At 41.2% G+C, this 288,358-nt stretch overlaps 8 protein-coding genes across 14 annotated transcripts in view; 3 read left to right on the top strand and 5 right to left on the bottom strand.

The window, feature by feature from the left end:
* Positions 1–1,128: 1,128 nt before the first annotated feature.
* On the bottom strand, positions 1,129–90,335 carry srgap1a (SLIT-ROBO Rho GTPase activating protein 1a). 4 transcript variants are annotated; one of them, XM_061721394.1, is made up of 22 exons: positions 89,957–90,335; positions 57,105–57,300; positions 49,536–49,698; positions 43,437–43,499; positions 40,136–40,315; positions 39,188–39,316; positions 36,496–36,717; positions 35,887–35,988; positions 30,723–30,920; positions 28,769–28,853; positions 27,759–27,786; positions 24,569–24,602; positions 23,418–23,478; positions 22,479–22,556; positions 22,168–22,302; positions 20,456–20,561; positions 20,140–20,364; positions 18,483–18,562; positions 10,692–10,872; positions 8,525–8,662; positions 4,397–4,757; positions 1,129–3,636 (listed from the first exon to the last, which is right to left on the bottom strand). In XM_061721394.1, exons 1-22 carry the CDS (start codon positions 90,018–90,020, stop codon positions 3,232–3,234), a joined length of 3,234 nt encoding a protein of 1,077 aa, XP_061577378.1. In that variant the 5' UTR covers positions 90,021–90,335; the 3' UTR covers positions 1,129–3,231. The 4 variants fall into 4 exon arrangements, with proteins under 4 accessions (XP_061577378.1, XP_061577376.1, XP_061577375.1 ...); XM_061721392.1 differs by lacking the exon at positions 24,569–24,602 and adding an exon at positions 25,261–25,366; XM_061721391.1 differs by lacking the exon at positions 24,569–24,602 and adding an exon at positions 25,261–25,366 and having other exon boundaries at positions 4,397–4,760.
* Positions 90,336–95,556: 5,221 nt separating this feature from the next.
* On the bottom strand, positions 95,557–103,287 carry rxylt1 (ribitol xylosyltransferase 1). The gene is made up of 6 exons (XM_061722551.1): positions 103,077–103,287; positions 102,746–102,928; positions 100,251–100,353; positions 98,118–98,432; positions 97,793–97,963; positions 95,557–96,547 (listed from the first exon to the last, which is right to left on the bottom strand). The coding sequence occupies exons 1-6, from the start codon at positions 103,222–103,224 to the stop codon at positions 96,145–96,147; spliced, it is 1,323 nt and encodes a 440-aa protein (XP_061578535.1). The 5' UTR covers positions 103,225–103,287; the 3' UTR covers positions 95,557–96,144.
* A 224-nt stretch (positions 103,288–103,511) lies between these two features.
* Positions 103,512–105,605, top strand: LOC133443990 (cytochrome b-c1 complex subunit Rieske, mitochondrial-like). The gene is made up of 2 exons (XM_061721395.1): positions 103,512–103,722; positions 104,757–105,605. Exons 1-2 carry the CDS (start codon positions 103,611–103,613, stop codon positions 105,365–105,367), a joined length of 723 nt encoding a protein of 240 aa, XP_061577379.1. The 5' UTR covers positions 103,512–103,610; the 3' UTR covers positions 105,368–105,605.
* A 437-nt stretch (positions 105,606–106,042) lies between these two features.
* On the bottom strand, positions 106,043–108,888 carry zgc:112052 (protein C19orf12 homolog). Of its 2 annotated transcripts, none has more exons than XM_061721396.1 (3): positions 108,746–108,888; positions 107,249–107,409; positions 106,043–107,158 (listed from the first exon to the last, which is right to left on the bottom strand). In XM_061721396.1, exons 2-3 carry the CDS (start codon positions 107,406–107,408, stop codon positions 106,893–106,895), a joined length of 426 nt encoding a protein of 141 aa, XP_061577380.1. In that variant the 5' UTR covers position 107,409; positions 108,746–108,888; the 3' UTR covers positions 106,043–106,892. The 2 variants fall into 2 exon arrangements, with proteins under 2 accessions (XP_061577380.1, XP_061577381.1); XM_061721397.1 differs by having other exon boundaries at positions 108,751–108,886.
* Positions 108,889–112,950: 4,062 nt separating this feature from the next.
* On the top strand, positions 112,951–123,783 carry uri1 (URI1 prefoldin like chaperone). The gene is made up of 11 exons (XM_061721398.1): positions 112,951–113,339; positions 115,468–115,502; positions 118,943–119,021; positions 119,280–119,415; positions 120,518–120,609; positions 120,708–120,771; positions 120,948–121,143; positions 121,224–121,455; positions 121,604–121,755; positions 121,838–122,078; positions 123,029–123,783. Exons 1-11 carry the CDS (start codon positions 113,268–113,270, stop codon positions 123,215–123,217), a joined length of 1,488 nt encoding a protein of 495 aa, XP_061577382.1. The 5' UTR covers positions 112,951–113,267; the 3' UTR covers positions 123,218–123,783.
* Positions 123,784–133,954: 10,171 nt separating this feature from the next.
* On the top strand, positions 133,955–157,442 carry LOC133444512 (uncharacterized). Its single transcript, XM_061722352.1, has 5 exons — positions 133,955–133,993; positions 137,006–137,099; positions 140,405–142,159; positions 147,270–148,202; positions 155,024–157,442. Exons 1-5 carry the CDS (start codon positions 133,955–133,957, stop codon positions 155,257–155,259), a joined length of 3,057 nt encoding a protein of 1,018 aa, XP_061578336.1. The 3' UTR covers positions 155,260–157,442.
* Positions 157,443–186,143: 28,701 nt separating this feature from the next.
* On the bottom strand, positions 186,144–202,777 carry tshz3a (teashirt zinc finger homeobox 3a). Its single transcript, XM_061721399.1, has 2 exons — positions 202,300–202,777; positions 186,144–190,331 (listed from the first exon to the last, which is right to left on the bottom strand). Exons 1-2 carry the CDS (start codon positions 202,337–202,339, stop codon positions 187,033–187,035), a joined length of 3,339 nt encoding a protein of 1,112 aa, XP_061577383.1. The 5' UTR covers positions 202,340–202,777; the 3' UTR covers positions 186,144–187,032.
* A 44,187-nt stretch (positions 202,778–246,964) lies between these two features.
* LOC133443995 (neural-cadherin-like) overlaps positions 246,965–288,358 on the bottom strand; it is a 119,689-nt gene continuing 78,295 nt past the window's right edge. The window contains exons 16-33 of one of the 3 annotated variants that reach the window (XM_061721402.1): positions 285,861–286,004; positions 284,291–284,574; positions 282,161–283,769; positions 281,184–281,277; positions 280,258–280,442; positions 279,157–279,386; positions 278,493–278,770; positions 275,736–275,950; positions 269,937–270,064; positions 269,672–269,799; positions 267,456–267,579; positions 263,548–263,731; positions 263,176–263,339; positions 258,624–258,888; positions 256,409–256,592; positions 254,690–254,940; positions 249,076–249,230; positions 246,965–248,103 (exon numbers count right to left, since the gene is read on the bottom strand). In XM_061721402.1, coding sequence (XP_061577386.1) covers positions 247,537–248,103; positions 249,076–249,230; positions 254,690–254,940; positions 256,409–256,592; positions 258,624–258,888; positions 263,176–263,339; positions 263,548–263,731; positions 267,456–267,579; positions 269,672–269,799; positions 269,937–270,064; positions 275,736–275,950; positions 278,493–278,770; positions 279,157–279,386; positions 280,258–280,442; positions 281,184–281,277; positions 282,161–283,769; positions 284,291–284,574; positions 285,861–286,004 — 5,189 coding nt within the window. In that variant the 3' untranslated portion in view covers positions 246,965–247,536. Of the gene's footprint in view, positions 248,104–249,075; positions 249,231–254,689; positions 254,941–255,898; positions 256,143–256,408; positions 256,593–258,623; positions 258,889–263,175; positions 263,343–263,547; positions 263,732–267,455; positions 267,580–269,671; positions 269,800–269,936; positions 270,065–275,735; positions 275,951–278,492; positions 278,771–279,156; positions 279,387–280,257; positions 280,443–281,183; positions 281,278–282,160; positions 283,770–284,290; positions 284,575–285,860; positions 286,005–288,358 lie in introns of those variants that run through there. The other 2 variants (XM_061721401.1, XM_061721403.1) reach the window with 2 other exon arrangements.

A 288,358-nucleotide genomic window follows, 5' to 3' on the forward strand; every position in this document is an offset into this window, starting at 1 on the left:
GCTCCCACCTGGGAGAGAAAGGTCGCCATTGCTGGGGTCAATCTTTTTTTGTTTTTTATTCCTCCTCAAAGTTCCCATGAACTATAATTTTTTGGCCTCTATGCAGAAAAAAGTGACATAATAGTACTTGGAAGCGCTGCAGTCTACGGTGCAATCTCTGTTTTCACTAGATGGCCTTGAAGATCCGCTCTAGAGAACAGAGTGAACAGAGAGCTACTCTGACTCCTGCAGATAGTGCTGGAGCTGATTTACGCGAGCCTTTACTCATGGAGTAAAGGCTCCAGATCCCCCATAAAGCAGGGATAGAAAATGAATGCATGTAGTTTCAGACTAAGAATATTCAACCAGTGATTGAAAGTATCCATACTTGTGTATGAAGTGTACAAAGATTGCTCAAGCGATATAGTTACATTTCAATAAATTGGAGATCAAAATACTATGCATGCATGATCCCACTGGAGAAGCTGAATTATAGCCACAACGGTAGCAAGGACAGATTTATTAGACTCCCTTTATAGAGTTTATTGAGAACATATCTTTCACTTGACATTGCTCTGACGTACCAGTCTTTGCAAAATGAGCAGCTGGATCTGTGTAATGGATTAGCGTCCCCGTCATGTTCCGTATCCAGGATCTTACTTTATGGGAGCCTGCATATGCTAGGTGTTGATATATTCATTATTATTTTCATTCTATTTTATTTTTCATCTTCAGCTTCAGGTGAATGGATGTATGCTTGCGGATATACACTTGTAATGGTACATGGTTTTGTGTTTTTGTATAAATAAATATGAAAATGTGTCCATATGTGCATGTGTAGGCTATGTTGTAAATGCACAAGTGTATGTATGTATGTAACCACGAATGTGCAGGCATAGAAGCATGTAAATCTTTTTTCCTTTTCGATTGTTTTTTTTTCGATTATGTCAGTGTACATCTATATGAACATATATATATATTTTTTTATATTGCTTTTTCCCCCCCTCTAGTTGGCATTGTGAATGGGTGGGTGGGATTGGTGTGTTGTTCTATGTTCTGTAAACCAAAAAAAAAAATCTATAAATAAAGTGCTTAAAAAAATACTATGCATGATATTTGAGTTGAAAAAAAAGGAAATCCACATCGGAGTCAACAAACTATCTCCTTTATTTAAAAGAAATCATTGAAGGAAAGAACTCTAGATGTTATGATATTACATGCCATATTTACAGTAATATACATAAAAGTGCAACGTCACAATGTGTAAGCTGTTTATTAATTATTAATTCTGCCTTGTTACTGGTTGTAAAATATCACCTTTTACAGTTGTCTGCTTCCTGCACTGCATTTTCTTAAAAACACGGCATCTTATATGAAAACGCAACATGACAGTATGTCTTAAGTTCCTCTAAAACATTTTCAAAGGCACTTTCACAAGTACATTACAGATGTACATAACACTACAGAGTAGCTTAAACTCTACAGACAGCATAACCGATCCTACTGCTGATAATGTTACATGGTAATAATAGCGCACACTCTTTTATACAACTGGCATCATACTATAGGTGGGTCACCTTTTATCTCTTCTACGTTATAGGCTCTAACTGATTTCTACCCAGAAACAACAAAAATAAGAAATTATTATAAAAATAATGAACGTTAGTACTTCAGAAATCAACTTTTGATTATTATATACAGTATTTGTCAAGTCAAAGATATTGTAAATCTGCTGTTAGAGAACATAGCATAATCAAGAAACTGTTTTCTATATATAACAATTATTCAAGCCAGATATTTCAAAACATGCACCCAGTTGTTATATCTACAGCACAGGAGTTACTTTGTTCTGCACAGAGTTACTGTGGCATATTTTTTATGAGGCTTCTGCATCTTAAAACTATTTCTCAACAGCAGACTCACATAAGCTGCTTCCTACTCTTCCATGTCATTTGGTTTGTTGTCATCCACACACACAGTCTTCAACCAAGAGCAATTAAAAACAAAAAAAAAGTGAGATGCTCACCTGGATATAAAACAGACAGGAGGGGCTGTATTCAGACATCCCCCAGAGCAAAGCAGAGGAAAGCAGGGTGAACATATGAAGAGGATTTTACACTAACAGTCATGAGGTCCATGGCTACTGGCAGAACTCTCGCGGGGCGCTGCCTTGAGTCTGTACACATCAGCAACATCCATGCTTTAACTTACACACACTTGTCTTTGGGTACGCAAAGCTAAAGAAGGCATACAGAAGGCTGTTGCATGTGGTCCAGGATGAATGATGATGTGTTTGTCATCGTTATTTACACTTCTTATGCAGATACAAAGACACACAGTACATACAGTATTCGGTATTGACATACAAATTCAAGGATGCACTGAAATATATAAAGTTCACAATAAAGTAGTGGTTTTATCCAGTACAGGTTCTCCTTCCAGGCAACAAATAATCTTAAAAAAATAAAAGAAAATAATAAAAAATCCAAGGCTAGCAAAGAGGTGGTGTTTATGCCCAGTTCTGGTGGTATGCCTCGGTAAAACACTGCAATTTACATGCTAGTAGGAAAAAAAAGTATAGTGATGTCATTACTTTCAATTTATTAACAGAGTACCGTTAATAAATAAACTGTTTAGCGCTATTTGGGAACCTTATCAGTACAACCGTGTAAACATTTCTGCCCAGGTTGCCACAGCACCATTAAAATGTTTGATATCAGTTACATTTCAAAAAGAGAAAGGATCCTCAACACCACCGAGGGCCAAAAGCCCTAAAGTTTGTGTCAGTGCGGTTGCTACGATTCTCGTCAAACTCCTTTCCAGGTTCAGCCATAACCTAAGAAGCTGCTTGCAGAGTTTCTTAATGAACTAAACTAACAGACACATTTTTTAAAATCTCACGGAAGCCTTTGTGATTTGTTGTTTTTAATTCATCAAAAAAAAGGGGGGAAAAGAAAACTGAGCATTTTAACAGATCTGAACAAATCTGCTCTTTCACCGCGACAGATTAGTCTGACTAACAAACCTGTCTACTTCGCAGCCATGGGTCTCTCATGTAGAGTCCTCTTCACAATCTTATTTTCAGCTTTAAAACACCACAAAGGACATTTTCCTCTCCCAGTCCAAGAATTTTACAAGCTTTTCAAAAGTATTTGTACCATGTCTCTAAACTGTAGACAGTGGTAAGACTTCACAGCCCCCTGGAAGTGGCTTGTGAGGTTTTGCTTTCCAGACCTGCTTCCTGTCCAGAGGTTACATGGTGCAGGACTTGTCCAGGGGGTCCTGAGCAGATGTGGCAGGAGGCTGCGGAGCCTGGCTGGACTTGGGCAGGACCATGGGCTTGGGCCTCAAAGCGGGGGGTTTGAGCTGCACCCCCATCCGTGGCGCTACTACAGGCTTGAAGGTGCTCATGGCATCGCTGGAGGAGCTGGTGCTGCGGCGGATGGGTGGCTCAGTGTTGGCAGTGGACCTCAGCATCACGTTGTGGATGGGGCTCAGGGACTCGCTGGAGCTGGCTGGTGTCGGGCCGCTGCTGCTGCCAGCCGTCTGTCGCTGCTCCAGCGTGTCCAGCACCACATCGGGGGCATGCTTGGCCGAACTCTGCCGCTCCAGCTCACGCAGCTCGTTCAGAGCAGTGTTCATCGTCTCTTCTATGTCCTGCAGGAGAGAAAAAGACGGCGTGTCAGAGGGACGAGGAAGATGAGGGAATGACGACAAGGATCAGAGGGAGAAAACGTAAGCAACATTAAGACAGAGAAAAGGAAAAGACAAAATCTGAAGAGGAAATTAAAGCTGGGAAAAAAAAAACAAACCACAATGAAGTAAGGGAAAGGAAAAGGTAAACCTTATACAAATGGAAAGAAAAAATTAAGAGATGGAGGCAAACTTAAAAAATAACAGTGCGCATTAAAGATACAGAGAATTAGTACAAGTATTACTTTGTACTGGTATATCTCTGCATGCAAATAATGACTTTGAATAGCAAAGGAGATGCAGAGATGAAAATAAATATTCATCTGAAAAGCTCCAACTAGGCAGACAGACAGCTCAGCACAGTTAGAAGTGCTCTCTGTGACCTCTGCATGTTGACTGAGCCTTTAAACAAATGCTATTTTATGGGTGCACTACCCATATACACTTGATAGAAGTCAAATTAGAAGAATACACAAACTTAATTCTGTTTGAACGGAAACATTTCCTGATCTGACCACAGTAAATATGCTGTGATGAGTCCCAGTGTCGAGCCATGCTCCCTGCTGTCTGCCTGTGAAGCTAGTCTTTTGCATGTACTTAGCACACAGACACAGTTGCAGCCAGAGGAAGCAGAAGACAGGGACCGACTATGTTTTTACAGGGCGGGGCAGGGCTTTGATGGTGGAGGGAGCTGCGGGCGGGTCGCCGCTCGTCCCGCGCTGACCTGTGCGATGGTCTCCGGATCCAGGGCCTTTCCACCGTGGTGGTGATGGGTGTCAGTGAAGCCTGTGTACTGGCCCGAGGAGGTGGAGCGGCGAATGGGTGGGCTCTCCATCTTCTTTAGGGACTCGTGGCGGCTGATGTTAGTCAGACTGCCGTGGCCAGTGCGGCGACGTCGCTCGGGGCTGTCCATGGGCATGTGGTTGCGACTTCTCAGCATGTCCCGTGGGCTGAAGTGGCCCAAGACTGGAGAGCCCATCTCTGGGGTCCCGCCGTGACCCTGCTGGGAGGCGTGCACCATGCAGTGGACGTCACTGGGGCGGGCGGGGGGGCGGCGGGATGGCGGGTCGCATCTTTTCCTGTGCCTGCTGACAGAGAAGCGTACAACAAGTACACATTAAATCATGGCACTTTCATCTTCTCCCTCACAAAAGAAAACAATCGTAACATTTGACAACCTGTCATGTCTAACACAACAGATGAATTACCAATAAAAAGCAACTTTGACCTATTACTTCAGTTGGAGGGAATGGTTATCACCTTTCATTACTTATACAAGTGTATTCCATATATTGTCAATATTTATTATTCATACTCAGGAAGAGCACTTAGCTTTAATAATTTCCATACTATTTGGAAAGAGTGTGGTTATACACTGTCTGAAAGTGACGTCTTTGTTTTATCGGATGCAGCATCAACAGGATCAAATGCAAATCAGGATGAAACATAAGGGTTTGTGTGTCTCCAATGAAATGAAGTGACTGCTGATATAGTCAAAGTTTGCAAAGAACCACAACACACTGATTTTGTGTTACTGGAGCTGCAAGGCTATTTTTAGGTGCATCACGAGGTGATCAGTAGGTTTGATATATAATGTAATCATAACTTGCAAACTTCATGTTCATACAAATGCAATCAGGACAGTAATCAGTAAAGGGGTGACACATTTTGCAGGAGATTTAATGTGACAATTTGGCCATAACCTCCTTCAGAGCAGTTCATACGTTGAGCATAGCCACCTTTGTGTCTTTGAAAACTCTGGCAATAAGAAACCTCACTCATCCATTAATCCCACTTCATTCATACACCCCTCTGAACTCCATTAGGGTTTTATTTTTTTAGAGAGGCGGCCTGGCTGTTCGCCAGAGGACGGAGGCCTGCGATTTATCAGAGCACCAAAACAGGCTCCCTGGGAGACACTGCAGCTGCCTCAGCAGCATGGCTGTCCTCTGTCTGAACCGGGACCCGTACACACCATACACACCTTATCTGACATGAGCACATTTCTAACAGCCAGAGATAAGTGAGCACACGCGTTCCTTCAAACTCACATGCTCCCGAGAAAAGCCTCCTCGCTGGGTTTGTTTATTGCTCCATAAAATCCAACCTCCTCCTAAGAAAGCCTCTAATAGGCCATGCATTTCCATGACCAGTAGAGTCATCATCAAGAGGTAAAATGATGAATCAAAGCTGCCATATGAGTGTCATCACTTAAGAATCAAACATCGCATTGACTGAAATAGTATAGAACATGATTCAGTTAACGTCTAATGATCTCCATTACATAACCTATTGAGATTTATTTTCTATTTCAAAAACATGTAACAATATAATATTCACTTTCTCCATTAGTATTACATATTCTGAAATGGCAACATCTTGAAATATTGAATTAATGTTATCTATAAACTGATACATGTCAGCTCAGTGACTTCAATTAGCCCTCTGCAATAAACAGTAAGCAGATTACTCTTCCCTTAATCACTTTTTTAAAGATAAATGGCTTCAATTTGTGAGTTTACATCTGTCTATTGAGTGCTGCCTCAGTCATAATCATTGGATTTACAAGCAGCTTCATTAGTTCACTGCACAAAAAGCAATAATGAGTATGGATGTGGGCCTTTAGTGACTTCAAGAATATGATTTCAGCTCTTGCTATAAAGCCACAGTTCTGCAATAGCCTCCCAAATGCATACTTTAATCACTGAAAAACATCTGAACAACATTAAGTAATAAATCTCGGGTCAATACAAAAAGGCATTTAATAAAGTAAAAGTCTGAAACTCACACATGTGAGTACAAACTTTGAAAAATAAGGTCAGTGTGGGAATAACAGATTCATGGAGGCCTGTTCATTTTCTATAGGTGCTTTATGCTGTTTGGGGTCACAGGAGAGGCTGGAATCTCTTCCAGATGTCAATGAGCAAGGTACATCCCAAAACAGATCACCAGTCCCGTCAGTAACAAATGCAATCTAACTCTTACTGCAAAGCACAAAACTAACACGTGAGGGAAAGCCAAGTAGCCAGATCCATACAGAAAGACCCAAACCAGGATTTAAAACTAAAACCTTCTTGCTGTGAGGTAACAGTGCTATGCAGCCAACCATACACATAAATATACAGGTAATATATTCAGACATTCTTTCCTACTGCAGTATGAAACCCTGAAGAGTAAACAAGTGCAGGAACCACTCATAAACTGCAGGTGGAGCAGTGCACATTCAGAAGGGCAGCCTCCCTCTGGGACACACTGTGCATCAACAAACACTGCACTCACTCTGGAAGCTGTCACCACACTGAGAGCTCACCCTTTGCTTGTTATGGCTTTGGTCAATAATGTACATGAATCATAAGGCAATCTAAGAGTTCCTCTTCACCACACCAGGAAACAGACCAGCTGTTATGGTCACATCAGTGTGCATCAAGTTGTTGATACTTTTCGCCTGTCGTCCATCTGGTGAAAGTCTTTTTGATCCAAAACAGCAGGAGAGAAAAACTTTTTAGTAGAGTCCTCTATGTAGTGATCACATGGGACAAAGTGACAGGACGGGTGCTAGAGACGCAGATTTAAGGGGTGTGAGGATGTTTGTTGATGGTGATGTCATAAGGATGCTTTATTACTGCCCTGCTTACAAACAGCTGCAGTATTGTTAACATCACCACGAGTGTGAATCATCAACGTTTCAACCCTGATGAAGAGGGAGTAAAACAGCACTCGTTCATGAGCTTAGCAAGAGGAGGAACCAGTCAGACATTTCAAGGTCACTAAATTCACCATCAGAAATGCACCGAACGAAGGGAGGAGCTGGAGACTAAAAACTGGCCCGCAACCAGGAGACACTGCCAAAGAGACTATGGTGTGATGGGAAATGTGTGCGCCATCTCTGTGTGAACCATTTCTGAGGGTGGAGGCTCAATCAAATATTAGCACAATAAGGAACTGACTGGTCACAGAGGATAAAATCAAGTGGATGAAGCAGAGTTCTCCGATGACATTATTGCTAAAAAGAGGTGAGAAGAGGATGCACAATAATACAAGGAGGATGTATTCTGTCCAACCCTTCCTTGCCATCTAAACCAGGAAGAAGCTCTCAAATGCTCCGATGTAAAAGATGAAAAAATACTGATCATTTTCAGTGACATGTCATAGTTGACTTTATTTTTCAAATATAAAAAGACGGACCTATTTATTTAAGTCCTTGAGATACAACACTGAAGTTGCAGACTTTTAAGAGTCATTGCATCAGCAGTCTTTTGTGACATTAAGAGCTTTCAGGTCATGCTGTTCACGTGTCACTATAGGTGCATTTTGACCAACAGCAGCCAGAATTAAACCACTCAATGTTTCTGGGATGATGAAAGATTTTCAGTCATACAGTAGGTGTTTGGTAATTTCCGCTGTTGTTTAAGGTACAGGGTAGATTAGGGAAATCTGTGGTAGATTGCGCCGCTGGTCATGCAGCAGCCTACAAATCAGGCAAAGTGGGAAATGCACTTCAATTGTATTATTACAAATTTTGTTAAAGTCATACATTTCTACGAGATTCTGGATGATCTTATTAGCACCTTTGACAGTAATCATTACACTAAAAGAGGAAGAGTACCTGAACTGCATAAAAAAATATGTTAATGTTACAGATTTCTATCAATCCATCAAGTAAATGTTTTGTTGGTAAGATTCAGTCCGTTTGGATGTCTGAGACAGACGGGAAGAAATATAAAGTTAGTAATACTTTACTACCATAAATGTTCAATGCTGCAAGCCACATCTAAAGGGTCCAAAAGTGAATGAAATATATTCCCTGGAACTCTGTTTAATCCCTGCTGTGTTGCAAATGGGTGATAAATACCTGCTGATGTAGGCATCAGAGATCCTTGTGTCAGTGGGCGAGCTGATGTCTTTTCCTGAGCATTTATCTTCTGCAGCGTGGCCGCTGCTGGCCTCACTGTCTGCTTTCTGACTCAGGGTGTCTGAGAAGCTATCATCTCTGGAAAAGCAGAGACAGGGTGACACTGAGGCATGGAAAGACCAAAGGAAGTGACAGAGTATAAAAAAAAAAAATATGTAAAAAAAAAAAAAATTGGGAAATCAGCATATCAGGTAATCTCTCATATTTGTGCCATTCTTTTATACGAGTATTTGATATCAACTTCCTGCAAATCAGCACGTGTCCTGTCCCCTCCAAAGTCTAGGCAGCGAGATGAGTCACGGTATTTAGCCATTCAATATTCTGTTGATGTAGGTGGTGACATGCGCACACACTTATAACAGCTTTATGGGTTTCAGAGAGGAATGTGACTGGATGCCAGGTACAGTTGATGCCTGTCCGGTGGCGGTAATTACGTCTCCTGAGCAACACTGCTGCAACTGACGATGTGTATCAGGCAATAAAAAAAGAGAACATTTAGCTAGTGTATCCACATGAATGCACACAAGATGCGACAGAGCAAGGACAGAACATCCATAACTTTTACAGATTGACAAAGAGGGCTGACCACTCTTACGGTTAAGTGTGTCGAGAGGAAGAGATCTCTCAAATATCTCTCAACATATTTTATTCTGGGCTTTTATAGTACAAGTGAAGAGCAGAACCCTTTGGGTATTCTTACTCCTCATCTGGCTTTGTTTAAGAAAAGAGAAGGGTGTTACTGCACTTGGAGACAACCTGCACAGCTGTAAATTCCCCTGCAATTTCATTAACTAAGAAGACACCCCATCAGCAGCATCAACGGGGCCCCTCCTGGTGAATTATTGATAAATGCAACCGACGGGACAGTAGCAAGGTAGAAAGGAGAAGAGGAAGGAGTGGGATCTAATTCAAAAGAGCCATTTTGTCAGTGGGCTACTAAGTGATCAGAGTGACTCTGTTACACTCCTAACGAGACAGTGGATCTGGTCCATTAGCCGCAAACAGTTGCTGAGGGAGAGTGTTTGCTTGTTAGTGCTGAGAACACGAGACAATGACAGCGGCGCTGGTAAAGGACCCTGGAGATAGAGAACACTCCACAGCTGAGCAGGAATGAGAATGGTGGACAAGACAAATGAGGCTGAAAGGGTCTGTGCGTGACCCAACAGTCAACTGATGGCCCGTGGCGTCTCGTGGAGCGCGGCTGACGAGGACACGTGTACTGTTTAACCCACAGACATGCATTCGCTCCTCAGTAGTACTCTACAATGTGTAGAGTTTGGACAACGGTGCATGCAACAATCCCTCAAACACATATTTGTAATATATGTTTCCGTGAAATGTGATTGCTGCTTGATTTGACTGGCAAATGCCACATTTGAGCTGTATAATGGCATCAAATACAATTTCATACCTGGTGGATTAAATTTCCCAGCTGTTAGCAGCAGATTAATATATGTTGTACCAAGAGAATTATATAAATCGACTCTTGAATTTTGCAAAAAAAATAGCCAATTATAATATTTCACAAGAAAATATGATACTCCCAAAATTGACTATACATTTAAGATCTGTGTTTATTATAGATGTCTTGCTTGAATTCAAAATAAGAGAAAAAGCATCCAGTGCAAGAAGGTGATGTTTAAGATACATCTATAGGCATTCAGTCTTGGTTAGGGCTGTGCGATTAATCGATTTTAGATCTAAATCGGATTTATTAATCACAATCGATGTTAAAAAAAGGAAAATCGGAAAATCTATTTTCCTTTTCTGCAGCTGGCTGCATTACAGACAGAGCTCGTCTAGTCATCTTTGTTTTTTCAAGAAAATTGTAAATGTTGTCACTTTACTAAACTCAAGGAGGATTTACAGTATCTTTCAATTGCACTTCATTCCCAATAGGGAAATTTGTTTGCTATTTTTCTTTAAAAATAAAGATAAAATATTTGAAACAATTTATTCCATTGTCTTTTGTAGTTTTACCAAAAAAATCGAAATCGAAAATCGGATTTTCAGAGAAAAAAATCGGGATTTTATTATTGTCCAAAATCGCCCAGCCCTAGTCTTGGTATTAAAAAAAAAAACAAAAAAACAACAAGAAATCACTCACATGTCCTGTACTACAATGTATTGATGTGGAACCAGGCCATCAATGCCATTGTGCCGTCCTTCCCACCAGTCTTCAGAAGCTCGCTGATAAAGCAGCAGGGAGGCGCCTTTCTTGAAGGACAACTCTCGAGAGGAGCGCCCGACATAGTCGAACTTGGCAATGGCTTCGATGGGTTCCCCCTCTGTCAACAGAAAGAGTACAAAACAGTCAAATATATCAGTAAGAGATGGTTACCATGTCCAATGCAGATTGTTTTAATGACGGGCTCAAAAGTTGTAGTCCTGCACTAGAACACGGTTATTAATTCAGAAACATGTGCTTGTTGACTATGATGCAGGATTTTGTTTGTTTGTGCACGTGAGTACACATGTGCAGCGCATGATGCTCAAGGGTTCTAAGCCCATTGGTTATTTATGTTGTAGTCAATAGTAACCCAACTCCACCAGACCAAGGCCACAACAGGCCCTAAGGAGCTTAAGCAGGGTATTTTTAGAAGCTTTTCATAGGAGATCTATATGATTCAGGGGCATGTCAGTCCGTGTTTGGATAATTAGGCCGGACTGATAACTACTCAATAATTGTACAAGTAGAGCCCTAGATGTGTGGCAAAGGAAAGGACCTAGAAAAGTTGTAGTGGGCAATAACAACCACTAAATGCGTTGGTTTATTTGGATTTACCAGCAAAACTTTGTGCTGAGTTCCAATCGGAGTATAACGGTATCTTCAGTTGACTACTGTTTTTCAAAAGGCACACGTCTCCAAGCCCCTCTGCAAGCACTACAGCAACACAGGTCTAAAAATAGACACTTTATTCCTCCCTCACTCCTAGTTCTGCTCTGCTCCCAACACTCTCTCACTTCAAGTCAGACAGGGGGTCCCTAGACAGACATAGGCTCGCTCTAACACACATTCTCTCTATATATATAAACATATACTGCTAGATGAGAACAAAGTAAAAGGCTGAAACTTGTCTCGGCTTTGAGAAGCCATTATTATACGTCTTTCACATGAGACTGAGAGCAATTTCCAGCTCAGAGTCCATGTGAGAAAGGCAATAAGACTGTGGTTCTGAGCAGAGTGAAGGTTTTGGCATTTCTCCTTTTTCAAGCGTATCTGTTTTTTCGCCACCTTTAAATTTCCTCTGTCCTTGCATCACTGAGTTGTCAGGATTGACAGTGTGGATGTGGCATAGCTCCAATAAAATGTGACAAGCGGGAATTTACTGTTTGAATTAACTAGGCTGCACTACATTGGACGAGGCCGTTAATAAAGCTGACGGCGTCTCTTTGACTCACTTCAACATATCTATCCATCCATCCTCTTCTGATCTGAAAATGTTTATCCAAGACACATGCATGCCCGCCCTGCAGCGCTGTGGCCATGGGTCGATGCAACAGACAGGATCCCCTCTGTCATGTTGTTCAATTATAACCGCGTCGAAGTGAACTACCCGAGGTTGCACACACACACACACACACACACACACACTCGCATTTACCAACTGGAGTTATAGAGATGCTGAAGCGTGATAGCTGGAGGCCTGTGGTCTAAGGGATGTGAACTGTCAGATGTCTTACACAAACCAGTGGAGCACAATCTGTGTGGATCTGTGCTCCACTGCAGTGTCCGTAGGGTGAGATGTGGTTAGACTCAACGCAGCAGAAGGCAGGATATTTTTTTTCCCCCCTTGTGAGTCAACTTTTTTAACACTAATATTAGTAATTATAGGTTGACACTGCAAACAAAAAAAAGGGACCCCATGGTGGGTTTGGGAGTTTAAGTGTGGCTCTTTGCAGATTGGGTCATCCTGTTTTTCTTTAGAGGGATATTTCCCTTCATCACATGCAAGCTAATGACCAGTGTGCCCAGAGTGCTTGACAACAAGGACATCCTAATGTATTGCGGCAAAGTGATAGATAATCAATGTGCCAGTTAGTTAATTTCTGACCTTGCAGTGAATTAATCAACAAAAAGGACATCAGTGTGATGGTCCTCGTGACGTGACATTCTAAAAATAGACAGTAAATCTCCCTCCATAACAGCCAAGGTCCATGACAGAATTATGTTAAGCCTCGATACAATTTATGCCACATAGCCCGAGTTCATATCTATCATGAATCATCTTTGTTGCTGTTTATCATTTGGTGGCTGGAGGTTGAAACGAGGAGGGCAGTTTCTGTGGAGGACTGTTGATTTTCTAAATGTTAAGCGATTTTAAAACAAAACGCGACCAAACAATCTGTATCAATAAATGGACTGGTTTCTTTGTGGGATACTTTTTAACCCGGTAAGATGGATAATTCAATCCGGACCTTTGGCTCGTTTAGAAACAGAAGCGTTTGAACACGGTTTACAACTGTGATACTACATCACCATGTGACAACAGAAAGGTTTATGAGCAGGAGGAACAGGGCAGGTGATGGTAGAGAGGCTATGCACCCTGGTGGGAACATCAATACCCCACCATGTCTTCAAATACTGTCTGGGTGTTTACTGGCATGTAAAAACTGTCTGTTGGGATAAATGCCAATACTTAAAGGACTTCACAAGTGCACATTAAGTTCTGACCTCCATCTGATACCTTAAACATACATTTTCTTTCCACCTTTAGAGTTATCCTGTAGACTCCTGTAGAAGTGTTACAACCTACAGGTCTACAACCTACGTGGTATGAAATGTATTCTTTCCTCTTTTCTTCCAGTCATCACAACTACTACTACTACTAATGTCATTTAGCAGACGCCTTTATCCAAAGTGACTTACTGTACATCTGAGAGAACAACACAAGCACAAAATCCCATAGGACGGTCCAGCTGGATCAGTGCTGGTCAGACTGCTGAGAGTCCAGTCCAGGTGCTGCGATGCTAGTGCTAGAATATATATATATATATATATATATATATATATATATCTTTTTTTTCTTCTTTAAATAAGAAAGCTACGTCTAAGAAGACACCATCTGAAGAGAAGTCCTTAATTTTGTTAGACTAGAGAGGATTAGATGCGTTTTGAGGAGCTCCCTTGGAAAATTTTATAAGACGTGGGACCCGTTTTTTGTGTATGTTCGAGAGCTGGACTTCCCAGCGATTCCCGAGTGACCCATTATATATTTCAGTGGTATAGTTGAGACATGACAGATTGCCGAACTGACCAACAACTATTACTTTATTTTTTAGTATTTTGTGTTATTATTCATATACTGTATTTATATATTTTTTTATGTTATTAAGCTATCTTTTGTCTTTAGTCTTTGTCCTGAGTTTTGTCCTTTTAGTTTGTAGTATTTGTCCTGTCTTGGTTTATTTTTGGTCTTATTCTGTTTTTATCTTGCCTGCTTCTTGCATTGTTTCATCATTACTCCATTGACCAATGTTACTGTAATGTTGTTGTTTTTATTTGAAAATTCCAATAAACAGATTGTGGAAAAAAAAAAGAAGACACCATCTTGTCATAAGTGCATGCATCTACTAGATGCCGAAGTGCTCCTTAAAGAGCTGAGTCTTTAGCTTGCTCTTAAAAGTGGGTACAGAGTTTGGTAGGTCATTCCACCATCGGGGAACTATGGAGTAGAAGAGTTTGGCTACTGATTTCATGCCACGTTGTGGTGGAAGCACCAGGCGTCTTTCACTGGCTGAGTGGAGCTGTGGAGAGGGAGTGTATCTCTGGATCAAGTAGTGATCTGGGAGGGGCTTGCCCACAACCAGAGCTGAAGTCACTGAGGTTGCCAAAAAGCTCTGTGGTGGATCAGATCCACCCCGAGTTCATCGAGGTTCTGGATGTTCTGGAGCCATCTTGGCTGACATGCTTCTGCAACTTTGTGTGGAAACTGGGGACAGTGCCTCTGTATCTGTAGACTGTGATGGAGGTTCCCCTTTTTAAGAAAAGGGGCCGGAGGTTGTGCTCCAATTAGAGGGGAATCAAATATCTCAAACTCCCCCGGTCTATGCAGGGGCTCCATGCCCTCTCCAGGATTGGGGGTGAAGTGTCGCCTCAAGTGGAAGCATTTAAGTATCTTAAGGGTCTTTTTCATGACTTAGGGAAGAATGGAATGATTGACAGGCAGGTCAATGTGTCATCTGCAGTGGTCCGGACTCTCTACTGGTCTGTTGTGGTAAAGAGATCGCCCAAATGGCAATATTCTCTGTTGACCAGTTCATCCTTGTTCATACTTTCACCCATAGTCAGACACCGGGGGTAGTAAATGGAAGAACGAGTGGTTAAAATGAGTGTCCACCACAGGGTGGGTGGACTCTCCCCTAAAGATAAGGTGAGAAGTTTAGGCCCCGTTTACAGGGGGCAAAAACTGAGGCGTTTTCATGCGTTTTGGCCGTTCGTTTACACGAAAACGGAGGTCAAAGCCCCCAAAAACGATCATTTCTGAAAACTCCGGCCAAAGTGGAGATTTTCAAAAACTCAGTTTTCACGTTTGCGTCTAAACAGAGAAAACGGAGGAAAACGGAGATTTACGTCACATTATGCGACAGAAACGTCACCGGCATCGTCATGAGTGCGACCTGTGTTTACAATTTGTTTGGTCACCGTCAATATTTTCTTTTATTTTACCTGTTTTAAATTCTCTCAGACTCTCGTTCCGTCTTGGAAGTAAAGCCTGAATTATGGTCCCGCTTTAAATCGACGCAGAGCCTACGGCGTAGGGTACGCGGCGATGCGCGCCGTACGGTGTGCATCGCCGCGTACCCTACGCCGTAAGCTCTGCGTTGGTGTAACGTGGAACCATAAATCAGCCTTAACTGGAAGTTACACGTGTCATTTGTTGATGTTTTTTCCAGGATTCTGATTGGCTGGCATGACGTTACCAGCGTTTTCATGCGGGTCCGTGTAAACAAGGATATTTTTGAAAACGTAGAGGGGAAAATATCCGTTTTCGTAAATACCTGGCTACGTGTAAACGTGGCCTTAGTTATCCGGGAGGGACTTTGAGTAGGAGCCAACTGAGGTGGTTCATGCATTAATTAGGATGACTTCTAGTTGTTGCCCCCCCACCCCGGCCTACTGGGAGGAGGCCTCAAGGCAGGCTTAGGACATGCTGTTGGCATGGGAACGCCTTGGTATCCTCCCTGAGGAGTTGGAAAAGCTGGCTGGGGAGAGACAGGTAACGGCCTCTCTGCTTAGGCCGCTTCCCCCGTGACCCGAACCTGGATGAGCGGGAGATGATGGATGGATCTACTTTACTATCCAGCAATTTTCTGGAAGGACTGCCTTTAAAAAATGTATACCCAAATACATGAATCACAAAATATATAGTAGGAGACATGCAAAATATAACAATTTAGAAAAAAAATCTGTAATTCAAGTTAATCTTTTAAAAATTTAATAAGTAGCAGTCTCATTTTCAGCTCAGCTAGGGGCAGGAAAAGAAGTCGTTTTTCATCTAGATAAACAAAGACGGCTGTTTTCTTTTTTATTAAATTAAAGTTTGAAATGTATCATTTAGAAAATGCTCTACTTACAGTGCATCCAAGGCACACGCTATAAAATATCCATCTCTACCTTGATAATCAACCATCCACACAGTTGTACTCCTCTTTCTTTTTTTCATTAACATGTGATTAAAGGAACTCATCAAATGAGCTTCCCCTCTGTGTGTAGCTGTGTAAATCTGTCCAGTGAAGATCATCCATCTCGGATAATGAGCTCTAAAACACTCCACACTCATCTGCTTCAACAAAACAAAGACTTCCAGACCTCCACTCGCATTCTTCTCTGTTCCCCTGCCTGTCTCACGTTCACTTACTTTGGGTTGGAAAGGGAACTAAACGCATCATGAATCTTGTTAAAAATGAGGAAGGGGGGATCCAACTCGGCAGAAATAGTAACTAAGGGAAGGAAGTTTGCTTTTGTGTCAAAAATCCAAATTAAATCATAGGGGTTTAAAAATAGCTGATGACAATAAGTTGAGTACAATTCAAGACCCCACAGGGACAGACTCGGTCAGTGAGATCATCCTCCTCCCAGTCTGCTTAGAGAAGCATCTGGAACAAAAATATCCAGGAGAGGGAATTTTGGAAGATATAATCTACTATTAATTAAAAAAGCTGGTAGTGCCATATGTTCTTAAGATCTTAACATGCTGAGATTTGGGACATAAAGATGACAGGTCTAATTTTGAATCAGAGGGATAAACATATGCTGCTGGGAAATATTTTCTAAAGTCAGTCTATGGAGACAGGTGATGGAAGTTAAGCAGGAATATATACAGCTGCTGGAACCAGGATTAGTAAAGTCTAAGATAAGAAACAACTTGATTCACTGAAGGTGGAATGTTTCGTCGTCTAAAAGCAAAATAGCCATGTCTGACTATGTGACTGTCTGGCTCCAGCTAACCTGGTGTTCAAGTCGGACCCAACTAAATGGTATCTGTTTCACACAATGACTTGTGTGTGTTAACTCAGCTTTAATATATCCTTCTAGGGCTGCACGATTAATTGTTAAAAAAATCGCGATCTCGATTCATGCTTGAACGCAATCTCATTTCCAAATGACGACGATTTAAAAAAAAAAAAAAAAAATTTTTTTTTTTTTTTTTTTTTTTTAAATATGGCTGCATAAAAAAAGGACTAGGCCTATGTTCTAGGTTGTTGTAGTCCTGTCATGGTCAACTATCATGTTGTCATGTTTGTTATATTTTGTTAATGATTGTGGATTACATTTGGAGAAACATCTACCTTTCTCATCACCTGACACATATTGCACATAAATATTGTTAAAATTGTTATTGTTAAAATTATTTAAAGGCAAGAGAGATGTTTATTGTTTTTATGTTCAATGTCAGCTGTTACAGCAAAAAGCAGCCAGAGGAATAATTTGTTGCCTCAGAACTACAGGATCTGTTACAAGTCCCCTTTCTGAAAGGGTGTTCAACTCAGGGAGGAACAAATATTGTTAAATTGTTATTATTGTTTAAATTATTCAAAGGTTTGTGTAAAGAAGACAAGATGTTTATTGTTATTATATTTTTGTTCAGCTGTTGCAAAGTTAAAGTAATAAGTGCAATAAATTTTATATTGGAAAAAAATCGTGAGAGAATCGTGATCTCAATTCTAAGCAAAAAAATCGTGATTCTCATTTTGTCCAGAATCGTGCAGCCCTATATCCTTCCATGTCTCAGAGAAGCCTGTAATATCCTCAAGTGTCTACACAACTCTTGTTTCCCTCCTCTTTCGTTCTATTGCTTTTGGACGTATGATAATGTGAATAAACATAAAAAACACAATGTGATTTGATTTTTTTTTTTTTTTTTTTTTTTAAATAATAGGAATTTGAAAATAAATAGAGGAATTGGGGGAGAAAAAAACAAATCCAAGATCAGGACCTTTAAGAAAACGAGATTCTCCCATCCCCCCAAAAAACCCCAAAGGGGCAAGAGGGTGCAGACTACCATGGATTTTATAAATTAGGGTTGTGGAAATGTCCTGCAGCCCCAAAGGAGAAGAAGAACCATTACAATATGAATGGCTGTCCATCTCTCTGAGCTCACCTCCCTGACCACTGAAGGTTAACGCATTTAACGAGCTGTGAGGCAGGATTAGCCACACAGAGCTGCTGAAAGCCGGGCTTAACCCTAGAAATACCGCGGACGAGGAGGAAATTTGGACTGAACATGTTGACAGTACACAACAATGTTTCCCTTCATGCGTGAGTCTAAGTGCTGTGACGAGATCTGTAAATGTATTAACTTATATGAATGTTGCTGCTTAGCTTTGTGGAGTCTTGTGCGGTAGAGGACATTTTTCTGTACATATTTTGTTTGATTTATAGACAAGGACTCACCATCCTCACTGGTGTGTGTCTCCGTTCCTCCTTCATTGTCTACTTCCTCTAGGGCTCCATGTTCACTGTAGGGGCTCTCACTGTAGGGAACAACATGCAAACCATCAGCCACATCATGGGTCAAAACATGGTTCACAAACACGTTTTGTCCAGTTATGACGTTCTCAACCATCGCTTTTTTTTTTTTTTTTTTAAATACCATGAAAAGGATTCTAGTAGGAAAAAAAACTAATTTCCACCCTCAAAACCCCCTGTCACTTCACAGCACACTGAAGATGACAATTAAGGAGACATATAGGAAGTTCAAACAGCTGTCATTAACAGTATTCTGTGTGTCTGCGGTCGGGCCTCTTTTTCTGGCACCGTGCTGCGACAGCCGGCAGTAATGCCACACAGCTATCTCTGCAGATTATCCCCGTCAGGAACTGAGCATCTCCTCTCGTGCCAATATGTCAATGACCACCTCCCTCTTCAGCAAGAAAAAGGAGAGAGGATGCCAGGACAACAAATCTCAGAGGGGCTTCGTGAGAATTGCTGGGAGACAAGGCTGCGCTCAGACAAGTGATTACCTCTGTCAGCCTCAAAAGAGACCAATAAAACAGGTTTAACAAGTGACAAAAACCCTGATTACAGATGTGAAGCTGGCATGGAGCCTCACGTTCGACCTGTCTGACTTCAGTGTGTGCTGTGTTTTCACTAGTCATCGATTCCTTTACAGGAGACCTCTTTTTTCCCCTTCTTGCTGTAATGTAATTAAAGTGATTGTTTCAGCCTGTCCCACTGACAAAGAAGTTCATGGAAACCCAGAGCTGATACATGCTTTATATTAGCGTGTTCCTTAACCACTGCTACTAAACTGAAGTGTTATTACTCATCTACTCCACAGACGTACTAATAAGACGGCTACAGTAGCCTAATAAACGGGCTCCTGCATACCTGCATGTTTAGTGAGACTCCAATTAAAGAGATCTGGCTGCGTGCCTTTGTGCCATTCACAAAAATGGTATGAGAAAATCACCACCATCTGCCAGACCTTGAGAGCTACATCTCGTTTGGGAAATCTGAGCAGCTGTGTGCAGTGACTTCACTGGAATGTTTTCCACCTTTGCCTTTAATAATAGATAACCTGTGACTTGACCCATGGACAGCTGCGACAGGATGTTCTGGCAGCTAGACCGTGACTTGAAGCGGCGCAACAAACTAAGCCACAATCTGAGATACAACTTTATCAGGGTTTATACACCAATCCTTATGTTAAATTTAATACCAATTTAATACCTTTTTCACTACCTTCAGATTTAAAAAAAAAACTGTCACAACATTAAGTGTTAATCACGGACCTTTTAACATTAATACAGATTTTGACCTATAGAACACTGTACAGAACAGATTTATAGACTCATTGATGTTGACCAGATGTTTCACATTTATTTCACTTTGTGAATGACAATAAAATAGACTGCTTAAAATGTAAAAGGTAAAAAATAATACCAATTTAAAAAAAAAATACCTCTGACAGTGAATTTAACACTTTTAATGGCCTTAAATTTGGCAATTTTCATTTCTCACTTTTTAATACTTTTTAAAACCCCGCGGAAACCCTGTTTATATTCAATAAATTCCGAACTTTCTCGATACATTTTTGTGTTTTTCTCACCAGTAGTCTCCACCAGCCATGCACTTCTCATAGATGGGCCCATCCAGTTCTTTGGCATCAGGGAAGATGCTCTCATAGTGGATAATAATGGTTTTGACGATCTCGTTTACATGAGCCTGGCAGGAAACCTGATCTTGGGTGTCAGGCGTGGGCATGAGTGTGGGGCCGAAACATATGGCCAAGTTGTATGGGTCCATCATGTTCTCATCACTGTACTGGGACAGACTGGAAATGGAGAAACAACCTTAAAAGCTTTCACAAGTTCTAAACAGTTAGATAAAAAAATGAATACACCATCTAGTGTTAATAGACTTACTGGTTTAGGAAGGCAAAGAGGTAACGCATCACAATGAGGACTGATCTGGGAATGGTCAGGAGGATCTTGCGGATGTACAGCGCCCTCTCATACAGGTTCTCTATTCCTGCAGCAGCGGAAAGACACAGAGGTGACATACTTAAAAACTGTGATAACAACATTGCCACAGTCGAGGAGTGGGTGAGAGCGCGGGTGGAGGTTATGTGTGTATAGGCAACAGGAAATGTATTGCTCTGTGTTTGTGACCTTCAACTCAACTGAAGTTCCTCTGCTGACATCACAGAGGAAGAGGAAGGAGGGAAGGAAGTTTAAAAGTCTCCATTAGCACTGGACAAGAAGGATACCGAGCAGACTCTCCTCATAATGAAAACATGTTACTTTTGCATCTATATATTGTTTTCAATCTTTCATGTGTCTTCCATCTTTCGAAGATAGAGTATAATATTCAGAAAAAAAAGGGAACTTCTCTGAACCTTTTAACTCTTTCTGCCGTATCGTATGTAAGGCCTTTGTGTCTTTCATTATCATACCATTTGCTTCAGTTGGAGGAGCCTGTTTTACTTGGCTGAGCTGGGTCTGTGCTGGCTGCTAAAAATAGTCACGTCACCCTCCAGTCACTCGGTACCATTTGGGATATAGGCCTCAGGGACGCTTGTTCTGCATTTCATTTTTCATGAATTTCTAACTTGGATTCTGTGCAGCTCATTGCAGAAGCTTTTACTTTTAAAAAGACCTACTTAAATGCGGACGTACATCGCCAAACACATGTGGAAGCTCCTCTGTATTAAATATTCCAGATGAAAATTCAAAAATACCACAGCAGATAAATGGAAGCGTGATCTCATATCTGGTTAGAGCGAACACTGGCATCACTGGCATGCTGAGCAAAGGAATGTAAACAGGGAATTCCCATCACTCATCAAACACAAATGTGTGAAGGTACACCCAGGAAACACACTTCACACACTGGTGATTACACTAAAGCTTGCTTGAACACACAAAGCCCGCTTACGCAACATGCACACTCACACAATCTCCTCAAGGTATTCCAGCCCATGAGCCTGTGTGAGTTTGGGGACATTCGGCTGTTCTTTAACAAAGCTGAGACACCTCCCCATGTAGTGACTTAAAAGATCAAGAAAACCCACACAAAGAGCTGATTGAGCCAACTCGCAGTCAACATGACAATGTGACTATTCTTGAGAGGACTCTGCTACAGATTCAGCTCGGCGCTGTGAACATTTAACATTCCAGCACAATTCTGTGGTCAGCTTTGTGCCACAAATGACAAAAAATATCCCTCTCAGTCCTCAACCAAATACCTCACAGTAGCACCCAAACAGAGAGGAGAACACAACTATTTGTGTTTAGAAATATACAATTAATTTCAAAGATTTTACCTACGGAGTTGGATCATGTTTAATAAGTGACAACAGACTTTAGAAGGGTTACAGTAAAAGGTTAGGAACAACTACTGAGGCCGAAGAGAATAAAACAGTTATACAGACATGATTTGAGCTAACATTTAGAGGGGATGTAAACTTATTTGGCAGTCAGGATGTGAAAACTGGGGATCTTCATCCAATCAAGTCTGAATATTAAGGGGGAAAAAAACTACTTTATGGGGATATTTGGTTGTTAAATAAAAAAAAGCAAGAAACAAATGCACTTGAAAAGTGCTTCATTGACACAATGCAAATTTGTGTTCTTACTGATGCATGACAGCAGATCATTGAACCTCTCTTTAGGAAAAAGAGGGTTTTCCAGACCACGGAAATACAGTTTGAGAACTCCAGCCACTGAATTGATGTCGTGGTTATTCTCGTCATCTGTCAGAGGGTCGTTTCCTTAAAAAAACAAAACAAAAAAAACATCAAGTCAACATCTTTAATAATTAAAATGCATAACTTTAATTACAGCATACCCATTTAACATTTCCCTTCCGTTAAAATAATTCACATGATATTTCGCAATGAAATGACACATATACACATATGTATATTTAAAGACATAAATAAAGTACCTCTTTCAAATGAGTTTTTGATGTCATTGACTTCCAACTGGGATCCAGACACCCGAAATATTCCTTGATGCTGGAGGCCTGTAGAGGTAGAGACAAAGACAAGTGTTTGGACGGTGAGTAACAGGAGCATGGTAAGGCAAAGATGCACTCAAATCAAGTTCAGATGGCAAAAAAGATTCATTTGTTACATCTAAAAAGGCACACAATGTTCAATAAGCACCTCGACTTTGCTAATTAAAAATCATGCGTCTGGAATACTGCAGCCACACTTTGCGTAAGTGTCTTCAAGCTGGAATAAAGACCTTAATGAGCGGAGAGATCATTCAGTGAAATGAGTTTTTCATCTTTAACATTTCCAGCAGAACTTTTATATTACTTCTATATTCATTGTGGCCGCCACTGCAGGCGACAATTTGTGTTGGGTTGTGTGAAAGTGTGAGGGACATAATGCAGTTTGACTTTTTCGACCTGTACGGTGGAGATGAAAAAAGTCCAGCACTTAAGCTGCCTCTGCTGCTCCATGAGGACAAATACCCCATCAAACAGATGGATCTCATGATCGTCACACGTGAATGTGCTAGGTCTCAAACTTCTTTTGGAATCTCTTTTAAATCTAGTTAATTTTCATACTCCACATATTTCAATCTACTGTAAGCTGTCCCACAGTGTGAGCAGCTGACTGGAAAGGCCTGTGCTGCTGTAAACAGGATGGAATCTGTATATTCCCATCACAGTGACTGAAGAGGAACAGACTCAAACCCCAACTTGAAAACTACGGCATGAACACACCCAAACAATTAACATCTTCTGCAGCATTGCATGTTACTAAAAGTAGATTGCAGTGGAAAATTACACAGGTCACAGTGTGTTTATGTGAGAAATGAAATACAGAGATCAGTTTATGGCTGGCCTCGGTTGAAGCGGCGACGAGTGACTCACCATACAGATTTATGTAGCGAATGCAGCTTTCAACCACACGGGGGATGGCCTGTCCCGAGTCCTACGGAGGCAAAGTCGGCAAAAATCACTCACGTTTCAGATTATGCATCATTTGTTCTGTCACGTAAAAGTGATCTACTGTAGAGCCTGACCAATATCACATCTCAATGACATCAAATATGATACAAATGAGATCTGAAATAGGTTGATATTTTCTTTTGAGACATGTCACATGTTTAGGTTAGAAAATACAATTTCTAACAATAAATTTAACATAGTAATACATTTTGAGGAGAAAATCCAAATGATTTTACTTATTAAAATAAAAACAGAATAAAATAATTAAAAAATAAGTACCCTAACTGCTTTCAGACTTATTTCTTATCTGCTATACATGCTGTAGTTGATAAATTGTGATCAATGTGCTGATGTATTGGTTAGGCTCTAATAAGTGATGATCAATATGATATTAAACAAACATGCACACCAACAGTGTGGGTAAAGTTAAGAAATGCAGTTCTAAACATTCTTGAGACAGACTAAGAAGACTTTCCCTCATTAGTTTGTTCATGTTGTTAAAAGCTAAAGTATTGCCTTTAGAGTTGTTTATTTGACAAGAGCCAGTTTAAAGTGCCACATGGTCAACATGGAGCTCTCGGCAGAAATGCGGAAATGAGCGGTAGAAGCTTGGCCTCCTCTCATGCACTTAGATGTGGAGTACACTCTTGTTGTGGCTTGGTGCCTGCAGCCCCTGCAACCAAGTGCTGGATAGAGACTCTGTAGGTGCTTTTAACAATATAGTGAATTTTATTTCTGCAGACCTCAAGAGTATAGAATGGGCCTGAACACAAAAAAATAAAAAACATGGCAAAATTGATCACAGTAGAGCCGTGATGCACAGGCCGAGGTGCAGATAATTTGAGAGTCTTTTTGTGTTATAATTTGTATAAAAACACCTAAACATGCTATCTGATGCAAGATCTCTTTTGAAACAGAAAATCTTTTACTCCGTCTGACCAAGTCTGCTCACAAAAGACAAGTCATTTGCAATAACTTATGAAGAACATGAAATGAAAATGTTCTTAATGCAGGACAGATAAAAGTAATAAGCAAGCAGCCCAAGCAACCCCAAGATGCCTCAGAGTGTCTACCTGATGTCGAGTGTGTGAGTTCCGTCGTCCACGGCTACAGAGGAATATCGCAAGATTCAGACAAGGACAGAAAAGAGAGACAGGGGAAAAAAAGAAAAAAAAAGCAAGATTCAGGTTAGGACCGCAGCAGCTGCCCACCAAAGCCTTTTCTGACAAAGCACCTTCATTCCAGCACAAAACCCATAAGTGATTAATGTGAGCTCGACGGGAACAGGCAGGGTAAGACATGGCCACCTGTGGGGGAGGGCATGGGGGGGAAGGGGCGAGGGTGAGAAGGCCGGAAGAGGGAGGCAGCACCCTTATTAGCCTGGCATTTGCTCCCCAACTTCCATTTATTCTGCTGTTTTCACTGGTTCCTGCTCCCACTGTGGAAGAGGAACCAGGGAAGCTAATGGGCAAATACTTTTATTGCTCCGGCCGATTTCCCTCTCCTCTTGCGACCCTCCAAATTTATTGGTCCCACTGTAAAGCTCAGGCGCCGACTCCCAATGCTCACCGACTCATGAGAAAAGTTTCCCCGTCTTAACAAAAATACATATTTCTTTGCTGTTGTGGTCATTATTGTTTGTGAATGAATGATGATTGAATACTAAGATGCTGTGAGGAACCCACTAGTGGTCAGAAAGCCAGAGCAAGACAGGAAAATAGATAAGAAGGAGAGCCAAGTCAACCTGAAGAATAGAAATCGGTACCTTGATAAATGCTTCCATATTGCCATTAAATAACCTAACATTAAAAACGGAGCGGGGTCTAGCCCGCCGGTTGACAGTGTGCGTTTTGAGCAGCCCATTGGGATGTCTAGAACACAAAGAATGCATTAGAATAATCAAACAATGCCAGTTTCATTTCAAAGAGGTTTGAAGTTTATTCTCTGACCACCTTCAGAAACCTGAGCTGAAGTTAAGGCCGACTAATCTTTAAAACCTTTCGCCTCCATGTGATGGACAGCTGAAATATGCTATTATCAGACACCGCTGAAACTCATGAATTGACTTATTCTTTATACTTTTTTTCCCTCCTTTCCCCAAAAGATATAACAGATCACAGTGAAACTCCGGACCTACTGAGAGAATCATATCAGTCAGCAGCCACCAACGACAGTCCCTGCAGGGGACAATGTGTGTTAGGTTGTGAGAATGTGTGTTAGTGTGAGGGATATAATGCAGTTCGACCTCCGTTGACCTGTACGGTGGAGGTAGGGCTGGGCGATATGGACCAAAAGTCATATCTCGATATTTTCTAGCTGAATGGCGATACTCGATATATATTGATATTTTTTCTGTGCCATAATTGGGGTTTCCCCCAAAGCATTATAGCATAGCATGTCTGTTAGCTTCTTTTTTTTCTGAGGCAAACCCTTAAAAAAACAGTCAGTTTTAATACAAAGCCTCGTGCCAAATGTCACACAGGTTCCTTTATTAACAGAGGTCTGCACAATATCAAAATGTATAAAACAAATGAAATAAAAATAAACTGCCTGCATATATAGAATAAAAATGCTTCTTGAATAAAATAAGACAAATATCCCTTTCCTGCATAACAATCAAATTCAAATACACTGTGCAATTAATACAATGTAGACAGTAACAGGCAGACTTTTCCACTGAGGTTGACAGTTGTGCAAATAACAAAACATTTGTGAAAATCTCAAATAAAACATTCAAGTCAATTTGTCACAAAATAAGCTATATCAAAATCAAAAAAAAAATTTTTTTTTTTTTTTTAAAATCGATATAAACGATATTGTCTCGTACCATATCGCGTTTGAAAATATATCGATATATATATTAAAATCTCGATATATCGCCCAGCCCTAGGTGGAGGTGAAGAGAGTCCAGCACTTTGGCTGCTTCTGCTGCTCCACCCACTTTAGGGGGCAGTCCACTTGATGACTGTGTAAACTTTTAATACCTTCTCTTTGATTCAGTTTCTTATTCCACAGACAAGGACCAGACCATAGTGAATCAGTTCATTTAGATGGAGGCCACCTCTGGTTTCAGTCCAGTTGTATTGGTCAACAACAGTGTGATTACTGCATTCACATGGGATAAAACAAGCTAAATGAACCACTTGATAAAATGAACTTAAAGTTGTCTTAAGCCATTGGTTCCAAAAGTGAGTGTGGGGTGTATTGACCATAGACTGTATAACAATTGACGAAGCATTCGGTCACATGGCCCAGTTGTTTTTTTTTTGTACTGGGTCAGCCATGTTGGTCAGCAAGCCGACGGGAACATGCCCACCACATGTCAAAGAAAGTAAGCTCCTTCAGCTGAACCCCACCGAAATATCTGCAGAGAGATGTTTCCAGCAGGATATACTGTTAACATGTCAACACGATGGCGAAATCAAAAATGACCACGTGTTTAATTGACCCTAGGTAAATAAAAGTTGGTTAGCCCCCGAGGGCCAACAATTTGGGATTTAAAGGAGAATTTGCAATGCCAGTGGTGGGGCGGAGAAGTCCCTGAAAAGGGGGCCCCGTCTCCAACTCTCGCTCTTGTTGCATCTTACATAGACAAACCTGATGAGAGTGAGTCTATCAAAATGAAAAAGAAGCTATCCATCCGACAACAAAAAAGGAAGGGCAAAAAAAACAACAAAGAACAAGAGGAGCAAAAAGATAATACATGAGTTAATTTAGCTCAGGGCAGCTCAGTCTGTCCTGCTGATGTTGAGTGTCACAGTAAAGACACCTGCAATCAACTTGTTTACTCAAAAAATGGCGCACCACTTCTTTTAAACCAAAGGGGGGCCCACCAGACAAGTTTGAGCACCACCGACTTAAGGGAACCTAACCATAAAGGTATGTAAGCATCTTGAAATATTTAACGAAACATGGCAAATCATTTCAAGTGTAAGGAGATTATGATATCATGCAATGGACTACAAAACAATAACCATGCAAACTGTTTTTTTTCTTGTTTAAAAATAGAAGTGGGTTCAAATCATAATGTATATTAAATGTATATGTATATATATGCTGTAAAACACAATTACAATATCTAACTACATGATTCTCCTGCTTTCACTGAGGATTTCACATGGAAATCCCGTGAACTGTCTTTGCCTTGATGAGCTGCAGCACCTGATACAAGCTTTTGCCAGTGTTCAAAGAAGAAAAGTTAAGTACTTTACTTTTAATGTGTATGGAATGTAACACGTGTACATGTGATGGTGTGTGTTTTACCTTGTGGTCATGTAGTCAGCTCTGTGACCTGCAGCAAGTAGAAAAAAGAATGACAAGGGATGTGAAGTTAGCTGTGCAGCCATGCCAGGACCTGTCTCTGAGAACCCTACGGCGCAATGTGCACACAGCCAGTGAAGCATTAGAAGCCTGCCATCTGTCTGCAACCGCTGGCCTCTGGATCAGCACAAGCAACACCCATACACACACCGACAGTTGTACGTATTCATCCACGTCCCACCTCACAGCTTGACTTCAACACCTGAGCTACATAACATTTATAGTGCACACATTTGCTGTGATATAGTTGTATGTTAAACAACCGAAAGCTACAGATTTTGACAAAGAAATTGAAATTCAGCACAAAATCACATCCAAATGGTTTTTCATTAACAACTGACCATCTGGTCCTGTGAACAGGATGTGACCTGTCTCTGTATCTGAGTGACTCATACGTTACTTCAGCTCATTGACAACAGTACGATTAAAGAGCATGTGGGAGAAGAAAGACATTTTCTCTCTGATTTATTAGTTCACAGCTCCAATACTGAATAAAGAGGATGTTTGACAGAGACCACCAGGACTGTAGGTTGGAAAGAAATGACAGATACTCAGCGAGATGCCACCAGTGTGGAACAAGGAGAGCCTGCTGCATGACCCCAACTCCTCTAATACATGGCAGTCCATTAAATAGGGAGCAAATCAGTCACTAAGAAGGATAATACAAATTCACAATCCCTCTCAGCTCTGGCTTGCCTGGCTAAAACTCAGATTATCATCTAAGAGCTTTGACTATTGGGAAAAAAAAGGCAAACAATGGGAAGTTTGCCAAGGAAAAGACTAGAATTGCTGAACTTGGAAAAAGCTGTTACATTTAATAAGGAATTCAGTAAACAATTAGGGGCTAATGTACCCCGAGGAAATACTCGCAAAATAACAGTATCTAATACATAATGAGAACATAAACAGTGGGAACTGCAAGAAGAGAGCAAATAAAGGGATTTTGATCATACCGTCACCAAGTGTCCTCTTCAGCAAGTCATGTTTGGCCTGCAGCTTGGAGATGAGATTACTGCCCTCCAGATATTCACGGAATTTCTGTTGGGAATGGAGAGTAATTACACAGCAGCCCTGAGTGCCAGCCAGAGAGCCAGCTCTCAAGACGGCAATCTATGATAAAGCCGCCAAGGGCAAAGGACATACTGAGAACCTTTTTAAAGCCTTTATCGGAGCATGTCCATCTCCCCGTTTGAACAAGATAGCAGTTTGCTTTACTAAATGGAAATCTTTTCAGAAAGGTTCACCTCTACCAGTTTTTTACCAAAAAAAATCTGAAGTCAGCTAGACTTTACTTTGAAAGAAAAAGAAAACAATCTTAAATATCCACTTCTGTAGAAAAAAATACAACTTTAAAAATTTGGAAGGAAGGGAAAGGCTTCAAATATACAGTATACAACCTCAACTCCCCAAAAGTTGGGACCCTGTGTAAAATGCAAATAAAAACAGAATGCAATGATTTGGAAAACTCATAAACCCATATTGTAGTCCCAATAGAAAAGAAACAACATATCAGGTGTTGAAACTGAGACATTTTGCCATTTTTTGGAGGATATAAGCTTATTATGAATTTGATAACACATCTAAAAAAAAACAAAAAAACAAAAGAATAGAAGATTAGTTCAAAAACAACTAGAGGAGCAATTGACATTTGAATTCCAAAATTAGGTTAATCAGAAACATATCAGTCACACGACTGGATGAAAAAGGAGCATTTCAGCGAGGCAGAGCCTCTTAGATGTAAAGATGGGCCAACATTAACCAATGTATCAAAAATGTATCAAGAAAATGTTCTTCAATGTAAACCTCTGATGACTTGAAAACCCCATCATCTAGAGTCTATAAAATCAAAAGATTTAGAGAATCAGGAGGAATCTCTGTATGCATCGGACATGGCCGGAGGTCAAAACTAGATGTCCGTAATTACTGGGCCTTCAGGTGGCACTGCATAAAAAACAGGCAGGATTTTGAGGCAAAATGGAAATCATGGACATTTTTTTGGAAGTCATGGACACAGTGTCCTGCAGATTACAGAAAGAGAGAACTTCCAGCTTGTTGTCAGTGCACCTCTGATAGTACAGGGTTGCACTAGTGCCTATGGTGTGGGGCGCTTACACATCTGGAAATGCACCATCAATCCTGAAAAGTACATGCATGTTTTAGAGCAACATCTGCCCCCCTCCAAACAACGTCTCTTTCACAGAAAGCCTTGCATATTACAGCAAGACTAGGCTAAACTACATACTGAATCCAACACAACAGCGTGGCTTTCCAGGAGAAGAGTCCAGGTGCTGAATTGCTCAGTCTGGTCAGAACTTTCACCAGTAGAAAAGATTTGACACATCATGAAACAAAAATTCCTCCAACGAAGGCCCAGGAATGTCAGGAGCTACAGTCCTGCATCAGGCAAGAATGGGACATTTCTCTCCTAAAACTCAGCTCAGCTGGTCTCCTCACTTCTCAGATGTTTACAGACGGTTGTTAAAAAAAGAGGGGTTTTAAACAATCATAAATAATCACCCAGTTCCAAGTTTTTTTTTAGATATATTGGTGCCATCAAATTCAAAATGAGCTAATACTTCCCATTAAATGATACATTGCCTTAGTTTCAACATCTGATATGTTGTTTATGATCTATTGGGCATAAAATATGTGTTTATGAGATTTGCACATCATTGCATCTTCCAGCGCCCAGGGAGCAATTAGGGTTTAGGGCCTTGCTCAGAGGCCCAAGTGGTTACCTTGGTTACTATCTGGAAGCTGGGTCCTCCAGACCCGAGCCCACCTCTGTAACCATTAAACTACCACCCCCACATGTTTTTAGGATGCAGAAATAAACAAAAGTCTTTAACAAAATCTGTTCACAAGCTCTTTTCCATTAGTTAAGGCAGAACTCTTCCCCGCACTCACCATGAAGTAGAACTGCTCCGTCTCTTGCTGGTTGGCCCTCCTCTTGGCAATGCTGGGCTTGCTGAGATATGTCTCTGACACAGTAGATTTGACCGATTCGGTGGAGCGGCTGTGGTGGAAGCACTCGGACACGTCGTAGTCTTCAATTGTTACCATGTCCTGGATGGTGGTCAGGGTGGCCTCTGAGGTCTTCTTGACCTGTTCAGGAGCAGGTGAAGAAGTGTTCAGAGCAGGAGGCTTGATGCCATCTCCTCACTATCACACCATACAAAGCAGCTCATTTCTCCAGGCTCTCAAAAACACACTATCCATCCCCCGACACCTCTGAAAAATTCAGGTGCTTTCTGACAAGACATATTCTTCTCAGAAAAATCCACTAGGTGTTGAACGGGGCTCTCAGCCAAAGCAATGACTCACAGGCTTTTAAGATTCTTTTTTATTACTTCCTCCACCCCGTCAACAGCGCTTCTTCCCAAGCATGTGAATGTCAGGACTTAGTCAAGCATGGTCTTTGCACTTAGTGCAAAAGATCCTCTTGTGGTGCAAGAGCTGCAGGCCAAGGCTGTATCCATTATACAATGACATAAGACAACACAACATGGGCATGAAAATGAATAAAGCAAATGCATCTGTATCAGTGGCTTGTAGGAGAATGATGTCTCTAATGTGCAGAGTAAAAAAGAACTCAGAAAAAACAGGGCTGATGGTGAAATTCAGTCTTTCGACCAAAAACCTGGTTAATGATGCGATTCTTTCGTTCGAAATATAATAAAAAGTGTCACATATACATAATTTAACACCTAAAAATTGCCAACACATCCCCCTGATACATCTTAACAACTCTTCTGCTCTATCTTGCCCGTTGGCGCATTCAGCGTTCAGGCTCCGCTTTTCAGCGCATGAATTTGTTTTTGACCGCAGGATAAAACATATGATGTGAAAAAGACGTCAGTTGCACGAAGAGTACAGCCTGGTGCCTGAAAGTTTCCGGTCCTGGACAATACTTATATTGAGGAGAAAAGCTGAAAGACAGAGTTTAGCAGCACAGGGAGAGAGGGGAGTGTATTGTTTGTTTAACGGGGTAAAAGATTTAGAAAGATAGAGACTGTGATCTTGACTGGATTTATCACCCAATGACTTTCTAAACACGTTTTGCTTATAATGTTCATTTAGTTCTGTTGTCTTTACTTTTTGCATATCTATTTGAAAGTTACTCTTACTAAGAGAAGAGCATGCATTTTGTCGTTTTCTTTATAGTTTCTACATATCATAGACATTGTATGAATGAGTAGGTTTTCTTTCCCCGATGTTTCAGGATGAGATGACAAAAATTCCGTTGTTTCTGAGATTTTTATTAGGCTCTTTCCCTTTCATTTTTACCATAATGATAGAAACTAATTACCTAATTGCCATCAGATGTGTGACTGAACTGTGGTCTATAGAATAAACGAGAGCCTTTTTATCATAGGAGTGCAGTCCTGAACACTCCTTTTATTCAAGTGTTCATAACAACAGTAAAGAGATTATCCAAACAGGAATTACACCTACAGACCAAATAAAGCTTTGCAAAATGCTGTACTCACAAACAATCTGCCTCGTGGCCAGACTGTGTGAAAACAGCTGAAGCACAGTTTGGTTCTGTCCACTGTAGCCTTGCGGCTCTCTGCTACTGGTGGATTAGTATCGCCAGCCACGAACATACAGGCCTGACTCTTTGACAAGGCACAGACAAAGCCATTTCTTTGTCATACCATATATCAACAGACTAATTTGCACAAATCCTCGTGGGTTTCCTAGTTCATGGTTGAAGCACAAAATTTTTCTTTATGACGAAAGCCCTACTGCCACTGCAGCACAGGAAGCAGCATCTATGAGACATCACATCAAAAGGTTCTGGGAAAAAAAGCAACATTTGATCGCAAAAGTCAGTAACATACTGATCATTACTGAAACTTCAATATCTGTGTTATAAGCTAAAAAAAAGCATCATTATATCACCATATACATATATATATATATATATATATATATATATATATGGTCATATAATGAAAAGATTATAGCATTAGCATAGACCTTTATGTTCGAAAGCCTTTAGAAAATGAAGGAAAAACAATAACAAAGAGAAAAAGAAAAAAGATAAGGAGCGGGGGTGTAGCGGTTGTCAAAAGTCAGTATGAGTCATTGACATGGAAAAGCTGCAGGGTAAAAGAAGCCTGGAAAAAACATACTTTTCTGAGAAAAATCCAACAAAATACTTCCTTAAATTGCTAATCTGAAAACTCTGTTTGGCCATCTTAGTTTCATCATGAAGGTCAGGGGAGCTCTGAGTGGCACAAATGAGAGGTCTCTCCTATTTATTCTCAATCAGTTCCCGAACAGCGACTCAAAAAAAAAGGGGGTCTGATGTCAAATGAAAGAACAAGATGGAGTTTTGGAGTAAACAGTTATATAACAGAGTCTCAGCGTTAAAAAAAAAAGAACTCAAAAACACTAGCATGTCTTTCGTGTGTTTATGTGATGGATATCAGCAGTGAAATGGATGTTCAGACAGACAATATGGATGTAGTTGCATAGAGCAAAAAAGACTGTAGGTATAGCTTATCAACCTTACACTTTTCATCTTAATTAGAAAAATAAAGCTTTCAAAGCATTATGGCACGTCCGTAGAATAGGTATATATCTTTTGCACATTTTTGGGTTCTTTCTCCGCCAGGCAACCTCATCCCCGGTGGCCTCATGGAGCCGAGAGGCCCAGCAGTCATCATGAGGACAGGAGCCCACATATGAAAGCTGCCAAGTTCATGCATTATTCAGCAGACAAATACTGAGCAATGTCGACCACTCGGCTCAATTACGTTGACGAAACTTGGTGGATATGCCCATCAGTCCCTGCACCTGCACAACAGATCTGAACTAAGTCCCCATGGAGTCAAGTCTGACTTTTTCTTTTTCATGTTCAACTCAACTATTTCAAACAGTTCAACATCATAATTTCAGCTATATGCAGAGTAACAATGTAGTATATATGAAGTCGTCATACCACGGGCCAAAATAAATTCCACTCGCCACATTTTAAATTAGTGCGATACTGCAGGTCAGCAGTAACACATCACTCGCCAGTTATTTCAACTTCTGTCATCACATTTCAGAAGTTAGATTGCTGTCCAATAGCTTTCAACAGGCATTGCTGTGCGTGTGTAATCTGCTGATCATCAAGCTATTCACACACGCCACTATTTATTTGGAGAAAAACAAACGGGAGAAACATTCGATTGCCAGAGTTTAGTGTGAAACATCTTGAGAGTTACTACTCATTGTGCGTTTGTGTATTCGCTGAGAAGAAGACAGGCACCAAACAAAAAAAGAAAGATCATTAGTCTGTAAAATTTCTGGGTCAAATGAGATATAAATGGGAGATTAGATTATTTAATATGAAAATGAGACGAAGTACATGCACTGACGGAGGAGTTTAAATATTATGCTGTCCTTGGAAAAACAAAAACAAATGAAGTTATTTCTGAGGTGAGGGGATTGGTTAGAAAAAGAAAACCAGTTATCCATCACGATTCCCACCCCACCCGCAACTGATGCAGTCAATTATTCAGAATGCCTTCTTTCACCATTTCGTCGAGTTGAAGAGGTTTGAGGAAGCAGCTGCACTTTTATTCAGCTCTACCCATAGCTTTTCCTGTCCGGATAAAGACAGTCTCTCTCTTCCTCCTGTATATTTGACAACAGTGGAGCTTGTAGGTCGCCACAGTGCTTTGAAAGTTCATTTTTCAAGGATGTATCTGGCACGCCATGCCCAGGAAGAGAGGCCATCTGGTAATACTAACATGCGGCAGCAGCACCCTCCAGTTCTGACCCACGAGGACATCCGCTTCAGCAAAGACAGAGGGCGGACAAGGACACGGAGCAATAAGAGGTTGTCAGCTCACACACACCGAGGTGCATTTGTAGGCGATAAGAAATACTGTAAATATTGCAGGGAGTGTGACACATGCTGACACCAGCAGAGCCCAGACTGGTCTTGATGTACAGCCATTGAACAGCACGATAAGTGGGATAAAAAGCTGAAACCCGACCCAGTGTAGTGGCCTGATCCACCCATTTACCCCACAATTTGATAATCACTGCACTAACAAAAATTAACACAAATGTTGATTCATGTTAAGAGCTTTTCAAACATACATATTACATATGTATGCTTTGTATTACATACAATACATATTAGGGAGAACAAGATAATCAGTTTTGGCAAAAAGAATCACATCCCATATCAACTGGTCTGATAAGTCCGTCACAGTCATGAGGTGCATTCTTCACTAAAGATCTGAAAGTTTGATGTAAGTGTAATAAGAAATTGCACTTAATGTCAAAAGATAAGAAGTTGAAGGAGGCGTGGAAGGAGGGTGACATGAAAGATAATGACAGAAGGCGGTTGGAGTTCAGAGGGGAAGCAGCAGGTCAGACGTGACATAAGAAGCAGCCTGATGGATGTGATAACACTCAGTTGCAGGCTTTCTTCACTTGCCTCATTAAATGTTGAGTTGCTACATTGTCAAGGAAATCCATGCCATCGAAAAAATGACATTCATACTGAGAATGAAAGAGAATGTATTTGACGAAAATTGGGAAAAATGGAAAGCTTATATGAGACAACATGACACCAACAGAACGGATGCTACATGGAATAGTGAACTGAACAGTTTCATCTCCAGACTGTGTTAGTGTTATTATTGTTATTCTTGCATGTAATTTGTTTTCAGTATTGTTTTTATCTATAAATATGTGAAAACTCAAGCATGCAACAGGAACATGAAAACAGTGTTGCCTGGGAAGTAAGATGCAACATGAATGTAAAAAAAACAACCAAAAAAACAAGAAAGCAAACAGCATGGGGCAGGTTGTAAGACAATCCAATGCACTGATCTCTAGGAGTGGGTGCAAAAAAAAAAAGAAAAAAAGAGAGGCACCGGAAAGGACTCTACATTTACCTGCTAGGCAGACATTGTGTATGAATGTTTTTGTCTGTGTGGTGTTGGTATACATAAATATAGCTATTGCATCAAGCCAATAACTACTTATGAATCACTAGAAATAACTCCATGAAATTGGACCCAAAATCTCAAGTTTGACATAGAAAGAAATCTCTTTTTACCTCTTCATTTTCAATCTTCAGAGTAGTCAGGCGGGATTGCAGCTGTTGGAACCTCAGGATGAGCTCTCCATTCACTGGTGGCTGCACTGAAATCTGACACAACTAAAAATAAGGAGAAGGAAAAAAAAAAAAAAGGTGGAGAAAACACACCATCAGTTGCTAATAACCTGATATGTTTATGCCGGCTTACGTGATGCAAACTGCTCTGGTTTTAAACGGCACACAGGCATGCAAATACCTCTTCTAATGCAGAGCTAACCGCAGTAACCTCTGCCAACTAAAGGCTAAGAGTCTCGGAGAAACAGCTACTAAACAGACATGATACTATGGAAGTGCCAGCCAGACAATAAAACTCCCAACACATGCTGAGCTACATGTCCGCAGGGGAAGAAATAACACGTGATTTGTCAAGTTTGGTGTCCCATAAAACCTCATCAGGCAGCCCAGACACAATAAAAAGCTGCACTTAAGAACTGAATATCAAACCTCATTAAGTCCAAGACTTTTTCTCCTCTTAAAGTCGTTCAGTGTTTCTGCAGCACAGCTCTTAGGAATCATGTAGAAAAAGTAAAATGACTAACAGTAAAACTATCTGATATGACTACATACCTGGTCTCCCATGTGAGGCTGGAACTCAAATTTGACGGGTGGGCAGAAGGCTGTCGGGTACATCTCCATGAACCTCTGCCGGTCACTCCGTGGGTCCAGACTGTCCACTGCATTTTCAATGATGTCGAGGCCCTCGTGGCGAGATGTTTCCAGGTTGTATTCTGCTGACAAATAGGTCCGCAAGGCCCGATTCAAGCTGGCATGGTACCCTAAATCGCAGCACTGCATGGGAAAAAGAAGAAGCTGCTTTTCAACATTCAAGACAAGCAGCTGATTACAAAAAACAAATGAATGCATTAGCATGATCATAATTTAATGCTAAGCTTAGTTTTTATTAAAATATTGGTACACAATAGTGGTACACAGTGGTACACAATGGTTTGTTCCCAAGTCTGAACTTGGGAACAAAAGCCTACCAACCTCTAATACATATTCATGTTTATTATGCGTTTATTATAGCAGCATGCCTTGAATCATAAATCAAAAATACAGCTTTGGTAGACTATGACGGTACACACTGCATATTCAAATATTATTAACTGTATCTGTCAGGACTGCATGCTGTATAACAAACAACACTGTCAATATTTGGACCCTAAAAAGGACCCATCTTCTCAGAAACTGTCATGAACTGTTCAACCAATAGGATGACATTTTATTTTTAACTTCTTTTACCTAAAGGAGTGGAACAATCTATCAATCTTCTCATCATTAGCTTTCGCAGTGGCAGCTTTCAACAGTTCCCAAGTCAGCTGATGGAGGAGAGACGTCCAACAGGCCAGTAATGAAATAAGGCATTCGCAAAGTCCTGCATACAAATCGTGACCTCCTTGGATGTGGCAGATATCTTTCTTTACAACAGCTTGAAGTGAGTGTCTTGTACAAACTAGCAGAACATTTGGGATTTGAGATTTTGGCCTTAAAAAGGTCACCCAGTATCCCACACTTGTAAGTCTTGCAGTTACCCGACTCGAAATGGTGGTAAAGTCAGGTTACTCCACCTTAATCCAGAGTTCATTTCATCCGTCTATAGAACCTAAAATCTGTTTTCAAGGACTCCGTGACCCAATCTTGACCCCTCAACCAGCGAATCTCAGGCAATGTCTGCAGTTGTTCCAAAACAAGTGTCACCCGAACACAAATGTTTAGCTTCAAAGTGAAAACATATTAATGTGGATGTAAATCTCTGTTTTATGTTATTTTATATGAAGTAATGAAGCAATCTATTACTTTTCACTTATTGAGGTACGGCATTAATAACGTTAAACCTGAACCCTTCGTATAACACAAATGTACATTGTGAAGTTGATATACTTTGAAGTTGGATATGATGCGGAGAATAAAGGATCAGGTCGTACTACTTTCTTGTCTAATCATTTTGAAACCCACCACCACTATTACTACTAAGCAGACGCTTGTTTCCAAAGCGACTTATAAATAGGTGCTGGTCAAACTGTTGTGAGTCCAGTTGGACATAAGTGTTGCCATGCTGATGCTAAAGGATTTAAAAATAAGTCATTAAATAAACCAACATTTCCATTCTAGCACTTTTGATGCCAAACTGTGTCCACAGTAAGAAAGCACTTTTATCCAACCTGAATGTTACCTTCAGAGTCTAATTCTGATTTTATTTTACCAAAAAAAGGACCTTCTCTTCTCCCTGAAAACAAACACAAACCACAAACACACACACACACACACACACACACACACACACACACTTCCACATATAAACAGAGCAAAAATGGCCTGAATGATCTTCAAGGAAGAAATCACCACTGGCCGGCTTGCATTCTTTATTTAAGGCTATAAAAAGTATCTTCATCAGTAAACGTGTGTGTAACCCTGCACATACAGCTCATGCAGAGTGCCTCCCACACTAGCATAACAACACACACACACACAAACACATTCAACCTGCTGAGATGTGAAGGCTTGTGGGCAAAGTGGAGAGAGGGGCAATTTCAGAACGCAGCATGCTGCCGAGGAAAGGCAGCATGTCTCTCTGTCCTTCAGTCCTGTCTGGAATATAAAATCCTCAACTCTTGCAGAGGGAAATAAAACCCGATAGAAGCTACAGGGAAAGTAGCTCTGCAACTTTATTTTTCTTAAACACAATAACAAACCAGATAGCCAGATTATAAATAAATGACGGTGTAAAAGAGCGCCCAACAAAGTAGGGCAGAGGGGAGACATGACTGCTAATACTGAACAGAGAGACGACTAACAGCTGTAAATTACAATGAAAACGGCAAAGTTAGTGAAGGGCCACCGACACTGAAAGATGTGGAAACCAAATTCAAAATGGCAACAGAATATTGAAAAATACAATCCAACTATTATAAACAAAAAAGAAAAAAAATCCTTATAGTCTGTCCTGCACAACAGAGTCTGATGCTGAAAAAGACATCAAGTCCAGCTGTTAAAGTGATCAGTCTGTCTGTTGATTATAAGATTACATCTCTTGCTGTCTGGACACCTCCAGACAGCATTCTTTCTTTTGCATGAGAACAGGCAGTAAGAAGCATAATTAAATCTCTCTCTTTGTTATGGAAAAAACAGTCCACTCATAAATTACTTAAAACAGTGTACTGGAAGCTTGGAAACGTTTTTCCAGCCTAACTGGTGATGATGAAGACTGAAAACGTGTGTCAGGACACGTGTGCCAAATATTATGTACTGTCATACTTACATCAACTAAATCTGGCAAGTCGTGGATGTAATATTTAAAAACGGAGGAGTTCGTCGCTTCCAGTGTCAGCAGGTACTCGTTCCGCGCTTTGATCGACTTCAGCTTGTTCTCAGAGTACTTGGCTTGACGCTGATGAGAGAATTAGAAGCACAAATGAAGAACAACGGAGTGACTCAGACAGAGTGAATTTAATGAGAGAAGAATTGCCATTTGACAAGTGATTATGCTTTTATGTCTCAGCGCTGAGCGAGCCACATACTGTAACTGGGACTGGTTTAGTGGCAAAGCAACACTTTCAAAACAGTTCCAGGAAAAAGATGCTTGATTCTGTTATAAATAGCAAAATAGGGAACAAAAAGAAGAAGAAGAAGAAGAAGAAGAAGAAGAAGAAGAAGAAGAAGAAAGGCTTAAAAAGGGCTTCTGTCCTACATCTCTTGGAAGCCTCAGACAGATCATATGACTTCATCCTCCTCCAGACGAACATGAAGCTGTTGCTTAGTCAACATCCACTGACTGGTCACTGGCCAGTGGGCTCTGACTCACACACTTCCAGTTCATTCATATTTTAGCACTTCCTAAATGCATTCCTGGAAAAGTTGTGTTGAAACAATCCACTTCCCGTTGTCTTTAATCATTGTCCACAGATATTTAACAAATTACAGCCCTGTTCTGAGAAAGGAGTCAACGATGCCTACACTGTACTTTTCTTTAACCAGGTCGCAGATTTTCGTCGAAAAAATGCACAATTGCCAATACCACACACATTTTCTGTGGCTGAATCTAGAACCTCAAATGTGCATTTTAGAGCTTTTAGAAACTTAACAGATGTTTTACTGTCTTTGATCTACTTAAAGATGCCTATAGAAATAATGAATAGTGGCACCCAGATCACATTTTTGATTAAAGTGTCACGAACTGTGTGGTGAATTGGTGGTAAAGCCGTTTTACCTTCTCTTTCATCTTCTCGATCTTCTTCACAGAGCTGCGCCTCTGGTATTTGTCCTCCATTCGTATGCTGAAAACGGGATCGGCCCTGCCGATCTGCTTCTCCTCCTGCTTCTCAGCCTCCTTCAGCTTGCTCTCAGAGTTTATGCTCTCCGAGTGGTACATGTGGTAGGTTTTCATAACCTGCAGCCATGGGAATATTCGGACAAGATGAGAAGAATTTCTACTTTTTTTTAATAAAAAAAAAAAAAAAAACACTGTTCAATTTTTTTTTTCTTCTAAAAAAAGGGGGGGGGACCTGTCAGGTCGAAGGTCAAAATAATCCATCCCAATAACTGCTGCCGGCCTTTTATAACCCACAACTAAAGATTTTGACCCACGCATTCATCACATATCGATTGAAGTCATTTCACAGCTGTGTCTCCTTAAACCACCAACCAAAGACAAGATTGTCTCCAGCATTAGGCTCTCATATGACTGCAACTACTAATTACATCAGCTAAATCTATAAAAAGCTACCTACAATGTTTATCTTTAAATAAGCAATAGGAAGTCAACCTGCCTTCTGGCTTTGAAAGGCAGTCATGTCTTTCTTATAAGTGACAATCTCTTGTCATTGAGGTTAATACAAATTAACATCATTTAAGAAAACAGGTTTCACAAACAGACATCTTACGGATATTTTTGTTATGATAAGTTATGAAGGAGAGGAAGCAGAGTCTCTCCACCTCTGTGTCCATACATTGTTACCATTTAGGAAACATTATTTTGATAGTGAAGTGCTATTTAGAGCCACTTCCTAAAGTTTGAGTCATCATCCTCAAGTGGAGTGCGTGTGACTCGTACTACTCCACAGATCCATTAGGCAATGACTCATTTGTGAGAAGCAGGTATGCAATGACTAAAAAGACAATCAAGATAGCTTAAAAAGTGCTAAAAGTATCATCAACACAGAGAACAGAAACAATCTCAGGGCCTAGGAGGCGATATATTATGAAAAATAATCATTATTACTGTGCTCATGAGAATGTATTTGGATCTATGACATCACTAATAACTCAAAACCTCTGACATACCACAACCTTTGCTTTGGGCTGTTTTGGTCTGAAAATATGACATTTGATTTGAAGCAAATTATGAACAAGAATGCATAAATAGATCACGTATTACTTTTTACTTCACAAGTTTGGTAATCTCCAACTTTCATGGCAATTTCTAAATATGTACTAAAGCGAGAGAGCACAAGGGCAAAAAAAATACATTCAAACACTCAAGCTAAGGCAGAAATACTGGTGGTTTAACCTTGAATGAACCTACTCCAGAAAATTACAGTTCCACAACCTGTGTATGAAATACGCTTGTCTGCACAAAACCTCAGCTTCAGCACAAATACAGGCTCACCCATTTCCAAATCTAAACATCTTGCCCCCAAACTGAGTTATTTCTGTATGAGTGGAACAACAGAGCAAAGCGTGATTTGTCTGGAGCCCTTGTGCCATGGTGGGGTTTGGTCTAACTGGAACCAGTTTAGAGATAGGTGACTGACCTTGGGCCTTGTACTCCTCACTTACTGGTTTGGAGCCTGCCACAACTGTGTTTACTTTACTGCTCTTTTTAGAGGGACATATTTAGAGGCGGCCAGACCTGTTATTTAATTGGCAGAGGCCAACAGCAGGACTGTGGCCGTCTGATGCAATAGCTGCACAGTGTGGGCCTGTGTGAGAAATGTGCATCTCTTCACAACATAGGGATAAACCAGGTCAAATCAGGAGTTTAGACAGTGGATAGAGTGACCCTCATGGAGCTTAGAGTAACACATTGTTGTGTTTGGAGCAACACAGACGTGGACTGTACTGTATGTGTAGCCGCAGAGTTCCTCTACAGTGAGTAACTGGAGACACTATAAGCAAACTTAAATGCTACTTTACATCCCAGTGTACCATGGCAATCTATAAGGAGGGCAAAACAATCAAAAATGTTTTTCAGGAATTGACAAACTGACACAAATGACCAGTTACCCTGCTGAATGGAGTACAGCATACTGTTTGTGATACTGTAAACATATAAACAGTATTCTGCATGAGCTGCAAGCTATGAAATGAAGACTGAGCCATTAGTTCATCATCTCTCTCTAAGGACTAAGTTACATCTAACTGTCTACAACACGAGTGTTGCAGCCAGCTGAGGCAGGACACCAGTGGGGCTGATGATTATGTTAATGCATGGAATTACCTATTGATTCATGATTTAAGTATGTGCATAAGCATGGCAAAGCTAAACACAGATGCAAAAGCTTTGAGCATCTTAAATGAAATAGCATTTACAGAAACTCTGCAGCAGATGTGGATCCTACCCTGAGAGGAGTGGTCTGGGGAAATGTTACCAGAGCTACCTCAGAGTACAGAGGTTTACATCTACAAGTGTTTTTGTCATTTCATGTTTCTAAAAATATAAGCCTATTAACAACAACATTCAAACCACGGGTAAGGGATGCAAGCAACACAGATCATCTCCTAAAAATAACTTGCTTGTCCCCACTAGTAACACCCTCTTCAAAAGCCCCCGGCCTCCAAACACCCCAGATCCCAATCTTGCTGCACATCCGGAACAAGCCGGATCCATGGAGGCCACACCCTACGACCCACAGGACTTATCTGATGAGAACATCTCTTGTCACCACTACTTAGCGTACTTGCCCCCTTTGGGAGGACCACAGAGGCCCTGTGTCCATGCCACAACGGGTGATAGCTGTTACAGTGAAATAAGGGGCTTTAAGCTGGCGGTTTGAATGTTTGGGCTAATTGCAAGTTCCTGGTATAAGCTAATAGTAATAAATAGCCCTAAGCATGGACTTTCGGAGATTGTCTATCAGTCTCTGATTACAGAAACTGAATAAAGCCAACAGTAAAACACAAAAAAATATATGCAGAAAGTAATGTGGTGCAAAATCCCACTGGGACTTTGACACAGTTTTCTTTTTTTCTTTTAAGATCTAGGAAATAGTGCTGTTGACGGTGATTAAAATCATACAAAGAACATTAGAGAGTCAAGTAAACATGGATTTCTTTTGGCACAGCTTTAATAAACTGGCTCAAGATGGTAAAATGTATGGTTTAAAGCTTTTGTCTGTGTGTATTTGACTGGAAGATGAGTTAGAGGTAAGATCTGTCAAATATTAGGGTGAAAGTTGCTTAATTGTAGTAAATACTTGGAAATAATTTAGTCCATAGTTAGTTAAGCACTATAAATCAATCTCTGACACCCAAGACGAATGAACTTAGTGAAAAATGTCATTATTACTTACTGTGTAAAGCTCATTTAGGACTTTCATTAAATCTTCCTGCAGCTGGAAAGCCATTTCCTTGCTCTGAAAAAGAAACAGAGGAGGAAAAACAATGACACAAAGAACATTAAATCACTCAAGTGCTAATATTTCTTTCCAAACAGAGGTATATAGTACTACAAGGTATGTCTTATTTTATTTTTCCCCAACAAATGACCAGACACTGACCTGAAACAATGTTCTGGTTTGAAACAGACATATAAATGAGAGTGTTAATCTTACTTAGTCAAATCCGGGGTCTCTGTGCGAAAGTGGTATCAATGTCTTTGAACATTTTCCACCCAAGTCCTTGACCGCAGCTCATGTTTCACTCCCCACATGCTTAACACATTAGCTGGTTTCCACGACTAAGATTTCTTCCCAATATGCTAACTGAATCAGCCGTGCCACAAAGCTGACTCGGTAATACAATCACAAGCGCGCCAGCAGTAGTGCATCTCATGGTTGTGGGATAGAGTTTAACAGTTATACTGTGATGGATTTAGAGGTACTTTTTGTATTAATTTAATTGCGGCGCTTCTATATTTCCTTCCCATCGACTCACATACTGTATCACGTGTTTATGGGATTATGAGTCATGAAAATGAACGTAGGACCTCTCCACCACAGATGATACCACGTGCTGCTACCTGGGTGATGTTACAAATTTGGCCCGCACATCAGGTCTTTCTCTAACCCAATTATCCTCAGACAAATCACATTATGGGAGCCGGTTGTAACAAAAGGTTGTATGAGGGCTCTGAGAGGGCATCAGGAGATGCCAAACTGTAGAATAACTTTAGTTCTGATCAAACAAAAAGGACACGTACATTTCTGATGGCTATGGTCTTCAAAGAGCTCACACTCCTATCGCTTGTTTCAGACAGAGATTGATCAGACAAACAAAGTTACACTGCACCCACAAAGACCAAAAAAAGGGGAAGCCAAAATTCACAGCACCCTTGTTGAAAGATACTGAACACGAATGTTTCTCAACATATACAGTAGCAGATTGTTACACTGCTGAACAGCGATCTCATGCAAGAAATATTAGATACATTTTTTATAAGCACTAAATATATTTTATCCATTAATGATTTGTGTTTAATATTTCATTGAAAGTAATTATTTTAGGCCTTTCCAGATTCAGAGCCACGTTTTTATTATGGAAGCGACTCATTGTTGTGCAGAATTTTGCTTAATTGCTGCTTTTAACCAGAATCAAACATTCACACTCAAACTTCTTTGTTGTGTTTCTTTTGCTTCCGTTTACATTTTTCATTACAAAATACTAAAATACTGAACCCACGGCATGGCTTTTGTAAATGCAAATATATTGATCTATCTGAGTTATAATAACTATTATGCAACTATTAAGTTTTATTACCTGTACACACACACGCGTTAATGTTACATTTGTGGTTTCCTACAAATGCTGGCAACAAGAGGCTCTGTTGTGACTAAACACCTCTGATCTGAGTGAGTGCCTAGGTATGATGTTCTCACATTTAAAATCCCACCAGTTTTCAGCCTGTGACCTGTGAATATGTAACAGCCCAGCACTGAAGCAGTTAAAAACGCCTTTCCTCTTTCATGTTACTTACAGGTACAGCTGCAGAATCAGGTTAACAGACAGGTAAGAGGATTACACCTCCAGTTACCACCTGCCAGGCTGGTTGGCTGATCAGCAACACCTACCTAACCACCACCTGGTGCGTTAAGTTCCCTGATTTGTAGCTCCTACTTAACCAGGGGGGGAAACAGGCTGCAACACTGGGAAGCCAGAACTGGAAATACCAAATCTGGCACAAGGTAACCTCCGACGAGTTGGATGATGCAGTGGGTGAGAGTGCAAAAAAAAAAAAAAAAAAAAGCCTTCAGGATTATCTCTTCTTCTGACTTTATCAAAAACAAGTACTTTAAATTGCTTAAAAACTGGGACTTTTTTGCACAGAGATCCTGAAGACAAACTGTCTCCACTGGGGAAATTAATTAGCAACTGTCAGTTGAAAGGACAAAACCTTCGACTATTTGTCAGATCAAATACACGTCAGCTCTTCCCCATTGAGAAAGCTGGGAAACGATCCAGAGCTTGATGAAAAGCTTTCTCGGGAATCACATGAGCTTTAACGCTGTGTGTGCACGTGTACGCGAGTATGTAATGGATGTGGCAGTGAGGGAGTTCCACAAGTTTTCCCAAAGAAGCTATACCTGGAACAATGATATTTCCTCCTTTCCAACAGTGTACAGTACCGCCTCACAACATATGACAGCAATTTATCAAATGTCGTCTTGATTTGAACATCTTATCCCTATCATTTGAAAATAATTTGAGTGGTCGGGTTTCCCATTCTGTCTAATTCATTAAAAGCATTTTACAAAATGGGTTTCCCCTTTTAAGTTCATACCATCTGTATTCCAAGTACATTAGAAAGATGAAACAACCCCAGAGAGTAGAAACTAAAGGAGCCTTCAGGGAGTGGTGGGTTTCATATTGCCGCTGACATCAATCGTGGTGTAGAGATGGCAGTCGTATGGCCTGGAGAGTTTGTCTGTATGTGTCTGTGTGTGGCACCGCACTGGTACAGACTTTGATCCAATGACATACACCCGCCATATTTATGTTGTACTTTCATTTAAATGTCTGAATATATGAAAATGAATGAACAACCGCTGAAATATTTGAGAAATACAATGGGCGACATGACTAAGCTGGAACATTTGATCCAGTTCCTGATTTTATTTGCAGTCCCTGTGGAGATAACGCAGGTTGCCAGGTGAGGTCGCAGACTTTGCCTTTAACAAGGCGCTGCCACACTTAGCAACCTGGAATAGTTCAAAACTGCCTGTAGCTTTGAGAAACCTTGCAGCTGCCTCTACAGAATGTGACTTTCATAAATAAAACAGGGCAGAATAAAACAAAGAGCCAGTTGTATAAATAATGAAAACTGGATGCATGTGATAAGATCTGTCCAAGCATACAGAAGGCATAAAAAGAGAGAGGGAGAAAGTTTGACTCTCTACTCTTGCATTTAAACAAAAGAAAAAAGTCTGGGGGTTAATGAGTTAAATTTTGGTTGCGAAGTTGCAATTAAAAAGTGTCCAAAACGAAAAAATAAATATGCATGCCAAAAAGGAAATGGGTCAAACGTAGGATGTTGATGAGGCCACTCTGGGGTCCTACCGCTCAGTGTGAACCCTGAACACACGACAAGGAAATAAAAGCACAAGGCTTTGATGTGCTGGAGAGATGACAACAGTACAGCTGTCTTCCTCAACACAGTGAGGGAAACCACGTAACATAGGGGACTTCTCTGTTGTTTATGGCTCATTATTGAAGCTCTGCTGAGATCAAAGGCTCAGGGAAGCTTTAATTACAGGGCGAGCTGTGACCTCCCACCAGGCTGCTGTTTGTCTGCACAACGTCACCTGGATCCACAAAGACACTACAGACTTAAGAGGAGAAACATTCCATAATGCGGTTACATGTCTTAGATTCCACAGCAACGGAGATGCAGGTGGGGTAATGACAGGACAAGTGTGTGTTTCCCAGTGTAGTAAGGATATGGCACACCGCCATCAGAGTTGTCCTATTATGTAAATGAGGATTAAAGGAAGTCTATCATTAGGATTATCAACGAATGCTGAGAAAAGAAGGCTACAACATGACTAGCATCTGAAAAAGAAATTCTTACATCTGGGTTTCCTAGTGGAATATAAACCTGTAAATACTATCAAAAGAACGACTTGACTGCTGCAGCTTCCTGTTTGTGTGCTGGGGGTTTGGAGAGAGTATTTAAACCACAACCGCCAGGCGCTTTAAATCGCTTTGAAAACAAATAAAAGGGGCTAATTTTTAGCTTTTAAACACGTTAAGGGTTTGCAGTTAAGTGGAGCAAGAAAACACAGAAGCATAAATAGAAAAAGTTGTGTTAACTAACCTCACGAAAAGGCACTCCTCTGAAGAAGGGACACTTTGTAATTTAACTTTGTGGTGTGCTCATGTGACTCCTGGAACATAGGAGCTAATAATCTGTTAGGGAGTTGTCATCTTTTTGTGGTGCGAATGGCAGAGTATTGGTTTTGGTCATGAAGCCAACAGAGACTGAAGGCTTACTGATCTAAAGCTGTGGTGACCAGGGTTTCACTGCATTACTCTTGTTCAGAAGACTAAACCACAGTGGCTTGACAAAGCATCATCCAAAAGCAAAGCCGAATATATTTTCATGTGTATCATACATCTAAGTATACACTGTAGTCAGCTGAATGGGTTAACTGACTGTGAGAGACTGTTTATACGACATGAGATACTGAGGACATTGCTGCCTGGACTGACCACCATGAGAAATCTGGCTTGTGTTAGTGGAGAGTTCAACTGTTGATCAAAGAAAAAGTCACATCTGAACTTTTGAGTTTAGGTCAAATTTAAGCATAAAAAAACCCCAACAACAAATAAAAGCAATAAAACTTCAGGGATGGAAACAGATGAGTAAATGGCAAATCTAAAAGCGGGCTGCAGTCACACACTGCTTCCAATTGGGAATTACATTAAGTAATAAAAGGGAATTTGTGTTTAATACAATACACGTGACAGCAGATAAATGACTGCAGTGTTATTTACATATAGTGTTCCCAAATGGATATGTTTCAAATTTCTCATGACTTCCTCTGGAAAATTGTTGCTGCTACGTAATGTTATCTGATTTCGTCTGAAGCCATGTGTTTTCTTCTGTAGGATGGCAGCCACTGTGATTTTAGTCATTGTAGCGCAAATGAAGAACTGATCATTTTAGTTAAGTAAAACAGCTACAACTGTAGTTCCTCATCAAAATGTGGGTAAGTTTAATGAGAACTATTGATCAACAGTGGTCTGCAACAGTTTACCCACCAGGACCCAAAGCCCTTCTTTCACTTATAACATGTTTACAATGTGTTTAATCTGAGCTTAGACCATGACACTTAACAATGGGGTCCAGCTCTGATTAGTATTGATCAAAAAACAGCGCCTAAAAGCTTAATTGGTGTTAAAGGTTGCAAGAATAGTACAAATCAGTTTATCTTTACAGAAAACACTTTCACTGACAAAAAAAGTATAACATGAAGGGTGTGAAACTGACTCATGAACAAATTAGAGGAGACTGGACAATTTTACACATCTGCAGGTCAGCTGCCAGTTCATCCTCAGTATTGTTGTTTGGTATGACTACTACAGTCCAGTCAAAAATGATATAATCCCAGAAAGTGTGGGTTATCGGAGAGCGTGGTCCAACACACTATTGGATACAGTGGATATAGTATCCTTAAACAGGGCTGTAGGTTACAGGTTACACGCTGTTTACAACATTAACCATAAACATTCGACAACTGGCAAAGATAAATGACTTAATTGGCCTTTTTTAGGCTCCAAGAGACTCCTGTAACCCTGAATATGATTGACGCAGCTATAGACAATGGATGGATGACTAGATGGGCATGTTATGTAATGGGAAAAAAGAAAAAGCAGTATGATGTAAAAATGTATGCAGCCCTAAAAAGCAAGAGCCTTGTGCATTCTGAGGCGGGGAAAGAAAGGCTTTTCCAACTCTCATGTTCAGGGCTTGATTCATCTTACGTTGCAATGAATGGCACATGAAACATATTTAAACTAGAGGTAAGAAAGTAATCAGTGAAATAAAAACTAATTCTAAAAGTTGATAAGGGAGGGAAGATGGCTTCTACAACAAGTACACCTATACACGTATCGGGATCCATTTTTGTCACAGTCCCTGTCCTAAACAAAGAAAACATTATTGAAAAATCTGTGAACAGACCTGAAAGTAGCGAGAGAGCGCGAAAGAATCTCACAGAGATAAAAGGTTTTTTTGAAGGAAGAATGGGTGATGTACCCCCACAAGAGAGAGGGGCTCGCTCAGCCCTGACCCATGTATGGTACCTAAAGGTTTAAGCTCTTTTTTGCCCCCTTTTCTTTCTTATATTTTGAAGCAGGTAATGCTGTTAGTCAGAAAATGACTTTAATCAGCTATTCACAGTAAAAAATGTTTTTTTCCAAACTCAGGTGCATCGTTACATATTCATCCTCACCTTCTTGAGTAGCCGTGTGGAGTCCTCGCTGATCTGCATGAACCTCATGATGACATTATTGAGGTAGATGTCGCTCAGTGTTGCGTGGTCCTTACTTTCCCTCCTGACCTGGTTCAGCAGAAGGTACCAACAGTTGACCGGTGACAGCAGGTTCTGGTCTTTTCTAAAAAAAAAAAACAACCCAGAGTACATCGTCAGATGTGAAGAAGGAAATTTAAGCAAGGAATTGTCTCATTACTGCATGTTAGGAATGAGGTATTGAAAGATGAAGCATAAATGTAGGTGAAGAAGGTGTGTTTGAGTACCGTAATTTGCTTAATTTTTTTTCCCCAACTTAAGAATTTCACTTTGCATATTGTGGTTTAAAAGACACACCTTCAGAGACATTAACCGTCTCATGTTTCAGCAAGACGTCTGAGATGAGTTAAGTGGCCTCTACACATGTCTGTTGCACGTCATGGCCTGTCTCAGTGTACTTGAAAATGTTACGTTTGTTTACTCATGTCAGACTTTAAACCGTTTTCCCCCCATTTTATCCAGGATATTGTCACAGTTCTTTCATAAGTAGGATGTTAAGAGCACCAGAACCCATTACACAAGTGAGAGAGGTCACATAGGTATCACTGTCAAACATTCACATCTGGCTCCGAATCTAAAATTTCTCCATACATTACAAAGTAAAACAGAAAAGACTCATCAGCACATCAGTGACGTTTCTAGGGAAGATCTGATCCAAGATGATGCTAGAAGCAAAGACAAGTGTGCCACAGTCTTTGAACGCACATTGTCTTTTAAAGCTTTAAACCATGGAATTATTCATATGGGCTAAAAAGTGTTATTATGACCAAATTGTGATGGCAGAAGATAAGAACGGCAAGAGACTGGGCAGCAAAGGGGTAAGAATAGAAAGAATAAAGTTGAAGAGACCGAGAGCCTTTTCCTGCACCGTGTTGGCTGCTTTCAAGCTAACTGTAGGACATTGTCCAGACCAAAATGAGCTGGGGCCCTGTGTAAGCACTAGCCTGCAGGCAGACTTCCTTTGGGTTAATCTATAACATTCCTGCTGCCTGCAAAACCCCAGCATGGAATATGAGTGTCTGTGCCTGTGTGTGCACGACTGTGTGTTGGGGAAACATTTAAAGGCTGGGTCTAGGGTCACGTCTTGCAGGAACCATATGGAGACTCGCCTGTGCTCCTAAACCTCACAACGTCAGTTTGCATAGACAGGCACTGCTTGTCAACACAACAGGTGAAAGTTTGCACTCTGCAGTTGACCCAGCCCTGAACTAACAGTCCTGGCTTGTAACGAATCAGCTGGCAAAACATCTGGGGAGGATAATCAAAGCAAATTGATAACCGATACCACCATTTTTTTCAATTGAAATGTTCCCAGGGTATGCTTTAAAGAAATAACAATAAAATAAATAAATAAAAAATAACACAGGAAGCCATTCTCTTTTGATAAAGGTAGAGTCGTACACCCAGGTGCAAAAAACATCACTGAGCATAGCGTTTTATACAGTGGAAGAAAAAAAATATGTGCAAAAAATGATGGGGCTCAAAGCTGAAGGATACAAGAATAGGTGAGAAAACCAAAAAGGAAAAGAAAAACTAAAAGAAATGACCACAGAACTACAGTAGCAGCTCTACTGGACAGACTCACACTTGCACTGTCAAAAACCAATTAGTATAATCCTCTCTGAATTATGTATCAGGGGACTGCAATCTTTCTTTCTCACGTCACTGAATCGTGAAGACAGCACACCATTATTCTCACTTTTGCATGTGCAGATGCATCATATTCATGTGGTAAGTGTTGAATTTGAGCGTGAAACACAATAGGCTTCACCGTAGGTGAAGAAAACAACCTCCTGGATTGAATAAATGGTCCTTCGCTTCACCCCCCCTAGCTGCACCTTATTCGCACAAAAAAATCCCTCAGCGTAATTAGTTATGTTTTGGTTCAGCAAGTGTTTATGTACGTTTGTTAATGGACTCTAGTTAGTTGGCCTAGCGACCAGCAGTAAAGAGAGGACATAACAGAGAGCTTGAAGAGGACTCACAGGCCATTATGATATAACACACTCAGAGTTGCCTACCCCACATAATGGCAGGAAAATCTCTCAATGTCATCATTTCCTGCTCAGCCAGAGCAGGAACTAGGTCAGACAGGCTCACTAAATGATAGTCAGGCCCCCAAGACACTCAAGGTCAGGTATGAAACAGGAAACTTCTGTCCAGGAGTGGCAAGGAAGTAGATGAGTGTAGTAAAGAGCTCATTAGAAACTTCACTCCTATTAATTTGTGCACTAGCATGCATTCCACTCATTCCTGCTTAGTAAATCCATGAGTAACTGGGTCAAAGTCAACATATTTGCACTCTCATGCAGTAGGTGGACACTGAAAAGGAAGGATAAGTACCATTTAAGCATTAAGGGGTACTGAAACAGGAGCTCTCAACTGTAGCAGAGGCAAACTGAAGTTCTTGAGTGCCTTACTGATAAAATCGTTCATTAAACTGCAGTGGTGGCCTCCATAACAACTGTCCTGGTGTGGCTTTGCAGCTGCTGTAGTTACACTCAATCTGGCACTCAGAAATAATACTTTTAAAAGGAAGCAAGAGGTCACAAAATCCAAACCAATGAGCAAAGGAAATGAGCATTTTTCCTAAAGCCAGACATCCCCTGGCCCTGTCCTAACATAATTGGGTTCTAACCAAATGATGTGAGTAATTCTCTCTTCCATAATTATAAGTAATTTTTCTGGTACAGGCATAATTCACTCAAGAAACCGATAAATGGAATTAATTATTTACAAATCTTCAGAGACAACGTGAGGAAGTCCCTTGACTATAAGCTTGATTCCAGACTAAAGCGTCCCATTTAAGACTATCCCATGTGTGGCTGCATCTATATAAACATTTCAATGACACTTTTGTGTCTCCACGTTCCTCCCTGAACAAACGTTGCATTATAAAATATCTTGCTGTTTGCATTTAAGAAAGAGTGATTGAGGAAGAGAACGTTGGCCCACATTTGTTCATTTGTGTGTGCTCTGCAAACAACCCTAAGACTCAAATGAATGGCTTCACAAAAAGGTCCTACTGTGAGCTGCTGGGCGCAGCCATGGTTTCCTTTCGCTTTGTTTTCCCTCTAAAATAAAGAGGGAAACATCAATGGAAAGTCAGTGATAGCTCTGTTATAATCAGAAACTTGTGCTGTCTGTAAACCACAGCATCGCCTGACATCTTGTAAACTAAAACCTCTCGGTATTTTGTCATCTTTTATGTTGCTGCTTTGACCAGTTCAGCAGCATGTGTTTCATAGAGTTTTGTAATTCGCCTGTAAAATCATAAATTGCAAAAATGTAATTTTTAGAGCTCAAGTGGCACAATTCAGTACCCAAGGCTACCATTGGTAAATGGTAAATGGTAAATGGCTTACACTTATATAGCGCTTTCCAGCTGTACTCCTACAGCCCCAAAGCGCTTTAAATTGCTGTTGAAATAATACACACCTTGTATGGATATCATGAGTGTGTGTTTATAGGTCCCATTTTCCACCTTCACAAAATTTATTTTTTTCTTGTTATTTTGTGTTTTTGTCTGGTCATAGCTATAATTAATTTTGAAATGCTAGAAGTAGCAATATTTTTTTCTGTTATTTTGTTCATTATGTACAGTATTTTATTGACGATGGATAGGACGATAAATCCAAGAGATTCAATCTGATTTTGAAAATTGTGTGCTCAGGTGTGTTCATATAGTTGATGAAAATGAAAAAAATAAATCATTAGATTGCCTATGAGTCTCTGACTTCTCAGGATTAACTGGGACTAAAATTGTTTTCCTATTGCTACTTACTGAATTGGCCTCTGGTGATGAGGAGAGAGTAACAGAAACAACAATCTTTACAATATTTAACTCTGAAGTAAAACAACAATATTTGTTTTAAGTGCATTTTTGTATGCATCACCACCATAATTTTATATAGTTTTAACTAAAGTAAAATAAAATGTGTGGTAGGAACAAAGAGATATGCTGTAATCAAAGTTAAAGATGCTCAACTAAAATATAAGCTTGTGAGACTGTTTTGCCCCGGCAGTGCATGACGACAATGAGATTATCGGTGGGCTATTTTTAAAACGCATCTACAGACTTCAGAAATAAATAAATAAAACTTTTCATCCATCATCCACTGCTGTCTTATCATCATTTTTCGCAGACCTTACAGGAATACAGCTAAGCAGAGAGCTCCCCGGGAGCAAGATGTATTCCTCTCCAGCAGTGAGTCGCTGCAATACATCACAGGTGGCACCAAGTCGGAAATTTCTAACATATAAAATTCATTTCATTCCTGTAGAAGATTACAGACTGAGCTCCTACCAAGTCAAAATGGTTTCCTGGCTTGTCAAATGTGTGAGAAATATGCAATTTTCGACCTTTATGGTAACATAAAAAAAAGAAGGTTCAAGCTAAACTTTTTTTGCGGTTTCAGCATTAGTTTCAGTGCCTTCGTGCACGTCAACCAATGTTAACCCTCCAAGAAGAAGCAATGACAACGCGAGTTCAGGTTTTTATAAATTCACTAGCAACACAGTTTATTATTGAGGGGTGGTGCACTTTAGAGGGAAAGTATGAACCACTAACTCAGTTTTGTCTTTTTACCCAGTTGGAGTTTGAAGAAATACCTAAGAGAGGAGGGTCGTTTACCGTAGTCGTTTACAGGCAAAATGGGCGCCGCATTTCACAAACTGTCCAAAATAAACTGAGCATGTTTCACATGTTGCATACTGATGTCATTAAAAAAATGAATGGATAAATAAATAAATAAATAAAGAGTTTGACATCACGCCAGCTGGTTTAAAAACCAATTGTAGAAATCAGACAAAACAAAACCCTAAGATGGTCTGGGCTAAAAACCAGATTTACTTGAGCTTTTTCCTGCTTCTCCAGGAACAGCCTGTCACATGGAAACTTGGCTACAAGAAAAAAAAAAAAAAAGTAAATAATCTTTTTAGTGCCACAGACAAAGTGTGTCCAGTGAAAGCAACCCTGCAGAATATTGATCCCTTACTGTATCTCTGTTTAAAACACAAAAATATGGGCCACGTGATTTAAAACTCACAGGGTGGTTTTTTAATATTTTTCTAAATGTCCTATATTTACTCAAGAAATACGGTCTAAGTCACTTGCCAAATGTTTACCCTGTCAATGGAGTGACCAGACTGTACATCACACAAAGAAAACCACAGAGCGCCACGCTAGAGTCTCCACACCAGTCCACACATGGGCGCACACAGCTGTTAGAGTCATTGCAGCTTCAGGCGGAGAGACAGGGTTTTTTAGGGATGGCGAGGACAAATATACATTTTATTTCGGTTCCTTCCACAAGTTTAAGCACAATGATAATGTCTGATGTTTTCCATGAGGGGAGTTCTAGGCAGAGTAATAAGGCCAAAAACTATAGCATACTTGACTGCCTCAAGAGCTATAAAAAGACAAAAGTAAAAACTGCGATGCTCAGTAAATACAGAGGTGGGAATGAAGGAGTTGTTAAAAATGAGAGGAGAACAGTCTGATAAAGCATCTAATTTCATTGTTTCTTCCTTTCATAAACCTCCACAATGATGAAAACTTGATGAAGGGAAGCTAATCAAATTCAAGGCTTTGTTTCATCTTGCACTTTTTCCATATTTTGTTCAGATTGATTCAACCATAGTGTTACTTTACAAAAGCTTCAGAGCTATTTTGGGTTCAGTTATACCCACAACTTGTTAGTGATGGTCCTCAAACCAACAACCCACGATTGGAACAGGTATCAGAACGATGTTCAAGCCTCTGGAAAATGTTAGATAACCTAAGATCATTTAGGTGAGTCATTTTATTTACAAAGAATAAAGTTTTCAAACCTTTAAACTTTTCAAACTTTATGTGTTCAATGTATCTTAAAACTGCACCTTAAGCTCTACAATGCCTTTTTAGGGAACAATTCAACAAGCGTGTTATTTCTTGGAAGGTTTTTGTAATCTTTGTTGGCGTCATCGTTCAAGCTCAAGCAGAGTGGATGCAGAGATTTCAACTCTATCCTAAGATCATCTTCTAGGTTCTGCTTTGAAATATGCCTGTGTTTCTAGACTTTTGCAGAGTTTTCCTTTTCTACTGTGCTTCCATGGCAACATGCTTCAGGTAATCGTTATGTTGGAATGTAAATATTCACCCTGTCTGAAATCCTGATCCCTCTGGAAAATGTTTTCACTCAGGATTGCTCTTTGACCACCTATCCTTCTATCCTGAAGGAAAAGTGTCTTGCAGGACCAATAACAGAACAATATACCCTTCAGAGACATGCTGCTGCCATCACCATGCACGACTGTTGGAGTGGTTTCATTGGGATGATGAACGGTGGCTAGGTATTTCTCACAGATTCCTAGCAGTCTGTCATGTAACTTGCAGAGGAATAGCTTTTATGCATAACTGGTGGGCGCTGGGTTGATGGGTTGCTCTCCGAAAGACTCCCCCATCTCTATAAATCTCCGTCCCCTTAAGAATCGACTTGCTGGTTATCAATCTCCCCAAGTCCTTCCTCACCTTTCCTGCACAGCCTGATGAGGAACTCTGTTGGTGCTTTCAACCTTCTTTTATTTTAAAAACGATAGAAGTTGTTCTCTTGGGTACTTGAAATTCTACAGAAACTTTTTTGCATCTTTATTCTGAACTGTGCTTTGACCCAAATCTGTCTCAGAGTTGAACACCCAGCTCTCCTACACTCAGTGCTTGTTTTGTTTTTTCAGTTTTTGTTTTTTTTAAACTTTGACATACATTATCAACATTAGGACTGAAAATAAATGGTGCGTCTTTACATGTCATGTCCAATGAATTTAGTTGGACTTTTTAGATTTTAGAAAGATTTCAAAACCACTGATAAAGGTTTGTGGCTTAGTAGTAGTGTCACTGATGGCACAAGGACTCGCTGCTTGAACAAATAAATCGTGAACAAGAGCATGAGAAACTGAAAGCATAAAAAAATACATCTCCCCTTTGACAGAAAATTCTGCTTGTACTTGTGTCACCCAGATAGATGCTGGAACTGCATCAGGATTTATAATTAGACTACAGACTTGTGTCCTCTGGCGTTTTTGATGAAACATTGCTCATTTTTAAATAAACTGAATCCACTTGTGTCATAGATTAACATCTTTAGGGAAGATATGAAGGCTTCAGAAATCTGATTTCAACTTGTTAGAACCATAAAAGTAGGATGACAAGTCTGACACCTTTGCAAATGGAGGTAAATATTTACTTGGATGACAACCTTAATAATAAATGTAATCAAATCAATAACATTATTCGTCTGTCTTTGTTTGACTTTGGGTGTGAAAGATGACTGATACAGTCTATAAACAGATTCATCCTGACAGATTTTACCAATACCAGAATGCCAAATCCAATATTTATATCTTTAATGATAAATGAGGGCAAATTATTTTATTATATCATATGTTCTTAAAGATATATAATAGTAAAACAGAAAGACACTGAAATGCATTAAGAGGACAGCTTCTCCTTACTTGTACTGCTGGTGATCCTTGGTGCTGCGAGTCTTTGCCATGAAGCGTTCAGCCAGCTTCTCCAGGTTTCTGGAGTATTCCATCTCAATCTCGGACTTCTTTCTAAAGAAGTCCTGAAGATCCTGTAGCAGCTGGACCCGCATTTCCGTCTGCTGGTCCAGGCATTTCTGCTGCTCCACCAGCTGGGCTCGGATCTCTGAAAAGAGACAGAATAGAAAAACAACAGGTTAGGTTGGAGCCGAATCCAGGTGGGAAAGAAATAGGTTTTATGAGAATGTTGGGATCTACAAAGTCAAAGTCAACACTTTACACTTGCGCAAAAGAAAACCAAATCTCTGAATTTGCGATAGAGGTAGCACTGTAGGAGGCCGGTGTTTCCATTGAATGTTGTTTTTTGAAAAAGCCTAATTCTTGTAATTCTCCCTATCTCATCCTGTGAGACTTTTCTTCAAAACAACAAAAAAGAAAATCCTCAACATTGAAGAAGATATCAAAAATATCTTGAGTCTTTGACAACTTATTGTGATTGCTGCTACCACTGTTGAAAAAAAAATCATCAGATGATGAAGGCAGCAGATGATCACTCAAATGATTATTCAGAGACAAAGCCCTTATGTAATGCACAGTGATTAAATAGTGTTATAGCACAACTACATTGTATTAATGAGGCCAAAAAAAAAACAGCTGGAAACTAGATTTTGATTACTTTAGATTGACCCGCCACATCACATTCAGCACTGCCAGAGATGTGGAAATTTGCAAAAAGCTTTTCCATTACACTTTTGCGATAAACTGTATTATCAACTCATCTGAAAACCACCTTATGAAAGCGTAGAAGGGTGTTTGCGATATTTGGGAGCTTTCGAATTAGTGCTGTTTCAAATGTTCACGCTTTCAAATGTTTTAATCATTACAAGCCATTAACTATTATGGTTGCAATCCAGCTTTAAAAATCTGTATACATCTAACAGCTATTGATGAGCTAAAGGACAAATGATCAACATGACCTATTTCGGAACAATAGTTATGCATAGGAGTATAACTGAATGGCCCCCTGTAGGTTATTCCTTAGTTACAGGTGTCCTACATGCTTCTGGAGAAGTTGGCAGTGTTAAGAAACTAGTGTCAGGTGTTTCATTTATGATGAAAAAACTGTTGTGGTTTAAGTTATCATATGCTGAATGCAAACAAAAAGTGGTAGGGATATTGCAATTGTGACACTAAGTCCTATTTTCCTTTTACAAAACTACTATGCAGCATGATTAAGTGGAAGACATATGAAGTTTAACAATGGTTTGCTTTGTATTTCAGAAATGCAGCAATGGAGAGAGTAGCAAGTTCACTAAAGAGGCTGTGTTAAAAAAAAAAAAAAAACTTAGAAAGGAAAGTCCTGGTAATTAAATGTTTACAAATAAAAAGTGTGAATGGGCTTCCAAGGAATTATAGGTACTGCCAAAGTGTCTCTGGGCAAGACCCTGAACCCCATAGTCCCCCCACTGTCCCAGCCACTCATAGTGCCAGCCACTACAGCCTAGATAAATGGGAAGGCTTGTGTCAGGAGGGGCTCCTCAAGTAAAACCTGTGCCAAATCAATATGTGGAACACAATGATCCTCTGTGGCAACCCTACAGCGGGAAAAACTAAAGACTTTAAAAATGTGTTCACACATCATTCTAATAGATTCCGTCTTGACTCTGTCTAGCTATAGTAATAATACTCTTTTTCACCCAACAAATCGTGGCGTCATTGTCACTTTATAAGAGATTCTACTGATATTTGAGGCACACAGTAGGCTTGCATTCCTCATCCAAAACCATAGGTGTTAGTACAACAGGAATAGTGCTAGAAGGCATTGCAAAGGGTGATTACCCTCATAAAAAAAACATAATCACACAGTTGAAAATAATGTTTTATTTTTAAGTAATATTTCATGTTCTTGGCACATCACATCTCCAATAATTTTACCTTTCTGGGTTTTGATGGGTTGCACTGGTGGGGCTGTTCACATGTTTTAACAACAAGAACAGCTGCATTCTCAGGCTACTCACTCGGGACGTGAGAGGTAACAAAAATCATAGATAGATAGTGTGCGACCAGCCTAAACAAGACTTTAGCACACGGCAACCCAGATGTCCTCACAATCAAAAGCTAAACTCGATCCGAGCTAAGGGAACTCAAACAGTAAAAGACACAGCATCACTTTGAATCAGGCCAACTTGCTACTTAATGAATACATTAATATTTAAGTAAAGTGAAGTGTAAGAGCTGCAAATACTTTTTTTTTTTTGGGGGGGGGTGGTACAGCACTAAGTGCTGACTCAAGTAAAAAGCTTCCAATCAAAAGGCGGCTGAGAGATACAGTACATCTATATCCATGCATGTGGACACGTGGCCTTGATTTAGTGATTAAAATACAAAAATCCAATTAATGGAGTGGCTGTAGCTCAAGAGATGGAGTGCTTGTCCTTGTTGCTGGTTATATTCCAGACGTTCTCTGTTCACCGAAGTGCCTCTGGGCAAGACAATGAAGCACATATCCTGAACTGCTCCCAACTGTGGATAAAAGCGTTTGCTTAATGAATGTAATGTAAATGCAAACAGCTCCGCTCCATTCTTCAGCACTGAAGGCTTTGCCTATTCTAATTAATTAAAAGCAATATTGGATCTGAAGGAACTGTTATTGCAGCACATCAATTCTCAAGCTGAATAAAACACATCATTAACCTGAGCATAAAAGATTCCAACATCACGGTTATGGCTAAAATTGAGAGCTCAAAACGTTAATATAAGAGATACTCTGGCCATTCCCAGACAGCTCAAAGAAGTAAGCTGATTTTAAAACCAACCACATTAAGGCTGGGGTTTTCTGATGATGATTTGCAATTGACTCCAGAGAGAGCGGGGGTTAAAACAAAGCTACAAAAGAGGCTTGATACAAAGAAGAGTGCTGGCTCATTTGATACAGTTACACACATGATTGCACAGGACAGTCATTAAATTATTCACTTTCCAAGTCAAATATTGGCCATAGGTGCTGTGGCACCAAGCGCATCAGAAAATTAACACTTAAAGTCGGCCACCAGTCGAAAATAGATGAAAATACCAGTCTGGTCCCCCGTTTGATGTGTTCTGCAGTGCCTATATTTTATTAGAATAAATTTCATGGTGATGCCCACGTTAAGAAATATATGTCTGAAAGGGATTTTTCCCCCTTGATTTTGTACTGGCATCCACTTCTTTGGCTGGTGTTTTTTCAATAAAACCCCCGCCAAACCACACACACATTCAGCTGCACTTTATTCCAGTGCAAGTCGAAGAGCACACTTTGAGGACGCCAACAGGACCTCATCAGTGGCAAAAGGCTGAGACGTAATCCTGAGGTCACCAAACTGGATCCCATCCGCTCCACAATCAGACTTGAAGAAGTTAAAACAAGCAGCACAGAGTCCCTCACCCACGTGGGCCTGGGGGGGGGGGGGGGCAACTCCATCACGAGTCCTTGTTGACGTGGGTCCAACCTCTATGAGTCAGGTGCTGTGCATGACGGATGGAGGCCCATAATAGGCAATAATGCACATGTTGGTTATTTCCATTTTTTACCCCTGTGACTACCACCCTAACTGTGTGCATGTCTGATCATGTACTAAAAACAGACTGCTGCCACATTTGTGGTCATGTGACTCCAACCCCATCCAGTCCACAACTTTAAAGCAACATGGAGGGTCGCTCAGTCGCTGAGACAAGTGAGCAGGATCTTATACCGAAGAAAAAACACTATCTGTCATTTGGACACATTTTGGATTTACTGAAGATGACAGAACACAAGTCAAATGTAAACATTGCACAAAATGTTTCTGTAAGTACAGGGAAAATAACCAACTTATTTCAACACCTGCAACATAATGACCTTGCATGAGCGCACAATCTACAGATAGCCTTAAAGCAAGATGTAGACTGTCATCATTACATAAGATTATCTATGCTTTTCCTAAGAACAACCTTCATTTTTGGGTGCATTCTGTTCACCAAAAGAAGAGGCAGAGAGCTGAATTTTACGGCTATTAGTTTTCCCTCTATGGTCATATGTATATTCAAAACGACCAGCTTTTTGATTGGCCGGCCATTGTGCACGATTTCATTGGTTCACCACCAGCTGTGTTAACACACCATTGCTCAGTGAATACAGCCTTCTCTTGTGCTTTCAGCAATCTTCTGTTAACATTTATGAATTTTAATTTTTCCTTTAAAAAAAATTAATTTATTAAAAAAAAAAAAAAAAAACACATTCATAAGGAAATTATTTTATTTATAGAGCAGACCTTGACAGTGTACTCTGGAGGGGGAATCATAATCAAGGTAAAGCATTCAATTAATCGCGATGTGTATATGAGGTCATAATCACCCAGCCCTACTCAGCGTCCTGGGGCTCTTGGGACATGAGGGCTGTTTCCACTAGCGGGAGTCCCTGGTGGATTTTTTTGGGGCCGGGTCATTTGCGCGTGTCTCCATTACCAGGAATCGCCCTGTAATGTGGCCTTCAGGAACCTTTACAGGGCAAAAAACGGCCCTGTTGTAGGAGAGGGCTGTTTTTCGGCCCAGAGGGGCTACCTTGTGGGTGGTCTCTGCTCATTGGGTAGTCTAAAAGCAGGAAATTACATTCAGCCCTCTCATCTGAACTTAAATCATGTGACCACAAATCATTTGGACCACAGATATTTTACTACGAGTACAAAATTTGATGCAGTTATGGCACTTGTCCACTAGTACCTACCCGGCTCGGCACGGCACTTTTCCACTAGGGGTCTTATCGTGTCGAGTAGATACTTTTCTGTAACTACTTTTCCACGGTTCTAAGCGGGCTGAGTAGGGCTGTATCTGACATCATCACACTATATGCCACTGATTGGTCAGGGGGTTGGACAGTCCGTTGGATGCCGTCGGGCCGTCGGGCAAAGTCGGGTTGGTGTATCCCGGCCCTTAGAGGTTTCTATCTGACAGATTTACCTTGAACTCCTGCTATGGTTACAAATACAATTAGACAATTAAAATCACTATTAATAGTCATCGGCAAACTTAATAAGCACAAATGAAGACATTATGAATGACAAAACAAATGTACAAGGACCAAAAAGCTCATCCCCAAATATATTGGGGATGACATCAGCCCCTCTGTTGACTAGTTTAGTCATTTCCTCGTGGGAGTTTGAGCTATGCAGTCAGAGCTATGTCGATGATTCAGGGCAATCATTACCCCTTAATGTAACTGCAGCTGAAGAAGTTTTGTTTTCACCACCCAATTTTTTTTTTTCCATAGCTACACTGGAAATAGTAAAAAAAAAAAAAAAAGAAAAGAAAAAAAAAAAAAAATTCACATTTATCCTCCTTATTTTGATTGAAGATTATGATTTGACAGTGAAAGAGAAGGCCAAGTAATACCACATGCAAATGTTTAAAATGAAAGTAAATTATTTTTGTATTTGAGCCCCGTCAGAGACCTCCCTTTGATCATAGCGAGGCTTAATGTGAACTCCATGCTAAGAGGGATGTCAGGTGCCTGACTTGTTTCTTCCTCAGGTAACAGAAGAAGCAAGGGCTGACATGCAGACACTTTCATCCCTTAAAACATCTAATGACACAGTAATCCACAATGTTTCTTAAATTAAACCCATCTTCGTCTCAGTGAGCGCCCTTCTACTATTACACAGTGCATTCCTGCCATTCTGAAGTAATATGTATGGTAAACACATGTGGAGGCCTCAATGTGAGGGCAGTTTGTGGGGAGTGGGGCATCAAAGTACTCTTTGCTCCCTTTCATACTACAAAGTTGAAAATATTAAAAGGTCTCTCATTAGCTGCATAGGGGTTTATAGATATATCCAAGCATGTGCTGGCATAAGTAGATGACAGCTTGCAGAATTAAAGCAGAGTCTATAAAGCTGTCAGCAACAAATCCAGCTGACGGATGTACATCCAGTCAATGTGGCCTAGATCGCACATAGTGTTGGTGTGCACAATGAGAGAGAGCGCGATGCAGCCTTTGTGGTGATCAGTTTTGTCCAAAGGGCTTTTGTTTCTCAACTGGATGTTATCCAAATGCTCCTTTGGAGGACACATCACATACTTCCCATAACCCTATTCATCGCAACAAATATGTACAAAGTTGCAGTTCAGGATAGCTTCTGATTTGCCAGATAGGGCTGTTCTATTGTCAAAGAAAGTGCCTTGTAAGCAGGATGGGCATTGACCCATGGTGTCAACCCTCTCAAAGAGAAACTAGGCTTCAGTAAAAACAACTCAGCCGCTGTTAGAGAGCCAGAGAGATAGTTTTTTCATTCTCCTCCGAAACCATTGATATTTAACTTTGGTGTAAATCAATTTTTCCCCTTTGCTAAATCGAGCAATGTTTTTTCCTGTGACAACATCAAAAGAATATAAACTCAAAGAGTGTCTTCAATTTCCTCAAAGCTGATTACAGATATCAACTATCTGGGACATGCTATACCACATCAGTCCCAAGGCTGCATTTCCACATGCAGAGTAGCTCATCAGCCGCACCTGAAATAGCAGCTGAGGCCTGGGAAGGGATGTTAAAGGAGGGTGCCCAGCCTCACCATCTGCTTCAGATCTAGATTTTGGGCTTAGGGAACTGTGTGCCTTTTCTGGAGGCTGGTTACAAGACAGGATAAATACCATCAAAGGTAATTATGAAATGGATGATCAGTTTTTAGCAAAGCACAAGCTTCCAATTACAGCTATACAGGGAACATGTGCTGTAAAGGTCTCAGTGTCTACTACATGTAATCCTTTGTCATTTTTTTCTGGTTTGACAACACGACCAGGCCCTATGGCATACTTTATTATAGTGGGAGGAATATATTATATACATATATGTGTGTAAATATATATATATATATATATATATATATATATATATATATATATATATACATATAAAGGGTATCAGATCCTGCTCCACCATGCTTATCTACATGTTGCTTGGCCATAGTACCACACTTAGCGAGCAACCAGCCGTTTGTATAAACCCAGTGTCAGCTAAGCATGGCAATAATTTTAAAATGTATCACTGAGAACATGATAAAGGGTATATTATGCTGTAAATGTCTGCCGGTAACTCTACAGGTGTTTCGGCTGGCTTCGGTTGAAGGACCCAGAAGCCAAAAATTAGCTTTGCTTGACATGCGGTGGGTGTGTTCAACATGGCTGTGCCCCATATGAAATAAAATTAAGAAATAATCGGCTTCAAAACCACTTTTCAGAAACCAATGGGTCACTTTGACCTAATGCTTCATACATTGTTTTAGACCAGTGGTTCTCAAATGGGGGTACGCGTACCCCTGGGGGTACGTGAAGGCACTCCAGGGGGTACGTGAGATTTTAAAATATACATATATTTAAAAAGCAAAAATCCTTTAAAAATAAATATTTCATAAATAATTGAGGAAAATATAAGTCTAAATTCATAAAATTAATTTTATCTTCAGGAGTAGGCTATTCAACTTATTATCCTAAAGTGTAATAAATCAGTTACTGATGGCACAGTGCTCTGTTTTAGGTATTTTCTTTTACAACCAAAAGTGCTTTGCGCTGGTTAGGGGGTACTTGGCTGAAAAAATATTTCACAGGGGGTACATCACTGAAAAAAGGTTGAGGACCACTGTTTTAGACGGTCTATGGCAAGTGATCCCAAGTCCCCATGAGCAAAAGATAATCCAGGATGGAAGGATGTTTAAAGAACAACATTTGTAAAAATGTAAATAAATTACTTCAAAGTTTGATACTTTTTTCAGTTTGTACAGAAATTAAAATGTTTTTGTCCAGAATAAGTTTTGTTACGTGTTATTCTAGTGGCACAGAGCTCGTGCAACGAATTCACTAGGACAGGAGTAAGAAGGTCATGAAGTTCTTACACCTGAGCATGACTGCTGGACAATATTACTGTGCAGTCATCTTAAATTTCCTCACCTCAAAACACTGTTTTACTGATACCTTCTTTAGACTAACCCAATCCATCTGTGATAAAGAGGCAAAATAGGCAGGAACAAAACAACACCTTTTTTTTTATTAAATAAAGCTGTCTGGACCACGGTGACAATTTGAATAATAGTTACTTTGGCAAAAAGTAATAGGGATTTGGCAAAAAAAGGCCAAACAGATTCTGTCCGTTCACTTAAAGTGCAGCCAAATTGCCAGCTTAACTGAATCATTTCATCTCAAAATATTACAAATCTGGCAATGATCAGTGGTCCACATTACAATTTCTGAGTGACACGTTAGCAACGTTCCAAAACCACAAAGAGGCTTCCAACAGAAGTACTGTAGACTACTGTGATCCAACATGAAATTCAAATCAGAGTGGGAAAGGGCCTTGCCCATAGTCATCTACTTCTTTAGAGATGCTATAAACTTAAGAAGGTCAAGAGAAATGTTATACTCTATATTTGTCTTGCTGTGTCCACAATGAACTGAATACGAATGGTTCAGTGCAGGTTGTGCTCAAATATTTTATTTAATAACAAAATTGCAGCAACAGGCAAAACCTGGGTCTCTCTCTGTAACCCTGAAAGACTGGTGATCCCTCCAGAGTCAGTCTATCACAAATAAAATCCCTTGATTAAAAAAAAAAAAAAAAAAAAAACCAACCACCACAAAAACACTGTGCACTGTTTAAACAAAATGCTAACTATATGAGGAAAGAAAAACACGCGTGAGAATAGAAGATTGTAACTGGGACAAGTGAACACTTACGTTTGTGTGTCAGTTCCATTCAATACACTGATATTTAAATGTGCATTTTCAATAACTGAAATGTAATGATCTCTGTCAATTAGATTTAGCTCTATTAGTGGCATACAAGCCAAAAGCCACAGTTGCTAAGGCAACAACCCCACACATGAGAGGCCTACAGCAAGCAGAAGAGAGATCAATCATTACTGACTTTACAGTGACCACTAAGGACCATCATTTTGATCCAAACTAAATAAAAGAACTAAGAGCTTGTTTCTAAGAAGGAAAGCACATTTTGGACTCAGAGCTGTTGCTTCAGCTGCCTGTTGACATGTAGACATTTTATTTAATCTGGACACCAGGTTGTCAAATGGACAGGCACAGATTTGGCTGGACATCTCCTAGTGTGCATGCTTGAGTAATATTTTGTTTGTTAATGTCCACAGAGAGTCAAAGTATATATGTTCTTAAATATCACACCAAAAATCATAACCGCAGTTGAATTGTAGCTTGATCCTCCCTGGATTTACCGGTCTTCGATGTAGATTCAGAAGAGAGACAACGAATACAGTGTCAGTCAGAGAAAATACAGCGTATCCAAAGTATCCAAAAAACTAAAATAAACACACACAGAAAACTGCAGTAGAATCCTTTTCGTTTTTGATGCATAAACAGAAATATAACAATCATCGCTAAACACACAACTTATTTGTTGTGCTGCTTCCCATTGCCAGCGGGGTTTCCGTGTAGTAGGGAAGCAAAATTTGAAGGAAACCTTTGAAAAACTGATAAACAGAGTACAAAAGTCAGGTTTACTTCTACCAACTGATTTTGAGAGAATACACTAATAGGTGACAGTATAATGTATGTAGTAGAAAAAAAAAGGCGTTGGTCTAAAATAGCAACTACATCTGCTACTCAGTAAGTAGCTACTTGTTACTACTTTGCAAAAAAAAAAAAAGGCACCTCAAGCTATCAAAAAGGTTCAAAATACAAATTACAAAAACACTATTGTACTACATCTGTGTACATGGTGAATCATGGGGTATTTAAAAAAAAAAAGACAAATTATGTAACACAGGTTATTAGATGCATGCAGCTAAATCAATAAGTTTTGTAAAAGAGCTGTGCAATGACTACTGAAGTGGCATCTAATGCCAATTGTGAAACATCACAGTGGAAATGTGATGTGGCAGGGGATACGTATGAGGTTAATAAAGTTATGAAGACATAAATGCCTAATGTAATATACATTGTTGCTTTTAAAATCATCTCGACTTCTCTATTATCTCTGCACAGTCACGCTCATGTGGTTTCAATGTGACAGTGATGCATATTTAAAAAAGGTTTAGCAAAATTTAACTTTTAACAAAGCACAGACTGGGAAAAATAAATGCTGGTATGATAAGGTGAGTTGTTTCTATACTTTCAATCACCAATAACCCACCAGACGCCTGCTGTAATTTAATACACAAACTATAGCCACAACAACATCAGAGAAAAGAGACCCTAGAAGTACATTAATCACTTTTCCTGTTCATTTCTAAAGCATGCAGCTGCTGTGTCTGCTTCCCTACAGGAACCGGTTTTGGCTCTTGTGTGTGAAATAATGAGATATAATCATAATCTCTTGATTAAAAACTGGTCCAAGCAAAGCTCCTCCACTTCTTTGACATGAAATGAAAACCGAACTGGACTGATAAAAGGATTGACATGTTCTAACTTTTTATTTTCCCAAATAAAGTAATGCCCCGCCTCGCATCTGGCATGACTTTGTGCTTTAGTTGGGGGATATCAGTTCTGTGAGAGATAAAGGGACTCGGATTTCAATGTCAAGGAAGCCACTCAATCTCAACAAAGCTAACCTCAGGCAAAAGACGTGGCTGGGCATGCCCACAGCTTTTACAGTTGGGATGTTTGTTTAGGGTAACAATACTATGAACACTACTTGGTCGGAGAGAGTTGAAGAGGCGTGTAGCATGAGACCATCTGGAACGGATATGCACGAGCTTTAATCTGTTGCAATATTTACTTGCCCGAGTGGCAAATGAATTCAAACTTCAGAATGTTGACAAAGACTTTAAAATACAAACTGTGAAACACAGACCTAAGAACAGTAAAGTAGTTGAGTGACCTGCAGAGATCGGCCCTATAGGAGAACGGACTTTAGAGGACTGTGACTCTATTGTGTTTATTGGACCATAATAAGGTGTGAAGGTAATAAAAAGCAAAAGGATAGTAAAGTATAGCAGTTATAAGGTATTTTTAGATTAGACCCTGGTTTTACTTCTGGATGAAGAACGCACGTTTAACACGCACTGGGCAACGTCTGGGCAAGACGTATTATTGCCTTGCCAGTTCCTGAAGCTGAGTTGCAGGGAGGGGAACGTGGCTTGGGAGGAGTTATTAGGTGCTGACATACTGGCATTTCTTAGCGGAACATTTGGCCCTTTTGCTGGTCACGGTGACCGTATGCAAGTGCAGCTATCCAGAAAGGCGTAAAATCTGACCACCTCGTTTTTCCCTCCTGAGGTAGACCAAAAGGCGTGAAAGAGTAGAGACCGGTCGTGTATATTAGGGCCATCCCCCATTCCACAACAGAGTGAGAAGTATGAAAATTGAACAACTTTGTTGTACGTGTTCCGACCATAGTCATGAGCACAGAGGTGCGTCTCGCTCCAGGGACAGTCAGCGCTCGTAGTTAAAACCCGTCTCACAAATGAAACAACAGCTGGTGAGGACGTCCGGGACACTTCCAGCTAATCAGGAAGACCTGGACACTCCCAGCTGAAGCAGTCGCATTGTTTTAATTAGTGTACTGATGCTGTACATGCAGCTAAATGTATCTAGATACACTGCTCAAACCTTCCCGGTCAACTTCTGCACACATCTGTGGGGCACACATCTGGGACACACACACACGGCTGACAGGATCTTCTCCTCGGGTATGTTTAAAAAAAAAAAAAAAAAAAAAAAGAAAAAAAGATGACGCAGTGAACGTGATTCTGTCTAGCTTTGCGCACAAAACGTGGAGTCACACTTCAGATCATGTACAAGGACACACGTTTGCAGGATTTTTCCTCTCTTCCTTTGGCCAGTATGTAAAGACCAATGCTGTTAAATTGGTGGCCTACTTTTACGGAAATGTTACAGAACACTGGTATGCAAGCACTTATTGAGATGTACTATGTAAGATGACGGCCCGCTGTCTGTTTGGTCGGCCTAGCTGGCTTCACCAACATCAGAAGAGCCGGCTGATGCAGGAGATGAAGGGGTGGTGGATCCATGCTGAATTACAACAGGATTTACATACCGACTACCCCCAAATTGTATTGCACAAATATGACTAGCAGTCTCCCTCTGCCACTTCTGCTGCTGTGTTTGTGGAACAAAAATCACCTCTTTCTGAAGTTTTCCAGTTTGTTAATGACCAGAGATTCTTTCTTGTTCGTTTTTTAGCAGTTGTTAATTTTTGCGCATAGGTGTATGTGAGAGTTAATGTGTCCTATATCAGTCCTCTTGTCAGACTGATCAAACATACTTTATTAAGGAGGTGAAACCTTGATTCTACCAGTGAGGACTAAAACCGCTGAAACATGAAAGAACAGGACAGTGATAGGTGCAGTTTGTGCAGTGAGATGTGTTCTGATGTAAGTGAATGTGAGGTGGGTTATTACAGAAAGTGCAGGCATGCAACATAAAACAGACAGATACATATATTATGTATATGTATAATATTCGTTTCATTTTCATGTATACTGTACAGCACTTTGGTCAACCTCGGTTGTTTTTAAATGTGCTATATAAATAAAATTGACATATAAATAAAGTACATATAACAAGAGGAAAAGAAGGACAAAAGCTCCTTCTTCATATATTCAAATTAGTGTGCATGTATGTGCGTGTATGTGCGTGCCTGAACTTGTATGTGTAGTGAGACATATGCATGCATAGATGGAAGTACAAACACTCATATGGTTCTGTAATAGGCTGATTTATACCGTCCATGGCTCTGGGGATGAGGAGCTCGCAGACAACCTCGTTTTCTCATCAACAAATCCCACCAACGACCCGCAACCCACTCCTGTCACTTCTGTTTACATTAGTCCTAGCCCACAACTGTACCATTAGAAGCAATTATTGGTGGGAACAGCTTGACACATCACCCCATGTCGGTCAATAATGTAAAAAGGACAGCTGTCACGTTAAATTCTACTATTTATCCGCCAATGCAAAAGGGGCTATAGAAAGAACTGACTCCTAGGGGGTTTTCAGTGGGGGAGATGTTCTCCACCAGTCCTGCACCATAGGTTGGTTGATCTCAGAGAATGTTTTATTAGACAGTATTCAAGTCATCCAACGTCTGTCCTCAGATGCCAAGTCTTATTTCAGTGACATAAAGGTGCACAAAGCTATTGTGAAACCACTTTTTACAGTTGCTGGGTTTATTTATTACTTACATCTAAACCTATAAAAGTCCATGAATTAGGATACAGTCATAAATGCAAATTGAAAACAACCGATTACCCTCAATTTCACCCTTCCCCACCAAGCTTGAAGAAAAACTTACTTTAGCTGAAAATGGTTTTCCGCTCTATAGAAAGTGCTTCGTTGATGGAGTCTGATATCATTAGTTCTAATCTACACTAATGAAAACTGAGTTACAAACTGTACATATATTGTATATAGTATATACTGTATAATATATAAATATTAAACATTTCTGAAAAATGGAGCAGCCTCATTCTTTCATGAAAATGTAACTTATCTAGGATTCCAGCTGGTGTTTAGACATCAAAACATTAGAAAGCTGACTTCAAATAACTTAATATCATGGCCTACTTCCAGCATAATGTTCCCTGACTGCATTCATTTTATCCTTACACTCTGAGCTTCTATTATTGCCAGCTTATATTGTCCATAAATCTGTTGTTCCTTGTCCCAGCAACAGATCCATCAAATTATCTATGCATTGTGTACTTATCTGTTTGTACATCTGCCTTCTTTCACGTTATGTACACTTCCATTTCATGGCCTTTTGCAATGTCCTCTTCCCAATGTGGAAACACCAGAGCTGGGAAGGGATACCAGATCTATGGCTCCAAGCGAGCAGAAGCCGCAGCCGGCTTTAGTGTGTTCCCACAATCACGATACTGGGCACCAAGAACTCCTGTATACGAGTTTACATACAAAGTTACATTGTTACCATTACAAAAAGCTGCTTTATTATACCAGGATAAACTTTAGTTTATGGTCACAGTTGCCGCTTTGACACATGGCTAAACTGACGCTGGTACTGTTTGAGCCAAGCGAAGTATCACTTAGTTGAATATTTATTACTTAACCTGTATAGTGAAAAATAATGCTGGCTACTCTGCTTGAATTTTGACCCCATACTTAAATATGTCATGCACTAACCTAGGGGGTTACATTTTTAGCATTGGTCCTAACCAGACCTGGACCACAGATTTAATCAGTCACAGTCATAGTTGTCACAGAAATCCCTGTTAAAACCTTCTGTTAGCTCTCTGTAGTTACATTTTAACTTAATCACTGCTGTGACATATTATGTGAAAAATAAGTTAATAATACGAGAGAAATAATTTGACAGTTTTCAACAACTCTCAAAGTCATTTTAGAACATATTTCCAATTTAAAGTGTACTTAAATAAAGGGTAGTACATTTTGTACTTTATAAATGGTAAGTTCAACCAAAAGGAAAGATCTATCACATGGTAACAATGCATTCCTTCATAATTTGCAACTTGTCCAGTAAATGGCTAAAAAAAGCGTAATCCCTTGCTCATGCGTTTTCCTTCTTGTCATTGACCATCCCTCGCCATACCACAAAAAACAGCACCTTGCAGGATGTGCGGTTTCTGGTCCTTTGATGGGGTTGAGCCTGCAGAGGAGCTGCAGGGTTGACGGGATGAACAACCCTGCTATTCAAAACCAGGCCTATAATTCCAGAGGGAAGGGCATGTGCTGGTGGCCCACTGGTAGGAGAGAGGGTGCAAGAGAAACAGAAAGGGGAGGCAGGAATGCTATCAGGCTAGTTATTAACAGAAAACGTGTTGGAAAGGAAGGTTGAGGGTTTAGTAATCCTTCAACGAGAAAGAGGATTTTTATGAGCCTTTTATGTCTAGATTTCTTTCTGCATGGTTGCTGTAAGCAGCCATAAAAAATACAGAAAGATGAACTCCAGGCACGGAAAACATTAAGTGGCACTTTGTTGTTGGAGAGACACTAACAATCTGTATAGTAAGAGTAACAGCAATGCAAACGGACAAAAATGTCATGCAGACAAGTTTTCCATGGACAAACAGTCTCATTTGTGCAAAAGACCTCAACAGCAGGAATGCAAATGTCAGCATTCACGCCACAACAAACAATGGTCTTTTCTTGATTGTACAATGACTTCCATCTGTTGCCTTTTAGCTCATGTGCCAATCTGAAAATCGCTTTTGTAAATTTTTGTTCTTCAAGTCCTAAACCTGGTTATCTCCTAATGTAATTCAATCTTCCATCTACTGTATCCATCCGAGCTGTATCCTGTCCAGGGTTGTAAAGAGCTGCTAGAGACTACAGCCATTGAGTGAGAAGTAGGGTACACCCCAGACATCGGTCCATAACAAAGATCACAGTGACTCAAGACTTATTCAAATTAAAAATATTTTACAACTTACAAATAGGGGGGAAAATGGTTGCATGAGGGAGACCTTAAAACAAATTAGCTACAGCATCCCACTTAACTCGTGCAGAAGTCCAGTCTTTAAAAGAAAATAACTATTTCAAGGTTGAAAGAGATGGATAACTTGTCTCATCTGTAAATGAGCAGCTGGCTCCAAGCACAAATAAAAGTTTGTACTTATGTGGACATTCTGGACACATACATACATTATGTAGAAAGACATGCCCATTCAGGCTTCTCTGAATACGTTTACAAACTCTACTGTGTCCATACATAGGCAGTATTGATTACTAGAGTAATGGTTTTAAATAAAACACTAAGTAGTACAGAGCATCCCTCTGTTCCGGCATTGTAAATGGTAATAGGATGTCTAAGAGTTTGCATAACAATGTGTGCTAAATATACAGTGTATGCAATTAATCTGCTTCTATATCTCCATATACCCTATCATCATCTTAATCATTTAATCTTTAAAATGTTTATTATAAGATGAAAAAAGTACAGACAAAAATACATATATTTTACTGAACTAAAGCCAATGTTTGTAATGTTCCAACCAATCAATTCCAGTTTTCTACACGCTGGTATAGACCAGTCAGATCCAGGTCCTGCTCTCGAAGCCTGGGAACAAAGCAACTGGACTTCATTTCTTCTTCAAGATGTTTTACCTTCTATCCAGAGGGCTTGCTCATCTTACCTTGCTTTGAGCCTTCCAATTTATTTCTAACTATTGTGGAAATTCTACCAATTATAATAGAATATACGGGAACTCTAAAATAAAAGTGTTGAAAGTTACCGGACAGGAGTGTTTGTACAAATTATAACTGATTTTAGAATGAACAATGTTATTCCACAATTCCTCAAATGAAAATGACCTGTAGCAAGACTCCAACGCAACATTTGGCAGGAAGAAAGAAAAATATTAATTCTTTTGATGAAAATATGAAATACTCCGCCATCCAGATAAAAGATTTTTGCTGTACCGTCCAAATTTCTACTTTAATTCCACTATTCTATCATGTGAGCTGACTGCATAGTTTACTTGATCAAATTACTCATTTATCCTTAATACTGTTTGTAATGGGAATTCAAAACATGTCTGCTGTAAACAAAAAAAAAAAAGAATATTTTATTTCACACGACAACAGAAAATGGGAGCTGTTAAAAACTATTGATATACAAGCAATGAGACTGAGAGCAGATCTAATACTTTGACAGAAAAAGCACACCAGCATCAACAAACACGAGACAGTTTGTTTTGAACCAAACAGAAAAGAAAGGAAACAAAAAGTTGACGTTTTTCCCCCTGATGCTCGTAAGTGTGGCAGATAAAATAATTCAGTCAGAGAGATCTTCTGCCTCATGTAAACACGCTCACCCCTCTTGCGCCTGGTGTTCTCAGGCATGACATGCACAGTGATTGAAGAGGTTTCTTTCAACTGTGCTGATAAATAGTATGAGATGTACTCTGAGTGAGACTCTGTTATTAGGATTATAATGAAACAGACAAGTGAAAACTTACAAAGATGTTTCTAAAAGGAGGACAAAAACTTAGAAGTGTCTTCTAGTTAAAAAAAGAACCTAAACCAAACACCTCCAAACATTCAGCCTCTTTACTAGATGTCAAATGTTTCAGGTAATAGCCCTTTTGGAAACCCACTGAAAATGTTGGCCATTAAAAACAAACCGTAAACCAACTTGAGCACTAATCTGAGAATGATTTCTGCAACCATTCCCAGTGAGGTTTCATCTTTCTTCACAGTGGATGAGCTCACCTTTGTGGGACATGGAGAGCAGAGTTGAGCTGGATCAAGATGTGTCTGGACAGCTGATGACCCATGAGTAAAGTAGCAGCCAAAAATCCCTAAAGCCAACTGAGTTAGACTTTTCTTCTCTCCCTTAAAACTGTCTCACTATCTTGAAGGTATTCTTAGCCATAAAAATATATCAATCTCATCTGTAAAAATACATGATACACAATGTTTTACAAAACACACAACTGAGAGTTCCAAAAGGACAAAAGATAAAAACCATTTTGGTAACAAATTGGCACATTATAATATACATAAATCAGAATACACGAATAGGTGTTTATTACACATATTGTGGAATCTCTAAAAGTAAACCTCTATAGTTCATCAAGAGCATCAGCGTGGCCTTTAAATTGTCTGTGCTCAGACCAAGGATTTAGGGCACCAGGTTTGGCACAAAGCGGGACAAATTGGGGTTAGAATGAGGGATTGATAGTGAATGGATGTTTAGGCTAAAAGTAGGAGGGAAGACTGAGGGTAGAGAATTAAGAGCAGGTGGAGGACGCGGGGGGGAAGCGGTGTACCCAAGAGCATAGGTTTAGGATGAGGAGAGATTCATTTCAGAACCCCCTGGTTACAAAGCCAAATTATCAGGATCAAACTCATTCATCAGGAAAACTATATTACGTCCCAAACCGTAGTTAGACAGTAAACGCAAGCTTATTTTGTTTACATTTAAGAAATAATGATCTAAGTTGATGTCATAAATGAAAACCAAAACTTTAGTCACACCAGCAGAGACATTTGTAGGTCTCTTCCTGTAGCCAAAGAAAACTGCTGCAGGACTTTTGCTTAGAGCCTACCTTCAAAGCAAACGCATATGCTTAGATCAAAGAGGAGTCATATTGCTGATAGGATACACATTTTCCATTTCATCCAAAAGTTCACACATATAATTTTTGTTTGAATCGGCCATAGAAGGGCAGTGAAGGAATAATCAGAACTCAACAACGAAGTCCCAAGCCTACAATCATGAGAATTTTATTACGATTCAAGTTACAAACATTTCCAGAACTGAGCAAATGATTATGTAGAGCCCCGTGTTTCTTTAGCTGTAACTAACTAAACTGACAGCTCAAAGCAAGCATTAAAGAAGAGAGGCAGTTTAATGCTGTACTGGAGGTTCTGAATTATTTTGCTCAGTCTGATGCAACAAAATCTGTTAGGCCGAAGTCGCACTGAGACGGCATAATAATGAGCCTTCCTTGCACAAAATGGCTCACTGCAATGCAGCTGAGTTTGGATGTTTAAAGTGAGAAACAGATATGTCTTCTGCGCCTTCTTGCTTCCAAATCAAAACACAAACTGTGAAGATCCTGACTTGACAAAAGAACCTAAACACGAGAGTGATAAGAAAGATACAGATGACAAAACACTAAAATCTGCCCGCAAATGAGAACATTTCTCAAGAAAAGTTCTCCAGTCCGTTCAACTCAAGGAGAAACTGATGTCTTGACTTTCTCCAAGCACCAGTATGAGGCCGACTATTCTGAGTGTACTATGATCCCCTCGAGATGAATTTTAATAAAGATCTAGTTTCTTAAATACTTTTTATTATATTTTCCTGCTTTAAAATGGAAATGTTTATTTATTATGTTTTTATTATTAATTATTATCATCATCATTATCTGATTGTAAAGCACTTTGATCAACCTTGTTGTTTTTAAATGTGCTATATACATAAATTTGACCTTGACGATTACATAATATTCCCTCAGCATCAGTTCAAAATTTAACATCTTATACTTGCAAAACTTTTGTTTAGTGTCATTTTCCAACAATTGCCCTTATATAAATATCTGGTGCTCTAGTCAGATATTTTGTAGCAAGAAAACAGTTCTGTACATGCACACATTGAACACATTATAGACACCGCATTCTGTCTTAATTTGCCACATCACGCCTAAATTTTCTCCTCACTCAGGTTTCAGACAGAATTTCCTCACTGACTCCCAAATCGCAGCCTGAGGCCCAATCAGTTTCCTTGTCAAAGTCCCAGCCGTTGCCAGCAGGGACTGATTTCTTTCTAAACAGGGCATCTGGGGGTGAAAACCAAGCTGTGAAGAATGAGGAAGTCCTCAATGACTCCACCCCACCCCCCTTCCACTATCCCACCCCACAGGGCCAAAAGGCCAAGACAGGCTAACACGATTGACTCCAACACATACAGGAACAAAGTGAAGAGGAGCGAATGTGAGGCCCCACAAAGACCTAATTTCCACATAATTATAGTGCAATCCTATATGAAGGAAGTGACATTTACACACCGTCATCTCCTGTAACCTGTCCCCAGAGAGGTGATGGAGAGCAGGGCTTTCAGCCTCATTCTCAGACACTGAGGTTACATGTATTAGAGACAGAAACAAAAAGAAAAAAAAAAAAGTCTTCCAGACTTTAAGTTCTCTATGCAAAAGCAAACATGACTAGATTGAATAAGTGAAACCAAATGCCAGTTTTGCCTGCAGGAGAAAACACCAATAGGATCCATCCACGTATTTTAAAGAAACGCACAAGATCTAATCTGAGAACCGCCAGAGAATGTGATCAACCTTAGGGCAGCTGCTCTGAGAGCGAGAGGTATGGACAAAGAAAGGGGGGGGGGTACAAAAGAAGAGACGGATCAACTTTCACCACTCTTTGTTTCTCTACATCATGGCAAGCAGAACTGTGGTTTTCTCGTTCTAGTCTCCCACAGTACAAGGAGATGCAGGCCACCCTTTTCATGTGTGAAATGTTACAACCCAGGCATGCATGCGTCATATTCCCAGTCAGGTTACAATTCATTACATCCCTCTGACACACCATTAACCCAAACAAATCACACGACCTCCAGGGCTGAGGGGGGCTTTCTCCACACTGGCTTGATTAAAAAGGTAAGATATATGAGCTGTACGTCTTGTGTCAGTGTCTTTTCCTGGCAGGTGACTGAGCATGTTCATGCAGACATGCACAAACACGAACACACAAACATACTAAGCTGATTCTTTTATTTTTTCAATTGCTAAAAAAGAACCTTAATTCACAGCTGTAAAGGTTAAAACAGCAGCTTTTGCTCCATGAGCTGATTACCATCAATAAATAAAGGGGATATTGAAAGGTGTTTTGTATGATGTTTTCTTCATGACCAGTTATGTTAGGCTTTGCTTCACACTGGGTCATAAGAAACAGGACTGGTCAGAACAGAATAAGGTTTGATTTCAAAGGAAAAGATAAATAAATGACTTGATTTCACAGCTCATCCCACTCTTATATCATGGGATGTCAGGAATCTGGGATTTACTGCAGAATGCAATGACGTTTGATTTATCCCAACCCTTACAAGAAAAAGTGAATTGTAAGGCTTCAAAAGCCTAGTTGCAGTAAAGACAGCTTAGTACAGCTCTGTACAGCTTTGCAACAAATACATAAATAAATCGAGAAAGTTTAAAAAGTGTTGGCATGTAGCAAAAGTATTTGCTGTTACAGTGATCTGTCTTTTTTAGGTTATCAGGCTCCTGTGATGTCGTGGAGACTGAAGCACGAAGCCACTGTAATGGCTGCACTCTAAAGGCAATGGTCACACTGCAGGTCTTTATGCTCAAATTAGATTTTTCTGCCAAGATCCAATTATTGTTTTCTTCTTCTTCTTGTGGTCATTCATAGTAGTATTTTAAATGAGTCTTATCAGATTTTACGGACAGGCCTCAACTTTGAAGTGACCAGCATGAGGAGTAAGGCGAAGTGACATCAAACACAGTACATAGGTGTACTGATGTAAACATGGATGCAGCAGCAGTGAGCTTGTAGGATTTCATTTTTTGTGTGCAGTTGAAGCCTACAAATTCATAAACCAGCAATGAGACTGAGTAAAAGGAGAGCAACACTTTTAACACTGGTGATGTGTGGAGCAATGGCTTTGATATCTGTACAGGGACGTATGGATGATGGATCGGAACCAGAAGTGAAGGACTGTGACTTGACTGGCTTCCCTGAAGCAGATTTTTAAAAAAAGTTAAAAAAAACAACCTGCTGCTAACGCAGAATTGTGGTATTAATCCCATAGCAATGTCAAAGATGGATGATATGGGACCTGAAGGTTCACACAGGTTGTGTAAAACATCAAATAAGCATATGATTTAGCACCAATTATGAAAGTGTCAGACTTGGGTCTCTTTTTTCTGCAGCATAAACGTAGCCCAATACCACTCAGATCTGCATGGTAGACACTCAACTCTGATCCTCTTAACCCGATGCACCCATGACTCTGGACAACAGTAAATCTAGACTCAGACCATATGAACTCTCTCCATTACTCCGGAGTCCAATCCTCCTTTAAAACTGAAACAAAAAGAAACCTTTATCCCTCCAATTCATCTCATTGATAAGTGCAAAAAAAACTACCTTCAGTTCTCTTTGCAATCAGCAGGTGGAAACATCTTTATTGCTACTACCGGTATTACCAATTCCTAAGTTCTGTTGTTGATTTACTTTACTAAGATTTCATAAATACTTTAAGGTGATCTCCAACGACACTGATTCAATATTTTCTTCTGACCACATTACAACGATTAGTCGACATTGTCAACATAAATCAATGATAAAAATAGTCGCTGACCAATTTAATTGTCAACAAAAAAATAAATTAACAGATGAGCAGTGCCAAACATCTTAGATGACAAGCAATTTAGTACTGCTACTGTTACATTTTAAGTTTGAGAGTGACAAATAAGTAACTAAGTAACCAGAAAGTGGCAGCTTGTTAAGATTTGGAGCACAAAACCGAATAGAAGCACAGATGCAGGTGTAAATCCATACTGCCAAACGGCTATTGCCAACACTTTAGAACAAATATCTAAGAATAAAATGATCTTGACACATGACAGTATCAGACGCTGTAACCCGGTACATAGCCAACTGTATTATGTCAGTTGTAGGCTTTGCAAAATACGTTTGCACTTTTTCAAAATCAGTTTTATACAACAATAGTCGCTTAAAAATTAACAGAGCACCCACCCACCTATCAATCTCATATCTGCTTTATCCTGTTCGTCCGATATCAAGTGAGAGGTAGGTTACATCTGGGACAGCTACAGATAGTGACCAATTATTTAATGAAGAAATAATAATTCACACATTTTTCCAATACATTTCCAGCATCAGACTTCACAAAAAACAAAGGCTTTGGGTGCTGCCTAAATAAATAAAACAATGTACATTTACATTTCTTGTTTATCTATTATAAGCTTAATTTAATTTTATATTCAAACATTATCCATACAATAACTCCATGAAAGAGTTTTAAATCAGGAAAAGGATTTAATTTGGAACAATAAACCATTATTCAATTGGATCCATTTCAAAAGTGGTTGTCATTAGTCCATGTATGATCAGTGACAACAAAGACCAGGAAAAGTACGTGGCTGACAGGCTTTTATCCATAAATGTTTTTAATTTAATTTTATTTACATTATAATTTTTTATTCTGGGCACTCAATATCTAAAACCACAGCTGTGGTTTCCATCTCAAGGGAGGGTGGAGGAGAGTTCAGACTGAAGCTTCCAAGTCCTGAGGCTGCTCACACACTTGCCATCGTTGCTGTACACTCTGCTGGAGCCTCCTCATTCGGCAAACCCACAATGAGTCTTTATTGTGGCTGATAAGTTGAGAGCTGAGACCATGGGAAACTCTTTCTAGCTCTCTTAATTACTAAAAACCAGACAACTCCTAAGCAAGGAAGCATAGACAGTGAGAGGGATGACTGCATCACACGGTGTAGACGTTTCCACATCAACACAATTCTATCACGCAGCATTTTCAAATAAACGATTGGAGTGGCTTCTTTACTTAAAGCTATATTTAGTCAAGCTTACTGATGCAAAAGATTTGTTATGAACAGCTCCTTCCTACAACACCCCTTCCCACACACCCAAACTTTTCTTAAGGCGGTTGTGCCTCAAGGGATGGTCTGTGACTATTGATTAGGAGGGCAGCAGGTCATGAGGTTAAGGCATAGAAATGGTCAAAGGGGGAGGGGACAAGAAACGCAAGATTAGTAACTCGAGCTTCTGGTCATAAAGTGTGAAAGCTGCACTGGAAAAAACAGATCATGACAGTGTTTAAGGGAATTTGTAATAATTTGTTAACATATTCAAATTAGACCTAAATAATGATATAAGCAATAATGATAACTGATTCCGGTGTTTTATTCGGCAAAAGGAAAACAGTCCTATGTCATTTCCATTGTGTGTGTAAAACAACTGATATGATTTGTTACTGTAAGTCCAGTAAAAAGTTTCAAGTGACTGTTAACCTGTCTAAAATAAGCGATGGACAGATTTGGACCCCCACAGTGTCTCATGGTCAGAACAAATGTCTGCAATTTTCTAAATGCACCAAACCTGACACTGGAGACGGTCCAAAGATGATAAAAGCTTTGCTTCAAGGTGCCAATGAAAATGATTTGATGAAAACATAATATTATTCATAACTGTCAAGTAAATGGATTTAAAAAAAAAGACAGATAAAGAAAAAGATACATGCAACAAAACCATAAGAAAATATACAACAGGAAGTAAACTCGCCTCTTGCTGTTAGATGAAATGAGGTGTGTTTGGTGTAAGCGTCCACTTAAATGTAACGTGAGATCAACTTCCTGCGGTCTAAGTTGATAAATAAATACATTAAAAAAGTATCCTGCCTGCTTTTAACTAGAGTAGTTCAGTTAATGAATCATGCAGGAAAGGCTGCCGACAACTAGAACTTTGACTTTTGTTTATTATAAGTAAAAAAAAAACATGTCAGTTACTCATAACATTATGTCTCACCGCGGTAACGATTCATAAAGCCATTTAAAGCACATAGGGAGTCTATGAAACAAGCTGTGGTTGATAATAGTAATTGAAAATATGATGTTTTCACATGTTTAAGCTTATCAGAAAAATGATTCCTATTTAGACTATTTGAACTGGTCTCTTATTAATATCTGATGTCCAATTAACTCACTGCTGCTGTCCAAAGCCCCTTTCACACAGCCAGTTCGAGGCGGGAACGTTGCGCCTTTAAGCCGCCTCGCTGTTCTGTGTGAAAGTCACGGAGGCGGAATGGGGGGGCCAAGTGGCCCCACCAATAAGCCGGCAGCGGAGGTAGTCACAGAGCCGTCACAGAGACGAAACGGGGTCTGTGTGAATGACACAGCCGGCATGCCGCTGACATGACAGTCGGACTGACGCTGTTGTCACGCCTCTGATTGCGGAACGCCGGCATGCTGTGTGAATTTACAGACGGGAGCGGCGTTATGCCGGCGTTGTATGGTTCTGTGTGAACCAACAAAGGCGGCGTATTGGCAGGACTTCTTTACACCAATATTGCGGAATCTCTGTGTGAAAGGGGCTCAAGTCTCCAGATAATTGTGGTAGACATGTGCCATGATGGAGGGATATGTTAGCGAGTCTGAGCATTGCTTTAATTTGCAAAATATTAGCAAGAAGCACCGAGAGTCATTCAGTTCTGTTGAACCAGTGTAATGGAGAGCAGCGGTTTTAGACATGCTTACAACAATCACAAACAATGTGAGTGGTATAGTGTTAAACTGATCCATCCTTTGATGGATGGTAAGTTTAAATAATTGTTGAACTTCTCACTTTCTGACTCAAAAGTTCACATCCCAGAGTATTTAAAATCTTTACAAAGCACAGTGGCCCGTTGAAACATCCAGGATAATAGTTCATATTAATCAATAAATCCAAACAAAAAAACTAAAACCATTCACACTTTGGGTAGCAGCACTAGCACTGCAGGGTTGATGAACAGAACAGTACAAGATAATAAGAGCGGTCATTTGTCTATTTACCCTACAGTGAGCGAAAATAACCAAAATAGTCAAATTCCCTAACTTGTTTGACCTGACTTGGCCGAATTAACATGATTCTGATTCACAAGGGCCCAAGAATGCCCAACTTTAGGTACCAGAAGGCAGATGAGCACCTGAGCCTGACAGCGCTGTCTTTGCAGTCAGTTTCAAATATGCAAAAATGAAAAAGAATGACATAAGAGGAACTCAAAGGAACTATAGCAATGAATGCAGGAAACAAGAACCAGCAAACAAAAACACAAAAAACAAAAAACTAACCACATGAACAACTTTAATCATCTAAAACACACTGAGACAGAGATTCACTGATTAAATCAAGTTGGGGAAGTCATAGGATATGACCCCCATCTTCACTTATTCCAGGACTGACCTCATGCTATCCTCTCCCATCCCCCAATCTCCTTCCTTCTAATCCAGTCCTGCAGGGAGGCAGGCAGCAACATGGCCTGATGGCCATGTCTGTCTGCCTTCCTGTCTGTCAGTACGTGCACATGCAGCGATTCAAGGTGGTTGGAGATCTGATCAGATAATGACATGCAGAAGATTGGATCAATTTATCTGATCACACATGCTGTTCTGAGATCAGACTGAATCAGATTGAATAAACCACTGTAACCAGAGCATGGCTGACTCCGTGACGCTAGGTGGCGCTGTACCCGAGGTAACCATGGTAACCATTTCAACAAAGAGCCACTTCCGGTTGACCTCCGCTTAACAACAAGGAAAAAGTGCATTCTAAGGGCCAATCCCAATTCTCCTTCACTCGCCCTTCTTTTCTCCACTCGCACTTCTTTTCTTCCCTAACCCCTAAAAAAGAAGGGGGAGATTTTAGGGCACTTGAGATCTAGGGCACTTGGCCCAGGTGCCTGTCCCATTTCTCCTACTCCCCCTCGTTTTCATCCCTAACCTGATCAGGAAGCAGAGAGCCAAAAGCTGTTTTAATTTCAGCTGTAGCGCTGTTAATATGGCACTTTATTAAGTTTTAATATTTTTTCAGGTATAAAGGTAACCTTAAGATCCGCAACCGGGGCTCAGTTTATCCAAATAACGCCTGTTAAGAAATTTGACCCGATGTTTTCGGAGATGAGAAGAGCCGCCGCCCCCGGGGAGCAGCCTCAGCTCACAGCCCGAGAAGAGACGTGTCCGCCGGGTCAAGCTGCTGCGTCAGCCCCGGGAGAGAAACTCTCTCTGGGACGCTGCTCTGTTGAGAATCACGCCGGCTGAAATAAATCATTTAGGAAGATGTTGGTTTAATAGATGAAATCTAACAGTTGTAGCTACGCCTGTTAAGAAATTTGCTCCGAAATTTAGAGATTTCTTTCTGCCAGCTCCGGAGTTTATGCCGCGTTCCATTTACCTCGGAAATCGGAAGTGGGAACTGGGAATGGCAGCCATCTTGGAATGGTAACTCGGGGGTGGTGAAGACTCTCCCACTTTCCCAGTGGGAAACCCCACGTCGAGGGGCGTTCCAGTTGAAAATTCCGACTGGGGACTGGGAAATCCCCACTTCCGAGGATAAATGGAACGCGGCATTAGGTCCGCGTTAAATAGACGCAGCCTACGGCGTAGGGTACGGCGTATTTTGTTTTTTTTTATGCCACAGTTTGCAGATTGATTGTTGATGCGTGGGCTAACGTGTCTGCTGGGATTATTTTGCGAGCTTTTGCAAAAGCGTGCATTTCCGAGGCGCCGCACGGCACGGAACGTGACTCTGACAGCGAGTAATTCGGACTGGCACAGCTGATTTAGCGGAGCTCTTTAATGCAGAAACAGAGGATGAGACTTAATGGGTTTGATTAATGTAAAAACTGAAATAAAGTAGCCTACAATCAAACAAAGTTTTGCTCCCGCTGTATTTTTAAATACGCACACTCCTGTGCTTGTGTGTGTGTGTTCTTGTGTGTGTGCCGTTTCGGTCGGTGCGCCGTGTGTGTTTTAAATACAGAAATATGACACAAGACTGAGGGTATGCCTTTTCACACGGCGCCCGTATGGTCGCAAAAATACAATATTTATATATGAAATGTCAGAATAGGAAATATTTTGACGACACCCCTGAAGCAGTCACACGACACCCCAGGGTGCTACTCATGGCGCTACTACTGAGCAGCTTTGCGTCGTCTCCTTTCACTTCCAGGTGAATCCCCTCCCCCGGGGGAAAACCCCACCCGGGGGAAATTCTCGAGCATGCGCAGACTGTAATATCCATGTCTCCGTACACATGGCATTAACAAGGCGGTTGCGACTGGCTTATCTAGGTGCTGCAAGCGGGTTGAAGAATCCAGTCTGATCAGATTACTTGACTGACTTAAGGTGTTCACATGCAGTTTAAAAGTCAGTACGATGTGTGCAAATGATCTCCAACCAGTTTGAATCGCTGCATGTGCACGTACTGTGTCTGTCCGTCCATCTGCTGGGGGCCTAGCCGTGGTTCAAAAGAATTAAAGATCTCAGCGAAACAACCAAAAATCTCTGCAAATCCCCAGTTGGCCTTCCCTTTTCTTTCACTTTTACTCCTCAGTTTTAATTCCCTTTTTTTTCCCCACTATTCCTTAGCAGGATCCAAGTCCATTTATACCCTGAGCCTCCTATTTAGCTAATGTAGTGCAGCTACACAGGGAATCTCATTCAGCTCATTACTGAGGACTCAACAGGGTTTCTTCACGATGCCGTAGCAGTAGCAACAAAAAGGGGAGAAAGGAGCAGCAGAACAATGCAAGTGGAACAATTAAGCTGAAAACTTTACTTTTCAATAAAGCGTCGGTGATTCAGTCGACTCGGTTGAGGTCACGCTGCCGTGGGTTGGACATTATGCTTTTTGGGGACTTGTTTGTTTGGTTTTGGGGATAAGGGGGGGCATGGATACTGGCTGTTAAGGGATTGAAGGCTGCAGCAATGTCCTCACAGCCTTTGTGGCTACAATGAAAAGCACGGCAGGAAATGTGAAGCCTTGTTTGTGCTCAGCAGAGTTTATTAAAACTGCAAAAAAAGGGTGAGTGGCCACAGATGGTGCTGTCAATAACAATTCAACCCAGCCATGCAAACACACATTCATATACAAACGCCACACCCAGTGCCATACCTCAGCATGGAGGCACACTACGGATGCACAAATAGTTATAAAAAGGAGTGGGTAGTAAAAACAGATGGCAAGTGTGTGAGTGGAAGTGGAGAGATGCTCAGGAAGGCGATAGAGTTCCATTAGTCTTTCAAGCACTAACCTCCATCAACACCTCTGAGAACCCAGCGAGGACAGAGCATCACAGCTCCTCAGCATCCACTGGCGAGGGATAGTTACAACTTCACAGAAAAACTGTTTGCTCCAGGGCCAGAAATGGCAATTCCTGACACATGAAGTAGCTGTTGGTGTTAATTAATGAGCTGAGGTCAGAGACGAGGCAGGCATAATTAAAGGGGAGTTAAGGTAAATGAAAGCATTTTGTATGAATATAGTCTTAGGGAGAGGCCCTTCATCACATGACTCCCACATGGTGTGAAAGGAACATTTCACTTGTCGCCAAAAGCTCAATTTCTCGTGACAGCTAACTTCAGATCCACTCACACCCATAAATCTAGACCAACACGCCTTCTTAATACACAAGAAAGAGTCATCCCAAGGTTGCTGTATATACACACACATTTTCCCCACTAATATGTCAACTTAAAGGAGCTTGAGGCTCTTTTTAAGAAATGAGACTATCTAGCGCCACCCTTCACCACGACGGCCGTCGGGGGTACTGCAGCCAACAGTGAAGCCGGCACGGGAGAACGGGGAGAACGTGCATGCAGCGTCATGTGACGTCACATCCGCAGCCCAGCGCAGGAAATTCGGGACCGAATTGCAGCACATTTTGCAGCACACAGCCTGTTCAAGGCAACAGAGAGATACAATAGAGGAATCATTATTTTGGGTTTGGAACGCTTCATCTGACATTATTACTAGAAAACTTAAAATGTATACGGATTTTTTTCATAAATCTTGCCACAATCCGGCCTCAAGCTCCTTTAAGTAAAGACAGTTCCAGAAAACAAAACTTGCTTTTGTTGAAGTCTGAGGAAATATCACAATTATTTCAAAAGCACAAAAGATAAGCTTTAAGTTGCATTACAGTGTTAACCTAAGATCTGTTGTAATGAATGTGATGATCAATGGAATCCATATACATCTCTGTTATATGATTAGACTATAATAATGCAAATTTATAAAAATACAATAACATTCATTATTTGCACCTTGAATCATGAGACAAACCCATATCATTTCAGAGATAATAACACCAAATCATCTCAAACCAGTTTTCTTGTTTTAGTCCTTGTGTGCAAACCCGCTGAGGCTGCTCTCTTTGCAGAGGGGCAGAGCTCTGATTTCAAACAGCAATGAAGGCAGGTCAAAGGGCAGACTTTATAACGATTCAGGAGGGGAAGCCTGTCAGATGCGCAGTGGGTCCTGCCAGCTGAGTCACGATCCCCGGTCCACAAAACACCAAGACACAGTATGACATGAAACCAACACTTCTGTCAAAAAAAAAGAAGCAGTGCTGCTGTTCTGACAGTCCCAAAACACAGGCTCAGGGAGAATGCCAATGCAGCCATGACCTTCCTCTCGCTGGTTTAAAACGTCTTAAATCGACTGTAACTGATGGCTACACCAAAGTATCAACACATTCCACTGTCGACCCAAACTTTTTAATGTTTTGTTTTCCCAAAGCAGTGTCTTGATATAGATTTAAATTCTTAGCATTTAATAAAAAGCTTCCCTAACCCTTTTTAAGGAATCTATAGTTTTCTTCAGAGTCAAAATGACATCTGACTTCATTTTTCTCTGGCATTTGAAACGTATTAAGGATGTGAATGTCAAGTGAATGACAAGCCAGGCTTTAGGACAGTAGTGTCCACCATCATAGGAAAGCTTCCAGACACTCGCCACAGACAAATGCGTTAAATACCTCTAATCCCCTGACTTGAATGTCAATCACTCAGTGCACACTTGCTGTCATGATAATATTAAAAGGAGTATGAATATCGACTTGATGATTCTTGTGAAAACTATGGATTGTTGCTCTCTCAAAATCGGAGCAAGAGACTACAGAACAGCGTAGTTATTCAAGACGACATAAAAAGTAGCAGCCATATACTTGTCATAATACTGTGAAAATTGGACACATTTTTAAGCTGTGAGACAAGGAAAATGCAGGGCAGAAGATCAAACACTAGCTCCGGCAGTTTTCCAGGCTGGTGGTTGTTGTACTTCTTGAGTAATCAGTGTCTGCTCACCAGCATTTGCCTCTGGCTTTCACATTCAACTCAAATCAATTCAATAATAGTCCACTGCAGATGTGATCCCACTCATTATCATACTGGACTCATAAAAGGCTTTACAAATACTAAAACAGGAGCTGCTAGAACACAGATATCTCACTGACTGAAAGGAAATACATTTCCTCCAGTAGCTATAACTCCAAAAACAAACAGCGTTTGCATGCAGCGTTTGCTGCCCTACTGAAGACTCCCTGTTACAGCTGAAAATTACAAGTATAATGTGTTTCTATGGTTAATTACAGAGCATGTTTAGCATAAATGCTAAACATGTGACTGAATGGCAAGAATTACAAAACAAAATATCTGCAGGTTATTTACACTGCCCAAAACAAGCATAGTAGTTTATGCAAAAAGCCATACTTTGCCTGTAATATTAACCCCTTTGTTAATATTACGGGGCTCAAAAACACATGAAAAGCACATGAACACTTCTTTACTAAGGCCATCTCAAGCAACAGCTTTTTCTAAGCGTCAGGTTGTTTTTGCCATCCCCTTGGGTTCTGAATGACAAATTGGAGGCTGCTTCATGTCTTGTCCAGCATCCCCCATGACTGTGCATCATCTTCTATTATAGGTTGAAAGCCCTTAGTCATGATCACAGGGAAAAGAAATGGTGCTGAACATTCCTTGTAAATGAGAACTCGTGCACCGCCACATGTAATCTTGTAATTCCTCATGCAGCAGTGCCCCCTTCTTCTCACAGCCCCCCCCCCTTTAACCTCTGCTAACCTCTTCTCTTTAACAGCCTTTAAGGGTGTCTCCACGGTCATGAATAGGTGGTATTTCAGCATACAAGGGACACTAAGGAACAGAGCTAGCTGGCTGACAGCCAAATCCCCATGGTTACCCTGGAGCAGCTACTGCCTCCTTCCTGTGTGTATCTGTCCGGGACTAAAGCACCTCTGCTCTGCATGCATGGGGGACTGGAGGAAGACAAGATAAGTTAGGGTGGCATGACTACAGTGCCTTCCAGACCTCTAAATCACATCGCTGTATCGGGACACATAGCAGCTTTATGCTTTAAAGTGAGCGTGTGGGCTTGTGACATTAAACAGAAGACAGAAAATATATAGATTAGAGGGGAACAGGGCTGTTCGATTAATCGATTTTAAATCGTAATCACGATTGTGTAATTAGAACGATGTTAAAACGTTAAAATCGTAAAATCGATTTTTCACTTTTTTTTTTACCTTGTCTGCACACATATTAATGATTGATACCATATTCATGATTGATGGAAATACCTCTCAATACCTGCGACAAGTGCCCCATGGGAGAGGCTCTTTAGTGTAGGAGGGGGCGTTGTAACATGCCACCGGGCATCCCTCAAGCCAGATGCGGTAGACCGGCTCGTGTTCCTTGCAAAAAACTTGCAAATGTGAATAGCAAATGTAATGACTGACATTACACACCTCTACCTCCTTCATGGGTTGCATTATTATTTAGCATGCAAAGACCCAGTTTAGTTTAATTAGAAAATGTCTTGTTTTATTTATTTGGAAATATAACTTACTGTATGTTTGCAAGTGCTGATTTGCTGATTTTTTTTTTCAGAGATAAAACTTTATATTTTATTATATTTTTTTCAACTTTTTTTCAACTTATTTTACAGAGTTTTGCACTTTATTCATTCATTTTTGGTTTAATAAGAGCAAAGTTTGCACTTAAAGCCCAATGGGGCAAATGTTCAATAAAAAAACAGCATATTTGAAATCATTTCTTTGCCTTTTGTCAATTCACAAAATAATCGTAATCGTAATCGAAAATCGGATTTTGAGAGAAAAAAAAATCGAGATTTTATTTTTGCGCAAAATCGAACAGCCCTAGAGGGGAAAAAGACTCCAGTGCAAGCCACCATCTCTCTCTTGAGGGTTCCTGAGCAACACAGTGAGTTTTGATTCCTGTGAGCCAACACAACTTGTCCTCCTTCCCCCTTCAGTTGCTGTGACATCAAAGTCCTCTGACTACAAAGCCTCACACCAACTGTGCAATACTGAGAAAAGCGAATACTAACAGGTTGTTAAAAAAAAAGAGCAAAATGAGTTGTGTTTCAGATCAAAATGGAACCAAATAATCCTGAAACACAGTCATTTATCCTCTGGGTCTTTGATAGGCACTTTCATTGTCTTCCACAGGCAGAAGCCTTGGAGCCCTTCACCAAGCCCACCCCTAACTTGATTACCTGCCTTCACTTGTAAATTACGGTTGCAAATGAGATTAAATATATGCTTAGCTGCTCCTATGAGCAACTTGAAGAATTTCTAGTTATCTGAACATTATCTGGTGCCAGAAGATCACATTTTAACAACTTTTTTGGGGGGGGTTTGTTTGATTCCCACGCCGCGTCGCCCCGCCATCGCCGGCTATGACTCATGCAGGTAGAGGATTTTCTACCTGCGGCTGCGACCAGCCCCGGCGTTTCCCCCCGTCCTTTACCTTTCACTTGACTCTCGTACTCCGCGATGATCTCCTTGTCCTTTTTGAACCTCGGCGTGGACATTTTGCCGTCTTCCTGTGTCCGACGCTCGTCGGAAACTTCTTTAAAAAACTGTTTGTCAACCAAAGCGGACTCCTACAGCCGCCGACGCATCCCCGCACGGTCGGTGTGGGAGCAGGCGCCGGAGAGGGAAAAATAAAATAATAAAGAGTATTTCACGGGATTTGACTCCGTGACAAAAAAAAACTCAGGGGAAGGGAATGGTTTACTTCTCCATAGTTGCCCTTCCCTCTGGATACGAGGTGCATGCACGGCGGCGGGGCCAATGCGCAATCCTGCTGCTCCGACCAATGAATCCAGTCAACTCTGTGAAGAGTCGCGCAACAGCAGCGCTCCCGCAGGAGGAGGAGGAGGAGGAGGAAACATGCAAGTTTGATGCTGCGTTCCATTTACCTCGGAAGTCGGAACTGGGAACTGGGAATGACGTCACAGCCGAGTTATCAGCGTTCCAGTTACAAAGTCGGAAAACAAGTTTGTAGTTCGCATATCACATGAAAAATGTGAAGTACACTATAGCAGCATATATATGCCGAACAATACTTGTTTATGACTGATTTAGTGTGACCAAAACTAGAATGAAGTGCTACGAATTATTACAGAGCTCTCTTCTACTGTTTACAACCGGGGCAGCCATCTTGGAATGTGAACTCGGGGGTGGTGAAGAATCTCCCACTTTCCCAGTGGGAAATCCCACTTCGAGGGCGTTCCAGTTGAAAAATCCAACTGGGAACTGGGAAATCCCCACTTCCGAGGACAAATGGAACGCGGCATGAGAGTCTCCGCGGCGGGGTTCAGTCAAACACCCCCCTCCACATAGTCCAGGAAGGTTTTATGGAAGTGGTTTCCAGTGTGGAGCTCGCAGGCACGCACTACCCCCCCCTGGCGGGTCCTTCCCCCCCAGCTCCAGCACCCTCCCTAGCAGACAGGCCGCCCTGCAGCTGGAGACATGCAGCCGGAGTCCTGCAGGGAGACGGGAGGAGAGGAAGAGGAGAGGAGAGGAAGAGGAAGAGGAGAGGAGAGGAAGAGGAGAGGAGAGGAAGAGGAGGGTCGGATCTGGATCTGCTGACACGCAGCTACACGACTGAAGCCTGAATTATGGTTCCGCGTTAAATCGACGTAGAGCCTACGGCGTAGGGTACGCGGCGACGCGCACCGTACGTTGTGCGTCGCTGCGTACCCGTAAAGGCTCTTCGCGGAACCATAAATCAGCCTTGACTACTGACTCCCAAATTAAAAGTTTTGGAGGGTTTTTTGTCTGGTCCATATTTAATACTGTCCTAGGTATTACTTGGGATAGAACACCTGCTTATTTCATGGGAAATGTTGAGGTTTTGGGAGAAAAAAAAAATGAAATTCCACTTTTAGTCCAACAAATGTAGTTAAAAAACCAAACACTACCAAGAATATGTCTATATTTTCACCTATGTTTTCCTCTAATAGCAGTTTGGGCAACACCCTTTAAATCAATGCTCAATACTGAAAAGGGAGACATTCTATAAATTGACTAATAACCTATAAATAGAAGTGAAGGGTGGAGAACAGAAATTAATTACAGCACCAATGGATTTTCTCATTTTAATTTTATAAGTAATAGTTTCTTACGTTTAGACTCCCAAATCTAAAAGTTTTGGGAGTTTTTTTCTGGTCCATATTTAATACTGTCCTAGGTATTACTTGGGAAAGAACACCTGTTTATTTCATGGGAAATATTGAGGTTTTAAATGCGTTTCAGATCAATTCAGTTTATAATTTGTCGTTTTGGCAAAAAAAAAGTGAAATTCCACCTTTAGTCTAACAAATGTAGTTAAATAACCAACACTACCAAGAATATGTCTATATTTTAACATATGTTTTCCTCTAATAGCAGTTTGGGCAACACCCTTTAAATCAATGCTCAATACTGAAAAGGGACACATTCTATAAATGGACTAATAACCTATAAATAGAAGTGAAGGGTGGAGAACAGAGATTAATTACAGCACCAATGGATTTTATAAGTAATAGTTTCTTACTTTTAGACTCCCAAATCTAAGTTGTTTTTATTTTATTTTTATTTTTTTGGGGGGGGGTCTGGTCCAAATGTAATACTGTCCTAGGTATTACACAACACCTGTTTATTTCATGGGAAATATTAAGGTTTTAAACATATTTCAGATAAATTCAAATGACTGACCTAAAAATCTAAAAAGACACATGAGGGTCACGGGTCATGGGCCACAAAAGGACAGCTGTTGCAGTGGTTGTAAAGAGATGTACAATTGACTGACAAGAGGTGCTAAACAAAAGTGCACCGATAGAAAACCGAAATAGCCTCAAAGCTTTTCTTAAGACACCCTCATGATGACAAGGATGTTGTTGCCCCTTGATCAATAAAAACAGCCAATATGAAAATAGTGACTGATGTACCACGCAGAATAAAACATATATAGGTTAAGTTGCAACCGAGCACTAAAAGCTCCAGTTAAAATAAAGAGGGAATAGTATGAATGAATGAATGAATTAATCTTTATTTCGGCTTGTACAGAACAAGATGAAAAGGAAGAGAAAAAAAAAAAAATCAACATTTCTTTTGCCGAAAAGGTGTAGGCTGAAGCCGTAGCTTATAGTGCCTACCCTTTTTTCTTTTGATCAGCAAAAAAATATGAGACATTATCTTTTACTCAGTGAAAACAAACAATACATAAAGAAGAAAAAAATAAATAAGTTAGACAAAATATAAAATTGACATTTCACATCCTAGAATGTTTTTGATAGTATACTTTATAATTATAGTGTTTTATATTTATTTACAATATTTTCTTTAAACAATTTCTTAAACTTGACGATAGAGCGACACATTTTTAGGTTGTTATTACAACTATTCCAAATTTCTTTTGCCTTAACTGATGTACATTTCTTTTTAATATTTGTTCTTGCTGTCGTCAACTCAAACATGAGTTTCCCCCTCAGGTCATAACAGGTTTCTTTTATCTGGAACAGGTCCTGAATGCAGTTTGGAAGCAGTTTCTGCTGGGCTTTAAAGGCAAATAAAACAGTTTTCTGCTCTACTATATCATGGAATTTTAAGATATTATATTTAATAAAAAGATTATTTGTTGGTTCATAATAGTCGGTTTTATTAATTATCCTTAACGCTCTTTTCTGTAATAGAAAAATAGGGTTTGTATTTGTTTTGTAGGTGTTACCCCATATCTCCACACAATAAGTCATGTATGGAACTATGAGTGAGTTATACATTAAAAACTGTGCTCTTTGACAGAAAAAATAATTTGTTTTATTTACTATTGCTAGGGTTTTAGACATTCTTGATTTTACACTATTTATGTGTGATTTCCAGCTAAGTTTATCATCAATTATTACCCCCAGGAACTTATTTTCATATACTCTTTCTATTTCCATACCACTAATTTTAATTGTTATATGATTATTTTTTTTTCTAGTGCCAAAAATTATGAACTTAGTTTTAGTTAGGTTTAATGATAACTTATTGATATCAAACCATGCCTTCACATTTTTCAGTTCTCCTTCCACCACATTCAGCAGCTGTTCCAAATTCTTCCCTGAACAATAAAGGTTTGTATCATCAGCAAACAAGACATAATTTATTATTTTAGACACTTTACAAATATCATTTATATATAATATGAACAATTTAGGACCTAGCACTGAACCTTGTGGGACACCGAAGGTGACTCTTTCTAGTTCTGATTTATCATTATTTAACTCAACATATTGAAATCTGTCATCAAGATAACTCTCTATCCATGAATTGGCAATCCCTCTAACACCATATCTCTCTAATTTATTTAATAAAAGTTTATGATCTATGGTGTCAAATGCTTTCTTCAGGTCAATAAACACCCCCACTGTATATTCCCCTTTCTCAATAGCAGTTGAAATTTCCTCTACTAGTTTCATCACAGCCATTGAGGTGGACCTGTTACCTCTGAACCCATATTGATTATTGCTCAGCAGATTGTGTTTTTCTATGAATTTATCAAGTCTATTGACAAACAATTTTTCTATTATTTTTGAGAATTGAGATAATAACGAAATTGGTCTGTAATTATTAAAAAGGTGTCTATCTCCGTTTTTGAAGATGGGTATTACTTTGGCGGTTTTCATTTTATTAGGGAAGATTCCAGTTTGAAATGATAGATTACATATATAGGTCAGTGGTTTTACTATGTTTACTATAATATTTTTAACTAAAGACATATCTATATCTGTCCAATCAGCAGACCTTTTATCTTTGAATTTATGCACAATATCAAGTATGTCTATTTCTTTAACTTCACTTATATAAATTGTATAATAATTTCGTTCAACTAGATCTACTAAGCCTTCCTTATTTGCCGGCTCCACAATCTCATTTGCCAGGTTATAACCCACATTTGAGAAGTATGTATTAAATTCATTGACTATTTCCTTTGGATTATTTACTGTTGTTTTTTTATCCTTCGTAAAATAATTGGGATAGTCTGCTTTGCCCTTACCTTTCCTAATTACACTATTTATTACCTTCCATGTCCCCTGTGTATTACTCCGATATTGTTGCAGTAATTTATAATAATGCTCTTTCTTCTGAATTCTTATAATTTTTAATAATTTATTTTTATAAGTTTTGTATCTATTTTCGGTTTCTTTCGTTCTATGTTTTAAAAAGTTTTTATATAATAGATTTTTCTTTTTGCATGCATTTTCAATCCCCCTTGTTATCCAGGGGTTATTTTTGTTCTTGGGCTTTGCAGCTTGTTTTCTTAAGGGACAGTTCTTGTCATAAAGGTCCAGTAATGTGGCTAGGAAAGCATCATATGCTTTGTTGGGGTTTTTGTTAACATAGACCTCCTGCCAGTCCTGCTCACTAAGGTCCACATTAAGGGCTGCAATAGTTTCCAGTGTTTTCAATCTTGAAAGGTTATAGATGTTTTGCTTGGGTTCTTTTTTGGCCTTGAAGAAATTATGTAAGATGGCAAAAACGGGAAGATGGTCACTGATATCATTCAACAGCAGTCCCCCTGTTATTTCAATATCAATTTCATTAGTAAATATATTATCTATCAAAGTTGCTGAGTCTATTGTGATTCTGGTTGGTTTTAGTATTATAGGAAAGAGGCTACTGCTATACATTTGATTTATAAAGTCTATTGTTTTATTATTTCCATGTGGATTTAGAATATCTATATTAAAATCCCCACAAACTATATTCACTTTGTTATTATTTATATTACTAAACATATCAGCTATTTTATTATTAAATCTATCTAAACAAGTACCAGGAGTTCTATATATGCAGCTGATCATTATATTTTTAGCTTTTTCGTTAATAGTATAGTATAAAAGTATGTCCCTACGCCCAATATAATTCTCCTAGAACTGTCTTTCTGCAATTATCATGCTGTTGCAGAGCCTGTATTAAAAGTACAAGTCTCAGTTTCCAACAACCTCTTGCATACATTTCAGCTGAAATCTCACCAGCTGATATTGAACTGGTTCACAGCGCCATCTGTAGGCATAACACAAGCAAAACACCAGCAGGTTCTCTTCCAGATCAATCCATTGGACTTTATTGCACTGTAAAAAAACAAGCAAAAAAACAAACGTAAAAAGAAAAAGAAAACAATGCATGCGGGACAGCACTGAAATAAATAGAAAAAAAATGTATACGCACACATTGTGTGTATATATACATACATATAAAGTCCAGTTCTGATCAAAAAAGGACATATACCATCAACAAGCTGCTCACAATACAAATTATGTACTGCTGTCAAACAAAGCCAGGAACCCCATCATTTCATTCTATTCCTGTTTAGTGTTTTCTTAAAATCACAGTTTTAAATGGATATAAGTATACATGAAAAAAAAAACACTTTTAAAGTCAGACTTTAAAATACAAAGGTAGCTTACGTTTTCTCTAAACGCCTATACATTATACCATTATAAGAATTTCAATCGCAGCTTTACAACTTGACAGCTGCATACATGGTTTTATAATAATCTGGACCAAAAAGTATATCACCGAACATTACCAGTTTCACAATGCCAGTAGTGTACCACATTTTCCACAAAAAACACAAAATAAATTAAAATCAGTGTTAACCCTGTTGATATTTAAAAGTAGCATTCAGACGCTTTTGAAGAAATTCTCCTCAATGACCTCAGTGAACCTCTCCTTCATCTGCTGACGGAAGCTGGAGTACCATTCCAACAGCCTTCTCCTCCTGTCCACCCTCTGCTCCTGGGTCATCTTTCTTTCCCTCTCCAGGATGACTGGTAGTTCTTTCCAGTCGCTGACAAAAATGAAGGGTGCTCCTGCAGCTTTTAGGAGTCGTAGCGGGGAGCTGGGCCCTGCTGCACAGTTCCCAGGTGTTAGTACATCCTCCACCACGGGCACTGAGCCGTAGGAGCAAGCCTCGTAGATACGGTAGCACTCTGTGTTGATGCCGACTGGGCAGAGAGTGAGCTCGCTCTGGGCCAGAGCTGTCTGGTAACGCTTCAAACTGTCAGCTGTTTCCTGAGGGAGCCACCTGGGGAAATGAGGGATAACATGCAAACAGATCAAGCCACCATATTAAAACTGCAAAATTTCTTCTAATGCTGACACTTTAAGACGATGTATACGTATCACACTTGTTTTGGCAAAAAAAATGAAATTCTACTTTTAGTCTCACAAATGTAGTAAAAGAACCAACACTAGCAAGAATACCGGTATTTCTATATTTTCCACATATGTTTTCCTCTAATAGGAGATTGGGTAACACCATTTAAATCAATGCTTAATACTGAAAAGTGACACATTCTATAAATGGACTAAAATATTATAAATAGAAGTGAAGGATGGTTCTAAGAACAGAGATTAATTACAGCACCAATGGAAAGTTTTAAATAAGCTGTTCTGGGGTAAAATTAGACCTAAACCTTTATCTTAGTGGAACACAATGCATGTCATAACAACTTATGTCTAAGATTTAGTGCTTGATCAGACTTCTTTACAGAATGAAAAGAAAATAATAACATCTGCTAATAACATCAAGCATTTAAATGTCCCGGAATATCCCAGAAAGAAACTGTTGTGTTAATGTGGCAGTCATGTATCATTTTAACCATTGTGTCCTCCCAAGTCTCAAGATCAGACTGACTCACTTAAATTTCACTGAACAAGCCATTAAAAACACATGTCCTCCTAATAAAGTTGTGTTATTTAAAGTATACATAAGTAGGCAACTTTTCTTACAAATAATATTAAAAATGTCAAGTGAAAAGATGGGAGAGAGGTTAACACCTCTGTGAAAGCTTTTATAAAACAGGAGATTTCATTAAAAGTTACAGAAAAATTAAAGTCAAATTTAAATTTGACTTGTGGAAAGCACAATTAACACGTAATGGCTTACACATCTTTTGAAGCAACAAGGAATCAGCTGCCATTCTATCTGAAGGGAGGTCTTGCTTCTTTCAGCAAAACAATTACCAAGGTACATTTGATATAAGATTTGTACAAAAATGATTTGATATATTCTCACAGCAATACTTTAAAATTAAATACAAGGTTTTTATTATTTGCAAATCATTTAGGAGTCACCTGGGAAATGGAATATTGATGGTTCAATCCCTGGCACTCTCAGTTTGGCAGTATAAAATATAACTGCCCTCTATTTAAGTAATCAGATCCTCTTTTTATTTACATTTAACACAATGCTCCAACCCTGAGACTAGTTGTCTAGGTAACATCATGGCTCGTCCATAAATCTATAAAATAGTGAGCAAAGACTTACTTATCCCTGGCAGTGGTGATGCATTCCTTATCTAAGCCAGATTGTTTCAGCACCTGCATCAGTATTTCTCTGGAGGAATTTTTGTAAACAGTCCCCAAAAAGTTGCAGAGGTATGGTCGGTTGGAAGTTATCAGCTGTGTATTAGGCCTGATCATAGGGAACTGCCTGTATCTGCACAGAGACAAAACAACACAGTGGTGTATTAGACAGTGTTTTACATTTTAAAAATTCTCACACACCTACATTCTATGTATATAGTTGTATAACTGTTTAGCCCTAAGGACACACACACACACATGCATAAGACCAAGAAGACAGGGCATACGTGGCAACACCAAGAGGCCACTGGTAGACATCCTTGTCGTTGACCCATGGGCTGTCGTATACCAGGAACAGTAAGTCTACAAATCCACCATTTCTCTTTAAATGTGGGGCGATCCAGTCATTGTTGCATTGCTCATTACCCAGCAGGACCACAGCCACATGAGACACTGTGTGGGACTGGACCAGAGCTTGGACATGCTCCAGCCACCGTGTGGAGTAAGTGACCTTCTGCTGCTCACGGCCATTGAGAACCAGAACCAGGCTGTTCATTTCCAGAGGAACATGACCCTGGACCACAGCAGGACCAGTGTAGAAGCTAAAGAGACAGATGAAAGCAAGAAGTGGGATATCAGAGTCAACTAATAGTCCCTATATATATATATATATATATATATATATATATACACAGTATATCTCAAAAGTGAGTACACCCTTTAGATTTTTGCAAATATTCTGTCATATCTTTTCAGGGGATAACACTATCTTAATGAAACTTTGATATAACTTAAAGTAGTCAGTGTGCTGCTTGAATAACAGTATAGATTTATTGTCCTTTGAAAATTACTCAGTACACAGCTGTTAATGTCTAAACAGCTGGCAACAAAAGTGAGTACACCCCATAGTGAACATGTCCTAATTGTGCCCAATGATGTTGTTTTCCCGCCCTGGTGTCATGCGACTCGTTAGTGTTACAAGGATTCAGGTGTAAATGATAAGCAAGGCTGTTAAATTTGGTGTTTTGGGCACAATTCTCTCTGAATGCTGGACAACATGGCACCTCATGGCAAGGAACTCTCTGAGCAGCTGAAAAAAAGGATTATTGCGCTTCACAAAGATGGCCTTGGCTATAAGAAGATTGCCAACACTATGAAAATGAGTTGCAGCACAGCTAAGATCATACAGCGGTTTTCCAGGACAGGTTCCACTCGGAACAGGCCTCGCCAGGGTCGACCAAAGAAGTTGAGTCCACGTGCTCAGCGTCATATCCAGAGGTTGGTTTCCAAAAATAGACGTGCGAGTGCTTCCAGCATTGCTGCAGAGGTTGCAGGAGTGGGATGTCAGCCTGTCAGTGCCCAGACCATACGCCGCACACTGCATCAAATCGGTTTGTATGGCCGTCGCCCCAGACAGAAGCCTCTTCTGAAACCGATGCATGAGAAAGCCCGCAAACAGTTCGCTGAAGACAATGAATCCAAGAACATGAGTTACTGGAACCATGTCCTGTGGTCTGATGAGACCAAAATAAACCTGTTTGGGTCGTGGGTCCGGCGTGTGTGGCGGCACCCTGGTGAGGAGTACCAAGACAAATGTGTTTTGCCTACAGTCAAGCATGGTGGTGGCAGCATCATGGTCTGGGGCTGCATGAGTGCTGCCGGCACTGGGGAACTGCATTTCATTGAGGGACACATGAATTCCAATATATACTGTGACATCCTGCAGCAGAGCATGATCCCCTCTCTTCGGGAACTGGGCCGTAGGGCAGTTTCCCCAACCTGATAATGACCCTAAACACAAGTCCAAGATGACAACGGCCTTGCTGAAGAAGTTGAAGGTTAAGGTGATGGACTGGCCAAGTTTGTCTCCAGACCTAAACCCAATTGAGCACATGTGGGGCATCCTCAAGAGGAAGGTGGAGGAGTGTAAGGTGTCCAACATCTGTACGCTCCATGATGTCGTGATGGAGGAGTGGAAGAAGATTCCAGAAGCAACCTGTGCAGCTCTGGTGAATTCCATGCCCAGGAGGATTAAAGCAGTGCTAGATAGCAATGGTGGTCACACAAAATATTGACATTTGGGCACAATTTAGACATGTTCACTATGGGGTGTACTCACTTTTGTTGCCAGCTGTTTAGACATTAACAGCTGTGTACTGAGTAATTTTCAATGGACAATAAATCTATACTCTTATTCAAGCAGCACACTGACTACTTTAAGTTATATCAAAGTTTCAGTAGGATAATGTTATCCCCTGAAAAGATATGACAGAATATTTGCAAAAATCTAAAGGGTGTACTCACTTTTGAGATATACTGTATATAAATAAATAAATAAATATGTGTAGTCTGTGAAATCTCATAGACAAGACTAAATGTTTGCACTTTACATTACAAACATTACATCCGTAATTTGTTACCTAAAATCAATCTTTCCTGACTGCAGCTCTCCTTCTCTCCATTGTGCTACTTTGTCAGTTGGGTTGAGAGGTCCTTCCAGAATATGTTCCCAAAGATAAAGACCTAAGGAGAAAATAAAGGTTTAGTGCCCTTTACTAATAAAGTTAAACTTTGTGAACTATGCAATATTTCTACCTTTTAATCTTGGCTGTCAAAATAACAGATTTTCCCGCAAATTATTTTAGCCAAAATAATTAGCAGCAAAGGAATGTTGAATATGTCAATAATTAGGCTATCAATAAAATTATTCTTTGTTTATTATGTTTTTTCCACTTTTTTGGCAAACAAACTCATCCAAAATATAAAAGTAGGAAGCAAATTGGTAGACAACAAATACATTTGAATACAATTTGTAATTTAATGAGAAATGCATCTAAATTCAACCTAATTCCAAATTATGAAAAAACGTTGTCCAACCAGTCAATGGTTGTGTCTACTTTGTGAAGCTGTAAAAAATGTGTTTACGATAACAGTAAAGACCAGGGGCCTCATTTATAAAAGAGTGCGTAGGATTCATACTAAAAGTGTATGTGCGCTCAAAAGCCGAAAATGGCGTGCGCACAAAAAAAATCCTGATTTATAAAACCGTGTGTATTGATGTAAATCACAGTCCACCTGGAAGGTTGTGCAGGTGAATTCGCCTCATACCCCACCCTCTACTCGCCCACTTTCTACCATGAATGGTCAATGCAAACTACTTCATGACTGTGTTTGCATATAAATGAGCCTGCTGATCATGCGCAGCGCCTGCCTGCAGCCTGTTTCCTAAACTGCTGTGCGCCAGGATGAATGAGACGTGTCGAGCCAGGCCACCGTGCCACTAAATTTGTCAGAACCATGTTTGAGTCACAAATGACTTGTACATTTATTGAATGCGAATTTTTACGGTTCACATAGACAAATTAATTTTCGCTCGGGGCCCTTATAGCAATGTGAGTGCAGGTCGACCCGCCGATTCTGGCGGGTCGGTCTGTCTAACACTGGACCCAGTTCAGTACATAGATCCAAGAGCACTGCTCTAGGGAATCGAAATCGGTTTATTCATGGGCCAGGAAATCTTCATGGTCCCTAAATACTCTCTCCATCCTGATCCTACCATTTACGTGATCTTCAAGCAGTGCCAGCCCATCCATTGTGCAGAATTACGCACGGCTGTCACTACGCAATTTATATTCTTACTCAGCAACTAGACTGATTGTTACACACCTTGTCACGAGAAATAATCAATCTGGTGCATTTCACCACTCCATACCATTTGAAGATGGAAGTATGATATATGAACGTAGTACCTACTGCAAATACCTGCGTAATGGCTCACTTACGGAACACATAGATCTATAACACTGCCGGCTTGGGTGTACATGGATCTATAAGTCTGATATGTGATGACATTAAAAGTATGACATGAATCTGGCTTCATTTCACCACCTCACCGTCTGCGTCGCCAGTTCCCCATATCTTCAAAATGTTTGTTTATTATTGTTTCTTTGTTTTTTTAAATATTTTAAGTAAATCTAGAAGCTGTCTACTCTTACTCTTACCCCCCCTGTAAAACTGCCATCCCCCCTTTCCATCCCTTATGTCATTTCATCAATGAATGTGGTTTTACTGCTATTTCAACATTTAGAGTCATCACCAGAAAAATAACACCAGAAAAATAACTTATTTGACAATTTTCACCTGTTTCAAGTACATTTTCACTTGAAATAAGTAGGAAAATCTGCAAGTGGGACAAGCTTTATCTTCTTATTACAAGCAAAAAAATCTTGTTCCACTGGCAGATTTTTCTACTTATTTCAAGTGAAAATCTACTTGAAACAGGTGAAAATTGTTGTTTTTTCCAGTGAGTCTTGTGTTAAGTGTAATGAGATTGTTTTACTAAAATGAGACATTTTAACTAGAAATAAGACAAATATTATTGTTAAGATTTTGAGTTTTTGCAGTGATCCATTTTACTTATCCTATGAAGGACAGAGGCATATTGATAAGTTCAGAAAACTGTTTTTAAATTTTTGTGTTTTGATGTATTTGATGTAAGCCCAGTGGATATTTAAAGCTTACAGAAGGCTGCATTTAACTGCTGCTATGTCATTCCTGCAGTATTTCTGCAGGTGTTTTGGTCAGTGCTATTATTTGTAATCAGCACAAATTATCTGTCCCCATATGATAAAATCCACCGTCCCCCCTGATTTTATTTTACAACTCGAGTACTGTTTATAACAGATACAAAAATCAGATATGGGTCACTTAGATAACTAATATATTAGAATATATAATATATTGAATCAATATTGGTCCTTAAAAATAACATCAGATGGCACATAGTTATTATATTATTTTGGGGTAAAATTATTTATGCATTCCTGGCCATATTTTACATTTTCAAAAAGCCAAGCAAAGAAACTCACTCTATCAAGACAAAAATGACATAATTACTCATTATACAAAGACTTACCTATGGCAGCCTTCCCCCAGATTTGGACCTTGTATCTTTTGGGTGTATTTTTGTCAATTTTACTCATGTGCTGTTTGAAGGCCTCTCTCCTTCTGTTCAGGGCAGAATTGTACTCAACCTCTTCATCCTCCCACGGATTCCAGTCATCTGCCAGAAACGGAGCCGCGCCATCTTTGACACTTCCTGCAAACATAACAGTTTTTCTTCAGTCTTTTTTTTTTTTTAAACAATATAGTCCCAAAAACCAAGAAACGTTTACTACTTCGAGATATTTTTTTGGGATTCCCTCCTACAGCCGAAACTGGGACACGGTTGAGCAGTAATACATTACCCGGTGGTAGCCCGCTCTCCTTCTTCACAACCCTGTGGACGCGGGAGATTACTTTGTTGCTGAAAAATACATTATATGCGGCGTAGAGTGAAAAAGCCACATATGCAAAAATAATAAAGAGAAAGAGTTTTCTTTTGGGTATTTTCATGTTTGTGGTCTCCGCTCAGGTTACCATTGTGTAGCTCATCTCATAGTAGCGGAGGAGGACCCGTGTTTACATCACAAGGACCTCCGCTTATAGGTAACCGAGAAATATGCCTGTCACAATTAAGCTATTTTACCATTTGGAGATACCAGAATTTTTAAAGTGTAAAAATGTAAGGTAAAAATATCTTAATAAATTTACTGATATGTCTGATAAAATTATAATTTAAACAACAAAAACACACAGACCGAGAGACTTATGTAAACAGGAACCTTATAAAGTTAGTCCGAGTTTCTGGTAAGGCAAGTGTGAGTGGTGCGCGGAGGACGGTGCACGCATAAAGGTCGTGTCCCCAGCTGCGGGGTAGAGGTTTCTGATTTTGAGCAGAAATGATGTTCCCGGTCGTTCGAAGTGGGGTTCTTTCCCCGGGATACCAAGCCACCAAACATGCCGTTAACAGCCTGTCGTTCACCGGCGCCAAGCAGCTGCTGCCCGCGACAGGTAAGGCCTGGATTCAGCGTGTGATGTAACAATAAAACCTGGCGTACTGGCGCTATTCAACCTTCAAAGTCATTTATTTAATAATCGCATGTATTATAAATGTGTACGCGATATTTCTAAACTGATATTTCACAATAACTTTAATAGGGTCGTAGGAGGCCGGTGTGCTCTGATTAGATTCACCAGAAACTACTATGAGAGATGTAAATAAAGAGCTGGAGCTCGTTTCGGTTGAAGACATAAGCCAAAACACTGCTGTACAATCTGTTAAAAACGCGTCACATACCCCCACCCCGTGGAAATGCAGTCGTAAACAGATCAATGGTGACAGGATTTAAGTTTAATATTAAATATTTTCTTTTCATTCTAGGCTAAAAGTCATGTAGCGTATCAATTCATATTAATTCAGTAGAAATTGAGGATTACATCTGGACTGTAACATTTTGAAGGATAGTTGTGGACAATATTTTTTTTTTTTTTTTTTTATTTAACCTTTATTTCACCAGGAAACAAAAACTCGTTGAGATTAAAAATCTCTTTTACAAGAGGGTCCTGGCCAAGACAGGCAGCAACACAGTAACATGACATATGACACGACGCATAACAAAACAAAACACTGTTGACATTACTCATAGCATTTGCAGGCAGAATTGGACATTTCAAGATCTGTCAGGAGCGATTTAAAAGCATTAAGTGAGACCAGCTCTCTGAGATTCAAGGTGTTTTGCAGCTGGTTCCACCGTTCCACCGCAGCTGGAGGAAGGCGCAGCATACCTGAAGGCCTTCTTTCCCAGCTCGGTATGCACTTGACTATAGGGACAGATAGTAGCAGACGCTCCTGAGAACGTAGATGGTAGCCTCCTGATTCTTTACGGTCAATGTATGACTTTAAATATATTGGAATCAGACCAAGTATAGCCTTGTAGATTTATGTACATTTACAAAAAAAAGAAGAAGCTACGATACAAAAACTACATATTTCTCAGTATACATGCCTATTTACTCTCATGTGTTTATGTCTTGTGTCTGTGCAGCTCCTGCAGGAACCCGTCTCGCCCATACAGACATCAAAATTCCAGATTTTTCAGACTATCGCCGGCCTGACGTTTTAGACCCCCACAAGTCCTCCCAAGAGAGCAGTGAGGGAAGAAGGACATTCTCCTACCTGGTGACTGGAACGTCGGCTGTAGTTGGCATCTATGCAGCCAAGACGGTGGTCACCCAGTTCGTCTCCTCCATGAGTGCATCAGCTGATGTCCTGGCCCTATCCAAGATAGAAGTCAAGCTGGGTGACATCCCTGAAGGGAAAAACATGACCTTCAAGTGGAGAGGAAAGCCCTTATTCGTCCGGCACCGCACAGAGAAGGAAATCGCCACAGAGATGGCGGTGAATGTTGGAGAGTTGCGAGACCCCGAGCATGACAAGGATAGAGTGCAAAATCCTAAGTGGGTCATCGTTCTCGGGGTGTGCACCCACCTGGGTTGTGTGCCCATAGCTAATGCCGGAGACTACGGAGGCTACTACTGCCCATGCCATGGCTCCCACTATGATGCTTCAGGAAGAATAAGAAAGGGACCAGCCCCCCTAAACCTGGAGGTTCCTTACTACGAGTTCCCCGATGAAGAAACAGTCATCGTGGGATAAATGGAGAAGCTCTATCGATTCTACCCTCCCTCTAATACATTTAGCTTTTTAAGATATTTTAGTTCCGGGAGGGCACATTATATAGGCCTTTTAATAGAAATGTATTTAAGGCTGTGCAATTGAATTAATGGGTCCTTTCAATCCTAAGTAAGTTTTTGTCCTTTCTTAGCTGATATTGATTTCTTTGAGTCATTGCTACTGCACCACAGATATTAATAAAGTACATATCCCATCCTTATTTATTTTTCTCATTCCTTTCTGCCTTCAGAAATTAGTATTTTGTGGGTAAAACCAACTTTCAAAGTTGAAGTGCTTTACAGAAAAATAGGGCTAACTGATGCCAGGGGAAAATGCATTTGAAAATGTCATTTCAAAATACGACAAAGGGCTTCAAACAGAACCATAACAGACAAAGGTGAAACCTGAAACTAAAAATTTTGAATGAGCCCTAAAGTAAACCAGTCTGGGATTTGGGGGGTGTGAAATCTGTCAAGATCTATAAGTGGAATATTTTTTAAAGTTTATAGAGATAAACCTGTGACCAAAGAGTAGAACAGAATAAAAACAGGAGACTTAACATGGTGGAGCCCATTAGTTATATGATTAACAGTGTAAACGCAGAGATGGATTTATCCAGAGAACTGAAAAAAAAGTCACATGAAACAGTGATTTCCACTTTTATGTATTTATTTATTACAATGTACTCCACACAAAGTCGCACAGCAATGCAACACAGGCTGATACTTAATTTACATCACAACATACAATAGCAATTTGGCTCATTCAGTCCACAATTGTATTGATGTAAATGTGACTGTAGACTAAGATGCAATTACACTTTTCTGTAGCTGCACCACTCAATCAGGTGTTAAATAAATTAACTTTCATTGCAAATGTCATCTTATTAATGCATTAAAAGACAAAATAATTCCTACAACTGAAAAGTGCACTTCCTTTGTGAGTAAAGACATACAGCTCCCTTATTAAAGGGGACGATTGTGCTTGCAAACATATGATTGAGTTTCTGAAGTGATTGCCAACAAGGACTCTTGCGATAAAACAACTTTTTTTTTAGGGGTTCCTAGATGTGAAAATTGTATGTTTCATTAAGCAGTTTAGATTTGCGGGACACTATGACTTTGCAAACACAATTGGAGTAGATATGTCCAGTCTCCACATCTTTATGCGGACCCCACTTCACATCTTGCATTTCAGAAGTGGGGGGCACAAAGCTTAGAGTACAGATGCAGACTCCATCCCCTTAAACAAGCTATCATGATCAGAGGTTGTAGGGGCTGTTGTAGTGTATCCCTGTGGTACTCTGATAAAAATTAAAAAAAAAAAGACATTTGATGAAAACTTCGGGATTTGTGTCAGTTTTTGAAGAGACCATAAAACTCCCTTTACATTTTTCAGGAGAAAACTGGATCACAGGCTCAGAAAAGCAGTTCAGTTTTTCTCTTAAGACTCCATTCTCCTGAGCACTTGACCCCTTGAGGCTCATTACTTAGTCGTGAAGCAGACACTAGTCCACGTAGTGCACCTCTGCCTGGAGCTCCTTGGTGACATAGCTGAGAAGAGCAGCGGTAAGCTGCTGCTTCAGCGTGGCATTACCCATCACCAGAGCTGTTAGCTGAGCCACGTCTGTCCACTGAATGTCTCCCATGATGGCTATGAGATCCTCATAAAGCTTATTCTGCTGCTCAGGGTTGAGCTCCATTATGATCTGAGGCAGCGGTTTGAACTGTCCACTGGTCAGCCAGCAGCCAAGGAGGCCTCCCACCGCTCCACCTACAAGGGAAGATATTATTTAGACTTGTGAAATGGAGAAAAAGTTTTGATTAGATTCGACAAGATTTCCACAAATATTTTTACACTCACCCACTGCAATACCAAGAGGTCCTCCAACCAAGCCGCCTGCAAAGGCCAGACCCCCGGCTGCTGCGGCTCCCTTACCAGAGCCCGTCACTGTGCACTTAATCTGCTGATTGGCAGATAACTCGCAGCATAGCTTCATAATGTCATTAATGCGATGACCCATGCTGTGAATCAGAGGAAACATTTAGACAGGACCATTGGTATGTGTATCAGCAGTCTTGAACAATGAATAATAAAATCAGTAGATTACCATTAACTAGTGGATCAGTTTCTCTGACAAGACACCTGAATCTCCCAAGATAATGTCATAGATTCTATTCATGTTATGTCCAAAAACTACACTGGTCATGGAATATAAATAAATATATATATATATATATATATATATATATATATATATATATGTATATATATATATACATATATATATGAGTAAATAAAAATGAACACTATGGAGTTTTAGACCGAGTTTGATCTGTTTGAGGAAACTTTGTCAATATAAGGTTCATGGCAAAGTAGCCAAATAGAATTGCATTAGAACTCATTAGTGCACCAAATAAAACTACTAAAGAAAAACAGCAAACTTTCATTTGGCTTAGTAAAATACATACTTACAAACTGCAATAGTTCAAATAGTATTACTAGATGTGACAAGCACAAAGAAGTTAAAAAAAGAAACAATGAACCATTATCCTTCACTTTTCATGGATTGTCAATGAATAGTAACACTTAAAAAGCCATAAAAAGTTTGAAATACTACAAAATACTCCATATTTGTTGCTTTATTGGTTTAATTTTTTAAGCAGGGCCTATTAAATAATAAATGTAAGAGAATAAAAAGATCTGACTATTTGAAAGCAAAAACTCACTGATAACATTTTTCAGGCTTGAAGCTCTTCCGTAGTGTATTAAAAAACTCAGATGCAAGTAATCGTGAGTCTTAAAAAGGAACTGAAATGTGTTTAAATTTGGCAATCTCATTCATTTAAAAAAAGAAGCTAAAAGTAACTTTACAAGAGTATTTATTATTGTTTTCCCACGCCAACTGATCTCGTGAAATTAGTACAAATTTGCAAGAGGTAAGGTGTACCCCACCATTTCTCTTTTTCTCTTTCTTTTTAAGACGATAAATTCCTCGCATTAATTGGAAGGATTGTCACTGCAACTCTTCTTTTAAATAAATAGTAACTTAGCCATAATTAAAAAATGAAAGGAATCAGACTGACACTGACAGTCACAAAAAAATAAATAAAAAGGGATGGGATTCAGCCTGCTTCTCATATTAAAATGCCACACAGCAAAACATATCAGTATAGTTTCTTCAATGTATAATGTACATAAACGTATAATTCCTGTTGTTATTACCGCTAAAGCCCGTATTGCATCAGAAAGTGTCCACAAGGCAACATTTTACATTGTGTTGCTTTTTTCTACAAAATGTATCTGTTCGAGTTGAACCACAGCTTGCCGCGATTATCGCAATAACATGTATTTACATACCTTACTTAATAATGAAATCTTCATCAACTTTCCCTGATCCTTTATTTTATAATTTTCTTAGAAGCGCTGTTTTGTCTCATGACCACGATTTCTGAGCTTGTTATCATGTCGCACTGCCTGATGGGAACAACTGCAGTGCTGCGTTCAAGGAAATCCGACATTACGGTGCCACGGATCTATGTGGTGCTTTTATTACGCAACCTCCAAAAGATGAACTTTTTTGGTGGCACTGCATCCAGGAGTCGCCTAAGTGTGTACTTTTTGTTTGCTGTTTCAGAAAATATGAAGTTTAAACAGCTGGTTCAGTCATTTGTCATAAGATATTGTTTTTCCTTTTCCTTATACATGCATTCCGTGATTTTACATTTCCTCTTCTCCTCTTTTTACCTTACCTTATGCCTTTCTGCCTCATTATGCAAATGAAGAGGGCTGCCCTTCTTGGTCCAGCTCCTCTACTATTGGTCAATAAATGGAAAGGAGCAGAATCGGGTCAAAATTAAGACTTTTGCGAAACCTAAAGACTAAAACTTATAATAATAATGTCCAGTCTGGACATTATCTGGACAGTCCAGATAATGTAAAAACAAGGAATACATCTATAAGGAAAAGGAAAAACAAAAATTAACGTACGGAGAAAGGAAAAACAAAATATATATATTTTTCTTCTTTTATTTTTAATTATGTCAATTTTGTTCCTCCATAGTGAAACACCGTTAATACGGTGCAAGGTTATATTCGAAAGGTCTATGAAAGTCTATGTAAATGTCAACAAAATGATTTTGCATAAAACTTCCTTGTTGTAAAATGTATTCTTTACAGCACCTTTTACAACAATTTAATCTATGCTTTATTTAACACCCATGAAAAGCCATACGAATTTGTGCATTATTCACCAGGGAGGGGATGATGATGTTTCCCAATCATTACGTCAGTTTTGGTCATCCATATTTCACTGCTTTTTCCAACGGCAAGTAAAAGCAACAAGATCAGCCAATAAAAATCAAACAGCCAGAGGGGTGGAACCAATTATCTTTAAACTATTCTTGCTCGCAACATATGCTCTTTTACTTTAAACTTCACTGATAACTATTGCATGTGAATGATATTAAGTTTGAGGGGTATGTATATTTTTATAAGGGTAAAAGTACAGCAACTCTATGAGGAGTCAAAACTTTGAAGGGTTTAAAGCCACTTCCTGCAGCTCACACTGCCTGTCGCTGTGCAGCCTGGATGCGTGTTTGGAGGGTTGGGTTGTACATGCAGTCTGGACTCGAGCTCGTAACACTGGCACTACTGTATGTGCAAACCAACACTGTCACCCGGAGCTCACCAGACAAGAAGGAGAAGCATAGACTAGACTAGAAGCCACGTAAAGCGAGATTCATGAGGGTGTAAAACGGGGATTATCGTTTATTATTTCCACAATAAAGGTATCAAATGAAAGCTGAGGTCAGAAGTGATATAGGTCTTACATGTAAAATCATATTAAAACTTATTATTCAAGATTTTAATACTTTAACATTTACATTACATGCCATTCTAATTTCCCTATACATGTACTTTTAAATTGTGGTGATGTACATATTTTACTTTTACAGATAAAATAGCTTTGAATTTTGTAATAGCTAAAATAAAAAGTCAAAGCGCTCCTGAAATAGTATAGTAAACTTTATATGGACTCCATTTGGATCTCTTCAGGTTGCCTATCAGGCGGACAGGCCAGCTAATGAGGTGGTTGATGTGGCTTGCATAACATCCCTCAACACCTTGATCATCGTGTCTTTGGCTCCTATTTGTTGGCTTTGGTTCAGCTTTCAACACGGTTGTCTTCCTTCACACCAAACGATCCAAGTTAGCCATTCCCGCTTCGACCCATCAGTGGATTATTGACTTCCTGCCCTTCTCTTTGCTCTCTGTACAAATGACTTCACCTCCTCTCATATGTCTGTTCTTAAAGTTCACGGATCACACAACAGTCACTGGCCTGATCCATGAGTCTACAAATCAGAGGGAGGTCTGACAGTTGGCTACATTACATTACTTTTAGCACATGCTTTTATCCAAAAGCGAGTTACTTAATTAGACACCTTCTTGATGCCACTGTACTGCACGATATAATAATTTGGATCTAAACCTTCCCAAGATATTGGAGATGGTGGTGGATTTATGTAGGGCCACCGTATCACATCTCAATCTCACCATACTGGACACCCCTGTGGGATCTGTGAGGCCCTTCAGGTTTCTGGGCAGCACCATCACACGGGACCTGAACTGGATGTCCCACACTGACGCCTTGTAAAAAAGGCCCAACAGAGACTCGGCTTCATCTAGCAGCTGAGGATTTTCAGTGTGCCACACTAGATGCCAACCCAGCTTTACTCAGCTGTCATTGAATCCATACTCTTCACTTCCATCAGCATCTGGTTTGGTTCAGCTGCCAAATCTGACACAGGGAAGTTGTAATGAACAGTATGGAGTGTAGAGAAGATCACTGGTGCCTCCCTACTCTCCATTCAGAATCTATACTTTTTCAGGATGAGAAAAACAACTTTACCCACACCCACCCTCTCACAATTTCTCTTTAGTGTAACGTTTCTTTCCAGAAATCATTCACCCATGAACAATTAGATGCCCGAAATCTTGGCTCAGCTATAATACTATTTTATGTTGTGGCAAAAAGACAGATTCCAACAGACTTGACACAGCTTAGTGAGAATCTTTTATTCTGAATAAAAGTCAGATTCCTTCCAACCAATAAACTATTGACGGGTAATAATTTCTGTCTTTTTGGACAAGGGAGGATGGTGAGCTAGAGGCATCTTGGTTCCCATATCATTAGCTATGACCTTGAATATGCAGATAATCTCATGTTACCGAAGTTTCTTTTGCTTCTTAAAGTGCAACATTGGATAAAAGCTACTGGAAACAAGACTGTTAAAAAATATACTTGTTTAGAGGGGTCGATCTTTTCTTTAAATTCATTATTCTTAGTAATGGGAAAAAGTATCGCCCTTTTCAAAGACATTATAACATGTATGATAAAAACAAATAACCTTCAATCCTCTGGTTTAAACTTCATAAACTTAATTAAAGTCATGTCATCATAACATTGGCGTAAAATTAGACAAATATAAGCTTAGATGAACATTAACATATAACTGACTACACTATATCATTATTCATAACAAAATAAGAGAAAATACAGGAGGATTGAGTGGAAAAGCTAAGAACACCCTTACTGCTTCCATAGCAATTAAAAGGGTAAGTTGAAGCCATGTGTTGTTTATTAAATGTATTCCATCAACTGATCATAAACAATTAATATCAATCAATTTTATTTCCTAAGCAAATTATTACACTCAAGTAAATATCCAGTGAAATACCTTCAAAGCTTTATAATAACTAATTCAGTCACTATAGAGTTACTGCATACCGGCAGGGTGGACCAGTTCACTAAAAGGAATAGCTAAAGAAAAGAAAAAGGCAAACGTTTCCCAAAGTAGCGAGAGATATCTGCCAATACAGGACTGTCTCAGAAAATTAGAATATTGTTATAAAGTCCTTTATTTTCTGTAATGCAAAAATGTCATTCTGGATTCATTACAAATCAACTGAAATATTGCAAGCCTTTTATTATTTTAATATTGATGATCATGGCTTACAGCTTAAGAAAACTCAAATATCCTATCTCAAAAAAATTAGAATATTTTGGGAATCTTAAAGGTATTGTGACATAAAAAACACATTTTTCTTGATTTTGAAGAGGAGGAGCGGGGGCAATGATTGACAGGAAAGGGGGAAAAGTACGCGTTTTTCACAGGCAAAAAACACAGTCATAAAAGAAGCCAGGCATGGAGTACTGGAGTGAAGTTTTTCTTTTTACACCCTTTTAGACACATTTGAGGGATATTGGCCAAGACTTTTAATAGTGTTAAAAGCATGTTAAAAATTATGTCACAATACCTTTAATCTTAAACTGTAAACCATAATCAGCAATATTAAAATAATAAAAGGCTTGCAATATTTCAGTTGATTTGTAATGAATCCAGAATGTATGACATTTTTGTTTTTTTTAATTGCATTACAGAAAATAAAGAACTTTATCACAATGTTATAATTTTCTGTGACAGTCCTGTACGTATTTTGGTTTCTCTAACGAAGTACTTTATTTTGAAAACCCTAACCGGATGTGCCGCTGCTGCTGCTGCTGTCTTGCTGGTGGACCTTACATGGCGCAGAGAGAGTGACGGGGACTGTTTGCTAATCTTTGGATCTGGAAGCGGTGGATATATATTTCTGGAAATGGTGCAAAAATCCTGAAATGAGAGTGTGAAATGATATCAGCTTGGAAAGTGTGGATCAGCATCACTGCCCCGTTGATGAACACGTGCAGGACGGGCCCGAGGAATAGCTGCTGCTGCTGCTGCATTCATAAACACTTCTTTAGGACTCACAACAACCCCTGAGCTTTGTTTGTGGGTCACTAAGCACCACGGTTCACCGTTGTGCACGTGGGTTGACAATGGCTCAAAAGGGTAACATGAATATAGAGCACGGCGGGGGAGTTGGTAGACTCCGGGAGGAGCACGAAAAGGTAATGTTAATAGTCGACATGTTTGCCTTGCGAGGAAAAGCCTGTGATGTTAAGGCTGATTTATGGTTCCGCGTTACACCAACGCAGAGCCTACGGCGTGGGGTACGCGGCGACACGCACCGTACTTGGCGCGTCGCCGCGAACCCTACGGCGTAGGCTACGCCGTAGGCTCTGCGTCGTTTTAACGCGGACCATAAATCAGGCTTTAGTCGACGCAGTCAGCTCGTGGCCACGCGGTGGGAGTGGGTCTGCACATGTCTTTGAATTACCCATCTTTTGTGTCCCATACCGACGAGATGACAGTTATAATAATGATTGTTTTGCTCCAGGAGATTGCAGCCACTCACCTGCCCGAGTGGCTTTTTAAACATGGAGACTAATTGCTTCAAGTTCACTTTCGTTTCCCTGCTCGAGGTGCCACTGTTGTGATTTTGACTTGTGCAAACTGTTGTTGACCTTTAGACGTGACCATTCGGGTTTGTCTTTGCCCTCCAGCGAAGCAGTAAGTGTGTTAGTAATTTAAACATGTGACGCCCACCCCGACACGAGTACTCAGACCGGAAGTCTTTTCTTTAGGTTTTTTTTCAGGGTGCTTGAAATCCTTGAAAGTGCTTGAATTTCAATGTTGTGTTTTCAAGGCCTGAAAAGTGCTTTAAATTTTAGTTTTAAGTGCTTGAAATTATAACTGTGTCTTTCACAAAATTGGGATCAGACTGTATAGTTTAGTTATTACAAGGAGAAATAAAAACAGTAAGATGAAACATAACTAGATGTTTACAGCACGATACAATGTACATAATTGTGATACAAATCGGAAAAAAATAATTTACTGTATATATATATATATTCCTGTAGATAGGTGCTTGAAGATTTTGAAAATGACCCTTAAAGTGCTTGAAAAGTGCTTGAATTAGACCTTGAAAAATGTGTAGGAACCCTGTTTTTTGCAACACCGTGAAAGAAAAGTTCAGATATTACCTTTCACTTTAAAGGAGCTTGAGGCAAGAATAAGAAATGAGACTCATTAGCGCCACGACGACCGTCGGGGTTACTGCAGCCAACAGCGAAGCCGGCACGGGAGAACGCTCATGCAGCGTCATGTGACGTCACATCCGCAGGACAGCGCGGGAAATTCCGGCCCGGAATTGCAGCACATTTTGCAGCACACAGTCTGTTCAAGGCAACGGAGAGATACACTAGAGGGCTCACTCTTTTTGGTTTGGAACACTTCGTCTGACATTACTAGAAAACTTAAAACGTATATGCATTTTTTTTTCATAAATCCTGCTTCAAGCTCCTTTAAATGTTGTGGTTGTATATGGGTTTAAGTGAACCTTTTGTATTCTTCCGTCTGTAATGTTTTGGGGTATTACTTGCTGTGAGCAGACCATGCACCTGTTAAGGTGCCATTATTCGTTGGCACCCACATAATAACATTATAGTACTTCACTATGGTCAACTGTGAAATTATACCCCAGATCTGGTCTGTGTTGTGATCTGAAAGGGGCTTCTTGGAAATTTGTGGGTTTAAAATGTGTCAGTGTTTTCTCACAAATTTTTTTCAAGTCACAATCTAGGAGAGTTGCTTCCCTTATAAGTGAGTTTACATCAGAATTTCTTCATTTAGTTTTTGTTATATTTGAATTTATAAAGTTAAAAGTGTAGATTGTTCTTTTTTTACCCTTTACTTTTTACTAATTTCCGCCGCCTGCATTTTATTTTCTCTCAAAGTGGCCCTAATACAAATATATGATAGAAAAGTCCCATGAGGTGTAATAGCTTGATCCATTCCCACAGGTCATCTTAGAAGTTTTGAACTTCACCGGTGCAGTTTGGTTTATACAACATGGGGCCCCACGAAAAAAGCAAGAAGCGACCCTGCCATTTGGATATTGTTAACTTTTGATAATCGTTTTTATGTCTTGACATTTCTGCATGTGTGACACAAGAGTTTTATCTAAGTAATACTAGCTGTCAAGCGAAAGGGCTAAGTAGAAATGATTATTACTCAGGTGGAAAAGGGAATATTATTGCAACTCACATTTCCCTACAACTTCTTTAAACTATTATATCCATGAAGAATGATTGTCTTTTGTTTTGATTCAAAGTAAAGTATTTGTCCTAACAGGTGGTGAAAGACTGTGAAACCCGGATTCAGCACTGGTAAGCACAAAATGTCAAGAGTTTGTCATAATAAGAAATGTTTTCTTATAATAAGAAATATGTTTCTTGTTTTTTTTTTTTTTTGACAGTACAGTGTATAATATACACAGTGCCTTGAAGTATTCACTCTGTCATTAATTATTTATGGTAACGTTACACCCTAGAATTAAAACAGGTGCACGGGAGGCTTGTATCACTTGGTGGTAAACACATCTAATATTTGAAGACTTCTTTAACCACTTGAGCGTTAACATTATGCTCACAGTAACTGTCAGTCTTGTGTTACAGTATGAACTTCCTTCCCAGTCTTAGATCGCTGAAGGTTTTCTAAAGAATGTATTTGTGTTTCGGACCAATTTCTTTGTGGACTACAAACATCTACTGTTGTGGAAAAAATATCCAGCACCGATATACCTAAATAATAGTAAACTGATATGCATGAAGAATTACAAATTGCCTAGACTTGAGGGAATTGATTGAATTACCTTTGCATGCAAAGGGTCAAAACATATTTCTGAGGTTTGATGCAGGAGTGACCCAGAGAGTCGCTACAGAAGTTTTACCAGAATGGAGACAAAATATTAGACAAAATAACATGCAGTTATCAAAACAACATCTGCACAGTTGTGTAAGGCAGCTGAACCCAACTGCGACATCCACGCTACTCTGGTGAAGCTACTACTCAAAAATGGAAAAAGTTTAATCTGCTGCACTCATAAACGGGATGAACAAAACTAAAAAGCATTTGGAAACAATGACGTAGTCTGAGTGGTTTGCTTCTTCTGATGTGGACCCAATAGTCAGGATATAGCTTTTGCTTTCTCGCCAAGTGTAAAACATGTCACCGGCAGATTCCAAACAGACTTTAACGTGAAACAACGTGTCTGCATTTGAAAATACTACCCTCATTTGCAAAAGAAAAAGCTATTATAAGAAGAATCTGCAACAGATGTAGTTTTCGGTATTTAAAAAAAGTCATTTTAAAACACGTCAAGATGCTTCAAAAGGTACTTAGAGTATCTGCTTCTGTGACAGCTCTGAAACGCTGCAGGTCCTCCAGGCTTATCTCGGGCTTCTTCATTACTTCTCAGATTAATGACCCACTTTCCCGCTCTGTGAGGTTTGGTGGTTTGTACTTTCTTGACAGGTTTGTTGTGGTGTAGTTTTCATTACGTTCTGTAGTAATAAATTAAATTTAGCTCCAGGGGATATTTGGCGTGTTTTATTATTTTATAGCCCAACTCTAATCGGTAACTTGCCAGAAGATTGTACCGAGCCTGTTTGGAGTTCTCCTCAGTCTTAGAGTCCAGGGCCTCCCACGACAGTTGTGTGTAGATACTTTGATCAAGTGACACCTAGATTACCCACTATCCTTTAACTGGGGTGATGCTATAGACCACTGCCAGGACCACTGACTTGTTGCTCAGGTTGAAGTGATTCTGATCTTCATCTCTTCCTTTTTCAATGCTCTATGTTGTCATATTTGATTTAAGTGGCACTGAGGAGTATTTTCATGTTGAACTATAAGTTTCATTTCTTGTGAAATGTTTGATTATTATTTGGAAGCATTACCCAGCTCTTGCAGTCTTTTGTCCCTACTATCAACAAAAACCACCCGTCGTAACTTTGGACTCCTGCCCCGGTCCTCTCTGGCAACAACTGCCTATTGTTTTATGGGAGTGTTCCTCAGGCCAGGTCCTCAGGACCCTCTGCCCTGCGAATTTTAAATGTTTCTTTGGTTCAACATGACTGATTCATATGAATGGATTATCTCATGAGCCTGTCTTCGGGGTTTTCACAAGTCTGTCTCAGTGATCCATTCATTTGAGCTGGATTGAAAAATGCTTTATACTACAGTGTCAGACATCAACGATGACGGTCAACAATGACTATAAGGTGAAGCTTGCTCACAGAGATACTGTAGACATCATTGCAGATGTGATTAAGAGATCGTAAGGCAAAAAAACAACCAAAAAACAACTATAAATAAACAACTTCTCCATATGCTATAGTGATATTTTTTCACGTATCTTAAAAAATAATTACATCTACACTCATTAAGTTCCTGTACATTACCTAGGCTTACTTGTTAAAAAGTGTTTTTTTCATCATGTCCCTCCCTCAGTCTTCATGGGTTTATGCTGGATATGGTATTATGGGAATTGGTAAATGGCTTACACTTACCCAGAGCACTACACTGAAGACACACACACACACACACACACACACACACACACACACACACACACACACACACATATTCACACATCGGTTGTCTGCGGAGCTGCCACATACAACGACGCTTGCCTGACAACTGGGAGCAACTGGGGATTCAGTGTCTTGCCCAAGGAGACTTTGGTGGACACAGGAGGAGCTAGGGCTCGAACCACTGACCTTCAGTCATTGGCAAACGCTCTACCATTACTAACTAGGAACTTGGATTTCTGTTTTAAAACTCATACAAAACAGATACTCATAAAAACTAAAAAAACATAACAAAACATATCAGAATTATGTTTTCATTTATATCTCGTTCCACAGAAGGAAAGCTCACCAAGTTAATGACATGTCTTATTGGTCCACTGTGTGTTACTTTTATCTGTAGTATCTGTCCTAAACCTAGTTCTGTTCTGTGAGGGTGATGCATGAGAACATGAGCGTACAAGGATAAAACGGCACCAATTTTATTATTTACGACTTATTTTTTCCTTCTATTACGATTGTTGGAATATGAGTAAAAGGGTTTCTGAAATGTTTCAACAACAGTAAAACCTAAAAATAAATGTCTTAGATATGTCACTGCTGCGGGTATTTAATGATTTGATTTTAAATATGTCATTGAGAAGGTCTATATGAGTTTAAAAGGACTGTGAAACAGGAAGATGAAAGAGATTTATCCTCCAGTATTATGGGCTTTTAAATCCAGTGTGCTTTCATCTGGGAATATAAGCTTTTCTGCAAAAATGTGGTTGAAGTTTAGGAATCATCAGGAGGTCGTGGTCTGACAAAGCTGACATGAAGTATTACTTAACACTAACAGTAAGGAGCATTTTCTTGATGGAGCAGAAACCTCAGCTTTAATACCTAAAAATATTCAGGTTCTTTTGTCTTTCATGGTAAGAAACGTTGGTTTTTTGTTGTTATTGTGCTGTTGTTAAGAATTAATCTTCAGTCTGTTGTCATCGTCCCTGTTACTAGAAAGATTGTCATCGATCTTATAATTGGACAATAATGTATCAATGCAAGAAGAGCTTTTTTTTTGTCTTCCAAACTAGGTACTAGCGACATCTTGTGGGCACTTGAGTTATAACAGCCTTTCACTGATAAATGGACCTTTGCTCTGATTTTGCTTATTTTGACTTATAAGCAAATACTTCAGTCAAATCAGCAGAATCGGAATTGGGACATTTATTTGACTAGCTGTCGAATCAACTTTGCAGGAAGAAGGTGGAGGGTGATTACGAAGCCCTGAATGACCGCCTTCAAACACTCCCAGATCAACTGTCCTATGACATCATGGTGAGCGCCAACCTTGTTCAGCCCATTCACACCTGAGACAAGACAAGAGCTGCATGCTGCAGCAAACCAACAACTAAAACACAATTGACAACGCTTGTAGCTTCACAGATGCCTCCATGAGTCATTTTCAGAATGTTATTACTTTTCATCTTCTTTGCTCCACTTGTCATGTTTCTCCCACCTTCTTTATTACACCTATTTTGAGTCTATCATTCTGCTCTTTTATTCCTCACTATAACCCACCGTGTCCATGTGCAGGTGCCGTTCGGCCCTCTGGCCTTCATGCCCGGGAAGCTGGTGCACACCAACGAAGTCACCGTGTTGCTGGGAGACAACTGGTTCGGCAAGTGCTCTGCCAAGCAAGCTCAGACTATTGTGGATCACAGGATGAAGTGTGAGTGTCTCACCGAGGTCGTTTCTCAGCAGATATCACCGAGTGCTTGTTAAAGGCATCACTCAGCGCTGCTGTTCATCCAGCAGAGGGTGGTGGTGGATCATCTCCAGATAGATGCTCTGATAACTGAAGGGAAAAACTATCTTTACTCTGCTGCGATTTACGAGTTTAGGACAAATCTGTGTTTGTATCTTTGCCGTGTGAAGCATCCGAAAAATAAATGCTGTTTGCAGCAGGCTATTCTGACAAATGGGTGATGCTTTATTTCACACGTGGTTACATTTGTTGAAAGTAAGTGGGGTGAACTGCGGAAATCATTAGCCATACTTTTCTTGTGTTTATTGGTCGCTCTTTTGGCTACACTGGTTGTTTTAAAGAAATATAAAACGATGAATGACTATCAGCACCCTGTTTACAAATCCATATACAGCAGTGTTTTTTTTTCGCCTCATCTCATATGCCTTGTGTGTAGCTTTACTTGCCTGCGTTAACCCCGCTGCTCATTCTAGGTCTGAGAATCACACATCAAGTCAAATGGGCCCAAGCAACAGTCTCTGATGTGAACATTATTAGAATGTTTAGTGAAGCAGAAATGTGCTGCCACAGCCCATCCGCAGCCCATCCGCAGCCCCCGCCCCCCCACCCCTGACCCCCCTGCCATCCCTGCTATTACAGAGCTAAGTGCTGTAATACAAACATAGCTAGCTGAAATGTGTCAGACAGCGGCTGAGTTGTCAGGCCTTCTGTGTTTGACCTTTCCTCACTTCCAGTTGATGCATTGACTGGAGGGGCTCCCGATTGCCATGGAAACAAGGGCCCTCTGCTGCTATTAGTGAAAGGGCTTAATTGTTGTGAAGATTTAATGATCCGGAGTAGTATTCAGGGCAGAAGATATTATGAACTGTTTGTGTCATAATTTTTTTTTCATTCCCCCTCTCTTCAACTTTTTAACTCTTGAGCTGCTGCTTGTCACGATGCTGAGTGTTTTAATAGTATTTCTGTAGTCGCCTGCTGCCTGTTTTTTGCACATTAGATTCGATCCATCTGCCTTCTGGTATGCTCATTCCTGAAAATGCATCTGGTTGTATGTTTGTTTTTACAGACTTGAAGAAAGAATTAGATGATCTGTCCAAGACGAGGAAAAATTTCGAAGCAAGAGTCGGGCTCGCGAGGGATTTGGAAACCATGTCCTCCGTATGTTGCCTTTCTGCTAATCGTCTCGCACATAATGGGTTGTGTAAGACATAAATGCAGCAGATGTGTTGATTTTTTTTGGCATTCTTGTGCTTTAGGGTAAAGGCGACTATGTCGACATCAGAGAGACGGTTGCAAATAGTTACTCCACTGTCACCAAAGGTATCTTTGTCAGCCATCCATTTATCTTAATCCTGGTTTATGAGAAGACAAAGAAAACTATCAGCCAGCTGCTGAATTCTGAAACTAAATTAGAGGGATTTTTTTTTTTCCCTTTTCTCTCTAAGGCATAAAGATTGAATTGACTTTTTTCCTTTTTTTTGGGTCTGTGTTAACAGGAAAGCAAAGAATAGCTCACAAACCACATTCCATGCCAAAGCTGGATGCAGGGTTTGATTTTAAAAAGGAGGATGAGGAGGACGTAGGAGAGACTGAGGATGGGGGAGGAAAGAAAGGCGTCTTGACTGAGGAAGAGTTGTGGGCTCGGTTAGATGAGCTCGAGAAACTGGAGGAGCAACAGGACGATCAGTACAGGTATACACTTTGGTTGTTTCTCCACTGCTCCTGTTTGTCCAGTCAAAATAATAATGCCTCTTGGAAATGCTTTTCTTCAGATTAACTGATAATGCAGACATGAACGGCGAGGACACGTCATCCTCTTCCTCAGAAGAGGAGAAGGAGGCAGATTCTGCATCTCCAGTAAACGGCTTGAGTTTGAAACCCAGCTGGAGCTCTGTCCCTCACAGCAAACTGCCGCTGGCAGACAGGGAAGAGGGAGACTATGAAGAGGGGGAAGGCGGCTCTCTGCCCACCATCTTCTTCTCGCACACAGTCGAACCCAAGAAGGTCAGCGTGATTAGATAAATTAGAGTTTGACAGGTTGGATGTGAAAACCACAAAATATTATGCTTTGTTCGTCTCTTTCAAATTCTGTGTGCATTTCTGCGTGAGCGGCCGCTTCTTTACTCTTTCCATGTCTTGTCTTTTGCTTCAGGTGAGGATAAACACAGGCAAAAACACCATGCTGAAGTTCAGCGAAAGAAAAGAGCAGAAGGAACACTCAAAGAGGAAAAAAAAGAACGGCCACAGTAATGGACACTCCCATCACGAGCTTCACAAAATCACCACCCCGGCAGACGTTTACAGGTAAGAATAACCCGGATATAACGAGTCCACGGTGGACTCTGGCACGCTCCTCTCTGATTGATTGCTGCCTGTCTGTTGTCAGGTTGTTTGTGGATGTAAAGAACGGGGAGCCCGTCCCCAGGAAGTCCATCTTGAAGTCGCGGAGTCGAGAAAACAGCGTGTGCAGCGACACCAGCGAGAGCAGCGCCGCAGACTTCGAAGAGCGCAGGGTGATCGGACGCGGCCTCAGCCACGATGACACGACGCACAGCGACACCAGCGATGGCATCACAGAAGAAGACAGTCCTACGGCAATGCCGTCGCAGACCTCCGGGCGATTTGAGGTGGAAAAATAAAATATAGTGGTTAATTATTAGTTTTTGATGTTTTTTTAGCTCAAAAAAGATAATAATGATGTACAGCACTTTTAAGATGTATATACGGTAATGCAGTCAACCATAAACTGTATGTCTCATTATCGGATCTATTTTGAACAACAAAGTGAGGGAACTGGATTTCTGTTTCTGAATTTGTAGGTGATGGTCAGTGAAGTCTGATTCTTTATTAGAAAATAATATTTTTTCCCAAACAACATAATGCCATCTTTAATTATTTTCAATGTTAGGATGAATTAAATAACTATGTTAAATACTTGTGCTTATAAATATGTGGTTAAATCGTTAGAAAAGTTTAAAAATACTGCTTGAATTTTTCCTGGGGATAAGTTGCATGAACGCTGTTGTCTTAAAGGTTTGTCTGCTTCTGTTTGATCCACATGGTGAGATGTTGGACTCTGGAGTAGGTTCCTGCAGCTACAGCTCTGTAAAAACCCCAAATACTGAATATCCAATGTTCCTCTTATGTCCTCATCAGCGCTTCAAGTTTGTGCATCTTATTTGTCATTCATCTCATGTTTCCCATGACAATAGAGGGGCAAAATGGTTGAGCCTTCTTGCTTGAGCTCTTCAGCCGCTGTGTCTACTATTCATCCTGCTGGGAAACTTATCCTGGATCTTACTTGGGCTTTTGAAAGGAAAAAAATATATATGTTCCTGTTGCCATAGCTTTTCATTACATCACATGTTGAAAAATACCAGGATTACAAGCAAAAATCCTCCAAGACATTATCCAAGCTAGCTCAGAGGAATGTTACGACAGGAACCACAGCTCATGAGCAATATGAGCGTGACAACTGTAAAAACTCTTCTGTTACATTTCAGTCATAGTAAGAGTGAAAGTGATGAGACATGTCACACCGACACTCGTTTAATGTGTTCCTCCCTCTTTTTCTCAGGCGTTTTCGGGTACAGTGGTGGAGAAGGACCCGATGCCTTCAGCTGTCCCCCATCTGACCATCGTCCCTCCAGCTCTGCCAACCATACCGGAGAGGAAACAGGAGGAGGTGGCGCCCGACGTCGCCCCACCCCAGCAGGCGCCTAAAAGGGTGTCCAAATTCAAAGCTGCCCGGCTGCAGCAAAAGTGACATTTTAAAGACAAAAATCTTCATCTTCAAGCTTTCTTCTCTTCCTTTCTCTTCTTTTAACTGATGAACTGGACAAAAACATCATCCTCTCACAGTTTTGCTCATCTTTACACCTCTAGTGGCCCTGGTGTCCCGTCATTCGCTATCATAAAACATTCAATAGCAACATTTGCAAATCACCCTTGCTTTTTTAAATAAACTGCAGACATTTCTCTCTTTTTCTTTTTTGCTTGTCTATACCTGCAGTAGAAAAAAGCTTTGACGAGTTCATCTTTCCGTTGGCCTTACTCTAGCTGTTTGCTGTTTGTCATGAGTTGACCTGTTTTCCGCTCTTCTGTCGATCCACGCTGCTGCCAGGTGAGTTAAGACTGTACTGTAGGTGTTGCCACATAGGACGAATTGCCTTGTTTTGTTGCTTTTTCAAGTTGAATCAGGTGCCACTAGGTGTAATTTTACCTTCTTTTGACCTGTTTAATGAATGTATGTTTTCCTTTGTGATCAGCTTTATGGGAAAAAAAAGAATATTGGTGAAAAATAAATGATTTAAGTGCAGGATTTGTTTCCTTTTGCTTTATTCTAGGAAATAGCTTGCCCTTTCCCTGTAGTCATGAATCTTTTTTTATTCTGCTTACATGGCTGTATTGTGTTTCTGGATATATTATTAACATAATATAAAAGCTGTTGCACACTGCATAGCTTTTCTTTTTTGCAGGTGATGCTTTAATGGTTTGGGTATTTTTTACAGCCATTCCCGTGCAATGCAGTTGATCCGGGCATGCATGGATAATTGTTATTCCTCTAGATTTTTCCTGGTGTGCATTAAAGTTTGAAGAGCATATTGCAGCCAAAGTGTTTTGGGTGGGCAATAACGTTTTATCAAAACTGGAAGCCAAGTGAACACACAATGCCCATCTCCAGTTAGCCAAAACCTTGTCAAACTGCTGGCTTAATGGGACCAAAGGAATTTCCGAGCCACAAAAATTAGTTGTGTTACGAGCACATCCCCAAAATCTCACTGCAAAATAAAAGTCTCACTTGAAGGCCAAACTAATTATTGCTCAAGATTTTAACCATTACGAAATTCAAATGCCACCACAAGTGTGGTCTCAGAAAATTGATTAGAGGCCCCTATGTGGCCCCTTTTTTCCCTTTTCCCAATCTAAGATCCTCCAGTGATTTATCTCTAAATATATATATATATATATATATATATATATATATATATTATCATCTCACATTAGCTCCCCATCTCAGTTCTCCTTCAGTATGTTAAACTCTGCATCATTTCCTACATTTCTACTCTATTCCCACATTTTCTGTCTCACTTTTCATTATAGCTTCCCCATTATGACAAAAAGGCCCCCGCCTGTAATTTTGAACTTAATTTAGTAGTATTAAAATGGTCTTTGGTTCTAAAATAAAGTAGATCTGGAAATGAACGTAGCAGGAGTTGATTTACTCTCGTTGAAATCTTCAGAGTTGTGTGTTTTAATGATTTTACTGTCATGCATCACCACAGTGGATCTAAAATGTAGAAAAAACAAATCAATATGTGTTAAAAATGTAAACTTAAAGCTTTACGAGTTTTCAGGAAAAACGTGGCATTTACTATTTAACATTTACAACCATTTTAGGCAAAGTAGCACCATTTTCAGGGCCTATAAAGTATTGATAATTGCCTGAAAAGAAATGAATTGACGAGGTGTGACATCAACACAAATAAAGATTGATAACAGGTTTTGAGTTGGCATATGGCAGCTGTTCCATGGAGGTCTCAAGTGCAGGAAGATATCTTTAGACTTGGAGGGGGGAAGAAAATGAACATCCGTATATCTGTAAGATGGATATGACAACCTTCAGTGTGACCACATCGACAGTCGCTTCCACTAAAAGGAGAAAGGACTTACTAGTGAACTCAGTGTCTGGAAGGTTGTTCTTGGAGGACAGTTAAAGTGGTTGATTGCTGAATCATTTCCTTGGTGAAGAGAAACCCCCTCACAACATCAACGGAAGTCATGAGTACTCTGTGAAGGTAGGTAGGTGTATCATTGTCCAAATGTACAATCCAGAGATGCATCCATGAACATACATACAGAGGTTTACAACTAATTGGGAACACTAGTAACATTAAAGAACATAACAGTCTGATTAGTTTTTAAAGAAAGCCTCGATGTTTAGGAATCAGATTCCTTGGACAGATGAAACCAAGATAGATTTGTGTCAGAATGACGGGAAGAAAAAGTGTAGAGAAAGAAGGAGGTCAGATGATGGTCCAAAGCATGCCCAGCATCATGTGTCAAACACGGTGGAGGCGGTGTTATGGGATGGGCTCACTGGTGTTTATTGAAGATGTGACCGCTGACAGAAATGGCAAGATGGTGCTACAAACATTACATTCAGCCGGATGCTACAAAACTGGTGGGATGATGCTTCACAGTATGGATGGGTAATGACTAAAAACATACTGGAAAAGCAGTTCAAGACTTTTTGAAGTCAAATAAATGGAGTATTACTCAAAGGCCAAGTCAGTCACCTGATCTGAAACAAGCAGAGGAGATTTTCGGTCATGGAGGACAAACATGAAGGCAGAAAGACCCACAACCGAGGAACAACTGAATACCTCTGCTCTCCAGCATCTCCAGGGTCAAACCTGGTGATCTCCAGACTTCAGACTTCAGTCACTGACTGCTAGGGACCTCCTTGAATATTAAAAACCAGGATTTTATTAACAATCATGTCATATTGTCAAAATACCTTTTGAATGTTTTGTTAGAAACAAATGTAATTGTTAAATGACAAATACCACATTTTTTAACAGCCTCTTAAATTAAGCTTAAATCAAAGCTATACTTTGATTTTTAATTGTATTGTTATGTGTATGCATGTACAGTATACATAGGTAGGTGGTGCACATTGGATATAGATGTATTTATTTTGTGTACATTCATTGAAAACGGATTTATTTATTTATATTGGTTTTATTTACAAAGGGTTCTATATGTTTAAAATGTGTGTGTATGCAAGTATGTTTATATCTACTTATACATAGATAGATGGATTCATACTATTGTTAATGTTGTTATGCTCTATAAAATGGTTTTGACATGTCTGGAATTAATCAATAAATGAATGAAAAAAATAGTTGTTTCTTGATTATTTCATTTCATATCCATTCAAGTAGTGTATTATGGTACAAATCATAAAAATATTTCTGCCACTTTCCAAATATTTTTGGACCTAAGTGTATGTGGGTGAGTTTGACCTCTGATGAAGGGAACTGCAGCTGCCAAGCAGAGTTATAGCGATGGACTTGATCCAGTATCAGATGGCTGTGTCAAAGGCCTCTTTTTTATTTAAAGGTCTGATTTTTCTAAAATGATCTTTTCAGGACAACATAGCAAAATGGAAATGGACATAATCTAAATATACAAATAGAAAATGTTGACAATTCAGAATTCACATTGTAAATCTTTTCCTTGTCAGATACATGTTTTTTTCAGGTTGTTACTTAATAATCAAAACCTTTTGCGATGATAATTTTTCTGTGACACTGCAACGCGTGTCGGTCTGATGCTGAGTGATGCATTTGCTTCAGTAGCAGAGGCAGCCACACAGCCTTCCAACATGATGAATTGTCTGCCTGGTTTTATTGTAGGCCGGGTGTTAATTTGGTTGCGATCTGTATTTTGTGGCCAATGAACAATTTGACTGCACACCTCTGGTTTCGTCTGACTGTAGAAACATTGCTTTTCTCTATTAACAATCATTTTCTCCTCGGCCTCCTCCCGTGGAGCCCTGCTCGGTTCAGCGTGCAGTGCACACTACAGGTGAAAGCCATCTTTTCAAAGTGAAACTGTTCGTGTCCACCAGGGTGTTTATTCTGCACCAGACTTCTCTCCCCGAGTTACTTCTCAGCTGTCGGGAAGCACCTGAACGATTTTATGAGTGCATAACAGACTGTTGAAACAGGGATTTCAAGATCTTCGCTGGTTGCCTCGTTGCTTTGGAAATAGTTTTGTTATTGAATTGTTGCAGATTATCTCAGACAGCTCTCTCCCCTTTGGTTTTGTGAGAAAGAAACAATCCACCCATGTTTGGGCAGTGAAACTATTGTGAATGCACAGTTAAGCATAGGGGAGTTTTATTTCCTCACACTCAGCTTATATATGTCAATACTTGTGTTGTGTGTAGTTGAGATTTTCCCATGTGTACTTCTGAAAACTTTATAGATTTTCTTCAGTAATCAATTTTATTGAATATTCTGGTTTAAAACATTTGTATTAATTCTATTTCTGGACATATCATATATTTTGTGCTTATAACCAACAATCCAGACCAAAGGACATGTATCCCCCTGACAGTCTGATTTAAATAGACATAGTTGCACAAGATCTATTCATTTAAAACTGACTTTTTAAAGATTCAAAGTTTACCTGGGTTTGCTTTTTCCTTCATTCTTTTGTATTCTTAAGCTAATTATTTGTGTTTTCTCAGGATTGAGCTTTTGATTTGGTGTGCAAGTGCTCACAGCTGCAGAAAGTGATCATTTTAAGGTAAGATAAACACGTCCGTGATGGAGGGTGTTCTCTTTCAAATGAACTTGTGAAGGCCATTATAATGGACTTAACAGTATTTTTTTTTCTGTAGTTTTGGTTATTAAAAGTCCAAATAATACACACCATTATTTTTTAGCTTTAATTAAAGCTACGGCTTATGAGTTAAAGGGCTATCACTCCCCATTTAGTTAAGTGGTGGGAGTGCAGGGCTCTGATAAGAAGCTTTTAAACAGGTCCTGAGGTGAGTTCCCCCTCCTGCCCTTTCATCAGGATTATTTCTCCAATATGAAAATCCAGGACAGATTAGGCAATGCTTAACATGCTAGCCTTGTGTTGGTGAGACACAGATCAATGGATTTATGTAGGTTAAGCTGCAAAGGTATATGCTAGAACATAGCAGAACTACATTTCAAAGAAATCTAGCATACAGGCTACGTAATGAGCACACTCAAGATCTACATTCCAGGGATTAGAGGGGATTTTAAGAGTTGTGTGATGAAGGACTCAGGCAGGTATTGTTGTCCAGACAGGTGTTTGGAACTGAGAGAGGAGGAAGGAAGAGTTGCAATTGGCCCCAAATGAAAGGATTAAACCGCAGATTGCTTTAATATGTGATAGTAAAAACCCAAGTGTCTTATTTCCACATCCTGAACACTCGTGACTTATAAGAGCAGCTGCTTCTTGATTAGTCATCTAATTACGATGGCAATTACAGCAAAGAAACAAATGTTTCAAAGTAACGTCAATCTACAGGTTCGTGCTAAAACATCACTTTGATTTATAGGCTCTTGATTTTAGTCTGATCTAAGAATCACTGATGAAATAACGTATGGTGTGTATAGTGTTCCAACAGGTAGAGAGGGATCTATCAGAGTTAAACCATGTAGTCACAATCCTGTAAATCAAAAGAAAAAACTGCAAGCACTTCTTGTTGAACTCCAAATTACAGTGTTCCTATATTTTCTTCTTCTTCTTGAAATGAAAAATGCCAAATAATGACATGTTTTTGAAGTGTGTTTTACAAAGCCCATGAACCCCAGCCACTAAGAGGTTACAAGCCAGTCTTGTCATAGCGTGTCCCAAGGGCCCAATGCCAGATGAATATGCAGACCACGATAAAGATGATGTATACAAAGCCAGTGTCTTCAGCTGCTGGAAAATGGTTTAGTTTGAGAGCTAGGATGCTTTTTCCAAAAACAGCTAAATGATCATCCTCCAACAGAGCTGATGTGATTTTGTATTTATTTATTTTTGTTGAGGGGTGTCTAGACCAAAATTTAAGAGATTTATTGACAAAATCAGCTTAGTGAACTATGATCTAAAGGTTATCATTGTAGGCGTAACTATTTATTTCACTAAATTGCACAGGCCAATCCTGGACAAACATATGGACGCAAAAGCAAAACCAAAAGCAAGGACCTGTTGCTGTCTTTGTGGGTTTGGGTGTGTGTCTTTTGCTTTATTTCGGTTTGTCGTTTTTCTCAGAGGACCATGTCTGGAATACTGTCACTTATCTGAGGTAAGATGGCTTACGGGTACAGTCAGGGTTGGTTCGTAGAAGTGTGATAGATGTTACAAACATTCAGTTAAGCCTCCTTAACAGAGCGATTTACCAACTAAAATGTTAAGCCACTAAGTTATAAGCCTTTTTACTCTTAAGTAGCAACAAACAGAAGAAAAACCAGCTTCAACCCAATGGCCTGTTACAAAATGTGTATAAAGCATAAAGCAATGAACCTATTGTGCTTTGACAGAAGTTTTCTGATACTGAAGTAGTATTGAAAATCTAACATGCATAATAACCCAACAGAACCCTTTAAAACGCCTGCTGATCATCGGAGAAAGCGTTGATGAAGTCTGCGCCCCGGAGACGCCAATTTTCATTTTTACGCACGGTGCCACACAGTTTGTTACACTTACACACCAGCGGCCAGATGAGGGAGACATACGGCTTCGGGACACGTCGAAGTGCACCGACTCATTTTTTTCCCCCCTTTTAAAAAAAATAAGATTTCATTACCTCTTTCTTCAACTGGAAATACTACAGAGTGAGGCGCACTGCTGGCTTCGACTCGCAGATGCGTTTTTTTGTTGTTTTTTAAAGCGTGTTTTGAAGAAGAGGAGAGGCAGTTCGGGGGGGAATCCGGCTGGGCGTTTATGATAAAGCGTGCGAAGCGTGCGTGCGTCCGTCAGTCAGCAGTCAGTCATCCTGTTCAACATCACTTCTCCTCCAAACTCCCATCTGTCACACCGCGTCCTCGGCGCGGACGCGGAGCGGCCAGGTACAGACGTCTCTCTCTGCCGCTCCAACACATTTTACTCAAGTTATTTGTGAGAAGAAAAAAAAAAAGTTTCTTGACGAGCCGGATCCTGACAGGCACGAGGTTCCCCACAGATGCCACGGTAGGGTTCCTTTCTTTTTCTTTCTTTTTTACTCGTGGAGTAATGACGAGGGTTCAAAGGTGATCAATGAATTCATGGCAAGTTTTGGCAATATGAGGAGAGGGTTGGTTTGAGAAGATTGTAGAAAACAGCAGGTGTTTATTTCCTGGCTCTTTTTTGTGCACATGACTTCTGTACAGTAAGATTATGTTCATGTATTTGTGGTATTTGCTCATGTCGATCTTCTGTCACATTAGTCCATAGTATTTCTGAAAGGTTACAAGTGTATCAAAATATGAGTATATACAGTCTGATGGAGTTGAGTGACTGTGACTGGGAATAAGGATGCAAGGTGTCTGTTTATGAGTGTCCACTTTGGTTGATGATTTTCAGCAACAAGCAGTAGCCTGAAATAAAAACACACAACTAAATTTTTTTTTTTTTTTTTTTTTTTCAAAAATGGCAGCTTTTGTAGATCTGAAAGCACTTGTTTCTTTTAGATACTGTCACCTTTTCTTTAACTGTCACCTGTACAGAGTGGCACAGCTACTTCCAAAGCCATCCTCACCCTCTGCCCCCCTCCTTCCTCCTCTTTCCAAATGCTCTCCTTTGAAGCGATGATGCCCCATCTGTCATATGTGAGCAAAGAGAGACCATGCTCTGCTCTTCTCAATTACTGAATTCTCCTCATGCCAGCTCCGGTGGGACAGGAGGAGGAGCAGGTGGGTGGCAGTCGGTACGATCAATCAACATGAAATATTCAGCTTTGAATATACACATCATTTACTGCTGCCGCCGCCGTCCTTGTTAGCCCCCCCCCCCCCCTCCAAAAAAAAAGGAGCCGGGGTGTTTGTCTGAGGCCTTTTGTAACTGTGGCCATGTGTAAGCAGTGGCACACAAAAAATGGGGCAGTGTACGTTCTACTTATATGTTGACCTTTTTTAAAAGTCAAACCGTTGCTTGTGTTAACAACGGAAAGTTATGCCATCTGAAATTATTACCATCACATTTAGAAGGAGTTTAGAAGGAGGGAGGGTGAGAGGATGAAACTGTATTTAATGTGGCACCCCAGCCTGTTTTCCCATTATGCTGCAGTACATTTGTGCAGCTTACATGTTAAAGCTCTGCTTGGCAACTTTCTCCCCTGATAGTAGCACTTGTTTGAACATGAGGCACATGATTTAAATATCTGTAATCCATGGTGAAATCAACAGGCCAGATGAACTTTTTGGCACCCTCCAACCACCACACTGAGTAGGATTTGCTCCCCCGCAACAATGCCCTGGCTGTTTAGACTCAGGCTTAGAATCGCTTTGAGAAAAGAAAAAAAAAAAGAGCAAAGCAAAAGTTATTGGATGTATCTTTCTCAAAGCAGAAATCCCTGAACTTTAAAATCAGAGAAAAGTCGGAATCTTTCCAATTATTGAAACTCTTCAGGAAACTTTTAATCTGGTAAGTGTATGCATTGTGATAATAATATCACTGTGATGTTGCCTCATGAAATTTGCCTGAGTATCATGGCCCTAAGTATTTGAGCTATGAGGCAATACAGTGAAAAGCATAGCCCCCTCATATGAGAACACAACAGTGAATAATTAATAACCTTGCTCCCAATTCCAGGAAAACAATAGCATATTGTAGGAACACTGCACTAATTTAACTAGAGGAGGGGGGAAAAAAACAGTCCTTAAGTTCGACAAAATGTGGAATGCACTGCTTTTGTTATGAAGCATGTCTGCGTGAGTTTTGATCCTGTTATCCACTGTTGCTTTGCACACTCTCCACACTGCTGTGCTGTATATAATGTGGTGCTGCATGCTGTATAATGTTGTAGTGTAATGTTGTTTGCCTTTGAGATTAATCAGAACCCATTAAATACCCCTCTCTTACCTGCTGGCAGTGTGTGAGGTGGAAGTGCACATGCAGGAAGCTATTTTCCACAGGCCTCCTCTCTTGGCTGTCAGCTCCCATTAAGGGGGAAGGTGTCATATCTGTAACACAGCTGAGTGCAGATGGCAGAGTGGAGGGGATGGCTCACCGATTTAAACAATGATTAATGAACAGAGATGGAAAACAAATTACATTGGACTATTGGAGGCAGGGAATTGTTTTTATGAAAATGTTAATTGTGTCTGCCAGGCTGATACCAGGCGTGGGGGAAGGGTGGAGTGAGGGCAAGGCAGCGAGGAAACCAAGGGGCTACTGATAGGACGTCTACTACTCCCCCGGCTCAGATTATCGGCGTGTCTCAGCATGCAATGTTTAATACCCTACCTTTGCTTTAAGACCTCTAATGTGCCATAACTTTCAAGGTTTGGCTTTTTACGACGAACCCCATGAAGAATTGTCGCTCACCACTGCACCAATTAGCGTTATCTCTAATAATAAGTGGTTGTAAGTGACGAGAGAAGGCGCCCTGTTCTAGTTGTAATTATTGCAGGCGGGTGCAGCTGCACTACTTAGGGAGATGATGATAATTATTTTTCTTTTTTTTTTCATTGCGGGTTGATTATTTAAGAGCATCATACACTCATCAGAGTAATCAGGAGAGAGTGATTAGTGAAAATCCACGAGGCTAACAGCTGCCACATTAAACACTTACCTCTGTTGCCAACACACAGAGGCAGTCAGAGGCCCCTCCGCAGGACAGGGACGAACCGAAGCACTTCACCTTCAACTCCTGGACTGCATGCGCTTCTTAGAAAAGTCAAGGCTCAGGGCACGCGGCGAATTACAGTAAACAGAGCTTTCTGTGAAAAGATGCGTTGTTGTGCACCAAGGTCAGCCTCCAGTGCCTCGGCTTGCAAGTGCAACAGTGAGCTGAAGGGGAGTGAGAGTTTGATACGGGACTTTTTGGAAGCGTGGGAAAACAGAGACAGTTGCAGTGTGCCTGTGCTTTGTGCTTTGGCCTATTGTGCCAAACCAGGTGAACTTTGAATCAGCCCTGCTGAATCATGACAGTTTGATGGCGCTTGTGATTTAATGTCCCGATGAGACACACAATCCCAAAAGGTAGGTGCCGTGCGCTGGCGTGTCCGGTGTTCACGCTGCCCTGCTTGACACTGTGTAAGACTACGGGCTAATTCTCTCTAGCCCAGATGTTGCCTGAGCACAGTCCTGGGATCCCACTGGGTTGATGAGCTCAATCAGTGAAATGATGAAAAGATGATTTTGTCCCTGTAATTACAGTGTGTAAACTACTTAGCTTGGATTGCAAAGGAAGTCATTTTCTAATTATGCTGGTACCCCGTTGTCTAATGGTGGATGTTTTGTTGTTTTAGAGAGAGAGTGGGAGAGAGGGAGCTTGTATGTGAGAGAGAGAGAGGCAGAGAGAGGTAGGAACTTCATGAAGGGTCTGTGCTCTGCTGCTGAGGCTGAAAAAAGACCATCACAAGGGCAAGATGGCTGCCAAATGAGAGTTCATTGAATTATCAGCCCAGTTAATGTGCCTTGGATTATGCTCTTTGTTTTTCAGTTTTTTCCTGTGGATGCCATAGCTTAATGAGCTACTGTAAGTGGCATTACCAGAGTCCTGCTGTGATTTTGTGATGACTCGTTTAATGACTTTTGCTTTAGTGCCTTCAAGTGCTTTTGCAGCTCAGAGTGGATCCAGTTTCTCCTCCATTCCTTCCACATTTGCAAATATTGGGTGATGCGAAAGACAAATGTCAAAAACAAGCTTTCTCTGCCCACAGCTTGGAGGTCTGTCGAGTTAAACGATAAAGTGAGAAGACGAGGCGATCTCGCATCTCTTTCGTCAGGGGAAGTTGTTCTCATCGAGGAGGCAAAACATGCCAGTATGTCGCAGATTAAGGAGGCGCCGTTCTTTGAGATCTGCGTGAGTTTGTGTTGGAGCTGGCTGCTGTCACGCAGGGCCCAACCATCTGATGCAGCCTACACCATGTGGATAGGCTTCTCTTGTGCAAGGCATCCCCTACACACCTCACACTGTTAACTCACCCTGTCATACGCCAAAGCTTTGTTTGTGTCCAGAAAGAACAGGTGGTCTGTGCAAACAAGAGCAACTGTTTACACATTAGTGATTTAAAATACATTCTATATGCACGTGCCATGTGCGCCTGAAAGGGAGAGAAGGAGAGAGAGAGGGAGAGCGCGAGAGGGGGAGACAATGTATGAGAGTGGGAGTCTTTGCGCATGCTTGATGACAAACAGTTAAATGCGTATTTACCTCTCTTATTTATGTGTGAAGGCTATTGAGAACAACAGAGGAAGGCTATTAATGCAAAGTTTACATATAAAACACACACTTACTTATACTGTTACGTGAATATGATACCGCATGTTTCCTCTATATCACCCACGGGTGCCATCTCCATGTCTTTGCCTCGTACATTAACAGGATTTGTGAGGTTTTGCAATTTAAAAAAGATGCAAAAAGAAAAAAACAGGGTGTATTGACATGTAAGAGCACGGTTTTTCCACCGGCTCATGGGTACAAGCACAGCTGGTGGCCTCTTAGCAAACCTGCTGTTTTCACTCTGACTTGCAGATGATATGCCCTGTAGCTTTAAGTATGTTGCCACAGGAACTTCTTCTCCCCTCACCCTGCGTTTAAGGCCACTAATCTGCATTACTGCCGGAGACAAAAACAAAATGAATCGAAAGCCTTCTTTCCCCGAACATATGAAAAGGCTGACACCCAAAGAACTTCACATCACTGCTGCGCCACATGCATGCCAGATTTATTTTTACAGGGTACAAGCCAGATTTTTGATAGTTGTAAAAAGGAGTGGCATAGATTTACGGCGCCCACAACAAATGTGTATGTATTCCTTTATGAGTTCTTTAGCTATTACTCACTAGGAGCTAGTTTGTCAGTGCTGTGTGTGCTCTTTCTGTGTGCTCTGTACTCCCGCAGTAATGAATGGTGCTGGTTAGACTATTCTGTCTCCGTCAGGCTTTTGGGGGGCCTACGGAGTAGTTCCTATAGGGTTTCATTAATCTGACTGTCAGAAAGTATAAGGGGGCTATCTTTTGTGCGGGTCATGGTGGGCAGTTGTGTTACCGCTGCCCTCTTCCTTGAACAGGCTCTCTGTCCCCTGACAGTGTGTCCCACAGGTTGATTGGCTGCCTGCTCCGGTGGGTGGGTGTGTGGCTTGCAGTGAGATGCTAGTGGAGCGAGGGTGTGACATCAGGCTTTTACTGTGTGCACATAAACCTGCCCTGTAATAGTTAATTAGGCAGAATCCTTTTGCTGCCTGGAATGTCATGGCATCTCAGGAATTTTTGAATGTTTTCATAACTTTCAACCCAGTTTCACAAGTGAATGTTTAATATGTACATTGATCAACGTGTGGTGGTCTCACAATTTATGGACATAAAAGAGATGGCAGCACATCTGTGAGTTTATCGTGCAGGATTGTGTACATGTGATGACATCACAGTTCACAGCAATCTGTGAAACTTAAAACTTGTAAGTTGTGTATACTTTCTAAACTTAACCTTTGGTCTGTAATAGGGCTGGGCGATATGGACCAAAAGTCATATCTCGATATTTTCTAGCTAAATGGCGATACTCGATATATATCTCGATATTTTTTCTGTGCCTTAATTGGGGTTTCCCCCAAAGCATTATAGCATAGCATCTCTGTTAGCTTAATTTTTTTCTGAGGCAAACCCTTAAAAAAACAGTCAGTTTTAATACAAAGCCTCGTGCCAAATGTCACACAGGTTCCTTTATTAACAGAGATCTGCACAATATCAAAATGTATAAAACAAATGAAATAAAAATAAACTGCCTGTATATATAGAATAAAAATGCTTCTTGAATAAAATAAAACAAATATCTCTTTCCTGCATAACAATTAAATTAAAATACACTGTGCAATTAATACAATGTAGACAGTAACAGGCAGACTTTTCCACTGAGGTTGACAGTTGTGAAAATAACAAAACATTTGTGCAAATCTCAAATAAAACATTCAAGTCAATTAGTTACAAAATAAGTTATATCAAAATCATTAAAAAAAAAAAAAAAATAAATAAATTTTAAATCGATATAAACGATATTGTCTCGTACCATATCGTGTTTGAAAATATATCGATACATATTAAAATCTCGATATATCGCCCAGCCCTAGTCTGTAATATGCTAAACATATCCATGTGTATTAATCACTGGGTGAGTTTAACTCCTAACACTCCACTAACTCTTGTATGCAAGAGCAAAGTAGGAAAGTGATACGTTTTCACTTTCGTATATGTCTGAAAGGCTAAAATGAGCTTTTTCTGGCTTTGCTGAAGCAAAGTTTCCATCTATCTGCACTGAAATTCATTTATTGATGATAACACCTGAAGCTGTTATTTGTATATCAATTAGAATTATGGATTAAGACATACTGTGGAATTGAGGCGTGACTGAGGGAAATTCTGCCTCAAATAGGTGTCAATCCTGTGAAAGTCAGTGAAGCACTGCTCTTCCCCACCCCTCCATCCATCATCTACCTGCCTCAGCAAGCCCACTTTAATCTGAACAAAGCAGGTGGCTCTGTGAGAGTTGTGTTCTTTGATTTCTCTTGTGTGACCAACTCCAAGAAACACAGGTGGATGCCTCTAGAGCAGCCTGGATTATCGACGACCTCACAAACAGACCGCAGTTTGTGTGACTGAAGGCTGGTCAGCAGCAGACAAGTGTTATAGCGGCGTGTACCGTTTCTCCCGACTCTTATTTAAAGTATGAGATGTACAGAGTTCTGTCATCTCCTGAAATACTCAGAAAACTGCTTTTGTGTAGTGTGTCAGTGTTGGACAGGAGGCTGAGTGCAGAGAGTTAGCAGCCTGCTTTGGGACATGATGTGGGAACAATCGTCTTCGCTTGAATGTTAATCAGACAGCGGAGAGGAGTGGATTTTCGGAAGAGCACGAACAAGATGAACAGGTGGAGAGCGACAGATACCTCGTTGTTTACCTGGACCCCAGACTGGGTTGGAGTTGCAACACTGAAACTGTCTATAAGAAGGCGCAGAGCCGATTCTACTGCTAAAGGAAGCTCAGATCTTTCAGATTTTGCAGCAAGATGTTATATATCTTTTACGAGCCTGTGGTGGAGAGCAGACTTTTATCTGCAATCATCTGTTGAAACAGGAGCGTCAAAGTCAGTGACTCAAAGATACCGAACAAATGAACAAAGGGTTTATCTCTGATATGAGGACGGTTTCTAGCTCCTACAACTGATTGTGCAAAGAAGAATGTTGCACAAGTTGCAAAAACTAATAAAAACAACACTTTTGATCAGAAGATCACTCCTGCCAATAGTAAAACCTTTCACAATAATTCTATACAACTTTATAATAATGAGTGATTGCAACAGTGCAATTTAGCTTTTGGAGATGAACAAAGTGTCATTGCACAGAATTATGTCAAAATCACCAGTTTAAAACATGGTTATTGTTATAAATCTTGAACAAACACCAGCCAGTGAAAACATCTTGAGATATCAAATGTATACACCATGAAATTAGTCATGTATGGTACTTTAACATATTTAGCTGCATGTTTGTATTTACGATGGGACATTGTACTTTTTTTAGCCTTAACTTAGGAAACAGGAAATAGTTTTGACGGAGGCAGAATCACATCAGTGGATCCATCAAACACTATAGAGGTTATAAACATACCACACATCTGTCTGCTGTCTGTCTTCTCCAGATGTTTGAGAAAGTTAGAAAACTCAAGCACACATATACTTTCATGTTGTCCATTTCAGTGTCGCCTCTTTGTGCATTTACAAAACTGTCCACCCATCCCCACTGACAATATGCTACCCAGTAACAATGTTTCCATTCTCTCGTTGGTCGACTCCTACATGTAATTGCCTGACAAAAGTGGAAGAAACGCAACGCAACCAAAATCATCCTCAATACACAATACACAGCTCCCATGGCTGCTTTAACTGTCTTTGCATGTGTTACATTTTGGTTTCTCTGTTATTGCCTGTGCTAAATCACACCTGCTCCTTTTTCGTCTATGTGCGGCCGCACCCAAGAACTGCTACTGTGTCACAATGCTTCACAACAATCAAACTCTCTTTCAATCTGCACCAAGAGAGCCTAATCCTCTCTGACAGAGAAAACACCTTGCGGCCCAACTCCCATCTACACCTATTCCAACAAAACCTGCTCCCCCTCAAGCACGCACACACACACACACACACGCACACACACACACACACACACACACACACACACACACACACACACACACACACACACACACACACACACACACACACACACACACACACACACACACACACACACACATACGCAAGTGATGAGGGGGTTATGCCTCCTTTCTATGCTTCGTTAATCAGAGGAATCCTAATTTACCAAATATGAACTGGATCTAGTATATGCTAATATCCTTTGCTTACTTTCTCCCTGTCAGATGTGATTAGGTCAGCCCCATATCCTTACATTGATCTGAGCTCCGAGCAGACACGCTGCTCAAACCAGCCGTGGCTGCAGCCAGCTTCTTATCTGCGTGGTTTTATGTGTAACATTTTCACAACTGACTGAGGTTGCTATGCAGCAGCAGGTGGCCCAGACTCATGATTAAACATTTTTATTTACGAAGCCTTCCGTCGCATTAAATCTACTGTCTTGATTCGGGAAAAGTTTATAGTTTCTTGGAGGACTGGGGCAGTTACTTCATTTAATTAACAGGAAGTGTTGGCAGGGACACGACACCAGGTTTTGGAGTCATTAGACTGTCACGGTACCTTTTGTTTCTAATAAGTAGTGCATACAGTTTGAATTGCTCTCTTATAATTTGCTAAATTCAGTCTTTGTGGTGGCTCGATGTGACAGCCAGATAAGAAAGAGCACTGGCACTGCTCAATAAAAGAAACACACCGTGGTCAAAGTAATTTAAGAAAAACGCTGCAGATGCAAAGCCATTTCAAGCAGGGTCCGATCAATCATTATTGACTCGGCGCAGATTCCAAATTGGATACACTGTACAATATTACACATTCAAGGCCACAGTACAGTAATGACATTAATAGAGGCAAATGCAATAATAGCCGTAATGACCGTAATCCTTAGAAGAGAGTGGGAAGTGGGAGGAGGGTGAACGCCGCCTCTTGTTTTCTGATGTGGCTTGTCTGAGGTGGAACACCAGGTTTCCAAACAAGAAGTGGGTCTGCATCTTGTAACACAATCTGCAGACGTTTCTTTCTGCCCTCTATCAGGTACGACAGAAGAATCGTCCACGACTGATTTCTGTTCTGCTCTGAGTAGCTCACGTGGAACACGTCTCACGGCCTGCTCACTTTTTATCTATGTGGTTTTGTGTACATCATTTTCGTGACTGACTGAGGTTGCAGTCCAGGATGATGTAAGCCTGTGTTAATTCGGGGTGGACAGTGCAGCCTTTGTTCTGTGCCCTTTGGTGCTGCACTAGAGCTGTGCGGGGCTCGCCTATGTGACCTCTACCATTGTAGCACACTGAGAATTTGAAGCCTGTTTTGTTGCTGCAGTTGGATTATACAAATGGCGAGGCTCTCTCCATTTGGATACCCTTCCTTTTTTGTGCAGTTTGGATTTTTGTGTCCATCATTAAGTTGTTTATTTTTTGTTTGTACTCTTGTGACATAATTATTCTGTTACAGGTTTTATTTAACTATGCAGAAGTCCTGCTGAAAAAAGGTTAACTATTTACTTTAATATTTCATATTTTATGCAAATATTTCAAAGACTTGAAGTAAAAAAGAAGGGCAAGTAAAAGCAGATAGCCTTTGATGTTTGTGCAGTCTTCAAATTGCGCTGTTACAAAATGAGATCAAGACAAGATTCTCACCCTTGCTTTTACTAAAGACGAGATATTTGTTGAGGAAGCCTTTGTGGTTAGACATAATCAGCATTTTTACAGTCTCCAACAATAATCTAAAACCACAGGTATACTTAACACAGGATGAACAGAGTCAAAACATACTTTGCTCTATTTCCTGACCTATTTGTGGTGCATCACTGGCATTACAAAGCAGTTGCAGAAGTAGAGATTTACACATTTCATTGACAGCACATAACTCCACTGACACTAATTGTGCCTATTCTTGTGATTCTGTTCCTGCTGGAATTAAAATAACTGAATAATATATCGATATTTATGCAGTATGTTGCGGCAGAAGGCCTTAATGTTGCTTTTACTCTCTCCATAGGTCTGAGCAGCAACAAACAGAGGCTTCATCTGAGCAACATGAATCCACATCCTGTTTCAACTGAATAAGTGCAAACTCTGACTCCATTTCACAGTAGAGCTTTGGACTTTCAGAGAGATCCCCCTGACCACCATACTGTAACACTAGCCAGTCCCTGGGAGGGCAGCTTCATTACCCTGTCCACCCACCCAATTAGGAGCCAGATGGCGCTTCTGGCCAATCAAATCATGGATGCAAGAATTCTCAGTAGTATGAATGGAAGAGTGGAGCTTTCTCAGTTTCTGAGAGTCACCAATCAAAGCATGATCTCCCAATCAAACTCTACCCAGGAGGACAATCGAAAGAACAGGAAGTATCCCTGCCCTTTGTGTGGGAAGCGTTTCCGCTTCAACAGCATCCTCTCCCTGCACATGCGCACCCACACGGGTGAGAAGCCTTTCAAGTGCCCGTACTGCGACCACAGGGCCGCACAAAAGGGCAACCTGAAGATACACCTCCGTACGCACAAACAAGGAATCCTGGGTAAAGGCCGGGGAAGGATCAGGGAGGAGAGCAGGCTGCTTCATGAGCTCGAGGAAAGGGCCATTCTTAGAGACAGGCAGATGCGAGCAGGTCATGCTGGCAAACAGCAGCTGCAGGCGTCCAACATGAACCAGCCTCCGAAGCCTTTCGTGAGTACCGTCTCAGCAGAGCCCACATTTCCCAGCAATTCTGGTGCAGCAGATCTACAACCACATGCATCCACCTCTCCCAAGACTAGTACCATCCCAGATGAGTCCATCCAAGCCCAAACCGCCGGTTTCCGCTGCTCATTCTGTAAGGGGAAGTTCAGGAAGCAGCAGGAGCTGGAGCGCCACATCAGGATCCTACACAAACCCTATAAATGCACTTTGTGTGAGTTTGCTGCTTCGCATGAGGAGGAGCTGATCGGCCATGTTGAAATGGCACACATAACGGCAGATTCTGGCCCAGGACAGAAGCCCGCAACGGGGTCTGGCGATAAGGGGAAGCCTGCTGGGGAATTTCCCTGCGAGGTGTGTGGCCAGACTTTCAGCCAGGCCTGGTTTCTGAAGGGCCACATGAGGAAACACAAGGACTCTTTCGAGCACTGCTGTCAGATCTGTGGCCGTCGCTTCAAGGAGCCTTGGTTTCTCAAGAACCATATGAAAGTTCATCTCAATAAGCTGGCTGCTAAAAGTAACATCCCTCAGCGCGACTCTTCTGTGGACATGAGTGGCCTAACGCAGGACCATCAGCGCAACCTCTACTCCCAATACATCTCTCGCATCCACAACAGGTTCCTTCCACCTGACAGAGCAGATTTGCCAGATTATAACCACATGATGGCCACAGCAGGCACCGATATGAAGGTCAGAGAGATGATAGGGAGGATGATTTCTTCTGGTCCAGGCCCTCTCTCAGATGCAGAAAGCTCTTTATTGGGCTTAAACCATCTCCCTCCTCCACTGAGCTCCACTGGTATGGAGTATCTGCAGAAAATCGTCTCCAACAGAGATGCTCTCAACAACAGCAGCACCTACGCAGGTTGGCAGATCATCACCCCTAGCCTGGCTCTTGAGCAACACATGTTCAGTCCTAAAGAGCAGCAGCACCAGCAGTGCCCCTCCTACCTGCCTGAGAGATGTCTCTCTGTGGACGATGGGAACCTGCACCTCGCTGACCCCGACGCCAAGGCCGTGAGTGGACCGGAGAGCCCGGGCAGCGTGAGCCACCATGGGTCAACAGAGATGATCAAAGAAGCAGAGAACGCCCACTCTGCCGGTGTCCTTGACCATCGACCACAATCTCCCTCTCCAGCTGCAGGTAAGCCACAAAAGAAATGCAACATTTTCTGAAAATCCACACTTAACAAGGAGCACAGCTCAGTTTTTTTGTTGTTGTTGTTGTTGTTTTTTTGCAGCTCAGAAGTGAAGCGTTTCAAAGTCCAATTTCCCAAATTATAATCCCGCTGTGACGTCATCCTCTAATCCCTTATTAGGTTTATTTTTGTTGACGGCAGGAACAAGAAGTCAAGCGGTCTCAGCATATTTCATATCGCAATATAAAATTACGTTTAAGGTAGTTTTCTTTTTATTCCCAGTTTCATGCCAGTCTTTTTTTATCCAATTAGACAGGAAGCACGGGGTCAAGAACACACCACAGATACTGTCAACAGCAAGGACTTTGTCTTCCTTTTAAAGATAATGGCATCATGTGGAATTGTGGGAATAATTAGTACCCTCTATTTTATATCTGTCACATCCCCACCCCTTGCCTACGGGGGCACAAGATGTTAATGCATGCCATCTGGTGTTTTTAATGATTTGATATACACCACCCAGTGATTTTTATGATTTGATCTACCACCTGGTATTTTTATTGATAGTGTTCTTTTCCACCAGGTGATTAGAACGATTCGGCTCAATGGAAAGATGCCTTTCTTGTCATGGCATCCTGCTAACATGTTATCATGAGCCTAAATTACTGCTACTGTGACAGTGTTGTTAAGAGCAGATGAATCCAAACTTAGTTTGATTTCTTCATTGCGTATGCTTATGCTTTTTGTTTTTTGTTTTGCTTTTTTTTCTTCTTCCAGTGTTGAAGTAGTGCGGTTCTCCTGGGATTTGATCCAATATCCTCTTAAATGATGTCCGTATAGCTGAGATAAATGGATCAGGTCTAATCCAATTGGAGGTTTTGTTTCCATATTGTGCATGGATACTGGTATCTGCATATTTACATGTAAATGCTTGCAGTTTATGCCCAAATCCCTCTCTGGTTGCTCTTTAAGGAACATATTCAAGCTCTGTTGTTTGCACTTTCCCTCCTCTCCACTATCTCTACGACCATACGGTGTCACTTCCAGAAACATTTATGATAGTTGGCTAGCTGAGGATTTGAGTGCGCACAGTTCTGGGATGGCACATTCAGTATCAGACTCTAATTTCAGTCAATATTAAGCATGGAAACTAATTCATTGTAAAGGTCAGGCGTCATTGCTTTAGTCAATGATGGATCCAGCAGGCTCTCTCTCCCCCTCTCCTCTCTCTGTTCTTAGTCCTGTGTAATGGTAGACTCACTCTGGGGGCTTAGCACCGCATTGTTTAGCTCTGACAATATATCCCAGAGACCTCTGCAGCTGCTCCCTGTGCTCACAATGACAGATTAATTAACACAATCACACGCTGCTGGCCCTGGCTCAACGCACAGGTCTGCTGCGGGACAGATAGGTAAATCCTACACATATGGAGAGCACGCACCACTTGATGAGGGTTTAATAGCAGGGATAAGTTTTTTCAGTGGTGGGGGGTTGTAACTGATCAAGTCTGTCTGTCTTGATAGTTGGACATGGAGGAAAAGAGAGAGAGGGAGAGAGTGTTTTCTAATTCAGGAGAGCGGAGATGCTGAGGACGAATTACCACTGCCAGATGTTCAGCTTGAGGAACATTGATTAGTCCAGAATTACTGGCTGCATTATTCATAGTCAGCCTATGGTGGTCATGAAGTTATTGATGTTCGCAATATGGATAGCAAATATAGTACAGTCATGGCTGTCAGAGCGAGAGAGCCCTTTTATGCTTGATACATTCAGATACGCTGCCAGATTTAGATTTGTAACTACAAATGTCCAGCATCTCAAAACTTGAAACCCCACTTCAGTTTTAATAGGAGCCATGTTACAAATTACTTTTCTCAAAATCCAATCTGGACATATTTCAAAAATTTTACTTCAGCTTTAATTATAATGTGGATTAAGAATAACGGCTCGTCTTATAATGGTAAACTCATAAAGGATACATGCTGCAAGCCTCTGACCTACATTGGACCAGTTAGCTCTCAGATCTGCATAAAAAAACATGCCTAACATTTATAAAATGCGTTGACAGTTATTAATTAGTCCTATTCAGCACTGTTAACCTCAAGGTCAATGAGCAGATACCATGTAAGGATGCTGTCCCCCATATATTTTAGGTCCTTTATTTCCTGCTTTTGTGCTACTTTTACTGTAAGCATTTCAAATCAAAGCGCCTGAAGTGGTAAGCCTCTATATAACTGGGAATGCTAACATGAGCACTGTTTCACCCAGAAACACAGATAAAGCTAGTTTTTCTAAATGACAACCCACTTTTCATCTAGCTGTTCTAGTTCCATCACTCCTTTATTTGTGATTGCGAACATTAAAAGCATCTTTTAACTAAATGGGTCCTTATCGAGCTCAGTCTTGGCTTAAGAAAATCATCTCTCATTCAAAGATGTGTCAGTCTGACTGGTTTGTCTAAACTGATTACCTGTTGGCTTCTCTGTCTGCCTCTCACTTCTGTCTTTTAATCCTCTTTTTAATTATTATTGCAGATATGAGTCTCAAATTAAGCTCAAAATGCTTGTTTTCCTAGCATGCAGATAAAAAGATTTACCCAGGGAGTTCTGAACACCTGCCTTGAAATATTGTTCCGCCGTCTCCTGAATGCCATTTGGCTTAATTGACTTGGAAACGTCCCAAATGCGTCATTGACTATGTGGTCTAATTAATATTAATAATATATGCTATTATAAACATCAAAGAACATCTGGTGCCCCTGTTTTTCTCACCAGTCTTGTGTGCGACTCTCACTCTGTTTCATCTTAAACCAAACCAGCCACCATGTATCTCTGCTTTGCATTTCAGGTGCTTGATTACACGTATAGAGAGAAAGAGCAAAAGCCCCCCACTGTATATAGAGTTTGATATCCACAATATAACCGCCAGATGCCCATGTAAGCAAATAATATGTGAAAGCATGATTGCATTGACGGGGATATATGGCTATAAATCTTAAAGCCCATTTCCATATGAAATGAATCACTTGTCCAAGCCCAGCTGCATGCTATTTCCACAGACACAGCTCACTTGAGGCATTTATTTTATTTTTATTTATTTATTTATTTATTTATTTATACATTCAACTTTCTTTTTTTTTCTTTCCTCCACCGTGCACATCCAGAAAGAGCAGATAACTCATGCGGATAACTCATACGCATCACTTCATTAGATGCTCTGTGTTAGGTGAGAGAGGCTGAGGTTTGTAATGATGCAGTAATTGGAGTTTTGGTTGATAAATCTAAGCTCTAAAATTACTCCCCTCACATAATGTGAGCCTCGGCACTGTAAGTAAATCTTAAACTGATTAAGTTAGCATGAACCAGGCAATCACAAAGATGGCACTCATCCAAAGGAAGAGAGAAAAGGCAGAGTCTTTGGGTCTTTGTGTTGTTTTTTACCGCTCTCATGTACGTCGGCAAATGGGTTTAGGAAGGTCCACGCTGAAAGATGAGGTCAGATATATGTGTTTTTCTGCATTTGGAGCTGCCCGGTAATGTCATCGTAATTTAAGCCACAGAATAATTGAAATATATAGCGTGTCTGAAAGACTTCCATTAAGCTGTTTGGGTTTTTTTTTTTTTTTAGTCTGTTACTGGAGACAAGGGTGTGGCACCATGGAAATCTCTTTCCCGCTCTTGCACACCCATGCACGTTCTCACGCACTATTAATGTACACAGACACTAAATTAAGCGTACTTTGCACAACGCAGGCGCACACAAGCCTATATGGTGCAAATACGGGGGACTGAATTTAGTTCAAGGGCAGGATTTTTCCATTTCACCTGCAACTTTTCAGTCTCATTAGGTAGAGCTCAATTTAATTAATACGTGGGTGTTATTTTACGGTTTTGTAAACTGTACTAATAATAATAATAAAACGGAAAAACAGCCCGCCTTTTACTACCATTCAGCTCAGAATGACAGTTTTCCTATTAAAGTTGGAAACAAAGTAAAGCTCCTACCACAGATCACTAGATTTAGATTTACCCCGGAGAATTACCTCAGGGTCAGATCTTGAGGTGTATGAAATTGATATTTCTGTGGTGGGGATGAATCACTGCTGTAACTCAGGTATTAGTCCATTAAAGAAGAACAATAAGGCATCAATATGCATAGAATTAAATTAATGGTGGTGGGTTTATCTCCCTATCCCAGACGCATCCCTAAAAGACACAGTATAATGTATGACCTGACCTTCAAATGCCAGGAGAGTGTTGGGCAATAAACTGCCAATATTTGTGGCTTAATGGCGTCGCATGACTTTTACTGTAATTGGAATGGCAGCGAAACAGCTGGGCTGTTTAAAGACAGTGCAAGGCAGAGGTCTCAGACAATCACTAACTCAAAATGGTCACAGAGAGTGTGTTTAACCCTGCAGGATGTTTCTGTGATCGCTCTAAGGATGAAAGTGTAGGTAAACACAGGGAAGAAGACATTTAAATTGCTTTTGATTAAAAGTTATGGCGTGCAAGATCAAATCTTGTATCCAGATGGATATTATTCACTGGCTAAAAGGAGAAAAATTACCCTTTGTCATTCTCCACAATAACACACTTTGTACTTTTTGAATTATGTTCCCAACATGCCATTTTTCAAGTATGAAGCAAAAATAAACCAAGCTACAGTAGATGGCGTGGTTAATCAGAACTGCTCACGTGTTGGACTTCGTTATTTTTGACTGGAAAACCCACTTACTGGCTTTGATGGAATGAGGCTCTTGTCTGCAACATCTGCCTTGTTCTAGATGCTTAACAATTTCACTGTTTATTATTTCTGGAAGAATCTTGTTTGGTGTTAACATCTTTGGGTGTATTTATTGCACATGGTGGTGGCGTCCATACTGTAAGATGATGGATCACTGGAGCTGAAAGCTGATTACAAGCTTGATTTACTGCAGGGCAGCACTTAAATCATTCAACTCAGCCTGGTGTGAGATTGCAACATTTTTCATGTTTAGACAACTGGTCCTGGAGCATACAGAGCAGAATACTCAGAATGTCTCACATATGCATAGCTTCTTAATCTGATTTGGATTCTATCATGTTTTCTGCTGTTATTGTCTGTTATTGTTAGGTGAGAAAGTCTACAGGTGTCCAGTCTCCAGTGACTACACCCCTGCGCAGACAGCCTTGCTTGGCTTCCATTTGGATCGCTATCACTTCAACCACTGGCAGAAAAACCGAGATGTTTCTTCTCCGTTGCAGCCCAGCAGCAGCAGCAGGAGCTCCAGCCCCAATGTCAAGCTCAGACCCAGATCCAGGGAAGGGTGGAGCCCAGCTCCAGGTCAGTTCCTCAGTCCGGAGGGCCACAGTGAGAAAGCCCAACTTGCCAACAAGCCATCTGACCTTACTGACAAAGATGCAGGTGTAGACAGTGCGTCGCCTGGTCAAACCAGGAAGTCGCAGTACGAGCCTCTGGATTTGTCCGTCAGGCCGGAGTCTGCCCCCTCTCATCCAGCCGTGTCTCCTGCTGCATTGGTGCAGATGTCTGGCCTTTTTTGTAATGGGCTCTCGTCCTCGATTACCCGCCGGCTACAAAGTTACTCAAATGCACCAACTGAACTCAGTATGAAACCCGCATATCAGTGTGACCTTTCAGTGCAGGGATCAAAAGAAGAGATGAACTCACAGAACGCAGGCTCTATAGGTCACGATAATGAAGGTGAATTTGAGAAATCTGAGCAAGGGAGGGAGGATGAAAACGATGACGCTGCCATGTGGAAGATGCTGAAAAATGATGCCCTTGAGTCAAAGGAGCAGGGACAGGCCAGTGCTGATCTTGAGGGTCTTGGTGAAAGGAGACAAAACAAGCTCGGACAGTGGGGAAGAGCTGCGGCTGAATCTCCCATCTCCTCTCTGGAGAGCTTGACCCCAGGACAGGGAGATCCACTCCAGCACCAGGGTGCCCTGCTCTCCTTCCTCAGATCCCAGGGGAACCTGAACAGCACTCCCGCTAGTGCACACAGTCTGAACGGCGGGGGAAGCATAGAGAACGATGTTGCATCAGGTGAGGATAAGCTTCTATATTATATACAATGAATGCAGCTGTCACTGTTATCAAGCTGTAGCTGCTGGTGTCTCCGGGTTTTGAAGGTATATGTTGCCACCTAGTGGACAAACACTGGCAGATCAACTTCTTGTTATCGAGAGACGGATGGTTTACTCCAAACCCTCACAAGTGAAGCGGTTTACCAGTGTGCACTGGTTTTTTACGCTGGTAAACATTATCCAATGACACTTTCAGCCACTAGGACTCTGTCACAGGCATCCTAAAAAAGTTTCTGGCAGTATCTGAGCCTTCATCACCTAACAGCGGGAGTGAGAAGAGCACATGTGAGTATGTGTGAATCATGCCAATTATGAACAGCACACTTCCCTTATACTTATAGCACTTGGGTTTTTTATGTATTTTTTTCTTCTTCCCAGATCTTATCTCTGATCTCTCAAATAAGGGCTAAATAAGACACAGGTGTGTGGTGCTGATTACCTCTACACTTTAAAGGATGATATAATCTCCTTGTGTGATAGGTTACAAATCGTCAAGCCGATGGAGCCCACTGATGGAGAGGCTTAAGATCTTGTGCTGGTGTGATATGCTTGCTGAGTGCAGATTTAATAATGCTGTCTCTCAGGAGAGGGAATCCAACAGCTGGGGTCTTTGATATGCATGTATTATGAGTGCAACATGATACACCTTCCCTCTGATCCCCTTCTTATTCAGAAACTCAATATGTTCATGTGAAAGACAGGAAAGTGCCTGTCAACTCCATTAGGGATTAACATCTGTTCCCTTTCTTTATGATTCTAACGGCAAGATGTAATTTTCTATTTGATTGTACAGATGGTTATTATAATATGCCAAAAAAACAAGCCTCCTATTTTGCCTACTGTCATAATCACCCTACTGTTCATGTTTCTGCCTTTGATTTTGTCTTATACGATGCCAAATGGATAAAAAAAAATGTGACAGCATTTAGAAGTTTGCAAATCTGGGATTGCGTGTGAAGAATCATGTTCTAATTCTTCCTTCGGAAAGCTGAGAACAGCTGGAATCGTGAAACCACATGATTTTTTTCCCACATACTGCAGATTTTATTTCAACTTTCGCATCTGTTTTTCATCAATCGGATCATTGCAATCGTCATTTGACGCATACTCTCCTTTTTGTTCACTGCAGATTCATCCCATATACAGTATTTTCCGTCCCTTAGGAATCAGATTGCCAAAGATGCAATAAGCACCTGTCAGTCACGCCGGACGCTGAAATGCTTAGCTGACATTGAAAGTCCGTTGAGCGTCCTCTAAAACTGAAACTAAGCAGGTGGCCCAGCAGTCTGTCCTGTCTACCGTGATGACCAGGTGGCTTTGTCACGGAGCTGTCTACTGTTGCCCCTGTCTTTTCCATACTGTATGGCACGTCGAGTGGCATGGTGACATATTGCTGGGCAGTTTGGACATGGAGTGATGTGTTTGTGATGACAGTTCAGGTCGGCTCCGATGTGCCAGCAGTGGTAATTGGCCAGATGGTGACCTCTGGTTGAACCTGTCTGCATGCTCATTAGTCTCACGCAGCCCTCCCTTGTGTCTTCAACGCCGTCTTCAAGGTTGCACTGTTCAGATTTCACCACAAGATGGCGACATTTACCACTTTAAGAGTTAAGACGCTGCATAGCCGCGAAGTATTTATCATCTATGCATAAATATTTCATAGGCACAATTGGGACAGTTTTTTTGTTTTTGTTTTGTTTTTTGAATAATAGTGTCTTGTTATGCAGTGGATGCCCTGAGGTTTGTAGGAAGACAGAACCAGTTAAACAAATCAGCAGTGTCTTCAGTCAGTGGCATCAGATCATGCTTCTCAGACGCATGAGAACAAGTGAATATGAGAAGATCGATAAAGAAAGGATTAAGAATGAAAGAACACGGTGGACAGGGGGAAAGAAAAGGCCCTGAAATGAAAGGTTGAAAGGGGTGAGTCATTATCTCATTGTCTGACCTCTGTATACCCTCCGCAGAGAGGGTGACAGAGAGCGAGAGAAAAGGAAAGAGAAAAGGAGCGAGAAAGCTCACCATAGATGGAGATAGATGGAACGACAGGGAGGTGAAAGAGGAGCGGTTGTGCGGCTGTCTCCATGAGCAGATGTCGTTTGAGGGCAGCAAGAGGGCAGCGCGGCCTGCCTTTGTGCCGTGCTTCTCCCCATAGAGATAATGAAGGGTGGAGCGCTGGGAAGGATGTGCAGTCATCACTCACTGTCTGTGTGCCATCAGAGCTCAGGCCTGTGTCATCCGTCACCATTCAGCTCCTCTGGCCCCCATTGGCTCCACCACTGTCATCATGGTCATTATCTCAGCCTGTGACACACTCATCGCTCCCACGCACACACAAACACAACATCATGTATGCAGGTGCAAACATATAAATGTGGACAACGTCACGCAAATATGCATGTAGGATGTCAGTTGAAACTTTTTGATGCATGTGCCAGTGTCAAAAACGGATGTGTTGTTCACCCTCAATGCTGGAAAAACATCTAAAATATGTCTAAATACTCTAAAATCAGTTAACAGTTGAACATCTAATACCAACTCTGTAGTCTACAGGTGTTAATGTTTGATGCCACTGATAAATGAGGTTTCAGCCCTATTAAATGCCAACTTTTCAACTTTTTTTCTTTTTTCTCACAGAGATCTGCCAACAGGTTAACTGACCTTTTACCAGAAGGGAATAAATTCACCAACCAACACATCTTATACTCTCTTGCTATCCAGTATCTCATAATCAGATATTTGTCTTGTCTGATAAAGTCCCTCCTCCACTCAGAAATGCTTACATCATTTGCTGTCCTGAATGTTTTCCACAGAGTGAGGTCGACTGATGACTTCATATGCTTTTGTCAGGGAATACTTCTCAACATACAAAAATAACAGAGACATGACCCGCGGTGAAGATTGTCTAACCAGGTGACATCATAAGAAAGACATTTTAAGTGGCAGACACAAATAGTCCAAAAAAAGTAGTTTTTGATGACAAAATCCAAGGTGAAATGCAATTGTAAGTGTCGTAAACATTCATTAGTTTACAGGAAAGTGACCCAGCTCTTCTGCACTTCACCCAAACGTGAACATACAGTTTTCTTAAAAAGTCAATTTAGGCAAGCTTAGTTTCAGTTTGGCTTCAAATGAAGTGATTGGAATAATGTGACCTACGTGATTTCACTACATTGTTACAAATTGTGGAGGTGATGCCTAAAAGTGGGAAAACGGATGGAGAAACATGGCTGAATCCTGCAGGTTTGAACTGTGATTGAAAGCTTTTAATTGATATCACTGCATATTTCTACCGTTAATTATTTTCACAGACAAACAAATGAACTTGACCAACTGCACAATATCCTCAGCGAAGACGTGAGTCTCAAGTTGAAATAGAGCAGAATTAACCTTTCATTCCGACATCAGATTACAGCCTGCGGTTGTAAATAGGCAGCTGAACATCATGCCAATTAAATTTGCACGTCTTACTCTCCTTTTATGGCTTGCATCCTTTCATGCGGCAAAGTCTTTACTGACTTATGCTGTGCGGATATGAACGGCAGCATAATCCTAACCTTAAACATCTATCTCATTTTAATGTTTTGTTAGGATTACCCAAGTAATCCCTTTAACAGCATTTAACTATGCTTAAATCCGCACATAACCCAAAATTCTGCAAGAGTGCATAGTTTAATGATCATATACAGCATGATTACGTGGAGTCAAAATCAGCACACATTCATCTGTTTTTCAGAATACAAAGATCTCCACTCTTTCTCTCAACACCACACGAGCACAGCCATCTTTCGTGCATTATATCCTTGTGTGTGTGCTCATCTGAATGGAAGTGACTGGTCAGAGGCTGTGGTTTGAGCAGCCTTCGAGTCGAGGATCATGTGGCGAAGAGATGGATGGCTCTGATCCCATTGCTGTCTCCTCTAATTGTAAAATATTAGTTACATTAGACTCTGGCCTGTGATTAATGGAACTTATTTGGAGGTTGCCCTCTCTCAGACCTCCCCTCTCCTCTGGTGGGAGGAAAGAAAGAACAGCAGACAATCAGGGGGGGGGGGGGGGCAGAAAGTGAGGCAATAGAGGCAGATATGGGGGGACAAGCAGGGCAACAAGCAACTAATGTAGACATAAGAGCTTTTGGCTTAATATTAACTGGCTTTATGAGAAGCTACAGAATTGCTCCCATTGTCTGAGTGCATTAACGGGATTTTAACAAGATTGATGAAAATCTGTTCAGTTTATCAAGTTACAACGGACGGTGTGACATTTGAGAAAGCGGGTTAAAATTAGTTCATGAAAAAAAGCAATACACAGTCTCAAATCTCCGTTGTTTTGGATATCCACCCAGTTTCCTCTTATTCTACCTCTCCCGATTAACAAGTGAAAAGTGAAATAGCTGATGCTGAGAGCGCAGTACAAACTGTTCTCTACCTAGATTTTGACACAGTTTTTGTTTCACTGTTGCTCCAAACCACTTCCATACACTCACAAACACACGAACAAACCCCTCTGTGTCATCCTGATGATATTCAAACGTGTCAGGCCTCGTACTCGCTTTGTGGGAATGTGTGTGTGTCCTTTATGGCCATCAGGTTATTATACACCAACAGATGGAGCATTACCTTTTATTGCTCGCACCTTCTGTGAGTTTTCCCACTTTCCCCCCCAAAAAACACCTTTTTATGCAGATTTGGGGAGCGGGCGTTCAGCTGCGTACAGCTGTCTCTGCTCTGATGAGGACCGTGATAGAGAGGAAGTGACGGGCAAGGTGAAAGGGCTGAGACAGCCCTCAGTTTTTGGGAAATGATGTCAAATGACATCAATACATAATGGTTTACTGTAACCATGAATCAGAGAAAAACACACTGATGTGTGAAGGGAAAGGAGGACGTCGTTCAGTGAGGCAGAATCTCAAAAATAGCACAGCAGTGAACAAGGACACATGGCTGTCTAGGTAGAGAGGTAAATGAGTCACCCAGCTGAGTTTTTGGTTTTTGATCTTTGCAACACCTCCAGGCTTTGGTGTCATACTGATTTTTATTGAGGTCAGATTATCTTCTGGAAGCTATTAACTACACGCTTTGTTGTTTCCACCTAAAGGGGTACATGGTGTGCTATGTTGAACACATTCACGTAATTTGTGGCGGAGCTATGTAGCGGCCACTAAAGAGGTGGACAGACAGGAAGCTTTGGCATTCGTTCCCGTCCAGCTGCAGACGTCTGTCATTCCTCGACTCAACACTTGTGTGCACATTTATTTATCCATGTGTGTGTGTGTGTGTGTGTGTGTGTGAGAGTGAGTGAGTGAGTGTGTGTTTGTGTCCAGAGTAGGAAATGTGCTATAATAAGCAAGAACTTGCTGGCCTTTTTACAGAATCCCGCCTGCTATTCAAGTGTCACGGCTTTTGTTTTGTGCTAAACTGAAAATGATGATGAAGATGCCAAGCTAGTCAACTTAACTCCACTTTTCTGTAACTAGTAGTGATGTTGAGTGAAAACCATTGAAACAGTTAAACTTTTCCTGATAGTTCAGAAAAAGAAAGAGCCTTTATACAGAGTTTATATGAATCCAGTTTACAGGTTCATGAATGCACAAATTAAAGCATGACCTTCGAGGCTATCGTGAGTCATGTGACGAGACCAAATGGTTATCATGGCTTGTGGTTTTAAACAAACTCATGTACCCAAATTCCACTGGCATGTATTCACTAAAGAGGAGGACATTTCACAAACTTTCCCACCAGCTACAAAGTTTCTTCATTTTGGCGTGTCAGATATTATTTTCTTGTTTCTCCTTTTAACTTTTAGATAGTTGACTAAAAAGAAAAACTATTTCTTACAAGATAGCTTTTGTCTTTGTCTCATTGTAACTCTCTTCGTTTTGTGCAGAAGTACTAATACATTTTTGTATCTTTTATTGAATTTTTTTTTTGAATTTTGGGGAAAAAACACCGCACTTTTTTTAGATTTCACACTCTTGCATCTCCTTTGAGTCTGAGAAGCTTAGTTTGAACCTGCTTCTCAAAGATCCTCCTTCTGTATTTTCAGTGATATTCAGTTAAGTGAGAGACGCAGTTGTAGGTTTACCAGACTAGCTACTGGCAGACATTGTGCCGATGTATGTGGTAATGTCAGTATGTAAAGAAAACTAACAAGTTGGGGGACTTTGTCATTGAAGAGAGTAGGGCCACGTCCATACGTGTGCGCTTTTGTTTAAAATATGAAACCTTTTTTTTTTACTGTTACACCAGGCTTTCACACTACTCCAGCAAGTCCAGCTTTTTTGACCCAACGGATACCCTGTTTCAGGTTGTAAATGCAAAAATTGTAGTATGTTGTAAATATGCACCTCCTGTTTTGCTCAAAGGGATCAGTATGTGGCCATGCCTCATTCGCCAAAGCTATATCACATGACCAGAAACGTTTTTAAAACGGTAAAATGAAAGTCAAGTAGTGTGGACACTCACCGTTGCATGTACTTAACGTTTTATCACATTGCAGAACTTTTACTTTTAACCTTTTACGCATACTGAAATCAGCTTAAGACCTTGAAGAAGATTTCTGAAAGAAATCCAAAAAAGCACAAGTTGTCCTTTTAGATGTTCAGATTCAACCAGTGAATAATCCAGAGCTAGTTCTTTGCTTTGATTTGTGTATAGTGGTCAACTGTGACAAACTCTGATGATTGTCATCTGAATGATAACCCGGCATTAGCCGGAGATGCTGAATAGAGTACGAATGTCAGTCTAGATATTTATCTTTGTTCCTTCTCGTTTGTTTCAGCTCGGAAGCCATTCCAATGTCGGTACTGTCCCTACAGTGCCTCCCAGAAGGGCAACCTGAAGACCCACGTCCTCTGCGTCCACCGCAAGCCCTTTGACAACAGCCTCTACCCTGACCGCCGTCTCCGACGCTCACACACGCCCCAGGTGCCCTCCAGATTGCCTTTGAGTGTCGCGGGAGACAACAGTGCATCTGGAAAAGACCAGAACGGCGTGACATCGCTGTGTGGGACTTGATGTTGTCATAGCAACTGCAGATACAGACAGTTCTGATTATTGCTTAAGCTTCACCTTGAGGGGGGTTAGGATGATTGAGATTGTTTAAAAAAGATGTTAACAGCCCACCTCGATGTACATTCCACTATTTACTTGAAGAGCCACAGTACGTATTTATCTGTAGCAAAAGACGCTGCCTAAAATAATAAAACCCATTGTGATGTGAAGTGTAGCAAAAAGTACATAGTGACATTTATTTTATCAAAAGTGTCCAAATGATTTGTGTTTACATGCAACCACGGGTCCAACACTTGTCTTATAGGGAGACTGTACCATGCCTGCTCAAAGCATTTGTTCTTTCATCCAGCAAATACCCAGTGTTGCATTTTTGTAAATATCGGCCTATTTTCCTTCCAGTTGAGAAGTCTTGTCTATCTGTCAGGATATGTTGCCAGATGTTCGGCCTTTAATCGCAGCAGATGTAATGAAGTAGAATGTTGCACATCGGAGCTTCCATTTGTTCTGAATTCCACTCCAGGGAAAAAGCCTCTCTCACATATAATTATTGCCCATTAACTCCTATGCTTCATGCCCTCGTGCCGGAGCAATGTTCAATTAAGGAGAACCAAGAAAAAGAAAAGAAAAAAAGAACAGCAGAGATTCATTGATAGTGCATTCAAATGGGTTTTTCTGCTTTTTCACATTTTTATTTATTTATTTCTATTTTTAATGGACCCACCCGTGTGTGTCCGTAGCCAATCTCCCCACCAGTGCTGTACAGGCCTGATCAACAAAGCTACTATGTGCTGCTTCTGCCATGTTCTGCAGCTTTAACATGATCTGAGCTCCCTCAGCTGCCTGTGCCAATAGCCTGCCTTCATACCCAGAGATCACCTAGGGCAGCTGTGTGCCGGCTCAGCCGGGGCCCTTGTAGCCACAGCGATGTGACTCTGACTGACAGTCTGCCTGACAACTCCATTCATGCACCACCTGCTAGCTGTCAATCACGGTGGCCATCCTGGGGCTATTGACGGAGCTGTCAGCTTGTGTGAGATGTGTCTGTCAAAGCCCACCCACTCTGCCACTCTGTCTCCCTGCCTGGGCCGCCTGACATTCGTTTACGTTCCCCTTTCCACCCTTCTTTCCTTTCCGTCTCCTTCTCTTTCTTCGTCTCTCAGTCTGTCTGTCTCGTGCCTGCTTCCCATCAGGGACACGACAGCCCCTTAATCCCCGATCCAATCACAGATTCTTTGGATACACATTTGTCATCCTCAAAGCCTCTGGTTTTTGTAATAGAGTTCTCCACAAACACTTCAGCAGGTGCCTCAGACCTGATATACATGTTGATTTTTTTTTAAGGCATCTCTTGTTTCTGTATGTACCCGGTCAGCTTTGTTGATGCAGTTTTTTTCGCTTAAGTTTCTCTCTGTGTCATCTTCTTCCTCTGCTCATTCACCCTTCATCCCTCCACCCGACAGGTGACAAGGTCTGAGCCTCCAGCCGACTGCCTAATCAGAGGCCTGTCATACCTGTCAATATCGTTTTAGAGTCATGTCAAATCAGATCAGGCCAAACCAGTCCATCATCCGAGTTGACCAAGGGCACAGAGTTTGGTAACAAAGTGAAAGAAGTTTCCTGGAAATTCTATAACTTGTGTCCGCCCAACATGCTCCGGATATGGATCATCCCTAAAGCCTCATCCTGTCAAACCTCCTAATTAAGCACGCTCTCCCTTAAAGCAAGGCCCTTTAATTAATGCCTGGGAAGTTTGTTAATTACTCTTAATGGTGATGAATGCTTCAGCTAACATCTCACTGTCACTGTCAATGTCATTCCCAGCCTTTTTGTTTGCGGTAAGGGCTTATCTCTCTGGAGAACAACCATGTTTTTTAACAGTAACCAGTGTCAAGGGCTCATTGTATTATTATCAGCTCATGTTAAAAGCCAGTTTGCATCTGACCAAGCCCCTGCATGTGTTTCACTCGCCTGTCAAAGCTAAGTGAAATGCCTGCAGGTGATGCCACTACTTGTATTTTATCCACCCAAGCTCTGGCTCACCTTGACCTTTTATGGAGAGTGACATCCTGTTTACCTGCAGTAAATCAATTCTAATTTTCTGACACCTATAAATAACCTTTCTCTGGAGAGAAAAAGCAGAAATGCCTTCTCGTAGACTGTTGACGTGAGTTTTATCAAAGGGCCTGAAATCCGAATGGTGTTTTATTTTCTTTTAATTATTATTTGTTAGGCTTAATGTTGATGATAAAGTAAACTTTCGAAACACACCAACTCTTAGTGTCTACTTTTTTTCCCCCCCAAAATGATTCCCCATATCTTCTCTTCTTGCTCATATCATTGTTATTATCCTTCTCATCATTTCTTCCACTCATTGCTTGTCTACAGATACTGTTTGAGGTCTCTCTCTCAGCTGCATTGGGAGAGGCAGGGGCATGTACAGCTAATCAGCTTGAATAAGTAAAGGAAACAGTTTGACAGGCCAGGTAATGAGAAGTAATGAATCACTAATCACAGACTCTTACAACCCTTGGAGCACAGATGAAAAATTAAAGGTAATTAGCTTGCACAGTTGTGAAAACAATATTTAAGACTGTTGGCATCACATGGCACAGACTTAACAGATTTTCTCTGTCGATAACATACATCAGCAGCATGCTGAAGTCCTAATATCAAGCTGTTATTGAAAAAGCTTTCTCGGTGTAATTTTAGTGACTGATCTGACTGCAGTCCACAAGTCTTGCTTTTTTCCCCCCTCTCTCTCGGGCAATCTTGCCAAAATGAAAGCATGAGAAATGCCTTATTTTATGTCCCCAGTAGGGTTTTTTTCCCCCCACTGAAGCAAAGAGGGAACATGCCGCAAACATGCTTTTGAGAGTTTGGTGTAAATCGGCACCGGAGAGACAGTAAAGTGTGAAATAATGTGTGGAGTAAATATCCTAGGTAATTCGGAGACATGTGGTCAGAGCTGCAAACCGTCTGCAGCCCTTTGTGGCTCGTGACTGTGACAGCAGAGTGAGGGGCGCTTTGACAGAACCCTTGCTTGACAACGCTGCGTGAGACTCAAAGTAGAGGATCCAGACATGGACTGTCAGTCAAAGCCGGCACATCTCCCAGCTGAGACGTGCCAGTTTAGTCACAGTTACAAAGGAACTAATAAGCGTTAAGTGGAGCAAGGCACACATATGGGCCTGGTAGAGCACCGTGTCCCGAGGCTGGGATTGAATGAATGCCAAAGAACATAAGCCCAAGATATAAAGAGAATTACAAGGGGACAAATAAAACATGGGGATTATGTCAGTGTGAGAAATGGAGGCGTTGTAATTCTGCATGTGTGCCGGCTCGCCTCTATTGTTTCAGCATCCGTGGCTTGTGGGCTGTAGCCCTGCAGTCCTGCACCTGTGCTGCGAGGATCCAGGAGCTTTAGAGATGGAGGAGAGGAGACTGTTACACACACGGAGAGAGAGAAAAGTGGGACAGGACATAGTGATGGTGGAGGGGTGAGGGCTGGAGGGGTTGTTGGCAACAGCTATCGGGCTCCAGAATGCTGTATCTGCCTAATCAGGTGCCACACAACATAGTACACTTGTTCAGTTAAATACCGGCGACAGTAAGCGAGCAGATCTGAGCTCTTAGTCTCCCCCCTGCTCAGCCACTTGTGTCATGTCGTCAACTAAGCTCATTTAAATGTTAACACCCACCCCAGTCATACATTGCCCTTCATTTTCTTGCTGAAAAGGTATGTCTCACTTAACAAACAATTGCACCAAGCACTATCAAAATCAACTTAATGTGGATGTGATGCTGCCTCAAGTTAGAGGCTGTAATTTAAACACATCTGACAAACCTCGAATCAGTAGACAAGCTGTGAGTCTCATTTGAGTTATTCAGTGGAAATGATTATAATCTTTGTATTCAGAGCCCTACACAACTTGCTTGAGCAGTATGTCCACAAAACACATTCTCACATTACTTAATGCTACATGACTTTAGATCCTTAGACATGCCTGTCATTATTTTCTTTTCAACTACATCAATTACCATACTAAACCATACCACTCATTATATAATGGTCACTGCATGCATTCTATAATTTATATACTGTATTTTCTGGACTATAAGCCTCACCTGTATATAAGCCGCATCCATTTTATTTAAAAAAAAAAGATATGAAAGCCGCAGATATTTATGTTGTTAGATTAGATATTTACTACATGTACAGAAGGATTCTGAACTGTAAATGATGTACATGTTTGTACCTAAATAGATCTTTCCTAACAGTGTCTTTTAACACGGCAGCAACTTTGCTGATTAAAACGGGACAGAACCAAGAGAAAATAACCGCTATTTATTTATCTATTTATCTGTTTGAAATCTGCTTCTACTTCTATCTGCTAAAGAAGAAGTAGCGTATTCTTCTTTGCATTTATTTTGTCTTAGTTTTAATTCTAATTCCCGTTAGAGCGCCCCGAGTGGTGGAAGAAAAATCCACAGAATAGCCGCACCTTTGTATAAGCCGCACGGTTCAAAACCTAGGAAAAAAGTAGCGGCTTATAGTCCAGAAAATACGGTATACAGTATATATTTGTCATTAAATGTGATGCAGGGCTACCTGACTATCACCCTGACAGACTGGGTGTTTTCAAACCTGCACTGAAGCACAGTGTCGCCGTTCAAACTCTTAGAAGTGGAGAGTCTCCCTCGGATGATGCTCCCGTCCACTGATTTGAAGTGACAGGCACATCCTTGACAAACACACCTGTCATTGTACGAGTCACATCACATTTTCACTTTAACAGACATAAGACAGAAGAGGTGTACAACCGTGTGTGTTTACGTGTTTACGCACATGTGAGCATGAGCACCTATAATAAAGTTTCTTCATCTGTCTTTTTTCTTTTCTTTTTTTTTTTGGTGGATAGATATGTCCACTCGGCTCCAGCTGTTCTACAGGAACACGGCCAGATTCTTTCATTGGCTCCCTCAGCCGATGTTTAGAGACATCTGGGATATTTATTTTCAAACACGCGTCAGAAATGGATTTAATGTGCCAGAACCTGCTGACCATCACTCTGCGTGTATAGTCTTATCTCAGTGTGTCTCTGCAGTGGTGTGGCAAGTTTTGGGTGGGGAGGGGGCTGGTTATGGGGACTGAGGGAGGCGGAGGGTGATGAGCTGCTGCAATAATAAGCAGATTTTAATGATTTACTATAAATCAGCAGCCGAGGCCTCTGCTTGGGGAGACTGAGGGGGATGACAGCTCCTGACTCACACACCTCGCAAATGCCTTGCTGATGATGTGTGTGTGCTTCAGATCATCAATCACTGAGCACATACACACATACACACTCACACACACAAGCAGACGGCAAGCTTTACAAAAAGAAAAAAAAAAAAGACATGCTTTCAACACATGTATGCAGGTGCACATGCACACACACATATGTGGTCACACATGTTTCTTGTCTCTAATGTGTCTCCTGCTGTGGCAGGGGACAAATCAATCACGGGTACAGAAGTTCAAGGGGGTAAGAGATTGTCTGGTCTGTTTTTCCCTATGCTATTGATCCCATTTTACTGGCATCATCGCCAAGCTGTCTCACAAACACTGGGATAGCGATGGATTGAAAGTGGATGATTGAGAGAGGAGGCAGGGTGACATTCACTGTAATCTCACCTCCCACCCCCACCCGCCTTTCTCCACACGGACAAACCCAATGACATTGAAAGTTAGTGTAGATGGAATAAGGTCCATCGTCTTAAAAGTGGAGAGATCATTTTTTTAAGAAGCGTATTTTGCTTTGTTGTTTTTTTTTTTTTTTTTTTTTTTTTACAGTGTAAATGATAAATAATTAAATAAATATCCTGAGATAAATATGAAAAACATCTGTCATCTGAGGAGACTGGGGCATTGTTAAAAATACTCCCAATTATTGTACTTGGACCAAAGGAAGTCATTTTTCAACCTTTCTGCCAATCAGCCAGACGCTCTGCTCCTTTCTGTGGCGTTTACGTGCGCTCCTCTTGTGCATACTGGCCAGTGTTGTTGGCACGCAGAATGTGGAGGAAGCTGCAATTGTCAGTGGAAGGAGCTCAATGCCAGAGAGCCCACCAAACGACTGCAGTGGGTCAAAAGAGTAAGTCTGTATTAGAGACAGTCAAAAACAAGCTAAACAAAAACTTTGAATCTAGTCAGAAAGTGTGAAGGTTATATTGTCGTGGGATCTCCTTGACTGTGACATTTTGGAGAAAAAGAAGGGACTGAAGAGAGTTGCCATAGTAGCTGTATTTCTGTTGGATGATTAGTTGTCTTTTTATCTTATTAATCATTTCATATGGTTCAGGTGGTTTGATGCCTTCTCGCTTGGGTGAAACATGAGGAAAACCTTACTCCTCCCTGGCTTGCAGTTAGCCATCCTGCCCATGTTGTAGCTCATGTAGACTAGACTGTATCATCCCAGTGGTAGTTTGCTGATAGTCAGTCTGTACATCTGCATATTTTTCTGTTAAGAACTTCAAATAATCAGCCACCCATACAAAATTTTATGCTGTTTTTTCAGGAACTGCTGCAAATTTCAATGCAATCAAATCAGTGGGAAAGAGAGACTATGACTTGGGATTATGTGAATGGGGTGGAGTTTTGCACGAGTAATAATGGGGAAACACCAAAGGTAAGGCTGAATTCAGAGTTGAGCTGTAACAAGCGAAGTTGTTTCTTGTTGTTTTTCAACTGCTGGCTCAATTAGTTTTTATTACATAGTGATGATCTTTCCACAGTGGCAACCTCTCCAGCGTCTTAGCTTTCTACTAATGACAGGATTGTCTTTGTGATATGCAGCAGCTGGTTGTAAGTGTGGGTTTTCTGTGACAAACCATATTATTCTCTTTGTGCCACGTCTCAATTTATCTGCTGGGTGTAGGAACAGCATTTTGTTAAAGAGGAAAAGGTCATTACAGGCTCGGAGCTGAGCATTTTCTCATTTGTTTGGTGTGCAACATGTGTATATTGTATTTTATACATTTCAAAATGGCTTAAACAATCTCTGTGTCTCCTCTCCTCGGATATTGGGGGCAACCACACAAAGCCCGGACAACTGAGACTATTTTCTTGGAGTTTTTAATGGGGCGGGAGGCCGACTTGATGTAGGTGTTAAACCTTATGAACATCCCTACCCTCATCATCTTAATGGAAACACACGTTCATGTGTCCTGAAAAGGAAGTGGGGTGTGTGTGATTCATCTTATTCTTCCAATTGGTCTACAGTTGTCAGAGATTAAAAAGTGTATTTTGTCTCTTAGGATTTCTTCTTAAACCATCACACTGTATGTCTGGCCTGCCTGAAGGTGACTGTCCTCTCCTCTGTCCCGAAATCAGAAACATCAGTTTGTGGAAGCACATCCAAAAGAAACAAAAACAGTGACTCATGAAAGAGTTCTCTGGGATTTCAAAACAAGGCTCATGTGGAAAATGTTATTGCATGTCCAGCCTCCTGATGAGTGCAAACACTGTCTCCTTATCTCTTGTGTATGAACAAATGCGGGAGGGGGGTTTCCAGGGTAAATGATGGATAGCTGTCGGATTTGTGAGCAAAACACCATTAAAAGAGAGATCACAAGATGTGCAGATTTTCCAGGAGACAACCGTTCCATCCAATAATCTTGGGAAATTTTTATGACACATGGCAGTGAAGCATCATGATGACACAGATGTTTTATCAGGACATTAAGAGAAGCTCTGGTCCTTACTAGGTATTGAAATGACTGAAATGATGTTAAGACAACCTCAGATGAATACACATAACATACATTGATTTGATTACAATAATTTAACTCTTTGATTTCACAACACTCAATTATGAATGTGAAGACACAGCACAGTAGTTCATACTGTTCAGCACCAAGTTTTACAATGTAAGCCCATAATAGCAATATAGCTCAAATCATTTACGTTTAGTATCACAATGCAAACTTCAAGTGATGATGAACTCCAAATCATTCACCGGACTATTAGGATCAGTATATCACTGCGGGACTGTTTATCACATTATATCTACATTATGATGATGCACAAGTTTAATTACAGATAGATGGATGTTACATTCATCTTTCCTGTTGCTGACATCTTGATTAAAAATATTTGAAGGATTATCTATAAGGCTCTTATTTGTGTCCTTGTGTTTGCCTTTTCAACTTTCATCCACTCACCTGATTTATTCCCCTTGTCTATAAATAAGTTGACAGCTTCCATGTGATAGATTAGCCTGTTGACTTTGTACCACCAGCAGGTAAACAATTACTATTCACTCTTCATCGTCTCCAAATCTATACCAGGATACTGCCACCTAACAGCGGACAAAAGGTTAGGCCTCAAGCTATTGTTCTGCATTTGCTCAAATGTCACTAATTTCATGATCAAGAGCAAACACTGAAAATGAAAAGTATCAGGGTATCAAGGTCTGGACTGTGACTGTCGAGCAGTTTTCTCACAAATAGGTCTCATTTAACATTTCTGAAGCTTAGGTCAATGAGAATCCCTTTTAATTTGAGAAATACGTTGCCATATTTGACCACATTCAACCCCTTGTAATACTCCACTCATTGTTTATTCAGAATCCAGTGTCACTTCAACTCTCAGACCCTGTGGGCTGGATCAGTCTTTGGTCATTATGCTGATATGAACTGTGAGTCACTGGGAAAAGAGGGGGGGGGGGGGGGGGGGTTACATCCTGTGTGTGTGTGTGTGTGTGTGTGTGTGTGTGTGTGTGTGTGTGTGTGTGTGTGTGTGTGTGTGTGTGTGTGTGTGAGAGAGAGAGAGATTATATGTTAAAGGCCTACATCTGTCAGAGTCTGATTACTGTGTTCGAAGTTTATGAAACAGCCTGTGTATCAACATTATTCATGTTCTTTAGGCCATGGAGTGAAAGGCCCTTTTCAGACCAGACTGGAGAAAAGAGGATTAGGCACAATACTCTGAGACGCACTGCGAAGGAAAACATGTCGCACAATGCAAGCATTCAAACGCCAGTCAGTCAAACATATCATCATTTAGAGAAAACATAATTTGTTTGCTCAGTCACATGTAGCTAGCTATTCTTTTCTGTTGTTGGAAAAATGAAGGAAAATGTTGGCACTCATGATCAAGAAAAAAAGAAATCAGCCAAAAGTGTCGAGAGACCATCATGAGTCAAAGAAAATATACAGTTAGGCTCTGAAGCACTCAGTAGTGGATGATAAGAGATACTGGAACCTGCCAACATATTTATGATGAGATCAGACGGAGAAAGAGATGTACCAGAAATGTACCAGAAATTAGAGACAAGCCAAGAGTTTAGATTACCCCAAAACCTTTTCTCTTTGCATCTCCAAGCTTTTTTAAAATGTTATTAATCAGGGTGTTGTAAGACCTGTATGACTAATCGATCATTTATACAAAATCTTGGGATGCTGTGGAAAATATAATTGTGAATCATTTAAATAAAAATAATCTTATTTTGAACGTAGTACCATTGTAGACCTTTGGCCTGAAGTAGCCAGAATAGGCTCCAGTAAATACAAAGATGCTGATGGATGGATGGATGGATGGATGGATGGATGAATGAAGGATGGATGGATGGATGGATGGATGGATGGATGGATGGATGGATGGATGGATGGATGGATGGATGGATGAATGATGGATGGATGGATGGATGGATGGATGGATGTATGGATGGATGGATGGATGGATGGATGGATGGATGGATGGATGGATGGATGTATGGATGGATGGATGGATGGATGGATGGATGGATGGATGTATGAATGATGGATGGATGGATGGATGGATGGATGGATGGATGTATGAATGATGGATGGATGGATGGATGGATGTATGGATGGATGGATGGATGGATGGATGGATGTATGAATGATGGATGGATGGATGGATGGATGGATGGATGGATGGATGGATGGATGGATGGATGGATGTATGTATGTATGTATGTATGAATGATGGATGGATGGATGGATGGATGGATGGATGGATGTATGTATGATGGATGGATGTATGGATGGATGGATGGATGGATGGATGGATGGATGGATGTATGTATGAAGGATGGATGGATGGATGTATGAATGATGGATGGATGTATGGATGGATGTATGAATGATGGATGGATGTATGGATGGATGGATGGATGGATGGATGGATGGATGGATGGATGGATGGATGGATGGATGGATGGATGGATGGATGGATGTATGGATGTATGTATGGATGGATGGATGGATGGATGGATGGATGGATGGATGGATGGATGAATGATGGATGGATGGATGGATGGATGGATGGATGGATGGATGGACGGACGGACGGACGGACGGACGGACGGACGGATGGATGGACGGACGGATGGATGAATCAATGTATGGATGGACGAATGGATGGATGGATGGATGGATGGATGGATGGATGGATGGATGGACGGACGGACGGACGGACGGACGGACGGACGGACGGACGGACGGACGGACGGACGGATGGATGGACGGACGGATGGATGAATCAATGTATGGATGGACGAATGGATGGATGGATGGATGGATGGATGGATGGATGGACGGACGGATGGATGAATCAATGTATGGATGGACGAATGGATGGATGGATGGATGGATGGATGGATGGATGGACGGACGGACGGACGGACGGACGGACGGACGGACGGACGGACGGACGGACGGACGGACGGACGGATGGGTGGATGAATCAATATATGGATGGATGGATGGATGGATGGATGGATGGAAATAGTACCATGAGAATATGAAAAACTGTTGCATTTGAAATAGTAGTTAGGGTTACTATGACAAAATATTGTACTATCAAAACAATTGGAATCAGCTGAAAGAAACAAAGAATCAAGCCAAGCACCTGTTTCTCTTTTTTCCTATCGTATACTATGGCATAGTATAGATGATGTATACATGGAGGGAGTTCATTGGTTGATGGATTCTTGCTGATTCCACCTATTCCATCTATTATCTGTCATCTATGGATTCTATCTATGTAATTACAAAAGCTACAGAGCTCTGCCAGACTTAGACCCTAAATGGTGACAGTTGTCCTCATTAGCCTTGACCAGGGCATATCCAGAAACAGAACCCAAAGCAAGCAAAAACAAAGTGATAATGATCACAGGTCACATGAAAGTGAAACACTGATGCGATTAAGGCAAGTGTTTATGTGGAGACACATTAACAGTGACAGCAGCAGGCTGCTGTTTGGGATCAGCTGTGATGGAGGGACAAAGCTGCGGCCCGTGGTTCATTGGCGGAGACATTACTGGGCCAAATCTGTCGGAGGCGGCATGATACCTTGTCACCTGACGGTGGGATGCTTTGACAAGCTGCAGCACCTTCGCTGAAGGGTTCTGAGGACCCCAAGTCCACACACCATCAACTTCTCAAACAAATATTTCTTGAGATTTCTGTGTTTGTCTGATATAAAGTCACACTGAAACTTGCTGACTTGTAGTTGTTACTATCAGAATGTTAGTACATTAGACCTGTATTTACTCAGTTATAAAAATAATGAGAGCATTTAAAAAAAAGAAATAACAATCCTAAACTGGTGCATTTGTGAGGGTAGTTTTGTGTCAATATACCAATATTTATTGATTAAGATGCATTACATTAAGGAAAATATCTGTAATTGATGCATCTGAATGAGATCAAAACTCAGTTTTTTGTATAGATACATTATATGACATCAACATTAAGACTGCTTAAAGTCATGTATAAATTCAGGAGAACACTCCAACACATTCCACTGTCGCGTTATTTATTTAGCTAAAAACTACCTGTAGGTCAAAATGTAGAAACAGTGTCTGAAAACCAATGTACAGTACGCTCTCACAGAACCTGAAAGGGCAAGTAGCAACTAGCTGCTGCTAATCAAATGATCATAATCAAGTATAACCACTCTTATAAAAGCAGTTCTGTCAGTTTTCTGCAGGGTTCAGGTGCCAAAAAGAAAAGATATCATCAATGAGCTTAGAGAAGCAGCTGTTGCTGCCCAGTTGTGAGGACATTTCAGCATAGTTTGGAGTCCATTATTTTACAGTGATGAAGATTATTCACAAGCAGAAATCATTCAAGAAAGCTGCCAGTCTTCCCACAAGTCTCGGCAAGTCCCTGCCAGTTCAACACGAAGATCAGATCAGACTTTACAAATCCAAGAGCCGCAGTTAGACTCTACAGGAGTCCTCGGAAGAAGACGACACGCATGACTCTGGAAGGGTTGCCTCCAAAATACCACAAGACATTTGGGACAATGTCCTCTGAACAGAAAAAGGTCATAATACACACAATATTAGATAGACTATCATTATTGTATTATGTAGAGTATTAGAGATAATGTCAATGTTTACAATATTATGCTTGTATCTTGCTTAGAAAATCACTTAAAAAAACAGGAATGTCCAGGCAGCATATGTCCAGCATATTCACAAGCGTTTCATTCAGCTCGCAAATAATCTTAGGAAATCAAGAAATAACCTTAAAAACAAAAAATATAACTTTTGTCTCTCCAGGATATTTCTTAATGTTACACTAGTTGATAATGAGGCGATAAACTATAAATGGCATACACATTTAATGTAAACAGATTTGTCCACTCTGTCTGGCTGATTAAAAACAACTTCTCAAAAATGACCACAGGAGAAAGTGCCAACAGTTTTAGTTTCATTTTTCCAGTACTAGTTATAGACAAAAAATAGTCCTCCCTTTATAGGGATTATTTAATTTAACTAAAACTGCTGTTGTCCCATCGCCTACATGAGGTCCTGGGAACCCTGCCGTCATTTAGATGATTTCAAAGTATTCCTGAGTCAAATGTGAGCCTGTTTGTAAGGCTCAGCTGAGGCGACGATACAACACTGGGCGCTCAAAGAGGCACATTGAAAATAAAGCAATGCATGATCTAAAAAACATGTTTGCTTTTTTGTTTGAGTTGTGGTTTACATCACTGTAGTTAATTGCAGTACATGTACAAGATAAACAGACTTCAAAAAAGCCCAACATGAAACCTTAAATAAATAATGACGGGCAAATGAATGCATTGATATGAATCTGTTTATTGCATTAACCTAAAATTAGGTCACTTTTTTAAAATGTTCTGGTATTTAAATAGGTTGTACTTTCTGCACAACGCTGTTGACCTGTGAAAGGGGATGTGCGTAAGAACATGTGAATATGTGCAACCTTTTTTTGTTCCCCTCAATACTGGTCAACAGAGAGCCATGAAGATTTTATTGAGAAGAGAATGTTTTCCTTTTCACCTTTCCCCTCAAAACAAACTTCATGGGATCCAAAAAAAAAAAGAAAAAAGTTCTCTGCCTCTGAAACTAGTCACTCATTTTTTGAAGGGAAAAAGCTGCTCATTTGTACATCATTAGGACGACATGAGGGGTCAGAAACGAGGTTTTGGATGCATCAGCTCATGTTGTAAACAGTGATTGAGTGGGCTGGACCACCGGGAACACATCTGAGTTACTAAAGTGAGCTGTAAACCCTTTCAAGTGGTGTGTTTGCTTTGAACATTAACCTGCAACTGCTTGCAGCATGCATGGCGTTGGGTGCTTCCAGGTATTGTACATCTGTTTCCTTTCTTAATGAACCATAAATCAGGAGATCTATTGTTACCTTTTATGAGCATGTGAATTATCTGCATGTTTTTGTATGCCACAGCACAGTATGGCCACTGTGTTATGTTGCGACATGTGTCTATAAACACAATACATTGTCCAGTAAGTCTCAGGAGGGATCAGTTTCACGTCCCCTCCTCTTCCTCCTCCACCAACCCTCAGGAATGGAAGACATTTCTTGTGAGAACAAACCTTTAATTGTCTGCCCTGTCGGCGTGTAAGGGAAATGATGCGTTATATTATATCATCACTCTCCCTGAAGTCCCCTGAATAACCTCAGAATTAACTATTCAGCTAAATAGACCTATTGTTGTCCACATTTTAATCTTAACCTTTGAATCATCTGATGAAAAAAAAGAAAAAAGGTCTATAATTACTTCCTGTATCTATTCCACTCACATCACAGATAAATGACTCTGACCCTGGTAGCTGTGAGCTCCTGAGGGCCACGGTCCATGCAGAGCCCCCCACAATCGTGGTTGAGCCCCAAAGTTTTGCCGCAGTATCTTTTGTTGTTCTTCCCTCTTTGCGGTAGTGGCGAAGGGGAAGGCTGAAAGGGATTTGTAGCAGTGACGACGCTGACTGTATTACCCTTCACCCTGCAAGGGTGCAAGTTTGGGCCACATACTATCAACGGGTCTCTGCTGAACCCTGGAGGAGCTGGAGGAAAGAAGCGAGTTATTGTTGTCTGTTATTTGTCATGCTGGTATTGATCTAAATGTTATGCATGGACCTTGAAAACACACACACACACACACACACACACACACACACACACAAACACACACACACACACACACACACACACACACACACACACACACACACACACACACACACACACACACACACACACACACACACACACACACACACACACGGAGCAACAATTCAGAGCAAAATAAAGTAAAATGACCCTATTCACTGATGGTGGTGTGTGTGTGTGTGTGTGTGTGTGTGTGTGTGTGTGTGTGTGTGTGTGTGTGTGTGTGTGTGTGTGTGTGTGTGTGTGTGTGTGTGTGTGTGTGTGTGTGTGTGTGTAGGAGATCTCTCTAGTGTCTGACAACTAAATCAGAGAAGGAAATACAATGCAACCCTTCTAATATACTTCTTCACATACAAGCTTGGCTTTTATTGCCTAAATAATTAAGCAAAGAATGTAAAGTACAAAATTCTGAATCGGAGAAAGCTTTGAGAAAGGAAAGCCAAGGAGCAATCTTAGACAAGCGACTGTTTGGTGGACCTTATTGATTCAGAGGCAGAGGCAGAGATCAATGAAAAGAAACAGACTGAGACAAAGAGTGGCATTTAAGGGTGGAAAAAGCTGACATTTTCTCCATCACTGTCACAGCAGCAGCCATAAAGCAGCAGCGAGTATTAAAACATTTCTCATCTGCGCGGGAGTATTGGCAGCAGAAATTGTTTTCTCCGCAGTGTGATACTCAGGCTGAACTCCCAGTAGAATCCCCGGGGACTGCAGATTGGTGCCTGTGACATATCGGCACCAGCATTTACACACACCTGCCACTCATTCCCAAACAGCCCAGGAGCAGGGCTGGAGAGGGCAGATAGGAGCCGAGCAGGCTGCAGGTTGGACTGCTGTCAAAGTGGGTCGGTGTGGTGGAATCCATCACTGATAACACGCTTATGTTTGCGGGTCGCATAAAGTACTTCTATTAGTCAGCAATGCCCTCAGTGCTGTATGCTGGTTATGAATATGTAATGAACATGTGTGTATGTGTGTGACTGATGTTTTGTACGTGCGACCATGTGTGCTTGTGTTTATTCGGCACCATTAGTGCAGAAACACTGGCATGTTGTGTAAAATATAATGTAAGCCTGTGCGCTGGTCAGAATGTTTGCAGTTATAAACGCGCGTCCTGTCCTTCGAGTACATTCCCAGAGACATGAACTTTGAGTGACACAAGTACCGCAGGGTCATATGTCTATTTGTGGGATAAATGATATTATGCCACACTAAGAGAATTACATAGAGGATGTCCCTTGGAGTCACCAGGCTCAGCAATCAGTCATAGTTAGTTTGTGTGTCTCTTAAGCCCATCTGTACATATCCGCTGGTCTGGAACGGGTGTTAAATGGATCCTAGACCGCATCGCATCATTATGAGCTTATGATTTCAGCCTTATGACTGAGCGAGAGGGAGAGGCCGAGCAAAACAGAGGGGTAATTAAGAGAAAGACATCCTTGAGAGAATACAGAGCATTTTTCTTTTCACCGTTCACACACACCTTCCTCATCTATGAATCTCATCTCCATGTTTTCATTCCTCCTTCATCCACCCCTCCCATTTGCTCTCTTAACACTCTTTCCTCCCTGAAACCTGCACCCTCTCCCTGGTTTCCAACTCTTCTCTCACCTCCCTCCCTTCCTCCTCCTCCTGCCTCCTTCGCTCTCCCTTGGTGGTATTTGAGAGCAGTAAAGCAGGAAGCAGGAGAGCAAACAGCAGGTGAACCCACTCTAATACTCAGCTGTGCCATCTGCTGCAGTCACATGACTGAGCTGCAAAACCCGCTCTAACACCATGATGCCCCATCATACCTGACAAATCGATCAATCATGACCAAGGAGCAACAGAGAGAAAGAAGAGGGAGCGTAAAAGGAACTCTACAGCAAATGCTTTGGAGCTCAGTCATTTATGATTAAATATATTACCTTGTTTTGACATTAAATTTTGGCATGTAATCAGGCCTGTTTACCATAATTAAACTTTTCATTGCGGCATATTTTTAGTTTGTCAAAACCTTTAATAATGCTTTAGTATTGGATTTCTGAAATCTGATGCTCTGTTTCACACAACAAATAAACAGTGTGCAAAAAAAGTTGTTGCAGAATATCACTTAAATGTCAAATCTCTCAAGATTAGATCACCTCTGAATAATGGCTTTATTTCTAAGTTGTCATATGGATCTTTTCCTCTTGCAAACAAACATGAAATACATATTTAGAATGACTGTATTGGAAAAAAACAGGCACCAAAGTAAGGAGCAAACGGGAAAAAAGGGAATGCACAGAAGTAAGAAAACCCCTCATCTTTGAAATAAAAACAGTAATTATCCTAAGTGGTAGAAGGGGACACGATGAATTTCCTGCAGAGGTAGAGTTCACAGGGATTTGAGGGATTTTTTTCTTTATATACCTGCATTTGCAATTACAAAATGTTTTGCTCCAAATGACCTTTCTCCTGTGAAATCTGAGCTTCTGTGACTGCTGGGGCCAGTAAAAAGGCACCTAATATACAACAGAATAATATAATAAAAGCTTTCAGATTTTCTTCAAGGAGAATGAAAAAAAACTGTAAGATTAAACTTTGCTATTGAAAATAAAATAAAATTTAAAAAGCCTGATAAATCTTGGATATGTTTTGGTCAGACGTGACCAAAGTAAATTTGCTTCATTATAAGGGGTTCAGAATACTTTTTTATTTATTTATTTTTTTCATTCAGCAGAATGGAGCAAGACTGCGTTATTAAACACCCTACAATGAGGCACGTATGTGGGAGGGTGATAATAAAGGGTCGGCTAAGTGTGACAGCCATTACTGGTTAACAAGATAAATCCCAACCTCCAAAAGCTTAGATGAAAATGGAATATCCCTACACAGTAACAGTCCAAAGCACACTGCCAAACTGCCATGCATGACCCGGGCAAATATGTTGCCTCACTTGATTTCAGTTGAACACGTTTCGACTAATTCTGAAGCAATGGCTTCAACAAAAAGAAGCTTAAAAAATGTATTAAGAATGGCTGGACATGTGCTGAAATTTGTGAAACACAGGTATTTCTCCATGCTGAATGCAGTTTGCTTTTTTATTACATACAAACTAATACCCCACTGTTATACTTAGAACTAACACAATTACTGAGAAGCGATGCAATTTAAGTCATCTGGCACTTAACTTATATTGCATGGGGGTATACACGCCTGTTCTGTACAGACAATGAGACACCCATGACAGAAATTAGACCAGAGGACCTCTTATTTCACCAAAGAAAAGAACTAATTAAAGAAAAATCAACAAACATCCTCTGCTTCAATCCAGAGGTCGTGATTGGATATAAAGAACACTTTCAATTACAGCAAAAATGGCCACAGGAAATTATTTCAAAGCTGTCCCTACTACAATTAAGCTGTGTTAATTATGTATTTCATTAAGTAAGTGGATTAGAGGCAGCGCTGATGAAATCATAACGGGGTCTGCTGCAGGCTAGAACAGACAGGAAACGACGGATATCTCTCCCTCTTACCTCCACTTCGCTCTCATACCCTGCAATAACCCTATAAACACCTTCGCCGGCCTATCTAAGTTGTCTTCATCGGCAGACAGTAACATGGTCGGTGTATCTGCATACCATTCTTGTGTAGGATCATAGAGTGTAATTGTGCCATAGATACTGTTGACATCCACATGCTGTTTGCAAGTCCTCTGGAAACGATGAGGTCTCTCAGTTTCATCTAAGCCATTTCATTACCATTCAGGTGCAAAAAGGAGATAGAGCAAAATGCAGATTGCTCTGTTTGTCTCTCCCTCTTTTACTCCCATAGTCTCTCACTCACTCGCATCCAGTCTTTCATTCTATCTCTCTCCCGTTCTCTGTGTTCTCTGATGTTTTATTTGATATCCCACAATAAAGCCTCTCTTTGAACTGCCATCAATTGTGTATGGATTTTTCCTCTGAGGAGAAACAGAGAGCTGTCTGAAAGGGCTCCAGTCCCGCAGGCTGCCTTCATATTGATGCAGAGGAGTATTGCCATCCTCATTGCTGGATCAATCACTCACGTCACTGTTGTTTTATGGCCGCGGCCACTTCACAGAAAGAAGCCTGACAACATCACCGCAGAGGTTTGCAAAACGATACAGCTCTGATAGTTGAGGAGGATAGGAGGGGGCGGTAGTGGGATGCAGGAGGCATTTGGGGATGAATTTGGATTCTGTAACTGTCACACACATGCGCTCACACATATCTCTCCTCCACAGCTGTGGGAGCCTCTGGTTTATGGCATGGTGTGGTTAAGTCAAACAGAAAGCATCAAGGAGACCGGGGGATGTTGTCAAAAGCTTCATGAGATCTGGGTCACCTTGTGGATGCAAAAATCTCTGTTCTGTCTCACTGGCTTTTCGTCCAGGTGTTCATGTTTTTTGGATGGAGTCGGGCTTCTCAATTCACTCTGTGTAGTCATGTGGCTCTGATCAGCTCAAAGTATTTGAAATCTTTACATGGGTTTAAAATTTTTATTCCTGTTCCCTTCACAAGCTAATTCAAAGATATTTATATTTTTTCATTTCGGTCCAGTCAAAATCCCTAATTTTTCCATTTGAGTTCCAACTGTTTTGGGTTTTTATGTGACTGTATTTTAGATCATTTGAGGCATAGGTGTTTTAGTATGCCTTCAGTCTCTGACAACCTTTTCACTTGTTCTCAGTAATAAAAGTAACAATAATAACTATAAAACTAGAAATAATCCCAAAAAGTTGTTTATATACTGTTTTCCAAATGGTTGCCGTTGCCGCCACCTACAGCCATCAAATACTGCTTAAGGCACATAACTGTCTATTTCCAATCCATACATTTCTATTAATTATATACTATTTATCCTGGAGCGGATTGCAGAAGACTGGAAGATGCTCACACTTGCAGTAAATTTGGAATCCATTTCCACACATTTCTGTAGACTGTGGGAGAAAACCGTTTCACCTGCAGAGAGCTGAGACAGGCATCCTGCAAACTCCACACGGAAAGACCCCAGATGACATGGAGGTTTAAACCCAGATGCTTCTTGCTGTGAGGTGACAGATTGAAACACGAGCACCACAAGCTTGTTAGCTAATAATATACCATTCAAATACAACACCAAATCCCTAGGACGAGGTGGGAAACGAAAAAACGCAGTGGTTCCCAAATTTACTTTCATTTTCACTTGAATGAATCCAATAAAGAGTTTTGTAATATGCATATTTTCCTGTAATTCTGGCCAGCAGAGAATTATAAAAAGTGGGCAGAATTAAACTTCTGCTACTTTGTAATGTTGCCGTTCCCTCTGACAACACTTTATACTTTGAGTTGGTTTAGCAGCATAAAAGACACAGAAAAACTTTGAAAGAAGGCTGAATTTGTACTACTTTGTACAAAGAACGATGTTGCCTGAGCTGCTGAACACAATGGACAGCATGGCACATCTTCTACACAACACTGATTGACTGACTGGACAACAAAACGTCCTCATGCAGAGACTTATTCAGATGTGCTGTAATAGAGAGTCCAGGGGATGATTCCTGTCCACCACTGTAACCTTCCACAGGGACTACTTATTTTGTCTTTGTAATACTGACTGACAGGTTGTTTACTGAAATAATACCCATTTTCTTCCGGGATTAATGAACTGAACTGAACTGAATAATGAAATATGTTTTAGCAAGAGTTGCATCATTTCTGGCAGGATTTTGCCCTGTCATTCCTGCAAATGTATCTTTAAGGGTGTGTCAGCATGAAGTCGATGCCACACCTTGTTGTTTCAAAATTTCCCACACATGCTCCATCAGGGACAGGTCAGGACTCACTTGATGTTTTAATTGATATTATACATCGTAGAAGGGAAAGTATGCAAATCCATCTCCAGTCTTTGAGGAACCATGTTGTCAGATATTTCATTTTGCCCCTTAGAGGCTTAGCCTTTCTTGGATTCTGCTTTTGTACCAAAATCAACATTACAATCACTCGTTGACATCATCAGTTTCAAATAACTTACCTCATCACTCGTCCTAAACTTACTTGTTCTCAGCCTTGTTTGGAATGTGCTGCAAGCCTGAAATGAAGAAACTGATGTATATTAACACGTGAGAGCCAGTAAACAACACAAAACAGGATGTAAACTGACTTCATAGTCTGCAGATAGAACAAAATCAAGATAAATATAATAATTATTGTTATTTCTTGTTGCTGAGTAATATGCATTTCCTCTCTGAGAATAGCTGACTTTTATTTATCACATTATTTTCATGAAGCCGCATGAGCTGAGCATTAACAGCAGGCTCACCTCCTCCACCATGCTGCACGTTGATGCACGTTGATTGAGATGTAGCTGTCACGACAGAAGTCTCGATGTTGATGAGATTTTATTTCGAATTTCTCTTAAAAAAGCAGAGCCCTTTGACGCAAATGCACGTTTTGGAATCAGTTATCAGTTTTATCAATGTAAAGATTTGTTGTGCTAAACAGTTGTCTGCAAACAGTTCAAACATTTCTTTACTCTTTTAGTCTTCAGTGTTAGTCACAATTTTAGAAAGTCTTCAGTTCAATTGCTGGATCTGGAAAACCGCAGGGGTATTTTACTTGTGATTTTGTGTGGATTAGTGTTTAACATACCATCAGGGCATAATGTTGACATTTAACAGCATGTTGCTGCTCAGCACCTCACAGGCGTTCACCTTTGATCATATTTCATAGCTCACAAGCTTGCTAAAGGCAGGATTATCATGTTTTTTTTCCCTATCTTTCTTTTTTCAAAGCCGTCTCAGCAGAGGAAGAGCAGACTTTCTAAGCAAGGCTGATCCAGTTATTGGCAAATTCAACTGCGCTGCGACTTAAGTTCATCTGGTCTCAGTTGGACCGGGTCTCTTCATAGTAGCTGAAGCCTGATCTTTGAGGTGCAGACACCAGAGTCCCTCTTCAACCATCGCTCAGCCCTCTCGCGCCGAACTCTATACGACCTTCCCTTTACTTTGGAAGACTAGGTTGACTGTGTGGACTCTGGGATCTCTATATTCACCTTAAAGAGACAGGACTTACTTTTTGATGCATGAACATTAACAAAATAGCCTGTCCTTCAGCAACATATAGTTATCAGAGCTGGCCTAAGTGGAGTGGAAGAGCAGGGTGAGGGGGGAGCTGGGAGGCCTGGTGGAGAAGAAGTGGAATGCTTCATGTATCGGTGAATGGCCCTTTAATTCCTGCTCCTGACAGAAGGCAATAGCAGCCTGGAGGAGGGTCAGGACACCAGTTGGCATGAACAGACACATTTTTGTCTTGTCTCCAACTTTCTCTGCTCTGTGCCTCCGCTGACTGTAACATCTTATTTTTCCCCCAAGCTGGAAGATTCAACAGCCATTCTCTTGTCACTGGAAGATGGGCGGGCGGCTCTCCGTCTCCTCACTCACGTATGAATGGAAAACATTGTGCCAAAAGCTTCAGAAATCACCAAGCTGTTTTCGATTGCATATAAAACACTGAATTTGAGAACATGTTTGAAAGTGACAGGCTGATTGGCTGTGGTCATTTCAGGCTGTGTGGGCCTCATTTTTTCCTGTGTTTCATCAGTGGGTTCATTCATCCATTCAGGATAGATTGAAGCACTAGCCTTTAATACAGTCACTAGGCTTGAAAATATATGAATAAAATGACATCCACTGCCTTGGATGGATCAAATTGACTTATCCTGGTAATAGCCCAAGGATAATGTGTGATTGTATGCGAGCAAGAGAGAGTGTGTCAGTGCAGCAGGAGACAGGAAAAGGAGAAAAGAGCAGAAACAGAGATGGATATAGTGGTAAAGACAAAGGCAGGAAAGAATATCAGAGAAATAAAACAAACTTGACCTGAGGGGACAGAATTCATTGAAAACCTGCAGCTGGACACATGACTTTGAATCTTGTTTGTATTGGTGAAAGTGACCCTTTTCAGCCACAAGCATTATTAGCGATGCTGGGAAGGAGAAAAACAAAGCTATTAAAAGAGAGAGCAGAAAAGAAGAGTGACAAGCTTGAGCCTAATAAAGTTAAAGGGTAAGTCGACACAAAAGATCAAAATTATGAGTCCAATTTCTTCAATTCCACAGCAATTTGATCACGCTGAGCCACCGAGGAATCCCAAATCCAATGATAACAGCAGAGGAGGTGTAAAAGGCTGTAAAAAGGAATGGAAATGACAAAGAAAGTTTCATATTTCAGTCATTTACAAGTAATAAAAACACACTCAGTCTCATCTCTTGTGTCTCATGCTGTTTTCTAAACAGCTTCCTTATTTTTTCCATCCTTGTTTGGCAGATGGTCGTCCGACTTGGTTTTGACAAAGCGAGCTGTGATAATGACAGTCAGAAGCGATGGCTGTACAAGGAGACACATGTCTGTTCTCTGCTCTTCAAACGTCCAGCCTAAACTCCTGCTATGTGTGAATAAAGACGACAGGAAGTGGCAGTTTGGCAGCTCCAACCAGGAGTGTCACTCTCAATTGCGTCCCCTGCCAACTCCAGACACATTCATGGCCGAAGAGGTCACGGGTCTGACTCCTCTTTCTCTCTGTCCCTTCCTCTTTCATTTTCACCCATTCTTTTCATCTGTTTTACAGGACGTTACATTTCAAAGCCACCTTTGCAAAGCTTAACAGTCAAGGAGAAGACAGAATGATGTACGGAAAACACGAGCCGGAGTGACGGCAGCACATTTTTTGAACGCTCCGATAAAACATGAGGCATGTCTTGTCAGATTATCCTGACACTCTGTGTCAAAATCTCTGCCATGTCTCTGTGAAGCGGAGTAGCACATGTCCTCAGTTCGCCTTCCTCCTCTGGACAGAGTTGTCAAGATTTGCTCGTGAAGGACACTGAAGACAATGGAGATGGAGAGAACGAGTTTGTCCGAGGTTTAGTTTTTTGGAAATAAGTGTTGTTGTAAAAAGTAATTTACAGTATATTAAAGCAACTTCGAAAATCACAGGACTAAACACTGAATCTTAAAAAACATAGATAAATAGAATGAAATAAATCTCCAAGATCAGCTTTGTATGGCACACTTAAATATTTTTTCCACAAATGTATTATTTAGGGTTTTCATCATATGCTGTTGACTGATCTTCTACTAGATAAAAATAAAATAAAATAAAATGTCTTCATTTCTGATGTGACATTCTCTAGGGACAGAAAATTATGAAAGCATATATTCAATCTGCCTTGTATCAAGAATTCGGACGTGTGATGATGCAACAGTGGGAAGGATATTTTTACTTTAAGCCCTCCAGCACCAAGTGAGCATCATTTAAAAGGCTAAAGTCAACCTCAGTATTGTTGTCCGTCCCACACTGACCATCTTTTGATAGCTGCATCCAGCAGAATAAATGTGCCATACTGTAAATATCATGAACTCAAAATAGTTTCTTGAACATGACAATGAGGTCACTTTGCTCAAGTGGCCTCCACAGGCACCGGATCTGAACCCACTAGAGATTTGCATCATGGTTATACAGCTGACAAATCTCCAGCAACTGTCCGATGCGTATCTGCATGTCCTCACAATATTGCGAGGACACAGAAATGTGTTTCACCGCCTCATTAAGTCTACGGGGTAAAATATTAAGGCAGTTTTAAACACTTAAAGGAGGCCGGTTTTGTCGTAGTGAGGTAACTAAGGCCAGTGAATGTTGTTCAAACTAAGATGAATTTAACAATAGGATATACAAATCAAGTCAGCTAGTAATGTTAGCTAACATACATAAAAAATATTAAAAATGCCTTTTAAATCTACATTAAAATCTGTGTAAAACTATCACAGTACCACCGGACTATTACACAGACAAAAAAGAAAAAAAAACAAAACTGGAACAACCGAGCAACTGGTAGCCTCATCACACAGTGCAACTGTGTTTTGCTGTGCCAGAAAAATCAGAGTGGGAGATGGAGGGCAAATCAAGACATGAAAGACTAACAATTAGATTAAAATGAAGACTTGCAGCATGCACTTCTTCCATCTCTGTTGAGTGATATTTCTCGGTGCTCCATCATTGTCAGTCCCCAGTCTCTCTATGCCTCTATACGCTGGTGTCCGGTCGGCAAATGCCGAGAACTGTTATTTTGCTGTCCATCCCACAGGGTTTTGGCTTTTAGACAGCAGTAATAAAAAAACCTACTAATGAAAATTCGTTAAAGACATTCAGCAAAAGATTTTAACTCTTAACATTTAGCACACCTTTTCAGGTGAGCTCTTCCAAAGCCACAGGTGGCTTACCCCACCAAAAACTGGCCTCATACTATGGATTCAGACTAAAGAATGTCATATTTTGCATAAAAAGTCACACTTTCTTTTCTAAAATAGATTTCGACTTTTGAGGATTGTCTGCATCTGATGTAAATGCTATGTTTAAGGTCTTTCATCTCAAACGGAGCAGAGCCTTGTAAAACTTTTCTTTTTCCAAACATTAGGCTGAAATATAACAGGCCCATGATCAGTAAAAGTGCATAATATACACTTAATTACATTATAATTAGATACATAATTATTTATAAGCTGTAATATTAAGCATTTCCCCATCTAACAGTCATCTTTTACAATGAAGGCTGACCCTAAATCTAACCTGAACAACTAATTATCACAAACTGAAAAAAATGTATCTCAAACCATTATCTCCAAGAAAAAAATGAAGTGATAAAACAATATTTTAACACAGTGTTTAACACATTTATATCTTAGTCCCCATGGGAATTTCGGTTTAATTTGGCCTACGTTTGTAACTTATGGCTCAGTTACAGCACTGGCAAGTGTTATGTGGGCCAGATGTTGTGCAAAGGTCAGGAGATGGTTCTGACTTGGTCATGTGACCCAAATGTGATGAATTACTTTTGACCTGGGTTACAGAAACTGTTGTATGGCCAAAGAAAACTGCAAATGCATAAGTAGAAAAAATATTACACTTTCACAAATTTTCAAGCATTTTTAAAAACAGAACCTTTCAAAGAAGCCCAGGTTGAAGTCAAATAATCTTTTTTACTCAGGAACTTTACCACGTTGACATATCCTGGTTGCCTCGGTTAGGAGAGTTAGTCACATTTCTTTTATATGCTTAAGAAAGGAGATGATGTGCTTCCTATGCTATCAGATTTAGCAAAGGAAATACTGGAGGATCCTTTGAAATGTAGGAAATAATTCCCTCATGTACTTTCTTGTTCCAACAACATTCAAAGCAATACTCAGTTGGTTCACACCGTCGTGCTGTGAGTCACATGACTAAGTGTGTGCATAGGGGAGTGAGCAGCCTGTGATAATATTATACTGTATATAATAGCTGTTATTTTTTCTTGTCCTTTCTGATTGAGTGATCAGATTTCTGTTGCAGCTCTTTACCTTAGTCATTTCAACTTTTTCTTGGCTGTATATGGATCAAAAGATTATTTTACGCTCAGTGGCAGTGGCATCTCGGCATATCTGTCTTGCAAGGATCAAAATAACAGCCACAACCCCGACGTCTGAAAATTGCATCAACTTCAACACCACCCCAGCACCAAAACCTTGATGCATCCATGCTTTTAGCTTTTTTTGTATATGGAAGTTGATGTCTAAAAAAAAAAGCACAATTTCAAGATGCAACCTTCCACTTCTAAGTCATGTCAAATCCAGCAGAAGCAGAGAAAGAGAAGACTTTAATTCTTTTGAATCCTGTGAACCTTGGTCTCGGAGAGGTAAAAAGGGCTTCTTCTTCTCCAGCCACTATTTCCCAGCACCAACGTGCTTTTAAGTTTGAGCGATGTCTTCAGCGTCTCCCTCCTCTAAACACTAATACACCCTTAGTTCAGCATGAGTCATCAGCATGCTTTGATGACTTTCCAGCAAATGCAAAACTCTAAAATACCATTAACGCTGTGTATGAAATTCCCTTTTTTTCCCCCCATCACTGTTGTATCAGTGATGTAGTGCTCATGATCTATAAAAACATGATATGTGACATCTCAAGGATTTAAAGGCATGTTGGGCATTTTACACTGCAAGTATGTGTAACCTCAAGCAAGAAAAGTGACATCACTGATCCATACAACTCCTTTAATATAGCACTATATGTGTAGCATTTAAGACCTCAGATAATAATGTGCTGTTAAATGTCATTTGTTTGTGATAAGAAATGGTCCTTGATGATAATGCCTTTGCCAAACTGAAGGAAAGGCAAATGGATCATGATTCCACTCCAAATCATCCAGCAGTTTCCCGCTAATGAAACTTGATCAGAGCACTCTGAAACCCGAGTTCTGTGAAATGACAGTTGAGATTAATTTTGTCAGCCTTGTAATCGCGCCTTATTGATGTGTTTCCTATGAAATGGCACATTGGAAAGAGCAGTTTCAGCCACGGGGCAACTGTGTTACATACAGTAGCCACGGATGGACGTTTGATGTTGACCTCTTGATCGTACACGGTGATATCATCGGGCAGGCGGGGAGGAAGGCATGCACACACATTCACAGGTGATGCACTATTATGCTGATTTATTGAAGGTTAATTTAATCACTCTTGTAATACCTGACCGGGGGGGTTCTTCCTTGTGAAAAACCCAGGTAGCAAAAGGGGGGGGGGGGGTAGAAAAAGGAGAATAACATGACAACAAATCAAAAAGTGATTTCATGAAGGTGCCACTAGAGACAGGCCAATCCATCAGAAGGGTGGCAGACTGTGGACGTGTTGCCACGCATGGTGCCAGGCGAGGTGCCAGGCGGTCCAAGGCTCATCCTCCATGCCAGAGCCCTGAGGCTGTGTGTCCTCGTCACAAGGACAGAGAGGTCGTTAGGACCAACTGCACTAAATCACATACCTCCTCCCACCCACTGTTGTAGCCAACAAAGCAGGTTGATGCAGAAATACTGGGGGAGGCAGAGCAGCTACTGGAGGAATCTACTGGTTTGTTACAAGTAATGCACATCATATCCTTTTATTCCAATTGATGCGGTGATATATGATGTTGTTATGACACTTCTCCTGCTTTTGAGAGCGCCCCAATGTCAACAAAGCTTTATACTGAGTGAATGATTCCTCCTAAATGCATTTTAGAGTTTCGCACAAATACATTTTCAGAGCTAAGTAAACAATGCAGCCCATTATCTAGATATATTGTTTATGCATTTTTGCACTCCGTGGCTTGGATGCGTAAGTGACTGAAAGACATACAAAAAGACAAAGAAGAAGAGGGAGGAAGGGGGCTCTCCTTCTCGAAAAGACATCAGTTCTGTGAGCAGCACTGCCACATTTCCATTCCGTCAGCATTTTTCTTTACGTGCCGAACAGATAGCTAAAGGTACCACTTAATGTGATGGGAGACAAGATCTAATGGATTGATACACAGGTTTTGACATGCTATTTGAGCATGGAGCTCACTATAATTGGTCATGTCATTGAGCATTAAACTAACGATATATAGAGTACTGCCCTGAAACGAGTGTCTTTAGCAAATCTGTCAGATATCACACCAAAACACCTCTGACAGCTATCTCAGGCAGCGGCACACCACTGCAACACAACAGCATAAAAACACGCACCCACTAGAGAGATTATATCACCTTAAAACACCTCTTCTCTCTCTGGCTTAGCGCTTTCCCTTCTTGCACTCCCGTTGCTTGATTACTTAAATCTTTTATGTTTGTCATATTAATAATACATTATTTTTTTTTCTTTAAGACTGAAGAAACTATAGACAATAGTTTTTTTTTCTCCTTGCACAGGCCACTGACCTTTACAGTGATTGTCATAGACGTATGCGACCACTGCTGTCCACATCAGAGACAGGGGTCAGAGGTACAAGGTGAAGCCAACTCGGCTCTACCCATGATTCCTACGCCGCTGTCAGAAGACATCACGTCCCCTTTGGAGGCTACTTGAACGGATGACACTTCTTGCATTGTCTTCCGCGTTGGCACGCGAGGGTTTGTGGAGGCACAAAAAGCGGACTTTTTACAAGCAATACAGGTCGTCGCCCCCGCCGTGAAATCAGACCCGATACATGCTGAAGAAACCTTTAATTCATTTATTCGCCTTGAACAGCTTTTAACTCATTAAATGCTTTTAACCTGTTGATATTTTACGATTTCCATGAGTAACAGAAAGCATTAAGACACAGGAGAGAGCAGGCCTCCGTAAATCTTAGAGAAATCACAATTTATGGATTTTAATAAACACATGCTTGTGTTTAACATGGTGGTCTGTACCAGATTACACGAGCACACCCAGACAGGACTGATATATGTCAATGTCCTCTAAAGAAATTTACCACTATTTTGGCAGCCATTTTGTGTTCCTAAATAGATCGTCTCTCCTCTTCGGCTGTCTGTCTGTCCACGCTGTCATCCGCTCTTGTGTGATTGGTCTGATGGGCTTGATGCTCATCACTCTGTCAGGCCGGGATCGCCTTTCATTAGTCTGGGCCCCTCTATCCGCCACACTCGCACAAATCACATTGACATCCAAACTCCTCAGATCCACAGAGCAATTTAACTGATATTCATTAGAGGGATGACAAGAGCTGATGGGAGATCTGTGGAGTGGAGGAGTGGGGGGACTTATTGTCATCCTATCCTATCCCTGTCCTGTCCGCCTCCTTTCATCCCCCTTCACTGCTGACTTTGTTTTAGGAGCAGTGAGGCGAATCGGCGTTTATAACTATCTAACCCTCAAGGAGAGTCAAGACAAAAGAACAATGAATAACGCGTCTTATCTCCTCTTTATTATTGCAGGGAAACACACTTGTGTGGAAGTTTGTGTTTTTCATGCTAAATAATTGGCTACAGCAGATTTGCGGCTTCTACACTGCTCTCCAGCAGCCGCTATAATGCTTATTCAAGCAGAAGTCTAATCATTTAGCCCTCTCCCTCCAGCCCCTCATTAACCCCCAAAGTGTCAACTATCTCATTAACGCCCCCAACAGTCCTCACCCCAAGTCCATCACTAAGCCCAAAGCATTATCAGTACAGTGTTGGAAAAAAAAAAAAACGATGATGTCCAAGAGATAATATTCTATCTGCAAGGATTCAGTAAGCTCTAAAAAAAAAAAAAAAAAAGAAAAATCCTCACAAGACATTCAATAAGGCTTCTCAGTCTTTTTCATTTACATTATCAATGGCTACCGGCCTGAATCCCATCTTTCAATTATCATCCTTTGTTAAGGGCTTTATTCTGCTTGTCAGATGTGAGTCATCACTGGGTTCTCCCACAACGTTTTACCAATGTATCCTAAACGTCGTAGGGCCGGGAGCAAGTCTGAGGCGGTAATGAGTTTGTGTGAGAAGACGGGGTCAGGACACAGTGTGTGTGTGTTAATTAATCTGTTCCCGGGTGGGAGGAACTGAAGCGAGATGATGAGATTTAAGAGAGTAAATGGGTGTGTTGCACTCGAGCTGTCCTCTGTTGAGTGAGGGAGCGGGGTTAGAGGCTGGGCAAATGGCCGTCACCATAGTAACCAGATAACTTCCCCCGGCCCCAAGTCACTCAGTCAGTCAGTCATGACAAGCAAAGCCTGGGAAGATCAAACAGAAAGAACACAATGTCCCCAGGCGTCTTCGAATAAGGCTGAGGTGGTTGGTCGTGAATCTAACAAGTAGATGTGTGTTAGTTGTGTGTACACCTCCATCTCACAGTCACCGAAAAACATGAAAAAAAGAGAAAAAGAAATTCTCATTACATGGCACTGAGCCTGAATTGTGACAATGCTGATAGCATCAACACCTGCCAGTAATATTGTTAGATCCAAAAGCCTGCTTTGAGGGAATAGCACCTGTCTGTGCATTCTGCACCACTGTCAGCTTGTCTCGGCACGCATATATAGGATCTGCTTTATTTTTTCCAAGGGACAGTCTTGGAGTCCAGGTGTGTGCCAGATCTGCTGTCTGTGCCCAGGGCTCCGGATGGCATCCAAGCCCCCGTGGTAATCAGCCCACTCTGCCTGCTGTTGTAGCCCGCCTGCCTCCTCCTCCTCCAGTGGCTCGTTTCAGGAACATCTGGTGGTTTACATGCAGCACACACCACCTGCCAGACGCCTTGCAGGCAGTGGCACCGCTTGCGCCTCTCGAGTCCGCCCCACAACAACGACACAGAAATCACCAAGAATACTTGACAAATTGTGGTTCTGCATGGGAAAATGTTGAAGGTGGTGTTTTTTTTTTGTGTTTGTTTTGTTTTTTTTTACTTCTACTCAGTGTATCTGCAGATGTCGTCCAGCGAGGAAACTGTCAGCTGATTTATAAATGCTTAGTCATGACATTGTGGTACAATAATTGGGAGGAGTGAGCTTTGTGTCGTGTAATTAATGATTTCTGATTGGCCAAGATGTCTCTCTCTTTATAATTCAAGTGCTTTGAAGCTTCAAAAGATTCAAAATGCAATTTAATATTCAAATTTCTCTGATTGGTTAAGATGAAAAAAAAAAACAATGATTTTTTTGCAGTAATTAATTCAGTTTAATCATAGAAGCACAAGGCATTAACATAGTTGTAGTGTTTTTTTTATCAAATAACTTTTATAAAACTATTGTGCAAAACAGTGTCCTTTTAATCTTCTTCAAAGGCTCTGCACCAGTGGATAGTCTTAGTCCTCTTAAATTAGGAAATATAACAAGTATGCATAATTTAAACAGCAAATCGTATGCTTACATGATATATATACATTTTTACACAGACCTGGATTTTAAGTGCCCCTTACTCAACGATAATGAATAAGGCAGATTTTACAATCAGCAAGAACTCAATAGGCTGTACAGAAATAAAAATGACAATAACAAGTACTGAACTTCTGCAGTTTGGCATAATCTTTTAAAGGAGCTTTTCCAGGCGTTTGGCTGCTTCATAATGTAAAAAAAAAAAAAAAAAAAATGTTTTAAAAATGGCGAGTTTGAAAGGGCATTTTAAAATCTGAACAGGACAGCACTGTACAAAAGTAACATTAAAACATGCAGTCGACCAGCAAATCAAAACCAAACTCACAAAAATACAAAATAAATACATTAAAGTTAATACATTTCAAGTTAATGCTGATCTTCAAGTCAAAAGATTCACATCTGTAGTCTCACATTTCTAAAGGTGAACACAGAGAGAGAGGGAGCTGAACCTCTTTGACCTACAGTATATTTTGATGTGAAATAAATTCATCTTGAAATACAGAGAAATCAGAAATGTTATAGGCCAAACAGATGTAAACACCTTGTGCTGACATTTTATAATGGTAGCTAATAACATCTTTGTGCATTACTACACATTTTGAAGATTCTTTTTTTATTTTAATTATCTTTTAAGAGTCATTCTACTTATGTTTCTGGTATGTCTACAGCTAAAAGTTATTTAATGTTTCTGCAGTTCACACACATATAGCAGATGGTCCTCTGGAGATTTCCCATGGCTCTTGCTGAGGTGAAGTTTGATTGCGTGCTTAGTGGCAAACTTTCGGACGCAGAGCTGGCAGCGGTATACTGCTGCATTACTGCTGGAGTCGTCTTCTGATTGAGAAGAAAGGAAGGACTCTGGGGGCACTACTTTCTCTGTGAGCAGGTTTGAGTCCCTAAGAGTCTGTTTGGGGGACAGCTTGGCCAGATCCCGAATTCTGAACCCTAGATGGGCTTCCAGGTGGCATACATAGGCTGCTGGGGTTCTGATCTGTGAGGCACAGTCACTACAGAAGAATATAGGCTGACCAGAGTCGAGGTTCTTGAGGAACTTGGTTCTGCCCGTTCTCCTCAGCTGGTACTTGACATTAGCCAGCCAGTGGCTGATCGTGGTCATGGAGAGACCTGTGAAACGAGATATGTGCATTCTTTCCTGTGGGCTGAGGTCATTGATGATATATTTCGCCTCTGATGTCTGCCTTAGGCTGGAGGCAAACTGGGCCTGCAGAAGAAGCAGGTGCTGTGGGTTCCAGTTGGAGTGACGGCCCTTGCGTTTGTGACTGTGAAGGGTCAAATCGTCCTCATCGTGTGTGGAGCCGACGACTTCTGTTTTCTCTGGGACCCGGGACCGTGAAGCCGGCTTTGTGATAGGGTGGGACTGTGTCAGGTTTCTAAGCATGTCTGAGATATCCGACAATGCATTTTCATGTAGAGGGCTGCTGGATGTGTAGGGAGAGACGACTGTTAGCTTTGCGGGAGTAACTAGAGAGATGGGCGAGATGGAGGAGGCTGTTGATGATGGCGTTAAGGGGGCTGAGCCCACAGAGCTTCCTTTATCATTTTTGCTTTTTGTGAGGTCCATTGGCTGGTCATCGCTGGACTGGCAAAAACTATTGTCAACTACACTTGCTGACTTTTTGGTTTGTGATGGAGGGGTGGCCACTGCAGCCTTCTCCGTCATGCTCTGGCTGAGCCTAGAAAGCAGGCTGAGGGGATCTTGATTTGGCAAGGAAGGCTTAGCTGCTTTCCCCAAATGAATGTTCATTACTGATTGAAGAGCACTTAGAGGATTGACAAAGGGCTGCTCGGGGGGAGTATGACCAGTGATAATGGCAGTGCTGCATCTCATTGTAGAGGCAAGAGGGGATTTGACCGCAGCTTCTCTCTTGGGCTCTGTTGCCGGGGATGCCCTCTCGCTATGGCTTCCCCTGTCACTGTTGGATGGTGTGACTTCCCTCCATTCCCGAGGTGAGTCCACCTGTCCCCCCTTGTGTGATTCTCCAGCCTCACTACTACAGGGTGATGGTTGGCTCTCCCTCTTTGGAGACAGCTGCTTAACCCTTTGCTCTATTTTTGCTACTTTCTCTGTCACTTTTTTCACTAAATCTTCCATTGCTTGGAAGTTATTGGTGGGAAACGGGGATGACTGACTCAGCGGTGGGGAAATTAGAGGCTGGTTTTTAATGTAGGAGGACACTGCTCCGTCCCCTCCGTTGAACAAGAACTTCATCTGTGAATTCTTTTCCAGACCGCTCTGTTGGAGCTTGAGGGCACTGGGGAACTGGTAAGCTGCATGGATGCTAGGGTAGCCCCCCCAACTTGGATTCCCACTTTGTGCCTTGTTGATGGCAGATGTCACAGTGTTTTCCAGTGATTTGAGAATATCCATCCCACCTTTAGGGCTCTCTTTCAGGTCCTCCTCAGTAAGATAGCTATACTTTGAAATATCATACTTTTCCTCCTTCTCAGAGTCTTCCTCTTTACCAACAGTGACCGTGACTTGCTTTTCAGTTCCAACAACTTCATGTTTGGTGCACTCCTCCTCAACCTCCTCCTTTTTAATCTCTTTGAGAGGAGGGGAGGTGGCAGGGGGAGTGGTGGTTTGAAGAGGTTGACTAGAGAAGGTGGAGGGTGCAAGTGGGACAGACTGGACTCTCTGTTCAGTAGGTGTGGTGACCCTTCTAGGATTGGGTGATGTGGCCTCAGGAAGTGTTTTGATTTTCTTTCCCACAGAGCTGGTCACTCTCAGGAAGTGTCCTGTCACCATCATGTGGGTCCTTAGCTCTTGGAGCGTATTATAGGAGTTGCCACACTCCATACACTTAAGGATTTGGAATTTATTGGACTCAAATTGCCAAGTATAGCTTCCACCATTCTGGTGGCCATATCGATTGTTAGGGGTGGTGTAGGGGCTGGAGGAAGGCCTCTGTGAGGGTTCATTCAGGTCCGACTTTGTTTTAGGGGTTCCATCTCTGGACCGCGGTGCAGAAGTAGAATCCAAACTAAGAATGCTCTTTTTCTTAGGAGACATTATTTTGGCAGCCACGGGGGCCATGGGTTCCTTCAGAGGCACTTTCTGATAGTGTTTGGTCTTGATCATGTGGACACTAAGGTCCTGGAGGGATTCAAAGGAGTGGCCACAATACATGCACTTCAAAACTTTCTGAGCATCCTCTTTCCCCTCCATCTCCAGCAGAGAACGCTTGCGTGGTTTAGACCAGCGCTTCGCGCCACTGCCTGCCTTGTCCTGGTTGTCATCGCGGTAGTGGCCTGTATCATTCATGTGAACTGTCAGCTCCACCAGGGTGTCATAAGCAGCACTACAGCCTTTACAGCGAAATTTACTGGCCCCTGTGAAGATGGAGCCAAACAGCTTGGGGTTTTGCCTGTGGAGTTGGACTGTACTAAAAAGGCTGGGCTCGGACTGAACGGGGTGACGGCTTTGAGGAGGATGCTGTTGCAAAGTCTTTGCCACTGCAGACTGGTGCCAATCATAGCTGCTGCTGCTGCAGCTGCTACTGCTGCTAGTGCTGTTGCTGCGAGTTGGCTTCTCTGCAGGAGCCGAGGACTGTGACTGTAGCGGTGTGGAATTTAGGTTTAACGGTGACCACAAAGGATTAGTCAAGAAGCTGGAATAGATAGCCTTCATTTGTTCTAACGTGTCCACACCTATGGGAGGTGTTTGGGTGTCTGTACTCAGAGATGCATTGACCAAGCTGACCTCAACATTTTTAGAGGTGTTCTCAGAGTCTGAGAGGTGGTCACTTGCCTCACTCATATGTGACTCACTGTCCATCTCTTGTCCTGAGAGCTCTGTGGCCTCAGCATATTCCTGGTCATACGCCAGCTCCTTGGCCGTCCCGGTGTCTTCCTCAGCAAACTCATCTTCTGCGGGAGGGTCATCTTCAGGGACTGGGGCCAGTTGTCTTCCTTCTGCTTCCTCCACGGTGAGCTCTGTCAGCTCCTCCGGAGAATAGGCTGCAAGGAGAATGGAGACAAAGAGAAAAAGGAAAGAGATGAGTTAAATTGCAGGGAGTTAACATGCTATGTTAGAATAACTGAAGAAAAAGTTTTCCTGCAATGTGTGCCCGAGGACTCCCAGGGATAAATGAGCCATCTGTGTGGGAGCCTTTAAAGCTGAGCTGAGAAATTACAGTCATCCCATTTCACCTCATCAACCGTTGAGGTGTTATTTTCCTCTAGGCGAGCCTGTATTTATATACTACCCCAGCCACACGGAACTTATGCCTCTCCTCTTTTCACTCCTTCTATTGGAGGAAAACAAAAAAAGAAATATCTTGGCAAAAACATAATGCACCATTTTATTTATCTCAGGGCACAACAGCTTGAAATGAAAACTAAATCTGAAATTAATGAAGCCCAATCTCACTGTGGCATTCTCCTCTGGGGTAATAAATGAGTTGGATCAACCTCCATCTGTCAGTTAATATGTCTGACGCCTCTTCATCTGCTTCTTCTCTGATTACACACACAGGCATACAGACACATGCACGCGCACAGGCATGGAGCATGTCTTGGAAAAAAAAATTAAAAGAGGGGTGTCAGAGCTCTGCTGATGAAATTTTTGACATGCTGAGAAGCTATCCCACAGTGTGATCTTGACTGCATTAAGTTCATTCGTTTCTTAGTATTTAGTAGATACTGTGCTCAAGGTGCAATCTTCTGTGTGTACTTGGAAGCAAAACACAGACAAATTGACAAATAAAGAAAGTGGTAAGATGAGCTCATGAGTGAGCAGGATAAAGGGTGAATTGAGAGTGAGCGTTGTTGACCTGGTGCTGGAATAAAACTAGCCTGTCACTTTGCATGTTGGTGCCCTGTGCTCTTCTGAGGAGAGATAATAAGTAGGTCTTTGTGCACTGGTCCCACAAACACACACAGACACACATGAGCACACACATTCCTGTCTCTCTTGTGGTGACAAGTCAACCCATCTAACACCAACTCACCTACCGCTCACCCCTAAGCCCCTGCTCCCTCATTTCCTGACCGCTTCACTCACAAAAATGCTCAACTTTAGGAAAAACAAATAATCTCTGAAAATAGTGGATGGCCTGTAGACAGGTCTGAGGCCGTTCGAGCAATATTGTAAACTGAGACAACTGGCACATAAAGAACCTCTAGGTGTGGGTTGAAATGGTTTGAACATTCACACAGCAGAGCCTGCAAATGTGAGCACGGGCGCACACACACACACACACACACACACACACACACACACACACACACACACACACACACACACACACACACACACACACACACACACACACACACACACACACACACACACACACACACACACACACACACACACACACACACACACAAATCCAGTCTAAACAAAAATGTCATAGCTGAAATAACTCTCATTTCCAGTGCTAACAGCCAATCTCTAAGCAGCCATGCGACTGACGCTGGCCTGATTTGGGCCCTGGGGGCACAGTCAGCAGGCAGCCCCACTGAGAGGCCAGCCTAATGGAGACCTGGCAGGTGCGGCCCACTCTCTGTCCTCCCGGAGATTTGGTTTGTCACTGGGTATCCATTACCTGCCACTCTCCGCTGATAGGCCCCGACAGCCCTGATCAAAAGATGTCGTCAGGCCCCAGTCCGCTTGGCAGTCAGTGGCATGTCGTTTGTAAAAAGGGCCAAGCAGGGTGTAAATAAAATGACATGATCACTTCCCCGGCCCCTCATGTTCTGGACACAATTATGATAATGCGGACGTGGGGAGGAGGGGAGGCGTGTGGGAGAATAGAAGAAGGGGCGAAGAGGTAAATGGCTCACACTTGGTCAAAGATACAAAGAATATTTCTCCCCACTACCAGTGCTCGAGTGACTGCCTGCTCTTTCCTCTCACTTTACTTTCTTTCTCCTTCGCTTTGAAAGAGGAAATTCAGTCAGGATGAGGCAGTTAATGTGCCTGCATCCTTACTAGCTGGTCACAGATGTCAGCTTTCATCACGAGGGCCCCGCACATCGCTTGACCAAGTTGTCAGGTCACCTTTTTTTCTTCTTCAGAAAGAAAATACTCCTCCTATTTTCTCACATTGCCCTGCTATTTCATCAAACCATTGCTATATCCAATGTCACAGTCTCGAGCCTTCCCAGGCCCGTCTCCTTCACCTGGTAGCAAATGCTTTACATTTCATACTAATAGAGCTGCGGCCCTATGGGTTATTTTTCATTTGTTACAAAGCCTTGATGGTGCAGAGAGAAAGGGAGGGGGGGGTCCAAAAGGACCAGCAATAAAAACCTTTAGAGTCAAATCGTGCTCCCAGGCAATTTAAAATGCAAAACAAAAACCATTATGTCTGAGCACTATCTGTTAATTTAATCCCCAATGACTGATAATCCATCACACTGGGCGACAACCACATCCAATTATTCTCCCTGCCTTGACTGACAACAGAGGTGATTTATCAAGCTAATAAAAGGTGATAGGAATATAGAGGCTCCCTTAGAATAAATTATGAATATTATGAATACAACAATACTTTGGATGCAGTCTTAACTAATATCTAAGCATATGGTGCCGGGCCAACGTATGAATCTTCCTTATGTGCGTGGGTGTGAGAAAGAGAGAAAATAAGCGAGAATGAGCGCATGTTCTTGTAATGATAAACTGAGCCGGTGCTATGTGGGGGGAAAAAACCCAAGAATCATTAAGTTCCGTGAATGATTCCTTTGGGGCGCGGCTGGGTACGAATGGTAGGAGGAGCATTTTCACACAATCAACATCTCAGTCACAGCTCATGCAAAAATAGCAATAGCAAATTCACACCAACAAAAAAAAAAAAAAGCTGTAAAAAAATGGAAGCCTCACATGCAGGGAGCACATTTCTCCTAGAAAATACACAACCTTAAACACACTCTGCGTGATTATAAACAAAGGTAGTCAGTCAGTTGTGACACCCGCCAAACCTTCCCACTCCACAGACACTCATGCACAAGCACACTTGAACATGCACGTAGATGCAAGCGATGAAGAAAGACAGTGACATCTTGGCATGCAGGAGGCATTCCTGTGGAGTATCATTTTCATAAACATAAGGGCCGCAGACAAGGAGGGAGAGATCATCTGATAGAAATACTGCAGTGCTGCTCTGACAATCAGGAACAACAGAGAGGGCAGGGACAAGGGGTGATTAAGCAGGAAGGTGCTGTGCCTGCCTCTAAAGCAGAGCATTTCAGTGCCTCCTTCCCTCTGTTATGGTACTGGTTTGCTAAATGTCTCCAGGTCCTCTGATGCTATGTCTCAAACGGGCCTCGTGCATGCACGGAAATCCAGCACGAGCAATCTTTACTGAAACAAAATAGGAAGAAAACCAATCTGCGCACACCTTTGCGTACATCTTTAGGGAATGTAAATCTTATGGAAAGAAAACAAAACAAACACTCGCATTTCTCATCATCAAGACACAAATAAGTCCACTCTCTTTTCTCTAAATCATCCTCTTGATGAGCGAGAGGAATGTTCCCGGCTCAGAAACTGTTTCCCCAGCTGTGCAGGCCAGATCACACCCAACAGAAGCAGGGTAAACAGGATGTGCCATTAAAAACTCTACCTGAGTCCGACCCACGTACTCAAACGGCTGCTCGGTCGAAAGCACAACCTTGCCGGCGGCACCGTGATTTAAAAAAAAAGGGATGTCCTTTGTCCGGCCAATGTGGGCACAATATTTCATCTCTGCTTTTTTTCCACATTAAAAATGTGCTACTTGGACAACATATGTCTTTATGTTGTAGAACAAAAAAATGTCTGTAACAGAAAAAAAAAATCTGTATAAACCGCATATAAAATACAAGTTTGTACTATTATTCATTAAAGAGAAACTATATTGTATATTTTTAAGAAAATAAAACAGTAAAAAATGCTACGGTGAAAGTAATGTTTACGTGTAATGGCCAGCTTTGTCTGGCTTTGTTTTATAACTTTATTGTTAGATAACTGCACGGCGCACAAAAACACCGCTGGGATCCAGGGAGGCGACAGGAAGTTGTCCACATAGGTGGTCTTTTCTCGTGTACGGCAATGAACAAGCTTTACGCTCCTGTTCAAAACAACAAAAGGATCAAACAACTGGGAATAAAGGCATACATATTGTATGATAATGAGAAGCTGTTTGCCAAAGAAATTCAAATTTATCATTACTGACTGATAAAAGAAAACCAAAATTGAGGTTAAATGTGGCCCGCAAGACATTTGATCCATTGTGATATTCGGAGGATCAGAAAACAATACCCTAAGAGGAGAGAGTTAAACTGTATCCCAGCGGGACGTGTCTGTCTTGACATGTGTACAGTATTTTAACTGGACCTTGACGTTCTTAAACTAACACAGCCCTCAGTGGGGGGCTCTTACTGACAGGAAACAGCCTGAGAACACTACAAGAGAGGAAGTCACCTCAGCCTCCATCAAATCTAGAAAGAAAGAAAGAAAGAAAAAACAAGACTGCCACCTTGTACTTTTCCTCAAGTTTTCCAGCTGTCTAAAACTCCTTAAATAGATTAGAATAATTTAGTCTAAAACAGCCCCATTCTGTCAAAATAGCAGCAGATCAGTGACATACCTAAAATGCCTTTCTCGTGTACACATGTGTCAAAGTAACACACTCAATCAAACTTAGTTCTCTCCCTCTGTTCCCTTTGATCCTAACCAAAAGGCTGAAAGTCTCATGAGAAAAACTGTAACAGGTGATCTTTGACCAAATGAAAAATTAACAAGTTCTGACATAAGTCGCTTTTGCAGATATGACCCCAGAGAGCCGTGGTGCTGCCTTTTTTTTTTTAGGACTTTAATTCATAACTGTGATACCACCTTGTGCGAACACAGCCTATTGTGTTCCCTGGCCATCGTGGATGTCTTTGTCAGGTTTTATTTGTGTGCGTTCTCTACCCCCTGATGGCATTGTGAATACATTGTGTCCGCCAATTGTAGTGCAGGATGTGTGATATGGGAGATGGGAAAAACAGAGAGATCATTCTGGCCCCAGGCGAAGCTTAGGGCTGAACCTTGTCAGTGCACATAGTGAGAAGAGAGAGAGTGAACAACAACCCTCAGCTGGTTGTTGTGTTATGGCTGGACCTCAAAGCTGCCAGCTGCACATACAGACCCTCACGACCTGAGAATTCATCTAGTTTATCTGACGTGGGACAAGCCGTGGACACATAACGGCCTCCTGTAACTTACTCTGACAGAGAATAGAACGAGGTCACAAACTCATGAAATCCCAGTTTCAAGCAGCCACAATAAGCGATAAAGAAAATGCAAACAAACCAAAGAAAAATCAACACAACCTTCTTCCACAGGTGCAGAACCAAGGCCACAAAATCAGAACTGGTAAGGAAGGTGATGATCCAGTTAAAATCTCCAGATGTCAGACCTGTCAACTCTGTCAGGTCTGTTGACAGATGGTCAATCAACTTTCTAACGCGATATCCTTTCTCCCGCTTTTCCAAGTCTTTTTCTTCATGTACACCTTACGCGAGAGGTTCTCAGGTGACGTTCCACAGAGCAGCGCTTTATTTCTTTTATAGGCTGTGTGAATGGAGAAAAACAGCAAAAGGAAGGTCGACAGAGGGTCAAACTTAAGATAAATGATATTACTTAATCAGATTGAAATCTCGGACAACTGTACATATGACCTTTTAGATTACTCTTTCGTACCGACGCCAACTTCCTGCCCAGATTTAGCCCGCAAGACAAAGGCTGAAGCAAACACCAGAGGTAAATACCATGGCAATTTCTTCAGACAAATCATCTAATCAGTTTGCAATTTCAAACTGGGGAATCTGAACGCCTCCTTGACAGCGAGCTCGGCTGATCATTTTCATGTTTTCAATCAAGTTTTCATCGTCAACAGAGTGTTTCTAGGCCCATCTCAAACCCGTCTGTTTCTTCCCCGCCTGGTCTCTCTGCTATGGGCAGGAAGTTGTAAAACTGTCTAAAGCATATTATGGGATGTCACAGCAGGACATACAGGAATCTGACTTGCATTACTTTTTGGTCGTGGCTATTCTTTTTCCTTATTCCAGAATATTTCCTAGACTTTATTTTGAGTCATAATAACTTCACAAAAAAAAAAAAATCTAATTAAACCTCTCTAAGCAATCTATGGAATGTATTTCAGATTTATTAGGCTAATATTCTGCCATAACTTTTTGTAATTGTGATACATTAATCATGAAGTGACATCTCAGCTATTTCTTACAACAACAAAAAAGAAGAAAAAAGGGATTCCTATTACAAATAAAATATGTATAAAAAAACAACCTTTTGGGTTGCTTTTTGCCGGAGGACATAAAAGGGTCAAAATTGCTGTTCAAATAAAGGTTTACGTAGATCTAAATTAATAGTCTGAATTTAGGGTTCTGCTAGTAAAAACGTTGGCTGGGTTTTAGATTTTGACTATTTGAGTTTTTGTGATTTTTTTTCCTTCTATTTGTTCAACATCTAGGATAGAAACTAATGTCGTGTTCAGAGTTCAAACTTTGAATAAAGGTACGGGGTGAAGGGAACGAGGTCGGGTTGGCGAGTGAGACGACCAAATCCCCCTCACAACACACAGCTGCTGCCATGATCGCCTAGCAACGAGGAGGTGATGGACGCAGTCTGAAGATGGATGGCCACCATAAATCACAGAAGAGTGTAGGAGGAGGAGGTAGGAGGCAGGGAGAAGGGAACGAGGAGAGGACAAAAAACAAAATAACTGTTTTTTTTCCTTTCTCTGTTTTTCTCTCGGAGCAGAAGCAGAGCCGACCTTGCCTTGACCTCTCACTGTACTTTCATTCATGGTTGTTGGAGAAGGAGGCAGGACTGGAGACTCTTCTGGGCAAAGCTAAATGGAAACTTAATCATTAGAGTCAGTTATAGTGGATCCAATGAATCATTTTAAATATATATAACAAGCCTTTGCCGTGCCCTTTAGTGTCAAGAGTTTTTCCAAGAATATACCAACTTCTTAAATATGATAACGACGAATATAACTTTCACAAAGCGACCCTCCAGGCAAGGCAATCTGGGTAGTGTAGTTGTGGGATAAACATCCCTGGGCTATCTGATTATGGCTTACTGCTGCAGCACTGGTGTCTAGTAACACTCAGAGAGAGCGCTCAGCCATCCATCACACAGTGAGTGTCTGTCTAACCACACCCTGCTTCTTCTCGTCCTGGCTCTCCAGTTACAGCCATACACGGCTGGCCTAAATAATATTCCTCATGATAAATGGCACTATAAGCCTGGTATCCATCATTAATCTGATTTTTAAAGAAGCATCCATCTTGGAGAGAGGCTGTTTGGGCCACGGGAGAGCAGAGCAGCTCGGGTTCATATAAAGGCCAGGCTGCTACATGAGTGATACCTGTCAGTCCAGTTCATCAGGGAGCGGCATGCACGCATTAAACATTGACGCCATATGGCCGCACAGACACACACACACTTCTATGGTGCCTGCAGTGCTAGCCGTGCATATTTAATCTATAAACAACAATAACGAACTCGTGTGATCTGTATACTTACGAAGCATATTTCTCCCCTTCATTCAGACATCTTGCAACGTGTCATGGAAGAACTTTCTGTCACTCATCAAAGCACAGCTCAGTGTAACTCAATCCTCCCTGTCATCTTGAAAAAATCTCCCCTCCCATACTCTCCTCCTTAAGGGTTTCAGGAAAACCCACTCTTCCCTGGAAAATGTCTCACAGACAGACAAACATGAGTTTGTGTGTCTCTCCTCCAACTCTGCACCTCATTCTGCACTCCTCTACTTTCCTGACTTTCCCCTCAGTCCACTCCGGTTTTTTCTCTCTCTATTCCTCTCCCTCCCTGTCCTCCATTCCACTTCTTCTCTGTGTGTCTGCTAAAGCCTGTTTGATAAATGACACATGTCACCGTGTCAGAAGCGAAGGGTGGGTCAGTGATAAATGACTCTGTTGAAAAGGAAATCGGCTCTTTGGCATGACCGGGGTATTCTCCCCTCGGATTGGGTTTCAGGACCCCTGAAGACCAGAGCAGCTCAGTTTCCTCGAAAAAGAGCACACATCCCACCAGGCTCCGACGCTCTCTACCTCTGGGAGGGGTGAGTGGGTTGGTGGTGAGGGTGGACGAATCGGGCCTGTCCCAATTGTCGCTACAGTGCAAGCTGCATCTATCACAACAGCGGTGGGGGGGCAGTTCCAGCTGAAAACCTTGGCTACAAGCACAGTGAAAAGTGAAAGAGAGGAGTGCACGGCTAATAGTTTTATGTGTGTGACACTACAGCAGCACTTGCACTCCTCTTTCTCTCCTAGAGCCCAACCCTATGCCTCGACATCTGCCAAGTGTGTGTTAAAAAGGAGAGAAGGCCTATTTCAACGCCCCCTGTTCTTCCTCATCCCCACACCACCAGCACCTCCTCCTCTCCTCCATGTGCCCTCTTTATTTCTCCTCTTAATGTCTCCCTTTCAGTCTTTTACTAGCAAGTTGGCAGTGTTATCATTGCACAGGCAGGATTTATGGAGTCGAGGCCTATGGCAAAAACAAAAAGACGTCTGTCAATACCTGTGGGAAACACTCTGTCAACTGTCCTCCTCCTCCCTCCACCGGTGCTCACAGCTTCATTAGGTATGCACTTATCAGACTCGTAGATCACAGACATGACTCAACCTCACCAGAATCCAGCTACAGGACTTTCATTAGCAACGAGGCCTGCAAGGCCAAAACATTTGCCTCGGTCACACCTGCAAGCAACTTCAGCGGGGGCGTATTGTTGTTAGAGCTCGTTGGCAATATTGGCATGCATGTCGGCCAACAATTATGGCCCAACTATCGCTCCCCTGCTGCTTCTGTGAGGGCACGCTTTCCACACAAAAACAACAGGAAGGGAGACAGATATAAAGGCAGCTCACTTTGTTTCACTTGCTGCTTTACAACTCAGCCACAACATGTGTTTGGTGAGTCTGCAACGTGTGCTGTAAACACTTGCATCTTTACCCGCGTCAGCACTCTGTTTCTGTCTGTCTCCAGTTTCTGCATTGGCGTGCACTCTACTTATGTTGCATAGGTGATGCACAAAGACAAACAGATGGGGAGAAGAAAAAAAAACTTCAGGCCTACGGAGCCCAGAGAATTATGGCCTGGCCCCAGCAGGTGCTCTACAGTTACCATTCCTTTCATTAGTAGTATCACAAGCCAAACCACACAAGACTGCAAGCCCACTGATTTCAGTGTACAGTCACATACTCTATGATAAACAGGAGTGATAGCTGCCAATCTGGCAGCTGTAATCCTGACCCAGCAGAAAGAGGAAACTGCAACTTCAAATCAGACCCACGCCCACTCCTTCGATATCAGGTTCTTGCTTCGGATTCAGTAATACTAAAATGAGCCTCTGACAGTGAAAAAGAGGAGATGAATTGCGCGCTCTGTCATGACCTCAAGACTGCAGTGACACATGCAACACAAGGGATACTGTAAACACTCCTCATCCATTCTGCGGATATACTGTACTTCAGAGCACGGACGCGGCGATGACAAAGCTGCGTCTTTGGCCACACGCTGTAAAGCCGGTGTTGAATTCCTGCTAAATCGATAGAACATTTCAACTCTCTGAAACCATTTCACTAGCTTCAGGCCCTGAACTTGTGGTGAAGCTAATCACCCGCCACAAAGGAAGGAGGTCTGTATTTCAACAGCAGGGAAAACTCTCCCTCTCTCGTGCCTGTGCGCCTGTTTACGTGGCCAGCTGCCCTCGGTTGTTAAGAACACTCAGACCTGACCCAGGTACGCAGGCCCATTTGTCACCTGCAGCAGAAAATTGAGTTACAGCACAACCAAAGGCGAGTGGCTCTGTGTAATATCAAGTTGATTACATCAAAGTGGTGGCAAACCTCATTGGGCTGGGCACCCCGAGCTTGTCATCTCCAATCACCGGGCCTGTCAGGACTCCATCAGCCTCACGGCTAATTGGACCAACGCTAATGAAGCAGGCAAAACAAGTTTTCTACTGTGGGGAGAGAAAACCTTTCAGAGAGGAAAGAAAACGAGAGAGAAGCTAAGTACTTGTGTGTGTATGTGCATTCGAGAGACAATGAGGGAGCAAAGCTGGATGTGTGCAATGCGTGTGTGTTGTTGGGGTGTGTTTGTGTGTGTAGATTTTTCATGCAAGTCTCAAGGTTGCAGTGGGCTGACTCTCCCCCTAAGTCCCTAATCAAGGCCCATCATCTGTCATCCTTTTCTTTGCTCTCTCTATCACCATGCTCTGTGCTGCAATCAATTCATCATCACCCTTTGTGTGCCACTGAACAGTTGACAACTTTATAACTTGCAGCTGCACGGGCTGACTGACAGGGGTGGAAGGGGAGCATGAAAAAATGAAGAAATGAATAGATGAATGAATGAACAAAGAAGAGTGGTTTCAGGGAGAAAAAGTTGTTTTCTAACAACACAAAACGATCTATATTACAGCCTTTTATTCCCTTTCGTCAACAGAGAAACAGCAGTGTAGCAGGGAGCAGAGTGGAGAGTAAGAGGAGGAGATGAAGAAAAAAAAAAAAAAGCATCCTTCTCACTGATCTGAAATCAGAAAGCTTTCAGTCATTCTTTATGTGCTCCCTGCGGCCACTCTGAGCCAGTGAGCATGTACATTAGGCTTGGGCATTTTGATGAAATAAAAGCCCAGGCCAGCTTATGGCTAAACAGAATGGGAGCACTCACTCAGCCTGTCTCTGATTGACCATTAAAGCCATTGATGAATGGGCCTGTCAGGGGAGAGACAATTAAATCAAACATGAAACAAAGCCGTTGTGACGGCCCGGTCTGACAGAGCAAACCCATTCCTCCCCTCCATTACATAGCACACGGCTCCTTTTACAACCCCTAACCCACTCCCCCCACCCCGCCTCCCTCACCCACTGTATGCGTTTGACTGTGTGTGTGTGTGTGTGTGTGTGTGTGTGTGTTTGTGTTTGGAGTGAACAAGCATGTGCACATGGGAGTGTGAGGTTCTCTGCTGGAAGTGTGTGTCTGTCTGCGTATGTGATGTCTCACTGAACCCCCCCCCCCCCCCCCCCCCCCCCACACACACACACACACACACACACTCTTTCACTTTTTTGAGTCACCAGAACGTCAGTGACACAAAGTCTATGCGTGTGTAAAAGTGAGTGCGACAGAGAGAGAGAGAGAGAAAGAGAGAGTAAAAAGTACACGGGGCCTTTCAAAGTGGTTTCAACGTGACGTCAGGGGCCCGCAGCACATGTTGGGAAGTGATTTTCTGATGCAAATCGGGAAGGATCAGATCAAAGCCGCATGACAGCCAATCAATCAACCGTCAAATCGGACATGGCAACTGTCGATTATGCCTCATTCCAGCCCACGAAACAGCATTGTCTGTTCTCAACTTGTTTATCTTATCCCCAAAAAAGAGAAAAACCTCAGGAGGTAGGGTTTTTTCTCCTCCTCTCGCTAGTGCAAAGAAGTTATGCGCCCGGATCAAATGCGCACAAAGCCTTTATGTTCTTTATGGCACGCCTCGGGCTCTCACCATCACGAAAATTATGCTTTTATTCCACTACAAGCTTCAACTTTCATGATCAACTGTAAATGGGAGGTAAGGAAAATAAAATAAAAAAATGGTACATGACCAGAGATTGAAGTTTGGGTTATATAGGAAGCGAAAGTTTACAGCAGCCGAGTCATCCGAAGTGTGGCCACAGTGACCGCACGGCGTGGGGAGCGAACACGCAGACCCACACGGAGATGTGTGCAAACAAAAAAACAGAAAAAAAAGGTATGTAATCTCACAAGAGTAGCCAAGAGTGACAAAAGCGCATCGTTACACAAAAGCCACAAAGTGGAAACGGAAACGCAGCGACTGTAAAAACGGAGCTTCCCAAAACAAACCTTCACATCCGCAGCTTTTGACACAGCAGAAAAAGCTCATACCTGCTGCGCGCTTGGGCGCTTCTTGTTTCCTCCGTGGCATGTTGGTGTGCGAGGGTTTTCCGTGAAAACTCTTCTTTTTTTGATTTTTTTTTTTTTTTTTTTTTTTAATTCATGTAACTACCACCCCCCTCTCTCCGTATCCGGGAATATCCACCTCTACTCGAAGGAGGAAAAAAAAAAAAAGAAAAAAGAAAAGAAAAAAAAAGATTTACGCCTTCATGTAGTAGACTGCACAACATCGGAGAGTCCGACGGGAAGGGGCACTAAAAACCATCGTTACGGAATAAGCTGCCTGCGCGGAAGAAAAAGAAAAGTCAGCGGGAGAATAAATGAACGAGGAAACGGAACGTGGATGAGGGTTTTTTGTTGTTGTTGTTGTTGTTGCTGCTGCTTTCCGCGTTGAAAAATGTCAGCGGTGATAGCCTGCGTCCACCTCGGCTGCCTGGTCTGGCAACAGGCAAAGTTGAGGGATAAGGGAGATGATCGCGTCACTCACACAGGAGAATGGGCAAACCCACCGCTCCGTTAACTCTTTACTTCTCACAGAGGGGCGGACGCCTCACGCCAGTGTCCTCCTACCTCTGATGTCATGTGAATCTGGGCTCTTGGAGGATTATCACAACACAAGACACTGGAAAAAACATGGAAAAAAAACTCATTTAGATCTCTCTTTATCGTTCTTGTTTAAAATCTTAATTTGAATTCCCCCCTGTCAAGTTAATATTTGTAGTTACACACTCAAATGCAAATTTCAAAATGGGAAGGCATCAATAAACAGTTTAAACGAATATGATATGGCAATATCTTTAAAAAGCAATAAGTAATGCATGTAGATTTCAATATAAAGAAACCAGAAAAGTAAGTAAAACAGAGGACAAATAGATATATAGCCATCTTTATATGAGTTATGTGAGTTTTACAGTAAGTCTTAATATAATGGTGCAAAAACCTGTGAAGGAACTGGTCCAGAATTGAAACCTACCTAATGCTGTCATCTTTATAATTTAAGGTGAGCCGTTAAATGTTTGCTTTCATCTTCCTAAAAGCACCAGCTCTCCCATATATCCACATTATGTAGAGATCAAAGACAGTTCAAGGAAGCAGACTTACGTCTTAGTGCCATGGTAATGAGGTTTTCAGCACTTGTCCCCCTTATTTTTTCTTTTTTTTTTTTTGGCTTGAGCCAGTTACATTTTTCTGCAGACTGGGATGGTCTCAGGTCTACTCACATGCCTCTGGTGGGTGTTGACCCCTTGCGTTCAAAATACAAAACACCAAACATGCTTTACATGGATGCTCTGTGTCACAGGACTTTGCAGACACAATAAACTCGATGAGTCTGGTCAGGATCAGTCAGCTTCTACAAGCTGTGTGTGTGTGTGTGTGTGTTGCTCTCTCTCTCTCTCTCTCTCTCACTCTCTCTCACATGCACACACACACACACACACACACACACACACACACACACACACACACACACACACACACACACACACACACACACACACACACACACACACACACACACACACACACACACACACACACACACACACTTGTGCATGCAAAAGCATCATCGCACAAAGAACAAGAATTAGAGGCTTCTCTGATCAGGATTTGCCCCTGTCTCCCCTTCTCTCTAAGAGCACAGAGGCTGGCTTCCTGTCACTTTAACAACATGAAATTACAACCCAAATGGGATGTCAGAGGTTAGCAGTGTCTCTAAGAGAAACTGTGCGAATATATTTCGTCCCGTGGACTTGCCCCCATCCTGACCTCCCCCAGGAACAAGAAGTAACCCGGTGATTGGCATTTTTACAGCCAAATTAAACCATCTTGCAGCCCGCTGAAGGCAGCAGGAGAAAGCAGCCGTTCCAAAATTAGTGAGCCATCATCATGACAGAAAGTAGTGGGGACATGGTGTCATCCAGCTACTGTATCGATTAACCCATAAATAGTATATGGCCTCTACACTGTGGCTCTCCCAGGCTTACACTGCAAATGGAAGTTATCTCAGCTGTGCATCTGTCTTGCTTTGCTGGAAGCGTTAAACTGACATCTAAAGATTGCAACCTGGTTGAGTGTTTGGCACGTTGTAAAAAATAATCTAAAAAAAAGAGAAAATTATGCATACGACCTGTGTAATAAAAATGTAGTCCTGGAGGACTACATTTGCATGGGGTTTTAACATCACAGTAAGAGTTAAACTAGTATGAAATGTTCCTTTAAAAGAACAAAACAGCACATAATCCGTATAGGCTGGATCACTCTGTTGTTTTAGGATATGCAGTTTTACACAGGATATTTGCATATTTGAAAAAAAAAATAACCAGATCGTTCCTTTTAAAGATCCATATGCGATTCTCTCTTATGTTAGGTAGCCCTGCTGCATTATTCCTCTCTTCTTGCTTTTGACACCAGGATTATCATTAGAGAGGAATGTCTGTCAAGCCTCCATTGATTTGCTCACAAGTTCGCCCAATCAATCTCAAAGTTGTGATTAAAAAGCACGAGCAGCTTTCTATTTTTCCCCTGAAATCTTTTGGCAAAAAAAGAGAGAGGCCTTTTCACTTTCATAGCCTCCAGAACACTCAAGTATTCATTGCACTCTACTTTTTGCTTTCAACCTCTCTGCGGGTGGCAGTGCTCATGACATCTATGTATGCTGCTCCTATTCACAATGCTATTCAGGCTTTAGATGTGTACTGCAAATGATCCCTCAACACCAATCAAATTGCTCTTACTGGCCTGGACCCAGATACGGGGATGTAGTCCAGGGAAGCAGCACAGTGCAGAGCCGGAGTGCAAACTGTCACTTCTGTTTACATGAAAAGACCCATTCAGAAAACCAAGGACTTGGCTCCTATAATGAGGTAGAAGTTTGCTGCTTTTTCCGAATAAAACTTAAAAGACAACAACAAAATGGGACCAAACTACTGCTCCATTTGTTTCCCGCAGACAAATACCACAGGGATGCATGGTTTGTATGCTTATCTGTTCATTCATGTGGCCATGTCCACGTGCAACTGTGGGTGCATAATGCATGGCTCTGTTGAGAAGAGTGATTGCTTTATTCCTGCCTTGTAGGTGCTAAGGGGGCCGGGGCCGTGGCTTTGGGCAGCTGTATGGATGGCTTGAGGAGGTCTCCATCATTCATAAAGTACACCCCTACATGTAGAATTGATCTTGCAAAGAAACAGGGTGGCAATAGCAGTTCATCAGTCTTCCTCTACCACAAATCACTCGGAGGTGTCGTCCCCCCAGGGGGAGAGGTGACACCATTGTCAGTGCAGAGGTCCCCTCAGACAGCGTAAAGGGGCAGGGCAGGAACTCTCGCTCTTATGGTAACCCCCCCCCCCGCCAAAAACATGCTCCCGCAGAGTCCATCTAAAATAAGATTTGAAGAATATAGATGACGAGGCAGCTAAATTACTGTAACTCATTCCATTACTTGGTTGAATATGTACATTTACACATTTTCTTTTTTCTTTGTCACTAATATGTGCATAACCAATGTAGAGCCAACTGGCGTTTCAAAAGTAGAACGAGGCACAATTGCCGTATTAACTAATTCATCAGGTATCTTATAGTGTTTGAAAATGCAGCTTCGCAGATAGGTGCTGAAGTCAAACAGGCTTCATAAAGGATGCATAATTAAAGCTACCTTTACTCAAGCTGAGAGAAGAAGAAGAAGAAGAATTAAAGCTACCTTTACCCATGGTGTTTAATATATGCACCTCTGCCTATTAATAACCTAGGTCATTAATTTGTATAAATCAGCTATGTATGGCACAGAGTAATTTCCACTCCTGTAAAGAGAATTGGTGAGATGAAGCTCTTGCCTTTGGCCTTGAGTTGCACATTACACTCATCTTACATTAGTGCCAATGCCTCTCCTGTCCCTCCTCCTCCTGCTGCTCCTCCTCACACCGTTTGGACTTTGCCATTGATCTTCATTCTAAAATAATCTCTTATCATTCCTCATTGTGAGCCTGCAGAAAAACCTTCTCCAGATCCCAATTCATTAGCTTCATACTGAAAATAGAAAAGCTCAGGGAGAGGTGGACATGTGATGATAGCTCAGAGCAAGCACCTTAATAATATGTCCGACGTTCCAACTTAAACACTCATGATCTTTCTTGAAGAAAGACCGCGTGACAGATTTTTCTTCAGGACATTGGTGCCCTGAAGCTTGGATATTTCAATAAAAGGAGAAAAAAAAGACTCAGTTTGAATGTTGCCTTTCCCCTTTTTGCTTGTTCTAAAGTGTCACGGATCAGTTTCTGTTCATGTGTTCATTAAAAAACATTAACATTCACAGACTGAATGGGTCAGACAATGAAAAGGTCTCCTTAACATTTCCCAGCGCTTCTCCCCAGACAGCCAGCAAACGGCCCTCTTTTTCAATCATTGTCCAGGCAAGAAAGAAGAAGCAAAGATGCAATTACACTTTTGTGATGAATAATTAGGAAAAAACGCTAATTTGATATGGTTCATCTTTTAGGAGTGGTAGATGACTCCGCACCATTTCAATTAGCACACTTCTGATTGTAGAGGCAGAGCTCGATTGATCAAGTCTCTTTGTCGTCTTCCCGTTCCCTCCTTCATTGCCCAAAAGACCCTTTTAAAATATTCAGGTAGATTATGAATGGTTACACCACTATCTATTTATATCCCCTTTATTGACAGTATTACATTTATATGAAGTCAAGGTGAGGGATGTAATTTAAGACTCTTGCAGAAATACAGAGAAAATTTAGAAAAAGACTGATTAAAGAACCATGATGTACATGATTAACAATTTACAAGAAAAAGTTTAAAAGAGGGTCAGTTATAGCTTAGTTACAGATTTTCTAAGTTTTGCTGGTTTGCTCAGAAACTCAGAACAAATTGAGGAATATTACGCCGCATTTATGGTCTTTAATTTCTGCCTGACGTCACATCATTCTGCTTACTACTGTCAGCATGTGTTTGAGAGAGGCCTGATTTCTCTCTTTCCCCTCCTTCCCAGGCGCGGAACATAAAAGGCAGGATGTTTATGATGGACAGGCAGCTTTTCAAATTGAAGCATCACACGGTGCTGGATGTGAAGGATCTGAATCTGGACATCTGTGATGTGATGAGACAGACAGGAACATCCTTTTTGGCGTGTCGAGGTGTCAAGAAGGGAGAGACTTAGCAAAGTAGATAGCATCATCACTCTGGATTGAAGCCGGAATTCGCCAGGGAGGAGAAAAGTGGAGGGACGGTGGTGCAGAGCAGGTGACTGGAACTGGGGACTGCAGGTGAGTTTGATTTGACATGCTTTAAAAACAGACGTAATTCTCCAGTGTAAATCCCTGCCTTGCCTTTGTAACAATTTTGAAAAACAACCATTTTCATCAACATATTTTTGAGCTAAATCCACAAATTCTAACAAAACAAATATATCACGCAAAGACAAAAAAAAACTCAAAACACAAAAATACATAAAATCCGGAAATGCTCAAAATGAATGAACATTTTCATTTAAGAAACATCCATCCATCCATGTTCTATACCTGCGTATTCCTTTTCCGGATCATGGGGGTCGGCTGGAGCATATCCCAGCTCTCTTGAGGCAAGAGGCAGGGGTTCACCATGGATGGGTTACCTGTACATCACAAGGCATAGACAGACAATCCACATGCTCACTCATTCCTATGAACACACATGGTTTCTGACTGTGCGAGGAAGCCGGAGTACCCAGAGAAATTCCACGCAAGCAGGGAGTATCGTCAAGTCTGAGGACGACCGCAGATTCGGAGAAACAAGACTTTCCCTGTTCATATTGAAAATACCTGTTTGATGTTGTTGCGTACAAGAAAGATTCATGACCAATGACACCATTTGTCTTATGCAAACCTAAAACCCACCAACTTCTGGTGTACAAGAATGTGCTGTCTAATCTGAAAAAATACATAATGGTAAAGTGTATTTTCATCTATTCTTATTAGTTTATTCATCATTTTAAGGAAGTCGTTTCACAACTTTAATCTTCAGTCTTGATTACTTTTAACTTGCAGCAAAATGAATCTGTCTAGTGATTTTGTTCTCTGTACAAGCACCGTCCAGGTTGATAAAAAAAGAATTTCCTGCTTTTTGTGTCTGATTTTTGCAATTTTGCCAAGTTATCGAAGGATTTATTGACAGTGAAAAATAATTTATACTTTTTTACTGAAGTACATTAAAAGATCTGTACTTCCTTACTTTCACTTGAATAAAAAAGGTGAATCAGTATTTTACTTTTACAAGTCCCTTTTCACACAAGTATCTGCACTTCTCAGATGGGACTTTCATAATCATACTTTTTTTTTATGAGGCACCTTCAAGCTACTTAAGGTCGCCATTAAGAGCTATAACATGTTCAGGTATTTAAAAGCCATTCAAAAGCTATTAAATATAAGAGACAAGGCTGAAAAGATAAATGCCATTTCCTCAGTTTAAAAAAGAGGGACTTTTTGACAAACAATATACAGAAATTTGATTTCATTTAATTTGTACAAAAACTGGAATCTAAAAAAGACTTCTCAGTTAAAGACTACGAAACATTCAGCAAAGTTCTGTGTATATTGTATATATGTAACATGAGTGAAACCAAAATGCTGTTAAACTTTGGCTGCAACTCTAATACTGCGTGTAAATAATCTGTATAAATAATTTCATATACTAATATGATCTCAGAATAATCTGCAAAAATGTACAGCTTTTAAAATGTGACTATTCTTTATTTAAACTCTTCGGAAATTTTCTACCTCAGGCAAAAATGAAAGACAAAGATAGTTGAAGTGAAAGATTTGTCATAAAAAATTCCAGTCAGTCTGAAATTTTGAGGGCATCTATCAGTTATGAGGGAGGAATTGAGGCTTGATTGTCGTGCCAACTCCTCTTCCTCGGGTTTTGCAGCGTGCCCCTTGACTTTGCCAAGTGTGGAGAATCCGTCGATGCTGGTGATGGGCAGTAATTCCCTCGCCTGTATGACTGAGTGATCAGAATTCATATTAGCATCTTTACACACTGATGGCAGCCTGTCACTCCAGGTGCCAAGTGGTCCCCTTGGACTCCTGTCAGTCACTCACAGGGCGCAAGCTGCTCTCGCTCTCTTTTTTCCCCCTTTATATTTTACTGGAGGAAAAACAACGGCAACAAACAAACAGGAAAAAAGAAAAATGTGTTGCTCCATTTAAAAGAAATAAATATACATTTTAGCTGATATTTTTAGCATGACATCATTTCAGTAACTGGTATTTTGTGATGTTCAAATAGGTTAGCAGCATAAATATATGCATTCCCTGGAGTTCTGCACACCAAAACGTGTGTCTTTGCATGCACATTCTCTATTAGCAGCCTGTGATTCTGTCGTATTGGTTTCCCTCTGTAATTTCTTGAGATTAATGACACTGTCACACACTTGTGAAGCACCCTTAACTAAGATTCAGCAGCATAATGTCCACTCCATCTTTGTTTCCATTCAAAAAGAATTCCAATCAGGTTTAGGCCATCTTGAATCCCTCGTCATTCTGGCTCCTGTGCACGGACGGTGCCAGTGTTTGGAGGGAGAGCGTTTTTTGCCAAACAGATGGAAAAGCATCACTGTGTTGCACACATGCAGACTCAGATACCTCTCTCTTGGTGATTTCATGGCCTGCATTGACATTCAGTCATTCATTACAAAGCGAATTAATGTGCCAGAGCTGCAGTTTTCCCTTAAAAACAGATGTCGCTGGAGCATCTAATTAAGCAACACACCAAATCATTAGCACTTGGTCATCTCCAGCCATTTTGCTTGCGTCTAAGAAAAATCCCACTTTAAAAAATGTACACACCAAAGCTGTATCTCATCTGGATCCCTCTATGGGTAGGTGATGTGGCTGTGACCTCGGTGCCCAATAACTTAAATCACTATTTAAATTATTCACACAATAACGACACCGAAGCACTCCATTATGAACATTATTGCTGAGAAATGGGCTCAGCTGAGGTGAAGGATGAGTCTTATCTTTCGCTGTCAGTCGGGGCATTAGTCATTGTAACGGGTCTCTCAGACCTGTGTTCGGGGGTTTTCATTGAGCCTCACATAGCAGATTCATCACAGATCACTGGTGGATGTCAGCGTCCTAACAATGAGAGGAGATCACCGTCTGAAGACGTTAAGCTTCAGTATTGCGACTCAAACTCTACTTCTGCAGAATGTAGTTATTGGCATGTGATCTGTGAGATAATGTAAAGTACGCAGGGTAAAAATAGTGTCAAAATCAGAAGTTGGGATGGTGAGGATACAAAATTTTTCACCACACTACTTTGATTTTGACATCTATATTTAGTGTGGCTCACGAGTAAATTCAATTCCACAAGCAGAAAAACTTTCCATTTGAACCAGATAAGATGGGAGAACGGAAAATGTTTTCCCTGTCACTGCTCTTTTTTTCTCCACCAAGAAGCCAAACTCAATTTATGTCAAACAAGGTTTAAAGGACCTTGGGATTAAAGCCATAAACTAGCTGCTGTCAGACCTGAAGCCTTGCTAACAATTTAGTGCCAAACTGACGTTGTTCAATATCATTTCATATTATATCATGTCACGACACAGTGACAGCTACGCATCAGCCCAGTCATAGCTGGTTTGCCCTGAAGAACTCCTCAGATGTCGGACCCAATCGAAGCTGACTCCACTTTGCTCTGATCTAAAATGGGAAATCTATCTGAAGTACTCTGCAGGGAGCGGCCACAGCTTTTGGTAAAGAATGCTAACAGGTCGATCAGGTAATGAGACGAGATATTTGGGGGATAGGTGGGGTGGGATGGCGGTTGGAGGAGGATGCTGTAATGGGGATGCCACCAGCTTTCACTGGCCACATTATAATGACTGGGGACAGTGTTAATGGAATACTTACCTATACGCGGATTGAAAACATGCTCATCTTTTTTTTTTTCTCAGTTTCTGATCACATTCAACTTGTTCAGTGTCATCATAGACAACATACGTTGGGGCAGATACATTTAGTCAGTTTTTTAATTTAATTATTGGGCCATAATTCTCCAGTTCCATTTGAGATCATTTGAGATCATTCATATTTCAGGCAAAACAAATCATTGTAATGTTCTGTATGGCTTAAAGGGCAAGCAATGTTCTAAAATAACTTAACGCACTGCTTCAATCAGCTACTTGCAAACAAATGAGTCAATGCAGCTTTGGACCATTGTTAACAAGCAATCATTGAGTGACATATATCTGGTGAGTAACCTCTGATTGTATGCATTTTCAAACTAGGACACACTATCTAGGAACACAATGCAATGTGTGCCTCATTAATTCAGATAACTCATCATTTTATCTGAACTAAAAGTTATTGTCCTGAGCCCTGCCATTGTTTCAAGACAGATACATAAATACATGTAATACAATGAATAAGATGATAAGAAACCAAAGAGTGTTTACATGATAACTGATAACTTCAACTATTTGATAGGTTCCCACCTGAAGATCATTTTGATTTACGCTGAAACACCATATATAATTTCCCTTTAGGTATTAATAAAGTATAATTCAATTCAATTCAGTTACAAAATGTTTTATGACTGCTTAAAGGTAAATGTGTTAAATGTCTTTTGCTCTCAGTATATTATGTGCACTTAACTAGAGCTCAAACATCAACGGCAAATGCTGTTTTTACCACAATCAGCCTAATCGTGTTTCCCAGTCCCAATCCCAGGAATTGTGTTTCTTACCTCCAGATTAATCAAAACCAGTGAGGGTGAATATACATAACATCATTGTTGCAGGCTATGGGCTTCCTTTGAAGTCAAAAACGATCTCAAACAACATTTTTCAAATTTCTTGTCACTAAGACTCCACGTTTTATCTTTTTTATGTTCTGGTATTATTGGAGTTTCAGTAATATTATGAGTTAGCATTTAATAATATACTTAATCACATATGTAATACTATTTATTCTTCATATTTATTATGTATAACAAATATACAGTAGCAATGATCTGATACTTCAAACCTTAGGACTTACTTTCTTTTTCACGTTATGACATGAGATAGAGATACAAATACTGTGGCGCAACATCTGCAGATTTTCATATCTTTTGCATTAGTACAAAGTCATGTCAAAATAGTACCGTTCCCTGAATACACCTGTGTTTTATTCATAACTCTCCCATTTCTGTGCTCCTTCTCTTACTGATATACATTCAAGTTGTTTTTTTTTTTTAAATGTAAGAACAAAAGATTTCTGCAATCTTAATATTTGAATACAGCAACAAAAGTCAGTATTCAGAATTTTAAACTGGTGGAGATGGCAGGAAAGCTGGCACTGAGGCATGTGGAGCACTCATTAAAATGTTACAGCTACACAAAAAGATGTACAAGGCCATCCATCCATCCATCCATCCATCCATCCATCCATCCATCCATCCATCCATCCATCCATCCATCCATCCATCCATCCATCCATCCATCCATCCATCCATCCATCCATCCATCCATCCATCCATCCATCCATGTCTGCTTATCCCTGGCGACTTCATCAAGCTCATCTGGAGGGATCCCAAGGTGTCCCAGGTCAGCTGAGAGACTCTCAGTCTCTCCAGCGTGTCTTGGGTCTCCCCCAGAGGGACACGCCAAGACCTCACGAGGGACGTGTCCAGGAGCTATCCTCACCAGATGGCCGAGCCACCTCCTCTGGCTCCTCTTGATGCGGAGGAGCAGCTGCCCTACTCTGAGCCCCTCCCAGATGTCCGAGCCTCTCGGTCCTACCCTGCAGAGGATGCTAATTTCCGCCTCTTGTATCTGTGATCTTGTTCTTTCTGTCACTACCTACAGCTCGTGACCAAAGTGTGAGGGTAGGAACGTAGACCAACTGGTAAATCAAGAGCTTGTCCTTTCAGCTCAGCTTCTTCTTCACCCTGACAGATAGTTGCAAAGTCTGCATCACTGTGGATGCTGCACTGATCCGCCTATTGATCTTCCGCTCCACCTTTCCCTAGCTTGTGAACAAAACCCAGAGATACTTGAACTCCACTTGGTGCAGTATCTGATTCCCAACCCTAAGAGGGCATTCCACCCTTTTCCGACCTAAGTCTTGGATTTAGAGATGCTGATTCTCATCCGAGCCGCTTCACATTTGGCTGCGAACCGCTCCAGCAAGTTGAAGGTCTTGCCCTGATGAAACCAACAGGACCACATCATCTGCAAAAGCATAGACCCCACCAAACCAGAGCCCCTCGGCTCCTCGGCTGAGCGCAGAAATTCTGTCCACGAAAGTCAGGTGCAGAATTGATGACAAAGAACAGCCTTGGCAGAGTCCATCCCCAATGGTAAACCAGTCCGATTTACACTGATAATGTGTCCCAAGCACACCACAATACATTAACCTGGAGGTAACACTGCTAAATGTAGATGTGTTGAATGGTTCCTTTTTCTTTATTGTAGTTTGTATGATCTTTACTGTGTTATTATACATATAATACCAGTCATAACCATTTTTCTTTTCTTTTCTTTTCCAGCAAATCCTCTGAAAAAGTGATTTTGGGACATTCCAAGGCACCGACATGAGTCAATTTTGCTTTTAATAACCTTATAAAAAATAAACGTATAAAATGTAATAACCTTATAAAAAAAGTAACATGAAGATTGAAAGAACAAAACAATAAGGTTTAACTTGGCTGTGAGTTTTAAAAGAGTTAGACAACAACCTGCTGTTCTTTTGATGATACAGGCTGTCACAGTTATCTTCGTCTCTTTATGTTATCATGGATAAAATGGACAGAGTTTAAATCCACAAGTTGTTTTTTCCCCCCTCCACACTGCACTCAATTTAGTTTTAGTGAAAAACATTTACATAATATTCTGCATTGGTGTATCATTTGCTATCTGTATGTGAATTTATGTAAAACCTTTTGAACAGAGAACCACAGAAGAGATTTGAGACTATGGCAGAAGAAGGACAACGCAACAATTTATACAATTGGAGGAGAAGGCTGAGGAGAGTGACAGTGGAAGGGCGAAACCTCCATGTGTTTGATGGTGAATGGGAACATCACTTACACAAACAATGAGGCGGCGTATGACAACATCTTCTGCATGACAAGTGCGTTTGTGAAAGCTGTCCCCACATGACGACATGGCAGTTTGAATCATCCTCACTCCCCAGAAGTGCACGCGCAATGACATGCACAAATACATCTGAACAAGCTTGCATGCACCCTAAGATTTCACTTCACATTTTCCAGTCTGATTTCATATGCAGCATATAGGTCCATGAGGTAGGCGTGAGATGCAGGGTCACTTTGTAATAGCTAAGGATACGTCTCGTTTTTTGATCAGTATATAAATCCCAAAGGTGAGTAATGAATGCAAGTGTTGGAGATGGCCACATCTGTAACCCAATCCTAGAATGTTAGTAAAGAACTCTGTAAACTCTCCTCTCTCCATCATTGCTTACCCTTCCTGTCTTTTTGCCCCAAACATAAATGGCTTTGACAACTCACTGGTCTACAGCCATTCCACAGCGCTATCCTTTCATTTGCCTTCCCCTTTAGGGTAATGTGATTTTACGCAGTGGCAGTGGACGCTCTCACACATGCAGGAGCAACGGATCAGTGGGTTGAGCAGAGAGGCCAGCTCACTCTACAAGTGTGATCTGTCTTTGAAGCCAACTTAGATGTGGTTAACACTTTTGTGGAGGAAAGGAAATCAAACTAAATGTGGTGAGTCTTATTCTCACCAAGAACATTTCAGAAATTACACCACTGTATTTTCTAAAAATAAGTCATTTCCAAGGATATATATATATATATATATGTATATATATATATATATATATATATATATATATATATATATATATATATATATATATATATATATATATATATATATATATATATATACATATATCCTTGGATATACATATACATATATAAAGTTAATTATAGAAGCAAATTACGTTGCATTAATGAAGGTATGCTACCTGAATATATGCTAGCTAATATATTATTTTTAACATTTTTATTTATAATGTCTTCCAGAATAAAAACATAATATAGTGCTTTGCTTCTTGATGTTGGCTTATACGTTGTCTATTATTTCTTTTTAAAATCAAATACCATCAAATAAATAAACAAAAGGAATTTTCTTCATTATTTATCTTTATCTTAATTTTTCTGGTTTGAAACACTTTCTTCTCATCTGGATGTGTATTTGTATCACGGGAAAGAAAGAAAAATAAGAATCACATTACCTTAGTTCATGCCAACATTAATCTGACTTCACTCTCACATACAAATTTCCAAAATATAGTATAAAATCACAGTAGTTTTGCCAGAGCTGCTTCCAGCGTCTTGATGGTGAGTCAGTGTTAAACTCTTGTTTTGATATTACAATAAAATAAAATCATCATTTTTAATATTATCTTAAGTCTTTAGTCTTGTGCCATGTAAGGTTTAGTGGTGCAAATGCTGTCTACAGCCAATAAATGCTCTACGTCAAGCAGCTAAGAGGAATCAAGCATCAAGTTGTGCAGACGGTATGAAATATGAAACTGAAGATGTGCAGGAGGGATAATAGGCCTCGATTTTCTTGCACTGTGGAGGCGGAGGAACTATTTTCCCTCATCCAAACTCTGCACTCCTTGTGTTTTGATATAATTTCTTAATTTGCTTTAGCTAAAGGCTTCTTTTTGTATCCATTGTTTAAAAGAGAATAGTAATCTTGGAAGATCCCCAATCTTTGCAATGATTTATTTATGACACATAATCTTCAGATTTGAATCCTCTAGTTAACAGGAGCTATTAGTTTAATGTGTAACCCAGGTTAAAACAGTAACAGATATCATAAACAGAAGTTTCTCATATGCAATAATCAAATTTTTTAATTTGATGCAGAATAATTTTGTGTCATTATTGCCCCCAGCTGCTTATACTAAATCTTAGATTAAGATGGTAAGCTTTCATGTCATAAAATCTATTTTGTACCACATCAAAATGAGCAAAAAGATGTTGGTTATAATGACACAAACAGTTATGAATGTATCATGAAATGAAATATATGGTTTGTCTTTTAAACATTAATTAAGTGGCTTATTCTTCCATTTTCAAGCAAATGATCAACACATTATGGAGTGTAAAGGAAAATTAAAACAAACTATAAACAAAAACAAATGATAAATCAAAAAGCCATTTATTTCCAAGCATGCAGTTAAAATCATAAGCACAAAGGAACTGCTTTACTCTCATAACTAATATTTAATTCGATGTTTTTGTGTACTTTTCTTTTTTGTATTTAATTGAAAAAGAAAACAAATATAAAATGTCATCACTGACTCACTATACACATCACATATTTAAAAATGTATTTTTCTTAAATCCTGTTTTCATTTTGATATAACAGTTAGTTGTTCCAATTATTAAATACCTTTCCTAAAATACCAAGCTTTATTTCATTATACCACTTCCTTTATCTGTAATTATTTTTCAGAATCATAAATCCTTGATCAATTCCTAGAGCGGAAGTCATTTAATCACAAATGCGGCAGCCGGGAATACAGATCTGAATGTACCAGCGAATAGAAGACGAAAACTACTATAGCTTTCAAATGCGCCAGCGAGGAGTTCAAATGGATGTCATCACTGGAGAAAAAAGAAAACTGCCTTTTTTTTTCTTTTTTTTTTTGTCCCTTTCCACTGGGAGGTCAAAGTGCAGCCAGAAACACAACAGCACCGCTGGAGGTGATCATTTTTCAGTGCTCCGCAGAGCAGAAGATGCAAACATGGGGGCATGAACACAGTCCTTTAAGTGCAGCTAAAGCACGCTGGGACGCCTGGTGATATATGGATTGTGTTGTAGATCGAAAATTTCCCTAACAGATGTCATGCAGTATTTTTCACACTTATAGTCATTACAACACAGTCCAGTGCCCGCACACATGCTGCCCTCTGTATAACACGACTCCTCCTCAGGTGTGGTCCTCCCAGTTACAGACCATCAGCTGTGCAATCCACCAGATTCTACTGCCAGGCTAATAAATGGCTGGTGTCAGTGGCAGTGTCAGTCTATTGGTTACTCATTTTGAGTTTGTCTAGGGGTTGGAGAGGAGCTTTGCATTCTCCCCCGCTCTGCTCAGTGACTGGCAAAGTCCTGACTTTATTGATTTCTTTCTTCACTGCTCTTTGTCAAAATATCCAACTGCAGACCTTAAGGACCTCCGCCACTGCCCGACATCTGCAGCCACACACCGCTTCTCCTCTAATGGTCGACGAGGGCACTTTGTTTTTGGAAGGGGCAAGAAGGGATGATAGGCTGTGTGAGTGGAAGATGATTGGAGAACACAATCTAAAGCCTCAGCAACTCTCTTTCTCCCTCTTTCCAGTCTGACAGAGAAAATATTGTACACCAACTGGCTCCCATTGAATCCACGTTGTGATTCATCGCCCAATTTCAAACTGCCAGGCAGCTAAATTGCACCAGGTCTGCCAAAATTCATCCCAGGAACACGCAGGAGATGTGAAAAATTAAATGTCATCGCGGCACAGTGGAAAACTTTCACCTCTCATCGAGCAGAATATGCTTGCTTCATTCTGTACTGATGGATGATGGCCCAGGGCTATACTTAACCTACTTAGTAATGTCATGTACCGCAGAATGTGTTTACTTTTGAAAAATAGTGAGAAAACATAAACTCTATCAGAGCTTGACATCTGTGCATTCTTCCTCTAAATAAAGTGGCTTTTTATGTTGATGCAGGAATGAATTTTCCCCTTCATCAGACTTGCTTGCTGTACATCATGGACTAATGCTGGATGTGTAAAATAATGTAGGGCAGCTGAAAAGACAGATACTGTTTCTTAATATTAAAGCTTTCCATTAGGCTTCACTGCTTACTGCTAGATTATATATATATTTTTTATGCATGGCTACACTTTGGGTGCCAATTTGAAGTTGTATCAAGGTAAGTTCAGACAGTTCAGACATTTTGAAGAGATAAAGGTACATTATTGAGCGTGAATGAGAAAGAAGGCAGGAGACAATAAGTTGAGAAGCAGAGAAAGGATAAGGTTGGGAGGCAGGGAGAGGGTAGGAGGGCTGAGCGATGACTGGCTACTTTAGCAATTAAAATGTGGGGCAAAGACACAGAGGCTTGGTTTGACCGAGAGACTGCACCATTCATCATCCCAGCTGCCATAAAGCAGCAGTAGATGGAATCTTTGATTTGAGCTTCACAGGAACATAAATCAAAATCCAAACCATGGCCTGTCAGGGCCATCGCCAGAATAACCCATTTGAGAGAGGGAGAAAGAGGAAGAGAGGGGAGGTAAGGTTGGAGAGAGTAAAGGTAGTTACTTTTGTGGCTTTGCACTTCATCCAACACACACACGTGCTCTCACACACACAAATACAATTTACAGACACACACCTTTGTCCTTTCGTATGTGTTTGATGTTCAGATTCAGCTGTCTCACACATACCTCGCCACAATATCAAATCCAGGGGTCATTGATCAAGTGGCTGGGTCCTGTCAGTGGCCAGTGGTGTGCCTGACCCACTCCGCCCTGCTCCACCCCCCTCCTCCCTTCACACCCTCGAATACAAGGCAGAAAACAAGGAAGTGAGGTCATGCCGCGTGTACATCCATCCATCTAAATAGCATGACAACGACAGCTAATAAATCATTCATTCATTGTTTAATCTATTGTATGCCCGGGCAAAAGTCATGTGGCTGATATGAAGACAGATTTACCCCATGCAGGTGGGGCCCATTGAAGGGGGATTTTTACTGTTACTGGTTTCCTATCAATTAGTAATGTGTTCATTATACCTTGGAGCAATTAAAACCACTAATGATTGAAATAACATCGAGGATCTTTTATCAAGTCAGTGCCAAAGTAATTTAAGCCAATTTAGTCATACATTTTATTTTGCTGGAGGCTTAGAGGTCTCAAACACTATGATTTAGTTACTGAACTGACTGAGACAGAAATTATTGCTCATCAAGTTATTTGTACATCACATTCACCTGCCCATTTCTTGGACTGGTTCTAATTATCCACCCATTTGGGAAGGCTGGGGAAGTGGATGAGGCTCTCAACTCGCTCACGAGGTCAGGGAAGGTTCACTTTAAATGCACTGCACAATCCCAGTATGGATGAATATTTAGGTTCTTCTCCTCAATGATGAGCTGTGCTTAATTTATTCTAATTACAGCAAGTCTGAGTGAAGGTGAGCTGTTATGAGCAGAGGTAACAACCCGAACATCGCCCTTCAATGAGAAGGCTTTCTGGGTTTTCCCAGTGCAGAATCCATGTAAAACATGCGACTTGAAACAGCTTGGAACAGGTTAATGAGACTACTTTTAGGATGTGCATCTCATTACGACAGCCAGAGGGAAGGTCGCAAAACATCAGCGTTTACCTTAGCCTGCATCTTAAGAGAATCCTCCTTGAAAAAGCAGGTGGAAATGTAAAGATATACCAGCAAATGCTTACATTGTCATGTTGTTTATGGTTATACTGTGGTATGACTCATATTTTAAAAACTCCCTGTGGCAGGTTGGAGTGGCTGCAACCACTCAGCAATCACACAGGTGTGTCCCATCAGCCTCTCCAACCTGCCAGCCTTGATAAAGAGGACTGAGAGACTCAGGAGGAGGCTGCTGCTGAGGAGCTGTGTGTGTTTCTGCACGTTTTGGGTGAGAAATAAAAGGGTCTGAACGAAACTCTGTGTCCTCTCCGTCCTTCGGTCGGGCCCCCGTGGCACGCACCTTGCCACACTGGCGCCCAACGTGGGGCTTCGAAGGACGGACGGGGGGGGGGCATGGAGCGGGCCCTGGACGCGCTCGCCCGGGCCATGGCGGGCATGGCGGCCGCCTTCCGGGACCAGGGCGAGCGGCAGCTGGCCGCGATAGAAGCCCTGGTGGCCGCGGGGCGACCCATCCCTGCACCCCGTCTGAGGGCCGCCGCAGCAACGCGGGAGGAGCTGGCGGCGCCGCAGCTGAGAGGCCGGGAGGCAGAAGCTGCGGGCCGCCAAGCGACGGCTCCCGAGGCGGCGGGACCTGCGGAGCGGCCCATCCCTGCACCCCGTCTGAGGTTTGCCGCGGCAGCGCTGGTGGCGCCGCAGCTGGGAGGCCGTGAGGCAGAAGCTGCGGGCCGCCAGGCGACGGCTCCGGGGGCGGAGGCGGAGGCGTCGTTGGCTGGGAAGGTGGCTGCGGAGGCGCAGCCGCAAGCGACGGCGGAGACGGGGCCGGACCAGCAGCCCGCGCAGGGCTGCGTCGCGGAGGGGAAGGAGGCGGTCGTGCGCGCGCCGTGTGGCCCGAGGCCACCATGGGCCCGGCCCCAAGCGCATTTTCCACGGCGGGAGAGCCGACGCCGGGGACGACCCCCACGACGGGACCGCAGGTCAGGCCGACGCCGAGGACGACCCCCCGACCAGGAAGGCCCGGGGGGTTCTGGGCTTCCTCTCCCGCTCCGAGGGGGCGGGGGGGGGGAGTATGCTCGGCCGGACAGACCCCGGCTCGAGGTTGGCGTTGGGGGTGTGTGGCAGGTTGGAGTGGCTGCAACCACTCAGCAATCACACAGGTGTGTCCCATCAGCCTCTCCAACCTGCCAGCCTTGATAAAGAGGACTGAGAGACTCAGGAGGAGGCTGCTGCTGAGGAGCTGTGTGTGTTTCTGCACGTTTTGGGTGAGAAATAAAAGGGTCTGAACGAAACTCTGTGTCCTCTCCGTCCTTCGGTCGGGCCCCCGTGGCACGCACCTTGCCACACTCCCCTTCCATTTGGAAAAAAAGGTCATGATCTTGTGCTTTTCACCCTGTTTGCCCCACTGTTAAAACAACAATGTATGTTTTTACTCATAATGAGACACAATATTATTTAGGAGTCAAAAGAAGCGATGAGGTAGTGCAGATCTCTCAGTCAGCTATTGTCACTGATGAATGATGGAACTTTAGCTTGACAAAAGAAGACCATGAGAAGTTGCATGTACATTTACATGCCAAAAAGGCAGTGTGTGGCACTCCTGTCTGTGCCCACATGCAGAGTGTGGCATTAGTCAGTGTGTGTAAAGCCCTACCAGTCAGATGGGAGATGGGTTGAGGGAGATGAATGGGAGGCATGTTCACTTTATTACTGTCACTCTGCTCTCTTCCAGTCTGCCTCAACCTCCCCACTACCACCCATCCATTAATCACGTTACTGCCTCCTCCCTCCCTCTTTCAATGCCTTTTTCTCCTTTTTTACACCTTTCCTCTCCTCTTCCATCCATCCTTGTTTAGTCCACAGCAGCATCACTATTTGCAAACTCTTATGTTGCTCTCATCCTCGCATTCTCTTTATGTCATTTAGACCAGGTCCTATATAGTGTGGCACTTCCTCAACAATGTTAATATACGTGCAAACTATAAATTTAATCACAATGTTAGAAAAATTAAGGCAGCATGTGACATATATCAGCATAATTAAGTCATCTTCTGATGAAATGGGCTGCACCAGCTCATCATCTTCAAGTTTCATAAATTACTTCTTGCTAGTTTCCAGCAAGTCAATGAACTGTGCTGCATAAGTGTTTTCTTCTTTTTAACTTCAATGATTTTCAAGGGGCTTTTGAACTTTTTTCTTTTCTCATTATTACTCACCAGTGTCAATGGACCTGCCATACAAGGTTTACGTGGACAGAATAGTTGGTGATTGGATAAAAACACTGACTTAGTTATCTGACCAACATCTACTTTATCATACAATGACCGCCCAACAGAAGAAAAAAAGAAGAAAAAAAACAAACATACAACAAAAACAGTTTCATCATAATTTAAAACAAATAATTTGCGAATTAAAAATGTTTCCAAAGATTTTACAGGCGCCAGGCACACCTTATATTTACACTTTCAGAAGCGCACTCAGAAAATCAGATCCCATTCAACATTCAAAAACTTTGCAGTGTGCAGCTGACCAGTCTAACTTACATCCTATATGCCTTAATGCAACACACCACAGCTGCAGCAGCTGTTCAAAGCAGCGACTGGCTTCTACCAAGCATCGAGCCTCTAACCTCCAGACTGTAGTCTCATGTCAATGTGCTGCAGTTCCTGAACTGACCGCTAGAGGGTGGCTGCAAAAGCGAGTCAATCTCCATTGACCTCTATTGTATTAATCCAGCGTCGGCTAAACGCGATGGTCATTATTGATTTTCCCCTCAAGTACGTGCACAGTACACAAAATATGGTTGTGAAAACAATCTAGTTATTACTGATTTGCTAGTATGTACAATATAGTATGCACTATCTAGTCTGTAAACAATTGAATAAATGTTTGATGATACTATCCACTGTGGAGTGAGAAATATACAAATCCCTTTCAGTTTTTAATTTGAGGAATGTTGTTCTTACATATCTCAGTTGTATTTCCACTCTTCATCATTGTTCCTTAAAGACTCAATGATTTTCTTTTACCAAATTACCACTAAAACCACCTGTCAACATTCCCTCTGAAGTAATATCCGGATTTTTCTGGTAACCTCACTCCTAAAATTGCCCTAGAAGCAACCCTTTTGTAATGGGTCTCAGGCCTGCACAGCAAAAATGGGTGTATATTAGCAAATTAAATACATTATTGGGGGGAAAGCTATGTAATTTGGTTTGGGTTGATACTGCCTGTAAAGAAATAAAATCAAAGTAAATCTAAGAACGGACCCTTTTTTTCTTTTTTTGAATTCAGTAGTGGTAGATTTGTTGACCATTTCCAGTAACAACTAATTTGTACCAAATTACTGATCTTCACAAGACTCATACATAGTTGTGAAGTCATTGTGACAGACAATGACACACTCTTGACGATAAAGCAGAATTCACAAGTAGTCATTTGAAACTCATGACAGTAAATGTGCCTGTTTGGAATCAAAACACCAGTCCGTCGCACAGTCAGTATATGATTCTTTTCCCCTCTATTTGTTACTTGAAAAGTCGACAGTCCACTGCAAGCAGCTCATCCATATTGAATCATCCATCCATTATCTATATCCCACTTATTCCTACTTAGGAGCATCTTCTTGACTAACAGTGTCTCTTCACTAATGTTCATAGGTCAACACCTGTATCTGCTTTAACATACAACACAATTTTAATAGATGTAAAGAGAAAATCTGACGCATTAGGTCAAGCAACATGCTTAGATTTAAATGACCCTGTCCGGTCTGTTTGCGCAGGAAATTAGTGACTTGAAATCCACAGTGGCAGGATAATGCAAGCTCGTTTGATAATTTCTTAGCTGTAACATCATTAATGTCAGTTGCATTTTAATAATGCAAAATGTGAATTAACTTCCTTTTCATTTAATTATTAAACAGTTGATGCATATTAATTTATTCATATTTGCACTCCTTGCTACTCTATGTATTTATTCAATCAGTCAGTCAATCATGTATACACAGGAAGATTTTAATGTCATCAGCTGAATGCAGAGGTTAGTTCATCATATCGAGAATAGACCCACTCTTTAAAATCCTTTGTTTTTCCATCAAAATTTCTCCTTTTTTAGTTTTAGTTGAAATTTTATTAACAACTATAAAGCCGCTCCCCCACTCACCCACCCACCCTGATCCGCACTCATATCAACCGAAAGCACAAAATCTCTGGATAAGACGTACTGTACTTTGTGTGTCGCCTCTAGTTTTCTTCCCACACTTAACACCTTATAAGTCGATAGCAAGCTGTCTTTAAACTGCTGAGGAACTGGTGCATCTGGCTCGTGATCTCTAAATATGCTCACGATTATAGATGAGACACAGCAGATCAGTTGTGGAGCAGCAGCAGTCACCAGCCCCTGCAGTGATGCCACCATCTCCCTCTCCCTCTCTGCAGTTCCCATGGGCCTTGTGTCCAACAATAGCGCTATGTTGAGACTTTTCCTACACACACACACACACACACACACACACACACACACGCATATATATATATATATATATATATATATATATATATATATATATATATATATATATATATATATATATATATATACACACAGTTAATTTTCATTTCATTTATTTATTTATTCAAACAGGTTAAAACAAAAACAAAATAATCAGAATGCATAAAATGTATATACCGAAAAAAACAAAGAACAACAAAGAAAACCATAAGCAAAACAAAGCAAATTAAAGAGACAAATCTATATGTAAATAATTATTTCCTGTTTGAAAGGGTGTAGGATGAAGTTCAAGTTCAAGTACAGTATATATAGTATGTATATATTAATATATATGTATATTATGTGTGTGTGTATATATATATATATATATATATATATATATATATATATATATATATACCAGCCAGGTATATACCCTCTCAGGGGTACCTGGATGAGCAGTGTGCAGCTTGGAGAGCAGGGCTTCTGGGGAGGAGTGGTATAGGAAGGAGAGGCCCCCATAGGCTGGCCTTGCCACTGCTCCCCCGGATACTATCGGCTAATGGGTCGGCAGGGATTTGGGGAGGGGGTGGAGGTGGACAGAGACGGATGGCTCCTGACAAACTCACACTGACAGCCAGTGAATACAGGGCAGCCTAGCAGAAAGGTCAGAGCAGGAATGGATAAAGGACCGCTTGACTTTCAAAGTTTCGCCCTGCTTGGTGCCACCGCACCGTCGGCTCAGAAAGGAAAGTGTTTACGGCTCGTCAGTTGGTTTCTCTGTCAAACTGGCTGCGCGTCTTTGCTAACTGCCTCCTCTTCGCTATGAAAGTTGGATGTTCTACAAATCAACATGTACAGCATTTACACGACAAACCTTTAAGCGACAGGAACGACAATAGCTACCCAAAATGACATTAAGTTGCCTTTAAAACACACAAGTGCAGCACATAAATGCAACAACACTGATGTTCCCATTAAGTCTTTAGTAAGCTGTGTACCTTCAAAGAGAAAGAATCAAACCCTCTCTAAATGAACTAATCTGGTGTTCGCCCTGGAGGCCAAGTAACAGTGTGTTTGTGTGTATGTGTGTGTTTGTGTGTAGGTGATGTGTTTATTGACTCCAGTAGAGGAGTAGATAAGAGGAGAGACTCTGACTGAAAAACACTGATCCAGTCAGATGTCACAGGCCCTCAGAACGGCCTCTAATGGGGCCCGAGGGAGTCTATCTCTTTTTCACCCTCTTCTTATTTCTCTCCCTGCCTCAACAGCTCTGTAAAGCAAGTCTCTCTGTTTCTCTGTCCCTGTCGTTCTGATCCTATTGCACTTGGTATTTTTGTTTTTATTTCAGAAATTAAAAAATAATAAATCTAGCATGTAGTGGAAAGTCGTCACCTGTTAAGAATGCTTCTTTAAGAGATATATGTATTTAATCAGCAATTTTCTCTTCAAGCGATGTTAATTATTCTGTGACTCGTTCTCTCTGGCGTTTAGTTTCCCTGGCATTTTAACCGTGCACCTTTGTCCAATGGTTGATCTCAGTGAAACGCTATAAACACTGCAGGCTTATGTTGCCGATGTTGGAAGGCCATTGTATGATGTTCCTATAAAGATCAGTTAAAGGGGTCAATCTTGAAAAGCTCTATTTCAGCATAAGTGGAAGAAAAAGGACATTTGCAACAGGAGATAGGTTGTAAGTTGTGATTGGATCTAAATCCAGCTTTCATTTTTTTTTTATTTGATATAACCATGTAAAACAGTTACAACTTTTTGATTTAAGCAGAAGATTCAGTTCAGTCAACCGAAATTAAAAAATTATCTTCTGCGCCATTCAGTCAAGTAAGTTTCATGATTTTTAAGAAGGACAAGTAACTATACTTTACTCCCCTTTTTTAATGATAAATTAAGGAAAGAGGCAAATAAAAAGAAAAAAAAAGTAATTTATAATTGGTTGAGTATACAACAGTTATCTTACATTTTCATGTTATTAGAAATGTTCAACTAAGGGCTTATTTGAAAAAAAGTGTTATTCTGAGAGAGCATGAGCTTAATAACCGCTAATATATTCAGGTTGTTAATTTCCTGCTTCATACTTGGTTAAAACCAATAGCCTCCACTGTCATGAGGGTGAAAGTGCCTTAACATCAGAGTGAGTCAGAAAACAAAATAAAGTGTTTAAAACTACTGAGTCAAATGGGAGACCAATCAGGTCTCTTGGAAGGTTTTCATGTGAGTTATACTGACAAACCGGTACCTTCCACCGTCCTAAAAACCTATTAAAAGGCCTGTAAAACAGGCAGTCAGTCTTTTTGTAAAGTTTCATCAAACAATGCAAAGTTTATTATTTTTTTTTTTTTTTAATAATTATGATCACATACTTCGCTAAGAAATGCATACTTTTACTTTGGAAAGATGATTCCCCTCCAACTTTCAAGTTTTTTTTGGATCAAATTTCAGTTGTTTTACCATTGGAAAAATTAGCTTTAGAAAAATACAACCGTGCTCATATTTTTCAAGAATTTTGGTTCCCATTACTCTCAAAACTGGATAATTTTTCCAAAGGGGACCAATGAGTATCTTTATTTTTTTTTCGAACTTGTGCTTTATAGGTATGTATGTTTGTATGTATATATGGATATATATATATATATATATATATATATATATATATATATATATATATATATATATATATATATATATATATATATATATATATATATATATATAGTTTGATATCGCTGTTGCTGCCATTATATATTTTTTTATTTTTATTTTTATTTTATTTTTTATTTTTTTTAATATTTATTTAATTTTGTTCTCCTTAATGTATGTTTTTTTCCCCTAGGGTAATTATGGGGAGGGTAGGAATGTGGGTATAAAAGAAATCATGCATGTGAAAATGTGAATTGTGAAAATTATTGTGAAATAAAAAGATATTAAAAAAAACAAAAAACAATGCAAAGTTATATGGCTATTATGTTTAAATTAGTAGGGGTTAATTTAAACATAATATTTAAAAAATATATTATTTTGTTTAAAAATGATGTTGTCTTGTAATACACATCATCTGCACATCATCAATACACATCATCTGCTTTACATATCTGCTTTACATATGTGAACATTTGATTTTGATCCATCCATCTGTTCGTCCATCCGTGCGTCCAGCAGCCTGAGCAGAGAAGCCCGGACCTCCCGTGCCCCGACCACCTCCTCCAGCTCCTCCAATACAGACAAGAGATATTATCTCTCCAGTATATCCTGGATCGGCCTCGGGGCTTCCCTCGGGTTGAACATGCCTGAAACTCCTCCCGAAGAATTCATCAAAGGGACGTCCCAACCAGGTACCAGCACCATCTCAGTTGCCCCCTCTCGATATGGAGGAGCAGCGGCTCTAGCACAAGTCTATCAGATGACTGCCCTTGTGACTCCGTCTGTAAGGAGTGTGTGTGAAAAGTCCGGCCAAGCTGTGGTGGAAACTCATTTCAGCTGCTAGTATTCCTATTCTCATTCTTTCAATCACTTGCCGTGTGACTCAGCTCTGTCTTCACCTCAACAGCTGGGAACAGAACCTGTGTTACTGCAGATGATCTGCCTCCCGATCTCATGCTATCATCTAACTCTATAAAGTGCTATAAAAGTGTTTTCCAAACATCAAAGATTCCTGACTTTTTAATGATTATTTTTCCATACACGCTTGATCCTTTCCATTATTGCAGAGGGGCATCCCAGCTGTTGTCAAGGGGCAGGGTACATTGTACACTGCCAAATGAAACAAATGCTTGAGGCTGAGGGGACTGGCCCGGGACTTTGACGAAACGGGAGGCGCAGACTTCGCGTCAAATAGGCAAGAACATCTTTATTTAATTTAATGACGCCAGATCTGGCTGGGGTTTTTATTGTAGCATCGGCTATCTGCTAGTTGAAACGTGTGGTATGTTAGTCTGTCTGAGTTTTATGGTGTTTTTATAGTTCATGCTTTATGGTGCGGTACTTTTTTTTAAACTTTTTTGTAGGTGTGTTTCTGGTGCGCCGTCACCTGTTTAGCTGTGTTTGCATCTGTTTCTGGGTGTCAAAACAGTGTACGGGGGTTAGCAGGAGCCACCGTCTGACGTCACTACCCAGATTGTAAACAACAATGGCGACCTACATGTTAAATTATATTTTCAAATTTTATAAAAACGAAGACATCAACAAGGTTTTTTATATCACATTGTTATAATTGATACCAACATTTATCTTTTAAGACCTACATGTCTTAATATGCAGGGTTCCTTTTAAGATTTTCTTTGACCGTAATTGTATTTTTCTTCTCATATAGACGGTATGGATATGGTAGGTATAGGTATCTCTTCAGACTTATATATTACATAGAACTCCTTTTTACTTTATTTAGCCAGGCACTTATTAACCCTTAACTCCTAAACCCTTAAGCTCCTTGTCTTTCCCTGCTCTTTCTTAGTCCGTCTGTCTGTCTGTCTGTCTGTCTGTCTTCTTTATCCTGTCTAAATAAAGACAACTTACCAAAAATAGTGCATTTAACAAAAATCGCTTTGTCAAATAACAAAGGGCGGCATGTCAATGGAATACCGAACACTTCTCATGAGCTGTTTCAGCCAAATTTGCACATCAGCATATGCACGTTTGTTTTGGCTGACGTGTCATCTTATATTTTCGATACAGCTCATGCTGCCCTGATTACAAGTGAAACTATCCACACTTAACCACATTTGATTTGCTTACTTAGTGTGAGCCTCATCATGCGAAATCAGCGAGGACACCACTCGTCAGCGGGCCGGAGGAACGGGAAGGGACAGTTCCCGGCAGGACGTCCACTCCTCCCACCGCTCCCAGAAGGCCATGCTTCAGCCATGTGTCCATCATCACCGTCGGGAGGCGTCCATTTTTGAGTCCTCGCGTCCTCCATCTGAGGCACCCCTGTCTCTTTGACGAGTCGTGTGACCTTTTCCCCACGTCAGGTGTCGTTGTCGGTTACGTCAGGATGGCGGCTAAGTGTCAAAATGTGGTCATGTTTGTGTCTTTTGACTCTGTTAATGGTTTTACCAAAAGAGCACTGCTTTGGAGGGAAACAGGGCGTGATGTGAGATGACAGGGGTGACACAGAAAGGCTGCGTTCGACGAGGTGGCCTCCGTGCGGTTGGGAAGCATCCTATTAAGACACGAAACACTTATTATTAGTGCGCTGAAGAGCATATTCCAGGGTGAATGACAAAGACGTGATGAACAAGCACACATCTCCCGACCAGTGGAGGGCACTGAAAAGGTAACAGTGAGGTCCAGGGAATCATTTCACATCCAGTCGTACAATCCCCGGGAAGGAAATGTCTCAAACTGTTACGAAAGTTGGAAGACGTTATCGTTTCTAGCAGGAACTCGTTTTCGATTAGTTTAACCCCGCTGAATGAAGGTCAATGTTGCAATAACTTGCGTGTATATCACAAACTGACCTTATAGCCCCAAAGAGGGAGCATTTAATTCCAGACAGAGAATGCACCTTCTTCGTGGCTGTATCATGATGCTTTGTCTTCCTTCCTTGCTGAGGGGGGCCTGAACACATTGTGCTCATACACCGTTGCCTGAGCATGTTAGAGTTGGCTGGGATGCCAGAGCAAAGGTCCAGTGACCTTCCCAGAGGCCTCTTCCCTGCTTTCCTCTATTACTGTAGCAATCAATGAAACAAGAGTCCTTCAGTTTCTCTATCATTCCTTGTAAACTGGCAAGACATTATTCTTTTAAGGTCCAAATATTTCTTCTGCGTTCAAGTGCATTGCACTCATAAGGGAATGTCATAATTGTCGGAGAAGTGCATGAAAAAAAGCTTAACGATTTGGTAGTTTTTTCAGCACATGGTGTATCGGTTGTATAGTTTAGTTGGAGACATAATTTCTCTGGTGAAATCCCTCCTAACTGATGGTTTTGTTCCAGTGTTTAAACCTGCCTGAAAGGCCTGTTTGAGGCCTTGAACATTTGGCGTTAATAGGGCAGAACGGAGGGGTGTATTTGATAACCACAGCAGCTACAGTATGACATCCACAGCCAAACGATGGCTACCAGCTCTGCAAACAACCACCACACCCTCGATCCATTTTTATTGTATTTGAGCAGCAGTGTTATATTTCCTGGCCTCCCCTTAGCACCACACACACAGGGCACTCCAAACAAAAAATCCATACTATCGACCCGCCAGTGTCACCACAATTACTCTTCCCAAACAGCCATTGAGGACAAATTACATCTGCACTGCCTTTTCACCCGGTCACTATGGCTGAGCGTTGGCCCCCTCGCACTACCACCCCCTCCCCCGTCTCCTCCTCCTCCTCCTCCTCCTCCGCCTCCTCCTCTTCTTCTCCTTCTCAGACTCTCGTCTCTGTCCCAGCATTCCCCCCCTCAAACTGGAGTCTGGATGGAGAAATGGAGAGAGGGGGTCGCAACACGGGATGGGGACAGCAAATGAGAGGGGAAAGAGCCCGCAGCTTAGACTATCGCAACACTTCATAAAATACCTTCAGCTTATCACTGATCACACAACTCCAAGGCCTCCAGGCAGCTGCCACGACATGTGCAACAGTTATTCCGCCTGAAGACTCATCAAAGTAGAGACGCTTCCTTACAATGACATGTGGCGTGGGCACCGAGCGGGAAAAAAAAATTCCAGTGTATTTGCATTTTTCGTACCTGGAATGGGTGATGTTCAAATAACATCTTCCTGCCGGTGGCCGACTCAAGCTGAGAGCAGCGTATTCCTCTGAACCCAGGCGGGCCTCCAGTGGCGAGATGTAATCTAGCTCTGAGGTGCGAAGAAAACCACTTCCCATGTTTACATGAATACAGAGGCCCAACGCCACAGAAAACCCTTTCGTATTGATTTTCCTGTCTGTATACACTGCCAAAATCATTTATTCACTATTGGCAGCAAAACTAGCAACAACCAGCATTTAATGCTCTTAGCTATTAAGTTTCTTTGCAAGTAATCTCAGGGAACGTTGTCCCCCCTCCAACGGCAGACAGGGTGATTGAATTTTCCCGATGTTACGATGGCCCAAGAGGACATTTAAATGACTGCTGGTGCAGGTGGTGTATACCTGGCTGTTGGAGTTTTATTCTGTTTCAGGCGCTGCGTAGGTCCCCATTCTGAATCAGGATCATCAGTCACCACCCACACACACACACACACACACACACACACACACACACACACACACACACACACACACACACACACACACACACACACACACACACACACACACACACACACACACACACACACACACACACACACACACACACACTGCCTTCCACCTTCATCTTAAACAATAAAAGGCTCCACTCTCTTTTAACTGTAATAGATCCAGTGCCATTTACTCAGTATTTCTCCTCCTCGGTGAAGTCGTGCAGAACTCCTTCTCTCTGAGGCACATCAGTGGTTTCACAGACATTTTCTACTGTTGTTTTAGAGGCTCGAATCAGTGCAATCAGTGCCGGTTTCTCTTAATGCTCTCGCTTCTCAATGAGCGGTTACATTGAATAAAGCAGCAGGCAAAAAAGATGCAGCTTGAAAAAGATGGAAAAAGATTTAAATCTGTTCAACTTACCGGTTTTTTATTTTCGTCAAAAATTGTTTAGACATTCAAATAAAAAAAAAAAGCTTTACATAAAAAGTGAAAGAAAAAAAGATATAAAGAAGTTATATAAATCTTCATTTCAAAGGAAAATCTGAAAGCAAAAAGTTACACATCTTATTTTATATCATACATAAAAAAATGTCCCCTCTAAGATTTATACAATATCATTTAAATGAACTGAGCTGAAGAAAAATAAATCTCATATTCTGCAATTGTAAAATTCTGAATGACATATATAAGATATTTGACTGTCAATTTCCGAAAATACATGCACACAATAGAAACCAGAGGATTTTTATACTTTAATGTGAGAAGTTTGGGTTTTAGTGGGAATCGTCCTTCTGAGTCAAAAACCTGGATGTGGGGGGGGGGGTTTGGAGCGACCGTGGAGAGTAGCTCTGTGAAGATTCTGGCAAATTGTCAGATGGCTCGGGAGGGGAATGGAGTGCTTCACCAACACTGTGTATAGTGTTGGTGATAGGGTCCTTAGTGATAGGGCAAGAAGTTCAGTCATCTGGGGGAAACTAAGGAGAGTCGCTGTTCCTCCATATCGAGTTAGTTTGTGTATCTTGATAGGACGCCCTCTGGATGACTCTCTTGTTTCAGCCATGTCCAGCTGGGGGGAGGCCCCAAGGCAGATCCAGGACGCACTGGAGAGATTATATCTGAGCCGGCCTGGGAACACCTCAGTATTTCCCCTTAAAGGGGACCTATTATGAAAAACACGTTTTCTCTTGCTTTAACATATATAAAGTGGTCTCCCCTCAGCCTGCCAACTCAGAGAAGGAGGAGAGCAACCAAATTCTGCAGTGTCTGTACAGCCGCCCGGATGAGCCATCCAGTCTGATGTGGATCTACGAGCCGTTCAGATTCTGCTCCCTTTTCGATACGTAACGACGGGAGTGATTTACATAGGTTGGCCTCCGATGCGTGAAACCACGCCCACAACTAACTCCGCCGGCCGGAGCTTCCGCCATTTTTTCATAGCGGTGTATCGCGTCATTCAGGCAGCCAATCAGCACAGTGCCTCATTATCATAGCCCCGCCCACTCAGAATCCTGCATAGATAATGAGGTTAGAGACTGTGAAGATAAAGACATGGTTTAGAGGCTGAATTTCTAATTTATTTAGCAAAAACAATCAAAAGCTTGTTTTTAAGACATTCAAGGCCTGTTTAAAATAAGTATTAGTTGCCATAATAGGTCCCCTTTAAGACGGGAGGTGGTCAGGAAGAGGAAGGTCTGGGCCTCTCTGCTTAGGCTGCTGCCCTGATAACCTGAATTCAGATAAGCAAAAGTCAGTGGATGGATGGATGGATGGATGGATGGATGGATGGATGGATGGATGGATGGATGGATGGATGAGAGTACTTCTGCAAATATTTAGGTTTGAGAAGATTTCCACATTTTCTTTTTCAAATTCTTTATTTGTTCAGAATAAGACAGAGTTACCCAAACATTGTGCCACACATTCACCCAACCTATTAAGCATCCTCTTTGGATCAACATTAATGCATAAAATCTGCATTATTACACTAAAGCACCGCCTTTTGCGTATGCGTGTAAACATGTGTGTACGAGTGTGAGTGCAGCATTCGTGCATCTGAAAGTGTGTATCTGCATGATATATGGCGATCAGTCACAGGAGGGGTTTTTACTGCGTGATTATTTCTGCTGTGACACTAACGAGCTTCGGCTGCAGATCCACTGCAGACCAATTACACTGTGGAAGAGGCCTCTTGGTTATTACACTCGGATAATCAGCGGGTTTTACCCTCCGTGTTCAAGTTGCTGCTGCAAGCGTGAACATTGGACTATATTTGTCTGTCTGTTAGCATGTGTGTATCTGTGTGTAGATCACAGCCGAGCAGTTCGGATGGACAGCAGGGTGTTGTCTGTGACGATGCCGTCTTTACTGGGGTGCTCCAGCTTGTTGATTTATCACTCCTGCACTGTGTCGCTGGAGCTCGGCACTCGATTGTGTCTTTGGTGCAACAATAAGCCACCTCTGCATATGTCACATTGTGACCGCTTCGGTATGAGGGATTTGTGACTGGAGGGGAACCTCGCGAACAGGAGACCCAGAGAAGATGAGAGAAGAAAGAGGGATCAACATTTCTCTTTATTCAGTGATTGGGTTATTCTAGACAGCACTGTCAGCACTTTCCACAAAGAGTTGCAGAAAAACAAGGGAGGGTGTTGGGAGAAATCTTTTGATATATATTGTTCCTTTGTGTATGTGTGTGTGTGTGTGTGTGTGTGTGTGTGTGTGTGTGTGTGCGTAGGGAGGTCCATGTGATGCACTCTAATCACCTTAATTATTTTTTCTAATTACCTGCAAACAGCTAATGAATTCCTCAGGAATCCTATCATGTTGTGTGTGTGCTCACATCATCATTCGTTTTGCACGGTTGCCATTAATTTGCTCATAAACAAATACAATTAGCATAAAATGTTTCATTACAGGCTCATATATCTGGTTTAGGCACTAGTAAGGGTATGAAACATCTGAACAACGCGCACAAAAGCAGCACATTTCGTGGCATTTCCTCTCATGCTTTATAAACTGTGTGATGAAATGAGAGTGATTTGTGCAAAAGATTTCATGGTATGTGTGTTTGTTGTCCTTGGAGGATGCTGATGTGCACACTGGTATGCACGCTGGCACGTCTCCGTGTTTGTATTTGTGTGCATTTGTTATTTTTTCACTTTATAAATTTTCCATCCAAGGTCGTCTGGCGAAAAGGGACAATGGACTCGGTCCTGGGTGGAATGATGATGAATGTGTACATTTCATGACAACAAAAGCATAATGACCTTATTCTATAATGAATGGATTCATCATTAAAAATCTCTGGCCTGCGGCAAAGTCTTTTTTGCATATTCTGATGTCACCTCCTCTCCGAACATCCCCATGCATTTGTTTTCTCCCTCTCTGGTGCACTGTGTGAGTGGGTGTGCTCGTTACGGTGCCTTTGCATTCTTGTTTGTCCAGGTGTGCGTGTGCGTGTCGTTATGTGTTCGTATCCTCTGGCCTTTGTGCCGCGCTACTTCTGGCTCCACTGTACAGCACCTATTAATACAGGCAGGGGTGTACGCTGAAAACGGCTTGTTGTGCAATCGGTCTTGTCACAGACATGTTCACTTGTTTATGTAAGTAATGGCTTTGTGATTGCAGACTGTACATGCAGCATCTTTTTTCAGATAATTAGAGCTGAACCCCCCCCCCCCCCACTCTCTCCCTTCAACTGACGCTCTGTCCTACACAAGGTCACCAGATCCGGCTGTGAAAAATTTTGTTAATCAAATCGACAAATCAGTTTGTAATGCGATGTAAAATTCCCAAAGCAAGTTAAAGTAACATCTTATGCATATTTTGTTTTATCTTTTGAGATGGGATAGTCTCCAGTAGACCCATGTGACCCTGAAGCGCTAATGGATAGATGGATATTTCACAACACCTCTATAAGACATTTTCAAAGGTTATTCATAGCCTCCAAGTGACGCTTTGATTTTTTTTGTTGGCCATATTTCAATTAGCACACTTATGTCTGTCATGCGTGGAAAGTTTAGGTAATCATTGTTTACATTTTATTATGTTCTCTATGTCGTCTCTATGTTCCCTTGGTTTTAGAGTCAGTTGTTGATTTTACCTGATAAGCTTCTATCCAAAAACCTGAATTTACTTCTTGTCTCTTGTACTTTGGATGTGATGAAAGAAGATATGCAGTTGGTTGGTGAGACAGAGGAGGATGCAGCAGACAGGGCTAAATGTGAACAGAGGATCAGCCTTCTTCTCCTGTGCTTCATATGCATTAAACAGACTCAGTTGTTTCTTCTTGTGTAAAGTGTAGTTGTTTGAGCATTAATTGTTGAATATTTTCTTATTTTCAAGACTTAAATGTAAAAGTACAGTATATGTATAAACAAATGTCTACATCATCATCGACATCTCCTTTCATGCTCTGGGCATGTTTATTTACAGTTATATCATTTAAAAAAAAAAAGAAAAAAAAGAGCCCATTTCCATTTTGCACCAGAACTTTAAAGAAATAAATAGATTAAAAGATAAATGAATGTATAAATAAATAAATCCTTACCAGATCTTTAAGTGGGATACAAGGGTTATAAATTCCTGATACTGCCAGCAAGTCTGAGGTGTCCAAGTCAAGCAGCAGCATAAAATAACCCCAATCATCACCCCTCCACCACCATAATTGACATCTGATGTTTTGTTCTGTAATGTTTTTGTTCCACACATGATCCTAAAAGTCATGTGTTTTGTTCGGTCACAAACCCAGAATGTGCTGCCATGTTCTTTTTAGAGACAAGACGATTTTTGCCGGCGGCCGTTCAAAACAAGCCCTATACTTGTACAGCCCTTTCTAATTGTGCTGACATAAATCTCAACATTTAATGTGCCAACTGAGGCCTGTAAAGTTGAAGATGTAGCTCTTGAATTTTCTTTTAATTTCTCTGAGCACTGTATGGTCTGACCTTAGGTTGATCGTGCTGGCACGTTCTCCACCGGGAGGATTTGCAGTTTGAATGTTTTCCATTTCTCACTAATAGAAGGTTGGACTGCTTATCTGGAATCCAATCTGAAAAGATTAAAATGAGCTTCTTTCTGCAGGATTCGTATGGCTACTTGGTAAAAGTCTATTTTCTCCCTCATCTTTTGACAAAGACGCGAGGCTGCACAAACACAGCACTGATTGACTGACAGTGGTCAATTATCAAGTCTTCTGGGCTGTATTGATCTCTGCATGAGATTAGTATCTCTTCTCTGGCTCTGTGTCCTGCGGGTCGTGTAGCGTAGTCTGACCCTGCCGAGGATACAAATGGCATAAACGTCTCCTGAACCGCTCCAAATGTCACCTGTCAGGCAGGCGCCCAGAAAGTGGGGAGCTCATAGTGGTTTGGGGTAAACACACACACACCCGAACATGCACTCCCATCAGAAGAGAGGATTGCAAGCCACGGAGATGCACCTTGTCGTAAAATGGCAGTTATGCCATCTGACAGGTTTGCGTCTCCTCCTTTTGGAAGACTTTCCTGCTTCACCGTGTATGCCCTGCAGGTATACATTTTGAAAAGGTGAGGCTGGTAAAAATCAGTGGAACTGAATAATCTTTTCAGCAAACATTCAGTCAGTCTAATACATTCAATTTAATACAGAAACAATTCTATTACTGAGCCTGCCGCCAAAAGAAATCTGCTGAACTCCGGAGCCGCGATGGAAGAACTGTACGGGAGCGGGGGAGGAAGCAGTGGCATCTAGGTGCCAAGTTGACAATTCAGAGCGTCCTCTCTGTCTGTAGTCAGGTGGGATGACAGGGGGCGAGTGCTGGTTGGTGGCTCTGCGGCACCTCTGACAGCCTGTCACAGGGCGATCACTGCCACATGCCTGTCTGTCCACGGCGCTGACAGCTGACCCGTCCAACACGGCTCGGCCCGGTGGTCATGCCATCCCTGTCTGCTGTCGGACGACTCTGACAGCTGACAAGACACCTGGGACACGGCCAGCAGGGGCTAGAGCACTGCTACCTGTATAGACATCCGTATTTACTGCTGCCAAGAGTGTGGAGAAGGAAAAAGGAAAAGGGAGAGCCTACTTTTCTTTAATAAAACCGTAGTTGTCAAAATGTGTTTTGATGATTCTGCCTCCAATTAACTTCATAATTCGTTTATTTCCTCTCTTTGATTATTACATGTTTGCGACGAAAGTGCTTCGTTTGCGCTGTCTGCATTACATTTTTCATAGGATAACTCCCTTCAGATGTGGAGACAAAGGAGGCTGATGACTGGAATCTAGGCTGCTGAAACATATGGGCCATGTCATTTATCACGTCTGCTGGTGAAGGAATGAGAGCCCATCAGTGGCCTGGCATTGATCCCTGTATGGGCCAGCCATTGTTCCCAGCAGCACCTGGTGGAGTTGTGTCTGCGGTAATGGGGAGGAGGGGACGCACCAGGGACTTTTGGAGAGCGAGGTGTTAACATTTTCTAGGCTGCTCTTTTTAAGTAAGAAGAGGAAACGGTAAACAAGACGAGTCTTTTTCTTTGTATTTGAGATGCAGTCCCTTTCATTCTGTAATAAAATCAAATGAGATTAAAGTTAAAACATCCAACAGTTTTCAGCTTTGCTTAATTTAGCAACACCATAGCTTGCTTGTGATCCCAGGAAGACCCAGAGATGACAAAAAAAATGTCACTATGCAAAACATAACAACAAAACAGATGGTACAACCACCTTTCGGGAAATAGATTTTTTTTTTTTAAAGAAAGAAAACATACCTTATTTACAAAATAATACCTTTGTCACACAAAACTTAATCTCTAAGAAAAAAGAAAAACAACAAAAATAAAATAAAACAACCCAAAACATTTTATTTATTCATTAAAAATGAAAGATTTCACATAAAATATGGCAAAAAAAATGATATGTAAAATATTTGAAAACACAAGAAAAAAAGTGTAAAATGTAATCAACATTTAAAAAACAACAACAAACAAACAACAAAAAACATTAAGTTATACCAAAAAAAAAATTGACAGTTCATAACACGCAAGAACAAAACCAAAACACAAATACAGGTTCTACTGAACCCATTGTGGAGCCTCTCCCAGCTGTAGCAGGATGGGTTGGGTTAGACTCTGGACGGGTGGCTGCTCCGTCACACGGCCTAAATGCTGCAGTGTTTCCAAGGGCCAATCCCAATACACCCCCTACTTTCTACCACTAGCCCTCCCTCACTACCACTACCCCTAAAAAGAAGCCACAGATTTTAGGGCACTTGAAATCTTCCCAGGGCCCTGTCCCAATACACCCACTACCACTACTTTTCAGCACCACCCCTATATTTTGTGTGCTACGTCACTGCGTGGTTTACGTTCGGGTACGTAAGCGACTGCATAGTTACGTTTGCACATACGTCACACTATATCAGGAAGCCGAGAGCCAAAAGCTGTTTTAATTTCCGCTGTAGCGCTGTTAAACTTTATCTTTGTCAACCTGCGCCGTCGTCCCGGGGAGAAACCTGCAGCTTTGTGGAGAATTACTGCTGGCTGAAATAAATCATTTAGGAAAATAAATGATGGTTTAATAGATGAAATCTAACAGTTGTAGCTACGCCTGTTAAGAAATTTGCTCCGAAAATTTCGGAATCAAAATTGCCTGCCGGCTCGGAAACTGATTTATGGTTCCGCGTTAAATCGGCGCAGAGCCTACGGCGTAGGGTACGGCGTACGATGCGCGTCGCTGCGTAATCTACGCCGTAGTCTCTGTGTTGGTGTAACGCGGAACCATAAATCAGCCTTTATCCTGGTTTGAAAAAGACTTCGCAACAACGGGCAATGAGTGATTATGTACATTCACTGAGTGAATATTATGAAAGTAAAATATATATTTCTCGCTAGAAATGTAATCAAAACGCATTTTTATGCAGAAACTAACTCAAAATATTGATTTTATTCACTAAAAAATAAGAAATGTCCGCCATGTTTTTTTTTTTTTTTTTCAGTACGCAAATGACGACGAAAAGCATTCTGGGAAATTTTTCTGGCCCTAGATCAGGGTGCATCTGAAAACCCTTGCTCCGTAGGGCCAGATTCATAGCCACTACCCCTAGATGAAAAGAGGAATTGGGACACCACTACCCTCCCGGAAACGCGCAAAATTTAGGGGTAGGGCTGAAAAATAGGGCTAGGGGGTGTATTGGGACAGGGCCCAAATGTTGCTGTGTTTACTGCAATCCTTTTCAGGAGTCTGTTGTGTCCTGTGTGTGTTGATATGTTTTCTGAAATGTTGCTTTTGCTGTATTTTCTATTGTGCTTCTTCTTTTTCTTTTCTTTTTATCGGGGGCCTCCATTGTCTACAGTTAGCAGGCAAACAAACACACAGGGTAATTACACAAAGTAAATAAATAAAAAATGTTTTAAAAATCTACAGGACCAAAAGTTGCCAAAAGCTTAAAGTTAAGTCCAATTCTGGTCAATTCTGGTGACTTGCGAAGTTAATAGACCTCCAACTAAACTTAGATTTAAATACCCTATGTCATCTTTTCTAAGTCAAACACTTTCTAAGTCAAACACACTAGTACAACTTGTGCTTTTAATCTACGGAGACACGCTGCACATTTGGAGCTGTGCTTAATTTGATAAGAAACAAAAAACAAAAACAGTGGAAATATAAGTGAAATTCAGCATTACACACGATGCCAACCCATTTTGGATGTTTGAAGCGCTGAAAAGAAGCTCTAATATTTCCACCTGGCTTTGTTTAAAACACATATGCTTACTCAGCGTTGTTTGTCTGCAGTAATTCATCACGCAGGCTTTGAGCTATTGATGGAGCCAGCATCCGTTTGCAGGCCCCTGTCAATGATTCACTCACTAAGCCCATCTGTCAGGCGCCCTCTGCTTCTCCCCCTCTTCCTCTCCACTACCACCGTTCAGCTCAACCCTCCTCTTCCTCATTGATGGATGGACAAAGACCTTGACAGACACAAATGGCCACATTCAATGAAAGAATGACTATTAGATTCAATTGTTGTGACGTAATTCAGTCGGTTATTGAGTCAAACTCACCTGTGGCGCAAACCTGAAAACATATAAAGTGTAAGAAACCAAAGACTGCAAAGGTGATTTCCTGATGTGATCACTAACTATTTGAGCATTCACTCACAGCTTCACAGAGAACGCCGATCTATAAATCAACAACTTCTAGAACCCATCACAGTTGTGCTATTAAATGCTCTTAATTCAGTCACTGATGAACTGTGGCCAGCACATTTCAGGGAGATTGTTTTGCATCTTTGCAGAGAATGGCGTCGGACCACTGAACCACGCAACGAGGGGGCGAAGGATCTGTCCGGGTGTGAAAAGAAAACCTGAAGGTCTTGATGTGAGCACAGATCAGTAGTGTGAGTCAGAGCCCAGGTGTGGAAGAGAGGGCCATCTGTGGGTAGAGGCTGAAAACTGCATAGAAAAACCACCAAACCAGACGCAGGTAAGTCATGTAAGTCCTGCCATGTCGCACAGGCAGCAGTTGATGCATTTTAACAGAGAGAATTCATCCTTTTCTTCTAAATGATGCGCTGTCTGTAAATGTGGAATTAAAGTGTTACATTTCCACCTTAAGGACCACTCATTCATGCTGGCCGAAGTCAGTCTTCATTCCCTGATTCCTTTGAAAAGGACTGCCAAATGTACGTAGTAATTCAGCAACATCACTTAACAAAAGCTTATTGAACAGCTGCAGACGAATAAGAAACTGAAGGAATATATAAACATCTTAAACCAATAAATACAAAAAGGTAAACGTGGAACTCCAAACAGCCAGAAATAGGTCAAACAGGTCAAACTTTAAAGTTTTTAAATGAATGAATTTATTTAAAAAGACACATTTATCAATTTCTACATTGTCTTTTAATCGAACAAGCAGGGATCATAAGCTGTGGTCTCAACCATTGTGTTCAATTGGTTTTATATGTCGGAGGAAAAAGGCAATTAGATATTTTTCCATCGTCTCAAAATAATCCTGTAGCCACAGTGACAGCATTTACATGATTTGATGCAGTTCGTATGTGAGATCCGTCCTCTTACAGGGGCATTCAGGATCATAACGAGGACCATAATGTTATCAGGATTCTGTTTAATATCCAGAAATATATTACCAGGATTTAACATTGAATGTTGGATCATGGAACAGCATCCATTTGTGAACTTTTATCTGTTTTAGATGGTATAAAAAAGTGGAAAAGGAGGGGGGAGAGGAGGAAGGAAATTTCCCTACAGACACAAGTGTTCTGTGTGTGGGCAAAGAGCATGTTTATGACTCAGTGCACACCCTTTAACAACCATTTTTCTGTCTTAACCTTGCAAGGACACGCTGATATATGAATTAAAAGAACTTTGGCTGTTCTCTCATAAAATTCAGACTGTTTTTCCACGAGGAAAAAGAACCAATAAACCCTGTTCTGTAAAACGTGGAAGTTTCTCTCAGCCCAGCTTTAAAAATCTGTGAAAGTGAGAGTGCAAGTGAGGCAAAAAATGGTAAAAAGTTGCATTTGATGAGTCTCACACTTGTGGTCTTCACCACCCATCCTTCTCCTTATAGGAGTCCAAATGATCAGTATCAAAGATATATTCGTATGTCAGCCAGACACTGTATTTTCATGTCATCATATTTATAAGAGTGATGTACTCACGCCTTGACATGATAACTGCTTATCTGTATGTACAAAGGAAAATAGGAAGGAAACACAAACACTGTACACTTTTTGAGATTGTATTGTGTGCAACTCCTTCAGACTTGAGATCAGGTGGATCCCCTCCATTATACATTAGTAAACCTCTCTCTGATAAAGACTCAGTGTAGTCTATTCTGTTCTTCAAGAGCACGAGTGCTGCTTATCTCAATAATATAATTGCTATATAGCACAAAAACCTGCTCTGACTCCTCTTTGAGAGACATATTGAAATTGATTTATTATTCATGTATCAGTCATCAGCTGCTGAGAGAGTCTCGGATAATTTGAATCCTCTTTGCATGTGAGAACAGCCGCTCGTCTTTCTGTATTTTTTGTGGCCAACCAGAACATTTCCCACCCTGAAACAAGCATCAGCTCAATATGAAGTGTTGTATCGGAGCAGGTATAGGCTGCCAAACTTTTTGCCGAGTACTGATGTTAACAAGCTCCTACATTGAAGAAGTGCATGAGCACATTCGTGCTAAAAACAGGTATTCCTTCAAACCAACAGCAATAAGAGGCTGTAAGTGGAGTGCATCAGAGCTGCGGCGTCTCCAGCTGTGCAGAGATCACCACAGCTCTCACTTAGCCTTTGAGAGCCTGAGCCCTCAGCACTGACCCCCCTCGCATCAAACTTGACTGCTCGCGTCCTGTCTGCACGCGGAGTTGTCGTGTAGGCTGTGTCGCTCTGTCACAAGACATGTCCCACATTTGCAGCCGTCTTCGTTGGCCAGCAGGATGAGAGCGTCTGTCAGGAGAGCTGACACGCGTGCCACTTTGCTGGGCGACTGACAGAGGGCCACGCCGCACTGTCACTTCTCCCAGATCTATTGCCTGAGGATAAACATGGACACTCACACACACGTTAATAACACAAGAGTAAACAGAGCTGGAATCTCAGAGAGTGGATGACTGACAGGCTGACTGGGTGACCAGCCAAGACTGAGGAAGCCGGAGCTCTGTGTCACCCCTCATTCTTACAATCTCCAGCTGTCACATCAAACAGTCTGCTCTTGTTCTGCTCCTCCTACAAATTCAGCTGCCACCTCCCCCACCCCCGCCTGCTGTACTGATATTGCATCAGAAATGTATCCTGTAGTGTCAGATGACACAAAGTGTGTCATCATCCTTGATAGCTCCTGAGTAAATTGGTTCCTCCCCATTCCTTCTGTTAAATCCTTGGGCTTGAAAATGATAAAGACTGATAAAGATTGATTCGGAGACTAATTAATTTCAGGGCGTCAAGACAGATCTGACACTGGAATAAAACATGCAGTGTTTGTCTAAAGTGTCAGCTTACGTAACACATCCAGCACTCTTTGGCTGGAAGATATATTCCCTTATAAGATGTTTAATACTGAGGGAAAGTACTAAATATGCATAAGGACAGTTTTGAAGTACTTGTTTTTAACTTGTGTTACATTATTCTTGTCTTTTCTTAACTTCACGACAATACATGTCCGAATCAGGAAAGGAAAATGTGACAGTATAAAAGGGAAATGTGAGTTAAGTTTGATAGCCTTGATTTATCTTTTCTCACTTCATTTTTTTTTTAATATTAGGACAGTATATGAACTGAAGATATTTCTTTTTTTTCATTTTATTTGTTATTATGCACCAGATTTTGCATTTAAGACGTAAACCCCATGAGTAAAAGACAAAAAAATGGGATGGGGGAAATTTAGGGATGCTACTGTAATGAAAAAGAGATAATAACAATGTTATCTTAAACAGGTGATGTCGACATGTGATTGTTATGATCATTTGGTGCAGAAGTGGCTTTGGGTAAGTAAAGACTGTGAGGAGCATTTGAAATGTTTGAAAACAGGGTTCCTAAGAAGAAGATGAGGGGATTTGCATATTTATCTCTCCAAAGTGCATAATTAAAATGATTAAAGGATATCTGCACTCGGGAAGGCGAGAAAGAAGAGGAATAAAGGTCAGTCGCAGTAAGATTGAAAATATGTGTTAGTGAAGCAGGTGGAATGGTGAGGATGCAAGACGTGGGGAAGAAGGTGTAGGAGTTTAACTGTTTGAGCTCAAGTGTTCAGAGAAACAGGGGGTGTGTGGAAAAGAGGTGAAAAAGAGAGTACAGTCTGGGCGGAAAAGAGGGTCTGGACTTATCTGTGATAGAAGAGTAGCAGTGAGAGGAAAGGGAAAGGGTTACAACATGGTAGTGAGAGGAGCTCTTCTCTCTGGCTTTCAGACAACTCTGACTAAGAAAGGTGAAGCAGAGTTGGAGGATAAAAAAGAGGAGGGTTCTGGATGTGCTGGTAGAAGATGATAGTTTTTTGGTGTGACAGAAAGTGCAGAAGACAGGGTCAGATGTAAACAGGTGATCTGCTGTGGCCATCCCTAAAGGGAAAAGCTGAAAGAAGATTAAAAGAATATGGAGGAATGGAGGAATTTTAGTGTGTGCAGGGAACTGATGCAAGTCTATGCTGCACAACGGAGATTTTCAATTCTTCAGATATTCAGTCATCAACTGCTGTTTCAGTATAACCACATGCACAAGAGAACCCTACATCTGCAACAAAACAAAACAAAACAAAACAAAACAACCTCTATGCTTACTTTGTCAAAAGGCAACTTTGACATCTCGAGGGGGAGGGAGAATTTGCATCCTAGTGTGTGCTCTGAACCAAAATTGGAAAAGCAACCACCCAGATTGTTTCTAGCAACAAGACCCAAAGCCATTGTGTGTGATGGCATGCAGTTGTTAAGAGTCTCGGTGGCAAAACTAACTTATACTTCTCTGATGGTAACTTGAGTCCAGAAAAGTGCACTGATATTGTTGAGCCACATATGCTGCCTACAGGAGGACATCTATTCCAGGAAAAACCATGATGTTATCCAGGAAAAGAGAGTACAGGTGCTGGACCGGCTTGCCTGCATTCCTGACCCGTCCCCAAAAGAGAACCTGTGGTGAGTTTTGAAATGAAAAATGAAAAATGCAGAAAAGTGATAACCCTGTTCGACTGCGCACCTTCAGCTGTGTTAAGCTGTGTTTTCAGCTGTATTTGCAGAAAAAAAGGGGGGAATTTTAGGGGTTGATATCGTCAGTCCCAGAAAACCCTTGAAGGGATGTGAAAAGGAACAGAAACTAAAAAAAAAAAAAAGTTCAAAATTTAGTTACCCAAATTTTTTTGGGATGTTATAGGCCTGAAATACAAATAAATGAGAGTAACAACAGAATTTAAAGTACCGGAAACAAACATTTAGGATTTGTTGTGTGTAATTAAATAAAAGTTAAATCGAAATTTGAGATCATGCCTGTACTGTTTACTGTAAAATTTACAAAAGCTGCTCTGTTGTGTTGTTTTAACGTGATATCAAATAATAATGTGATTTTACACACACACACACGTATAATATATATATATATATATATATATATATATATATATATATATATATATATATATATATATATATATGTGTGTGTGTGTGTGTATATACATGTATATACATAAATAAAATATATAAATATTGTATGTATATATACATACTAAATACATACAAATCAAACTATGTATAAGTATTCCCCTCATATTATTGAATTCCTTGTAGTTACCCCCCTCCAGTGCTGAAGCTGGTGTGTCCCTACCTGCTCTGCTTCAGCATTCTCTCTAGACGTAGAGCGCCCTCTAACGGCTGAAGTATTAATTACACATATATTTCTCAGTCTCGTCTGTTCATCGAAGGGGGTTAATCCCTTTTAATCCCAAAGGAAAGAACAGAAAAAGAAAACAAGATCACACACTGATGGTCACAAATGAGCAGCAAAAACAAAGTTAAAGAAAGTTCAGGGATAGTATCTTATTATAGTGAAGGATGCATCATAAGCATTATAGTCTTAAACTAATTTACCTGACCTGGAAAACACCAGATTTATGTTGGTTCCTAATTTGAATGTAGTAGATTGTATATGACTAATTTATATAATAATTGTTGGAAAACACAACAATCAAATCAGCACTTTAGAGTTCCACTTTTCATGCATGGAGTACTTGGATTAGCTGTAATGGCATGAATCATATTAGGCCAACATTTGGATTCCTGATGCTAGAGACAATCAGAGACTCGTTCAAGGCTCTTTAGATCCTGCTGTTAGAAAATCCACTCTCCAGTGGATTCTGAATGTGGAGTAACGAGATTAAATTAACCAGAGGCGCCGTCAGCAGCCCGTCAATAGGTGGCAGTGTGGTTTCATGCAACAAACTAAGTATTGCCACTGATGATATGAGCAGATTAACTATTACCATCAACAAGTGCACCAAATGTACTGTTAATGTAGTCCTGCTTACTCAGTCACTCAGAGAGATCTGGCCTCTCATGTGGATACTACACAGAGGCTCATCACTACGAATGGATAAATATGAGCCTCCCTCAAGACCTACAGGGTGTAAAAATAATCTTTTTAGCGTCTCAAATCTCTCACCATGATGTATTATGTAGGTGCGCAAACTGACTGAGACAGATATCAAGACCATCAGCTGCAGACAGCAGCTCCATGTGCTTCCCAAGAGGCTCGCTCCAGTGTCACAGTTGTTTAACAGCGACATTGGCCAATTAAATAAAATGTAGGGCAGCCTGCTGGGACCCCCACATTTTGAGTGTGTACCGAAGAGTCTCAGCAGGTTGGGTCAGAAGGAGACAGGCTCTGAACATCAATAATTAATTCCAAAATTGACTCTGTAATTCATATCAGGGTCTCGCGTTCCTGTTAACCTGGTTAAGATTTTTCATAAAAGTTGTCATCATAGTAATAATAGAAATGCACACATGACATTTTAATTTGCAGGTAATAAAAAAAAAAAATCTTTCTTTGCAGACTAACATTTGAGGATAGAGGCTTGTTTGAATTTCAAGGATGGCATGCAAACAGATCACAAATACGAACCTCTGTTTGAAGAAGTCAGAGTTTGAAATATTATCAAACATACTCATTTATTTAAAAGGAAATAGAGAATACAACTGAAACAAATTCATTTTATCACATAAATGATTTCATGAGTCATTAACAGCAAAAAGAATCCAGTTATCTCACAGGGAACTCATTTGCAGTCTTACTCGTACACGTTATTGTAATGAGCTTTTTTGACATGAGTAGCTGTGACACGGGCGCTTCCAAAAAGTGCTCTGTGAAGTAAATACTGTACAGTGCAACGCCAAGTAAACAATACATCATATTTGATCATTCCTTGGTAAACATCTTTTATATCAAAGAACAGAAATGTTCAACGTTTCATCTGTACAGTACATTTATAGCCGACTTCACATACAGCCTGGGCAACCTCCCACCATAGTGTTTCAGGTGCTTCGTATTTAATCACCTCCTTTTGCATCTCCCCTGCTGAATTCTGATTAGTGTTGCTGCAACCTGTAGTTCTGTCTCTCTGCGTGCCTCCTCAGCCACTCTTCTCACAGTTCAGCTGCCCTCTGTTGTCCTTAAGTTTGTTATTCTGGCCCTCTGGATTCTTGGAGTCTCCTCTCAAATCGCCCACCACGGCGCGGAGGGTTTTGAACCTGTCCATCCGGCTGCTCTGGGAGGCCTGAAGCCTCGTTTCTGAACCCTGAGTTGCGTTGAGGGAGCTGAGGGAGCGTACCGCCGCGAGGCTTTTCTCCTTCCCGGAAAGACGGCGCGGTGTGGTCATGGTGCCGAGCTCCTCTGGGTGCTCCATGTCCCTGATGACCTCGCACAGGTAGCGGGCCAAGTCTTGGCTGGAGAAGGAGAAGGCTCTCTGAGAGCGGCGGAAGGTCAGAGGGGATGATAAGTTTTCTGCTTCTGAGGGAGGGATGGCTAGACGCAGGGCGATGGCCGCGCTGCCGTTCCCATTAGGCATTCCCTTCTTGTCGTTGTCCTGGGGAATTTTAGTCTGCGGGTAGGAGATGATGCTTTGTGGATAGCTGTAGCGGAGCGATTGTGCAGGGCTTGGCTGGAGGGAGCGCTGCAGCTCCACCATGTTAAAAGCATTCTTAGAGACAAACAAACACACACACACACACACACACACACAAAGAAACATGCAGGGTATTAAAAAAGACAGAAGAGAAGATGCATTTTCCTTTCTGTGCAATCTTTTGGAATTTAGGAGATAATGATATACAACAGTGCACATGACAACGACCGCAGCAGTGTGGCTGATTTAAATTGGTTTTCCAAGCAAATTAGTCTGTTAGTCAGGTTTACTCGGGAAGTTGGCAAAAAGAGCACCTTTGATCAACCAAATAATTAAAAACCTGGAGGGGGGGTTGTCATTAATAGCTAATGGTGTCTTCTTACTTAATTTCACCAATTTGATTCACATTCCCAGATCTTCAGGGGCTTGACATTCAGTTTTCTTTTCACGGCTGCAACAAATGCCTTCCTCTGTAATATCTTAATCCTGGCTGGTTTTATCGCTTCTTCCTTATTTGTGTGTCATTTTGTTAAAACCCCCAAAACAGTATAATGACTCTTAAAATACATAACGGCAGAAATAAGAAAAGCCAAATGTAAAGCATATATTCTTATTTTTTTTTTCCCCACTGTTAAAATTTCAGAAAATATGCAGTGATGTCAAAAAGAAAATACTAAATCTTTCCAATTTTAGGCTTTAGGCATCAGATCATAGCAGGAAATTACCTGTCCCATACCAGAGCTTATCATAACATTAAACATATACTAAACCAAAATATCATGATGTAAACAAGTGAACACTTCATTCGTGCATAAGAATTAAGAAGGTTAGTAGCAGCCAGATGCTCTTGCACAAATACACTTAGTTAACAGATCCTATGCAATTATCGTCTCCTTAAAACTATAGGTTTTGGCATAAAAAATACATAAATAAATAAAAGAGTTAGAAAACATTTAGAAAGAGGTTGAACAAGTGTGCATTTGTATGACTTGATATATGAAATTGTGCAATTAAAAGAGGGTGTATTTAACTTTTTCACACACTAACCTGGTCCTGCTCGCCTCCACCTTCCTCGTCGTAGTTGAGCACATTTTCTCGGATGTCTTCCCACTCCCCGTGGTGTGCAGATACGTGGTACACACTCTCCTTGAGGCCCTTGTGTCTCCTCCAGCAGGAATAAAGAAACAGCCCCAGCATCAACACTGAGGGGTGCCAGAGAGTGTGTTAACACAGCGGGACCGAGTCTCACCTAATTAAACTTAGATTCTGAGCAGGAAAAAAAAAAAGCACCGTGTTTTTTGGGTGATGTGACAATCCGAGCATAAAGTGGAAATGCAAATGAGCAAACCCTAGTAAGCACTGCGCTGCTTCTGAAGGGAAGGACATCATCCTTTTATCAAATGTAATTAATCATGATTTGAAATAAATGACATTTAATGGATAAGCAATAGTGAATCCATAACATGGATGCATCTAGTAAGAGCAGCTGGCTCTGCCGGGTTAGGACATAGACACATTGATGGACGCATGGAAATGGAGGTACCACCTTTCCACCTCGGTCCTTTGATGTTGCCTCTGTGTTTCCTGTCTTATCAAAGAGCACAGTTCCTCAGAAACCTATTAAATGAATTTGCACTCCTCCCAGCTTAAACTCAAAGCCGCAGTGGCTCAGCTAAACGCAGAGAGGAATACTGCGGAAGCTAAGCAGGAAAGGTCCTAAAGCGTACACATCAATCACAGCTGTTGTGCGCTGAATTATACAACATGCTGGAATGACCTTTAAAGTCCATTAATCTCAACCAATATTTTCCTCCCATCAACCATCTCCCTTGTTCATTTTTTTTCCTCAACTTGTTATCTGTTTTTACTAGTTCACACGTTGAGCGTCTTCCACTGTTACCTTTGTTTTTGTTTTCCTTCTTTTTTTCTGCTGCAATGAGCAACTTCCCCCCATCCTTCCTCCTCTCCTCCTCTCTCATTAAGTCTCATGCTGTTTCTATTTTCCGGTCCCTCTCTGGCCGCGGCTTTTATCTCACACGCTAGATGGGACTCATTTCGCCTACAGTAGTTTACATGATGCGAGCTAATAATCAGTGCGATTAGAAAACTGAGAAATGCAGGGTCATGACAGTCTGGGGTTTTTATGTAATTGCATTAAAAGAGGACAATGCAGCAACAAGTCTTGGTGTTCACTGGATATTCATGAATACAGACAGAAAAACAACTCCCTTTGAAATAATCTCCATCAGAATCATCCTAATCAGTGTTGGAAACATCTTAGAGGAGATGTCTTTAAAAAAACAACCATAAAATCACGTTGTGCTTGTGTTGAACGAGCGTCACCATCTTTATCTTCTCCCAGTTCTACATCACCGAGTTTCCCCTGCTCCTCAAATGAGAGAGGTGGGGTTGAGCTTAAATCATCTCCTGGGATCAGTGTTGCTCTGACTGAAAAGAGATTTTTTGTACTGCATCTCTGGGCTGATTTGATCAAAATATGCCACAGAAATGACATTAACACCTCAGGAAATTGTATCCAATTTGAACCCTCCGCCCCCGAAAAAACCCCACCAACGCTATGTCTCATTTAGTCTTCTCAGCTTCTCCACTGTTTCTTTTTATTTCTATGCTGCTCTCATTCAGAGAGAAGAAGATTTGAAGCATTACTCCACAATTCCCTGCTGACCGTGCTCTGAATGGGGTGGAGGGGAGATCAGTATTGATCAGCTGACCTGGCTACTTCACTGTTACGCCAGAGCAGCCTTGGAGAAAACACCAGAATCTTGATGAAGCTCGGCCTCAACGAGATGCCGGCCCTCGTCCTCAGCTCCCGGATCACCTGCTCCGAGGTGCTGCCCTCAGGCCTGAGCTTGCCTCATCCCTCAACATCACCTGAGCTAATATTAAACACATCAATATAAAAAAGGAGTTCGATAAACAGTGCGGCAGAACTGAGGCACAACCCTTTCATCATACAGAAAACACGAAACTAAGTGCAGGTAAAAATGTCACACACACACAGGGTGTGTGTAGAGGAACCCTCAGGGTGGCTGCCTTTACACCTGCAGCCACTGCTGCTCACAGTTGTGTGAGTTAAAGTGAAACTACATTCCTGTGAGATCAATATCACTCAGGGTGGAGCACAAACATTGAACTCATTCATCAATCCATAATACTGCGGCCTCTCTGCCCCTTAACTGTTTCTACGGACACGGTATTATGAAGTTAGCCAAGTCTTGACTGTGCATTATGAATGAATGTGGCGGAAACCGGATCCAAGCGAGATCTAAACACTTGACCCTTTCAGTTCAACTCCAGTCTAAAAGAAAAAATAAATAAATAAATAAATAAAAAAAACACAAGAGGTACGAGAAACATGAATGATCAGAGGGGAAGAAAAGTGATGAGAAGCAGACGGAAATGAGACAGGTGAGAAATGAAGACGAGTTGAAAAAAATTATTTATTGATACATCTTTCACAGAAATAAAATGACTCGGCACTTCACACAATTGTTTGGCATCTGAGCCCATATGGGCAGCTAATTCCTTTCCATTCATCAAAATGGTGTCAGATTTGACGCTGGACTAATGAGGATTGGTTAGCTCCTCTGGCTCTGTCAATAGCACACACTGAGCTCACACTCTGGGCGTCTGGGTGTGATGGCGTATGTAAAACTTAATAATGTATGACATTTTTAACTTTTAATGCAGCATCGAGGCAGAGTAGAGTCTCCTTTTAATTTAGCACTCAGCCAGAAGTCTAGCTGAGTGTGGTAAGTGTGTATTTATAGAAGTGGTGGTGTACCAGCAGTGATGATGGGGGTCATCATAAAAAACTAATGTATTTACTGGAAAACCCGCCTGTCCACCCAAGTTAAAAAACTGGACCATCTCTGTTTTGAAATAAAACCAAAGGGGCCGTTTATGCCTGCTTTTAATGCAGCTAAAATATCTGGCTCGTTTCTTATTTTCTAAGGTGTGAAAATGTAATTACACTCACCAATGAGTGCTCATTTTAATTTGAATTACACCGAGGAGCAGACAGCGATCCTTGGTGAGGTGAAAAGTATACCTTTTTGAATATAAATGCTTCATCTGCAACAGTGGACGAGCTATTTCTCATTTTATTTTATTCATTTATTTTTTTTATTTTAGTTAGGACTTCAGGCAGAAAAAAAAAGAAAAATAACATTCTGGGGAAGAGACGAAGGCCACGCTGCATCGGCTTTGAATGAATTATCAAGTATTGCACACAATTTTATACGTTTCATTCTCCAGTGCCAGAATAATAGATGACCTAATAGTGGGCACACGGCCCTGCAGGGAATCCTGGATCAGTTAAAAGATGCTACATCGTATTGGCTTGCCTAAATGTTTTATATGTGACATAAAGACCCCTAAACAGCAATGTGGCCCTTCAGAGGGAGTTTATCCTTCCATCTTTATGAGGAACAGAAAAAAAACTGTATAAATCCTTCCTGACAATCCCTAAAATTAACCCAATCAACTCATCACCTTTAATGAAAATGAACCATGAATTAAAGGGATGGCTCTTTCTTTTTCTTTTCTTGCAACAAAGAGATATTGATGCATACTTATTAGAGAGGCTACCTCTGGCGGCAGATGCGGTTAGATATTGAATCTTGAGCCTATTAGATCTTTTCACAGCCTATGAGACCATCAACTATGCCGTTTTATTGGATTTTCCAGAAAGTGGACCAGTGTCATCAACAGGAGGTTGGTTCAAGGCTAGAGCTGAGACACCATTTGAATAATCTTTTAACTGATAACTTTTTACAGCTGATTAAATGTTTAGATTAGTTTCTTCTATCTTTAAATTCTAAGATCTTGGATGCAGCACTTTAAAATACTGTCAAGGGTATTTCTTCACTTCACTTCATTTTCTTTTCTTTTTTACAGTTTAATGTTGCTCATCACGCTTTGTTTGTGAGGGGATGAGCGGAATTGACAAGATACCGACAAGAGCATTGTTGATTTAAATCGATTTGACCCTCACACTATGGACGAAACCTTAAGTCCAGTGTCATCTAAGCTCAAAAGCTCCGATCACGTATCACTTATTAAAATTTTTTAACAGCTTCACAAATTAATTTCTAAATACTGAATACTGAAGTCACTGACATTTTTGCAACTGAAGGAAAAACATAAATAAAATAATCAAGCCTGTTGTTTATTGTTTTAGACACCTGAGGTCAACATCAAAAACATCAAAAATATATATTCCAAATCATTTTTTATAAGCTACCACATATCTGGAAATGGCGGCCCACACCTGTATCTATACCGACTGGCATCAATAACTCCATCTGGTGAGATATCCGTGATGAAACTCGAAAATGCAGCACTTCAGTTTTCAACAAACACAAAGGAGAGATCACATAACCCTCATCTTATAATTATTGATTTCAAGATTCTGCTCTTCAGCTACAAAGCAGTCAGAAGTTGCTCTCTAGTATCTGCCTCTGAAGGCGGGACCTTTTATATGTCAGAGTGCAGCCTCAGGTCATCTGATGAGTCTTCAAAGGGAGATGTTTTCAGGGCCTTCAATCTTTCACACCTGAGGCTTAAAAATTCTTTGACTTCATAATCTGTCTCAAAACTTTTTTTTCTCTTTGGTCGTTTTATTTATTTTTTTATTCAGAGTTTTTACGTCATCATTCTCCCTGTTATATTTTGATTATACCCGATCAGTATATCATTCACATTAATGCTTTAATCTGATGCTGTGTTTTTATCTAAACCACTTTGCCCTCAAATAAAGTACAAGCATTCTCACTTGACTCCGTCTAGAGCTGGTGGCGATCCATGCTAAAGCCGAGACTGCTGGGATTTACAATGCCCTGATTCTAAATTAAGTTTAAACCTGTGCAGACAGTTTTTCGGATAAATTAACTTTATGGCACACTTTAAGTCCTAACTTTATCTAACCCCTAGCCTCGAAACAACCTACAATGAACAAAGGGATGATAAAAGCAGTCCGCATTTCGGAGGTTTGGCCTGTTCTGTTTGCTCCAGATGCTGCACAAAACTGAAGTGCACAATGGGGACGCATTTAGTTTGACAGGGGAAAAACAGAAATGAAGCCAGAAATGTATAAAAGACAAATATCAGGGGAATAAAACGAGAGGATGGTGGGATATAAAATAAGTTGGACAAATAAAAGGTATAAGGCTGAGAGTGAAAATGACTTCTGGAGCCAACATGGACACAAAAGTGATGAGACACACAGAAAACTATAAAGAAACCTCCTGATCTCAAGGGACTTCTCCACAAATCACAAATTATAACTTACAACGTTTCCCTTTTCTCCCTGCTGCTCTTCCTGTCTGCATTTTTGTTTCATGTTTTCACCAACTGCTCACAGAGAAATCATTTCCTGGTACAACTCAAAAGATCAATATGGCAACAAGATATGGGTTTGTCAAAAGAATGCACTGAACAAAAGAAACAAAGAAAAGAAATGGTGGACAGCAAATAAAACTGCTGATGGTACAGATAAAACATGAACATTCTTTAACATTGATGCAATGAAAATGAAAGACAATGAAAAATAAATACATGAAGATGGAAGACAAAAACAAAAAGCAACATGATGACAATGTTTACCACAAGTAGAAGAGGACATAGTCGACATAGCTACCTAGAAAAGCCATGACACAGATGCTGATGGCGAACATGGAGCTGAGGCTGAGGCTGTTGCCGTCGTCATCGCGGAATACGGCTAGCGCCACATCGCAGTGCCGACCTCGGTAGCCCTCGCTGCAGTGGCATGAGTAGCGGGACGGGGAGTGAGCCACGCAGGTGCCGTGGCGACACGGCCGGCTGGCGCACAGCGTGTAGATGCAAACTCTGCCCATGGAGCTCTCTTTGGTCATGTGGCCTGGAGGACACCTGTTCGGGCAAGATGGAGAAGTGTGAAGCAGAGACAGGAGACACCGAATCTGTCAGATCAAAAGAACCCAGAATTTTACAGAGCCATGAGGGCTAAGCTGATAGTGTATAAATAAATCCTTCACGAGTGAGACCTCTTAGATTCAAAGATATTCTCTTTGAAGGTTACAGAGTGTCGAGTCTAAATGGGAAAAAAAAAAAAAAAAAAAAAAAACAAGCACAGAAAAGGAAATGAAAATCTCAGTTTGCCTTTGCAGAAGTAGTATTTCAGTATATTTGTACAAAATAACCCTTGGAATATCTTTCACCCTGGCCCCCTGCTTCTCTCACTGCTTTGTATCCTGGGGCTGTGCTACAATCGCAGAATATGGATGTCCAGGTCCCCCTGGTTTGAGTCTTGAAATCACAGCAAGGACACTTTGTGGTCCTGCAGAGTTTAAAGGGGCAGCCAGGACTGCTGTTGCACAGTTTTCTCCATTTACCGTTATCTGATCAGAAAATTGTGTTTATTTCTTGTCCTGAAACTAACTTTAATGATTCCAGGCCTTTAACATTAATAATTATAAACCTTTTTCTCAGCATGGAATGTCATTTGTTAAAAAAATGAGCCAGCGCAGCCCATTTATTAATGATGACTGCATCCCATTTAGGGGTTTAAAAACGTTTTTGTTATTAACCAATTCAACTATTCATTATTTTTATTACGGTATATGTTATTTATTGATTACTGGTTCTGACACATAATGGACCAAATACCTGCCATTTACAAAGCTTAATTAATCACTGAAAATCTACATGGACTTCCCACCTTCTGAGTAATATTTAATAATATTTAACCTAATAAAGCATAAACAGCAATACATTAAGTACTTACATAATATACTCATTGCAATGAGATAATCAGTTCTGATATTCTAATACCAGATATTATATTTTAGAGGTCCAGCACTATTTTTCCTGGTAGAACTAAATTTGTCAGTTCTAGATATTAAGGTTCACTGGCCGGACTATAGGAATATAATCTCAGCGTGTCCGGGGTCTGCCTCGGGGCCTCCTCCCAGGTGGTAGATGTCTGGAAACCTCCACAGAGATGCACCCAGGGGGCCTCCTGACCAGCAGACCCGACTCCTCTCAGTGCTGAGGAGCGGCAGCTCTCCCCAAGTCTCAGTCCCTCCTGGATGACTGAACTTCTTTCCCTCTCCCTAAGCGTATAGAGCGGTATAGAGCAAATAAAATATTACATATTTGAAGTACTTGCTTCATTGATTGTATTCCTGTTTGTGTTTTGATATTAGTATGTTCTGTTGATGTAATCTACGAGGGCTGGCATTGCTAATTTCATTATAAGGCCATGCTATGCAACTATTGTCCTCTGGAGGTTATGGCCTTAATATTTATAGAACGTGCCTGGGCATTGAAAGACGTCCTCAACACTTTAAGTTGTTTATCCTTTATATGTATACAGCACCTGCACTCGTGGTGTCTCCACAGGTCCACGCAGACGAAGGGAGGGGAGCAGTGATGCTTCCTACAGGCATCTGAGGGGCAGCCGACAGAGACACCCTGGGAAGTGACCACCTGAAGCCCCCTTGAAGGCTGATCCTGATCCAAAGGGATGGAGCGGCTGTTAAACCTCACATCTCGCAAACAACCTGATGAAGAACATAAAAAAAGAGGAAGAAGAGACACTAATCCTCAGGCAAAATCTTTTATAGTCACACATTCACAAAAACAGCAGGAGTATAACTCGATACACACATGCGTTAAACCCCACAGACTCGCTGACACACCCAAAAACTACTGCTGTCACACAGCTAAATACACAAACAGCCTCAGGCTAAGATGACACTGTGCATTTTTTTTCCCTGGATATTTTCTCCGGTTAGTTTACTTGCTCTTTTGGAGGCATGAAGTCTAGCGCATCATGTAAATACACGTCTGCACCCCTGACTCACTCTGTCTCATTTCTGCTTTAAGCTAAGGCATCAGAAACATTTGGGCCAAGTTATGAAAAATACAGTAGAAACACCAGTAAGGGGTGAAGTTGAGTTTTGAATCACTTGCTTGTCCAGCTGTGAGCTGCACTCCTCTGAGTAGATGTAGCCTCTTAATTAATTTATCAACTATCACTTCCCTTTCATCCAAGTTTTGATCCACTCTCTGGTCTATTTGATTATCCAGGACAAAAACAGCTTCAAAAGCTGCTCATGTTTTGTTATGCTTGAAAAATTACTTCAAAACGGATTCAGTTTTAATTTATTTTGAATCCACGCATTTTTATATCTACACGATACTCTACGAAATCAGTGCATAAATAATCTGATCGACTGTTGTGGTATTGTCTGGGAAAAAAGTGCGTAAATGTAGGTCAAACCTACAGAGAGCACCCAGGCCCTTAAAGGAAGGGGGCCACACCATTAACCACTAAAATACACATGATAACCTTCTAAGACCGGGCATACACTGTGCGATTGTCGGCTCGTTTTGAACCGATTTTCCACTCGTGCAACTATTTTTTGGATCGGGCCAGATTTCAACACAACCGTTGGTCGTGCCTCGTGCAGTATACGTGGGGTAACGACGAGAGATTAACACCTCACGACGAGCTCCCGATCACAAATCGTGTGCTCGCAAGAAAATCAAACGTGTTTGAAATCCTGGTCGCTCCTCGTGAAGGAATCGCACAGTTGAAGCAGCTACGACCCGATTGGCCTCATCCTTTCGCAGAGAGCATGCGCAATCTCTGATGTCACGTCAAAAACTATTTGTAGTTTAAAGTGTTGCAAATTCACATTACAAATCATGTTTTAATAGCCAATTCCTTGTCCAATCACGACGTTGTCTAATCTTTTTGGATTTATCACCACACAGAATGGCAAAAATTGCCAAGTTTGGGGGTTCATCCTCTTCCACTTCTTTTTGACGTTGCAGTTCCAGTAACAGAAGTCTGTGAGGATTATGAACGTATAGTGTGAGCAGACGGGTCTCATCAGAGCATCGGGACGTACAGTGTGAGACCATTACTTGTGGGTTGCGAACTTTGAACTCAGCGATCTAGTCATGCAGTTTGAGAGGGGGCTGAATCAAACGATTTAAAATATCGCACAGTGTATTCCCAGCTTAAGGTTTAAACGAGTGAGCACAAGTCCTGGAGCTGTGCATGTATCAACCACGCACGTTAGCGTCAATGTCATGCTATAGTCAAACATGGGAGCATAGATCTGTAGGGGTTGTCTGAGAAAATAGTCAGAAAAAAATGGATGTGAGAAAATATGCAGCATCCAGGTGAGAAAAGTTTCCTGACTGCTCAGGGTTTAGTTGCAAGGTTTACATTTCAGAAAGACAATGACCCAAAGCATGCCAATGAGGAAATGTGGCTTCCAGTAAGCTTTGTAAAAGTCCTGTAGCCTGCATCTCGAGACACTGCACCATCTCAGGAAATAAAACGGTTTTGTACTGACACACATCCCCCAACCTGGTGGGGCTTAAACGTTCGTGTGATTACTTCAAAAAGAAAAATCGTTACAAAAGTGCATGGTCGTTCTTTTGAAGACGTGAGGCTGCCATCGTGGCCTCACATGCTTCAGTCTGAGGGAATGAATACTTATGTAAATGTGATCTTTCAGCCAGTTGACAAGAAAGCATCGCAGTGCATGTTCAAAAGAAGAAATTCAGCCACCTACCGAGGAAGCTGCGGTTGTGTCCTGAGGGAAACGAGTTTCCAAGCATCACCACAGAGGGGTCAATAATAATCTCCTGACTTCGGCCGACGGAGGCCGTGACCTCTTGAAGTCCCCCTCCTCCATCCAGTCTCAGGGTGAACTCTCTGCCGAACCGATCTAGCTCCACCTCATGCCACTCCCCATCATCCAGGCGATAGTAGGGCAGGGTGACGTTGTAGTCTCCGTCTCCGAGGTTGTAGAAAACAGCGAGCAAGCCCTGAGTGACCTGATGTACACAATAGTGTGTCATTGATGTGCAATTCTTAAATTTAAAGAGAGGAATTATGAAACATTTTAATATTCAGGAGCTGCACGTCTGAGGCATCATAACTCTACTGGTGGGTTTTTTTTTTTTGCACTGCTATAAAACAGGCTGCTTAGTTTTGTCAGCAGCTGCAGCAACACAATTTTTATTAGTGTAGATTTAAGGCTTGTAAATAACATTGCAAAATGGGGTGACACAAATCCTAGCAGACTGACAATCGGACAGAATTGGTTTCCTGCAGTTTTGAGCTGTGCTGATGGGCAAAAGCCGCTCTGGGCAACATCATAAGAAGTCAGCACAGCTGTGGAGAAAAGTGTAGAAAAGGCAGTTGAGACACACAAAAGGTAGAACTAAAAAATTTAATCACCCAGACAAAACTCTTTGTGGTTAACCTGGCAGAAAAATGGCATGGAAATTCCACTGGTAAAAATGAATTTAGCACTTTTGGAGCAATGAAGCTTTTCTGAGATGCTGCACACATCACTGCATGGCAGAGCCCTCCCGAAAAGAAGGTGTACATGAAGCCACAATTATCTACAGCAGTTAAGGATGAGCGAACACAACAGAGTGAACCAATGTGAGGCTCCTATAACTGCAGCTTGTACATGTCCAAAGCTTAATTGGAAACAGTAGGGCTAGATAATTCACATTCAGACTAGCTTGCATTAACTATTGCTCTCTCAGCATGCACATATCAAATATACATTCCCTACTGGACAAGCATTCACACACACACACACTGCATATATACACATTATATGTACATACAGTAAAAGCTGACTTTGCTCTCCCTTTCCAACCTCCAGGCTACATTAAAAATGCGTAAGGAGCTAAATCGATATCCAGGTTACAACTAATAATGTAAACATTCTGCAACTCACCAAGAAAGGTAGGATATGTACCATGTAGTACTACGTCCATGTTCAAAAACAGTCCCTTGCACATTCTTTTCAAGGTAGTGTTCAAAAACTTCAAAAACACCATTCATCCATTTTTCAATCCCTCTATCTTTTGGTTGGGAAAGTTACAGACTAAACAGAGAGGTCCAGGCTTTCCTCCCCCCAGCCACCTCCAAAATATAATATATATTAATATAAAAAATATTTTATTGATATAAAATATTCCCTGGCCCCCGGGAGACATAATCTCCCCGTTCCCCGGGTCTGCCTTGGGGCCTTCTCCTGGCTGGACATACTCCTCTACAGGGAGGTGTCCAGGAGTCTGAACCCCCTCACTTGGTTCCTCTGGACGTGGAGGGGCAGCGGCTCTACTCCAACTCTACTCCAAATCTACTCCAACTCTACTCCAACTCTACTCCAACTCTACTCCAACTCCTCTCCGGATACCTGAGCCCATCTCCAAGGGAGACTCCAGCCATTCCTTGGAGGAAACTCATTTCAGCCGCTTCTGTTTACAATCTCCTTCTTTTGGTCGCTACCCACAATTTTGTGGCCACACCTGTATACGAAGTCAGGAACATAGTTGGACCAGACTCAGCTCTCTCTTCACCACAACAGAGTGATAGAGAGTCTGCATTTCTCCTGCTCCACTATTCCTTCACTTGTCAACGAGGTCTGAGGTACTTAAACTCCTCCACTTGAGGTCGTACCTCACTCCCAACCCGGAGAGAGCATTTCACCCTTTTATGAGTGTGCTCCACATCTTTCATTTCAATGCATCAAAAGAAAAAACTTTACTCTCATAACATTCTGACTTTTTTGTCTTGTAGAAATACAACTTTATATTTTCATTTTACGACTTTTTTTTTTGCAAAATGATGACTTTATTTTCTCATATGATGAAATTTCTTTCATAAAATGAAGACTCCTTTTACGTAATAATGACTCCCTTCTTGTATAATAATCTTGATTCTTATATTACCATTTTTTTCTTATTGAAAATTACAATGTTAATCTCATAATTTTACAATAGTATTCTCAATGTCTGAATCTCTTTCCCTCAAGGTGGCCCTAAATGCTGGAATATACTTGCTGTTGACAACACGTCCGTGGCCGCATTATGGCTGGCACGCGTGCACGTACTCCAAAAAACAGGGAGCGCGTACGCGACCTGCAGTTCTAGCATTGGCCGCTAGTGGCGCTGGTGCAGGTCAGGGCACCAGTTGACCACAAGTGACCCGAGTGAGTGGCCGGGGAGGTCAACAAATGGCGGACTGTTTTGAAGAGAGTCTGGCTGAGCAGGTGTGCTGTTATCATCACCTGTATGGTGTGATATTGCTACTGCATAGTGACAAACATGCGTGTCAGAGCAGCTGGTGGCAAACCAGCGCAGTTCTGGGTGCAGATATGGAGTCGTGCTCGTTGGAAGATGCAGGGCAAACATGGTGGTGATGGTGCTGGTGGGTGTTTTGTCCACCGATGATCAAACGTCTGAGCTGGATACAGAGGTTCGTCAGTCATCGCTCAACCGAAACTGACTTTGCTCCAGATATTTCAATAAGTCAATCTCCTGACAACATGCGCTAGCATGCTCCAAGCTTGTAACTGGCTGCTACAGCTCGATAGCTCCCCCCGTCGCCGCTCCGCTGCGGTCTTGGACTTGCTGTCTGTGGTTTTGTGCTGAATTAGCGGGACAATCCCATGTAACAAGTCGTCAAACGAAGCGGAGGACATGCGGAAATATTGCTGGTGTTTGTCATCATCTCATGCCGGCATCGGCAAGACGAGGGTGACGAGCTCTCCACTCTCCCGACGGGTTTGGTTTAACGGCCTGACATACCATCTCTGATGGCGCCGAGTTCACAAGCAAAGCAATGCAGTGATGTCCCCTTCATCCAGTCTTGCTGTGTTGTTTATTTATCTGTTGTCTAACCAGCTGTTTAAGATACTAGTCCTACTAAATATTTGATTATTTTTTAAACTCTGGCTCTGCATACTGCCCCCAACCAGTTACAACCAGTTAAATATAATCCAGCTTAACACTTTGCTGTTGCTGTGTACAGTATGTAACTATTTAGAAAATGTCTGAAGTCTAAACTTTGACCTTTCAAAAGAGGTAAAAATGCTTTTAAGATATATTTTGGACTGTTTTTAGGTGTTACTTGTAAGTGTTACAATCCCTGTAACTCCTGACAAACATTTCTTCACGTTGGATAAATGTTTTCTTTACAAAAGAGGCTGTAATCCTTGGAGAATTGCGTGCTGTGTGCACCCAGCTAGCCCTTGGTAACCTCTGTGTGAAAATGTGGTTATTTATTCAATGTGCACTCTATTCCATAGCTACCGTTAAAGAAGAGGAAGAAAAAAAAAAGACAAGAGAGACAGCCCTTTAAATTAGAGCTTGTTGTCAAAAAACACTGCAGGCTTGTGCTCAAGTGTTTTCTGTGAGCTTTGGGAAAACGAGGCTGAAAATGTTTCAGCGTGCTGGCTGCAGACATCAGATGCTTTATACAGCTCACCAGTTCGGTTCCAGAGAGGGTTTCACGCAGAGGCTTCAGAGCCCTCATACTGCACAGTAACGACTACAGCCTTTTCCTTCCCCTGTCACTGTGAGACGGTAACAAGGGAGGAGGACAACATTGTTTTTCCTTATGAAGCGTAACCACTCAAAGGAGATCAAGAGATGATGCTTTAAACAACGCTGTCTGACAAATAAAAGGGACTAACGCAGAAATATTGCGAACGACGGACCAGTGGTGTGAAATCCACCACGGTGCAGACAGTGAAAGCAAGTGACCTGTGAGCGACGGTCCTTCCTGAGTCATTAACTTTCAGGTGCTCTTCCCACTCGGGCTCTCAGTCGACGAGACAAAATGATACGATAAGGAATGCTCCTCCATAAACACTCAGGAGAGTGTAAGGCTGAGAAGACATGCTATTATTAAAGTTCAACAAAGTGAAGCAGTCTTGACTTTGTGTGAGTGCCATTTCGCTGCGGTTATGGTAGAACATGCGCCGCGGACAGTCACCTTTGTGGCAAACTACACTGAATTTGAAGCATTTACCACAAACTGAAAGGACTTTGAATAAAGATGGTCTAATGTTTTAGATGAATCTTTGACTCAAACAGCATTCTGTACACCCGCGAAAAGATTTCATTGAGAACATATGCATGTCAGTCAGCAGCCCCTCCAGTCTCCACCCATATGTCTCCAACCCTGATATTACTCACTCTCAGCCTGACAGGCATCTGCAGCAATCATTTGCAGGCCCTAATCATCACTTTAAGGCTCACAAACAATGTAATCCCAGCTGTCAAGGTGGAGGCAAGACACCAGCCGTAACTCACCTCCAAACGAATGTATTCGCTCTGTTCCTGGGACATCAAGCTGAGGATAACACCGGCAGCAGCACGTGTCCGGAGCCCAAACTGTACTGCAGTGTGTCGCGCGGGCAGGGACCACAGGAGCTGGAACTGAATGTGGCTCCGGCCGTCAAAGGAATACTCCGGGGCTACTTGTCAATCAGAAAAACACACAAAGGTTGTTCAATTATTCCAGCTGTCACTTTGGAAATGCATGAGGGAATCCCGGTGAGCAAAAAGCGCTTTATGTGTGGGAAGGTTATCTTCGCACAACAGCAAGTTGTATATTTTGTGAGGTTCAAATCTAAACAGACTGAAAAACTTCATGGTCATTTAAAAGCAATTCCATGTGCTTACCTTGCTCACACTGAGGACCTGTAAATCCTTTTTCACAAAGGCAGCTGAAAGAGCCCCACTCCCCCTGACAGCGGCCCCTCTTGCCACAGAAGGGGGGTTGCTCCAAGTTGGTGCAATGGTCATCAATAAGACTGCAGCCTGGCAAAGTGTCGAACGATTCAGCGGGGGAACCAAGGTCATACAGCTGGATGGAGGAAGATGAAGAAAAGGAGAAAGTTATATAAATGAGAAAAATACATGAAAGGGAGGAAAAGGAAAGAAGGGATTCATTTGAATTTTGGATTGTTGTATATCAGTGAAAAGATATGAAAATGCAGATTAAGAAAGAGATGTGTTTTATTATATAGGAGAAACATTTAATATCGGCATTTCTTTCATTGAAATGATAAAATACATAAATACAAACTTCATGCAGAAGAGTCAAAGGAGCTAAAAGTGAAAGGTGATTCGGTTTAAACTCTCTCAGCCAGATCATTGCAAAGATTGGGTGTGAGCATCGACTCGCTGATCCACCTCAACCAGATTTACAGCAGTGATATCAGGTCATATGGACTAAATAAATGCCCTCGGAAGGTACTGAAGAGGTACAAAATGATCATAACTTTAAGGGTCCAATTACAAGGAGGCAATCTAACAGACATTCAGGACAGCTACCTTGGGATTCAGCCAGAAAACGCCAACTACAAGGAGGCTGCAAGGAACTTGGCCCAAGACAAATATCTGAAAGAATACGTCAGATCATAGAACCAGCTGAATGGGAAAAACAAAGTCTCAGCCATCAACACATATGGCCGGGTCAGTAATCAGGTATCCTGCTGATAGCGTAGTTTGGCCACAGGAAGAGTTGGAAGCCCCTGAGGTCATGGCAACAACCACAAGAGGGATAGAGGGCAGGGTCTAGCACATCAGACAAGAGGCAGACTGTTCCCTGGAGGCAGCCCAGCACATGGTAGCGGGATGAATAGTGCATGGAAACATCTGTCTTGGAAATGGGTTGAAAGTCCCGGAGTCAAGAAGGGAGAAAACTCCATGAGTGTTGGAGAATGAAAGAGCAACAATCCTTTGGGACTTCCTAATCTAGACTTATAAACGGGGGATGGCAAACCAACTGGACATTGCTGTGGTCTACAAACTCCAGAAGAAAACAGAGTATTGATAGATGCAACAATCCCAAGTGACAGCAATATCAAGAGGAAAAGGACACGAGGAGAGAGAGAGGAGCCGTGACTTCCATGCTAGTAGAGTGGCTCAGCAAGATCTTGGGAACATCTCCACAGATCTCTGTCCAGAAGAGCTAATTAATTCAGATAACTAGGACCCTCCTTCAGAGGCGTGGGGGCTTGAGAATGACTTATTAAGTACTTGACCACCATGTTAGCATCTCTCCATCACATTCGAACTATCATGGATGTATGCTCTTCCAAGGCTGGTGGAGTTGTTTTTAGTTAGGGTAGCATTACTCTCTGAACAAACTCCCAGCTGACTGAGTATCCTTCACTACTGTTTCCATATTCATACAACAGTAAATCTTTCTTATTTTCCCGGGCGAGAGGTTATTTGCTGTGTATGTTTGTGTGTGTGTCTGTATAATATTGGAATTGTGCAATTTGTTATAGGACCGGCTGGCTGATCATATTGATGTCTCAGGGTTTTAATTGCTCTTTGGTATGTTTGATGTGGCATGGGTGTATGCGTTATTGATCGGCACACTTCTTTTTTTGATGTTTTTCTCTTTATTATCCGTCTTCTCATGTTTATTTCTATATTTTGTTTTCGAATATCAAGGAGTGAACTCATGTGTAATGAAATTTCTAGGGTGGCGTCTCACACAGAGCTCAAAAATCTACCACGTGCTCAGCTGGAATAAGATCTGGAGAATGTGAAAGCATATAAATTACTTGCTGAAAATGACCCGTTGTGCCTAATGGATCAGGATGCTGTCATCCCAACAAAACAAACATTTTTCATCACCATAAGATAATGGTCATCACTCAAAACAGGCAAGTATTGATTTGCAAAGATGCAGGAGTTAAATGAACACTAAACATGACTGTGAAATGCATTGTCTAACAGAGGCATCACATTCTCATCCTTTAAGGTCTAGGGTTCTTGGTTTTCCCTCCGTTTGTTACCTGTTGACAGTATGAGAGTGTGTTGTCCAACACACACGTCACATAATAAATGAGCAAAAAAAAAAAAAAAAAGCTATTATATTTCTGCAAACAACGATGTTACCGGCAAGAAAATGGAGTCACTGAACTATGACTCCACATATACAGACAATAATGCAAAAGGATTCAGCAAAAGTGGCATTCGGCCATTAACTGGAGGAGGAGCGGATGCTGTCTGCATTGCAGTGTGATGAAAATAATCCGTAAGCACATATTCATTTTGGTTTTTTTCTTTTTCTGAGTATCTGAACTTTAATGTATTCACTTCTGTGCTCTATTCATATTTCTAATACAAAGACGAATGCTGCACTTTTGAGTCCACAAAAATAACAGCTAATATAACCTGTAGACACAAAATTTGACCGGTTTCAAATCCTCATTAAAAGATGCAAGCATGCTCAACAATGTTTAAACAGGAAAATGGGAAATAAGAAAGGTTGCAGTTCCTGGACTAACCACTAGGCTGGCATCAAAATTGAGTTGTCGTCCCCGTCTCTGTCCCCGTCCACCCTCGTGTTAAAATGTCCAACTTTACAACAGAAACAAACATGTTTACGGCTTGATTCAAATAAGCCGTTTTGACATTCGTAGCTAAATTTCACATCCTTGACGACTGCACAGGAAGTGATTATTTTTGTATCATATCAGGAAAAATGATATAAAGCAGCAAATTTATGTATAATTAGGGTCATGGTCTTTTGATCTAAAGGTGCCAGGAGCCATGGATAATTTCAAAGACCCTTCCAAGTGTAGGTCTGTTGGGACCCACAATCAAGCCGCCCACAACGCCTGGAGGCTAGCTTGAATGCAGCGGCTCTGACCCCACTTGAGCGGCAGGCTGAGCGATAATAATAATCGTGTTACTCGTGGCAGCACCTGCTTCCAATGTAATTTCGGACACCTAAAATGAGGAAGCTTGGACATAGTTGATCACAGTAGATAAAGCAATATCAATTATTATCATAAGTTAGCAGAAGCAAAGCCAGCCAAGGAAAAATAGCTAACTGTGACTGAAATGAGGAGGATATGTTCCAGCCTGCTTATTCTGCCAACATAGCAGCATGCATTTTGAGAAAAAAAAGAGGCTTCAAAAGCACTCTTCAGGAAACCTACAGATTATGTCACAGGGGGGTTGTATATTTCTCCTTATACACCTTGTGAATAAAACATGAGTTTGGGCATTTAAGCTCCAATAAATTCCTTTTTATTAGGCTTACATATAGATATTGGGGGTATGAACTGATCTTCTTAACCCCTCTCCTACAGGTGGAAGCTAGGAAGGAGATGGGATTTCTCTCAGGTATTAGAGATGAGTACCTCTTGCTAATTATATAGTCCTATGAACGAAATGGTGTAACTTGACCTAACCATGCAGAGGGGTGAAAGCAAGCATAAACATTGCCATTGTCTAAACCAGCTTGCAAGCATCGACTTATTTATTTAGTCTTGGTCAATGATTCTGCTATCTGATATGAGTATTTTTGTCACAGAGAAATGTACAGAGCCCCCCACCCCCACCCCTCTGCGAAAAAAAAAGTGATGGGTAAAGAACATTAGCATTCATCAGGTTTCTCAATGCAGCCTTGAGGTCACATTAACATTCTTATCAAAGTAGAGCCTTCCGTCAGCCGTGAGCCCTGCCATCCATCCGAACAGGTGAAAAATAAAAGGTACAATATAGCAATCTATTTATCCATCCATGCACATGTATTAGACTCGGCTCACTCGATCTTTTACCTTGCTGTCCACAAGAAGGTTCCTTATACATCCCGTAAAGTGCTTGTGCTGCAACTGTGGATATTCATATGATATGTTCTCATTGACTCCGCCGAGCTGCAGCACATGGCTTCCATTCAGGTACCTGGGAATGAGGAGCAGTCGGAGAGTATGAGCTGAAGAAAGTGAAGCGAGCACTATGTAAGCTCTCAGGGTTACAATTTAAAATACAACTCCCAATATAAACAAAACACATACACAGCATATATGTTGTCAAGGTTAAAAATTCAGTTTATTTCAATTATTGCTAAGGTTTCCATCCTTTTTACTTTTTACTACCTTCAGAAAACAAATCTTATTATTGTTCTTTTTCTCTTCTTTTTTTTTTTTTAAAAAAGAGCATGATAGGTAAATTATATTTCCTCGAAACAATCAAAACAGTAAGCCGTTTGCTGCAGCAGCTCTGCTATTTTCAAAAGTGGATGCACAAAATGATAATTCTGCCTTGGCAGAAGTTAACACGGTTCCCCAACCATGGGCTCTCTAGGTTCGTTTTTGCCTTGTTTATTTGTCTTTCAGCAAGATGATGCAGAACTGACCATTTCCAATTTTATAAAACATATTTGGGAAGGGATGCATGGGCAAATAAACAAACACACAAACCAAATCATTAAAACGTGTGTAATGCTATTACTGTTTGCAATCTTAACGGGAAATATAATTTAAAATAAAATAGACTCAGGTTTTCCCCTCGGAAAATATTCACAAGTAATGCTAAAACCCCTGTGCAGTGTTAGTGTATGTACAGTGTTCACTTTATAAAGTCCAAATTTAATTATTCAGTATAAACATGAGTACAGAGACAAACCAGGGCCACGGAGGAGAACAAAAGAACAAGGGAGCAAAAGCAGCGGCGACCAGAAATATACTGGAGGATTTTATAAAGTTACTCCCCTTCAGAGTTTACTGTCTGGTACACCTAGAAACAAAAAAAATCACCATCTTTATCATCTAAATAAATGGTAACATTTCATTTTAAATGCTATTTCTTTTTTTTCTTTTCTTTTTTTTAAATCATGAACAGTTTGAATTTCTAATCAAGTAGAAATACTAAATGATCTGATTCAGATCTCTATTTGTTCTGTCCCAAATAAATGTTAGGCAATCACTGCGTAATCAGTTTCCTTACTTGTTGACCAAGTCAACTTGGTGTTGTCACCAAATGAAACACACACAAAACATTTTAGTCAGTCCACTGCCAGATTCTTTTAAACATACTTCCAATCGGCAATATTATATTAAGTTCTGTAATATCGACCCCCTAAATCTGAATAAAGAGAGATCGTTATTTTCCCATATACAAAATTGTAAGCCACCGTTGGATTCAGACAGGGTCAGTATGTGCCATGCATCAACTTTGGTGGGAAACAGAGTAAACGGAAGAAAACACGATTAGATGAGCCCTGTTTTACAGCGGCTTTGCTCTGCTCTCCGTGTGACCTCACGTCCCACCGGAAGGGTTTCAAAAGCGTCCAGATTCTCTATTCTTATGCTTTACTCCCAGCAAGCTCAGTCTGCTGTGTGTAAATGGGTGTTGCTTAGCCTTGGCTGAGCACAATATTAAACTTAATCCACCATCATTAACTAGTATGGCGTGACTCGCGGCAGCAGGTGTGGTGCAGCCGTGTCACAGCGCATTTGTGCCCAGCCAGACCTACAGTAGGTCTCAGGTTTGTGGAGCTACAGCGAAGCCCCCAGAAGACTCCCAGGGCAAATTCAAGTCCCTAATCGTTATTTACTAAAAAAACAAAAAAAAAACTGTTGTCTGTCGGTCCATCCATCCATCCATCCATCCATCCATCCATCCATCCATCCATCCATCCATCCATCCATCCATCCATCCATCCATCCATCCATCCATCCATCCATCCATCCATCCATCCATCCATCCATCCATCCATCCATCCATCCATCCATCCATCCATCCATGCATCCATCCATCCATCCACTACAGTATACTGCTTAATCCTGCACAGGGTCTCCGGTACAAACAGTTGTAACCATGTTTATTCATACCTGCGCTGCTAGTGTTCGCTGAAAATACTGTTTTATGTATTATTTATCATATGAGCTAGTCCTGGGGGCTTATTATAACTGGGTCCATTTAAATTCAGAGGAACCACTTGGTTTTTGTAATGGTGTGGTGTTATTCTGTTTAATTTAACTATTAATCTTACTTGTTTCTGTTGGGTGTGACCCCTCGGATTTCACAAGATGAGCGGTCCTCCGTCATCGCCCATGACGCCACACCTTCTGTCTCCATGATGATAGCGCTGGAGCATCGATCCAGAGTGAAGCGCACTTCCTTTAAATCGGGGGAAGGTGGAGAGAAAGGTCATCACTGCTGCAACTTCTGAACTTGAGCCTCTGCTCTAATCAGACATTGTGCAGGCAGGGAGAACAAATCATGAGTGGGGTTTGGCATGAATTAACTTCTCTTACTTTACTGTTGCTCCTCACATCGAGGCGATGCCAGCGTCTATCTGCCACCCCGATGTTATTTGTTAACTGGAGGACCAGGGTCCCGGAACCGTGGTTGATTTTAAGGCTCGGTGTTCCACCAATCAGCTCTGTGGAGGATAGTTATCACAATGAACACTATCAACTCTAAAGGTTATTGGGAAAAATAAAACAACTGCAACTCTAAAAAAAACAAACAAACAAATCTTTGCAGTCATGCATGATAAGGAGCCGGTTAAGTTATTGGCAGACATGTCGATGACTGAATCAACAGGAGATATGATGAAATGCATTGAAAACTTATAACAGAGAAATTAATAAGGGTAGGATATAAATAACGATTTTCTGTTAGCAAGACAAAATCTCAAAAAATCTATAAAAATGCATCCGACCTCAAAACACAACAGAATTAGAGATGATTATACAACGCAACAGAGATGGATCATTTGAAAAAATATTGTCTTATTGACATCAGAAATGTGTGAAAAATACAACATGTATTCTTGGCTGTCAAACTTAAAAGGAGCAACATTGGCTCCATGGAATATCCTGTAATGATGATGCAGATCCTGACAAGTTCTTGGTTTACTGTCACAACTTTTCTTGGAATGCACGGATGAATGTGATGAAGAACAAAACAGGACAATACATTAAGGCAGCACAAAGGAACTTTTGCAGTTTTTAGCTTAGAAGATCCACTGTGGCATTAAGTCTCTTTTACAACACCCATGTGAGATCCACTCTTGTTTATGTCACGCCCACTTTCTCCTTCGTCATTACTTTCTTCAGCCTCATGCAAATGATGTGCAGTACCTCTTTTCTCTGCAGTTTTATTGCTGCTAACGTGCACATGCACAGTTGTCACAAGAGACAACCAGGACAAGAGTCCAAAGTTTGGGTGGTTTTTGCCAGTTACATGTACAGGAGATGAAATAACGGCATCTGAAGCATTCAGATGACTTAACAAAATCTTAGTGAAGCAACTGTTGCTGCTCAACTAGCTCGGAAGGATCCTAAGATCATTTTGAAACAAATACGAATCATTTTACAGTGGGGAGCAATATTCATGAGATCAAAATATTTTAGACAGGATAGGTTATTTTAGCAAATTCCCCCAAAGGTCAGTGAAAATGAAGAAAAGAAAAAGTGACATCTCAGTCTCCTCAGGCCAAATTCAGTTCACTAGTTGGGGAGAGAAAAAAAAAAGACTTTTCCTTTCTAAAATTAACATGGCAGGTTTACAAAGTTTTATCAGAAAATCAAAAAATGTCCTTTGGTAAGGCAAGACCAAAGTTGTGATATTTGGCCATAATGTACAGCATGACATATGTCAAAAAAAGAAAACACAGCTTAACAGCAGCAACATTCATCCCAAGTATCAAGCATGGTGATGGAGGGATGATGATTACACTCTTTTGTTTTTTGAGGCATGGGATCTACTGTATATGCACCTTGCTGTCATTGAGTTGAGCATGAACTCTTCTATATATCAGAGTATTCTAGTTGCAAATATGAAACCATTTACCCAAAGCTTAATCCTCACTTTCATTTTAGGTTGTGTTGATATCTATGCAACATGACAATGATTGTAAGCACACCAGAAAGGCATCAGCATGACTGAGTTATAGAAGGTGCTGCAGCGGCCCACAGCTCAACCTATAATTCGGGACAGCGTTGCTCATGACGCAGCTTCCTGGAGCAACTTTTCAATTGTGACAAGCTTTTACATTTGTTTTTTTTTTGTAGTTTTTCAACATAGTCTTTTAAGTGATATAATTGATTTTCTGGAGTTATTTTCATGCTGTGGTGCTTGAGGAATTACCTTCATTACTTTTTTATTTTTACCACCTGTTGTGATGAATAAACCATTGCAACAAACAAGTTGTTTACAAGCGGGAGCAGCTGATCGAGATATCAAGACGCCCAATTATATCCAGACTCTCAGTCTGGGTACCTCCCGCACAACTGAGGCGGAGACGTTGTGGATGTAGAGCAGGAGCAAAGCGGACGTCCTGCTCTCGGTAAGGCGGATCATGTTCTGGTCTTTCTCTCCTCCACCTACAAACTCATCATCTGGAAGTCACCTGTGACCAATAGGAGTGTTAAGAGGTGGTCACAGGAAGCTCATGAAACTCTGAAGATGTGTGAGGGACTGAGACAGACTGGGATGCATTCTGTGAGCCACGTGGAGAAGACATTAGTGCCATGGCTGAGTGCATGACTGACTATATTTACTTCTGTGTGGACAACATCTTTCCCACTAGAACAGTGAAGTGCTTCCCCAATAATAAACCCTGGATCACCAGTGACCTGAAAGAGCTCCTTTCAGCTGTCTCATCTTCCACCTCAGTTGTGGATCTTAATGCTGTTCCATTTTTGTCTCCTACCACATCATGAGATGATGGGCCTCCCTCCACCTCCTGTTCAGTCTCTAGCAGTCCGGTGAAGAGGCAACTGGAGAGACTGAACAGGAATAAGGCTTCAGGTCTGGATGGAGTCAACCCCAGAGGTGTGAAAGCCTCCATCAGGACAGGGTACGCAGGATTCTACATACCCTGCTCTTCAACCTCAGCCTTAGCCAGGAGAAAGTTCCAGTGCTGAGGAAGATATCCTGCCTTGTTCCAGTACCAAATCTTCTCCTAATGACTATAGACCCGTATTCCTAACATCGTGCATCATGAAAGTCCTGGAGAGACTGTGATTGGCAAACAAGCACCTTCCAGGACACCCTCCAGTTTGCTTATAGGTGTGGGGTCAGTGTTGAAAATCTCACCATGCATCTGTTTTAACGAGCCCAAAGTCATCTTGATAAAGCAGGCAGCACTGTGAGGTTCATGTCCTTTGATTTCTCCAATACATTTAACACCACCCAGCCTGCATTGCGACTTAAAAACTCCAGAAGAGACAGATGGACGCCTCCACAATCACCTGGTTTACTGACTACCGAACAAACAGACCACAGTTTGGTTGTGTGTCTGACTAAGATGTCAGCAGCACAGGAGCACCACAGGGGTCTGTACTCTCACCACTCCTCTTCACGATTTACAGCTCAGACTTCCAGTACTTCCAGAAGTGAGAGTCCTGTCATTTCCAGAAATACTCAAATAACTCTGCAGTTGCGGGGCGTATCAGTGATGGACAAGAGTACAGAGAACCAGTTGACCATTTTATGGCAAGGTGTGGGAACAATCATCTTGTGAAAAAGACAAAGGAGATGATTGTGGATTTTAGGAGAGCGAGGATTAAGTCAGATCATTTTTCATCATGGGACAAGAACTGGAGGGCTATATATACCACCATATTCACCTGGACAGCGACTGGACCGGAGATCCAACACTGATGCTTTTACAAGAAAGGACAGAGTAAACGTTACTTCTTAAGGAAGCTAAGGTCCTTCAGAATTAGTTGCAGGATGTTGTATATCATTTTTTAAGTCTGTTTTGGAGAGTCCAATCACATCTGCAGTCATCTGTTGGCATCACAGCCAGTGACTTAAAGAAACTGAACAATCTGATAAAGAAGGGTGGCTCTGTTCTGAAGCCCCTGGAGCTGATTGTGCGAAGAAGGATACTTCAGAAAATGAAGATGATCATCGACAACCCTGAGCATCCTCTTTACGACACAGTGATTCAGCAATGGAGAGTCTTCAGTCAGAGGCTTCGTCAGAGATGCTGCAACACAGACCGCCACAGGAGAGCCTTCCTGCCGACAGCAGCACTAACCCTCTACAATGAATCTCTGAAGAGACTTAAATCATGGCTACTGCAACAATGAATTGTCCTTCTGGGATTAATAAAGTTTTTTTGAATTTTAATTTTGTATTGAATTTGAACCCAACTGAGACACTGTACTTGGGCTCTAAGAGCGATGTACATAAATCAATAACCATAAATGTAAAGCACTGAAACTACATCCTAAAGGCAAAGGAAACATTTCTCCACAGCAACATTAGATAATATCATACAGAACTACTTCAGATTATTGCTGCTGCTGCTAAGGGTGGTTTTATAAGTTTGAGACTCATAGGTTGAATTTAGTTTTCCATGTGCTGCATCAGATGTATTTTGGTTTGGTTTTTGCTATATGAATAATGACACAATGCAGCGCTTTCTCATCTGAGGTCACAATTGCATAATAATCTATACAAGACCCATATCATTTCTTTATTTGTAAATGTTATTGTGTCATTATATATGTTGAACAGTTTCCGCCAATAGTATTTGAGAGTTAATATTATGGATACTATGGAAATAAATCACTCATTGCGGTGTTCTTTTTATTTATTTTTGCATGAAATGTGCTAAATGAGACATGGTGTTTTGCAAAGTGTTGCTAGAAGATGAAGACGGAAGAGCTCATGTTCACCACCAGTAGGAAATATGACTTCATTTTTTGATTTTGTTGGGGAAGAAATATGAAAGGAATTATATTTTTCTAATATGAATTGCGTATAGCTACGAAGAGTCTTTCCAGAACTATGTCTCTACATTTCAAATATCTGGACATGTTACCATAAAAGTCTACCCCGGGTGATTGTTCACTGGATTTGATCATCGTCACGCTGGCGTAATCAAATTAAACGACTGGTTCTGCATGGTACAGGCTGTAAAGTAACACCTAAACATTGTAAATTTGCATATATAGATAATTACATTAAAACATGCCTAAAAAACGCCTGTTTTTTTTGTTTTCTTTTCCTTAAATACACTTAATTGAACATTTGTATATCTTCATATGCAATATAAAATTCTGATCTTTATTAACCTTTGTTATGTATTTCCACATATGTCATAGAAAAAAGGTCCTACTTCTTTTTGTGTTTTTTTCAAATTGTACATTTTGGAGTATACAGTCTACACAGTAAGTATATTTTGGAAACTAACTATAAGGTCCAATGGGGAAGATTGTGCTGAAAAATAAAAGGATACCAAAGTTGCAATGGTAAACATAAATGTAATGGGATATATGAAGTCAAAACCAAAGTAGCCCAAAACAGCCATAAAGACAAGGGCCTCCGAGGGTTAATGGGTCAAGTTTGTGCCAGGAGAAACCAGCTTTGCAGTTTAAATGCATCAAAGGGAAACACATTTACAGGATGATGTTGATGACCCTGTGAGGATCAAAAGACCCATTGATTTTATGGACTTTCCAATCAAGTAATGGGCCAGACTTTAAAATGTACAAGCCTGCAGACTCTGTCCATTAAGACGGGAGACACTAAAGTGACTGGGGATGAGAAAGTCACATTTATGTACATTACAGATGCTTTCTCTCAAATAAATGGAATCATAACCATTTTTTCTCCCATTTCACCACAAATGTGCATCACATACTGATGGTCAAATTTCACAGATTGAAGGGCAGAGGAAAAAAGTAATGTGCAGATTCAAGCCCTACGCCCGATTCGTCCAGGACCAGTAGTACCTCATAATAATAACCGTGAATATAAAGAGCTGTTTTCATAATAATAAGTACCATTACAAATCACCTGAATTTCACAGGTTATATTAATTTTATGCGAATTAGATTTCAGCTGCGCTTTTACAGGGATTTGTTTAGATGTAACTTTTAAATGCAATGTAGTTTTTACAGTATTTTCAAGTTAATAAAAAGGAAATAACAACTTTACCTCATAGTTTCAGCTGCTTATATGATGAACTTTTACTCAGCAATTAAAAACACAAATTTAAGTTACAATATCTCAATATTGTAACTTAATTATGTACCAAGAGCCTTTGAAGGCTCTTGGTACATATCTAATTATCCAGACTTTGTCTTTACCTATTGCTAGGTAGTCCTCGTTATCCCCTGGTAGAAGAGTTGCCACTGGGCCTGCATACAGCAGCAGTCCGTCATCTTCCTCCGTCATAAACTCCAGTGAAAGATGGCTATCAAAGCATGGTCTTATGGGAGGAAGCCAGGCATAACCGTTTCCGAGGAAACTAAGTCTTGTCTGCTGACAATCTGGCCCCTCAAGCTGTGGTGGGCAGAGGCACCTGTGGCACACAAGAGTCAGAAATTGAGGAAAATCAGGACAAAACAAAAGGAAATAAACAATCAGCGTCTTGCAGTTTTGAGCTTAGAGAAATCCTCTTATTGTCAAATCTTGGGTGTACGTGACAGTCTTGTTGATTCCCGGAGGCACAAGCCTGACTTTGCTTCGACACGCCGGCTGTCAACAGCCAGCGAGAACAGTGCTTTTATCAATTGTTTGAATTAGCGACGAAGCCCTGAATATTCAGCACTACATTAAATCAATTAGCTATGAACACAACATTACTGCAGTCTATTCTTTATCTATTATAGCTGTCGGAGCTCAACTCCCTGGAGACTGCTCATGCTCAGCACATCACATTCCCTTTGTCAGGAGATAATTAAATCTATTTCTCCCACTTTTCTGTGTGTCGAACCACGGCTGATTTCCTGGACTTATTTTCACTATCATCCCCCCGCCCCCTTCTCAATCTTAAGGTATTACACACTCTGCTAGATTGCCTCCTCTTGTACTTATCTACTTTGATTAGAGCTTTAGTGTTGAGGATCGTTGCCCCTACACAAACTGGAAAATAAATGTGTTTCATGACTCTTTTTAATCTGTTTGTGAAAGGGGACTGTAATGATAAATCTTAATGATCATATAAAGGACTACATAAAGAAAGATACATAAATATATGTGTCATGATCCAAAAGAGTCCATTCAATCACAGTGATGGTGAGACTTGAGGGGACCGGTTGATCTCAACCTGTCCTCTCCACTGCAGGCATGTGAGACAAGCTGGCTTTGCTGATAATGTCAAAGCCATCTATTTTCATGCAGTGTCTGAAGAAGGCTGTTGTGTATCCAGGCTGTAAGGGGCTGTTTCTTCAATCACTGTTTATTGTGCAGAGGGGCAACACACGTCAGGAATACTGATCCATATGCAGCAAAAAAAAAAGAAGGGTGGCTTAGGCTGAGTGAAGCCTTATGCATACATATGCACACGCTAAGCACAGTACCTCACCCTTTCAGTGCTCTTTCATGTGACTCGTGAGAGCAAGGCCAGTCCAAACCAGGGATGGCATAGGGATGTTTTTCTCAGTTCTGACTGACAATATTTTTCTCAGTTCTGACTGACAATATCTGATTAGCTGCTGTCTGCGGTCTCCTGTTGAGCTCCTTCAACAAATGAATTGACCAAAAATTGGATTTTATATGGTTGGGCCGCATTCACATGAGGGCACGTATAGCTCAAACTCAAAGACGGGTTTCTCATGGATTTAAAATTGCAGCAATTGCAGATAATTTAAAAGATAATGAAAAAAAAAGGAGGGAAAAAAAGGATCTGTACGTGTTGTCGCTAAAGCGTAGGCCTTTGACAAACTTGCATATGTAAATGGAACAAATGAGATTTTGAGAAGTTGTGAGCCTAGAGGGGGGCAGATTTAAAATAATCCCTTTGCCCTATATTTATTTAATCTGGGCATTAGTGTCTGCATAAAATGAAGTGCATGCATTTTTCCTGCCAAAGACACTCGCAAAGACCTTTACACTTGAAGGTGAGGACCTTTAAACTGACCACTGGCATTTATCAATATTTACGGTTAATATTTAAAGCACTGGGCAATAACCTTGACAGTGAGACTTTATAATTTACTAGTGAATTTTACAAAATACAGCTCACTGAGGCGGAAAATTTACAGGGTGTGAACCTGGAAAAGCACATTGAAACATCTTGGTGAGTTAAGCTTAGAATAGAAGTACAGAAGCTTTATTGTCACTGTAAAGTGAGGTCCAGTGAACAGCCAGTCTATATTATTGCACAGCGACAGGTTTTCTGTAGTGGTCTCTTCACAGCCATCGGGAAGAAGCTGTGTTTGAGTCTGTTGGTCTCCATAAGTCTGAGCCTGCCAGAGGGGAAAGTGGTGAACAGAAAATGTCCCAGGTGGTGGGACCCACCCATAGCATATCTGAACTACAGTATAGTAGCAGAAGTCAGGAAACACGGCGGGCACGGTGGCGCAGCTGGTAGTGCAGCCACCTCACAGGTTGAAGGTCCCGGGTTCAATTTACTTCCCCCATGACTTCAGCCCCCACACCCTGGGTGGGGTTGGCGAAAGGGTCTTTCTGTGTTGAGTTTGCATGTTCTCCCCGTGTTCCCTCGGATAGCTAATGTGAGCTACCCTCACAAAAACAGGCAGCAGTCCTGGGCTACACACTGCCCCCTCTGGCCAGCCGGGGGCCAGATGGGGTGGGGAGGATCTGGCCCAAATAACGTGATCTACGTCCGGCCAGAGAAGCCCCACCCTGTCTGGTGAAAAGAAGCGGCCTGCTCACTCCTCAGGGTAAGAAGGAGACCTGAGCTCAGTGTGGCCCTCCCAGGGTTGGTAGAGGGAGAGCAATGCCCAGGATTGATTTAGGTAAGAGCACTGGGTGAAAAATGGAAAAAATCTGGGATAAAAAAAATATATATATAAAAAGAGAAAAATAAGTCAGTTCGGTTCTGTTTTTGTATATTTCAAAAGACAACTGCAAATCAAGTCCAACTGCATGCTTCTCACCTGTATCCATTCAGGGTATCGACACATTTTCCTCCATGAAGGCAAGGGTTTCTGGTGTAGGAGGAGCAGGGCTGATGGGTCATTTCTCTGGCCGCACAGCCACACACGGCTGAGGAGGTCACTTTCACCGAGACCAGGGATAAAGCGCCAGAGTCTATCAGCGTGGGCGAGTCGCTGATGCTTAACTGCGTGTAGCAGCCACTGGATGTTTTGCAGTCGGTGCGTGTGCACTCATCCACTTGCACCTGGCTCACATTCGTACGCAAGAGTGACTGCAGCTGCAGCGAGAAGAGGCAAAAGGGAGCAGTAGAGGGAGACAAAAGTGGAACTTGTAACTCCAATTTTAGTAGCAAGTGGTTTACAGTAGTGTAGGAAATACGGAGAGAAGGAAGACATGCAAGAGAGGCGGCTAAGGCCTTCAGCATAAACGTTAAAGTGGCAACATAATCATAATAATGCACTGCTGAAAGGAGGAGTGGAGACTGACAACGACTGAATGAGAGACAAATAGACATGACGGGGTCAGGCAATACAAGACAGAAAGTTGGTGTGGAAATAAAAGGGCAGATAAAAAGCCATGTTTTCTCTTCTCCTAAGGCTTCCAGGTTTATCCCTTGATTTATGAACCCTGATTTATATCAGCTCGACAGGATGCTAGATATACCTTCCTTTTATGTATCGCGAGGACACTGTGCAGTTTTTCTGGGCGCACATAGCCATTATCACTCAGGACGTAGAAATGGATGTCCACGGTTTTCTCCTCTCGGTCTGCGATGCTGAAAATGTTGACACTTCCTGTTCTGACGGACAGGGTTTCAGACAGGAAGTCCCAGAACGCCTCAAGACGTCTCTTCCCCTCGACGTTAGAGTCGATAAACTCTCTCGCTGTAATGCCTTCAGGAGACAAAGAGAATAGAGGCTCATGACAGAAGGAACTACTGACTCGTCAATGACATCCACAGAGTCGATCAAAGTCTACGAAGTTCCTGATTCCATTAGAGCTCGAGATAGTCCAACTTCTCCTTCTATTGATCCATTCCCTCACTGAACCATGCATAAAGTGAATGAATCTTGATGGGCTCTGGTAAAAAAATCATCTGTTTCCTCTCTGAAATAAAGTGAAAGTTTTTAGACTACTGTAAAAAAATATATATTTTTAAGGGCTGAAAAACCCATCACATTTGGGGCGCAGCTTCACAGTTATGCTTGGAGAGCACGAGCAGCCATCTATAATCTCTCATATTTGATAACTGCTTGGAGTCAGAGGCCTTTTAAATGTCGAAAACTTTACCTAACACTTCCAAATTGACCTTTATAAGTTAGATTTGATCTGAGAGACTGTCAGAAAAAAGGGCGAACTTGAGTATAGATTGAGAAGAAGAAAGAAGAAATTATGAAAACACAGCGTGAACAGTTGCTTTGCAATATTTAACAATGTACTTTCTGGGGGAAAAAAAGAAATCTTGACATCCTATTGTTTTTGTGTGAACTGGATTGACAACGTAATAATAGTTTAACGACAAATGCCAATTTTATCAAGTCTGTGACAGATGCCGTCTCTTTCAACAGCCGCTTCAACAAAGACTTCTTTCTTCTTTCTGAAGGATGAGTGGCACAAGGCATCTGACTGAAGGGCCTGTATATCCTTATTTTTCTTCATTCTTTTAGATGAGGCATCACGCAGTGCCTGGGTGCTCCCAAGTATTGGAAATTAACACAGCATTTATGGCATTATGGAGAAAGTCATTGCTTATGTAAAGATTACCTGTCAAGCGCAGCGAGGCAGAAGACAGGATGGCCTTTTCTTCCAGCTCCCTCACATGAACCCTGACTCCCGAGATCACATCAGGCCACACGCCATCAGATACCCCTACCCTCAACCAGTAGCTGCCTGCTGGAGTGCTCTGTCGGATGGCCAGTACTCCAGAGGTCTGGTTCACGCTGAAATACCTGGGAGAAGCAGAGGATGGGACTGTTTTGGTGCAAGATAAAATAAAAATAAACTAAAAGACAAGCAAGTAGTTTTTTTCTTGGATTTGATAAGTAAATATGTGGTTAGTAATACTCAGTTTTACTGCAGTTAAAAAAAATAAATAAGAAAAAATAAGTAAATTAATCAAAGAAACACGCGAGTAACAAAGTCAGTCAAGAAGAAAAATTAAAAAAACAAGTCTGACTTCAAAGGCTCCTAAAAGGGTCTTGATAGTTGTCATAGCAACTGTCAGAAATTGCAATATGAATAAAACAAATATGCAATTGGTATTTCTAATCTGATTATGAAAGTGCGAAGTAGGTCCCTGCTGGACTTTGAACGTGCCCAGACTTTCATCTTTGTGTGTCACGGTGGCTGATTAAGATCTCTAAGTTGGTTTGAATTTCATTGTTGTTTTTTTTGAGAGGAAGCACCCACCGATGATGGCAGTGATTAAAAGTCGGGCATATATTAGAGGCCAGGGAATTCCAACTGAAAAATGGGCGAGTATGCTTCAAGCTGAATGATTCAAAGTCATTGTTGGGGAAATACGGGCTCACTGATCCCACATCATTTTCTATTCCTCAAAGTCTGCGCCTTTGGTGGTTGTTTTGGACCTGCATTGTTGTACAACTATTCCTTTCCTGCACACTAAAAGATCTGTTCACTTGGATTTAAAAAAAACAATCAAAAACTTGCATGTAACAGTGAACTCTTACTTGGCCGCGCTTGTCTCCAGAGTGTAGGTCTTGTTGTCCCAGTCATCTGGATCTGGGGCATACACCTTCCCTAGTACTGCATTTACCATCCTTCCTGTTCAAGGTAACACACACACACACACACACACACACACACACACACACACACACACACACACACACACACACACACACACACACACACACACACACACACACACACACACACACACACACACACACACACACACACACACACACACACACACACACACACACACACACACACACACACACACACACACACACACACAGATTCAGTCTGGACAGAATCTGCTGATGCTAACACTTATCTTTCCGTCCCTCTCTTCTCCTTATCTTGCATTCTTGTGTTCTGTTCTACTTATTATGCTCATAACTGTGGAGTCCCACTGCTGGAATGAATAGGCTCTCACTTCTGCACTTCAGAGAATGTGGGGCTTAAGGAAGTGAGGCTATCTCAGTATGGATTATGTTTTTATCGACCTGCGGCGCAACAGTACTGCAGCCGGGTATACAATGGCAGCATGGATGAGTCACGGTGCTCCTGTTTCCCACAATTACCAAAACTGCCATGTAGCTCTGTGTGGGATCAAAACACTGAGAAGCAAATATACCAAATGAATTTACCTGAAGGGTTAAAACAGGTAAAAGGATATGATGATCAGTGCAATAAACTGATGTTCATATGAGCTTAAGGCATAGCACTGCGAAGGGAACAATATGCTTCAGGCTGGAAAAAGAAGTTGAAATCATTACCATAACAAAACATTGGTTGAATGTAAATGTAAGAGAACAATTATGAATTCCAGACTACACTGAGCAGGTGTAGCAAGGATAACTTTTCCCTCTGAGCTATAGCCTGAGTTTCCCCTCTTCAGTCAACCTTTGCCTGCAGTGCAAACTTCTGTTGAAAAACAAGAAGGAAAGAATAAAATGAGGGGAAGCAAGCAACTCACCCTTGCGGCTTTGCACATAGACATCTTTCTCTCCTGCCTCATGGGTGTTATCATTATGATCGCCAATAGTGATGGTGAGGGTGTTTGTCGCCGTTATCGGCGGAACGCCGCTGTCAATCATTATCACCGGCAGGTGGAACTCGCTCTGCCTTTCCCTATCGAATCTTCGTAGGGTGGTAAGCGTGACAGAGCCATTTCCATGGTCCTGTAGGTGGAAATCAGCAGAATACACCGAGGGCAGAGAGAGAGAGAAAGGAGGCCCATGTTCTGGGGAGTCTCTGTCCACAACGTGAAGCAGAGTGGAGCTCCGGTTGAACCAGACCACTTGAGGTACCGGACCATTCTCCCACAGCACGGGGGTGTAGGCTACCTCCAGCTCGGGCCCGTTGTCATTCACATCTAGTAACGGCAAGTGGACTGTGACACTGCCAGTCAGTGTTGGTGTGCCACGATCCGTCGCCATGACAACCAGCTCATAACCTGCCACCGTCTCCCTATCCAGCGGCTTTGCGACAGTAATGACACCGGCATGGCTGACTGTAAAATGATCGTATGGGTCTGATTGCTGGAGAATGCTGTACAAAACATCCCCATTGGGGCCTGAGTCTGAGTCAGAGGCCACCACCTGTATTATACTGGTTCCTACTTTTACATCCTCGGGCACAGGGGAGAGCAGGTGGGTGCTCGGGGTGAACACAGGGGCATTATCATTTTCATCCTCCACCAGAATCAGACAGTGGATGAGGCTGGAATAGTCGGAGTCTTCCACCTTGATGGTGAGGTTAAATCGCTGCTCCCCAGGCAGCTCAAAGTCCAGCTTTTTCTTCATTCTCAGAGTGCCCGTCTGCTCCAGTCTGTGACTAACCAGGTAGAATCGTTGCTCGGAGTCTCCTGCTACCACACTGAATGACAGCTGTCCATATCTGCCATCGTCGGGGTCCACCGCGCTCAGCTCCAGAAGGGGGGCATCCTCGTGTGTGCTCTCTGGTACACGAGCTCCACAAAAGTCCTCCCTAAACTTTGGCACATGGTCGTTGATGTCCGTTACCACAATAGTAACACTAGCCGTACCTGTCAAACCCCCACCATCCCTGGCCTCCACTACAAGGTGGTGTCTGTCAGTTTCCTCTCGGTCCAGACCCTCTGCCGCCACAGAAATGGTCCCAGTGCTGGAATCAATAGTGAAAAGATCTGCATGGTCCGCGTTACGTGCATTCTCGGTAATCCTGTAGGTGAGGATTGCATTTTGGCCTACAGCTGCGTCGTCAAGATCAACCGCTGTCATTTCTACGACAAATGTTCCAGCAGGGGAGTTCTCTGCCACATTAGTGTTGCAATTATCAGGCGCACACACAAAGGTGGGGGAATTGTCATTGATGTCCCACACGTTGATGATAACATCCGTAAAACCAGTGAGTCCCTCGCCTTCTTCGTCTGTTGCCATGACAACAAAGCGCCAGACAGCACGCTCTTCTCGGTCCATGGTGCGCTGAGCGTACATCTCCCCTGTGATGTCGTTGATCATAAAATGGGAGTCTGCCCCCTGGCCATGAATGGAGTAGCGTATGGCACCCTGGTCCGCATCTTTGTCTGGGTCAGTGGCTGTCACCTGCGGAGATAAAGAAACTTCTAAGCAAAATTGATATTCATTAATCCAGTCAAACCCAAATGAGCCTTTCTGCTTATCTCTTTACAGCCATGATCAAACTCCTCCTTGCTTTGGATTTTGTCAGACAGCCCATTTAAGTGTTTTACTTTTTTTTGACTATCTAAATTAACGGAGAGAGCTCTGATCAGGCATGCTTCTCACAGCTGGCTTGAGTGTGTGTGACAGCCTTACTGCTAAATTTCCCCTCACAAAATCCATCACTGCTATCTCTGTAATTTAGTGGAATTAAAATTCAAACAAGGTAAAACGCTAGAAAACGGATAGACTGAAATGAAATGTCAGAAAGGGCAGTTGCACATGCCACTCAGCTGCCATACAGTAAACCTGCACCGAGATCAAAGTTTGGAAGGGTGTTGATTTAAAAAAATAAATAAAATAGAGGATATATGCAGATGTATTGATTACAGTAATTACAGGAAACCAGTGCAAACATTTATATGGTAATGCTTCCAGACTCTCACCTGCAAGACAAACACAGGTGACCCATCGAGCTCCTCTGTGACGGATCCATAGTACTCATTCATGGAAAACACAGGTGCCTCGTCGTTCTTATTAACCACAGTCACTACAACGGCGGCATAGTCCTCCCATTTCCCATCTGAGGCGAGCACCAGCAGCTTGTACCTCTTTTGCTTCTCATAGTCCAGTGGCTGTGCAATAAAGATCGTCCCAACTTCCGGCTCAATGTCGAACACACCACCTTTGTTGCCAGATGTTATCTGGTAGCGGAGCTTTGCATTGGCCCCTATGGCAGGAATTACAAATGGCATGGTAAGGAATGTCTGGGCTAACTTTAATAATGCATCTGCATCAACAGCAGAGTGCTTTTTAAATGACCATCTCAATGCTGAATACTTCAATGTTGTACATTATCTTGCTGCTTTCATGGAACACCAGAAAGGTGACACCACAAGTGTGCTTCTGATTTTCTATGAAGCTTCAGGATTAGTAGAGTTTCACGTAACCCTTTCTTGCATTGATTACCTAATTAAATGGAAACTTTCTGTTTGCTTCCGTGAATTTAATTAAATACTAATTAAACGAAAGGGGTGCTGAAAAAAAAGTTGTAAGGGTGGAAAGCAGTGCAATGGACTCTGAAAGTGCCCCTTTGGGGAATGATTTTAAGGCTCGGGTAGGGTTATTGGATGCAGTTTAGCAAAGAAGAACTTAGTATCTGGACCTATCTGACGTGTCTCCATCGGGACCATTCAGTCTAATGCTCTAACGCTGGAATAGATGAGATAATCTTCTGGAATGTACAGTCTTTGATTTCAATCATCCTGTTTGGGTGAAAGTAGCTACAATCCCATGTAAATGCACTAATCTGAACTATTAACACAGCTCTAACTGACAAAATGCTCCGTCTCCCACAGGGCTCTGGCACGGCTTACGGCAGGCAGACCCAGGGTGGAGCTTTTAAACAAGACAGATTGAGCATGGTCTCTGTGGTGCAAATGCAACAGTCTGGTTACTCTAACATTGGGGGTTGGTGTTATTCCATAGCTATTCATCATTAGTGTTGCAGGCCAGCCTAAGCTGCACCCCCGCTCTGCATAAATACTTGATTAATGGGCCTAAACATTCCCGATAAAGGGATCTTAGGCTACTTCTGTACAGAGGATGAGCAACTGCTTTATTGCTTAAATCCCGCCCACCTACTGTGTGGGAGCTTGTCACTCTTTTTGGAGCATATGTGCTACAGTGCATTACCACACACTTTAATGACTACTAAATCTGGAACACTGTTTGATTTTAGCAACATGATTTTTGCAGGGCTCAGGACAGACTGGAAAAATACTCTCTCAGGATGACTATATGTATACTTCTACATACCGTGTTAATCAGTGACTATTTCCCAAACAGTTAAGTGAAGATCTGAAAAATGTATTTTGAATGTTAAATTAATATGAAAATGCCTGAAAAGTTTCACACATTTTTTTTATACTCCTGGTTCTGGTTTTTGCAATTATTTAACCTTTAGTTGTAGGATAAGACATCAATAAAATGAGTCTGTTCCTTCATCAAGCGTACCTTCATCCTCATCATTAGCACTAACAGTGACAACAACCAGGCCCACGTCTGCGTTCTCGTCAACACCAACTTCATACAGGCGCTGAGCAAAGACAGGCTTGTTGTCGTTGACGTCGCTGACGAAAACCCTCACATATGCGGTGTCTGCAAACAATGACAGAACAGCAGAGCATTAAACATCATCCCACTCTCGCACACACACACACACACACACACACACACACACACACACACACACACACACACACACACACACACACAAATCAACCAGTCTTCCATCGCACATTATTCTTATTCCATTTATTTTTTGATTGTTTTTTTTTTTTTTATTCATTTCTTGCGTTTAGTGGGAAAGAGTTATTTAACTTCACTCGATTTGCTTCACTTGACTGAGTACGCACACATATATACATGCAACATTAGCAATTCCAAACGTTATTTATGGACAGTGATGACAATATTATAACAGCATCACAGCTTAACCTCTTGAAACTGACACTTTTTTTTGCTGATAGCAGATACAAAAACTCTTAGCTGGGAAAGTGAAATATTCATAAGATGGCAAGTGCTCGTGTCTTATTCGTGTCTTTTCATTATACTGTTCATTCCTTTAGTTCAAAAGAGTAAATTATCTGCTCAGAGGGCCCATTGGTGTCATGTTCATTTGGAGCTGCAGCTCTAAGCGATGATGACGGTGGAATGTGGCTTTATTTTCTTGGCTTATTTTTGCATGTCTGTTCTCCTTCAGTGTATCCCAGGGGTGACAGAGAGACAGGTAATGTTTGCAGTGCAGATGAGCCTTCTGGATGTTGTAGATATGTAGACACAGCTGAAGCTCATTGCAAATGCTAAGCAGTCCTGGCGACCCCGGAGGGCTTTGCTGCTTCGAGATATAACCTACTACCCCTAATGCTGGCTTCACAAATACCTACGGGAAAAAGACTAACTTCTGAGTGCAAATGTCGTATAAATCACTAGATAAGGACTGAGATTTTCTGACTGCTAAAATGTAACAAACATACACCTAACTCAGATGTATCATATTTGATACATACATTTCTGAGACCTCTGCACCAACCTTATAATTGAAAAAGAAAAAATAAACAAATCATTCATCTATTCATAATGATACAAAAAAGTATTATAAAGACAAATTGGGTTCTTAATTTCCATACGATAACATTCCATATGTTATTTCATATATCAGGATGTATAGGGTTAAAAAAATAAACACATTTTTAAAAAAAGATTAAAAAAAGAAAAAGATGTAAACGACAACAGATGTTCACCCTGCTATTTCACTGACGAGTGTTGTGCTTTCCAGCCATGCAAATGGATAAATCACATTTAGATTCCCCTTTCAACATTAATCCCAAGGTATAAATGTAAACCAAAGCAGTTTATTTACAAAGCAGGGCTCAGAGGTCACCCCACTGTAGATTTATAAAGACAGGTTACATTTTTTAGATGATGTTGAAACCACAATAAGGCAGAAGTCAACGTCAAAGTTCATTCTAATCTGAGAAAGGTTTTAAGGATCAATAGCGTACATCCCGCCCACATGGCAGACATGGTACAACTGCCTCAACATTGACAGCATTGATAGATACATAGATAGATAGATAGATACAAATTAAAAAGTAAGAAACAATAAAGGGAGCTGCTGCGACCATCATACTATCACTTTAAAACTATTGCAGTATTTATCAATGACAGATGATGCGATCCTCTACATATTACGATGAAGAAGCCTCTCTGTGCTTGTGGTCTATGGATGAAGTTCACGTGTCAACACAGCGTGTGACACCATCGGGTCAGTTATTAGCTACAAAACCAACACCCCAGCACTTGCTTGAAGATCCATGCTACGCTTCCTACTTTCCAATAGTTAATCTACTCATTTTTACTGTAATTCCAATTATTTATTTAAACTTTCCCTTTGATTAATATAGTTCAAATTATGTCCCGAAACACACTTTTTTGTGGCATTTCAAACAACTATGACTAATAGGTACTGATGTCTAATATCTAAATGTCTTATCAGCCATGTAGACATGGTGAAGATGACTTGTTGAAGTTTTAACTGAGCATTAAAATGGGGAAAACAGGAGATTTAAGTGCCTTTGAACGTTGCATGATTGTTGGTACCAGACAGGATGGCTTAAGTATTTCAGAAACTGCCAATCTCCTGGGTTTTTCAGGCACAACTATCAACTACAGAGAATGAAGAACAAAGACAACAACAAAGAGAAAATATCCTCTGAGTGTCAGTTGTCTGGACAAAAAGGCAGACTTGTTCAAGGTACAACGTTAAAGGTTCAAGGCAAAAGAAACTTGAGTAACCACCTTACAGGTAAATTATGCAGAATATCATCTCTGAATGCACAACATAGAAGACCACACCAGGGGCCAGTCCTGCCAGCTCAGAACAGGAAACTGAGACTACAATTTGCACAGTCTCACCTCCATTAGACATGGAAGATTTGAAAAACATTGCC

Source organism: Cololabis saira, chromosome 5 (genome assembly GCF_033807715.1).
Source record: "Cololabis saira isolate AMF1-May2022 chromosome 5, fColSai1.1, whole genome shotgun sequence".
NCBI classification, from domain to species: Eukaryota; Metazoa; Chordata; class Actinopteri; order Beloniformes; family Belonidae; genus Cololabis; species Cololabis saira.

What these genes read in the sequence shown, in the direction of transcription:
- srgap1a (XM_061721391.1), bottom strand. Translation starts at nt 90,020, where the DNA reads ATGTCCACGCCGAGGTTCAAAAAGGACAAGGAGATCATCGCGGAGTAC. An exon ending in TCGCTACATAAATCTGTATG is followed by an intron (nt 22,557 to 23,417) that starts GTGAGTCACTCG and finishes CTACCTCTACAG; the next exon opens with GCCTCCAGCATCAAGGAATA. An exon ending in CTCTTTGCCTTCCTAAACCA is followed by an intron (nt 20,365 to 20,455) that starts GTAAGTCTATTA and finishes CTCCATTTCCAG; the next exon opens with TCTGTCCCAGTACAGTGATG.
- rxylt1 (XM_061722551.1), bottom strand. Translation starts at nt 103,224, where the DNA reads ATGAAAATACCCAAAAGAAAACTCTTTCTCTTTATTATTTTTGCATAT. An exon ending in GGAGAGCGGGCTACCACCGG is followed by an intron (nt 102,929 to 103,076) that starts GTAATGTATTAC and finishes TTATGTTTGCAG; the next exon opens with GAAGTGTCAAAGATGGCGCG. An exon ending in TCAGGAAAGATTGATTTTAG is followed by an intron (nt 98,433 to 100,250) that starts GTAACAAATTAC and finishes CTGTCTCTTTAG; the next exon opens with CTTCTACACTGGTCCTGCTG.
- LOC133443990 (XM_061721395.1), top strand. Translation starts at nt 103,611, where the DNA reads ATGATGTTCCCGGTCGTTCGAAGTGGGGTTCTTTCCCCGGGATACCAA. An exon ending in GCAGCTGCTGCCCGCGACAG is followed by an intron (nt 103,723 to 104,756) that starts GTAAGGCCTGGA and finishes GTGTCTGTGCAG; the next exon opens with CTCCTGCAGGAACCCGTCTC.
- zgc:112052 (XM_061721396.1), bottom strand. Translation starts at nt 107,408, where the DNA reads ATGGGTCATCGCATTAATGACATTATGAAGCTATGCTGCGAGTTATCT. An exon ending in ACCTCTTGGTATTGCAGTGG is followed by an intron (nt 107,159 to 107,248) that starts GTGAGTGTAAAA and finishes CTTCCCTTGTAG; the next exon opens with GTGGAGCGGTGGGAGGCCTC.
- uri1 (XM_061721398.1), top strand. Translation starts at nt 113,268, where the DNA reads ATGGCTCAAAAGGGTAACATGAATATAGAGCACGGCGGGGGAGTTGGT. An exon ending in TCCGGGAGGAGCACGAAAAG is followed by an intron (nt 113,340 to 115,467) that starts GTAATGTTAATA and finishes TTGTCCTAACAG; the next exon opens with GTGGTGAAAGACTGTGAAAC. An exon ending in CAACAGGACGATCAGTACAG is followed by an intron (nt 121,144 to 121,223) that starts GTATACACTTTG and finishes GCTTTTCTTCAG; the next exon opens with ATTAACTGATAATGCAGACA.
- LOC133444512 (XM_061722352.1), top strand. Translation starts at nt 133,955, where the DNA reads ATGTCGCAGATTAAGGAGGCGCCGTTCTTTGAGATCTGC. An exon ending in CGCCGTTCTTTGAGATCTGC is followed by an intron (nt 133,994 to 137,005) that starts GTGAGTTTGTGT and finishes AATGTTAATCAG; the next exon opens with ACAGCGGAGAGGAGTGGATT. An exon ending in TTACCTGGACCCCAGACTGG is followed by an intron (nt 137,100 to 140,404) that starts GTTGGAGTTGCA and finishes CAACTGAATAAG; the next exon opens with TGCAAACTCTGACTCCATTT.
- tshz3a (XM_061721399.1), bottom strand. Translation starts at nt 202,339, where the DNA reads ATGCCACGGAGGAAACAAGAAGCGCCCAAGCGCGCAGCAG. An exon ending in AGCGCCCAAGCGCGCAGCAG is followed by an intron (nt 190,332 to 202,299) that starts GTATGAGCTTTT and finishes TTCTCCTTGCAG; the next exon opens with CCTATTCTCCGGAGGAGCTG.